This window comes from Podarcis erhardii, assembly GCF_964252035.2.
Source record: "Podarcis erhardii genome assembly, chromosome: 3".
Classification (NCBI taxonomy): domain Eukaryota; kingdom Metazoa; phylum Chordata; class Lepidosauria; order Squamata; family Lacertidae; genus Podarcis; species Podarcis erhardii.
This window is the reverse complement of record NC_138507.1, coordinates 98,137,622-98,362,314: the sequence shown is the minus strand read 5'-3', so window position 1 is coordinate 98,362,314 and position 224,693 is coordinate 98,137,622. Positions and strand designations below refer to the sequence as shown.

Here is a 224,693-nt window from a genome sequence, read left to right as displayed (position 1 = left end):
GGGTGTGAGCACATGTCCTGCCCCTGGCACCCCCACATGCTCATGCATGCCCCGCCCCCAACATGCTGGCCTGGGCGAGCTCTGCATGAGATCTTCCCACGTTCTCCAAGCATGCTTAGAAGATCCTTTCAGATCTTCCATCTCAGCACAGAAGTTCTGAAGTGGACTCTGTGTGCTTGGGGTAGGCTGGAGCATGGCTTAGGTGCTCATCCTCCTGCCTGAGTTCTTGTTTTTTAGCCCACACTCCTTCACCCTAAATGCCTGAAGAGAACTGCTGTCGAAAATCTAAAGGGCAGAATTCCCCCCCCCTCCCAATAAGTGTTAAGTACCACTGAGGGCTGATTAATGTGACACTTTTCTTATTGCGGTGATTTTGTAGCAGTGAAATGCAGTGTTTGGATTTAAAAATTAAATAAAAAAGAGGTTGTGTGCCATACGAAGAGCTGGTTCACATGATTAAATGAGCCAAGCTATGGCTTAGTGAGACCACCTGAGTGTGGGGGCTACTGGAGGAGTTTGCTGTTCCCTGGTCCTTTTTACGATCATGCTGCGCCGAGGACCAAGTGAGCTTAACCACGGGTCCCTGTTTGATGTGCTGCAACAAACCCTGGTTTAGCTCAGCACAGCAGTGGAAGACCAGGAAGCAGATTGGGTGCAAGCTTCTCTTGGGACCCCCATGCTTGTCTGGGCTTGCTAAGCCAGTCTGGCTTACTGTGCTGTGGGAACCAAGTCACATTCTGAGTCTGGATTTCCTCTCTGTTTTTTCTAAAGTACTATAATGTATGTCTCTAATATATGTGAAGTGTTTGGGGCATGCTCCATCATGAACTTTACTTGCATTAGTTCTTGAGATGAACACACCATCCAGGGTTTGCACCATCCATTTAAAGTACGTTCAGCACACACGGACCCCCCCCCCCAAAGAATCCTAGGAACTGTAGTTTTATTCTCATTGAGCTTTGGTTCCCCAAACCCTTAATAAACCAGTTTCCCAGGATTTATGGGGTAGAAGCTATCTGTTTTAAATGTGTGTTGGTTCTGCTTTATTTGTATGGTGTGAATCTGGATTTAGCCCCCCCCCGCCGCCCTGGTTCAAACCTCCCAATGAAACTTTTCTAATGTGGATGAATTATTTTGTATCCAGGCGTCATTTTCCTTACGTACAGATGAATCCTATTCTATCACAACACAAACCTGCGATTTTGAAAACTTAGTAACTGTGATTTCAATGACTAGGTTTCTCTATTGCCATAATTTTTTGTCAAATGCTGTTCTGGGTGAGAAATGTGCATGATTTCTTTTTCTTTTTTTGTTTTTCTCATCATTTGTGTGTTTAGTGTAGCATGGAACTTTAATAAAATATCTTGGAAGTCTTGGGGTTTTTTTATAGCCTCTTGTGATTTTTATTTTTTAAAGAAACTCAACTCATCCCACAGTGACAGAATCTGATGAGACACCAAATGGTCCTGATGCAGCTGAGCTGCATTTTTTTAATGCAGTAATTGTGCCAAGTATTTTATTTATTGAATTTCTACCCCGCCCTTCCTCCCAAAGGAGCCCAGAGCTGCAAACACAAAAACATTAAAACAATACAACAGGAAGAAGAACTAAATCCAGCTCGCCAACCAGGTGATCAGTGGGGTTACTGCTTTTTAAAGAAAGGCTCTTTCTTTAAAAGAAAGGGGAAGTCCTCTACCTGTGGTTTGGACTACAACTTCCATCAACCCCAGCCAGCAAGGCCAATGTTCAGGGATGATAGGAGTTGTAGTCTAGCAAGATCAGTGGGCCAGTGTCCTATCCAAGCTTTGCAGAGACCCAGCAGCAGAATTGAAAACATATGCGTAGCTCTTGTTGCATGTAAGGTGTGGGGAACTTCTGGCCCTCCAGATGTTCTGGGACTCCAGCCCCCCTTAGGTCCAGCCTGAGAGGCCAGGTGCATCAGGGATTATGAGAGTTGTAGTCCAGCAATTAGAGATGGAAAATATATTGATATATCATCCAAAACTAGTTTGAAACCCATATTGTGATAACTGTTTCATAATATTTGACCTGGCAAAGTGGGAAAAACCATGAATGAATGCAGCTCTCCCCTGCCTCATGCAGGGGGCAGTGAATCACAAGAGCAGGTGCCCTGGCCAAAATCACGATGCAGGAAAAAACCTGAAAGCCAGCCAGTGCCTCTACATAGCTCCATCCTTATTTCAGATCAAACCTATCCATTCTTAAGGAAATCAGTCCTGAGTGCTCACTGGAAGGACAGATCCTGAAGCTGAGGCTCTAATACTTTGGCCAAACTGCAGGTTTGACCAAACTGCGGGAGGCAGTGGAAGACAGGAGTGCCTGGCGTGCTCTGGTCCATGGGGTCACGAAAAGTCAGACATGACTAAACGATGACAACAACAACAACAACAACAACAACAACAACACAGTCATGGGGAACAGAAAGTATACCCTCTTTGAATTCTGTGGTTTTACATATGAGGAAATAATAACTATCACCTGTTCCTTAGCAGGTCTTAAAATTGCCGTATTTTTCGCCCTATAGGATGTACTTTTCCCGGGCTCCCTAGGCTTGCAGATAGCAGCCTGCACCCCGAAGCCTGGGGCGTGCTGAGCAGCGCACCCTGGGCTTCGGGCAGGTATCCGCAAGCCTGGAGAGCCCGGCGGGAGTTCCCGCTGGGCTCCCAAGGCTTGCAGATAGCAGCCTGTTCTGGGGGCTGGGGAAGCTTGGGCTTCCCCCACCCCTGCCCCGGGGGGGGGGAATAATTTTTTTTTCTTTATTCCCCCTCCCAAACTAGGTGCGTCCTATGGGCCGGTGCGCCCTATAGGGCGAAATATACGGTAGGTAAAAACAAGCTCAGATGAACACCACTACAGTACATGACATATTACACTGTGTCATGCTCTTATGCTTGGGTCCTGCTTGAGGGCTTACCACAAGCATCTGGTTGGCTATGGTAAGAACACGATGCTAGACTAGATGGGCCATTGGTCAGATCCAGTAGACTCTTCTTACGTTCTTATCCCACCTGAAACCCTGGAGAGCCACGTAGACAATATTGAGCTAGACAAGCCAATGGTCTGACTCGCTATATGGCTGCTGTCTATGTCTTGCGTGTGTTCTATTAAGCCATTAGAATGAGGATCGTTTTTTAAGCTGCACTGCAGAGTACAGTTATAACTATACAGTCGTACCTTGGTTCTCAAACGCCTTGGTACTCGTCCGTTTCGGCTCCCGAATGCCACAAACCCTGAAGTGTTCCAGTTTGCGAAAGTTTTTTGGAAGCTGAACGTTCAGAGCAGCTTCAAATTTGAGTTCAGGAAGCTCCTGCAGCCAACTGGAAGCTGTGCTTTGGTTTTCGAATGTTTTCAGAAATCTAACGGACTTCTGGAACGGATTTCGTTCGAGAAACACATTACGACTGTATTTGGATGATTAAACTAATGAACTGTGCTTCCATCTGTTTGTTTCAAACCTATGGAGAAATGCAGTCTTGGTGTTTGGTTTTCTGCCAAATGCAAAGGTTATTTCAGGTGTGTTCCTCATTGCTTCGTGTGCAGTTAATTAGCTACTCTGAGCTCTCTCTCCCCCTTTAAAAAAGAAACTTAAAGTCAGCAAAACCTGCAGGTATATTGTGCTGAAGAACAGCTTCCAAGGGCCAAAGTAATCGGAGAATACAGCAGAACTGCCAAGCAAAGGGCTTGACTGTGCTCCCCTTGAATTAGCAAAGCTGCCTGTGCAACCTTGCCATCTTCCTCCTTGCTCTCCTTGCAGCTCACAGTTGTGTAACTGGCCAGACTTGTCAACAGCCGCTCACCTGTGATGATCAATAAATTACTTACAGGGAACCAGGCCAAACTGGGAAGGTACTTCATTCAGGGTCCGCCCCCGCCCCTGCTTCCAGGCTATCAAAGAGTCAAAAGTAGAAATCAAGGTCTAAGTTGATGGGTGATACGGCTGCCCTAGATTTATTTGCAAGGCAAATATTAAATAGGTGTGGCTTTGCAAATCGCTGTGGCTCTGTGCCAGGGACAGAAACACCCTTTCCATTTTTACACACACAACTGCCCTCAAGGCCTAACTGTATCTCGCACAATTCGTGAAGCAGGATTTCCTGATATTTGACCCTTTGCCTCAGGCTGTTTACATGATAGAAAAATACATTTTGCTCCACTGCCACTATGAGCTCCATGGACACAGGTTCGAGAAACAGGCACCCAACCCACTGCCAAAGTCAGAAGAGGTAGTCAGACCTTTAGGGAATATCATAAAAGCAAACTGGGGTGAAGACCCTCTAGGAACATGGCCGCAACCACAAATGCTGGACTTAGATGTCAGAAACTCAAGTTCAAATCCCAGGCACAGCCCTGAAAGCCCAGATAGTAGAAAGGGGTTCTCTTTCATCATCACACACACCTCTAGGCTACTCAGAGGATGAAAGGAGGTAAAGATATAGTGAAGCCCATCTCCTTGGAAGAAAACAAATCAATGTCTAGAAGAAATGCTTGCCTGTAGGATTAAGGGAGCTCCATGAAAGCTATAGCTGCAAGGACGTGTGATGGCTTTTACTTGTTTTATTTTATTTTATTTTTTGCTGCCTTGTTGACTGTTGCCCTGGACTCCTTTGGGAGGAAGGGTGAGAATCAAAATATTAAGAAATAAAAATCTGATCATCGTTTCTGTTTTAAAAAGCACTTTATACCATCTCTTTGATGAAAAGTAAATATATATTTTTAAAAAATTACTGCACAAATACTTTCCATTATTAAAAAAGGAATCCCAATGTAAAACTCCAATTTGCTTTTTTTATATCTGAGTAGCTGTGATAATTTACAATATATATATATACCTGTATTTAAAACCCATCAAGGAGGCATGCACTCTCCAGTCCCTTTTGACGATGTAGAATTAAGGAAAAGGAAAGTGGAATGATAAAAGACAGGTGGGTCATCGTTATTTTGGTGTTACTCTTCCAGCCTGAACTTGGCTAGGAGAGGGAGATGGTCAGAGGAGATGGTTTCATTGGGAAGCCCATTGACAGCCCAGAGATCTTTTTCCGTCACCAGTGATAATCGGCCAAGAAGGTTCAGGCGTCCGTCAAAGGCACGTTCAGCTCCTGCAACAGAAAGAAGAGGCTTTCATCAGGTGCCTGTGGACAATCCAGAGGTTTGAAGAGAGGTTCATAAGCACGTAAATTACATCACAACTGAGCTGGCACCAGGGCCTGGATGCATCATCATGCTGTTCTGAAATAAGCAAGCAGGGAATCACAGTTCCTTTATTGGTCTTTACAGACACTGCATTCTGGGGAACTTTCAAGTCAATGTAAACAATACTGAACATTTATATGATGCTTTCAAGTAAGCGCTTCACACACACTTCCCCACAACTTGCTCCCCTTTAAATATTATGGACTTTAATGCCCTATTCCTGACAATTGGGTCATGCTGGCTGGGGCTTATGGAGGCTGTACTCCAACATCAGGCTGGGGAAAGCTACATGATCTACTTATTTCATAGTTCAGTGTGTTAGGCACTCTGCCACACCAACTCTCCAATTAACTCCCAGGTGTGTGTGTGTGTGTGTGTGTGTGTGTGGAGTGTGATCCTTCCCCAAATATAACATGGTTTACCTAAGGTCAGTTTCATCACTGGGTTGAAATCTGAAGTGAGAACTTCTTTGTTCGCATCACAGTCTCTTGGCCAATTATGTCCTGCTAGTTCTCTTGATCACCCCAGTTTAAACAAACACAGACTTAACATTCCATCCAGTGGATTTTGCAAAGATGCATAGCACAGCAACCAAGACAAGCTTCAGTCCTGACTTATCCACCAAGGAGATCAGCTTGAAGGCACTTTTAACATTATGGCACCATCTGGTGAGCTTTTGCTGTAACTGCTATTGCTTGATTTATTTATTTTTTAAAGAAGTAGTAACCTTCCACATGGTACAATGTTGTCAGGTAAAATGCATGTAATAATTCCAGGCTTTGCCACACTGGAATTGTAAACTTTAAAACAAACAAACTGGTCCTGTGCCTTTTCAAGCAGCTTGATCTTTAGAGATTAAATGGAAATGTGGTATCTCTTAGTAGTGAGAAGCTCTACTTGCTCATCTCTATAGATCCAGTTTATGTTAAATGCATAGGAACAGACTGGGCTGGTTTATTTGTGATCCACTGGAAAGCCTGAAACTGAACTGTGTAGGGAGGGAAGTCAGCATTACAAAGACAATGATGCAAAGAAGATCTGTTGGTGCAGGCTACAAATGCAGGTAGTTAAGTGGTGATAAATCTTCTGGTAGAGAATCCAGCCTTGTCTGAGCTAGCCAGGCAGCTTCTATATTAAGCTGTGGACTGAGCTGTTTGTTCAGTCAGCACTGAAAATCAAGAGAGGTCTTCTGTCCGAATCAAGTCCCTTCTCTTAGTATTAGCATTTTATGAATGTGGGATAAAGAACATCTGGAAGCGACAAAGCCACGTGTGTTTTTGTGTGGGTGCTTTAAAGAGGCTCTACTGTACTAGAAATTTTTGCTCATTGTGCAGACTGGGTGAGCACCTAGCCAATCATTAGTCACCTATCTCGCTCTAGAGTCACTTGCCTGGTTCTGAAGCTGTGTTCTCCTTTGCTGCAGAATAGAAGATATAATCCACAGTGACTGCGCTCCTGGAGTGGCAAGTGGTGACTTCTGGGGTTCCGCTGTCTGGCAGATAATGAGTGTAGGCCGAAGACAAGGGAAAACTGTGGTGCAAATATGTGGGTGACCTAAAACGGGAGAAGTGTTTCAGAAGTCACCAGCGTCTGCTGAGACAAAGGATCACAGATGAGGCCATGCTTACACCAGGTTACTGATGTTTCAGATGTTCCACCCACAATTGTCCATCTGGCCCAGAGCTGCTCTGTTTTCTGTACCTAAGCCCCACACTTTGACATGACAATCCAGACTGATAATGCTATTGCAGCAAGGCAGGGCAAGAACAACGCAATTGTGAGCCACGATTGTTTAACAATGGAAACATTTGTCCTGCTATTGCTCCTCATCCACTTCATAGTGGACATAGCCTAAACCATGTCCTTCATACAATGCTGTATTTTATTCCTTTGTTAATTTTATATCCTGCCCTTCCTCCCAAAGAAACCCAGGGTAACAAACAACAAGAGATCAAACAATGAAAAATATCTTAGAAATAGTATCCAGTATCTTAGAAGCAATTCCAAAGACCCAGTTCCCATATTGCACAGAACAAAGCCTCTAAGACAGCATCTGCAAAGTTTTGGTGCAATTATATTGCCAAGAATTATATCCAGGTTAACCTACAGCTTTGCTCAGACCAAAGGCAAAACCAGTTTAGTAATAGGGGCACAAGACCTGGATGGTGTGCTCCCCTTTATCCCATCAGCATGGCCATAAGGAGATCGGAAGCATTTACTGTTGCATCCAAACCAGGCCAAAATATGGTTGTAACTATGGTTTCTTTGAACAAGCCAACTTTGTACTGGGGGTTGGTCTTGCAAACCATGGTTAACCCTAACCACCATATGTTGGATATTCAAACCCTTGCCAGTTTGCAAATTTCCAATTTCTTCTTCCTTGGTGTGTTGGAGGATGAAGTAGGGAGTGCACATATAGCATTTTAGTGAGTAAAACTTTCAGCTCTCTGTTTATACAGGTCCAGAGTTGTAGTAGCTGATGCCTGCAAACAAGCTGACAACCGCAGTGATGTCAAAATTTACCGTTTTGCCACTGTTACGACCTCTTCTGAATTTTCCAAGCTTCCTTCTTTAGTCTCTTTTCTCTCTGGAAAAAACCAACAACAGCAATCATAGAAGCACAGGAAGCTGCCTTATACCTGATCAGGCCATTTGTTCATTGAGTCCAGTATTCTCTAGTCTGCTTGATAGCAAAGCCACCAGCAAGACATCTTCCACCCCTGTTTTGTTATCTGATCCTTCTATAACTGGAGATGGCAGGAATTGAACCTGCAAAACAGGTGATCTGTGTATGAGCTATGGCTCCTACCCTATAATGGGAGAGTGCACACAGAACTACAGCTGCTGCTTATCCATTCAGCCAAAAGTTGCTCATGAGTTGACCTGCAGATGAGCGCTTGGGAAGAACCAATGTGACCAGTCAACTCTACTAAAATCACTTCTAAGGCTTTTGTAAACATCCACAAAAACTTTTCACCCACTGATGAACTCCCAATGACTTTATATTTTTAGCTTCTCTGGGGTCAGACAGCGCCTGTAGGACTTGAACTGCCAGCATTATGTGACTGAATTGCTGAAATGACACACGAAGGAACTGTTAGGTTAAATTCAGCTGTAAACATCTGAGGGGAAGTAACCTTTTGGGAAAACACTCGGGTTATCTGCTCTGAAATTTACCTCTTTCTTTTTCTAGCTGCTTCTGTTGCTCCTCATACATACAGTCCTGAGAAATGCCGAGGCTTTGAGGCCAAATGGGGATAGTGAGTATCCTATTGCCCCGTGGGGACTGTTCCTGGCCAGACACCTTAAAAAGCAAGAAACAAAACAAAACAACCAAAGAGAAATATGTGCATTTCTAGAAGATGCCCAACAGTGATTTCTGCTGTAACCCAGAACCCACCTACATAGAAATCATTTACATTACAAACCTAAAAATGTCAACTCAGAGGAAAGCCCCATTAACTTCAATTGGACTTACTTCTAGATAAAAGATTTTAGGACTGTAGTCTTAGGTTCAGCCATCTAGCTTGCAGAGCTATTTCATGGCAATTCATAGTTACCGTATTTTTCGCCCTATAGGACACACTTTTTCCCCTCCAAAAATGAAGGGGAAATCTGGGTGCGTCCTATGGGGCAAATGCAGGCTTTCGCTAAAGCTTGGAGAGCGAGAGGGGTCGGTGCGCACCGACCCCCTCGCTCTCCAGGCTTCAGGAAGACATCAGCAGCCTAGGCAGCCCTGCAGGAGTTCCTGCAGGGCTGTCTAGGCTGCAAATAGCAGCCTGCTTCCCGGAGCGCCGGGCGCGCTGAAAGCAGAGCGCCTGGCGCTTTGGCAACACATCCGCAGCCTAGGCAGCCCTGCGGGAGTTCCCGAAGGGCTGTCTAGGCTGCGGATAGCAGCCTGCCGCCCGGTGCGAGGGGCGCCCTGAAGCAGAGCGCCCCTCGCGCTGGGCAGACATCCGCAGCGTGGGGAGCCCTGCAGGAGTTCCCCGCAGGGCTCCCCACACTGCGGATAGCAGCCTGCCACCCGGCGCGAAGGGCGCCCTGAAGCAGAGCGCCCCTCGTGCTGGGCAGACATCCGCGTGGGGAGCCCTGTAGGAGTTCCCCGCAGGGCTCCTCTCGCTGCGGATAGCAGCCTGCCGCCCGGCGTGTGGGGCGCCCTAAAGCAGAGCGCCCCTCGCACCGGGCAGACATCGGCCAGCCCCACAAGCTCGGGGGACAGCAGGGAGGCGCAGCGCCACCATCCCGCTGTTCCTTGACCTGGTTCGGTTTCCCCGACCTGGTTTTGGGGGGGGGGGGAATAAAGGAAAAAATTTTTTCCTTTATTCCCCCCCCAAAAAACTAGGTGCGTCCTATGGGACGAAAAATACGGTAGCTTGGGATTTTAGCCTTCAATATAAACTGGCATGATATATTACCTTACTATTCACTCTCAACTCTGGATCAGTTTTGAATGTTAAAGAGCACCTGTCTTAACACAAATCCTTTCAATGACCCAACAGTTTATTTCTACTATTGTGAGAGCTGCCACATTTATTTTTAATTTTTGGCTTCCCATTTAGCCACTTTTTGAGCCATAAAAGAACTCCTGCGCCACAAGTACTCAGTTTTGGAGTCTAGTTGGTGAGAGAGCTGGCAAAAATGTAATTACTTTACATTTATTATGTGTTTGTATGTTCCTATGTGTGTGTGTGTGCGCATGCGTGTACACACACACACACACACAAATTGGTACCACCCTTATTTCATGCAAAAGCAACTATGCTCCAGATGATTTTTAATTTACTGTGCTACCAATCAGCTGATCAGCAGCACCTGCAAATCGCTATGAAAAGCACTCCACAATACTCTTGGGTCTTCCTTTGGAAAGAGGCTCAACAAGACCAAACTATCAGCTGACTGATGAGTCATGTGGAGTACTTTGCAAATTGCTCTGCAAGATCCATGTGGGCAAAAAAGGGTCACCTGATGCCAGGAGACATCAGGTGATAAACAAGTGGGTGGCCCCATTAGCAACCTGTCAGACCTGGCCCAGAAGGGGCAGGAGAGAGAATGATTCGGTCTGCTGGTTAAATGCAGTTCACCACCAGTGTTAAAAACTGAGATATGAAAGCTAGGAGCTAAATGGCAACTTAAACATAGGGCCTTGGAATGTCTTCCACCCTCCTGTGGGCTGAAAGCTCCAGAAGATTATTAATGGCTGCAACCAACTACTTCCTAAGAACACTGTTTGAAAACCTCATACCTGCACTGGCTTTGGACCACACAGCATATTTTAGAAAGAACAGCAATGCAAATTATCATCATGGAAACCCCACAATGTTACAGGGGTGGGTGGCAGGGACATCATCTTTTGCGTGTTGTCTACCCATATATTTTTTTTCTTTACACACCAACTTGAGAAATGGCTACCTACTTTCCCTATTGCCAGTCCTTCGTAATTCAGCTTGCCTTCCCTTAAGAAATTGTACAGGGGAGAGTGAGGGACGGAATTGAAGTCCCCGCAGATGACGAGGGGGCAGAAACGCCCGTCTTCCTGCATAGCCACGCTGGTAATTTCCGCCAGCAGCATGGCAAGCTGGGTGAGCTTGATGTCCCCCCGCCTTGGGTTATACAGCAGGTGTGTGTTGGCAATGCAGATGGCGGCCGAGGGAGCCTTGCAGGAAAAAAGAGGCTGCAAGAGAACCACCAGGCCCACGTTATCTCTGTCCAAGAGGGGGATGTTGCGACGAAAGAATTCCACTGGATTCGAAGAGAGGAGATGGAACTTGGAGGCCTTGAAGCAAATGGTGCAGCCATCTGGCTTCCTTCCTGTCCTCATCTTGTACTCACAATGATAGCCTGGGGAAGGGAGAAAAAAGGTGCTTCAAAATGTGTCTCCTTTATACTCTTAAGTACACATGTTTAATATGTTCTGGTCCATTGGGCTGTATGCCGGGGATGGGGAACAAGTGGTCCTCCACAAATTGTTCAATGAAAACTCCCATCAGCCCCAGCCAGCGTAGCCAATGGTCAGAGAAGGTGTGAGTTGGAGTCCAACATCTGGAGAGCCACAGCTTCCCCGTCCCTCAGCTACACAGCAGGGGTGGGGTGGGTCTACCTCTTATAGCAGGGATGGGGAATCTCCTGCCCAAAGGCCAAATATGGCATACGAGGCTATTTCCACCAAACCATGCACACCTGCCCCGTACCTGCACATCAAGTGTGCGACAGGTGAAGATGCAACTGGATTGGCTGTGTGACTGAATTCATTGTGAGGAACTCGATTGCACAGCCCACCCCTTTGGAAAGCAGGCTTGAAGTCATCACCAATCAGCTGACAGGTGGTGACTTCAAGCCTGCTGATTCACTGCACCTCAAAGCACTGTGATTATCCACAGAGGTCCCAACCCTGCCTGCCTGTCAGATTTGGCTTATGGAGGGTTGGGGAGATAAGTACATGGTCTACTGGCAAGACTGTACCTTGGTTCTCCCCATACCTTCCTGCTTTCTGTCTATTTGCTCATGGAGATGGGCTGGGGTTAATATGGCCAAAATCAGTGGACTGTAAGGAGGTTAGCTGGGGAAAGCGGGGTGGGTAGGTGGTGGTTTGACATATATTACTGGACAGTTTATACCTAAGGCTTCCAAACTTGGCTTGATCTCTATTCTGTAGTGGTCTTCTTGTACCTCTTGCAAACAAAGTACCTATTGGGAGGAAAACAGCTGATCAACAAGTAGCATACTCCCCAACATGACTAGGCTGACTTTAAAATTTTAGAAACTGGCTTACAACTTTCAATAACATTTCTAAGAAGAGATAATAATGGTAATACTGCAACTGAAAATAATTTCAGGTTATTTAATAGTAAAATTATGTATTGTTAAGAACTGGGTATGATTCAGGCAAATTCAAGCATTTTCAAGCCACGCTGATTCCTGAAGAGCATGGTTAGCTCTGGCAGTGAAATCAACGTGCCTTTAAAAGGAAGATTAACGTTATAAACCGATGCATGTCTTATTGGAAGTAAATCCCATTGTATTTCATTCAGCCCAAGGCTGCAATTTTATATTCACTTGAACTAAAAATGATTTACTTCCAAAGAAACATGCAATGGACTGGGCTGTAAGAAAATAAGACCAGGTTAAAAAGGGTTGGTTTTTTTAGAAGGAATCTGAATGGAGAAACATGGCACCAGGTGCATGTTCACTATACCTAAACATGAAGTGCATGAAATAACCACATGCTCACTTATGGCAGGTGTGGGAACTTCTTGGCCTCTGGATGTTGATGAACTACAATTCCCATCAGCCTCAGCAAGCATGGTGAATGGCCAGGGATGATAGGAGTTGTAATTCAGCAACATCTGAAGGGCCAAAGGATCCTCATGCCCGGCTTACAGTCTGTAAAAGATTTGTCCTCCTATGGATTGCTTTTTTATTGGCAGCTATGAGGTTAGCTTCCCACTTACATCTGCATCCAGCCGTTTGATGTCTGCCAGAATGTTGGGAAAACGATAGTTCCAGGCTAGCACATGCCGTTGGCAGTGTCTATACAGGTGAGAGTTGCCTTCTAACAAGTCTTGGGAAAGGATGTTGTACGACATCACGGTGAAATCAAACTTCTCTAGTGTGTCTTGATGATCCTGGTTGATCGGCTTATCCTCTTCAAGGACCTTCATTTTTTTACTTTGCTGGCAAAAGTATTCCCAGTGTCTCTTGACCACACCTGCTGAAACACAACAACCAGGCCAGGAGCGGCGGATTGTTTGCATTCATACTTTTGACTTGAGCTTTTAAAGTTCTGTACAAAACAATTTAAGTCCTGTTTTGGGGAGCCTACTAATTAAATATGAACTGTCCAGCTCTGCATTAGGGCCTGTTCCCCTTCTGAGATCAGGTGTGTACTGATCAGCGAGGCAGCCTCCTTAGTTGTGGAGCTCTGCCTAGGTACTCCTCTGCTCAGACAAATCTAGGAGGTAGCAAGCTAAAGCCTTTTCTTTTTGATAATTTTGTTGAACTGCTGTATTTTTATCTCTCTTTTGGGAAAGCTTTCTGAGGGTAGGGGTATAAATGTTTAAAATATGAAAAATAATTTTAAGTGTTTCGTTAAGCAGGACTTCTAGTAATTTGGCAATAACATTGGCACTTAGTACTGTAGAGTTGGAAGGGACCCTGAGGATCATCTAGTCCAACCCCCTGCAATGCAGGAATATGCAGCTGTTCCTTGCGGGGATTGAACCTGCAACCTTGGTGTTATCAGCACCATGCTCTAACCAACTGAGCTATCCAGGCACTTCTTTAAATAGGAAGTAGAAGACTCCCTGGAAAAGACCCTGATGCTGGGAAAGATGGAGGGCACAAGGAGAAGGGGACGACAGAGGACTAGATGGCTGGACAGTGTTCTCGAAGCTACCAGCATGTTTGACCAAACTGTGGGAGGCAGTGGAAGACAGGAGTGCCTGGCGTGCTCTGGTCCATGGGGTCATGAAGAGTCAGACATGACTAAACAACTAAACAACAACACTTCTGTTATTGAATTGTTTAACAGCAATAGTACCAAAAGAGACCCATCTCTCTTAGAAGTAGCTTTAGTATATAACAGAAAGTAGGAAGAAAATAATAACAACAAGAAAACCCTGGGATAGCAATAAACAGGACTCTGTTGAGGAGTGGAATTTAACATAAAAGTTGTAATAAACAATTTGCTGGATGCAGGCAAATGAGTGGGCTGGTGGAAGATGGATTCTTCTATTTTGTGATTAATTTTTGTTGGTGAAATTTAATTGATATGCTACCTGTATGTTCTATTTTTGGTACTGAATTGCTGTTGAGTTGCTTCAGCACTTCTTTATGTTTGAAAATGACACATAAACTGAATAACAACAGATACATTGCAAAAATGCCTCCCTCACCAGCCTGCTTGGTCTCCATACTAGCTGTGAAGAAATGGAAATATCTTCTTCCATTTATTTCCTGCACTTCCTCCCAGAGGAGCACAGGGTGGCAAGCACATGATAAATGTGCCAATTAAAACATCTAAAAACAATTCAAGATTCCGACACAGACTGGGAATGATCTTTCCTTAAAAGGTTTGTTGAAAGAGGAAAGTTTTCAGTAAGCGCTGAAATGACAACAGAGATGGTGCATCTCTAATATTTAATGGAAGTTATTTCCAAAGAGCAGCTGCCACAATACTAAAGGCCTGATTCCTGCACTGTGCGGAATGGACATCTTGATAAGATGGTACCTGAAGGAGGCCCTCACCTCTAGAGCACAATGATTAATTGGGGATATAAGGGGTGGGGTGAACTTTTGTGCTTCAGAAACAGCATAAAGGTGTCAACTGGCAGCAAGAAAATGCAGCAGGCTGGTGGTGGAGGACACAAAATAGTAGGATAGAATGATCCATTCAGCATTCACCAGTCCACTTAGTAGAAATATTATTATTATTAGCCTAAAAGACGTAGCTCAGTGGCAGAGCATCATCTGCCTTGTATGCAGATGATTCCAGGCTCAATCCCTGGCATCTCCAGGTAAGACTGAGAAGGATTCCTGCTTCAGCATGGAAAGCAGTGAAGTAGATGGACCAATGAATCACAGAATTGTAGAGCTGGAACGGACCCTAAGGGTCTTCTGGTCCAACCCCCTGCAATGCAGGAATCTCAGCAAAAGCATCCATGACGGATGGCCATTCAACCTCTGCTGACTCAATATAAGGCAGCACCCCATGTTGCTAGTAGCTTGTGTACCCAAGCAGGATATGAAGGAGGGGCCTTCACCTCCTCTCTGGCAGGCCTGGAAGTGCAGGCAACAACAACAAAAATGATCACTCTAGTAAATTTTGTTGGCTTATATTATCAGCTGTTGTCAACAGTGCAAAAGAAAGGTGTGAACAGCTTATGGACCATAAACCATAAATATGTGTGGTTTCTGAGCAAGTTGAATTCAGCATATATAATAATATCACACTTTTATCTCATCCTTTTTCCAAGGAATTCAAGGCACCACAAGAATCCGATGAGGTAGGTTAGGCAAGAGACATTGACCGGCTCACTGAGTAAGCTCCATGGCCGCGTGGGGACTTGAACCAAGGCACCCCAGACCCCATGGCCTCTCTTCTCTCCTAAATAAGTAACACAACCCTGTAAATATTAAGAGCAAAGGATCAAGGGAGTGAGATGCCACCATACCTCTTGGTTCTGGAGTGCTTCTTTCTTTACACTGAGGTTGAGGCAGAGACCAGGATGTTTCATCTGAAGGTGAGGTACACAGTTTTTCATTAGGGCTGTGACAAATGTCCTGATCCCCACTATGTCTTCTTCGCTTTACACATGGCTCATCTCCCTCAGCTTTCATTGTAGAACAGAGATGAATGGAAGAGTTTTGTACAAGGCTAGGAAACTGTGTGCTCCAGAGCTGAGGAAGCCTACAGCTCCCTGGGCAATCCCAAGGGTTCAAGGGTGAGTAACAAGCCCCAAAACAGGATGCGGTTCTCTTCATATGCTGGAAAGCTTGACCATCCCGGAAGAGTCTTTGAGCAACATTCCAGTGGCAAACCCAATCTCTGCCGAGCCTCTGTACACGATGGGACAGCATGGGATATCTGGAAAGAAAGCAGTGTTAGGAAAGATCCTTTGCTGTGAGATATACAGACATGACAACTAGACAACGGCCTTGTTCTTACTGCAACACACTAACATGGCTTCCTGTCTGGAAACTGCATCCTCCTGGCTGATCTCGGATGCTGCAACATTACACTCCTCCATTACTTGAAGTCTGTAATTGGCTTTATCCTCAAATTACAAATATTTAATCTCATTACAAGGGACGCGGGTGGCGCTGTGGGTAAAACCTCAGCGCCTAGGACTTGCCGATCGCATGGTCGGCAGTTTGAATCCCCGCGGCGGGGTGCGCTCCCGTCGTTTGGTCCCAGCGCCTGCCAACCTAGCAGTTCAAAAGCAAGTAGATAAAGAGGGACCACTTACCAGCGGGAAGGTAAACGGCGTTCCGTGTGCTGCGCTGGCTCGCCAGATGCAGCTTGTCACGCTAGCAACGTGACCCGGAAGTGTCTGCGGACAGCGCTGGCTCCCGGCCTATAGAGTGAGATGAGCGCACAACCCTAGAGTCTGGCAAGACTGGCTCGTACGGGCAGAGGTACCTTTACCTTTAATCTCATTAAATAAGGAAGGGCATTACTTTTTCTTCAGGAGAAAAGAAACTCTGTCCACTAGCTATGATCCAGGTCTTGCTTTGGTCTCTTAGATGTCTCTACCAAAAACACATTAGGCTGCAGCTTTATGCTGCTTTGTGTTTCCAGGTGTGGTTGGTTATGACACAAGGCTGAACAGTTTTGTCATACAGAACAGGCTTCCTCAACCTCAGCCCTCTAGATATTTTTGGCCTACAACTCCCATGATCCCTAGCTAGCAGGAGCGGTGGTCAGGGATGATGGGAATTGTAGTCTCAAGACATCTGGAGGGCCGAAGTTGAGGAAGCCTGATATAGAAGCAGCAGAAGTGAAACAGAAAGCACATAGTTTGAGAATGACTGGCAGATACCGAACATATTCACTAATGCTCAAGTTCAATCAGCTACTAACTTGTTTACACATCCATGGCCACCATATCATTTAGTAATAACCTTGCCCTGAAGCTTCCTATGCTCCTGTGCCTTTTTAGTTGATCCCAGAAAGCTTCACTCCTACCCTGATTTTTACTTTCTGATTATTTTATTCCTAACACATTACACAGCTACCTGCAGTGTTTATATATTTTAGATCTTATACATATATATATATATATATATATATATATATATATACATACAGAAATATCAATGGGCTTATCTCTGGACTCCTCATTAATGGACGTTTTCCAGTCTAAATGTTTTGTCAGCAAAGCAAAATGTGTAACACTGAAATCCTAAGATCGTTTATTTGTTAGTGTGTATGTATACATACATACATACAAGGACATGAAGGCAGCAATCCTCTCCTGTTGTTTGCTCCTAGCATCTTAATACTCAAGAGGTACACATTCTGCATATGGAGGTTTCACTTAGCTATCATGATCAATAGCTGTTTAGACTTGTATTCCAAAGAGTACTAAGTTCCAGGGTATGACTGAAGGCACTTTGCTGAAGCTATGCAGATCTGGGTCTGATCAGTGCCAAGTACAGTAATTGAAAAACACATGCATGCTGCCTTTCATGACAGAAGAAAGGCTGGGTGCAAATGTAATTATTTGAGCAACATTTACACGAAACGATGATGTCAAGCGATATATAAAGTGTCGAAATCAAAAAATGTCCCTCTTTCTTTCACGGGAGAGGTAAGCACAGGAGGCCCTAATCCTCCTCACTGCCACCCTTTGAAACCAGGGTGGCAAACCTGTGGCCCTCCAGATGTTGCTGAACTCTCTTCACCCCCTGCCACACTAGCTGGGTCCGACAGGAGAGGCAGTTCAGCTACACCCGGAGTGCCAAAGGCAACACCTGCCTTTCAGCCACGGGTGGGGAACCTGTGGTCCTCCAAATCTTCAGAACCTAAGAGGAGCCTGCTGGATCAGGCCCACCGAGTCCAGCATCCTGTTGTCACAGTGGCCAACAGCGTGGGAAGCTCAGGAGCAGGAAAATCAGCGCTCTCCCCACAGGCAGCCTTCAGAAGGATGGTGTTTTTATATTGCAAGCCGCCTTATGATCCGCAGATGAAAGGCGATATACAAATTCCGTAATAATTCTGACACTGAAGGCGGAATACAGGCACCACGAGCTTGTCGAATCCCTCCCATGTTGCCAGTGTCGGCCAGTGGTCGGGGGTGATTCGGAGGGCCACAGGTGGCCCCCTCCAGCCTTAGGCCGCCCACCCCGGCTGAGCCGCCGCAGTTACCTCCAGGGGGGACACCTGCCCTCTGCTTTGCCAGGCCGCCCCGGCAGGTTCTCTGCTCCCCGCGCCGGCCCCGCAGAGGGCTCATCTCAGAGGGCCGTGGCCGGCGGCTCCTTCACCACACGCGCTCCGGGTCCGGCTTCGCCCGCGCAGCCGCATCCAAACAAGCCGGACTTAGCGGTCGCCCCTCCCCTCCTCACGTAACGAAGGGCGCTCTCGCTTTGGCTTCCGTGGGGGCCCATGGGACTTGTAGTTCGTCTTCCGCAACAGACGCTGCCCTCGCCGACGGACTCATAGATTTATAACTAGACCTACTGAACACGAAAGACTTCCGGGTTCCTTTAGACTCTTCCCTTTAGAACCTGCGGCGATATTGCGCGAAAACGGAAAGCTTCCACTTCTCCTCTGGCGGAGACCAAAAACTTTGCTTCGTTGTTTTCTATCAGTTGCCATTTCCGTGGGACCAGTTCTACTCTAAAGGCGAGTTTGGAAGCATCTTTAGACAGGACTCCACACTCTATTTTTTCCTATCTCTATGGTCCGTGGATAAAAGTCGTCGTAGAACAATTCAAAGAGCGGAAGGCGGGGCGAATAATCTCTCTCTCTCTCTCTCTCTCGGGAACCATCTTTCTTAAGGGCAACATTAACGCCTCCGCCGCCATTTTTGTGCAGGGAAGAAAGGCCCTGAGGGGGAATATGATGACAACCGGCCCGGCTTGGTACTGAGGCGGAGAGAGACGCCATGCCGCTGGTCGTCCTCTGCGGGCTGCCGGGAAGCGGCAAGACCCGGCGCGCCGAAGAGCTGAAGGCGGCGCTGAGCGCCGAGGAGGCCTCAGAGCGGCGCGTTTTCGTGGTGACCGAGGCCGACTTGGGCGCCGGCGGCGGGGACGGCGTCGCCCGGGCTGCTCTGAGGGCGGAGGCCGAGCGCCTGCTGAGCCGCCGCGACGTGGTGCTGGTGGACTCGGGCGCCGAGCTGAAGAGCTTCCGCTACGAGCTGTACTGCCTCAGCAAGCACGCGGGGACGCCGCACTGCGTGCTCCTGTGCCCGGGAGGCGCCGCCCGCCCGGACCGGCCTCCCCTGGAGCCGCCCGACTCGCGCCACCGCTGGGACTGGCCGCTCTTCGTGGCGCCCGCCGACCCCGCCGAGCCGCTGCCTTGGCCCGAGATCCGCGCCGCCCTCTTCCAGCGCCGCCCGCCGCCGCCCAACCAGTCCACGCGCTCGCAGCCCCTGCAGGCCGCCGGCTTCCTGCACCGCCTCGACCGCCTCACGCAGGCCGTGCTGGCCGCCCTCATGGCCGCCCAGAGGAACGGAGCCCAGCCGGGCCAGTTCGTGCCGCTCGCGGTGGACGGGCTGTCGCAGGCAGGCGGCGGGGAGCCTCCGGGGCTGCTGCTGACCCGGCCCGTCAGCCTGGCGGAGCTGAGCCGGCTCCGGAGACAGTTCCTCAGCTACGCCAAGATGCACCCGGGTGAAGGCGAGGGCGACCTGCCGCAGCTTGGAAGCATGTTCCTGCAGTACCTGGGCCGCAACCTCCAGTGAGGAGGGGCTGGAAGCCGCCGAGCCGAAAGGAAAGCAAGCCCGAGGGGGACGGAGCAGGCGCGCCGTGGGATTTGGACCGCCCGCTATGCACGTGCAGCACGCAAGACCCGAAAGAGCCTCCCCGACCATGAAGGGAGTTTGTCTGCTGCTGGAGTTTTTGGCCCTGGGTCGACTTTGCCGTCTAAACCCGAGAGAGGAATGCACCTCCTGCCTCTCATTTTAAGTGTGTCGAACTGGTCCGAAACCGATCTTGGCAAAAGGGGGTCAGGATTATTGTAAATAAATGAGTTTTTCCTCTCCGCAGGTCACACACCTGTTTATATTTTAAGTTGCTCTTTTCGTTTTTGTTACGCTCCCTTGCTGCAGGCGGGGTTGGAGATGCCCCTTGGGAGATGTCTAGGTCCCTTTCAGTTCTACGATTCTAGGGTTGTGTACATGGTTCATGTACAGCACACTAAGGGAGCTGGTATCTGGTGGCACAATGAGTCAGTGTGTCAGGTTGTTTTAACAGAAGGTTGGTGGTTTAGGCCCCCTGGAGGGACACTAGATGACTCTCAGAATCCTATCCAACTACAGTTCTCTGACTTGAGAAACAGTAGCCAGTCTAAAGCCATTCAGTGTGATGCTATTGTGGTCAGACGACGATTCTGATGTAAATTGAGTGTGATCCCGAGAGTTTCTTAATCATGGATTGGACACAAACCCACTACAATCAACTGCTGGACTGTGTGTTGCAGGACCACAACTCCTGCTATTCTTAACAGACAGCTACTATTGCCTTTTCCAAGAGTAAAACAGAAAGGATGAGCATCAGGGCTGGCTCAAGATATTTGGTACCCTAGGGGGATTATATGTATACTGCTTTTGTAGATTTAGTGTTTGAAACTTACCTTAAAAGTTATTGTTATGCTGTTTTTAATAGCAAGCTGTCCTAATAAGGTATTGGGAGGGTGGTGTATAAATAAATAAACCCACATCCTACTTAGTAACATGGAGCATGGTGCGCTCCCATATGAACTGCACTGAAATGAATGGGAATTAAGTGCTCCAGTCCATTTCAGTGAGACCCTCTTGGGAATTGCTCATAGTTCATTTGCTATCACTCTAGAATGAATTACTATTTGCCATGGGTGGCAACTTTTTAAGGTGTCACTTTTATTATACCAAAGAGATGCATCAGTGCCTCTAGTGCGAAAGGGAATATGCTGTGATTCTTTCCAGGGGCCAATATCACTTTATAGATTATGCTAATTAAATACAATCTAAACTATAAATATCTACCTAGTACTGGTAAGGAAATAACATTAAATGTCAGTTTTATATTGACATTGTGAATGCAAACTGTACACCTTGACAATATACCTGAGGGAGAGATGGAGGCTGCTGTCCTATGCACACTTAGGAGTTTGCCCAATTGAACAGGTGGCAATCTCTATGCACAATCACATTGGGAGTGAGTCCTGTTCAACATATTTATTTATGTAATGCTCAATGTCAGAATATGCTTCTAAGTAGTTTGCAAGTATAAAAACCAATGGCGCATAGTGGAATAGCTCAGTTGGTAGAGCACAAGACTTAATCACAGGATTGTGGATTTAAGCCCCACATTGGGCAAAAGATTCCTGTATTACAGGAGGCTGGACTAGATGATCCTCGTAGTCCCTTCCAACTCTACAATTCTATGACTTAAATTTTTAAATAAACATACACAGAACCCAGTAACAGAACAACCAAATGAGTTCTAACTAGCTAAAAAACTCACCTTATGGCCATGATGCGGTTCCACATCTAGTTCTACCTTTAAATGAAACAATAGTTGGCGAACTGTGAGGGCAGAATTGGTCCTCTTGGAACCAAATCACAATTGCCATGGAAACCTGTAGTGCTAGACCTAGAACTTTGGAACCATTGTTCTATTGTGATCACACAAAATACTAATCTTAATCAGTGATGTGGGTTTTCCGGAAAATTTAGAACTGGAGATTTTCAAATCAAATCAAATCCGTTTATTGTGAGGACCATGCCTGTGCACAAAAATCAACACTACAATAGTTAAAAATATTAAAATTCATTACATACTATGCCAACAAAACCATCTTCCCACAAAATAGAAAAGGAGGGAAAACGGGCAGTGAGTTAAACAGACAATGAAGGGGTCTTTACATTGTCGACCATAAATCTTTCCCTGGCTTTCATGGCCTTCATCACAAAGACCGCTACCACATGGGTAATGCGTGGGTTTGCATCAACTAACAAAAAATTTACTCTATCTTCAGGACTGGTTATAGAGTTGGGTATAATTTGCAGCAATGTGTCTCTAAAGCCCGAGTAAATGGGGCAATAGAGGAAATAATGTGTAAGATCCTCTTTAATTTTCATAAGGCAAGGACATAAACGATGCTCAACTGGGGTTTTTGTGTATCTACCGGTCAGATAAGCAGTTGGCAATGTTTGAAACCGTGCCATGGTGAAAGCTCTCTGAAGGGTGGGATCAGTGATCTCCACCAAGTAGTTGGCACAGGTTTTGACTGCTTTTACTCGTGGGAACCAGTAGGAAAACCCAGAGTTTTTTATCTTGGTGGAGTCCAAAAAGGCGTCTTTTTCAAAGATCCATTCCCGAACTTTATCAGGGCTCCACAATTTGAGAGTGTTAAACTCAGGTAGGTTGTATCTGGACAGAATGTCTAGTAGACTTTTATGCCAAGTGGTATTATATTGTAATGATACAAAGGCTTGTTTAGCCAATAGGGTGTTCGGGGCATCTATGAGGTTGGTGAAAAAACGCAAGAATCTTAAGTGGGCCCTGGCAGACACAGAAGGTAATCCTACTTCCACTCTTAGGAGAGCTGCCGGAGTACTCTGAGGGAGGCCTAGAATTCTTCTGAGATAAAAATTTTGGAAGATTTCAAGCCGTTCTAACAGCTTCTGATTCCATCCCCAGAGTTCTACTCCGTATAACATCTGTGGAATCACTTTTCCAACAAAAGTTTTTAGTGCCGGGGTCACCAGTTGCCCTCCCCTCGAATAAAAAAAGGTGAGCAGAGCACCAGTTGTCCTACGTGTTAGAAGGGCTACAGTCTTGAAGTGGGCAAGCCAGCTAGATGTAGCTTGGAAAGTGATACCAAGATATTTAAAGAGGAGACATTGTTCAATTTTGTGTTCATCTAGAGACCATCTAAATGTGTGGTGAGCTCTAGTAAATACCACAATTTTTGTTTTATCATAGTTTATCTTTAGAGAGTTTTGGGAACAATAAGCTGCGAGTCCCTAACTGGAGATTTTTCCTAAACAAATTAGGATAATTTGGATCTGGATTGTTTTCAGTCTGCATCAGAAAGTTTTCTGATGAGAGAGTGATCTAATTCATCATTTTTGCTTTGTTTGTATTTACTAAACAAAACAACTTTGAAATTGGTTACCTAATAACTGTTGAGCTCCTTAGAGGAAAGGTGGGATATAAAGGTAATTAGAAAATAAATATAAATAATATATAAATAACAAATTATTGTTAAATGAACTCTAAACGACCCTTACAAGTTCTGTGCAAGTGGTCTTTGGAGGAATAATAAATAAAAAAGACATTACTATATATGTTAAATTATGCAGCTAATGAAACTATGGCAAAATACATTAAAAAATCAGAGTAACGTGATTTACCTCACTGTTCAGTGCATGATTATGAAGTGGTGGCTTTGATTGACATTAATTACTCTTAAGTGCATACCCAAGGGGGTAGTATGTTCACAGTTAACATGTGACATCAAGATTTTAACTCATTACCTATACCTGGAGATGGCTTGACCAAGGTACTCCACGCTCTGGTAACTTCCAGATTGGATTATTGCAGTGTGCTTTACATGGGACAACCCTTGAAGACAACTCAGAAACTTCAAGTAGTCCAAAAGTGCAGCGGTCAAGTGGCTGGGGTTGCCTTTAGGATTTACATAGCCCCTGTCCTAAAACAGCTGCATTAGTTTCCAGGTTCTTTCTGGGCCTAATTTAAGGTGCTCACACTAATGTTTAAATCCAAAAGGCTTATGTCCCAAATTTTTGGGAGACTGCCCCCTTTAAGATTAGAGGGAGCGGTCTCTTTGTAGCTCCACTTCCCTTAGAAGTTTGAGGGGGTGATAGCCCAGGAGAGGGCATTTTCTGTGACAGCTCCTAAATTGTGCAGTTCCCTCCCCACAGAGGAGTGTCTGGCATCTTCACTGTACAGTTCTCAATGACTGCTGAAGATGCATCTCTTTATCCTGACATTTGGTACCTGGTGTGTATGTGTGTGTGTGTGTTCCAGGGCCCACCCTATTCCCATGACTGTAAATTGTTCTAACCCTTTTTAATGCTGAGTTTTAAATAGTTGTAACCGCCTCTGGGACCTCCTGTTGAAGGGTGTGTAATATAGCGAGATCAGTAATTGCTTATTTTTATTTCTTTTGAAAATTTCTAACCAGTGCCTTTACACAAAACATGGATTTCTGGATGGTGTACATTAAAATCAAGTATCAAAACAGTATTGAAACAATTTTTAAAATAATAAAAATAATAAATTGAGCTGAAAAGGAGTTAAAATGAAATAAGTCTGTTGCTTTAAAAGGGAGTACCTAGCTGAATGGCAAATAAATCAAGTGGCAAGCTATGGATGTGGATAAACAGTGACCTAGTAATCTAAAAACACACACCTAGTTACAATAACTAACTGAATTTGCAGCATTGTTTTATGTATAGGACACTGGCTAAAATGTGGGCCTTGGACTGGGGAGTCCAAGGTTCACATTCTCACTCAGTGGATGACCTTGGGTCAGTAACTATCTCTCAGTCCAACCTGCCATACAGTTGTGAGGATAGGAGGGAGAGAACTATAGAGTGTACAGTATATTTCAATCATTGCACAAAAGGTAAATACTGTATAAGTGCAATGTATATTTATTGGTAAATAGACCAATAATTCCTAAACTAGACCTGTCTGTATGGCTGTGGGCTTCACACCTGACCATAGCTGTCAACGTTTCCCTTTTTTAAAGGGCAATTCCCTTATTCCGAATAGAATTCCTCGCAAGAAAAGGAAAAAAGTTGACAGCTATGCACCTGACATGTAGTGATCAAGCTTCAGTATAAGTATTGTTTGTTAATCGATTCTTGAATACAGACTTCTGTTTCCACCCTAAATCATGATTGAAGTACTGGACCCAAACTAACAAAATGATTTTCAATAGGGACAGATGTCAAGTTATACACTCTCCAGTGCTGAGAGTGTGACCTCCAAGCAGTTATGCTCCAGCCGTTCCCCACCTTTAAAACTCAACATACTGCTCACAGTGTTCACATACTGAGATGCGAAAAGAGGATTAATAATAGGTGCATAGAAAATAGCACATCTGAGACCACAAAAGCCTTTCTTCCAGAGGACAAATTGTAGTCTGTAGCTTTTAGGGAATCCTTTGGAAAGGATATGCACTTCCTAAGAATGTCAGAAGAGCTCTGCTGGATCAGGCCAAGGGCCAGCCTAGTCCAACATCCTGTGGTTGACCACAGTGGCCAACCACAAGCCCATGAGATGCCTGCAAGCAGCACCTGAGTTCAACAGTGCTCCCCACCCCTACAGTGCTTTCCCAGCAACTGGTTATTCAGGGACATAAAGCATCCATGACAGATGGCCATCCAACCTCAAAAATACTAAACATTCTATAACCTTGGTAGCTATGCGTAGATGTAAGAAGTCATAAATGCATGGACGTAGTCAGGATTTTTGCTGGAGGGGGTTAGACCTTTTGTTAGGGGGCTGCAGAACTTCAGTTTGCCACGTATTTTTATTGAATTTTATTGATGGGAGACAGCTGCCTCTCCCAACCCCTGCCCCGGCTACACCCATGCATAAATACAGGGCTTAATTCAGTCTTGGCATCGTTTTTTTCAATTGCAAGATTAAACCCTGGCATGTAGGAAATAAAAATAGATTTAAACTGCCAGAGCAGGTGCAGAGTCTATTTCACTCGCCACCACTGAATAAATACAGAGAACTGATGTGGCCTACTGGCTAGACATCTGTCCTGGATTTACTAAGTGGTCTTAAGTCTCTCTCTTAATCCCCCCCTCTGGGAATAATAATACAGATCTTCCTTGTAGGGTTGTTGTGCATAGGCCTACATCGAGACAGTGTGTATGCAACATGCCAGGAACATGAGAAAACGCTGCATAAAACGCATCATTATTAGAAATCATGACTCAGGGTTAAGACTGCACATTTACGCACCGTTTTATTGGGAGCAAGAAGGACTTACTTCCGAATAAACATGTTTAGGCTTGCGGAACGAGCGCCCCCAGAAGCGGAAGAGGTGGTGGGAAAGGACAGCAACCCGGAGTCTTCGTGCTACTTTCTCTCAAATTAAACTCTGAGCGGAGGAACCTTTTTTCTCTCGATCCTGAAAAGGGTCGCGCGCGCGCAGTCATTTCATGCGCCCCTGGACGCTCCGGGAGACAACCCAGGCGGCCTGACTCTGCCGGCGCTTCTCCTTCCAAGGCGTGTGTGGGTGGGGAGGCTCCATCCCGACCCCCGCAGGAAGGATCGGGCAGGGCGGGTGGGCGAGGAAAGAGAGGCAGGCCGGCGAGCTGAGTCGCGGGGGCCGCCCTCGCCTGCATCGCGCGCCGGATCCACGCGGAGGAGAGGAGAGGCGCTGCTTTAGCGGCTGCCGCCGCCGCTCCCTCTCTCCCATCGCTTCCGCCGCCGGCTCAGGCCTGACCCGGGAGTGGATCTTTGCAGCAGCCTGGCGGCGCTGGGCGGGCGCCGAGGAAGCCGCGGCCTCCGCACCTCCTGCCGGCCCGCTGCAAGCAAGGATGATCTCCCCGCAGGGACGAGGCGGGGACGTGGCCCGGTTCTACACGGTCACCGAGCCCAAGCGCCATCCTCGGGGATACACCCTGTATAAGGTCACCGCGCGGGTGAGTGAGCCTCGGGAAGAAAAGGGAAAGAGAAAGAGAAACGGGAAGGCCGTCTTCCGTGCAATCTTTGATTAGGTTCGGGGGTGACGAGCGGGATCCTTCCCCTTCTGATCTCCGCCACGGGCAGGGAGATCCCGGGAGCCTGCTTGCCTGCAAGTAGGCAGGTTGTCCGTGCGGCTCGCGGGCAGCGGCATTCCGGCATCTACCGAAGCCGGAGAAGGCAGAATTGGAACCCAGGGCCTCTTTTGGCAACGCCCGGCGGGCATCTGCTTTTGCCACAGCGCCGTGGCCTCTTACAGGGATGCCTTTGCTTGTCCTCTCTCCAAGCAGATGTCCGTATCTCTCCCCCCCCCCCCCCCAATCTGCTGAGAGGAGTGAGTGGGCGGCAGAGAGAGAGCATTGATTCTCTTTCTTCCGCGACGTCTCTATACATTTTCCCTCGCTCTATAGCAGGGGTAGGCAACCTAAGGGCCGTGGGCTGGATGCGGCCCAATCGCCTTCTCAATCTGGCCCGCGGACGGTCTGGGAATCAGTGTGTTTTTACATGAGTAGAATGTGTCCTTTTATTTAAAATGCATCTCTGGTTATTTATGGGGCATAGGAATTCGTTCACACCCCCCCCCCGCCCAATATAGTCCGGACTGGCCCACGGCTGGATGAGTTGCTGGCCCCTGCTCTATAGGATGGAGGGAGTCGCATTTCCACTCAGACCCCACTCCAGAAGTACCCAGTTTGGGGGGTAGGAGGGATCATGGCATCTCCCTTCCATCTCAGATCCTCCTCTTCCCTCGTTTCCATGCATGTGGGTTTTATCTGGAGGGGAGGTCAGCATCCTCTATCTTCAGAGGAGTGGATGGGATGTAGGAATAACACTGCAATCCTCTGCATGCTTAACCTGGGATAAACACTGCCGAACACGGAGGGACTGGCTTCTTGCACATTGGGTCAGGGATGTGAGCTTCCCCCAGTAGAGATGTGTTGTGGGGAGAGAGCCAAAATCTGCATTGTGTAAGGCTAGGTCAGAAGGGACAGCCATCGCTATAGGTGTAGAGATGGGAAGCAGTTTGTAGTTGTGCCTGATTTATCGATGGGCCTGGTTGTCCAAAGGGCAACAGGAGGTTATGGTTTGATCTGGGCTTCCAGCTCAAAGGGCAGAGCCAGGTTTTGATGGTGTAGTAGCACTCATTTGTTTCCTAGACCTGGTCCTTGAGTACAATGCAAAGAGACCATGTCCTCTCCTCTGTGCTATTGAAAATGAAGGAAGAGCTGTTTTTTTGCACAGATGACAGCCTAACTCAAATGAAAGCCAAAAAAATTAGTCATATTTCCCATGTCTTGACCTTCCCACACATATTTTAACATTGCCCTAAAAACATTTATTTGAGACCCAGTGTGGCATAATGGTTAAAATATCCATCTAGGACCTGGAAGATGAGGTTTCAAATCCTTACTTGGCTCTCTGCCACACCTCCCTTTCAGGGTTGTTGGGATTAAATGACAAGGGGGAGAACCATGTCAGGAATTTGAGTTTCTTGGAGGAAAAACATGGGATATAAAAGCAACAAATAAGTAATCAATAAATAATAGATTGGCACCTATCAGAGAATAGCCTCTTTTGAAATTCCGTGCTCCCTTACGTCTCTGGTAAGAGACAAGGGCTCATTCAGACATTACTTGGGAGAAACCTTCATCTGCTAAGAGTCTTGGACTTTCAACTATCTTCTCCTGCATTCCAGCCCACATTCTCACTGCTGGGAGGAAGTAGCATTGTATGCAGGCTATACTGGTGTTAATTTAATATATTTATTTTGCAAGGTTTATATATCTTTTAACCTCCAAATGGTTTCCATAAAATACTCATTTTTATTTTATTTTATATTTTTAAAAATAGTATCCACCTGATTCCCTATCTGTCCTTGGAAAAAAATGTGAGTTTTCAATCGTGATGACGGAGATACTGCAGTCAAATAAACCTGGTACAGCCTGGATTAGATGTTGCATTCTTTTCCTTTCAGTAGTTATTACAACACTTGTGTGTGTCCCAAACTGTGGTCTGTGGACAACCTGTGATCTGCAGGCTTCCATGGCATGCCTGCATTAAGTACGTTTCCGAGCACAATTCAAAGTGTTGGTGCTGACCTTTAAAGCCCTAAACTGCCTCAGTCCTGTATACATGAAGGAGCATCTCCACCCCCATCATCCAGCCCGGACACTGAGGTCCAGCGCTGAGGGCCTTCTGGCGGTTCTCTCATTGCAAGATGTGAGGTTACAGGGAACCAGGCAGAGGGCCTTCTTGGTAGTGGCGCCTGCCCTGTGGAACGCCCTCCCAGCAGATGTCAGGGAAATAAACAACTATTTAACTTTTAAAAGACAACTGAAGGCGGCCCTGTTTAGGGAAGTTTTTAATGTCTGATGCTGTATTGTTTTCAGTATTCAGTTGGAAGCTGCCCAGAGTGGCTGGGGAAACCCAGCCAGATGGGCAGGGTATAAATAATAAATTATTATTATTATTCATAATGATTTTACATTGCATTACTATTGCTGCTTTTATTTCTTATATATTTATTTTTTTGTATTTGATTAACATAAGAAGAGCCTGCTGAATCAGGCCAATGGCTCATCTAGTTTAGCATCCTGTTCTCACAGAGGCCAGCCAAATGCTCATGGGAAGCCTGCAAGCAGAACATGAGGGCAACAGCAGTCTGCTCACTTGCAGCTCCCAGCAATTGGATTGACATCATGGCTAGGTATTAATTGATAGCCTTCTCCTCCATTGACTTTCTCTACTCTTCTTTTAAAGCCATCCAAGTTGGTAGCCATCACTGCCTTTTGTAGGAACAAGTGCCATAGTTTAGCTGTGTGCTGTATGAAGAAGTACTTTCTTTTATCTGCTCTGCTCCTCCTAACATTCACCAACCTGCTACTATCAAAGGTGCACTGGTTTAACAAACATTTAAATTCTAATTATAACTGCCTCTACTTTTTGCATCTTGGTGCCCATTTGACTCCTACCTTATAATTTTTCTCCTTTGTATACTTGCCAACTAGGATTTCGCTTTGTGCATCTGAGGATGCTTCAGCCCATGATTGTGTTTGTTCCAAGAAGTTTGTTAGCCTTTAATGTACCACAAGTCTCTTGGGCCACACCTAAACCCTACATTTAAAGCCAATACCACTTTAAACAGTCATAACTCCCCTCCACCCCAATCCTAGGAACTGTAGTTAAGGGTGCTGAGAATTGTTAGGAAACCTTTATTCACAGGGCTTTTATTTTCAGCTGGAACTTTCCGGAACTCAGTTCCGGCACCTCTCAGGGAGGCATCCATAGTGAGTTCTGGCACCTCTTTTTCTAGAAAAATAGCACTTCTTATTCCCCTCACAAAACTCTGGAAACTGTAGCTCTGTAAGGGGAATCGGGGTCTCCTAACAATTCCCATCATTCTTAACCAACTACAGTGTTTTCATTGTTGGAACCCGTCCTGGGATCTGGCAGGTGTGATGTTCTTTCCTGTCATGTTTGCAAACATCTTCGTAACACAGAGTTGGTCTGCCAATGAACCTGGTGCCAGAAGCCAGCTCCCCATAGAGCACGCCTTTGGGGGACCTGTTGTCTTCCATTCTGTGGACGGGACCAAGCCAGTGTCAACATTGCTGAGATAGGAGTGCAAACATGCTGGGAATGTGGGCCCAGGAGAGTACATATTTGCTTGAAACTCCGTCCTGCCATGTGATACCGAAAATCTTCCTGAGGCAACACATGTAAATAGTAATAATAATAATACATTTCCCAGGATCCCTTGGGGGAAAGCAATAATTGTTAAAAGTGGTATGGTAGTACTTTAAATGTATGATGATGGATGATGGGCCCTTTGTTGTCCATTCCTGGTGGTAAATTCCACAGCGCCTTTCTCTTAAGAGATAAGAAAGCAGGCTTGTCCAGGAGGATGGTAGATAAGAAAACCCGGCTGTTAAATTTCCAAGACAGTTCAGTTACTTCATTGTAAGCCTGAGGTGAAGTGGGTATATGTGTGTGAGAGAGACAAAGAGGAAGAGGGGCGTAAAGATTGTGCAAGGCATGTGAAAGGTAAACAGTGAAAGCCAGAACTGTTCCACAATTATAGATAAATGCTCTTAAATCAATATATTAAAACCTGCAGGCCCTTGCTCTTTAAGAGAATTGGATTTGAAATGCACTCGCCCAAGCAAGGTTAAAGAAAAGACCCAGTGCACCTGCTCACGCCCACGATAACAGTCTCCAAAAGAGGCTGGGATTCCTTTCCTCCCCCTTTCCTCCCCCTTCTCATTGCATCATGCTCCCTTGGTTTTATTTGGTTCCCGAGTAACCAAAGCGAATGCATCCGAAGCTTCAAATACCAGGGGGATAGTGCTTGTTAAAGTAATGTTAACAACAAGCATCTATGTAAGGTCTCCCTGTTTTTGTCATGGAATAGAGCCAGCCAGCAGTACAGAGTTTAACGCTGGTGGCGCTTGAAGCTGCTGGCATGAACTGACCTTACATGTCAACATGCTGGAATTGGAATTAAAACTTTGACGGTAAGCTTCCTTAGAATGCTCTCAGTCTTCTCAGTTTGTATTGTGAAATGAGTGATAATCTGAATCAGCCTTCCTGTGATGGTAGGATTGCTTAGTCTTGGGAATTGCGGACTGCCATTGGTTGAGTTGCCGTGATGTCACCGAAGGGCTGTGCAGCCATAGGACAGGCAGCCCAGCATGAAAGCAGATTGAGAGATCTTTAGCAGTTTGAGTTCTAAAGTCGATCAGAGCCTTTGTTGAATTAAACTTTTTATGTGTGCTGCCTTCATGTAGTGGGGTACTCAGTTGGTTGAGTGGATGCAGAGAAGGGTTGTGGTTCAGTGCTATATACTTTGCATGCAAAAAAATCCCTGACATCCCCAGGTTTGGCTTGGAGAGATCCCTATCTGAAGTCCTGAAGAGGTGCTACCAATCAGTGTAGGCATTACTGATCCAGATGGATAATAATAATAATAATAATAATAATAATAATAATAATACAAAATTATTTATACCCCGCACATCTGGCTGGGTTTCCCCAGCCACTCTGGGCGGCTTCCGACAAAACACTAAAATACAATAACCTGTTAAACATTAAAAGCTTCCCTAAACAGGGCTGCCTTCAGATGTCTTCTAAAAGTTTGGTAGTTATTTTTCTCTTTGACATCTGATGGGAGGGCGTTCCACAGGGTGGGTGCCACTACCAAGAAGGCCCTCTGCCTGGTTCCCTGTAACTTGACTTCTCGTAGCAAGGGAACCGCCAGAAGGCCCTCGGCGCTGGACCTCAGTGTCCGGGCAGAACGATGTAGGTGGAGGCGCTCCTTCAGATATACTGGACCTAGGCTGTTTAGGGCTTTAAATGGATGGATGGTCTGACTCCGTATAAGGCAACTTTCTATGCTCCTCTGAGTGGTATTGGAACATTTTAATGACCACTGACCACTTGCTGCAAGTACCACCGAACGCTTTCATTAAGAGTTGATTTGAGCTGCCTTAAGGGTACAAAGGTTATTGCCCTGATTCATCACATACGAGCTGCCTGCAGAATTGGGTTTGTCTATAGCACCTTTCAATTGTTGCTAAAGTGGCAAAAGTTATCAGCCGGGAGTGTGGGGCAGTGGGGTTGATGAATGTACAGTACTAGCTCCGCACCTTTCTTTTCTTTTAAATTGTTTCTATTAAAGATTTTCTTGGGTTTCAAAAGTACATGCAGCGTCGCTGCTATCAGTTCATAGAGTTCTTTCTAACAGATCATCCAGTCCTCCAAGAAATATGCAAAATAAGAAAAAAGGTACTAGAAGCCACTCCAGAACTGGCCCTACTGAATATTTTCCAAGACAATAACACACTCATGCTACAAAGAACTCATAAGCCACCTTCTCTCAGCAGCCAGGGATCATAGAATTGTAGTGTTGGAAGAAGTGGCCACACTGATCATCCTGCAATGCAGAAATATGTTGCCCAGTGTGGGGCTTGAACCCATGATCCTGAGTTTAAGAGTCTCATGCTTTACTGACTGAGCTATCCCAGAGGTTGCATTATAGCTAAACACTGAAGGGACCTGTCAGGAGTAAACATGGACCACTGGTACCAAGCTACAACAGTAGGGGACAAACAAAAGATGATGCCTTCACCCCGGTGTGGCTCCCCTTTATTACGTACACAGCACAACAAGACAACAACAGGAGCCCACTGACAGCATATATTGCTCAGCACCTTTCTTGCCCTGCCAACTTGTGGAAGCTGACCTGAAGAGGATTTGTATAGACCCCTACTGAGCATGCTGAGGGTTTGTTTTTTTTTTGACTGCTTTTAAATAGGCTCTTAAGACTACTTCCTTTCACCAGGTATTTTTTAATTAGAGCCTGTGGGATGATGCATTTTTATCTGCTGTTGGTGTGTGTTGTGGTATTTTACTGGCGTATGTTGTGCCTTTTAGCATCCATCTCTATATGCCATTATATCTTTAAAGATTCTGCATGCCACCTTGATTTGGCACAAAAAGGTGGAATATAAATGCCCAAACGAAGAAATGAATAGCTTGGGACTTTTTAGCTTTAAGAAAAGGTGAATAATAGAATCTTAGAGTTGGAAGGGACCCAAGGGTCATCTAGTCCAACCCCCTGCAATGCAGGAATCTCAGCTAAAGCATCTATAACAGATGGCTATCCAACCTCTGCTTAAGAGACAACAGCTAGAAGTTCATAAAATTATCTCTGATGTGGAGAAAGTGAATTTAAAAAAGGCCCCCTCCCCTCATAATATTGGGCTAGCCTTTCTATCACTTGAGCCCTGCATCCTGTTTGCGGCCTTCTAAGGATTGGGGCATCTAATTAAAGAGCTTGTGGCTCTAAGGTCAAACTGCCTGCATGGGGGTCTCAGACCTGGTATTGGCAGTGAGCACTGGAACCCCAGTAGCTGCCTAAGATTCCAGCTGCTGCTTGTCCTGCATGCAGAACAAAAAACATCAGTAGGTTTGTAAGCCCAGAAATGGCAGTTGAGTGAGGTCCGAAATACAGTAGTAGCTTGGATGCCAAACTCTTTGTGAGTCGAACATTTTGGCGAACGCCGCAAACCCGGAAGTGAGTGTTCTGGTTTGTGAAGGTTCTTTGGAATTCAAATGTCCGACGGGGCTTCCGCAGCTTCTGATTGGCTGCAGGAGCTTCCTGCAGCCAATCAGAAGCCGCACTTTGGTTTCCGAACGTTTTTTGAAAGTCAAACAGCCTTCCGGAACAGATTCCGTTTGACTTCCATGACTGTAAGGAGGATTGGCAATTTAAAATGGCAGAATATGCAGAGTTGGCAGGTCTAACAAGTAAAATAAGACAACAAGAAGATCAGGTATTAAAAGAGGAATGGACAAATTTTGTGTAGTATCTGGATAACAACTGTAAACATGTGAAAATGTTAGTAGGATTAAGGTAAATTCAACAGTATAACACATAACAAAGGAATAATAAAGGAATAAGAGAGTTAAATGGCTATGCAAGAATATGCGGGAAAATTAAAGGAACCAGGGAAGGGGAAGAAGGGAAGTCGTGAATGATCAGTTTATTTTAAAAAAAGATATGAATGGGGAAATGTTCCTTTTAATGTGAATGTGGTTTTTTAAAAAAATGCAACACTGAAAAATATAAATAAAATTTTTAAAAAGAAAAGAAAAGGGAAAAAAAGTACGTAGGTCCCAGTGTATGCATTCAGACTTGCTGGTTTGTTTCACCTACAGTGCATCCCTCCTTTTACCTGCAAGCTTTATTATGGTTGTTCTCCCATCAAGCGGGAAAGACCAGTCAGAAACATTCCCGACTTTAGTAATTCAGCAGGAGACTTTTGGATTCTTTCTAGAGTGTACTTTCAGTTCGTACTGGGCAATGCTGAGATCTTGGCCTGCTTGTCTTGTGAACTGACGATGCACCTTAGAATATTCCCTAGAATATGGTACAGTACAGGGAGCTTCTGTGTTGGACACACAGGGACTTATTGGTAGATTGGTGTGGGGGAAAGTTGGAAATTACTGATGAAGAGGGAAAGAAGGAGGATGAAGAGGAAAAAGAGGTTTCTTTTCTTATTGTGCGGTTGAATTCCATTGTTTAATGACTTGCCTTTCTGTTCCCTTGCACTTCTTCATTTTTGCCTATGGTACAAAAATACGCTGAATGTGGTGTTGTAAATGGCATGCTATTTTGAAGACAGTTTGCAAAGACAACACACACTGAGAGTAATAGGATTGGGTGCTCTTGCTCTGCCTTGCATTGGATCATGATGTTCTCATATGGTCTGAAGTGCATTGAATTCAATCTGCATAGGTGTCAGCTGCACTCTATGGGACTCACATGAATTGGTTTCTACATGTGTAAACCCCTCCGCAGATATGATGCTGGAATGTGTGGATATCAAGACTGGGATGGATGAGTATAATCCTAATCAAGCGTAGCCCCAAATAAAGAAAGGGTTTTTAAAAATCAATATTAGATCATTGGGCACTTTTGTGTGCTCTCTCTGTGTCTCTCATTAACAAATTCAAGCACTGACAGGGCCTTTGCTTTTTTTCCCCAGATTGTTTCTCGAAAAAATCCAGAAGATGTCCAAGAGGTAAACCTTTTTCTTTTAAAGCATCTTTGGTTCTAGCATAGATATGGCACAAACTGTTATGTCTTTTTATATTGCAAAATAGAACAAGTAAGTTCTTTTCTTGTTTTAGTGACTAGATTGGCAATTGATGGCTAATCTTGTTTCTGCTGCCTCAGTTGGTCATTTGCTCGCAGGCTAAGTCTAGGGATCCTCCTGTGCAGGGATCCTCCTGTGCACACACACACACACACACACACACACACACACACACACACACATGCACGTTCTTCATCTTCTATCTGATATTTGAAAGAGAGTCCTAATGGATTGTTAAGGAAATGGGTAGCAATGCACTTTTCTCTTTCAAGCTACCATTGTGTAATTAGCACAGTTCTAATTAAATTAGTGAGGTCCTCAGTCCTACCTTGGGTGTGTTACCTACCCAACATAACTGAACTCCTGGTGGCCATGAAGTTTTGCCCAAAATGATAAATACAGCGCGCGCGCGCGCACACACACACTAAAACAATGCAACCCCCACAAAGCATAAGCACAGCACCACTTTCTGAAGACGTGTTAAGAGTCAGGGAAACTACTCAATAGCCTATCTACAACAAATACCAGAATGATGGATGGAGAATTGGAGAGAGATGTGATCCATAACCATCTGAACACCAGACGGTGAAAGTGATTATGTAAGATTAACAGGATGCAAAAGAGAGTTGACAAAAGGAAAAATAAGGATAGGAAGGTAGGAAACCGTCTTCTCTGATGGGCAGTGGCTCCCTAGAGCCTCAGGTAGAGAGGTCTGTCATATAATTTCCTACTTTTTGTCTGAACATTTCCGGGATGAAATCTGAGATTTTATTCATTCACATCATGTGCTCTACCACTGAGCTATGGCTTCTTTCCCAAGGGAAGCGGAACAATCTAAAATACTTGCAGCTGAGAAAGTCTTCACATAAACCTTCGGGCAAAAGCTTTGATGAGTGGAGGAGGGCTGTTTATGAGAACACAAGCAGGCCAAAGGCCCATTCAGATTACATCCATTCCATGCAGTTAGGGCACATGACTTCCCCAGAAAGAATCCTGGGCACTGTATTTTCTTAAGGGTGCTGGGTTTGTCCCTCTGTGAGGGATAAACTACACTTCCCATGATTCTTTGGGAGAAACCATGTATGGTGTGGCTGTGAAAGCAGTTCAGCATCTTGTCATGGTGACCACATGTGCATCTGCACATGTGAAGCCTGCAACAGGACCTGAGTCCTGCCTGCAGCAACTGGTGTACAGAAGCATGCTGCCTTTGACAGTGAAGGCAGAACATAGCAATAATGGCTAGTAGCCATTGATAGCTTTATCCTCCAGGCATAGGCCAGGAGTCCTGAGGCTGTGACCAGAGCAATATAATTCCACTTGTGCAGTTTTGGGGTGGGAAATGCTCAGCCCCTGTACTGCTGAAGTGCTCACCCGGCTGCATGAAACAGAAGAACCAATGTTTCTCAATCTTTCTTGCCACATTCCTCATGCAAGGCTTCCCGATGTGTTTTGCATGAGAAAGACACGTTCTCTTTAGATCGAAAGCTGTTTCTGCACACGAAGTAGGCTTCTGGGCATGATGCAAGAAATCAGCATGTAGGAAGGTGCAGGCAGAATCAGACAAGAGGGACTGAAAATGGCAGATGGGTCTGTAGGCAGAGGGGTGAGTGAGAAAGGGTGAGTAAGGTCAAGGAGAGTTGGGAGTCCTTAACACAAGGTTCTGGCAGTATGCTGGCAGTAGAGACTTAGTGAGAATAAAGTGGGTATGATTTCAGTGAGATGGGATTCTAGCAGAGGCATTTTGAAATGATGAAAGAGGGTGGAAGGGAAAGTTGGGAAGATGGTCAGGGGAGGTGTATCACGAAGCCTTCTCCCTTGTGGCTTCTACAGTCTATTTAATATTTCAAAATAAGATCTTTGCTGTAATGAAAGATGCGTTATGCACTCCCACTTCACCCACAATCTAGAAATAAAACATTTTTTCATAGACTCAGTTGGTTCACCTATTTATAGCAAATTTAGTAAAATATCTATCATCTATCTATCATCTATATCTATCTATCTATCTATCTATCTATCTATCTATCTATCTATCTATCATCTATATTTATCTATCTATCTATCTATCTATCTATCAAATATCATCTATCTATCATCATCATCAACAACTATCATCTATCTATCAACAAGGGAAATTTGAACTTGAAACAACCTGATTGATTTTGACAGTCCTTGGATATGGATCATTGAGTAAGAACAAATATAAAAATGGATTAATTACAGATACATTATCCCAGTACTGTCAAATTGTTTGCTTCCTACTTTCTGGGTGCAAGGGTAAAACCAAGTTGCCAAATCTTTTCCTTGTTTGCCCAGTGGGGGGTGGAGAACCTGCAGCCTTCACAGATGTTGCTGGACTCCAAATTCTATAATGCCTGACCCAGTTGTCATGCTGGCTTGACCTGATGGGAGTTGGAGCCCAACAAAATCTGAAGGGCCACAAGTTCCCCATCCCTGCATTGATCACAATCTTTCTCAGACCTTTTCTATTTCACCTTTACGTCTGTGACAAAGGTAGACCAGCAAATGAACTCTCTTCCAGATTTGTCTTCTTCTAGTTTGTAACTTGTTGTTCACCTTTTCCAAGGAGGATCCTGAACTGGAAATAACCTGTGAAAACAGGTTGCCATTATCATCTTCCTAAAAAGAAGAGCCTGCTGGATCAAGCCAATGGCCCATCTAGTCCATCATCCTGTTCTCACAGTGGCTAACCAGATGCCTGTGGAAAACCCAGAATCAGGACCTTGAGCGCAAGAGCACTCTCTGCCTCCTGCGTTTTCCAGCAACTAGTTTCAGATGCGTTATTGCCCCCGACTATGGAGGCAGAGCATAGCCGCCATTTTGTCATACTAGCCACAAGTGTTACATTCATGAGGCACACCGTGGCCTGGTTCACACATCCCATTAAACCATAGTTAAAATACACAAGCCATGGTCTAGCTTGCCACATCATCTGAACCTGGGCTCTTGGTTTGCTTCTCTCTAGACAAACCATAAGCGGAAGATAAAGTTTGTTTTTGGCTTGCCACTTGTGGTTTATTTGGAGGAAAGAAACCACAAGCTTGGGTTTGGATGACACAACTAGTCTGACTTTGGGTTGCTTTTCAGAAGCAGGTCAGGTCCTGCTTGTGGGCTTCCCATAGGCATCTGCACTGTGAGTGCAGGATGTTGCATAATATGGGGCTTTGGCCTGATGCACCAGGGCTTTTGGCTTTTCTTATGTTCTTATGATATGCCATTGTAAGTTTATCAGCCATTGTAAGTTTACTTTCTGTTGCTGTGCTACCATCCCCAAACCTTGACATTTCTCCAGGGCTTTATTAACAAAGCATAGTAATGCATTTCCTTTCTGGGCTTTAATGGTTTCTGAAAGTGCAAACACTAAGGTGCCATACATGGTAAATCACCAGGAAGTTTTAATTTATATAGATGGGGAAGGCAGATAATAATGCTGGTATACCAAAAGCATTTGTTTGCAGCAGCAAATGCTGCTGATGTGAAAGTTTGCAGCAGTTGACTGTAAGACATTCACTATTTCAGACTGATGCCTAAACCTTTCTCTGCATGAAATAAAATTACTTTTCAAACAGGTTTGGCTTAATGTCTTGTATGAGCCAGTTCATTGCACAGGCTCTGTTTTAAACAGAGGTGGGATTCCCCCTCCCCATTAATGGAAATGGAAACAAGACTTTCTCTTCCAGGGGTGGTGAACCTTTTTCAGCTCAAGGGCTGCTTTCTCTTCTAGGTAACACTCTGAGGGCCACGGGTCTGTGCTAAGTGGGGATAGGAGCAAATACTAATTTACTCACACATCCCCCTCTAATCCCCCATGTAGGAGGAAGCACTTATTAGAGTTCAAATACACATTGTAGCCTGGCAAAAGCACTCAAGGAGGACGCAAAGTATGACCAGGGCGGGATGTGGCCTTGGGAGAGTCCTGAGGGCTAGATAGAGGCCTAGAGAAGCCTAGAGGCCTTCATTTGGCTTAGGGCCTCTTCTATGTTCTTAAAGCAGCTACAACAGCACACATAATTTATAATTTTGGAGCCGTTAGTGTCTTTTGCTTCCAAACAGTTGTTCACGTGTAAACTTTGGCCCAGGTACAGGGTGAAATGTGCTGTTTGTTGTCAGAAAAAAACCTACCATTTGTCCATATGGAATGCCTGACTTCCAAACTTGGAGATGAGGGAAATTATCTGGCAAATAGATAGTGCAATTGTGTTTAAATTGTTTTGTTGGATTGCTTTGCTTAAAGCTAGTATTATGTGCAGTATATTTTAAAATATGTATTACATAATAAATAACAATAACAACAACAATAATAAATGAACCATGATCATCCAGATTTTACTCTTAGGGTTAGAAGTGTCAAGACCTGGAAAGAACAGTATCTCCCTTTCTGTTTTTTCCAATTCTTTGGAGAGAAAAAAGCAAGTTAAAAACCACATTGCCAATTGCTACTGGAAAGAGGCAACACAATGTGCAAGGCATTGAAGCCCTCAGCTATGTTTAGTTGGTGTGTCCTGGTGTTTGCTGGGTCCTGCTCAGTCTGCTCCTGATTATTGTTCTAGAAAAAGGAACAGTCCACTTCAGATCTTCTGAAGTAGCACTGAGTTTTTTCACCAGTAAGCCTATTCTTAATTTGAATAGTGTTGCAATTTGAGTAGCCCAGCAGCTTCTATGTCTAGTTGCTTTCAGAAAATTGTTACCACGGGCAATTTAAGTGGATGGCTATTTAGAACTTTGTGGCAGGGCCATCTTGAGAGGAAGGACAAGATAGCGGCCATCTCCATTTCTCCTACAGAAAGTGACTGTACTGGAAGTAACAGTAAACAGTAAACACTGACACTTCCACCACACCTAAGGGTGGCAAGTTAGCTTAAGGGGTGCAGGGCTGGCTGCGTGGCACACATACCTCTGCCCCCACCAGAAGGGGGCTTTTCTGATGCTCCTCATACACTTCAGTACCTGCCACCTGAGGCAGCTTCCTCACTCTGCCTTATAGTAGGGCTGGCCCTCTCTGGTGAAGTGGCAGGAGCTTTAAAGGGATGAGTCTTGATGTAAATCTTTGAGGTGAATGGCTTCCCTCAGAGTAAGAACCTTCCATGATTCACTTTGCAATGAATTTGGGTCATTGTATTTGCTCACTTCAACACCTTATCAATTTTATCTATCCCCTCCCCCTTTACCATAAGAATTGGCAAATGTTTCTTGTTTTCATCTTAACCAAAGAGCTGCTCTGGTTTCTTAATTTTTTCATTCCAGCAAAAATGTTATAACTAGGTGGAATAGGCACAGACCACATATTCTTAGCATATCATTATTTTTAGTGGTGGATTTTCTGTTTCTGTTCTTGTGGGTGGACATTATTCTTCTCCCTTTCCTTTAACTTTTGGTTGCTGTTAAAGAAATACAATAAGACAGAACCCTTTTGCCATTCTTAGCATTCCTTGTAGCACCCTCCTCTTCTGCTGGATCATCCACTCAAAGATGTTAGTTTGCTACATAACTGCTGCAAATGAGGCTGAGGATTTGAACCAAGGGGTAGCAAAGGGCCATAGTAGCTGGTTGTTGTTCTGTAATGCTTCAGTGGTCAAGCTGTACCAGCCACCATTTTTGTTAGGGGTTAATGGCCTGCAGTATGGACAGGGCCCAAACCTGAAGTGGATGGGACCAAGTCATACAGGTGTGCAGACATAGGCACACACATGTACACACACATAGATTTTGAAACAAAGTTGGCTGACGACTGAAGCGTTTTGGGATGCTGCGTGCCCCTCTCTGAGATTATAATTTAGAGGTAGTGACTTCACTGCCCTTGGGGCCAGCTCAATGCATTCTGCCACCTGAGGCAAAGGACAAGATACACCCCTTCAAACAAAATTCTGTGCGCAGAATCCAGCTGGACTGGCAGCTGAATCTAACTTCAGCAGTAGTGGAGGACAGCGGCCTCCACCACATGTGGGTGTGGCAGGCTATTTCAGGGGGCAAATGCATATCTCTGTCCCTTGATACCTTTCCACCACTGCCCAACCACCTGGTGCCAGAAGCAGCTGCCTCACTTTGTCTAACGCAGGGACGTCCAACTCCCAGTAGACTGCGATCCACTCACAGTATAAAAAAACTGGCAGTCATTTACCCATTGTCGTTGGATGGACCTCAGTTGTTGAGGTTTTTTTTGGAAAGGCAAAGTTCTTGCGCTTTTTGGGGGAGGCCAAAGTTGTTGAGCTTTTAGGGGGGGAGTACAGTAGATCACTGAGCGGCCAGAGATCTACCAGGAACACCCCGCGATCTACCTGTTGGGCATGCCTGGCGCTGGCTGTGCTGCCAAGAGTGCCAAACTGTTTGCCTCCAACTATGGGTGACTGCAGGGGTGGGGGTTGGCAATGCGGGCTGTTGCCCCTTCAGCAGTTAACTGTAACCTCCAGATTACAGAGCGGGGAAACGGTCAGGAGGAAGGTTACCGGCTGGGCGCGCGCGCCAAGTTCAAATGTACAGGCGAGCGGCACAGCAGGTAGCCCGGATAGGGAGCCAGGTCCTAAAGCCCGCCGGAAGGAAGGGCAAGACTCAGGGGGGTCAGCGTCAGAAGAGTCCAGGAAGGCGGAAACCCCAGGGGGCAGAAGGACCCAGAGGAGGAAAGAACAGCGCAGGAGGTGGAGCCGGGCTAGGATCTTAAACTGGTGCGGAAGGGGTAGTGATTCAGAGGGGACTTCGCCGATCTAGAGTCAAGACGTAGGGCTGCACGCTCTGGGGTTTGAAATGGAAACTAAACTTCAATAAAGACTTTTGTACATTACATCAACCGGGCGTTGGTCCTCTGTGAGCTGGGACCTAGAGGCAGCTCTGACACCAAGCTTTTGGTTTTATTTTGTTTTTCAAAAAGAGTGTTTTCCAGCATTTGTAGAGATAAAAGACAAATGTTCTTCCCACTTTTGTGTGTGAGAAATTATAGACTGTGCCTTTTAGTGTTTTACTTTGTCCTGGCCTGGAAAAATACCCCGCAGTTGCCCAGGGCTCCAATCTTTGTTCTGCCTTTATATTTGTAAGTAAAACAGATATTACAGAATGCTGTAAGTCCCCATTGATCTTTCCTTCGATAGGAAGTCACATCCCCAGGTTAGCGCTATGCCTGGAACTTCTTCCTGCCCAGCAAAGTGAGGAGCATGTGGTAGTACAAAGTAAAATTTATATAGCAGAGACCAGGCAACCAGAAATCATTTTATGTGTCCTGGGGGTGTCTTTTCCTGGCGTTCTGCAGCCCATGTTTATACATGTTGCATAATGTTTGAGCTGCAAAGGAGGAATTGAGGGAAGGGCTGTAGTTCAGTGGTAGAGCCTTCCTTGCATGCCAAATGTTCCAGGTTCAAATCTCTGACATTTTCATGTAGGACTGGGAAAGAAATGTTGGGCCCCTCCAGACTTCTGGTTTTTGTGTGTCTTTGTCTTACGGGTTTATTCTGCAGCATGTCATTGATTTAATAATAGAGTGTTGGGGTGGATTTGTACCGGATAGTCTATGCATCATTCTGCTTTATTTGTTGCTTTGCAATGCTCCCGCAATGTTACTTCTACTATTGCTGTTTGGAGGGGCACCTTTGAGTTATTATAGTGCAGCAAAAGCGAGACACACGCCTGTGGGGATGTTCATGATATAAAAAGTCACAGGATTTTAGCAGGAAGCTGCAGGAGATGCACGTACTGGGAATGAGGCAACATGTCTGCCTTGAAACCTTTGCAGGTGCAAATGGTATTGAAAGTAAGGTCGGGTATAACTGCCCTGATACCACAAATCACAGAATTGATCATCTGGTCCAACCCCCTGCAATGCAGGAATCTTTTACCCTACGTGGTGCTCGAACCCAAGACTCTGTGATTAAAAATTTCATCCTCTGCTGACTGTGCTATAATCATGAATGCACAATACAAAGCAAATTGAAATGGGAGGGGGGAACTGTCCCGAAAACCTGCAGAGCTGCTGCCACTCAGTGTAGTAGACAATACTAAGGTAGATAGACCAGTGGTCTGACTCAGTATAAAGTAAAGGTAAAGGTAAAGGTACCCCTGCCCGTACGGGCCAGTCGTGTCCGACTCTAGGGTTGTGCACCCATCACACTTAAGAGGCCGGGGGCCAGCGCTGTCCGGAGACACTTCCGAGTCACGTGGCCCGCGCGATGAAGCTGCTCTGGCGAGCCAGCACCAGCGCAGCACACGGAAACGCCGTTTACCTTCCCGCTATAAAGCGGTACCTATTTATCTACTTGCACTTAGGGGTGCTTTCGAACTGCTAGGTGGGGAGGAGCAGGGACCAAAAGACGGGAGCTCACCCTGTCGCGGGGATTCGAACCGCCGGCCATACGATCAGCAAGTCCTAGGCGCTGAGGTTTTACCCACAGCGCCACCCGCGTCCCTTTCAGTATAAAGTAGCTTTCTTCTATTAACCCAAATCCACAAATGCCCTTTCGGTTGATTGGGGTGGAAATTGCTTAAGTTCAAGCACAGCAGCTGCTTGCGTAGTTTAAGTAGTTTATGGACTCCCTTGGAGATTAATTGTTGCTTAATATATTGGCTGAACAATACTTCGCAGGGATGCGGGTGGGTGTACAGCAAGGGCAAGATTTGATTAATAGCTGCAGTTAAAGAGTTTAGTGACTTTTAAAAAAGATCTCATAGGGCACGTATAATACACTACTGTGTTGGTTTCTGCCATTCTTGGTAAATGCTCAATTAGGAATGATTGCCTCATGGGTGTTTGTTTTCTGTTTTCACTTCAGATAGTCGTTTGGAAGAGATACAGTGACTTTAAGAAATTGCACAAAGAACTCTGGCAGATTCATAAACACTTATTCAGGCATACAGAATTGTTTCCTCCTTTTGCTAAAGCAATAGTATTTGGTAAGCATATATCCTTTTTTTTTAAATTTGCTAAAATCATTTGGGAATGATTGGTGAATAAATCTGTGGATTTTCAGAGTTCTGTATTGTGCTAGCATTGTTTTGATTCTGCCAAAAGCAACATAGTAACTGAAGTATATTGTGTGTGATCAGTTTAGTAGTAGTAGTAGTAGTAATAATAATAATAATAATAATACCCCACCCATCTGGCTGGGTTTCTCCAGCCACTCTTTTAAACGCTAGTAACTGGTATTGCATAAGGAAACAAAAACCCACAAACCTCTCTTCACCCACTATAATGGGTCTATAACATGTTTTAGTAGTGACTGTGGAAACTTAGACATAAATGATAGTGCAGATCTGCAAACTTTGCAGAGAGACACTTCTGTGGATTTGGTGTAGACCCAACACTACTTAATATTTTCTTTCATATGTAATATTTTCTTTCATATTTTCATATCCCGGAGTTCCTTAAGCCTTTCTTATTGCTTCCTTCATTTGTGCAGATTCCCCCTCCCTTTTATTTTTGAAATGCACCAAGGGTTAGCCGTTAACCATAATTTCTTCATGTGTTTTTTAATAACCACAAGGTTAGCTCCAAACCACAGTTGGCTGTTGTGCTGATCTGTGAGTTGAGATAACTGTGGTTAGTCATGTGTTAGCTCTGAAAAATTATTAGGAAAGGGAAATCTCATGGGCTTGAGGCTGCAAGGCATTCCTGGTATTATAACCCCAATTGCACGGAAAGGGCTTCTATACTTCCAAGCGTGATTATCTTCTTAAAAATAAGAAAGTTTAATATTTTGTCCATGTTAGGGCAGAGGGGGCTCCCCTGGTGGGTCAGAGCCGCAGTGTTAGCTTCCTGGCGGCAGGGTTGCTGTGGCTTACCAGGGAGGCGGAGAAGATTGGGAGGGTGGCACGGTGCAAATGCACTTGTGCGGTGCCGGATTAACTTCACCACTGCCCTCACACACTGCACTGACCTCTCTGCTACCTCCTCTTCCCAGTAAGTGACAGCAATGCCGCAGCCAGAAAACTATCATTGTTGCTCTGCCCGACTGGGTGAGCTGCTGTTGAATTAGCGGTGGCAAACATGGTGCCTTTCAGTTGTTGTTGGACTGCAACACACATCTTCCTTGCCTATTGGCCACCCTGGCTGGGACTAATGGGAGTTGGAGCTCAACATAATCTGAAGGTCACTTTGTTGGCCACCCTTGCACTAAATTAAACAAGAGAGGAATTGCTATGACAAAACAACCATAATAAGAGAGACAGCTAGCTTGGTCTCACAACTTTTGCTAGCACCAAGAATGAGCCTTGTATCATGCTGCAGAAAGGCTTTCTTTCCTTTGAGCTTTGCAGTTTCTCTGGGTTTCTCCGTTGCAGAATAACATATTGGCCCAGACTGAATGGGGTTTTTTTTTTTTGCAAGGCTCATGCCGTGCCTAGAATTGCCACAGAGCGTTAAATTTTTAAAAAGCTCAAGGACATGATGCTGATGTGCCCAAAAGGCTTGGCAAGGAGAGAGGGGGGGCCCAACCTATTTCTATAATTTAAATGTCATCCTGGTTAGTATACAGAGCTGCTGAGCAAGTGGTCCAAAAGCAAGTGACAAAATTATTGCATCTCCGAAGTGGCAGGCAGCTGTGACGTTTGAAAGACATGCACCAGGGCTTCCCCGATTTCTTGTTGCAATTGCACCTCTTCCTGCTGAGTGCAAAGGCCATGTTCCTGGTGGGGACCATAGTCCAGTAGCAGAGAACCTAGTGCAATCTTTACAATTTTCTGTCAGGTAGCAGTGAGATGAATCACCTCTGTGCCACACTCAGTGGAGGCTTAAAGGTAGCAAGTCGAAGACCCACTTAGAAATGTGCCGTATGTGCAAATAACGATGCCGCCCATCAAACTATATTCGTTATTAGGGACTACTCTTTGCTCTCTTTGCCCACCAACCCCACCTGCCCCCTACCAACCCCCCCCTTGCCAAAGCCACACACACACACACACACTGTTTCTGCTAGAGTACCCAAAACTTCCTCAGTTCACCTGGGCCACCCGCTCACTTGCTTGCCTCACCAACCTGCCTCTCCTAAGTACCCACTATCTCTGAGGGTGCCGGAGAAAGAAGCCTGCTAGTCTGGAGGTGGGGTGGGTGGGTGATGAAGGAGAGAACAAAGCTTCTTTCTCCCCTTCTTTTCTTCACTGCCAATGCTGTGGGAAGTGTGAGAAAGAAGCCTGCCCTCTGGCCTGGGCTGCCAGTCTGCCTATTGGCCTACTCGCCTGCGTCCATCTCCAGTTCCTTCCCTTCTTGCCCACCCCCCATAGCATGCCTGAGAGCCCAGTTTGTCCTCATGCTGCAGTTCACTGCCCCACCTGTCTGTGGCCAAGTGAACTGCAGTGTGATAACATTTGTAGATTTTCATTATATGTATAGAAAAACATGTTTGATGATATTAGAGTATGCACTTTCCCATGTATATTTGGCTAAGTTCTCTGCCACGTGTCAGAAGTTATGTAGTACATAGTTCAGATGGTGCAGATATATATACACCTGTATACTTTTTGTCCTGGCTTTCGATGAAAATACTGATTTTTCAGATGGCCAGCTACAATATGCACTAAAAGTTCTAGAGCATCTCCTGCCTTTTATTCACCTAGGTAAAGGTAAAGGGACCCCTGACCATTAGGTCCAGTCGTGGCCGACTGTGGGGTTGCGGCGCTCATCTCGCTTTATTGGCTGAGGGAGCCGGCGTTTGTTCACAGACAGCTTCCGGGTCATGTGGCCAGCATGACTAAGCCACTTCTGGCAAACCAGAGCAGCGCACAGAAACGCCGTTTACCTTCCCGCCGGAGCGATCCCTATTTATCTACTTGCACTTTGATGTGCTTTCGAACTGATGGGTTGGCAGGAGCTGGGACGGAGCAACGGGAGCTCACCCCGTCGCGGGGATTCGAACCGCTGACCTTCTGATCGGCAAGTCCTAGGCTCTAAAGTTCATTAAAATCAGGAGGCCCTGACCAACCCCCCACCTATTGTTGTGTGGATGGGAGATCCCGAACCTTTCCCCCAATGACTCTCTCCCTTGGGAAGCTCCTCCCCAGAGAGGGCCATCTGGCTGGCTTCCTTTTATCATTGATCTTTCAGAGGGTAGACAAAATCTTCCTGCTTAGGAAAGCATTCTTAATGCCACATTAGCTGGTGAGATTGTGACTTTTTTTTTTTTACTGCTTTTTGCAAACTAATTTGTTGTGTTAAACTGTTTCATTGTTGTTTATCCATTTATATGATTATGCCAGCCATTGTGAGAGGCATGTGCTGATCATGGAGGGTAGCAGTATTAAAACATCTTAGTTGTCAAGTATTATTCCATCCTGGTTGGTACAGTTGGTTGGTGAGGGCAGGTGTTTGTAAGTTGCTTTGGGTTGCCTTGGGCAAGGCAAAGCAGCTAACAAATTTAATAAAGAATAAGAATAAGTTATGGAGATGCCATTGAAAGTGATTGTTGTTCTCTAAATCCCAGTGAGTTTTTTTGCCTTAAATTTTGAATTAATTGGATAATAATTTAGCCAGTCTGGCACATATTCTTTCATCTCTTCTAATTTTTTCATTTTTGGTTCTCCTTCTGAAAAATCTAATTGCTCATGGTAGGTACCCCATTTATCCCCCATGTTAATTTTACATTTGCCTTCCAAATCTGAAGTATCAGGTCTCCCTCTCCCCAGAGAAACTTGTGAACTTGGGAATTGGATGAATGCCCTCTTCTTTTTTAATAAAAAGGTGGGCTTGTTTTTCCAACTGCTGATCCTCAGATAGCCAAAATGGCACCATCTATACCCCAGAGGAAGATGCTGGCAGGCTTGGAGGAGTTTCAAGGTTGGCAGAAGCACAGATCTGCTCAATGAGGACTGATCATACTCAGGGAGCATGGGATATTGGGTGTCTGTTGGTGGTGGAGGAAGCAGGGAGGGTGGAATGGGGTGTCTTGGAAGAGGTCATGGCTGGCTGGCTGGTGCTTTGAACAGGAGCACTTGATGTTGCAACATTTTGTTGCAGGTCCCAATTCTCTAATGGAATTTCCAGCATGCTTGTAATAATACAGCAGTTCTGAGGAGTTCCCTAAAGAAAGCAATGATGAATAAGACAGCCCCCCCCCCCCGCTTCAAACCATCATCTTCTTACCTCCCTGGATGCTTTTATTGAGTTGCATGAGCAAGATTAGAATCCTGGGTAAAATGTGCTCTGAAAGTGGCATTGTTTAATTTCTCTGCTCAAGCAGAGGTTGTAAAATATTCCATGTCATGATTGGGTTTTGTGGGTTTTGGATGTGTGTGTGTGTGTGTGTGTGTGTGTGTTTTTTTAACAACAGCTTGCATTGGGAATAAGAGTTGGCAAGAGCAAGAGCCCAATAGAAGGGCGGACAAATATTTGGAAGGATGAGAGTAAGACTGGGTTGTTTTGCGCATTTGGAATAGTAAAATTAAGGCGATGCGCTTGACAGTTATTGCTCGTTAGTTTTCTCATTTATTTTTTGAAAAAGCAAAAACTAATTCCCCTGCTTTCAAGACATTTTCTAACACAAAATAGGGACGAAAACCTATTGTTACCTGCTCCTTGGTTCTGTAGACCTTCCCAGTCAGGGATGATGGGGGTTGGAATCCATTTAGAAGAAGAAGAAGAGTTTGGATTTGATATCCCACCTTTCACTCCCCTTCAGGCGTCTCAAAGCGGCTAACATTCTCCTTTCCCTTCCTCCCCCACAACAAACACTCTGTGAGGTGAGTGGGGCTGAGAGACTTCAGAGAAGTGTGACTGGCCCAAGGTCACCCAGCAGCTGCATGCGGAGGAGCGGAGACGCGAACCCAGTTCACCAGATTACGAGACTACCGCTCTTAACCACTACACCACACTGTCTCTCTATTTAGAGGATACCATGTTGGCTAGCCCTGCCTTGGTGTATATATGGAACAGAATATCCACAGAACAGTTAACCTAAGTACCCCACGTTGAAAGAAAAGGCTGTGGAAGGCAGTGCTAGTTACCACTGGACCAGAGCCCACCAAACATCTGCAGGCCACGTACATGAACCTAAACATGAGTTCCAGTCCTTACGTCGCGCGGCAAGTTGTTAAGCCTTCAAAAACTACTAGGGGTCAAGCTGATCTTCCCTTTATGGGAATAATCTCAAAAAGGCAGCCCACTTCCAGCAAGGCTTAGTTCTCTGGGTGATGAGGGAAGCCAGAGTGTGCCCATTCTCCTCTCCTCACCTCCGTAGCCACAAAGCGACTTGAATAAATGTTTTCTAAATACTTCTGCAGTCCGGAAGAGCTGCTACATTCCTTTCTCTCTGCACCCTGTCCCCCTTTGCAAAATGGGCGGAGAGCTAAGAATTCCCCCGTTCCCACAAAGTTTCAAAGATGGAAAGCCAATGTATTGTTCTTTCGGTGCTGCTACAATAGAGACCTGTGCACCACGGGGTTATAAGAAGCCTTTGATGATGAGGAAAGAGTTCATGCTGCTTTCCTGAATTTTGCTTGGAGTTTTCCACCTTCTCCACCGGTTAGACAATGCTGGCACAGAGCTTGGAAACCAAAAGTTAATGACAGTAGACCTAGCTGCTCAGCTTTCTTTGATCTTCGGTCCTGCTCCCAGATCTGGCTTCAGCAAAGTAACTTACAACCCCGTACGCACCTACTCAAAAGTGAGTGCCCCTGAGTTACTCCTAAGTGTGCGTGTCAGAGGGTAGCCTTAATCAGTATTTTAAATTCCTGTTCCCCTTCCTTGTGAGGCTCTCTCCAGGTGGCTTTTGAATGATTACAAATGTTACACGAAAGATCCTTTCCATCTACAACTTAGTCTCTGCAGCTCACGCCAGCCCCAGCCAGAATGGCCAATGCTGAAGGATAATGGGAGTTGTGGTGTCACAACATCTGCAGGATACCACATTGGCTGCTCCTGCTTTATTCATTCATTGAAGAGACAGCTAATACACAATGACAAGCAGTGATCCTAGTCAATGTGGCACAGAGCAATAATGCATCTCTCTCACTCAGAGGCAAAAGTCCTCTTGAAAACCCCAGACTCTGCAACTTTTCTAAATGGCCGAAGTGAACTGGCCGTAGTAACTGGTGTAGTCTTTTCTATCTGACCCGTGTTAGAAAGTCAGATATAAAAACCAGGCACCAAATGGCTCCTAAAACCAGGGTTTCAGTCGCCAAAACTAGATGTCTAGTTGCCATTTTTGGGCAAGCTGGCTGTAAAGTCTTATTTTTCAAATGATGGACTGGCTGTGATTGATTCTCAGTTAAACATCTGGCTAGTTCAGATGACAAACTTGAGCTAGGCGCAGTGTTTCTCAACCTGTGGGTTCCCAGATGTTCTTGGACTACAACTCCCATCATTCCTAGCCAGCATGACCAGTGGTGAGGGATGGTGGGAGTTGTAGTCCAACAACATCTGGGGACCCACAGGTTGAGAACTTGGAGAACTTAATGAAGAAAAGCCACTTAACCCAGGGACAATCCACAAATATCTTGGCCTATTCCTACCCCTCTCTTTTAATGGTGACACGGACCATTCATAACGTAAGAACATTCTTCACAACTGTGAGCGGAGCAGTGGGGTGGGCTAAGTGAAGACAAGTGGCAACCATGACATTGTTCAGTGCTCCTGCTGAGGCTGCACAGAAGAAGCACTTTGGTTCCTGCAATTCATTCTGATTGTGCAGATAAAATATAATGGATAGAATTCTACAGGGTGTGGTTATTAGTGTGTGAAAACAGTCTAGATCCAAGGATTCTTGAGGCAGGCACCTCCCGATGGTGGAGATGTCGGATGCCACCCTGGCGCCCAGGCATCTTCACTTGGTCACAAGTGGCTGATAACCAGGTGCAAAATGCGCCAACGCCTGGCTCATTTCGAACACCGATTATGACACTACAGTGAAAAGTCCTTGGAGGGCTGTTTCAGTGTACAGTGGATGTTCTGGTTGCGAGTGTGATCCGCATGGGAGGCACATTCGCAACCCGCAGCGCCGCATCTGTGCAAGCGCGGGTTGCGATTCGGCGCTTCTGCGCATGCGTGACCGCTGAAACGCGCCGAAACCCGGAAGTACCAGAACGGGTTACTTCTGGGTTTCGGCGCGTCTGTAAGCCGGAAAAAACACAACCTGAAGCTTACCTTCCATGCATCTGTCTCATTCTTTTTTAAAGGTTATATTTTTAATATTTTTTCCCCAAAGAGATACATTGCACGGAAAATAGCATAACCAAGGAACATTACAGCTACAATATAAATAAAAGTGTCTTTCCATCAGGGTTGGGGAAGTCTGTTTCTGTTAGTTATGTGGAAGTGTGAGAAGCAATACAAAGCCCTCAAACTGCTTCCATGATGGCTGGAACTTGGCCACTCCTGTAAGATTTTGTCAGGCGTTACCCAGAGCCTTTCAAGTCTATTTCTGCAAAGATAAGGGACATTGGTTCCCTACGTTGGCTCCCAGTATGTTTCCGAGCACAATTCAAAGTGTTGGTGCTGACCTTTAAAGCCCTAAATGGCCTTGGTCCAGTATAGCTGAAGGAGCATTTCCACCCCCATTGTTCAGCTCGGACACTGAGGTCCAGCTCTAAGGGCCTTCTGGTGGTTCCCTCACTGTGAGAAGCAAAGTTACAGGGAACCAGGCAGAGGGCCTTCTCGGTAGTGGCGCCTGCCTTGTGGAACGTCCTCCCATCAGATGTCAAGGAAATAAACAACTATCTGACCTTTAGAAGACATCTAAAGGCAGCCTAGTTTAGGGAAGTTTTTAATGTCTGATGTTTTATTGTATATTCAATATTTTGTTGGAAGCTTCCGAGAGTGGCTGGGGAAACCCAGCCAGATGGGCGGGAAATAAATAAATAAATAAATAAATAAATAAATAAATAAATACTATCATCATCATCATAATCATCTTAGCTACACAGGTGAATTTATAACGTTATAAATGCATCATAAAAATGTGACACCAGTTCCTGCTGTAGAGAAGAAATCCAAAGTCTGTGAAAATATCAATTGGGAGCTGTATTTTTTTTATAGCTTTTCTTCCCATAGTGTTTTTTATATCTGTGTAGATCCAGCCAAGGTCTAAAAGCTCACCCTCTCACCCCCACAATGAAGGCTGGCAGGGTTCAGAAAGCTGAATTCATCACCCAATGCGAAAGATAAAGTATTTATGGAGCATTTCAGAATATAAATATTACTACCGTTTTGTGTTGTGGCCGTTTTGTGGCCATCATGGTCATATTAACCACAGAAAAAATGAAATGAAATGTGCACTGTTAATATTATCTTTAGATTAAAACAGACCAAAATACTACTACTAAATATTCAACATACAAAAGATGACAAAAGAATAAAACAAAAATACGCATTGGAGTACAAATGGTCAAGAGAGCTGATACATTTAAAGGCATCCAGATAAATGTTTAAATCAAATCATCCAATTAAATTATTGTGCTTTGCCATATTAGCCTCCATTAGTTTTTCCCTCCGCTTTTGGGCTGCCGCTGCAAATCTCATAACTCTGTCTTATCTCAAAATTGTCAAAATCAGACAACAGATACGGAATACATATATATTGCAATGAACCACACTTTTTGGGAACAAAATAATAAATAAAAAAAATGACTAGAACATTTCTGTGGAGGGGAGGACTCCTATTCACATAATAACTTTTAATCCAGTGGGGTCTCTCTTGATGGGGGAGAAGGTGCCAGTTTCTGACTATTCCCATTTCCCCCAGCAGCTCCTGTACCTCCAACTGTTCTGGGCAGTCCTCCAGCCCTCCGGAGCAGATTTCCGGGTTGGGGGGTTGGGATGCACAGGGGCTGCAGGTGGGAGAGGGAATTCGGGCGAAAATTGCCTTTCCTTCCGATGGGAGCGTCCCATAAGCAGAATTCCACTCAACATCCATCCAAGCCTCTGCCTTTATGTTAGCTGAGGGCCCAACTACGTGTGATGTTAATGATGCGATTAGTAATCGCGCTGTGTGTCTTTAAAAATTAAATAACTGTCTGGGGGGAGGCCCACACCTGGTACCAAGATTGCAGCGTTCAGGAAGGTGAAATAGAATCTTTCCCTCTCCAGCTGCAAACTCCGTAAAATCGGCCCCCCTCCACTCCAATCCTGGTGCAGCAATTACCATTAGGGGAAGGGAAATAAAAAAAAAAGAAGAATCCCATTGGCGCTCGGTATTTAAATTTAGCAATCGTGTCATTGACTTAACACATGCAGTTAGAGCCTTGCTAGGTGGCGATCCAGTCTGCGCAGGGTTACGCCCGTAGCTAAGGCAGAACGTGGCCATCCATAATGTGACAAGGAGGATTAGAACATTTAGCTTCTGGAAACTGATGGACATATGCTTGTGTCTCTTGGCTAATCTGGAGTGTTGCTTCGCACGTCTTTTAAGGAGGGTGGAATCTTGGGTTCTGCGAGCCGCTGCCAGATTATATCATTTGATTGCAGAAGGCAGGATTGTAGGGGGCATTTTGAGAAGTGTGAAGCTTGTCACTGTCTCCCAAAGCGATCATGCGTCTTGATAGATAGGCTTTCTTCTCGTAGGGTGGTGGGGTTTTTTTGTTTTTTGTTTTTGATAAAGCAAGGAAAAGGCTTAATTGTTTCTCAGAATGTTGATGCTTTTTATGTTTCAGGGCGATTTGAAGAAAGTGTGATTGAAGAGAGGAGACAGTGCGCAGAAGACTTGCTTCAGTTCTCTGCCAACATCCCGGCGCTCTTTAACAGCAAGCAGCTTGAAGATTTCTTTAAGGTTAAATAACTTCTGAGCCGCTCCACGCCTCGTCAGTGATGCCACTAGGCAGAATAAGCAACAGCCTCGCTCTTTAAGGCAGCTACTCTTTTGAGAGTCAGGTCAAGGCAACTCCCCTAGGGTCTCCCCTAGGGAAGGAGGGAGGAGGACGAACCCATTTTAAACAGGTTTATATGTGGGGTGGCATTTGGCCCACATGGGCTCAGGGTAGACCCATTGAAATGAAAGAAACCTTGTAAGTTAGGTCCATTAATTTCAGTGGGTCTACTCTTGAGTAGAACTTAAGCCACACCCACACCATACCTTTAAAGTAGTATCATACCACTTCAAGCAGTCATGGCTTCCCCCAAAGGATTCTGGGAACTGTAGCTTGTTAAGGGTTCTGAGCAGTGCTATTTTTTTCTAGAAAAAGAGGTGCTGGAACTGTGAATGCCCCACTTGTTCTCTTATCATGGCAGTGGTGCCCACCTGAGAGCTGCCTGATCTGAGTTCCGGTGAGTTCTGGCTGAAAAAATGCCCTGGTTCTGAGAGTTGTTAAAATTGTAAAGGTAAAGGACCCCTGACAGTTAAGTCCAGTCGTGAACGACTCTGGAGTTGCGGCGCTCATCTCGCTTTACTGGCCGAGGGAGCCAATGTTTGTCCGCAGACAGTTTTTCCAGGTCATGTGGCCAGCATGACTAAGCCGCTTCTGGCACAACGGAGCACCGAAACAAGAGCAGCGCACGGAAACGCCGTTTATCTACCCGCTGGAGCGGTACTTATTTATCTGCTTGCACTTTGATATGCTTTCGAACTGCTAGGTTGGCAGGAGCTGGGACTGAGCAATGGGAGCTCACCCTGTTGTGGGGATTCTGAGAGTTGTTAGGAGACCCTTATTTCCCTCACAGAGATGCAATTTTCAGAGTGGTCTAACAGTCAATCCCTCTTCACAAGAACTCTGGGAATTATAAAAACTGGGAGGCAGACAGGGGGTCTCCTAACAACTAAGTATCCTAGACAATCTTCAGTTCCCATAATTATTTTGGGAAACCATGATTATTTAAAGTGGTGTTAGTGGCCAAGGGCTTTATAATTCAACATATTCAGACTGGCACATGCAGAGAAGAGGAAAATAATTAGAGCACCTCATTTGAAATCCTTGGAAAGTTAGATAAGGTATTAACACGATTAGTTAATAGTTAAAAATGCAGCCGTTTTCTTACTGATTAATATACCAACTGAAATGTAATTAGATAATAATAATAAAAAAACGAACTGCAACAATATAAGGACTGCATTTAAAAAAATGATCAAGGAGCGCGGGAAACCACTTTGATTAAATTGTATAAATTTGGAATCAATTGGAATTATTTTGACATTAATTGGAATCTGCATAATTGGCAAAACTGTGGTAATATTGGGTCAATATTGGAAAATCAATTAAAAAAATATTTTTAAAAATAAATGAAGTGGTATCAGGAAATACAGCTCTGAACCTTGGTTTGCCTGCATTTGTGAAAGCTCAAAGCAGAGTTTCCCAAACCTGGGTCTCCAGCTGTTTCTGGACTACAGTTCCCATCATCCCTGACAACCGTCCTGCTAGCTAGGGATAACATTCATTTCCTATACATGTAGGCATGAATGGCAAGTGCCTGTCTTTAAACACCCATATACCAGATTCTGGGAACCCTTGCGCAGTTAGCATGGTCAGTAGGACGTTAGGAAGAGCTCTACCTGGATCAGTTCTCAAAATGGCCGACCAGATGCCCGTGGGAAGCTTGCAAGGAGGAAGTCTGCGTGCAACAGCACTCTCCCCTTTTGCAATGCCCAGCATCCTGGTGTCTGGAGTCATACCACCTCCGACAGTGGAGGCTGTCATAGCTAGCCATCATGTCTAAGTAGCTACCTATGTATCTCCCATGAATTGCAAGAGGTTCTGGTGTGTTCTATATCACTCAATATATGAATAAATGGGAATATGCCTGCAAAGGAGACACTTGTGTGCAGCCAGAATGCCACTCACGCTTCAGAACTGCTCTCTTTTGTGGAATAGGGCTGCAGGCAAGCAGGGTGATTTAAAGTTTAGGGAAGCTTTTAATGTTTGATGCATTACTGTATTTTAATATTGTGTTGGAAGCCGCCCAGAGTGGCTGGGGAAGCCCAGCCAGATGGGTGGGGTATAAATAATAAATTATTATTATTATTATTATTATTATTATTATTATTATTATTATTTATTATTAAAGTAAATGATATTTTTCTTCACCGAGAAGGCTGCTTAGAATGTGTTGCTTATAGTTGCTAGATACTTAGGGCTAAACTGCACACTCAATAAATATGTAGTTGGCAACTATGAGCTTAAAAAAATACCATTCAGGTGTGGGGGGCTTCCAGTGTGGGGAGGGGAGGTATAACTTTTCCTTTCCCCAGATGGGTGAAAATATGAGTGAGCCTTTTATTTAAGAAGTTAGGTTTTGAATGGGGAGAGTGTGAAGCCTCTGTGACTGGGCCACGTTTTTCTATAGCTCTTTTCTTTTTCTTGGTGAAAAGTGGAAGTTGCGTTAATTCATAGTAAGTAACAGTTAAATAAGTCCTAATTTCTTTTTCTCTTTCAAGGATGGAGAAGTACATGCTGGGTCTGAATTGATTGGCCCTGCAGATCCTCTGTCAGATTCCCTGACAGACAGCCTGTCGGTCTGCAGTTCTGAAGGTTGGCTCCCACTGTGTTACCTCTTGTAATTTTGTCTCCAGCCCAAGTTTACCAAGTAGGGTGATTTATAGCATAGTCAAGGAATGTAAAAGTGCACCTTTTCCCTCTTCATCGCCTCTAGATGGCAGCATTAGCATTTCAGCTGTAATTTTTAGCATGCATGGAGTCCCAAACCCTGCCACTCTTCGCTGATATGGGATAAAACCTGCTAATGCCAGAGCTTGAGATACCTTAATGCAGCTGTCTTTCTGTAAAAGGCACTTCTAACACTTGCGCCCCTAAGCATGCTTGCTTAGGGTATAAGCCCTGTTAAAAAACTGTGGGAACTCTGAGCAAAAGTGGCTAGGACCAGGCTGCAAGTCTGTAGTTTGGCATATCTGCAATGTCTTTAACAAGCATGTGATTCATTTATATTGTTTTAGTTAGCGAGGGGTTGGTTTCTCAGACCCTTTTTCTCACACCATTTAAAGTGCTGTGCTACCATTTTAAAAACTCATGGCTTCCCCCACAACTGTTTAAAGCGGTGTATTATTGTGCTTTGAGCTTGAATGCGGCCAAGGTCATTTGATTTCTACACAGATTAGAGAAAGGGTTCAGTATCCCAGTTATAACACATGCAGGCGTCATTTCAAGAGTTGTGACTTGTCTTGGGCTACAGAAACTCACCCACTTTCCCTTCTATATATTTCCCCTCTCCTCCCCACCTTTGGTTTCAAGCTCGGAAGGATGCTGGTCTCCTCGATGACGTGACACTCAGCCAGTCAGAATATGGAGGTAAGCGTGAGTAAGGAATGGTCGATGTGACTTTGGGTCGCGAACGCAGCAGCATCGTGCTGATCGTTGATTCTGCGATTAGCTGAAGTCTTGGATTGTGCCATGTGGGGAGGGAGGGATCTTCTTTGCCAGTGCGTTCCCCTCAGAAAATGTACTGGTGAAGCAGCACCCAGCAGGACTGAACTGTCTGCTCACCAGTGGATGAGTGGAGACTTCAATCCCCTTGCCTATCAGCTGACATCACCCAGTGACATCACCTGATTGACACTAGGACATGGGTCTCACTGGCCAAATTGGACCCTCTGGTAGCCATGATTTGCCCGTGGGTGGAAGATGCCATTTTGGCTACCTCTGGACTAGACCCACCAGATTCTTTCCCAACTCCATTCTCCTTCTGCCCTTCAGGTTTCTCAAGCGACAGCGACCTGATCTCTTTGACCGTTGATGTGGACTCTCTTGCTGAGTTAGATGATGGAATGGCATCTAACCAGAATTCCCCCAGCAGATCCTTCAGCCTCAGCTTTCCCGCCGAACCGCTGGCGCAGGCCTCTGCCGTTTCGGACCACGAATGGAGCAAACCCGATGGCGAGAGGGAGAGCCGGGGCTTGTTCACTGGGAGCTTAAAGGCCAAGCTTGGCAGGCGAGACTCCCTGGACAAGGCAGGGGAGCTGATAAAGCTGGCCTTGAAGAAGGAGGAAGAGGAAGACTATGAGGCTGCCTTTGGCTTTTATAGGAAAGGAGTGGATCTGCTCCTGGAAGGGGTGCAAGGTATGGTTTTACTTATTGTGTTTTTTTGGCTGCGTTTCTTGTTGACTTGGTTTAGCTTTCGCCAGCCTGCTGCCCTCCAGATGTCTCAACCTCAGTTGAGAGTTGCCTCTTCTCTTCTGCCGGTTGGAAGATCCCATGTGTGGAACTCTGTCCAGGGGATTCTCCTGCCAATGGGAGCAAACTCAGCATCCCAGTCAAGAGCTGCATTGTGTTTGCATAGCTAGTTTGCTAAGTGCTCAAAAGAGTCCACTTAAATTATTAAGCCTGTTTGTCTTGAACTAGGTTTGGCATAAAGTAGGAATGGGGGGACTTGCAACTTCTTAAATGTTGCTGGGCTTGCAACTCTCATGATCCTTGACCACTGGCCATGCTGGTTAGGGCTGATGGGATTTGGGAAGTTTGGAGAACTATGGGTTCCTTATCTGTGGTGTAAATTGAAAACCGCCCTGTGAGGATATCAGAGTAGCCCAGCTAGATTAAACCATCTACCGTGGTACCTCGGGTTACATATGCTTCAGGGTTACATACGCTTCAGGTTACAGACTCCGCTAAACCAGAAACATTACCTCGGGTTAAGAACTTTGCTTCAGGATGAGAACAGAAATCGTGCACCGGCGGGACAGCAGCAGCAGGAGGCCCCAGCTAAAGTGGTGCTTCAGGTTAAGAACAGTTTCAGTTTAAGAACAGACCTCCAGAACAAATTAAGTACTTAACCCGAGGTACCACTGTAATCCTGTCTCTTCTGTCCATCGGTAGCCCTGAACATGGCCTCTGACTACTCACAAGTGTGGCCATTCCTTGGTGTCGTTATCTTCTGACTCCTGCTGTTCCAAAATCAATTTGATTTGATTTATTGTGTTTCTAGGCTGCATTCCTTTCAAATGAATCCCAAAAGCGGCTTACAAACAATAAAGAGAAGGAGCATATGATGGAACGTAACAGAACATCACAAATGCATCACAAATCAAATGGAATAATTAGCAAATCATCACTGTAAAAACTATTAACAGTCCATAAAACACTGATAACAAAGCAACAACCCAAAAAACACAAGCTAAACATCGTGATTAAAGCAAAAAGTCATATTATATGCTTTAACTGCCTTGGAGAGGAGGAAAGGGACTGTGTCACTGTTGGCGCTTGGATGCCGGATGACGGCCAGAAATGAACCAGGAGCAGTGGGATGGAGAAGGCTTGGGGTCAAAGGACGAAGCAGGAGGTAGGACTGAGGAGAACAACCCAGGGGTCAGGACTGAAGGGCAATAAAAGGATATGGGAATATACTGTACGTCAGAGCTCAGGAAGTGTTTGTTCTTCAACTGGAACAAGAAGCTTCTTCCATAGCTTTCTGCCCAGGAGGATCCGTAGACCAGCCTGGGTGGGTGGAGCCACTCCAGGGCCTGAGGGTATTTCATTGAGAAGCTGTCACCTGCATTTCAGAGGCTCAGCGTGGGGCAGCTGTCCACAGATCACAGCTGCTCCCGGCAGTTAATCAGCCCCATAGGAATCTGTATCCTGCCTCACGTTGATTTTCGGAGCGGGCTTCCTCCGAGCTTGATCTAGGGGAGAAGGCTGTGCAGCTCAGTTGAACGTGCTTCTGCAGTAGGCAAGCTGGCCAAAGTTATGCCCCTGTTGCGGATATGCATCCTTTTTGCCTATATTCCAAAAAGAGAGAACTTCCTTCCCAGGTTATTGGCGAAGAGGGCCTTCTTGATGCTGTCAAGTCCACACAGGGGCTACTTAAAACTCAAGTTGCCCTGAGTTAGAGGAATCCTTTCCCTTGGAACATTAGCTGAAACCGGAAACTTTACAGTTCGTGGCTTCCTCAACCTCATTCATTCGTTCCCTTTCTTCAAAATATTTATAGGGTTGAATGATCTCAGTAAGCGCAGGCTAGGCTCCACTCAAGCAGGGCTTCCCTCCCACATTTTGGTTTCTTATATTATTAAATGGGTGAGGTTTGAGCACTACAGACCCTGGCTTTTCAACCTTTATGTGTAAGCATTCCAGAACCGCACAGCCAGGTAGTGATGGAACCACCAGCTTGGATGGCTTTGGAAAAGTCTTATCCTCCTTTCATTAGTCTAATCCTATCAACGGCTACAAACCGTGATAACTATTTTCTGCTTCTGTGCCGAACACCAGTTGCTGGAGAACATGAGAAGGGAGATGCTGTTGTTCTCATGTCCTGCATAGTTGGCTTTCCACAGGCATCTGGTTGGCCACTGTAAGAACAGGATGCTGGACTAGACGGGCTGTTGGTCAGATCCTGCAGAGCTCTTCTTATGTGTTAATGTCTGTCGAAAATGATGTGGGTGCATGAGAAACAGTGCATTCTTGCAGATTTTACATATCTGCATTAATAGGAAGCTACCTATGGATTTATCCTTCCTAGTGGGCTTGTGTCAGGAGACTTACACAAGTGTTGGTATGTTTTTGCTTGTGAACAAGAGTTTCCATTCTCCATTGATGGAAAAAGTGACAATACAGATTATTGCCACATGGTGGCGCCAAGTAAGTAGGATTTGTAGCTTTCAAACTTCAGTTGCAACACGGAGAACAAAAAAACCCAAAAGCACCGCTTCTTGATTTTTATCTTTGCTCTTAATGATTTCTGCTATCAGTTGATCTAGAGCACTTTACTTCGCGGTGTGCCTTGCAGAAATCTCTCCTTTCCATTGACTCCGATCAGTGCCATATCCCTGTAATAGTGTAATAGCCTCTTAACTGCTGTCTCCTTTAGTTCACAGCATTAAGTTTTATAATTTATATAGTCCAAAAGGCCACTTCTCATGTCCTCTTGCAAGAATCTCATGGTGACATTACACATGCTGTACGTGTAGTGAGTTTAAGGGGTACAGCGTTGCCCGTTCAGGTGATCATTACTTGACTTAATATACTGAGATATGAACAAGCCTTTTGCCGTAAGTGTGGGAGCGAATTTGGGCAACCCACTATCAAACTGGGAAGCCTCTAATTAGCCACAAGCTTCCAGTCCCCCCGCCCCTTGAACTGGGAAACTATCAATTTCAGTTTGGTAACAAACCAGGAAATTCAAAGCTGCTTTTGATTATGTATGGACTTTATAATTGATTTTATACAGTGGTACCTCGGGTTACATATGCTTCAGGTTACATGCGCTTCAGGTTACAGACTCCGCTAACCCAGAAATAGTACCTTGGGTTAAGAACTTTGCTTCAGGATGAGAACAGAAATTGTGCAGCGGCAGTGGGAGGCCCCATTAGCTAAAGTGGTGCTTCAGGTTAAGAACAGTTTCAGGTTAAGAACAGACCTCCAGAATGAATTAAGTTCTTAACCCGAGGTACCACTGTACTTGACAGCCATTTGGGCAGGCAAGTGGTATGTAAATTAATAAGCAGTGGTAAACAATGAACTTCACACCATGGTTTAATATCCTGACTTCTCTGAAACTGGTAACCGTAGTCCAGTGGCGTAGCGTGGGGGGTGCCAGGGGTGCCGGCCGCACCGGGCGCAACTTGGGCAGGGGCGCACTCGCACTAGCAGCTCTCTGCCCCTACTAAAATCCACTGGTTAGGGAGCCCGCGCTCACTCGGCTTGGCGAGGAGGTCGCAGAAGGGGGAGAGCAAAGCCTTCTGCCGCTGGCAAAAAAAGGAGAGGAAGCCGGGCGGGCGGGCGGGCTGGCTGGCTCGCGGGGGTCTGGCTGCGCCTGCTGCTGCCGTTGCCGCTGCTGCCGGGCTTTGACAGCTTGGCGAAGCGGAGGGAGAGGTAATTGCGTCTCTCTTTCCACTGGCCGCCTGGGTAGTGAGCCGAGCGGAGCAGGGAGTCTGGCGAGGGGGCGGGAAGAGACTTTCCCCCCTTTTTCCCACCTCGCCTGGTCAAAAAGGAGAGCGGAGTCTCCTCAGGGTGCCCTCAGGCAGGGCAGGGCAGGGCAAGGCAAGCAGAGCGAGGAGGAGAGAGAGGGGAAGGGGGGGGGGAGCAGCCAGGAAACGACGCGGTGTGGAGGGGGAATCAGTTAAGGAGAGAAGCCTCGCTGCTGCTGCTGCTTGGGAGAGTAAATTACTGTACTTGCCTTGCCCCGGGTTAGGGGGCGCAAATTATTTGCCTTGCCCCGGGTTGGGGGGCGCAAATTACTTGCCTTGCCCCGGGTGCTGATAACCCACGCTACGCCGCTGCCGTAGTCCCCTATTTGGACGTAACCGGAAACTATGGTTGGTTGAATACTTCCTAGTTTGTTTGCCTGTGCCACAAAGGGGCTGCATGCCCTGACCAAAAAGCACGTCATAGCTCTTCTAATAATAATAATAATAATAATCTGAGAGATGTTTGATCTCCTAAGCACAGCCAGTGCAATAGAAGGGGGTATATTTCCATGAGCATTTACTTTTGGAACTCCTGAGAAGACCCCTCTCTACCTCAGTGGAGTTTGCATCAAATACCAAACGACTGCAATAAAACTTCAGATTGGTTTGCATATGAGCCCTTAGTAGTTCTTGCTACTAAATGGTTGCCATCCTGCCAACATGCAACATTAGTGTGAAAATCAGATGAACCCAGCCTTTTCTCAGTAGCTCAACCAGCATTTATTCTTACCGTATCTGTAAGTTGCTAAAAGGACTCTTCCCCACCTGCTTTGTTTAGTATAGTGGGGATCTGCTTCCCTTTCCATAATTAACATGTGCACATACAATCACCTAGTTTATTATCCAAAGGATAGAATAGAATACAAAAAGAAAAAGGGAAGCAGATTTTTATAGTGCTCTAGACTTTTTTTTAAAAAAATTATGCTGGTGCTGATGATTCCGTTGGCTGCTGGATTTGAAAACTATTTGGAATAATAGAATCCTGGGACCCTGAGGGTCATCTAGTCCAACCCCCTGCAATGCAGGGATCTCAACTAAAGCATCCAAGACATTCAGAGGCATTCAGATATATGGAAACATAGGAGGCTGCCTTATACCAAATCCTCAGAGGTTTTATTTACAATTAAGCAGTATACAGATTCAATTAAATACACAAATAAATAAATAAAATCTGTTTGACTGCCTTGGCCAGTACAGTGGTACCTTGGTTCTCAAACTTAATCAGTTGGAGGATGGATGGCGGCTGATGGATTGAGGTTGAATCCTGACAAGACAGAAGTACTATTCTTGGGGGACGGGGGCGGGCTGGTGTAGAGGACTCCCTGGTCCTGAATGGGGTAACTGTGTCCCTGAAGGACCAGGTGCGCAGCCTGGGAGTCATTTGGACTCACAGCTGTCCATGGAGGCGCAGGTTAATTCTGTGTCCAGGGCAGCTGTTTATCAGCTCCATGCAGGCTGCACTGATGATAGTCATTGTTTGGATGGGGGGCTTTTATCCATTTCTGCACTCACTCACTCACTCACTCAATCCATCAATAGCTGAACTGGGACCCACACAGTCACAAAAACAAATTAACTGAAGAAGCCGCAAAACAAAAAACGCAAAATAAATAGCAAAAACAAAAGCACCAAATATAAGCTCCAAATATCACCTCAGAACACTGCAGTTGGAAATGGAAGGCTTTATTGGGGCGACTCAAATTAGCAGCACAACAGGAAACATAGGGGGACTCAAAATGGAGCACGTTTGATTTCCCCCCCAAAAAAGTTTGAAAACTGGAACACCTACTTCTGGTTTTGCAGCATTCGGGTTCCAAGTTGTTTGTGAACTGAGCTGTTTGATAACCGAGGTACCACTGTATTGTCTGCTTGGACTGGAAGCAGCTTCCCAGGGTAGTGGGAAGAGGTTTCTCTCACTGCCTGCTAACTGATCCTTTTAACTGGAGCTCACTGGGTTTGAACCTGGGGAGATCTGCATTCAAAGCATGATAGAATTCATAATGCTATGTTGTCAAGGATTCGGTAATGGCCATATATGGTCAAGGGGCCAGGGGCCGGGACCTTTTTCAGAGTTGAGGGCCGCATTCCATTATGAGCAACCTCCTGGGGGCCACAAGTGTGTGGGGCCAGAGGAAAAGGTAGGCAAAGCAGCAAACCCATAAATCTTACCTGTGAGTGGCAGGCTAGTTTCTACAGTATCACACACCACTCCATCCAAGCAAGCAAGGGGCATTCAAGGGCACATTCCTGCAAGGCAAAAATGCTCAAGGAGAGTGGAGTGTGTGGCCGAGGAGGTGTGGCCTGGAGAATCATAGAATCATAGAATCATAGAATCATAGAATCATAGAGTTGGAAGAGACCACAAGGGCCATCGAGTCCAACCCCCTGCCAAGCAGGAAACACCATCAGAGCACTCCTGACATATGGTTGTCAAGCCTCTGCTTAAAGACCTCCAAAGAAGGAGACTCCACCACACTCCTTGGCAGCAAATTCCACTGTCAAACAGCTCTTACTGTCAGGAAGTTCTTCCTAATGTTTAGGTGGAATCTTCTTTCTTGTAGTTTGGAACCATTGCTCCGTGTCCGCTTCTCTGGAGCAGCAGAAAACAACCTTTTTCCCTCCTCTATGTGACATCCTTTTATATATTTGAACATGGCTATCATATCACCCCTTAACCTCCTCTTCTCCAGGCTAAACATGCCCAGCTCCCTTAGCCGTTCTTCATAAGGCATCGTTTCCAGGCCTTTGACCATTTTGGTTGCCCTCCTCTGGACACGTTCCAGTTTGTCAGTGTCCTTCTTGAACTGTGGTGCCCAGAACTGGACACAGTACTCCAGGTGAGGTCTGACCAGAGCAGAATACAGTGGCACTATTACTTCCCTTGATCTAGATGCAATACTCCTATTGATGCAGCCCAGAATTGCATTGACTTTTTTAGCTGCCGCTAAAAAAGTCCTGAGGACCAGATAGAGAGGTCTGAAGGGCTGCATTACACCCTCAGGTGTGAGGCCCTGCAGCCTTGATACAGTCCAGTTCTATGGCAAATGCCACTCACAGGAACAACATTTATTCTGACTAAAATTCAGCCTACAGTGTGGCTCACTGAGAGCGCCAGACAGTGGGAGAGAGGTCCCCATGCACCTAGGAGAGGAGGGGCTTCTTTAAAGAGTCTCTCTAAACCAGAGGCTCTCAGACTTATTTGGCCTACTGCCCTCTTTTCAGAAAAAAGAAATTCTGTAAGCGAACAAACAGGAAGATGCAGTGACAAATTTGCATTCTTTTATGTATCTCTATTTCTACCTACCGTATTTTTCGCTCTATAAGACGCACCCAACCATAAGATGCACCTAGATTTTAGAGGAGGAAAACAAGAAAAAAAATATTCTGAATCAAATGTTGTTGAAGAGGCTTTGTGTGGCTATCCCTGAAGCCAGAACACCAAGAGGGATTGCTTCGCAGCTCTCCCTCTTGCTGTTCTGGCTTCAGCAATAGCTGCACAGCCAGCATTCGCTCCATAAGATGCACACACATTTCCCCTACTTTTTTTGGGGGGGGGTGCGTCTTATAGAGCGGGAAAATACGGTACATCCTACAACACGGTAAACAAAGATGTTGTTGCAAAGAAGACACCTTAAAGCTTGAAGTGATAAAATTATTTATTAAAATCAACCATAGTAACATTCACATTGCACACAGAAAAGTAAGACAATGAAGGATAATAACGTAAAAATTATGAATAACATTGAAAATAGTTCTAATGAGAAGGACGAACCTTCTGTCTTTTTGCTTCTGTTGCCCCCTTATTTTTATTCAACGCTCCACAATTGCATCCGAGGCTACTACTGCCCCCCTGGATCATTCCAGCGCCCCCCCCGTGGGTGGCACCCCTCATTTCAGGAAACACTGCTTTAAACCCATCAGTGTAAACCTCCCCATTTCTTGATAACCAGAGCAAAGCTTCTTCATCACTCAGCACTAACAGTGGAAGCAAGCATTGCTATTTCCTCCTTGGATCCATCATCTGAACTGGTCTTTCTGGTTACATATGAATCTTCGGTCCATCTCGATGTCTACATCAACTGACAGCAGGTTGAACCTGAGACCCCTTTGTGTGCAACAGAGATGCTCCTAGCCAAGACCCTCCCCTTGGTGTTAACGTTTACGTGCTCTCCAACCAAGAGAAATTGAAACTCAAGGAGATGTGCCTATATCTCTGTGGCTTCACCCTTTCATCCTGGGCTTAGCTCTACCAAGAAATGTTGGCCATGGTGCCAAGTTGCTGAAGAGAGCCGGATCTTCTGAGGCACAGAACTGTCAAGGAAATTACCCTTGCTTATCAGTGGATTTGGAACCCTTTGGTGGTGCGGCATTGTTGCTGTTGTTTTTCGCCGTCCCTCGTCGCTCTTCTGTCACATGGTTTCCACTTACAAGTCTCTCCAAGAAAACTGATCTGCCTGTCGCTTCAGGGCAAAAGCGGTCGCCTGCCAGTCTCCGTTTGGAAGCTGGAAAACTAGTAGCGCCTGATGGCTGCCCAAGGCTCAGGTACAAGGAGTGAAACCTCTTGGCCCAAATTCTGTTCCTTGGGGATGGTCCAAGGAGAGAGAGAGAGAGAGAGAGAGAGAAAACGACAGTGGTGTCCAGTGAAATAACAAGAGAGCAGGACCAGACGGAAGGATTTTATTTTTTGCTTTTTTTTGGAAATGATCCAGCTGTGTGTTTATATATTTGAAATCCAACTTAACTCTAAAGCACAGGCTGGGTAATGACCTTCAAAACAAAGCAAAAGCACGATAGATAAGAAGAAACCCCGTCGTGTCATGGTGGCGGTCCTAGTGTTTTGACTAGGGAGATACTTGGCAGGGGTAACGTGGGGCCCCAGATGTTGCTAAACTACAGTGGTACCTTGGGTTAAAAATTTAATCCGTTCTGGAGGTCTGTTTTTAACCTGAAACTGTTCTTAACCTGAGACACCACTTTAGCTAATGGGGCCTCCTGCTGCTGCTGCCGTGCACGATTTCTGTTCTCATCCTGAAGCAAAGTTCTTAACCCGACGTACTATATCTGGGTTAGCGGAGTCTGTAACCTGAAGCATCTGTAACCTGAAGCATCTGTAACCCGAGATACCACTGTACATCGGTCACACATGTATCTATTAGGAACCCTCGTGTGTGAAGCTGCCACTCGTGCCCCTTTCTCCTATCGCCCCTAGCTAGTATGGCCAATAGTCAAGGCCGATGGGAGCTGTAACCCAACAACATCTGGAGGGCCAAAGGCTCCTCACCTCTAATGTAACTGCATGGCTGAGGCCCAGAGTTCACAACCCAGCGAGATGGGTTACTTCAGGGATGTCCAGCATGGTTGTCTCCAGATGTTGCTACAACCCCACTTACCAGGCTGGCTGGGGCTGATGGAGACCATCGTCCTCTTGACTACCACAGGCATACACGGCAACAGCCAGAACAGGGATAAGGAACCTGTGGCCCTCCAGATGTTGCCAGGCTCAACTCTGATCAGCCCCAGCTACCATGGCCAGTGGGCAGGGATGGTGGGAGTTGTAGTCCACCAACACCTGGTGAGGCATAGGTTCCCCATCCCTGCCCTGGAACTGCGCTGGCTCTGCTTGGACTTTGCAGCTCCAGTTGTAGAGAAAGTCATGCTCGGGCCTCCTGCTGCTGCCCCTCCTGTCTTTGATCATCAGCTTCCAGAGCAGTCTGAGGTCGGTACACCCCTCCAGGCCCATTGATTGCCCTCTGATTTAGTGAGCAGCCTCCTTCTTAATTGACCCTTTGCGGTAGTCCTCGAATGACCCATGTGCCACATAACTACGTTGCCCGCCCTGTCTTCAATGTTGATTTAAAAATCAACAAGCGAGAAATCTGATTCCTTTATAAGCAAAAGCAGTGGCTTTCCTATTTGTTTATTTCCCCCCTTTAGGGAATTCTTCCCAAGTTGACACGGTACTGTTTTATTATTTGGTGAGGTGCCTTGAGCATTTTAGAGGATTGCAGGGAATGGAAACCATTTTAAATAAAGAAATATTGGCCGCAGAATCTCTGCTGGCCACAGAGCATCCTGGGAATGTTCTGGGCCCCTGTTGCCATTACTCACAGAGCACTGCATGGGAATACTGGGTAGTGTTCCCTAGTAGCACCTCCACTGCCCTTCTCCTTGCATCTGGTTGCTCTTTATTTATTCCTATTTTGCTTTATGTACTGCGTTGATCTTCCACCTTTTCCCTGCAAGGAGATGAAGGTGGCACACATAATTCCCCAGTCCTCATTTAATCCCCACAACAACAGTCTGAGGTAGGTTAGGCTGAGAGGCAGTGGTCTTTGAGAGGCTGCCCATTGAGCTTAATAGCTAAGTGGGGATTTGAACCCTGGTCTCCCAGTCCCTAGACTGACACTAAACGCCAACCCGCTCACAATTTCCTACATGGAAGTTCAGAGGTCTATGGAAGTTTGGCAGTGTGTGAGGAGGTCCTAGTACGAAGGCAGCAAAGTACACCCGTGCTATGGGTAGCTAATCTGAGGCTCATCAGCCCCAGTCAGCATGGTCAATGGCCAGGAATTATGGGAGTTGTAGTCCAAAAGTCTAGAGAGCCACAGGTTCCCTGTTTTACCCTTTTTTGCAATTCAATTTGCAAAAAATGGAAAAAAGATACTTCAGTATCTTCCAGGAAGCGTGTAATACAAATATTTTTCCTGCAGCCCCTGTATCCAAAGTTATGTTTGCTGTTCAAGCTGCTGTAGCTGGTTTCCCAGGATCAGGCGTCTGCTAGGTTCCTCTTTGTTGCCTAACAAGTTCCTTTTGTGCTACTCTGATTCTTGGCCATCTCTGCCTTTGCTAGATTGAAAGCTCTTCCAGAGCAGAATGCAAAGGGAACTGGAAAATATCGCGCCTTCCTTCCCCACTGTTCAGAGGTTGTGTGTGAACAACCTCAGCACGTGGCTATGAAAACAGCCTCCTCCTGTTACTGTAGTCTTTATGCTGGAACATGGAGCGCTTCTGGCACCATTTTGTTTTCTTGTCGGCAGTAAGAAGCTGTTGCTTCTCCCTTTGTGTTTTGTCTTGATCCAAAGCCCAGATTTGAAATTTCAACCAGCACAATAAAGCACCCATTGTCACAGAACCAGCTAAGAAGAGGAAACAAAATTATCTTACATCACCTTTAACGAGATCCTTTAAATGCCAGCCTAAAGAAAGAGGCAGTAGTCATTCTGGGAAGTGCTCCACCTTTGATTTTGAGAGATAGTCAAAGGAAAGTTTCCTTCTCCATGGAAGGCCAAAGCCTTATTTACATCCCGAACCAGCAGCAAGGGGACTCCTGCCCTGTGGCATGCTGCTGTGATTTGAAGACCAAGCTGCGGGAGGCAGTGGAAGACAGGAGTGCCTGGCGTGCTCTGGTTCATGGGGTCACGAAGAGTCGGACACGACTAAACAACTAAACAACAATTGGGAAAACCCCACCTCAATGGGTCTTCCTTAAAGGGCCTTTGGACAGTAGTTCAGAGCCATTTGAAGCATCTGATGAGGCTATGCCCAGCCTCAGCTTGCTTCCCCCCTTTCTCCACCCCTCTCCCCTCTCCCTTGTGTCTTTTTAGATTGGAAACCTGAGGGCAGCTGTTCTTGTAAACAGCTCAGGAAGCTCTCTCTCTCTCTCTCTCTCTCTCTCTCTCTCTCTCTCTCTGTGTGTCTCTCTCTCTCTCTGTGTGTGTGTACTAAAGAGCGGGGTAAAATACATTGAATAACTAGATAAATGAACGTTAGGAGTGGGATTTCAAAATTACAGTGGAGCATTTTCTAGTTTTCTAAATGGAGCTGCCTTCTGCTCTGCTGCAATGCTTGGGGGTGGAAAGGAGGATACCTTCTAAGCAGGTTTTGGGGGCACAAGTGGTACGGGGTGGCGGAGGAGGGAGAGGAAAGGGAAGTCCCACTGGGCAAAATGAACCCTGCTTGCACAACCTTAGACATTGCCTGATACCCTGTCATAGGATCCAACCACGTTGTTTTGCTACCATTTTAAGGTGAGGAGAGGTAAAACTACAGTTGTGTTTACTATGCTGCAGTTGAAATACTCTTTCTGTTAGAAACAAGGAGACGTGCAGAATGGCACCTGGCGCCAGTGGGAAGATCTCTCTGAGCTATAGTTTATATCACATCTCCAAAACTTTTTCTGTAAATCTTTTAGTCTAGTAACCTACATGCACTGGAGTCCTCAAGATGGTTCCTCATCCAGGAATCCTCAAAATGTTTTGGACTGCAATTCCCATCAGCCATTGCCAGGGGTTAGGGGTGATAGGAATTCTACTTCAACAACATCTAGAGGACATCAGGTTGGAGGAAGGCAATTCTAGAGCTTCTAATCTTTTATTATTATTATTATTAATGTGACTGGCGTTTATTGATGATCAAATGCTACTTCCCTCAAATGGCCTCTCCTGAACAAATGACTTCCACACCGAGAGCGCCTCATCCCTCTGCTTGCAGTTGTCGAGCCCTGAAGCCTCTACTGTGAAATTAACAGAGTTCTTTATTGATAAAAACAACAACACAAATTGATTATCTCATTTGCTTTTGAAGCCTACCAAGGAATGTAGTTGACATGTACCATAAATGAATGAATGCAACTCTCGTCTTGTTTTCAGTTAGTGTGCTTTTATAGAGTAGTTTTTCAAATTATTATCTTATTTCTGTAAGGCTCGAGATGCAATATTAACTTTCTATAGTTGGTTAGTGCTGCAGTTTTGACCCACCATAGGTCATGCTGTAATTCAGTCACAGCCAATGTTTTAATGAATTGTTAAGCTTAACACTGGACAGATTAAATACTCTGCCCATCATACTTGAGGTATTGGCTGTACAAAAAAACCAGTTTCGAAACTACTGTCGTTGCAGGAAACACTGTTCCTGCATAAGGTTGTGAGGCAGCCCTTGGATATTTGGGGCAGAAGGATTTCCAAGGTAGGGCAGTGTTAGGGTATCTGCACCACATAGACCCAACTTTCCCCATTTGGCCTGCAAGCAACACCCATGTACCCTGTACCTGAACTCATACATGGGTGAGGCTTGGCCCTGCCAATCGACCCCCTTCCGCAGCTTCTGGGGTGCCCGACAACCAGTTGCGGCAACCAGGGGCTGGCATTGAAACAGCTGCTGAAACATAGCAAAAAGCCTTTTAGCATCGCCTTGCTGCCTGCCAAGCGCTTTGAATAATAATAATATAATAATAATAATTTATTATTTATATCCCGCCCATTGGGCTGAGTTTCCCTAGCCACTCTGGGTGGCTCCCAATCGAGTGTTAAAAACAATACAGCATTAAATATTAAAAACTTCCCTAAACAGGGCTGCCTTCAGATGTCTTTTAAAAATAAGATAGCTGCTTATTTCCTTGACATCTGATGGGGGGGGGGCGTTCCACAGGGCGGGTGCCACTACCGAGAAGGCCCTCTCTCTGGTTCCCTGTAGCCTCACTTCTCGCAAGGAGGGAACTGTCAGAAGGCCCTCAGTGCTGCATCTTTTTTTTTTTTTTTTTAGAATAATATTTATTACCTTTTCCAACAATTTAAACACTACAAAAAATAAAAACAATACAATACAATACAATACAAAAAAACAAAAAAACACTACATTACACTAACAAAACACTAACATTAAACAACAAAACAAAACAAACACAGTTTAAAACACATCAAAAAATTTCAATATCTTATCTTTCATTCACTTATTTCCGCGACCTCCTCACACCTTCCTTTTTGTATTCCACTTCTATTAATTTTTCCAGCAATTCCTTTCCATCTTCCTCTTTTTTTAATCCTATAATTATCTTAAGACATTCTAACCTTATTTTCCCTTTAATACCCTATTAATCTATTTATCCTTAATTCCTTATAACATTTTTACTAAAGCCATATAACTTCATTCCAACATTTTCCTAACATTCATTAATTTTACAGTATTTCCGTGAATAGTCTTTAAACTTTTTCCAGTCTTCTTCCACCGACTCTTCTCCCTGGTCTCGGATTCTGCCAGTCATTTCCGCCAATTCCATGTAGTCCATCAACTTCATCTGCCATTCTTCCCGGGTGGGAAAATCTTGTGTCTTCCAATATTTTGCGATGAGTATTCTTGCTGCTGTTGTTGCATACATAAAAAATGTTCTATCCTTCTTTGGCACCAATTGGCCGACCATGCCCAGGAGAAAGGCCTCTGGTTTCTTCAGGAAGGTATATTTGAATACCCTTTTCATTTCATTATAAATCATGTCTCAGAATGTCTTAATCCTTGGGCATGTCCACCAAAGGTGAAAGAATGTACCTTCAATCTCATTACATTTCCAACATTTATTATTGGGCAAATGGTAAATTTTTGCAAGCTTGACTGGTGTCATGTACCACCTGTAAATCATTTTCATTAAGTTTTCTCTTAGGGCATTACATGCCATAAATTTCATACCTGTGGTCTATAACTGTTCCCAGTCAGCCATCATTATGTTATGTCCAACATCTTGTGCCCATTTAATCATAACTGATTTCACCATTTCATCCTGAGTGTTCCATCTCAGCAACAAGTTATACATTCTTGACAAATGCTTAGTTTTTGGATCAAACAATTCTGTTTCCAATTTTGATTTTTCCACCTGGAAGCCAACTTTTTTGTCCGAATTATATGTCTCCATTATTTGGTAATAATGAAGCCAATCTCGCACTTTATTTTTCAATTTTTCAAAGCTCTGCAATTTTATTCTGTCTCCATCTTGTTCCAAAATTTCCCAATATTTCGGCCATTTGGCCTCCATATTGAGTTTTTTCTGTGCCTTCGCTTCCATTGGTGACAACCATATATCCTCTTTTAAGCACAGTTCAAAAAATCCAAAGTTAGTATCAATTTTCAGTTACTTTTACTCCTTTTTAAGAACAACCGGAGACAGTAGAAACAATGTATTTCTCTTGTAGCTAACTGTCAATAAACGTTATAAGCGCTATCAGTGTATATTCCAAAAGACATCAGTCCTGCTAGCAACCCGTTTCCAGGGTCTGAGCAGCGGTATTTTAACACTCTTCACTCTCTCCTGCAGGCGTATTTAGACCACAACTCCCCCCCCTCTTCTCCTGCCTCCAAGGGGGGGATTTAATATTCTTTACAGATGGAGATTCAGTCTTTTACAATAGGCTTTCCAAGACTTCAGCTTGCAGCCTCATTGCTTCAGTCTATTTACAAAAGGGGAAGGCGGACTTCCTGTATTAAACCTCCCAGTTACAATGCCAAATTAAACTTTAAAAAAACCAGTTCTCCCGCCTCAGCTCTACTCACGGGTAGTTACTTTAAAGTCAAATTGTCCACAGGAAAAAGTCAGCGCTCTCCGGCAACAGCTATGTGGCTTCGCTCTGTGGAAGAAGCAGTCGATTCAAAGCACCGCGCCGCTCACCTCACGTCGCTCCGGACCCCCGAAACCGGGTTTCCCCGCGAGTAAGGGAGGCGCAAAAGGTGCCTGCCGAATCCCACGCTCACAGGCTTCTCCCACCTGTGATTTTTTGCGGGTCTCCGCCTTCGCCGTGGCGGCCAGACCCAATTCCCACGGGGCAAATTCCTTCCGATCAGAGGAATTCTGCCATTATCAGAGGCACCAACCCGGAAGTCCATCCTCAGTGCTGCATCTTAGTGTCCGGGCAGAATGATGGGGGTTGAAATCCCAACATGCTTTGAAACCCCACCCACCTGTCAGATTTAACCCTTGCAGCAGATCCTGATAAAGATCTGGCCCTTGGGGACAAAATGGTCCCCAAGTAGATAGGACTTTGGGTTGCCCCTTACTGAAACCCTGGAGAGGTGCTGCCAGTCATTGTTAAGAATACTAAGCTTGATGGACCAAGGGTCTGACTGCCAATACAAGACCTCTGTTTCTGTGGCCAAGAAGAATTCAATTTGACCTGACCAGCTCAGATGCTGATCCAAATAAAAGACAGATCAACCCTTTAAGTGTAACAAGAGGTTTGCGACGAGGGGAAGCAAATGGCTAGAAGCCTGTATATGTTGCGTAGTAAGCTGTGTCGATTCCCCCCCTTCTTCTTTTTTAATATTCTGTTTGCAGTAACGGTGAACAGAGCATCTAAAATAACCACTTTCACATTGCAACAAACACATCATCATTTGCTTAAAAAGAGTTATAATTACAGTTGACGAAGCATGGCCACCATAAAAATGCATTAGTTTAGCTTGACACATTAATTACCTGTTTTTGCAGATGTTTTTATATATTGTTGTGCGAACAGTTTACAAAATAATTACAGGAAAGTCATATGGAAAACAAGCTAAGGGGGTGGTTTCTCGCCCAAATATTTTCATTCATGTGAATTTGCGTGAGGCACAGCTGCTGTATAGCAAATGGGGAGGGAGGGAGAGAGAAAGAGAGAGAGAGAGAGAGAGAGAGAGAGAGAGAGAGAGAAGAGGAATCTCGAAGGGTTTTTTTTTATTTGAAGGTCTCTGTCATCAGCATTAACACACTTTTTATATCTTTCTTCAGAAGAGGCTAGTTTTTTCAAACATTTAAAATGACATTGCTCATTTTCTTTTCTTTTTTCGAATCTGACTGATTTAGGTGAAAAGCTTTGATCTTTATCAAATGAAACACAAATATCTGCTGGTATCTTGGAAAACAACTAAATAGAAAATGAATCTTTTGTTTGAAGTGGGGTGACCTTGCATGATCTTGCCATCAAGAAAAATTAAAAGCTTTAACGCAGTTAACACTTGTATTCCTATATACATATGAACCCACAAAGCACTGAAAAAAAGAAAGCATCTTAAGGTGAACTTAGGAGAAATGCCTATTGAATACCTCAAGATATGTGCTAGAAATATGAATTTTTACAATTTGATAATAATTAGCAATTTCTTTGTCTTGTGTTTGATGTTTATGCGATGAATAGAATCGGAGGCACGTGCAGCATGTTAATTTTTAGTTGTTAAAAACTCAAAATATATTGTTTATAAGCAGCAGTCTCTTTCATTTAAAGAGGAACAAGGAAAATAGAATCCTCAACTTTATCCTTAACACCTCAAAAATTCTAAGCTAGAAAACGTTATCATTGAATGAGATATTAAATTCTATATGTGTGAGTGTATGTGAGTGTGTGTAATAGATGTTAATGTCCAGAATTTGGTGACAACAATTTTGTTAATTCTATACCGCCCATCTGGCTGGGTTGCCCCAGCCGCTCTGTGTGGCTTACAGCACATCTAAAAACATAGTAAAATGCCAAACATAAAAAAAAAACTTCCTGATAGAGGGGAATCATGCAAATGCAAACAATCCCAGATGAATTTTATGAATATCTGTGATACTGAAGCCAAATTGAGCAGTAGTAGTTGGAGGTTATGTAAATACTACTAGGTAGAATTACTTAGTAGTTAGAAGCTTCCAGCAACTCACAACTATGATTTGGAACACAAATGGAAAACCACTGGGTTGTTGCCAGCACTGAACATGTGGTATTCCACTCGCACAACTGGACTTCCTCTTCTCTTCCTGTGCGCCTGTAAAATCTTCTCCAGAAGGTCCTCCAATCCTCTGAAGCAGATTCTGAGGCGGTGTGTATGCTCTGTAGGGGAGAAGAGAGAACCACTGTACGAGTGGAAGTTTACTTTGCTAGCGAAAAAACAGCCTTGGATACAACCCACTGATTTGAGCTGAATCTACAGGAAGACAAAATCTCAGAGGTGGCAGATTTTTAACACTCTTGTCTTATATCACACAGGGGAGTCAAGTCCAACACGCCGTGAAGCAGTGAAGAGGAAGACTTCGGAATATCTGATGAGAGCAGAAAAAATTTCAAGCCTCTATTGTAAACCCTCATCAGAAGATGCTTCAGTTTCTGGAGTAGGTTCTTTTCTTTTTACAAAATGCAAAATAATATAAAGTTGTACCTCGGAAGTCAAACAGAATCCGTTCCGGAAGTCCGTTCGACTTCCAAAACGTTTGGAAACCAAGGCGGGGCTTCCGATTGGTTGCAGGAAGCTCCTGCAGCCAATTGGAAGCCACAGAAGCCCTGTTGGACGTTCGGGTACCAAAGAACGTTAAAAAATGGGAACACTCACTTCCGGGTTTGCAGCGTTCGGGAGCCAAAACGTTTGGCTCGCAAAGGCGTTCAGCTTCCAAGGTACGACTGTAATCTCTCTTGGAGTGTTTGTATGTGTTCCATGCATAGTTGTTTGCTTCTCCTTATGAATTACAGAAGCAGGATTCTGCCAGATAAGCAAATATGTACAGCTTTGGACCAAAGCATTGCAGGAAGTGGAGAGGGAAGGCTGGCCATAATTAAGGCACTATCCTTGCCATTAGAGAGAGGGAAGCAGCTATCTCAGGTGGCAGATTTGGGGGCAGGGAATGCCAGGGAAACATAGCTGTGTCTGCCATGTGGCTTGCACTGTGCCACGTGCTGTCCTCAGGTGCAGGGAAGGATGGTGTTTGGCCATCAACATCGGAGTCAGATTCTACTGCCAGTTTTTGTGCATGGTATTTTGGGGTGGTGGTGGGCATCATCTTGACTTTTGCTTCAGGCAGACCATAGCTTCTCTGTCCTGTTTGGCTCATCAGCAGTTATTCAGCTTATTCATGGGTTTTCAGCTTAAGAAAGAAGAATGCCGGATTAAAGATTGCAATTCACAAATGAAAAATAAATAAATAATAATAAATAGAAAAAGGCCAGTACTAAGTATCGAGCGCCACCTTCAAATATCTAAATGGCTGTCACGTGGAAGATTGAGCAAGCTTCTTTTTCCTGCTCTGAAGGGTAGGATCCATACCAAAGGATTAAAGTTGCAAGAAAGGATATTTCACTAAACATCAGGAAGAACTTTCTGACAGTAAGAGCTGTTTAACAGTGGAACAGACTCAGGAGGTTGTGGACTCTCCTTCCTTGGAAGTTTTAAAGCAGAGGTTGGATGGCTGTCTGCCATGGATGCTTTAGTTGAGACTCCTGCATTGCAGGGGGTTGGACTAGATGACCCTTGGGGTCCCTTCCAACTTTACAATTCTATGACTGCATGATTCTGAAACGGGGGCACAAAAACAGCAGTAGCACCACCCTCTGAGGAAAGGGTTTTTAAAAAGTCTTGTTTGGGCAGGGTGAGAACAAGGAAGTTTGCAGGTGGATTTCTTCAGGTGTTAACTTCCAGACTGTAGATGCAACAATAGAAAAAGCACAATCTCACATCCCAGCTTTTTTTTTTTAAGTTGGAGGTTACGGAGAAGCCTCTCCTTCTAATTTGGAGGGGAGGCGAGCAGACAGGATTGCACAGGAGAAGATGTTCTTTTAAAGTAATGATAAGGGACACCTTGGTGATATGATAGTCTTTGAACATTAAGGCGCTTCTGAAGCCATCTTCAGTGCGATCTTTACATGGGGATTTTTCCAGCGAGGAGTGATCGTTAAAACATTTGCAGGAACTGGGGTGGTAGCTCTTGGACTTGGAACTGAGAGAACGAGATACATCCTTTAACAAATCTTGACTTTGCCCTTCTTCAGCAACAGCCAAAAAATAAAATAAAAGATTCCCTGAGGACCTTTCTGTTCTTAGCTTAGATGTCTTTTGCTGCAGTCACACAAAACTGTGTGTGATTGTCGATGACTGCTCTCATGTAGCAAACGTTAAAAGTTCCAAACTTCCTGTCTGTCTACATTTGTATCACAGAAGGACAAAAAAGGGCAAATGAGTCTTTCATCTTACTTTGAACAACCCTAAGAATAGTTGAAGGCAGCTAGTTGCTGTGAATAGGCAAAGGGGTAAATTAATCTCTGCCTCTCTGAATGGTGATTGCCTTTTGTTGTTGTTTTCTGTTTTGAGGGAGGGTTTGGGGGGCGAGAAAAAACAAAACAGGGAAAAGAAGCCTCTTTTACTCCAATAGAACTCCCCAGATGAGCTTTGGAGGACGTTCCCCCCCCCCACCTGAGGGCTGCTTAATTTTTAGTGGTATATTTGTGCATTGGGATGTTATGGTACAGGGTTGGCCTTAAATTCCCTTCAGGTTCTTTCCAAGCTTAGAATGTAGATCCACTTAACCAAAGATTAAATTGATTGCATAGCAGGAACTCCTGTGTGGAAATTTGTATAATTACCACAAGTATTTCAAGTATTTTGCCAAAGGTGGATGTGGTTTGAGAGAGGCATCAGCATACAGCCTAACATTGCGGCCTGGCCTATATAGGAGGGGCCAGGCAACACCTTAAGCCTCCTATTTATAAAACCCTATGGACTATTGACTTCACTGGATTCTGTGGGACAAACTTAGATGGATTGCAGCCAGGGTCATGGCTGAGAGGAGGCAGGTTTAACATTTTACAAAATGTCACACTGTATCTCTGGCCCCCAACTGGTATGCTCATGTTTGGGGTTTCTGTCAGCCTGGAATGGTCCCCATGTAGGGAAAAATTCCATGTCACACTATGTCAATGATTCTGTCAAGATAGGCATTTCGGCTGGAAAGCTGGGATGAGATCCCCTCCCCTCCCCTTGCTCACTGTTCTGGGGCTCCAGCCCAATTTTGTGGAGCATGGAGGGAGTAGAGTGGGGAAGCCCCCATTTTGCCAGCGGAAGTCCTTGCTCTGCCCTCTGCTGGATTCGTTAATTGAACCCCACCCATAGTGTTTTTGAGGGCTTATGAGAAGGGAGGTGAGAAAGAAGAAAAAGACATTTGTTTATTTTTGCATCTTGCCCTCCTGAAACCTCCCCACAAACTAGAACCATTTTTTCCCTTTTAAGCAGGGCAAATAGAAGCTTTCATGCGTACAGCTGCACTTCCCTGTAGAGATTTGTGCTGCCACCAGGAGGAGTAACTTCTTAGAGCATAAAATGGGGGAAAGGGCTGTTTGGCTTAACCTCACTGCTCTCTTGTGCATTGACACAGAAGTAGACGGTCTGCACAGAGGTATTGGGGTAGGTTTTTACTAAGGCCACATTCACACCACACATTCAAAGCACTTTCAACAATTATGGTTTCCTCCAAAGAATTCTGGGAGCTGTCATTTCTAAGGGTGCTGAGAATTGTTAGGAGACCCCCCATTCACCTCACTGTAGCTCTCAGAGTGGGTTAACACTCAATCCCTCCTCAAAAGTTAACTGGGAATTGCAGCTGTTTGAGGGAAATTGGTGTTTCCTAACATGCGGGTGGCGCTGTGGTCTAAACCACTGAGCCTCTTGGGCTTGCTGATCAGAAGGTCGGCGGTTCGAATCCCCACAACGGGGTGAGCTCCGGTTGCTCAGTCCCAGCTCCTGCCAGCCTAGCAGTTCGAAAGCACGCCAGACACGTGCAAGTAGATAAATAGGTACCGCTCCGGTGGGAAGGTAAACGGCGTTTCCCTGCGCTGCTCTGGTTTCGGTGTTCCTTTGCGCCAGAAGCGGCTTAGTCATGCTGGCCACATGACCCAGAAAAAGTGTCTGCGGACAAACGCCGGCTCCCTCGGCCTGTAAAGTGAGATGAGCGCTGCAACCCCAGGGTCGTCTGCGACTGGACTTAACTGTCAGGGGTCCTTTACTTTTTTTTTAAACAACTAATCTAATTAGGGAATTTCTGCCTTCTGTCAAAATGTGACTGATTTGGGGGTGTGGCAGATTAACGCTCTCTTCTGCCTCACTTGGAGTTGTGACCACTAAGTGCTTCTTCTTGGAGGGAAAGGATGTCCCTTAAAGGTAAAGGTAAAGGTAAAGGTACCCCTGCCCGTACGGGCCAGTCGTGTCCGACTCTAGGGTTGCGCGCTCATCTCCCTTAAGAGGCCGGGAGCCAGCGCTGTCTGAAGACACTTCCGGGTCGCGTGGCCAGCGTGACGAAGCTGCAGCTGGCGAGCCAGCACCAGCACAGCACACGGAAACGCCGTTTACCTTCCCGCTATAAAGTGGTACCTATTTATCTACTTGCACTTAGGGGTGCTTTCAAACTGCTAGGTGGGCAGGAGTTGGGACCGAACGACGGGAGCTCACCCCGCCGCGGGGATTCGAACCGCCGACCTTACGATCGGCAAGTCCTAGGCACTGAGGTTTTACCCACAGCGCCACCCGCGTCCCTTACTTATATGTTTATGGTTGGGGAGCCAGAATTAGGTTCACGATCCATAATTAGTTTAAAGTCAGGCTATTTAGCAAATCACTTTCCTGGTTTTAGGGTTGTTGTTTTTCTAATGAAAGTAAAGACTGAATAATGGCACAAAACATTGCCTGTAGTTTCCCTGCTATACTTTTGTCACTCTTATTTTTGTTCCTCTTCCTTCAAACCCAGAGTAATGGATACGGGTGGGGTTTCTATAGCAATGCACCCGAGATTCCTTGCATGCACAAAGAACTGGGGAAGTGTCTAAATTCTTAATATTTTTTTCTTAAAATATTAATATTCCTTTTTGCCACATTTCCATTTTCAGTGTCCCAGCGGTTTATTTACTATCAACTCCCCCTTCTTCCTTTTTTGCATTAAGGACAAACAGCAAACTTCTTTCATCTTCCCTCTCTCTGATTTATGATAAATTTAGTTTCCTTCAGCCTGGCATTTGCTCCAGCAGGCAGTCTTCCTTCAAGTACCACCCTGATTGATGTTGTAATCTTTGATATCTTCCATTAGCCTCCAGGATCACTAAGTTCAAGGCCCTCTTGGAACCTAAGGAGCCCTGCCGAGGAACTGAAGGCCTTTAGAGTCCTTGGGGTGATTGACAAGGTAATTCTTCAGTGTCTCTTCAAGAGTTCAGTCATAAATCGACTGCATGCTGACATTCTGTCTTTGAAGCTGCGGATCTTAAGGATATGAAACAAAGAGGGAAAATGACTCAAATGCATCTGCACTTTAAAATAACAAAAGTAGAAGGGGGGAGGGAAAGGCTTTTATCTAAGCAATTCATGTAAGGTCATGCAAAATATATTTGAGCTAAAGAATATGGTGCCAGTCTGCAAAAAGGGCCCAGTGAAATTTTTATATTTTAAAGAAACGCTATGCCCCGGCTACTATGCTGTAGCTAAAAACATGCCAAATAAGGTGCCAGGTTGCTTCCAGGAATGGCAACTTTGAAAGAAAGTAAGACGGAAAATTGTGCATCCTGTCCTCCCCAAAAGATGACGTCCCCCATTTTACTCAAAAGGTAAGTGTAAATGCTGCAAATGCTGACAAACAGGTTCTCAAGGCATGAATATTTCGTTTTCTTTCAACTTTGGGTGCAACTTGAAGAAAGGCCCAGAAGTAACTTCAAAACAGGAGTTCCTCTAGGATGGGTCATCTCTCCCCACTTGCTATGCTCCAGTTTTGCCTCCCTCCCCCCGCCCCCCGTATTGGAGCTGGACAAACATTTTGTGGCTGCGTACACAGCATACGTACAAAGTACATGTGTGAATGGGATGCTGGACTAGATGGGCTACATATCCTGATCCGGCACGGCTTTTCTTATGTTCTAGGAAAGACAGCAGTTTTGGTCTTTCAGTATTAGGTGAGACAGAAACATGGAAAAATATATATACGTTCAGTTCAGTTGGTGTGAGAGTCTGGGGAGTTAGTTGGAGGTTTGCGAGAGTGTGTGTGTGTGTGTGTGTGTGTGTGTGGCGTAGGGCAACAGAGGAGAATAAAAGTGAATTTTAAAAAGGTGTTTCTCCTTGTTCTTTTCAATCCCCCCAAGTTAAAAACTATGGGGAAGAAAATGATGGTTCCCTACCTCCTTGTTTTTAGTATATGTGGGATAAAATACCTCCAGATTCCATCCAGGGTAATTTCGTTTTGTCTTGAGTAAACATTTATGAACAAGATGTGGCTCTTGTAAGCCTAATTGAGAGACCAAAGAGATGCTGCGATTAAAGTGACTGCCCTGGTTAAGTATAGCCAATTAGGGATCCAAGTCAAACTTGGGTGACATGCTAATGAAATGGGCTGTTTAACTTTTAAAGGCGCACTTCTTCATTCAGCATTTAATCTGCCAGCCTTTTGATGGTTCCTTGTAGTCACTCAGATGAGGTTCATTTCTTTCATTTATTTGAAAATTTTAAATCTGCCCTTTCATAGTGTGCATTTGATCTGTACTCTAAATTCTGAGTTTAGCACCTCAGTTGCAAGGTGGAAATGCCTGGTTCATATGCCAGTTCAGTCACATACTCTCACAGGATAGTGTTGCCAGGGACAGAGCATGTGTGACCTGCAGGGTGTGTTTGTGTGCATGAGTTTATGTGTGTTTGTGTGACGGAGAGAGAGAGAGAAATGAGTGTGGCTGTATGCTTTCCCACAGCAAGTATTGGCTCCTCCTACTCTTGCTGTGTTGCTGGCAACTATTTTCCAAGGGAATGTGGCTCTTCATGGTGAGCTGGGAAGTTCTCGTATCTTTGATTTAGGTAAACAATCCTCTTTTTCTTAGGATAAGCATACTTACATGGTTATTTGAATTATTGAGATAGTGAATAAGAAGCATGAGACCTGCTATAGAAATAACACACACACACACACACACACACACACACACACTGCAAATCAAGAGTCTTCATATATTATATATAAGTCAAGACTCTTGACTTGCATAACATTTTACTTTGAGTGGCGGTTACAGATGCCCAACCCTTTCATATCCAAAATATTGAAAATGCCAGATTCCCAAAGCATATGAACTAGGCCAGGCATAGGCAAATTTGGCCCTCCAGATGTTTTGGGACTACAACTCCCACCACCCCTAGCTAACAGGACCTAGTGGTCAGGGATGATGGGAGTTGCAGTCCCAAAACATCTGGAGGGCCGAGTTTGCCTATGCCTGAACTAGGCTCATGCACTAGAATTCTTCTGGCAGGTGAGACTGTCTTCTGTTTGCTATAAATGGAGATGGCTGTTGAGGGGAGGGAGTTAGATATGTTAGGCTGAGAAGGAGGGAGGGAGCAGGTTTCTTTCTGTACAACCCTCCCAGCCAAGGTCCCAACACTCTGTTTGGATGCTGGAGCCATTTGCACCCATTGCCAGATCAGGACTTTGCAAGTGGCTCAAATTTCTTATTATTAGTATTAATTAATTAAATTTCTATACCACCCTTCATCCGAGGATCACAGGGCAGTTTGCAATATAAAAACACAAAGTACACAACACAGTAACAAGCAAAAACAATATTCCTCACAAAACTGAACTGAATAACCGTTGTCTCTGAACACAATAACCGTTGTCTCTCATATTCCCCTCTACCTCTGATGTTCCTCTACGTCATATTTCATGCTGCTAGCCTATTCAGGCAGGGACTACCAATGTTTCTTCTTGCTACCCTGTAAGGGACCTTGTGCACTGATAATCATGTTCTTATTGCACTGTGTCCATGTTCAGAAATATGATCGCTGTTGGGAAGGAGTGGGCAGCCCACTGCTTGTTGGTTAGAAATAAAGACCAGAAATAAAGACACAAGAAATAAATACAAATACCTGATGGATGTCAGTGCGATAAAACGTGTGGCCTTGGGAATAACTAGTAACATCTCCCTTTCCGCTGCGATGTATGATGCATTAAGCTTGCAATGCTAGGAGACCTCTCAGTAATATATTGCCGCCTTGACTGCAGACCTCTTTGGTCAGACCGCTTAGATTTGAGTCAATTTAGTTCCATTTCCTCCAGTATCACTAGGTCAGGCTTGTAAGTCAACGTCTTTTTCATTCTCATCTGCTTACATCTGCTTATAAGGGTCTGATCTGGTCTGGTGTTCCTTTCTTTGCGTATTTATTAAAGAGCCTAGACAGCAAGAGCAATTTGACCAAGCCGATGATAGCTTTCAGCTGTGTATACTGTATAAATCTGTAAGACGGTGGGATGGTCCAGGAACGACTTAACCTCCTAATCCTTCACCAGGAGGGATGGAGCAGATAGCTGCAAGTCTTGGGGTGCATCCATGTGTGGGATTCACCCACTGCTGGTGCACAAGCCAGAACTGTTTGCATAGGAGCAGGATGGAGCTTGAGCACTTCAGCGGCGGAGACCTGTGAGATGCTGGCAGTCTGTTAGCGGAAGGCAACAGTCACTGCCTTCTAGGCCAGCCTTGCAAATAAGGGGAAAACCGAAGATCAGCAAATACAGAGCTTGCCAGATGTGCTCAGCCTCTCTTTTGCTCTCACTTGCTGGCAAGCAGAAATCAAGAGGAAGAAAGGGCAGCCAGCAAATGAGGATTTTTTTGCCGCCTGAAGGAGGTTTTTGCAGGTGGTCTAGGGCCAGGAATAGCCAACTGGCAGACCAGAGGCTGAACCAGTTTCTATTTAGCTCCTTGTGGTCTTACTTTTCTTTAATCAATGCATGGCGAAAAAAAGGAGACGATGACAAAAGGGAATTGCAAGGAAAGGAAGGGGTTTCCCCCACATTTGTAAGATAGGAGCTTCAATCTCCATTTTAATATTAAATCTCTCTTTGGATTTGCAATTCAATACCCTGGCAGTCATGTCTGCGAGGAGGCCAGTTTGTGTGGTGAAAATACACCCTTCTCCATCCCGCATCAGGGGAAAAGTTTCCAGAGATAGAAAAGTTGGTTGCTGTAGGTGTAGGCTGTGCAGCAAACATTACATGTCTCGTGGTGTTGCCCAAAGAATCCTGGGAGTTATAACTTGGCAAAGATGCTGTTCATTCTCTGAGTTCTTAGAAAGAGCAAATTCCTGTATGGTGCCCGTATGCCCCTTTCCCCTGGACCTAGCAGCAGCTTCATTGTATGTGGAGCAAATAGATCGGGGTGGTGGTGGCATGGGGGAAAGGGGGTAAATGCTTCCCCTGCAGCACTGCTTCCCCCTATCAGATCAAATTAGTAGCTCATGTATCTGCTTTGAAGTAAAGAAGGCGACGCAGGGGAAATCCAGTCATAGGTTTCTCTGTGGCGTTTGCCCTCCTAGGTGACATCATACTGGCTCATAAGGAAAGGGTTAAATGAGTGTGAAGTGATTGGCTAGTGGGAACCCAAGGGGAGGAGTTAAGAGTTAGAGTTAGTGTTGTTAAGGAGTTAGTCAGGTGTTAGAGAAGAGAGAGGGAGGATAAGTCTGTGGGTTGGGATAGTTTGATGTGAGAGAGTGAGAGAATCTGTTAACGAGGAGTCAGATAGACAGTTGGGATAATTAGTTAGAAGTTATTAGGAAGGTATAGGCCAGTAAGAACCTAAGATTAAGAGACTGACAAGAAAAATCATCTAAAACCATAAACTTGTTAAGGCTTATAAAATAAACTTGTTTATTTTGTTTAATGTTAACAACTGCCTGGACTCCGTGTGTACCTGAGAGAAATGGGTTGGTGGCAGCGGGGAAGCAATCACAGTGGTGGCACAGGGATCAATAGACCGTCAAACGTCCGGGGACCCTGTATGATCGCCACATTCTCACATAAAACATAGAATCATAGAATCATAGAATCATAGAGTTGGAAGAGACCACAAGGGCCATCGAGTCCAACCCCCTGCCAAGCAGGAAACACCATCAGAGCACATGTACTCTGACCCTCAGTTTCATAGAGCATAGAACTGTAGAGTTGGAAGGGACCACAAGGGTCATCGTAAGTCCAACCCCTGCAATGCAGGAACCTTTTGCCCAACATTGGACTTGAACTCATGAGCCTGAAATTTAAGAGTCTCATGTTTTACCAACGGAGATACCTTTGTGAAATTTCTTTCTTTTATACTCCCTGGGTCCCCATTTGGGATTCTGTTTTATACCAGCCAATGGAAAGTATTGAGGTGCAGACCTAGGACGTTGCCTTACACCGAGTTGGACCATTGGTCCATCTAACTCAGTACGGCCTACACTGACTGGCAGCAGCTCTCTGGGTTTTCAGCCCAAACTGGAGACGCCAGGGATTGAACCTGGGACCTTCTGCATGCAAGGCAGATGCTCTACCACCAAGCTACGCCTCTTCCCATAAAGCACTGAATGTCTTACGGGCTTTTGCAAACAAAAACTGATCCAGGGAAGCAGAATTAAGTCCCTGTGAGGTGTTTTACTACCCCCAGATACGCAGATTGTCCCTCCAAACCCATCTATGCAAGTTTCTGTTGAAGGAAAAACTGACTGGAGACAGGCACATTTTATTCCTGGCTCGTAGTTCATCTAGTTGTGTCCCTTGTGACCTTGGCAGGGAGTTGAATAAGGTGACTTCGCGATTTGCCATATTCCCTTTTTCTGGTGGCTTGCCTGTTGCCCGCCTCTGGGCTTTCGGCTCCCCTCCCTTTCTGCTGACTTCTGCAGCATTACTTCTGTCTCTTATCTTGGCGCTTTGATGCATATGTTCTGAAGGTGGCCACCGTGACTTGGGGTGGCAGCAGATGGTAAACCTTCAGGCTGCCACCAGCTAGGCTGGTGCTAAGTTGGAAACTTTGCTTTTGATGAAGAGTCAGCAGTGCATATGAAAGAGCTCTTGCTGCAGAAGTATCTTTTAATTAAAAAAAATTAGCATACCGAAACAGTTGCTAATTTCTGTGTGTTTAAAGGTTTTTTATTTTTAAAAAATCAACTCTTTTCTTTAGGCTAAATTGTGGTTATTTTCCAGCTTAAAAACAAATAAACAACCCTCCAGTTTTTGTTTTTTAAAAGTGCATTTATTTATTTTCACAAAACTTGTCTTCCCTTCTCCTTTTTTTTGGTAAACAAAACTGTTCGATCCCAATTATCTTATTTTATGGTGACAGGGTGAAACGGGGAGTAATTTAGATTTTCCAGCCTAAGTCTTCATGTGGAGCCAAGGCTGCAATGCTGTGCAATTCTGGGACTGAACCCCATTTATTTCAGTGGAAATGTTTTCAAAGCATTCATATGGGCTGCAGGTTCCTTGATTGCCAGTTAAGTATTGTAATTTTCCATCTATAAGATGCCCCCATGTATAAGACCCCTCTATTTTTGGGGACTCAGTTTTAAGAAAATGAGGGGAGACGGCCCAAAGCTGTTGAGCTTCTCTCCCCATGCAGCTGCGGGCAGGAAACACTCCCTAAATTGTTTCCCGCACGCAGCAGCCTCGAGGGAAGTTGTGCTCCCGTCAGCCAGCTGGCTGGTGGCGCACAGCTCCTCCCCCCCCACTACCCGTGTTTTGGACGACCCCAGTTTTTGACACATTTTTTTAGTCAAAAAAACCTCGTCTAATACATGGGAAAAAAATATGGTACACCTTTGCACAGTTACAAAGTTACAGTCACAGTATTTGTGTCAATCCTCAACTTTGGGGGCGTAAAAAAAAAGGGATTATTTTTTTCTTTCTTGTTTTGCAGCCCTGCCCTCTTCCGAAATTACCGTGTTACTGTCTTAGATATCGTTAATGTTCCCTTGCTGCTCCACTTACAATAATTTGTCCTAATTTTACATGCAATTTTTAGAGCTTTATACTGCTGACTTGGAGACTGAAACTACTGTCAAAGCACAAAGAGGCCTTTGAAGGCATTGACTTGGTTTTTCCTCTTACTGTTTCAATGTGATCTGCATATTTGTCTTTAAAGCATTAGTAAAGGTTTTGTAGTCAGCTGGGTTTTTTTAATAAAAAAAACCTCACTAAGTTGTCGGAGAGGCAGTTGTGCAGTTTGGTCATTTTAGGCTTCGTTCTTAATGGTCTTTATGGGGGACAGCCACCCCCACCCCCACCCCCCCACCCCTGCCTGTTTAGATGGTAAAGTGGATCAAATTGTTCGCTTCTAAATGCAGAACGCCAGCTCTGCTGTGTTTTCTGGCCCTTCTGCCCTGCAAAGCTGTGTGGGATCCTGGAGTCCTGTCCCAAAGTCCCACTGTGATGGGTGCCATTATGGAGAGGTGCCATTTTGGCTGCAGAGCAGTTGAAAGCAAACCAGAGAGAACCAGAGGCCCCTGTCCAAATACAGTCGCTTTGGGGATCATAGCCTAGTCTTTTCTTTCTGCTTTGCTCATCTAGACTAGAGCAAAGGGACTATAAGAAGGTGCCTTATACATTCGTACCTCGGAAGTGGAGCAGAATCCGTTCCGGAAGTCCGTTCGCCTTCCGAAACATTCAGAAACCAAGGCGCGGCTTCTGATTGGCTGAAGGAAGCTCCTGCAGCCAATTGGAAGCTGCAGAACCCACATCGAACGTTCGGGTTCCAAAGAAAGTTTGCAAACTGGAAGACTCACTTCCAGGGTTGCAGCGTTTGGGAGCCAAAACGTTCAGCTTGCAAGGCGTTCGACTCCCAAGATACGACTGTACTGAGTCAGACCATGGGTCCATCTAGCTCAGTATTGTCTACACTGACTGGCAGAATCTCTCCAGAGTTTCACGGAAGGATTTATTCCAGCTCTACCTGGAGATGCTGCAGATTAAACCTAGAACCTTCTTTATGCAAAACAGATTCTTTACCACTAAGCTGTGGCAAGGAAGGTTGGCATCCTTGGTGGCAGAACTTGCTAGCAGACTCCTTTGAGGGCTGACAGTGGGGTTGAGATGCTACTTCACTCCGTCCTAGTACAAGTAGTTGCTAATCAGGGGTTTAAAGCATGAGGTGATTGTGTTGGTTTAGAGTTCAGAAAGCTTTTTTTTTTTAAAATCAGGGCTCATTTTCAGATGTCACGTTCACTGAAGCAAGATGAGCTGCGCACTCCACAGTTAAGTTTGACTGGACTTAACCATCCAGGGGTCCTTTACCTTTTTTACCTTTACAGGTACAGCTAGGCAACTTAACACACTGATGGAGTCTCTTAACTCAATAAAAACTGCATGGGCATTTATTTTTTTTAAAAAAACTTTTTTAGCTGAGAGCCGTATCACCAAATCTGGGGAAGTACAAAATCAGAAGGATAATTATATTCTGATCTTCACAATTCATCCAGCAGGGCATGCCAGTTCACATCGGAATTCACAGAAATCATATTCCTCAAGCTTCCCTGGTCAAAACATCTTAATTTTGCCAGGTGAAAATTTAGATGGCAAACCTAAAGACATAAAAACAAGGGAAAGCCCTGTTAAACACAAGTGACTGACTTCTGGGTAAACCTGCCTAGAATTTCACTGATGGGCAACAGTTGAGATAATGGTGGCTCCTTGGGCATGTGGCCATTTGGCAAGTCATGAATGCTGACAAAATGGTGGTTCACCACCCATGGAAACCTATGAAATCTGACGGGAGCCAGGAGGTGGTATGCTGTGATCTTACCACATGTATTAGTGATACATATATCAGAGCCTTCATAAAAATAGATGATAGTTCTGTGGCTATACCAATGCATCTGCTTCTACGCTATTTACTAAAAAAGGAAAGAGATGCGGGTGGCACTGTGGTCTAAACCACTGAGCCTCTTGGGCTTGCTGATCAGAAGGTTGGCAGTTCGAATTCATGTGACAGAGCGAGCTCCCGTTGCTCTGTCCCAGCTCCTACCAACCTAGCAGTTCGAAAGCATATCAGTGAAAGTAGAAAAATAGGTACCACTGTGGCAGAATGGTAAAGGACGTTTCCGTGCACTCTGGTTTTCGTCTCAATGTTCTCATGTGCCAGAAGCGGTTTAATCATGTTGGCCACATGACCCGGAAAGCTGTCTGCAGACAAATGCCGGCTCCCTTGGCCTGAAGCGAGATGAGCGCCGCACCCCATGGACACCTTTGACTGGACTTAACCATCCAAGGGTCATTTACCTTTACTTTAAAAAAAAGGCTGCTAAAAGGAACAGTTCTCCGTTAAAACAAAATGGAAGTGTGTATTGTTAGGGTTGGCTTTCCTCTTTTTAGCCCCGTTGGTGAGTTTTGAGCATAGAATTTTCACAGTTGCAAGTAAATTGGTGCCTGGTTCCATCAAGGCCTGACGTGAACAATAGGAGGAGACGGAAGATTGGTGAGCAGTGCTTGACGAAGTGGTTGGCCATTGTTTCCAGCTTTGAGTTGGCAAAGCTCAACAAAAATGGCGCTTCTGCAGTTGACATGAATAGGATGTGGGTGAGCTGTGCTCAAGGTCATTTGTGGAGGAAGAGTTGGACTATGCACCTGATGGCTGCATGTGGCTTGTGATCAACATGTGACCTACTCCTGCTTAGACAATTAAGAGCCACCCCACATACTAGTTGGGAGCTACAGGAGGAATTAAATGGAGCATTCTTTTAATGGTATTTGTCCCAATAATGATATTCTATCAAAGGTAATTATTTCATGACGGCTTGGTTACAGCAGTTGTTTTATCCTGAAATGAAAGTCTGTGTTGGGCGCTTTTGATTGGGAAGACGATCATATCAAATTAGTCCAAATTAGATTTTTGTCTTTATAAAGGTGAGCAAAGCCATGAGCAGTATTATTAAATTGGTATGTTCTAGCCTACAAATGATCCAGCCCTCTTGTGGGTTAAAGAAGCTATTATTCTGTCCTTTATGCTGCCGGCTTCACTACCGATTAGCCTTGTGTTGGTATTCTGCCCCCCCCCCCCAAATAAACGCTTGGCTCCTTATGATCTTTGTGTATGCAATGATAATATTAATACAGAGTCGTAGGCCCATTCATTAAGAAATGACTCTAAAATGAGGTTGCTTCATTTAAAATTGGAGAGCTGCAGATGTTGTGTGCAGACGTTTCTTTTTTGGAATTAGCCGTATGGCTTATAATTTCCAAGTGGCTAAAGCTCTTGTTAGCAAGAGTGCTGGGGTGTTAAGAATGGCCCTATAAATAACTTTAAGAAGGGAAGTTGAAGGTGCTTCTTTTTAAAGACTATTGTTAACTAAACATTATTGCCAAGCAGATGGAAAGCATTCACCAGCCTGATGTTTTTACTCTAATTATATTATCTCCAGTCCTGTACGGCTCAGTTGAAGAGGTGTATCCAGGGGCCAATTTATAATCATTTAACCAACACCTGTTTGGGAAAAATTGACAGTCAAAGGGCACATTTTAAAAAAAATCACATATGTTCTTGTATTTACTGCCTCAATGTGAATGTTAGCTAGCTGAAAACAAACTTGGTTGAAAAGACAAAGTCCCTGGGAAAATTGATGTATCACTTTCTAAGCATTTTTATCTATTTTAATTTGGCATGTCTTTTCCACCCTTGCCTTTTGGCTAAACAGGGAGACCACAGCTCAATTTTCCTGCTATGATTTATCCTATCAGTTCCTAGTCTGCTTTTAAATAGCCCTGATTTGCAATCTTATAAAATCTTGATGGGAAACTCACCAACCAAGGGACGTAGAATCAGCACTTGTGTGTATGCATATGCTAGAAGTGAATTCATTTATCTGAGTGCTGTTCTTCATGTAGCCAAAATGGCACTATGCACCTGCAAGGAAAAGTATCATCCCGCTTGGGAACGAACCCTAGGGTTTTCCGAAGTACAAATAATATTTCCAGGGAGTGGGGAGACTGCGGGGAGGGAGAACACCTCAAAAACATCATGGCAAGGACTGAGCCTATTCAATGGGCAAAGAGTGATGACTGTCTGTTGGCAGAGGCGGGGGCCGTGGAAAATGGGTGGAAGAGGGAATAGAGTGACTATTCTGGGCACGAACATGAATATGCCACACCATTTTGTTACTGATCTCCATGAAGCTAGAATTATTACCTAGCGTTTTGGAACTTTTATTGAATGTTGTTTTTATTGCATGTTGTTAGAAGTCTTCATTGTATTAGCTGGGATAAATAATAGAATACAATTTACAATACACAAATAAACAAACTATATACTAGGGTTGCCATATTTCAGAAAGTGAAAATCCAGATGCAGAAGTTGTTGAGCTTTTCCCCCCTCAAAAAAAAATAAAAAAAAATAAAAATGGAAGTTTTTACCTATATTTTTTAGGAAAATCGCCAAAAAAATCAACATTGCCAATATGGGCTGCCATATGCCTGGGTTTTCCTGGATATTTTAGCCACTTCCCGATAATTCCAGCCAGACACAATTTTCAGCAGATGAATCCCAGCCCTACTATATATGAGATCTTTAAATGTCCACAATACGCATATGGGTCATGCTCTGAATGAGTTCTGCAGCAGAAGCTCTTTAGCTTTGGGGGAAATCTTAGTATGAGGATCAAACAAGATTCTGGAAGTTCTGACCACTTGCAGGTTTCTGCGTTCAGAGTATCTGGATAATTGCCACTGGATAAGGACCGAAGCTAACCATGGGCTTCCCTGCAGCAAGTTTACACTTTGGATATTCAGTAAATACAAGCCCAGATTAGGTGTCATCACCCAACCATTTATGACTATGAGATAAACCAGGACATTAGTGTTAACAAAGGTAATGCTAACACATTGGGCGAGGGTGGTGTAGCTGTGGCTGTGTTCATCATATTTGAGAAGAAAGTGAACTTCTCTCGATTTTGTTTTAAGCTGTTGCAATCATATTCTGCAAAGGGTCTGATTTGCACAACAGATAAGACTCCTATTAAAAGTTGCTTCTTCCTCTGTAGCTCATACATTGTTCTCCTGCTGTGGTAAACTGGTTCTCTGTAATGCCCCTCTCAAAACAAAGCAGCAAAGTCAGTGGTCCCTGGGTGGGAACATACACATTATTAAAATAGTAGATAGCAAACACTCTAAAATCAAGTGGTAGTTTGGGAGTTGTGTACTGGTGTGTAAAAGCTGATACACCCCACTATCACGTTGCATTCTTGAATGACCCACTGTCTTGTTAAGCCTTTGCAGCATTATGTTTTTCTAAAAATGCAATAAGTTGTTGCCTATATTCGAGGGGTTTTGTAGAGTTCCTTTGCGGGGGTCTTGTACTCTCTGATATGCAGAGAGGAAGCCATAAGAGCTGTTCCGTGAAAGCTCATACAAATTGCCTGCATTTTTGTAATTGCTGGTTTCATTTAGGTTTTGCTGGTAATGGATACTAGGACACAGCAGACATTTATACTGAAGGTAAGTCATTATTTTTTCCTATATCACTTGGTGCGCTGATGTTTGTCTCCTCGCCTGCCCACAGATTCAGTCAACAAAATAAAGACCCCAAAGTGCCATAGGCACTAATTGATAAAGCCTTGAACAACTTAGGTCCAGGGTACCTTAGGGGCCCACCTGAACCCTTATATCCCAGCTTGATCACTGAGATCCATCTGTCAGAGTATTGCTGGTTATCCCCTGAGTTGGTGAGGCTCATGTGGCATCAACACAAAATAGAGCCTCTTGCTTGTCTGCATGGAGGATAGAGAGGTATGTGTGTAGAAACAAGCCTTAAGGACCACCTCTCTCCATATGAACCTGCCCAGACCCTGAGATCACCTTCTGAGGGCCTTCTTCGCCTGCCTCCTCCAGGAGAGCTCCGGAAGGTGGCACCCTGAGAATGGGCTTTTTCTGCAGTGGCTCCCTGTTTGTGGAATGCTCTCCCCAGGGAAGTTCGGCTGGCGTTTTCATTGTACCCCTCTAAGTGCCTGGCAAAAATGTTTCCCTTCAACCATGCCTTTGGCTGATTCAACATCCGATTCCCCTTAAATGTGTTGTGGAAGTGGAGGAGTATGTCTTTGTTCTTATTTTTATTATGTATTTTTTATTTTGTAGCTTTATGTTCTGTGAGGTCTGTGTCAGCTAAGGGTGGCAATGCAGCACCCCCTCCTGTCTCCTCTCAGCAAGTTTGTAAAACAAAATGCGCAATGTGAAGCCATCAAATGGATGCCTATGACCTTTGTGTAGCCTTTGCCAATCTGGTGCCCTCCAGATTTTTAGGACCACAACTCCAAAACATCTGGAGGGCACCAGGCTGGCAAAACCTGCTTTAGTTTCCTGAAACACATTTTATCTGTATGTATACCAGCAGCAAGGCTCCCCTCATCACGCTTTCCTTTGCCCGTGCCACCTTTTGAAGTAATAACCTCTTCGGGAAACAAACCGTGTCACGCCATCAAGCTGAGGGAAAGACAGAGTGGTGTGTGCTTGCTCCTAACCCATTAAAAGTGGGTCGGAGTGTGTGTGTGTGTAGGGGGGAAGGCTTGCCTATGAAACGTGGGTGGATGTAAAAATTTGCACCTTACTCTCCAACTTAAAGTACGGCACCCACCCACCCTCCAAAATAGATTTTTAAAAAAAGGTCACGGGGAAATAACAGAGTGTCATCCTGATGACTTGGTTTGCGAGAGATTCTAATGAAAACATTGACCCATGTAATTGATTTTAATGGGAGCTTTGTGCCATCTTCTGTTCTCTGGACCTGCGCCAGATGCCATCAGCAGGGCCTCGGGGGACCGAGGGCCATAGAGCAGCAGATGAGTGGCTTCTCTGAAGCCTGGAGTAACTCGGATAGATTAGTTTGGTTGATAAACACTGAGCACAGCATGCTGCAAAGGCAACTGAGGGTACAACTGACCTTTTTGTTCTCTGTCAGGGTCTAAGGAAAAGTAGCGAGTACAGCAGGAAGAGAAAGACCATCATCCCCCGCTGTGTGCCCAACATGGTGGCCCTGCACAAGTACATCATCTCGGAGGAGTCGGTCTTCCTTGTACTGCGCCATGCAGAAGGTGGGTCTGCCGCTTCAGATCTCTTGCAGGAGGGATCGGGGAGGGTAGGAGGAGGAGAACGATGCTGGCTTTTCAGTCAACAGCATCCCGGAGATAGAGGGCTGTCTTTCAAGCCAGAGGTTTTGGAGGCACGGCTGCAAAGCACATAAATGCCACACGCCTCTTTCCGAATCGCTTGCTATGTGCAGTTCCCACTTGTTGCATTTTTGCTCTTGTCTTGGAAGTTTTCCCCAACCCTCATGAAGCACCAAAACACAGGAGGGCAACAGCTCTCAGTTTAAGAGGACCCCAATACCAGTTAAAAGTTTGGGGGAGGGATGTGGGGAAGCCTTTTTCGGCACTGCTGGCACTAAACCTCAGTCAACCTGAGCATTTTACTGCCATGCTAACTTATGGCTTGTTTTAGTGCGTATGAATCTCCTATGCAAGTCATGCACCTGGGATTTGTAATGTGGTTTTTTTTTAATGTTTCTGGAGCAATGTGGTGCACTTACCATGTTTCGACCCATATTGAGCGGCAGCAAGTCCCTATCCTGACCCGGAAATTTTTATTGAGTTTGAGATATATACATTACTTTGAGGCAGTTTCTTAATGACAGCAGAAGCCTTTTGGCTTTCCAATATGTTGCTCGTTGCTGCATTTCAAAAGTGGCAGTGCTCAAAACCCCCCAGCCCAGCTGTGAGTGTGCAAGGCGATGGGGTGTGCAAGGTGGCTGCTTAATCAGCCTTCAAAATGAAATGTGTTGTGCAAAGCAGTGATGATATTCTCAGATAGGTTGTAGCCCAGCTACATCTGGGCCGCCACATGTTCCTTGCTCCTGCCATTAGACTATAAGGAGAGTACTCCTGGCTCAGATCCAAAGTTCCATCTGGTCCAACACCCCATTTCCAACTGTAGCCATCCAGGTACCTCTAGAAATCCCAAAAGCAGGCTCTGAAGGCAACACCTGACCTCTGCCCCCCATGTCTGATTCTTAGCAGGCAGGCGACCTCTGAACATGGCTCTGTTTTAAAGCAGCCTGGTAAATAAAACTGCAGAACTCCCTAGCTGGCAAAAATAGCTAACTTCCTCAATACACAGTTGCTGCTGATGAAATGAAGGGCAAGCTGGTCCCCCCCCCCCAACCCCCTCATTCCATGGACAGAAACTGACCATAGTCAGAGTTGAAACTTACTTCAGCAATGCTGATGGGGCAGCGTCCACCTCACCAGAGAACAGCAGAGAGCGGTAGACTCATAATCTGGTGAACCGGGTTCGCGTCTCCGCTCCTCCACATGCAGCTGCTGGGTGACCTTGGGCCTGTCACACTTCTCTGAAGTCTCTCAGCCCCACTCACCTCACAGAGTGTTTGTTGTGGGGGAGGAAGGGAAAGGAGAACGTTAGCCACTTTGAGACTCCTTCGGGTAGTGATAAAGCGGGATATCAAATCCAAACTCTTCTCTTCTTCTCAGGGGGCACAGGGCAGGCTGTGTGGCACACATAGCTCTTGTCTCACTCTCGCACTCCCGGCACCTGACATTTGAGGCAGTCGCCTCACTCTGCCTAATGGTTAGGGACGGCCCTGCTTACCTGTTGAAAGCTTGCAGAGGCAGGACAAAGAACTCTGTTTGCCTGCTGCATTTCTGTGCTGGATGTTGGGGTTGAGGGCTTCCTTCTTTGGGCAACCCACTTGGTTTCCTTGCTGGATGCAGACAAGAGACGGAGCACTCTGGCTTCCCTTCACTAGCCCAGGTGAGTTCCCTGAACTCGCCTGCATACAAGTCCATATTGCCCTTGCCTACCAGGCTAGTGCTTAAATGCATGGCTGTTCCTAACATGGGAGAAGTTAAACCCCTTGTAATCTTCGGCAAATGAGCCGGTTTCTGTTCTGTGGTTAATATACCTATCATCCATATGAGAATAATCACTGCTGCTTTTAATTATTATTTATTTTTATTTTATTTTTTAAAGCAAGCTTTTTGTTGAGTTTCCACAGTCAACGCAGCAGCTGATCTGGTTTTCTAAAAGGAAAAATAGCCAATGGCATCACATAGGAGTTGAAAGCAGCACAGCAGAGTGGTGGCTTCCATGTCTTTAGGAAATTTGCTGGTATGTTCAGGGAACAGGTGGCAAAGAATAATTACTTATTAACTCCCCCCGCCCACCTGAATAACACAGGGATTTAAATATTTCTTACATTTAATTAGCCCTTTTGTTTAGAATGAAATGGAGCCTTAAAAAAGTACATTGCTGCTAATATCGCTATACAGTGGTACCTCGGGTACCTCTGGTTAAGTACAGTGGTACCTCGGGTTAAGTACTTAATTCTTGGTATAAGCTTTCGTGTGCATGCAGGTATCTAAAGAAGTGTGCATGCACACGAAAGCTTATACCAAGGACAAACATACAGTGGTACCTCGGGTTAAGTACTTAATTCGTTCCGGAGGTCCATACTTAACCTGAAACTGTTCTTAAGCACCACTTTAGCTAATGGGGCCTCCTGCTGCCACCGCTCCTCTGGAGCCTGATTTCTGTTCTTATCCTGAAGCAAAGTTCTTAACCTGAAGCACTATTTCTGGGTTAGTGGAGTCTGTAATCTGAAGTGTATGTAACCTGAAGCGTATGTAACCTGAGGTACCACTGTACGGCAATCCCTCAGTTTGCGTGGGGTTACGTTCTGGGGATTGCCCCTAAAGCCAAAATCTCGTGTAGTCAAAACACATTGGGTGCAATGGTAGGTGGGATTGCCAAAGTCTGTTTCCTCTTGCCCCCCCTTTTTTCACTTTTACTTAATTCCAGAATATATCCATCCAGTCATGTTTTAGAAATCCTGAGCTGCATTCTGGAAACCAGACTCAAAGCAACAGAAAGCAGCAGTGCCAATGTTTTTCTTATAGTCGTATCCAGACATCATAGATCAATCTAGTAGAACCTTATCTCTTCTCTCTTCCTCCCCCCCCCCCACTGTCTCTCCCGCAACTTGGTCACGATGTATTAAATGTCTTGTTAAAGACGAGGACATCCATAAAGTGTCTGTTAGCTATGTCACAAAGCACTTGGCTAGATGTAATGTGATGGAAAGCCAATCTGAGGCTTCACTACTACTTAGCGGTGTCAGTGCCAGAAATTGTTGAAACAGATGCTTGTTTATGCTTAAAAAGAGTTGACACTTCCCAACAGCCACTTAGACGCTGATATCCGTCAAAGCCCTCCCCACCCCTGGCCCCCCAGACTCCTTTAAAACAGTCTGGGGGGCAAGGGGTGCGAAGGGCTTTGACGGATATCGGAGTTTAAGTGGCTGTTAGAAAGTGTCAACTCTTTTTAAGCATAAACAAGCTGGAGTTCATATCCATCTGGAAAGCACTCAAGAAACTTCAAGATGAAGATGTTTCCTGTTAGCAGACGCTGATATTGTAGCAGGACAATACTATAGTAGCCTTATATCTTTCCCGTCTACAGTCTTAAGGGTCATGCGTGTGGATGTAGAAAGGTACTGTTTTCCATTCTGCCATGTCTTCGTCTCAGTGCAGCACTGTTTCTTTAACACTGCAGTTCATCTTCTGCCCCAAACGACATTATTCATTTCACATTATCTTGCCATTAAATTATTCTGACCTGTTCATTTTAGTGCAAAGGAAGCACACTGTAAATTGAGCGGTGGTGGGATAATCAGTTGTGTATTGTTTTGTGCACTGAGCGAAACAACAGTGAATATCAGTCATATTCCCTGGATTGATTTCTGTTCCAGACAGGGGACAAATAAGTGAACCTCCTTCAGTCTCTGCCCCCATCCCCATTTTCAGTAGACTGCTCTGACGTCTCTAGTCAGAAGTACTGCCAGCCGTATGTTTTGTTCCATGGACACAAAGCAGGAAGCGCGTGCCCCCCCCCCCGAAGACTCTTTTTAGCTTGACACAAAAATTGTTCAGTAAATATAAACCACTTTTGAGAGATGGCTCTTACCTGGATCTAGCTTGGTGGTGGTGTGTCTCAAGGCCGCTTACAACATGAGAAGATTTACATAATTACAAACAGAACAAAAGTAGTCATGAATAATAAATAAAACACATCTAAAAGTTGATGCGTGTTGGTGTCCATCTGCCTCAAGAGACAATGGAGTGTCTCTTCAGGGGTGAAGTCAGACCACTGTGTTAGCAGTACTGGAGTGACCTTTCCAGGGTGCAAACCTGGGCGGTGTGTATGGGGATCCTGGGCTGCCCAGATGACAAGACCCCAATCTTAGACTCACCAATTGTGGTCCAAAGAAAAACAGAGCAAAAAGTACACAAGCAAATTGAACAATATCCATATAAATCATAAATCATAAGATCTAACAGTAAAGATGCAAAAATGAATACCAATAGTAGCAACAGCGTGCGCCCCCCGCAACCCCCCAGCCCAAAAGTCTGAATGACTGAAGGGAAGCTACATGGATATTTAGATGCTGACATGGAAAGTGTCTATTAGGCAGCTGATGCAAGGGACTGGACCTGGGACCTTTTGCATGCAAAGCATGCCCTCTACCTGTGAACCTTTCCTAATTGCTAATAAGGTGCAATATTTAAGGAAACTCCTTTGCATCGATTGATTTCCCAACCCCCTGATATTTTTACATGCATTAGATGGCCAGTAGTGCACCAGCTCTGCCTAATGCATTTAATTGATCTTATCCATCGCAGTACAAGATAGAAAAGATTATTAGTGTGTCATTCATAAAGACATAATTACATACCCAGAAGGAAATATTGCTCCTCTGTAACCTAGATGGGGCATTTTGAGGTGTCTTTGTATGAAATAAAATCATTGATTCTGTTTCTCTCTAACCCAACTATTATTATTTTTTAATTGTTTACATATTTTTACTTTGGTGCCTTTCCCATAACATTCATACAGAAATGACGATATATTCAAATGATTTTCATTGGTTGAACATCGAGGTGTGCATCAACATTGAAAATGGGGTTTTCTTTTATTTTCACTCTCAGCTTCTAAAAACAGTTGTGCGGTGGTTTTTTCCTAACTTTTGGGAGTGCATTGATCAGAGTAATGACAGGTTTCAGAAAGCATCTGAAATTAAGAGCTTAGAATTGTATTTATGATGATGCCAATTATTTATAAAGCGGCATCAGTAAACATGGCACTTTGTAGAGCAAAATGCAGGTCCCTTTCCCCCAAGAGTTTAAAATCTAAATTTAGATGGGCGGGACACAGTGAAAGGAGGCAGGGGAGGGGGGGAGTAAGTAGCTGAAAGCAAGCAAATCCAGTTGCATATATTTAAGCTTTGTTTCCGCTAGGTATGAATTTTTAAGGGATAGAATTCTTGTGGATAGAGCACATGCAGAAGGTCTCAGGTCCCAGCAACTCTGTTTAGAAGAATAAGGTAGGAAGAGATAAGAATGGCTACTGCCTGACACCAGCCAGAATACTCAATACAAGGCTAGGCATATTAAAAGCCTGATGTTATAAGGTAGCATCATATGTTCATAAGGATTTAAGAACTAGAAAACCTCCATGGAAAGGAAGGGACACAATGGGTAGGTGGGCGAGTTTGTAAAAGTAAATGTTAACAGTTGGACTTTAGGTAAATACATGCCCCTGACTCTGAGAGCTCAAAAGAATTTCTAGTGATATTTCACATTGTATTCCCTACCTACCTATTAATATTAATTAATATTAATCAAACATCCTCTTCCTCCTCTTGCTGTTGCTCCTCCTCCTCCCCGCAGTAAGTTTATGATTTGTTAAGCTTGTTAGGTGCTTGTTGCCTGAAGGTCTCCTGCCACACATTTAAAAACATAAATATAAATATATTAGATCATAAAAACCAAACCAAACAGATGATTTCAGATGATTGTGTCAGACAAAAGCTTTCTCTGAAGTGTGACGTGGTTTGATAGCGTTCGCTTATTACTGCCTGGTGGCATGGTATATATTTTTATATATCATGATATTTTATGCTTTAAGTTTCATGCAAATTTGTATAAATAAATGCACAAGAGAGAAACAGTTACAGTCAACTAGCAATAATATGCTTCTTGAAGTCTTCCATTTGGGATCCAATTTAAAGCTAATTGATGCTCATTTAAAGGTAAGAGTAAGGCAGGTAACTATTGACAGTTGCTTGTTTGCAAGGTTGGAGATGGGAAGAGCTTGACGAGATGGTCAGTGCAGATATATTGCTAATTTGTCTAAGCAGGGTTAGAGAATTAGAAGCAGACTGGAATGTAGTATGGACTATCTGTCATATGGACATTCAACCTCTTCTCTTGCTTTCAACCATTCTTAACCATGGGTGCAACAACCTAGGGTTGTTTATTTCTTAACCTAGCATTTAGAAACAAGGGCAATTTGATGTTTTCCTGACTTGCATGTCTGTAAAGGAAACACAATTAATCCCAATTACTTTATTTGTTGCAGGAGGCAAGCTGTGGTCTTATATCAGTAAGTTCCTCGACAGAAGCCCTGAAGAAAGCTTTGAAGACCCCAAATCCAGAAGATCGAGTTCTACCAAAATACATTTGCACCAGGCAACTCCTAGCCCTCAAGATATTGGCAGCAGCCTTGACTCTAGAGGAAGCAATGGTGGTAACATGCTGAAGGTGTTACCGCTGAAGACCAGTCTCACTCCAAGTTCTCAAGATGGCAGTAGTAACCAGGAAGATGGCCAGGAAAGTTCTCTCAAGTGGATTGATTCAGGGTCCAGTTCAGAGGAAGAATGCACTACAAGTTATCTAACCTTATGCAATGAATATGGTCAAGAAAAGGTCGACCCCGGATCGTTAAATGAGGAGCCTGTTCTGAAAACAGACAATGGCACTCTCATTACCAAAGAACAGGGAGGCATCAAGGCACATGATGAGCCTGCCAGTGGGAATTTGGGGTCCCCATTCACATCTCAGGAAGTAAACTTTTTTGCCGACGACATTGATCAAGAAATTGTTAGTCCCACCCGAATATCAGAATCGTTAAGTAAATCCAAGAACAGTCCCATGGAATTCTTCAGAATTGACAGCAAAGACAGTGCCAGTGAACACCTGGGGCTGGATTTTGGAGATAAACTTTACAGCTTAAAATCTGAGTCTTTGAAACAGTTTTTGTCCATGCCAGATCAGGATAAGAGCCTTGATGCCATAGAAACCAAACTGGGCCCTGCCTACCAGGACACAATCAGCAGGGGCTCCAATGACTCAGTGCCAGTCATCTCCTTCAAGGATGTCGCCTTCGATGACGTGAGTAGCGTGGACGAAGGAAGACCTGACCTTCTGGTCAACCTGCCAGGCCTCACGGAGCAAACGAAAGAAGCCACAGCAGACGGGCCGGCTAAGCTGGCGGAGCAGAAGGGTGACAATTTGGAAAGCAAACTTTTGGAAACCCCTGACGTCTTGCAACTGAATAACAGTGCAGAGCCATGCAGAGGAGGCCTTGAACCAAAGATGGACCAGGTGGTGGGAGAAGACACTCAGGAAGCGATCAGGACATTCCACAGAGCTGCTAGTGACCCAGTTGGCTCTGGGGATAGGACTCTCTTGCAAGGGCTTGGAGCAACCTCTGCGTCATCACTGGACGCATTCAGTGTGCAGGGAAGGTTGCTGCCTTCTAAGGCACAAGCGGGTGCTGAAGAACGTAGCTTAGATTTGGACAACGAAGCTGTTCTGCTGTTTTCTGATCAGGCGGAAGACTTGAGTAAAGAGGAAACAGCCTCTGCTATGTTGCACAAAGCAGAACGCAAAGAGTCGGGTGCGAGGGGCAGAGGAGAGAATGAGATACACCAGATATTTCAGGACCTCGACGAGAGATTAGCGCTAACCTCCAGATTTTACCTCCCTGAGGGCTGCGTTCAGAGATGGGCAGCTGAAATGGTAGTAGCCCTTGATGCCTTGCATCGAGAAGGAATTGTGTGCCGTGATTTGAACCCAAACAACATCTTATTGAATGATCGAGGTCAGGAACTTCTGCAAATGCATTTCTTTTTATTCGCTGTTGCTTCCAATTAACTGAGTAGGCGTTTTATCTTGTAATTAGTATCTTCATTTCCTGTCTAGAGCTTCATTATCAATGCAGCAAATTCACCCCCAGTAATAGCTTCTAGTACTTAATGATGCCATTATTCTTAATGATACTGTTTTTAGCTACAAAAGGAGTAATTACAGTTCACTTCTGCAGAAAATGGAAGGGAAAAATGTTTTGATTTCTCCTGTCGTTTTGTTTTTAGGACACATTCAGCTAACGTATTTTAGCAGGTGGAGTGAGGTTGAAGATTCCTGTGACAACGATGCCATAGAGAGAATGTACTGTGCCCCAGGTTAGAGCAATCACCTCAAATGTTTCACTTGGAAAACAGATTAGCAGCTTTCATTTTCTCATGGAGCTTTCATCCCATCCCACCCTCTGTTCCTTGGGAATACAAGCTGTTCAACATCTTCTAGCTCTTTTTTATTTTTAATACGTTATTTTGGAATCTGAAATGCTGATAACTGAGCGTTGTTTAGCTGGAGAATGTCACAGAGAATTGTAGATTTAACACATATGCATTAAGGTTCTGAAAAGCCATGTTCTTTTAAGAGTATGCAAACATCATCTATGTGTACTCCAGGGATGGGGAATCTGTGCCTCCGGAGGTGTTGGGACTCCTATTCCCATCAGCCCCAGTAAGCATGGCCAGTGGCTTGGCCTGATGGGAGTTGTAGTCTAGCAACATCTAGAGGGCTTGAGGCTCCCCATCCCTGACATAATTCATGGAAATGAGGGGGTTGTTGTTAAAATATATCATGCTTTGGGGGACATGTCGAAAATGCATTATGTGCCGCCTTGTGCTATCTTGCACAAGAGATGTTCCCAGAAGACTGTGTCTCTGTGGTGCTGAATGTGCCATGGATTCCCAGTACATCCAAGCACAAGTAGCCAGGGGTGTACAAGAAGTGGCAGTGACACGTCTTTGTGACCCTTAAAAGTTTTAAAGATAATATAGCGAGAATATGCTTTGTGTAGACAAATTTGCATGTCAAGTAAGCTGGGCTCCAGAGGAGGAAGGCTTAAAGAATTGTGTTTCAGATTGGAAAGTGCTTCTTTGTAAAAGAAAGTACAGTGGTGCCTCGCAAGACGAAATTAATCCGTTCCGCGAGTCTCTTCGTCTAGCGGTTTTTTCGTCTTGCGAAGCAAGCCCATTGACGGCTTAGCGTCTTAGCGCTATTAGCGGCTTTTAGCGGCTTTTAGCGGCTTTTAGCGGCTTATCGGATAAGCAGATAAGCGGCTTAGCAGCTTAGAAAAAGGGGGGGGGGAAGGAAAAAAAACCCGCAGGAACTCGCAAGACATTTTCGTCTTGCGAAGCAAGCCCATAGGAAATTCGTTTTGCGAAGCACCTCCAAAACGGAAAACCCTTTCGTCTAGCGGGTTTTCCGTCTTGTGAGGCATTCGTCTTGCGGGGCACCACTGTACGTCTTTGCACAGCATGTAGTTAAACTGTGGAACTCGCTCCTGCAGGAAGCAGTGGCGGTGACCAATTTGAATGCTTTAAAAGAGTATTAAACAAAATTTGTGATGGTAAGGGCTCTGCTTTTGAATACCAGTGTCTGGAAACAACGGTTGGGGTGGGGGGTGAGGAATGCTCTTGTGCTCAGGTCCTGCTTGTGGGGTCCCCACAGGCATCTGGTTGGCCACAGGATGCTAACCAAATGGTCCTCTGGCCTGGTCCAGTTCTTATGAAGGCAGCCTGAGACATTAATCAAGGAAGTGTCTGCTGAACATCCATGGGGAGGCTGTTCTCTAAACAGGGCTCCCCAGTGGAAGAAGACCCCACCTAACGACTGAATAGGGAGATGCTCAGAGAAGAGCTTCAGAAGATAACCTTAATAGGCTGGCAGATTCACATAGACAAGGGGCCTCTTAGGTCTTTATAGATCACAGCCACACTTTTGCCCAGAAGTAAATTGGAGGCCAGTGCAGTTTGTTTCAGCACCAGTGAATTATGGTCTTTCTGATGAACATTTGTCAGTATCCCAGTTGTTGTATTCTGAACTAGTCATATTTTCCCAAAGCACATTTAAAGCACATTGTGCTAATCTAACACAGATTAGATCAGATAGGTCTCTCTCAGGTACAAAGAGCCAGTGGGGATCTTTTTGCCTCAGTAGGCAAGTGGGGTTCTAGAACTAAACTTCATACAGTGGTATCTCGCTTCAGGTTACATACGCTTCAGGTTACAGACTCCGCTAACCCAGAAATAGTGCTTCAGGTTAAGAACTTTGCTTCAGGATGAGAACAGAAATTGTGCTTTGGCGGTGTGGCAGCAGCGGGAGGACTCATTAGCTAAAGTGGTGCTTCAGGTTAGGAGCAGTTTCAGGTTAAGTACGGACCTCCAGAACAAATTAAGTACTTAACCCGAGGTACCACTGTAATCTCTTTTGATAAATTGCAAAGGGTTGGCCTGTGCCTGACAGGGACTTCTGCAAACTTGATAGGCAGAACTGCATATTCTTCGCTTTTAATCCTCTAAAATGTAATGCAGTTAAGGAGGCATTGCTGCTAGGAATCCCTTCTTTCTGGAACTTTGATCTTAGTTCTAAAAGCACAGATTGCGTTTGCAAACTTTCATTTCTTAAAGTCATATATGGAAACATTGCTTTGAGTAATGTTTACACGAATGAATGAATTTGAGTGGCACGTGCCAAACTCCCAGTATGTATAGTCACATTGTACAGCTCTGGCTGTTTGACTTAAATTCTCACCTCTGCCCTGCTCTGGCATGTACACACACACAAAGACACACACGTACATCCTGTTTTCCATGCCCGTATTTTCTGCTGGCTCCTAATGCTTCAGGTAGCATCATTTGGAATTTTAATACTGTCAAGCCTTTTCCAAAGGTTACTGGCTGCATAAAGATGGAGCTAACCTTTTGTGAGCATTTGTTTGTTGCAAAGTAGAAAACAAGAAAGCTCGCTGCAGTCAATATTATAATATATTATTATTTCTGAAGCATATTTTTAAAAGCAAGGCACTGTACAATATGCTAACATAAGATTAACTGTGACAAAACGCTATCTGCAGACTTACAATATAAATAAACAGGTCTGTGAAGAAAAGCAAGGCAGGGGATGTAAGGCAAGAAACTGCTTAAGTACTTCTGGATTTCTAAATCTTGATTTCTGTTTTCAGAGTTGGGATCTTGCAGCACTTCATCTCCTGCTGCAGGAGATAATCTAAAGCTGCCTTCTCCAACTTGGTGGTGCCCTCTGGGCGCTTTGGACTCCCATCATCCCCAAGTGGTATGACCATAGGTCAGGGATGATGGGAATTGTAGTCCTGAAGCTCACCAAGTTGGAGAAAGCTGATCCACAAGAAAGCTCACATTCATGGATGGAACTAAGCTATGGTGTAGAATCAGGATTTACTTAGCGTGTTCTTCTATGGTGGTTGCTACATCAGGCACAACTTTGGCTGTCCTTAGTTATACATCTGATGGATTTTGAGGCAAGAGGACAAAATACGTTGATCACATAAGGCAGGGGCTGCCAATGTGATTCCCCATAAATATTGGACTACAGTTCCCACCGTCCCTGCTCATTGGTCATGCCGGTTGGGACTGATGGGAGTTGTAGTCCCAACAACAGCTGGAGGGCACCACTTTGGCTACCCCTGCCCTAAGCAGGGATCACCACTTATTCCTGCCCTACCTTCTACTTCAAAACAATAAGAACAGCAGTCTAAGCAGCACTGGGCAATTAGGTCTGGGAGCCGCCATTTTGATTTCTCACAGCAATCTTAAATGAAGCATTGCTCTCGGGGCATTGTGGGAAATTATGAAATGACGCTGAGTCACTTGGCACTGCTTCCTACCTGCCAAGACCTGCCCACATAATAGGGCACCAGAGTTCACTTTGCTAAGGACTGTCCCGAATCTGGAGCCTGACCTGATGAGACGAGGGGGAAAAATAGGGGGCAGGTACTGAAAATGGCAGTCCTATGCCAAGTTCACTCTTCTCGCTATATAATGTGAAGTAATAACAATGCGTGAGATGATGGTCATCACCTCACATTTTTCTCCTCCCCTCCCCAACCACAGCCAATGAAATGACTGGGGGAAGTGATGATGATGCATCATTTACTCTTTGTTTCAGGGGAGAGGAAGGAGTCAATGCTGGGTTGCCATTTTTGCCAGGAGCATCCCCATTCTCTTTGCCATGCTTAACTTCTGCCCTCAAACTCCCCTCATATTTTTTGTCTGGGTTTATGCTGTGTGGATATATGTTGGCTCCATGGTTGAAAGGAATGAATGCAGGTGGCAACACAGCATGAATGGTCACACAGGGGGGAAAAAGTGAAGTGATTGTCTGCTGCTCCAAGGGCTCTTTGGTTCCATCCTAGGGCATCTTTCCAAGTCGAGAAAAGATGCTTTGAGACTCCCCAGCTGACAGAGGAATTAGCAAGAAGAGCTGCTTCTCATGTCTCTTGGTGTGGGGTAAAGCAGAAGAGGGGTGAGGCCGGGGGTCCTGTGTCAAGCTTATCCCATCCACCCCTTCCTAATTTGAGGGACTGGATCATGCCCTTTATCAGATGTAAAGCATTTTCTCCATTGGAGCCAATGCACTTCCAGTTGATGTGTTTTTTGCAGAGGCATGAGAAGGGGCCAGCCCTTTCCTCTTCTCTTTATGTAATTTGTTAAATAGATTTCTATGCTGCTTTTTTGTTTGCAGAAGGAAAAAGAAATACCAAAGCAGTTCAGACCTTAGCAACAAAGCAAATAATAAATACTCCCCAGTTATGTTCCAAGGCATAGAATTGTAGAGTTGGAAGGGATCCCAGTGGCCATCTAGTCCAACCCCCTGCAATGCAGGAGTCAGGGTTGTTGCAATCAAGGATGTGCAAAGTATGTGAGATTGAAGGCAGTGTTTGGCTTGCCAGGAAGGACCTTGTTCCATAGCAACACAAATGCACAGCATGCCATCTCAGTTGTAGACAATACTGAGCTACATGGAGCAATGGTCTGATTGGATTTATGTTGTGGTTATATGCCAAAGCACGTCCTGGGACGTTGTACTGGTTTTGGTGTCTTTAAACAGGGTTATACATTCATGGCTGTGTGGCACGAATGGAACCTCCATGTCCAGAGGCAGTATACCCTTCAAACATCTGATTCTGGGAACAAATGGAAAGGCAGTCACTGCTGACCTCTACTGGAAGCAGTATGCTGGGTGAGATGTGCTTTGGTTTGATACAGCAAAACAGTTCCCTGGCAGATGAAAAGGCCCCTGTTTGGCCTTCAAGAACATATTCATGCCTGTGCAACGACACACTGGTTCCGCAGTTGTTTTGCTGCAACCCGCTTGGGGGCAAAGCCCCAGCACACATGGACTGCAGGGTTGATGCTTCTGTTTCAGCCCAGCCACATTTGCCTTTTTAAAAATAAATTGTCTCCTGATCCTGGAGAAAAGAGACAATGTGGAGAGAAACAGGCCGCGATTTATTTCTCCAACTTGTCTTGTAAAACTCCCGTTAAATAAAATCCACTTTTAGAGGACCAATGTTCCACGTACCAAAAAACAAAAAAACCCCAAGCTGGCTGCAGCTCAAAATCACAATGAGGTGAACTGAATTTCAAATGTGCACCATTTTAATCTTTTCCATGCCTGCCATTTCTGTGCTCCAAAAGTGCCGCTTCCAGCTGCTTTTCAAGACTGTGTGTTTGGAAGGTAGCAAGTGGGAGTGGGAAAACAGTCGGCAGGGAAAGGGTCACCCCCCCCCCCGGTTGCTTTTCCATAAACAAAGCAGCCCTCTGGCTTGGAGGGTGTGTGTGTGGAATGACCAAACCCAAAATATTCATTTGCTGGTAGCATCTGCTTTGGCCCTCAAAACAGCTTTTGCCAGGGGAATTCATTCTTTCTTGAAGTTGGCCAGTAGGTGGCAACCTACCATTAACTGATTTCTGTGGTCAAGGGGGGGGGGGCGGCGGCTAGCATTTCCCCCCAGTGCTCCAGATCTAGATATAGAGGAGCTTTGTTGTAATTGCTTGTGCTCATCTGCTCTGTCGGCTGTGCGAGTTTCTGAGTATTCTAGTACTATCACATATCAGGCCATCCCTTTAGTTCCCAGAGTCCCAAGGACAGGTTACGTAAAGAAGTTTAAGCTGAAATAAATAACTATAATGCTATTTGCAGAAGCTCTCCAAGTAAAGCACTCGCCAAAGCGAAAAAGGCGTGCTGCCCAAACAAAAGTCAGATTTTTTTTTAAAAAAAATTACTATATTCCGTAGCATAATAGGAATGATTGACTCCAAAATCCATCCTGGTAATTAATAAAATAAAGAAGAAGAACATTTAATAATATGTTTTATCTCCATAAAAAGCAAGTCGGCTGCATATGAAAATTATAAAACACGACTGTGCCCAAAGGCTTACAATCACAAGAGCAGAACTATATATTGTAAGAAATGCCGGTGCCAAAAATAGGGTTGTAGTCCGCTAATCCTGCTCAGAATAGACCCACTGAAATTGATAGATGCAAGCTAGTCATATCTTTCAGTTTATGATTCCATAATTCCCACAAGTCTGCTGAGCGTATGATTGACGCAGGATGCAGCCTCATGGACTCATGTGTTGCCCTCCTTTCCTGCAGAATGTATAGCACAACTTACTCAGTGCCCTGATGACATTATCTAGAGGGTTTCCCCATCCTTTGCACCGTCAGCTAGCGATAGAGAGTGGAAGCCACAGAAAACAAAACAGCTCCATATTTCTTAAAATGCAGATCGGTCGTGACCAATCAATAACACAACGGAGAGGAAGAGGTAAGGGAAAGCAACAGTAGTCTCAGGCTGCATTTACATTTATTATCTTTTCCTAACATTTCTCATAACTGCTAATTTCCACATCGTATCTGAGCTTTCATGAGACATCAAAGCAACCTCCAGAGATATAGCAGAATATAGCACAAGTCTGGCACTCATTTCCCTCTTTTTCGTTTCCAGGGAAAATTCCGTTTGCAAATAATACGCGGCTTCTATGTCATGTGGAAGCTCAGATATAAAGTGGAAATTAACAAACGTCAGGGAAACAGAATAAACTGCTTTCTGAGCGCAGCCTCAGTTACTTTTGCTGATTAGCCAAAGCACGGGCTATTGTGGGCTGTGGGAGGTACAGTGGTGCCCCGCAAGACGAATGCCTCGCAAGACGAAAAACCCGCTAGCCGAAAGGGTTTTCCGTTTTGGAGGTGCTTCGCAAGACGAATTTCCCTATGGGCTTGCTTCGCAAGACGAAAATGTCTTGCGACTTTTTCCGACTTTTTCCCCCTTTCCCCCCTTTTTCTAAGCCGCTAAGCCGCTAAAAGCCGCTAATAGCGCTAATCCGCTAAGCCGCTAATGGGCTTGCTTCGCAAGACGAAAAAACCGCTAGACGAAGAGACTCGCGGAACGGATTCTTTTCGTCTTGCGAGGCACCACTGTATTCAACAAAATATTTGCACTAGAGCAAGGATTAGCGCTGGAGCCCCCTCCTTCCTCCCCCGTTCCCATAGCACTATCCCCATATCTGTTCTGGAGAGTTGGGGGAACCCCAGAACTGATTTAGGGGTACCTGGGAGAAGGGGAGGGGGTTAACTTCCCATTGTCCAATAAATCCTTCCATTGACAGGACTTTCTCCTTAGCACTGGGTTGAATACAACCCTATATTATTGACACATAATATTGTAGTATTTTAGAGCATGTATGTTCTGGTCGAACAATCTTGAGTTTTATCAGGAAAGACAACACCAGAGTGGATGGCCTGTGGTCTGAGCAGGTTTAAGGCAATTTCCTAATAGCAAGTTAGTAACCAGTGCTTGAGAGTTTGCAGCACACCGGTAGCTCCCAAAATGCTTGACGTTCATTCATTTTTTAAAGAAATAAAAAGAAACCCACTATATATATAAACCCACTATATATATAAAAAGAAAGTAATGTAAGCATATCTATGTATGTGGGTGGGGTTTGGATAAAAGGGCAAAGTTGTCCTGAACTCATGATGCAAATGTTTCACTTCTGTTTAAACACCCCTTTGCTCCCAGTGTCCCCTGGGAATCCTTATCACATATTTGTGCTAAAAAAACATTAACCACCTGCCCTGTGCTTTGTAATATCAGCAACCGATCTTTTTATCTCTTGGTTAATGTGCCTTGGTATTTTGAAAGGGGGAGGAGGGGTGAGTGGGGAGGGGAGGAGGAGGAGGGGAGCTGAGGGAAAAATTCCAGTAACATTCGATTTGCAGGGACCAAAAATTTTGAGCAAATGCCAAGCTAGCAGGGGGGCCATTATTCTGCTCTATAAATAAGTTTGAAAAAAGAAACACAAACACTCTCACACACAAACCTTTTAAATCAACATGTTTTGGTCTAATTGAGCAAGAAAGATAAATTTTGAAATGCAAATGATCGCCTTCTGTTATTGACATATTCCTACAACCGTTCCCCACCCCCGTCAGCATTATGATATTGGATTTTAGAGAGTCATTGCAGTGTTAGAAACTCAGATATGAAAGCTAGGAGCTAAATGACACCTTAAACCTACAGTAGGTTATGGGCACAACAACGGAATGTCTAGGCATACTTTTTATAACAAGAATACAAAGCTGAAAATGAATGAACTGCAGCTAAAATCTTATGTTCATTTTTCACATGGTCTAGTCTTCATCTGAAGTCTTCAGAAAACAAATACATGCTTCCCCTGCCCACCCCCCTAATATTCTTTAAAGGGTCTCTTCTGCAGTCATCAGAGAGTGGCTGGAAGTGGGGAGGCAGAAAAAGGCCCTCCTTTCCTTTCACTCTGCAGACAAGCCCTGGATTCTTCCTACACCCCCTTTCCTTCATACAAATATATATTTTTGTCGCCACAGTTAACACATATTAAAGCCTATACAGCTGATGGCAGAGACGCCCACCTTGAGTGTCCAGTTTGCAAACCTAAGACTTAAGGGTCCTTCAATGATCCCAGTCCAAAATTTGTTAGGATTTTAAGCATCACTGTGAGAGTCTGAGGTAGATAATGCTTTAACATGCACTAATTAAACCATCATAACTAACTGGCTAGTATATTTCAAATCAAAAGCACATCATACATTAAAAGTACATTAAACAAGGCAACCAAAACCTAAACAAAACATGTTGGGGTTAAAAGAAAAGAAAGTTTTCAGGTCCCCAATCTATTCATGTTTTACTTGGGAGGAAGCCCCATTGAACTTGACTGGGATTTACTTCCAAGTAACAGCGGCAACTTTAATCTGAAATCTTAGGCGCAGTACTGCACCCAGAGCTATAAAACTGCTCCCGTTATGAAATTCCCTGTCGCAAAACGTGCCTAGAACAATGGGAGTTTTGAACGCTGAGTCATTGGCAGCAAAACAAGGCAAAAGGTATAAGCTGCTGCTAGCTCACAAACAATACAAAGTTTATAAAACTGCAGTTTGGGGATTTGGTTCAGGGGAGGCTAGCTGATCCTTTTGTTCTTATCTGCAAGGAGCTATAGCCTGGTCAAGATCAATCTGAACATCAGTGCTTAATTTGTTCCAAGAGAGGATCTTGCTGTCAATATCAGGACACTTGTCATGTGAAAGAAATTCTTATTATTATCATTTATTACCCGCTTTTCACCCTAAGTTCCCAGGGCGGCTTACAACAATTAAAACACAATATTAATATCAAAGCACCGCATTTCAAAATATTAAAAACAGTTTAGAACAAAATGACAAAAACAAGGCAGGTCCTAAAAAGATACCTGTCAGGTGTCAGAAGCCAGGGTATCACATACAATGCGGAGTCATAGCAGTGCTCCATCTGCCATAGTACTGAATGGAATAATCTGAGATCCCTAGGAAAGTCCTTTTCCAGTGTTGCCACTTGTTCTTTTAATTGGAGATAAGAAGAGTTGAACCTAGGGCCTTCTGCATGCGCGATGTGTGCTTTACTACTCAGCTGTGATTCTTCCCCTTGTTTCCTAGATTATTAGCACCATCAGTTTTAGCCGAGACCTTTTTCTGTCACCTGTCAGCTAGGTGGGAAAAAGCTCCTCTCTAGATGTATGTACCACCCCCCTCCTCCCTGCTGAACACCCTCAGCTATTCTCTATACATCTAGGATTATGGGATAGGGCTTCCAGTTCAGCGGGCTTGTATTTCAGGGCAAGGTTGAGTATCGGCACATCACATGTTTAGAAACTGACACATCAGGTCAGGAGAGATATCCTTGGCCCTTACCAAGTAATGCCTTTCAAAACTCTGTTGCGATACATTTTAGGGCTTGTTGCTGCTGAACAACAAACCTTTGTGCCCTTAAGTTAAGTCATATTGACTCGCACGTTTCAGCACTTCAGAGAAAGAAAAGTTGTAGGGGAAAATGGAGTTCTATTTGCATAGAAATATTTTTTACAGGGGAGGTGGATAATCCAGAGACCTAGGTACACGTGGAGCATCAGTAAAGAGAGCCAGTTCTGTGTGTAGAGAATTGACCCTCCATTGAAATGAGTGGGTGAGCCCATTGGCAGGGAAGCTTTATGTGAGCCCTGGAGAGTCCAAATATTGGTTTGGCATGGTTGATCTTCGATCTACGAATTCCACACTGTTATTGTCGGAAGAGCAAATGGATTCTAAGTGCTGTATTCTTAAACATTGCATACAGCAAATTACTCTTTTTGTATTTTTCAAGGCACCAGGAACAAAGTGCAACCCACATTTAAAATGAAGCCGTAGTTCTCAAAGGGAGCCACTTATTAGGTCACAAGACCTGAATGTAGTAGTTCTATGGTTTGGGGTGGGGTAGTTGCTCTTCTATATAATTGAAAGGAGCTAAAGGGCAGGCTAGGAGTGAGTGTTTATCATCTTTGATAACACGGCACTAAACAACTTTGTCCTTTTTATATTGCCAGATGGCTTTAGAGGAAGTTTTAAATCCATCCTGAGGGCAGCTAACAGGAAGAAAAAGAAGGATTCTTTTATTGCCGTTAGTCTTTGTCTTAAAGGACACAGGGATTTTAAATTTTTATTTCACAAAGCAGAATGTAGATGCTTGTATGTTTTGAAATGAAATGCTTCATATTTTTCAGACTTTCCTTTTTGTCAGAAGTTCCTGGACGCATATGAGAAACATAATTGAGTACAAAATTTGCAGGAAACATTTTGATTGTTAATGTGGATTAAAAAAGAAATTGCAAAAGTGTTTGTCCGATGAAAATTAAGGGAGGAGCTGGAAGAAGCACAGCTAGTTGGAGACAAAGTCCAAAGAGGACTTGCAATTGGGAGAATTCCTGGCATGATGACCTGATGACAAATTCAGCACATTGTGATGTCTGGATGGGGAAAATCAAAATCAAGGCTGAGGAACAGCTCCAAGTTGGCTGTCCAAAGAACAAGGACAGTGTGGGTTCTGTAGGTGGAGCAATGACCTGATTTGGAGTATGGCATCTTCCTCTGCTTCTCAATCCAGATAGCCCCACGTTCTTCCTGAATGACTCCTGAATGGCTTGCATCCACTAAGTGGAGAGACCTGTTGGAACAAATTGCAGTGATAGCAAAGCAAAGCAACTGGTCACTTAAGCTTGTATGTTGCTGCCATTTGTTGTGTAAATGACTTGGGTGATGTGAACGAAATGGCTTCATTATTAAGAATAGGTATTGGGATTAGATTTACTGCAACATTAAAGATGGGGGGGGGCTGGGGAGAGCAATTTTGTCATGCAGAATGGCATTAGCTGCTTGGACAACTTATGTGAAATCACACCACAGTCTATAGTTTTTTAGATTTTTCTTCTTCTCCCCTGGGATGCCTTATTGAGAGAAAAGGTAACCTTATTGATGTGATATACTGAGCCTATTACTATCAATAGGTTGTGGTGGCCATTATGTGACCCATTCAAAGGAAGGGAGAGAATATGGCAAATGTTTATCTGCCTCTGTCTCCTTGATTATTGAAAGTCTCTCACTTTAATTCTGAATGTGGAAACAGCCAGCTCTGAGAGGCAAAGCAGGGAGAATGAAGATATTGAGGGATGGAAGTGTAAAATAAAATTATATCGAAGAGCGACTACCCAGTTGGCCAAAACATCTAAGATCTTCAAGGCTGCAAATCTTTGCATGCTTATCTTGAATGTTGACTGAACTCAGTGGGGTTTTCCATTGAGTAAACATGCAAAGGTTCGGATTCTTATAGTGCAATCTTACACGTGTCTGCTCAGAAGTAACACACACAGCATTCTGATGTTGCAGCCTGGTGAAACCTTACTGAGTGTGTACTGGTAGTTAAGACTCAGGATTTTAAGGTCTTATGGGGGACCTCCCTCTGCACAATGAATTCTGTATTACTTTACTGACAAAATCTGGTAATCAGCCTTATTCTGCTGAGTGGGGCCCTGGGCCTGGGGCCCAAAGTCTTATCCTGACAGCACCACAGAGGTTAATGGGACTCACTCCTACATAGCTGTGCTTAGGACTGCAGCCTTATTTGATTTCACTACTTTGTGGGTGGCTAACATTGGCCCTGGCTCTTAAGAAAGGGCATTAAGTAGTTGTTTGAATACAGCTTTTACCTGTTTGTAAATTACAAAAGATATACACAGCACAGATGCATATTTTTTTTTATACCAATCAGGTTTTAAAGAAAATTTATAGAAGGAAGTTAGTCTAAAAGGACTGAACGATAATGCTTATGTAGTTATGGTCTGTAGCTATGGTTTGTTGGAACAAAACATCAGGGAGTTGCAACAGACACTAGTCCCCGTCCTGCTCATGTGTGGAAGAGCTGAACCCATTCGGTTCAGTGTTGGCACAGTGTTTGAGCAGACATTCCCACTGTATTCTCAAGAGTTGTTCCCATATTGGCCCTGTGCAACTACTGTATCATGTAAACCTGGTTGGGCGGTTCACCTGAATGTCTAAACCAGCTGTAGCCAATGTGGGCCGTCCAAAACTTGTTGGACTACAGCTCCAAGCAGGCTCATCTAATGTGGTCAAAGGTCAGGGATGTTGAGAGACCAGCAACATCCAGAGGGCACAGCTTAAACTTCGCAAAGTAGGGTTTTGTTTTTGTTTTTGCTAACCACCTCCAGATGTTGTTGGACTTCAACTCGCATCACCCCAAGCTGTTGGGAGTTTGATTCCAGCAACATCTGGAGGGCCATAGGTTCCCCACCCTTGATGTAAAGACTGATAATATACCATGGTTCTGCTGTATTTTGTGTGGGGCGAGGGCAGTGCTAACCAAGATTAAGGCAACAAACTACCAGTTCCGCGTTCATGTAAAGAGACACTCATGCACCCAGGACACTGTGATATGCTCTTTCCTTCAATGTGCCAGGGGAATTCATCCCTCTTCATAAAGATTTGTGGTGGAGAGAACTGACATAAACCCATAAGAAGAGTCTGTTGGATCAGGCCAGTGACTCATGGAGTCCAGCATCCTATTCTCACAGTGGCCAGCCAGATTCCTGGGGGAAGCCCTACAAGCTGGACCTGAGCTCAATATTACTCTGCCCATCTGTGATTCCCAGCAACTGGTATTCTGAAGCATAACTCCTCCGACAGTGAGGAGAGAACATAGCCATTGTGGCTAGGTGCCATTGATAGCCTCATCCTCTGTGAATTTGTCTAATGCTCTTTTAAAGCCATTCCAGGTGTGTGGGTGGGGGGAGGAGGTGTTTAGGAGGGAGCAGCAGCCTCTGTTGACATTCCAAACTGAAGAGTAAATCATTTTGTCTGTAATGATCCGTGTCTATGCACTAGGTTGTCTGAAGGGCTTAGCTTCAGATATGCTCCACTAGCATCTGTGTCTCCTTGTAAATGCAAGTTTCAAGGTGCACACATCGCTTGGATTTTCATTGCAAATGTCTTTCATTCAGAAGTTGGCGTTGTCTTTGAAGAAACGGAGGCCTGCGATTGGTGGAGTCTAGGTGCTTTGCTCTTTGAACTTCTGACGGGGAAGGTGAGTCATTCTGACCATTATTTAGCAAAAGGGGCATAGCAAATAACAGAAACTGTGAGAAGATCAGCAATCTCTTTATTGAGAGTACCTGAAGTGCAGGGTGCATACTTCTGTACTGCACAGAACTCTTCAACAGGCAAAGGCATTCTGACAAACAGATGATGCTAGATCATCTCACTAGGGATGCTCTATTCTTGGGGCAGAATGAAGCATTGCTTGTGTTAATGTAGACGCTGTTAATTAAATTCACAACGGACCATTCTGGTAAGATTCATGGCACCAAAAGTCTTTCCAGGGACAATGAAAAAGTTACGTTCTTCTTGAAAAGGTATCATACGGGAGCAAAATTTACAATGAATGTTTGTTGCAGGATGTAAACTAGGGTTGCAGGCTTCTAGGCTGACCATTGTACACAGTCTGCTGATATATCATGTTAACTCCTGTATTTTGTTATGTTGACTCTTGTATTTGGGGGACTTTGTAGAAGTCCAGGAAGGAAGAGAACAGATAAAGGCAAGACAGTAATCTGGTTTGCACGCCACACTAAGCCAAACCATGGTTAAACATGTGCAGGTGCTAGGAGAGGAAATCAGGGCTGTTCTGCTTCTCCTCAGTCCTTCTGCTGGTTAGAGCTAAACCGTGAACCTGATTCACGATGGCATACTAAGTTGAACCATGTCCTTCTCCATCTCTGAATGTAAAATGAGATTCTGAGCGTGCACATTGAGCTCTCAGCAGACCAAACTCCCAAAGCCAACTGTTTGGGAGACACATGTGCAGAGGTTCTGTAGCAGAGCACTGTGGTGCACATTGCTCTTCTTTTACATCATTATATCACTATATACATTAACAATATTATCATGTTTCTTGTTGGTTTGCTATAGACTCTGCTGGAGTGCCACCCAGCAGGAATAAATACCCACACCTGTCTGAATGTGCCAGATCACATCTCAGAAGAGGCAAGATCACTCCTTCAACAGGTACATTCCTGGAGAATTTGTATATGCGATTTCTACACACATACATGCCAGCTGGTGATTCTTTGGGGGTGGGGGGGTGGGGAGCGTAGCCAAGAGCTGAGAAATGAATGATTAACTAGGATGGCCTGCAAAGTCACATAGCCATAAACATGTGTAGAGCTGCAAATGGACATGCATTTCCTGAACATTTTTGTAAGTGAAGGTGGTTCAGCTTGGAAAGAGGTTAAAGAGTTGTTGAGGGTTTGGCATAAGGGACCTTCACAGCCGTGGTCATGGCAAGTATAACTGTGGCCTGAATTTACTGCGAAAATCAGGTGTGTGTGTGTTGTTGTTTTTTTAAAAAAATAGGTCTTTAATAGTTGATCCACGGTGGGTGATCCACCCCTTTGATACCTGACATATATATTTTCAGGCTCTCCCTAGTCCTGCACCTTTCGTATGAGTTAAACTGTTTTAATATTGAACTGAACTGTTTAATATTGAATTTAATACTGAATATTGACTGAGCCACCCAGTCAGATGGGCAGGATACAAACAACAACAACAGCAACAACATGATGATGGTGATGACATTTTTGTAACCTGCCCTAAGACCTTATGATGAAGGGTGTGTAAAAAACTGAAATAATAATTATAACATTAATAGCAGCAGTAAAGTAAACAATACTACTGCAGCTACCAATAGCAAGCAGCCTGTCCACTGTACCAGAGTGAATGTAATACTTCATAACTATGCTCATCCAGTACATAAAATCTCATAGAAGGCTGAGTGCTTCCCCTCTGCACACACAGAGATTGAAAATGAATGGAATTTTACCACTGGCATCTTCGAGAACTTTATTAAAGCAACACATAGCAGTGCTCAGCTCCTGTGGGACCTCTTAAGCCAGGCCATTTGCTATTTCCCTCCTCTCCAAGTTCAAAGTCACCCGTGTCCTAGAGGAAGCGTTCCAGCCCTAGGCTGCACGTGGCTGACTTTTGGGTCGAAGGGTATGCCCCATTGGCTAGTAAATCAACCTTCTGTTGTGTGTCTATCCAAGGAAACTACCATTCATATTTGAGGAAGCTTAGTCAGGAAAAGGAAAAAGGGGCTCATGGCATGGCTGGTCATTTGTCATTGTAATTTTCCTCTTCCATCCCCTCACAGGGTTGCTTGGGTCAGCCCGTTGCAGAATGCCTAGGAGAGGAACAGTGTGCAGATGCTATGCCAAATGTGTCTCATGACACAGCTTCCAAAACCAGTGACCTCATTAAAAAAATAAATAAATCACCCCCCCCCTTAGCCAACTAAGTATTCTGTAATTCAGAGGTATTATTATTTATATGTGGATGTCTAAATCTTTTTAGATGAAGTTTGGAAAGGCTGACTTGACTGGCATTTTGTCTACAAGATCTTTCTCAAAGGTTGTCTCGGCAAAGCATAATAAACCCGTGTGTTTCCCAGCCGTGTAGATCCAGCACAATTTATTCTGCATTTGCTTTCCAAGATTATAGTTCTCTCCTTGCAGAAAGGGGAGAAAGCTTCAGAGCATAATTTTCTTTGCACTTAACTTTCCCACCTGCTGTCACTTGTTCCGTTTTCCAGGAAGGACAGCAGAATGGCAATGCCTGCGACTGTTTTTCTGTCGGCTCATGTATATTCACAAAGGAGAGGCTTGTTTTTGCTCTCCGAGTTATCTCTACCAAGTGAGAGGTTTGAGAGATTTTAAGTGGCAGAGCCAACTTAAGATGTGCAAATGAATACATTTTATGGCGAAATTTCTCACTTTGATTATGGGGTTGTATGCATTTGAAGACGCACCGCCCAGAAGAATACAGAGCACTACTAAATGACAATGGGATGTAGGGAGTTGCATTATACAGGAGTCAGTCCTTTAGAGGAAACCCAGAAACGAATTTATTCTTTTGAACTGTTTATTTAGAATGCGACAGTCTCATAAGATGGCAAAATGTAAACTTCAGCTCCTTTATCCTTGGTAAATATTTTCCTGCCTCTTTGCTGGTTACTTCCTTTCAAGCAATCATTCTCCATCAGAATTTGCAGATATGAAGAGCTGGCTTCACTTTCTACATATATTCAGCTCCCCCCCCCCCCCCTTGAATATATTGTAAGTTCTTCAATGCAAAATAAACAAGCTGCTTAGTTTTCATAATTCTGGCAATCAGCTACTCCATTTTTTTTAGACTTGGTTTTAGAGCATCACTAGTTTCTAAAGATTACCAAGACTTCCTTTGCACATTACTCTCCCCCTTCCCTCATTTTGAAACATACACCTAAAAGTGTGGCTGCAACAAGAATGAAGTTTGTTAAGATGGGGGTTGTAATTGGTATGTTCATCATAATCAGGGGTGGGGGACCAAGACTGGCAGTGGCTGCCTGTTGAGCCAGCACTTGGTGTCTGCTGCCACACAGTGTGTGGAATTGCCCTACGAACTGGAGAGGAGGCAGGTACCAACAAAGTGAAGCTTAAGAAGGGCTCGGATATAATGGAAGAAAGCTTAAGAAGCTTAAGAAGGGCTCAGATATAATGGAAGAAAGAGAACAAAGTGCACAACTAATAGGGCAAAGACAGCAGCAATTCAGAGAAGGAATTAGAAGTTGCCACTGAATGGCTTGAGACCAAAGTATATTCTCCAATACCAACCATCTCAGGCCCTATGATGGGCAGGAGCAGAGGACCTGTTGGTGCTGCTGCCACTGGGAGTTGCCCAGTTGGAGGTGATCCCTGATGGGACCTTTTCGATGCTAGTTCCCCATTTGTTGAATGCCTTCCCTAGTGAGCCATGCATGCTGCTCAATAGCTAAGTTCTCTGGGAAGCTTACAGGAATGATACAATCATAAATGCAATCTCACGGACTGTACCAAGTCCATTCTGGTATGCTTGCTGAGCACTTCTATCCCTATGCTTCATACTAACTCTGTATATTTTGCCTTAAGCTTTTGCAGTTCAACGCTGTGGAGCGTCTTGGTGCTGGAATTGCCGGAGTTGAAGACATAAAATCCCACCCCTTTTTTGCCCCCATCGACTGGGCGGAATTAACAAAGTGATAAGGTGCGACGAGTCCACTGCCCATGTTTACAGATACCTTTCTTGGCTGGGTGCCATCATAAAGGTTCTCGGATCTTCTGGGCAAGGATGAATAAAGTTGGAGACTGGAAAGGCATCAAAGAGAGAACAGTTTCAGCCAGAATTGAGGACTAGGCCAAACTAAGGTGTGGTCTACACTAATGGGCACTGTATTTAGTAGTCCTTTTTGGCCAGGATGAGATGTGATGCTGATCATGCCCCACTCTCTGTCTTTGTTCTGTTTTGGAGAAACAATGCTGTACATTTCCTCACCCCACTTTTCATGTTTTTGGCAGCTGTTTGGGATTGGGGTGGAGAATGCATGGGAATGGGGAGCTCAACACAGAACTGGAAGTTTTTGGTGGCGACCTGTGTTCGTGATCCCATCTGGTTTGGGCACTTGGGGATTACGTATAATGGAATGCACTTTTTGTGTTTCTCTTGTAAGTCATGACGGAAGTGCAGCACTCCTGTTGTACATGCCAAGCTCCTCTTGCATATGCCAGCTGGAAATAGCCCTCCCCCTCTTTTTATAGTGTCAATGTACTCCTTCCCTAAGCTAGACGCAGCTGAGGTTGGGGAATGGAGAGAAGAATAACTTATTAATAACATATGCTAAATAAAATGCTATGGTGTTTCTGCAAAACTTGACATGTAACATGTATATCTCTGTATGTTTGCTGAGTGAGGGGGTGTCCATAGCATCATGTAATGTAACTCCAGAATGATTGCCTAACATCTGTCAGAAGATGGAAGAGGGCAGTCCGGCTACTCTTATCCTGTGCACGTTGGTTGGCAATGCTTGTTTTAAAGCACTAACTCTAACCTCCAGTGAATTATACATTTTAAGTCACTACAAGACAGGATATCTCTCAGCCCGATCATGATTGCTTTAGTAGTTGAACTTGGGGCAAGGCAAGAAGATGCTGACTAAGTGTGCAGATATAAATGTTTGGATATATATATATTTAACAAAGCTGCCACATTCCTGTTTAGGCTATTTTAGGTCTCATCTGTAGAGGCAGATAAAAATCAAGTGCTATGGAATTCATTACCTGTCTCATCTCAGATTGCAGGTGGGGAACCTTTGGGATGCTTTCCCATTTCAGAACCTCCTTGGACTCTCCTTCCTTGGAGGTTTTGAAGCAGAGGTTGGACAACTATCTGTCATGGATGCTTTAGCTGAGAATCCTGCATTGCGGGGCGGGGGCGGTTGGATTAGATGGCCCTTGAGGTCCCTTCCAACTCTACAGTTCTGTGATTCTGTCACCATGGAAAGCTAACATATCAAGCATTAGTGCTGGCCCTCCCTGCCGAGCTAAAGAAGAAGGGATTTTTTTAATGGGAAAAGACAGTTGTGGTGTTTTGTTTTGGCTTTTTCTTTTTTTCATGTGGGAATGCTGAACCGTGCAGGATCCCACCTGCAAAATGGAATCATGTACAACACAATCTATTTGCATGTGCATATTAATTCTGAAAAATGTCGTTTTGCCGCCTCCTAGATTCCACTGCCGCCCTGTTTCTTCATTCAGAAACACCCAATAAATGTGTGTTTGTGTCTTACCTATGTGCATCCCTCCTAAGGAGGAGAGAGCCTCCAAATTGGCGTGCTTAGATTTGGAATGGGGTCATCTTAAATTGCTTCACCAAGAAGCACATTGGAAGCCTTCCATATGCAACAGCATTCTACCATTTTGAATTCCATGGCACTTGCTGTGGGCAAGTTTCTAACTACATGTATGGGCTGTCCACAAGAAGATGGCTGTCCTTTCCTGGAAAACAATCACTCTTTTCAAACAGATTGTTCACTAAGAAGCTGTTTCAGGTGGGTTGTAGGCCTACCAACTGCTTAAGTCCATAAAAATCGTGGTAGTTCTGCCATTGGTACTTAAAACATGTTGGTAATTTTGCCAGAGGGAGAAAAAAAGGAGACGATACTGCAGGCTGCAGATGTTTTGGGGGAAGGGAGTGGGGGAAATAAAGCACTCTAAAAGCTGATATTTCTATCTAAATAAAGAGATTTTCTTTTTAAAAAATGCTTTTGTTTTATTAAATTTATAACTCACAGAGGCTGCAAATTCAAAGTCTTCAGAGATAAAAACTGCTATGAGGATATTCTTGCGCTGTTCCCAGATTGCTAAGTGCGTGCTGCAGAAGATGCTTTTCAACATTGCACCTGAGAGTTGCTTTGGCTTTGAAGGAAAGGCGTTCCAAAGCTGGGAGCTGTCACCACCCGCATGTTGGCATGCACCCTGTTGATATTTGGTGCAGGCACCCTTCAGTTCACTATAAGCAACTGGGAACTGCTCTCTCTTGTGCAAGCCCAATGTTTTGAAAGCTTTGGGGGAGGTATTTGATGTACTCAGAAGACTGCTACACCCCAGGGCAGCACATGGAAAGACCAGCATGGTGGGTTTCAGGTGTCTTGCTCTCTCTGGGTAAGGATGGGCAAATATGTCCATTTCAGTATCTCTCAGTTTCTCATTCTTCAAGTTCAGTTCTCTGCATTTCTTCATCAGTTTGCCTTTTTTTTAAAAAAAGGAACTAGTTCTTAATGTGAATTTTCACCTCATGTACACGTTTTTTGGCATGAAGCCTTGCCTAACAGACACATTTTGGCAAAGCAGTTTCTCCTTATATAATGCATGCCCGTGTGTTATTTTCACTATTGCACACATTTTAGTAACACACTTTGCACTAGTGCCCATCACTTGGCTGGAGAAACTGCATTGCAAAAGGGCTGATTTCAAAGGCTGGCTGTGTTTCGCTTTGCCCCTCAGAAAGTGTGTGTTAGATAAGTTTGCCTTTAAAATGTGAACTGAATCAGACTTCTTCCCGACCATACCTGCAGAAACTGTTTCTGCACTTTTGGTGCTGTCTGCAGCTTCCAAATGGAAAGTAGAAGCAAACAAGAAATAACAACAAGAAAAACAACAACCCACAACCAGGGTGGGAGTGGGGGGTAGACAAAAATGAAGTTCTGTGCTTCATACCCTACTGGTCCTTCTTCAGGGAAATTCAGAGAACAGTGGTTTAGAATTCAGAAGTGCTACTTCTTGTTTCTGCTTCCTGTTCCTTTTTGGAGTTCCCATTTTTGTCGCAGCCTCTGCACATCAACTGATCCCGTGTACATTTTCTCTGAAGTAATTCCCAGTGTTGCTTTCTCCCCAGGATGTTTGGCAAGGATTGAAGCCTTAGGATTACCACCTGCTATATATTTGCATGTGTAAGTGAGACTTGCTGTCATCGTAGCCTCAAGCAGTTCTCTCCAGAAATTGGTTACGGGTTAGAGAAACCCACTTTTCAAAGTGAAAGGTGAAGCCTACAACTTTGAGAAGGGTCACAGCAAAGAAAGGAGCATTTTTCAGATGGGTGGATCTATCAATATTAATCTCAGTTTCTCATTTTACTGGTCTTAAATTCTGTACTCTACATTTTCAAATTTAAGTCCTCATGAAAACTTAGCAGCTTTTTAGTGCGGTCCCCCCCCCCCCCATACACAATTTGGCATGCAATTTTGCCTGACATAGCCATTTTTGCAAAGCAGTTTCTCCACATATAACACATTTTTTTCATGTTAATATGCAATTTTATACACACATTACCATAGCATTTTTGTACATGTTACTTGGCTGGAAAACTGCACTGCAAAATTGAGAGTCAAGTGCCGATGTCTAAAGATGGCCGTGTTTTGGTTTGTACATTGTTTCGGGAAGTGTGGATTTGATTGAGTCGCCTTTAAATGTGAACTCAATGTCCTCCCCATCCCTCCTTTTCAATTCTCTCTGCCAGGGAAATGTCTCCAGCAAGATGGGCAAAGTTGTCAGTTCACTCACAAGTGAGAATCGGAACAGAAATAACTAGCCGATATGCAGGTTGGTCATCCCACCATGTTCATTTTGTAAAAGCAAAACATCACCAGCCCCTCCAAACATTTGTAGAGTACACTGGGGCGCTTTTACACCATGATGCGTTAATATCTCTTGCCTATGCATTCTTTCCCCCCAGCTTTATCCGGAGAACAAAGGGCAAATTCCTTTTGGTAAAGGAGTTTTCAGGCTTTTCAACAACTCTCACTGCTCATCCTAGTTCATGGGTCAACTTTGGATTTTTATGGGCTGTCCCCCAAGTTCATCTGAACAGACTGCATCTGTTAGGTGCCAGGACTGCGTGGTCACATAATATGGAAAAGGAAAAGAGTTCATTTAAGCAAAGGAAATCTGGAAGCTCTTTTTTTCTTTTCTTTTGAAATTATTCTGCTCCTGTTTCCCCACTCCCTCTCTCCCTTGTGATATAAACACAAGCCACAGGACTGTAATAACACTGTAGGCTGCAACCAGGTCACCAGTAGAATTACTACGATGGAGGGCTCTCCAAGATTACATCATTCTCCAAAACTTCCTTTGAGCAAAACCATTCCATGGCTACATAACAGGAAGTCTCTCAGGTGAGCTGCAGCAACAACTTCCTGTGCTGAGAGGTGAGGAAATCTCTGAAGTTGAGAGAAATATAGTGTTTCCTTCCAGCAGTGTTCTCCCCCCCATTGGTTTGGAAGAGGATCTCATTCTGAAGGCCACAATCCATGGATTGATTTGATGGACAGTAATGATAACAGATTGGAATGGTTGGTCTTTTACCGCATTGTGGTACAAGAAGTATTCTCTTCAAAAAATCAAAACAAAATGGTTCTGCACTTGCATCCTTCTCATTTTGTAATTATTATTCTGTATGAGATTTTAATGTCAGCCTTACAAGATCAATTTCCATAGTTGTGTAGAATATGAAACCACAATCCAATAATAAAATATAAAGGGTGGTGTTTAACAAAGTCATACTTGGGGCAGACCCATTGAAAACCCAGTGGTTGTTGTTAGGAGGCCTCTATTCCCCTCACAAAACTACAATTCCTGGAATTTTCTGTGAAGAGGGATTTCTTAAACCATTCTGGAAACTATAGATCTGTGAGGGGAACAGAGGTCTCCTAAGACCTCTCAACACCCTTAACTATAGCTCCCGGAATTATTTGGGGCAAGCCATGACTGTGTAAAGTGGTACCATGGTGCTTTAAACGTATGGTGTGTACACAGCCATGTCAATAACAGAACAATAGTTGTGCTGGATTTATACTGGCGCATTTACGCATCATTCCACTTTATTATTCCCCCACAGGCACCCGACCCTGAATATTTGTGGTATGCAGAGTTACAGGACTTCAACAAGACCATGAGGTTAATCCAAGGCACAATTATTGCTAATTGAAAACTTTCCCCACTGCCACAAATTATGCCGTCAATGAGGCATGCACCCATTGGGAACAAAGCAACATGTCCAACCCCCAGACTTTTGCAGGTGCAGACAGTGTTGGAAGTGGGATTGCGCATAAGTGCCCTGATGCCGTCATGCACCCCAGTCATCATGAATGCGCAAGAAAAAGGGTGTCTGGTGGGTCCCTCTGTTACATAGCCTTAAATGACTCTTCAGTTGGTTTGCAAATTATGAAGTCCTTTAAAAAGTTCCTACAAAGAGATTCCAGTTGGTAGATTTTGCATCAAGGGAGGCCAGCAGGTTCTTCCCATAACACGTTTAGACTAAACAAGATGCGAGGGAGTAGGAACTCAAGTGACTGTAGATTTCTTGTGAATGTCATTCTGATTGTTTTCTCAAGGACGCCAAATGGAAAGCTGAAGAAACAGGAACTTCCTCTTTGGCAAGATATATGAGAGTGATTTAAGTAATAAAATGAGAGCTTATTTGCTTTCGTAGCCATCAATACTTAATTTTTTTTTTAAAAAAGTTACAATATACTGCTGTTCAGAAGGAGATTTAATCAAGAGATGACTGTAATCTAAATGAGAAGCGCTGAATGCTCGTTCTCTCACATTTCCCAGGCACATGCGATGAATGAAGCAGGCAAGCACCAGTGTAAAATTGAACTTATCATGCACTTCTGTCAGTTTTATCTGCCTTATGGCTTAAGACTGCAGTGTTTTACACACACTGTGTTGGAAAAGACGGGGAAGGGCCCTCTGTTCCCCACAGTTGCAATTCTTTTCTCTAACCACCTCAAATGTCTTCAGGTGGGGTGGGCAGACTTTAGGCTTGTGGGATCTACTTTGTTTTCATCCAGAACTTCACGGTGCATTCCCTGGAGACAGATTCAAAAGAATAGCTTGGCATCAGATGACTTGGAGAGCATCCATCAGAATTACTGCAGATCAAAGAATCAAACTAGTTTTCTTTGGTGGTGGTGGTGGTGGGTGCGTAAGTATGAAAATGCCTTTTTGTTTTTAAATAATTGTCAGAAACTCTTCTTGATCTACTGTAAATGATCTAGCACTCTACATGTAGATCCCAGCCTACCTTTTTTCCCACTTTCACCTTGAAGGGTCTTCTCCTTGCTTGGTGCTTGACACAAAACAGAAAAGGTGGAAGAAGTTCTTTAAAAAATGCATTCTGGCCAGACTCTGTGTCAACATGATGCAGTCATTTGGATGGTGGGACATGCCCTGGAATAATGGCTATTCCTATCTGCAATGGAGATGGGGTAGGCTTCAGCTAACCCTCTGTTCAGGCCACGTAGAAAAATAGTAGTTAAACCATATTGCTCAACCATTCCAATTTAAGTGGAACATCCTGGAATTACAGAAACCACTCCCAGCTTCTGATTGGATCCTGGAATGTCCTGTATTTTGGTCTGGTGCTCTGGTGCAAGTCAGCTGGCCAGACCAAAAGGCATTGTTTTTTTGGAAGGTCTGGTTAAACACGTGTAAGCAATATGTGAAAAGAGCCCTGTGGAAATTTACCCTGGAAAGTCCCACTAAACCAGTGTTGTATAGCAACACTGAAAGAAAGCGATGCACCCACAACTCCTGGATTAGCAGTAGGGGTGTGGGGTTGATTTATGTATTGAAAGCTGAACTTATCAAAGTTGCACTTTCTGAAACAATATGATAACAAAAACATAGCCATCCTTTGACATTCGATATCGATTTATTGCATTAGCCGTGGCCATAGCATAATATACATAGAAATAACAAGATAAAATGGGGGTGGGGAAATAAAAGTGGATGTCGTCCTGGGCGAAATACTTTGAAAGAAAAAAAAAAGGGGGGGGGGTAACAAAAGTAACAGGGGATTTAAAACATCCAGTGACAGAGTACAAAAACAGGTTCGAGTGTGCGACGAATCGACTACATCTGTGGTATTAAAGAAGAAGTTGGTGCCGTTTTCCTCTTCATCACACTAAGCAGGAAGTTAGCTGTCATCTCGGTAATCCAACAGTCAGAATCCTGCAGAAGAAGGGACACTATCCAAGGCTGGATTGGGAGATGAAGCTTGTTCACGAGAGGAGTTAGAAACCGAGATCTTTCATCTGTCCAGTTGGGACAGAAGAGCATTACATGTTCCATAGTCTCCAGAGCCGTGTCATTGCAGGTGCATGTTCTATTTGCGATGGGAACTCTGGAGTAACGACCCGACAGAACTGCTGTAGGAAAACAGTTGAGACGGGCACAGGTAAAGGCCCTTCGCTTAGCCTCCGAAGGAATTGTGAAGCAGTATAGAGGGATCCTTTCAGGGGGTGGAATAGCTAGGGCTAAGCCTGAACACGGCCCTCTAGCATGGGAAGCTGTGTTAGAGAAGTCAAGTTGTTGGAGCTTCTTTTTGATTAGAGGTAGGGCCACCGGGCTAATACACTCTAAGTTAAAAACAGTTTTGCAGTTCAAATTGAGAAGAGAGCGGAATTTGAGATTAATTGTAGTTTTCCAAGGAGAATTATGAATGTCTCTTAGGATCAGATTGGAGAAACCACCTCTAATTCGAGCATCCGAGGCTAGTAGGTGGGAGCTATAGGAAATGGCTCGACTCCATGCTCGTTTTACAATTGAGGGCTGGGCAAACTCAAGTCGTAGGGCTGCACCTGAGACACATCTCGGGACGCCAGAGAGAGATCTCAGAAACATGTGAAGTGGGCGATCCAAGTTGCCTGATATTGCTGTAGTCCATACTTCGCAGCCATATAATAATTTAGGGACAACTTTGGCATTAAATATTTGAATTGCTGCTGGAAGGTGTTTGCCGCCCTTCTGGTGATAAAATCGGACAATGGCATTAGAGGTCGTGGTAGCAGCAAGAGAAGCAGATTGTAGATGGGTGGTCCAGGAGAGATTATAAGTAAATATGAAGCCTAGGTATTTAAAGGCTTTTACCTTTTCTAAGTAACCACCTGTGATCTTAATCGGCTCCAGCTTGAGTTTGCGGGAACGAGTGAAGTGAAGGACTTTCGATTTTTTATAATTAATATTAAGAGCTTCCGCCTTACAATAGGCGATAAATTTGTACTTATCTGAATTCTGATTTGTGGAGGGTTTACTACTTAGCCTTTTCTTAGCCTTTCTTGTGGAGGGTTTACTACTTAGCCTTTCCTGAAGGCAGCAGAGGTTTAGGATCAGAGTATTCCTTCTCTTAGATTGGCTACCTTCCCAGGTTGATGAGCCCCATCTGCCCCTCACTTCCTTCTACAGCACATACAGAAACCATCTTCTTGATTGTTGGACACACTGTTGGTCTTTTCCGCTCAATCCACTGGAATCTGTCTTCACATACAGGAGAATTCCATAACTCACTGAGGGTTTGAGACCCATCAGCTCCTCTCACTTGCTTTAGCTGACCAGTCGAAGCCATTCCTGGGGTGTGGCTGCTGTCGCATGCTGACAGCTTCTAGGAGGCACAGGTGAGAGCTGAGTGTAGGATGGGGACTGAAGGTGGGCAAACTACTCCAGAAGGAGCATAGCGTGTCCCCCACCAGAGGTGCTACCCCTCCCCTAACATCCCATACACCCCCAAAAAGAGAATAAGAATACAATAGAACAATAGTCCTGCTGAATCAGACAAAAGGCCCATTGGGTTTAGCATCCTGGTCTTACAGTGACCAAGCTGATGCCCATGGGGACCTTATAAGCACGACACATGGGCAACAACACTCTCCCCACTTGTGTCCCCCAGTAACTGGCATCCAGAGGCCCACTCCCTCTGACTCTGGAGGCAGCACACAGCTGTTCCAGGATGGTATTGGTGTTGGTGTTAGCAGCAGTCGTGGGTCCGTTGCCGTGCAGGATGAATTACATTTGTCCTTACTGTTGTTCCAACAAGGACTAAAGTGGGAATCAAATAGATAATGCTTCTGTGGATGGGTGATGGCTTAAGGCAGTGGTCCAGCTGTTGGGGGGCCACAGGCAATGATTCACCAAAGGCAGCTCTACCTCCATCTTTTTGGCCAGCCGAGTGCTCAATGAGGATTAAAGCTCTCCTGCTGGAGGGTTGATCTGGCCTTGTGTTGGGCACAGGAAGGAGGGGCAATCACCCCGATTCTTCTGCAGCTGTAAACCCAAGATCCTAGGTTTGGCTGGTTTGGGAAAAGCCCTTCTGGGGGAAGTAAACCACACTGGCCAGCTGGCAAATGATCTGGCTAGGGAAGCCTAAAACTGAATTAGGGGAGGACCAGCCAAGAAAACAACAGATGTCGTGATGGTCAGAGGCTCTTTCGAAAAACCGGCAATGCAAAACCTCTTTCTAATTTGACTGGGGGTTAATAAGCGGCGCATCTCTGGATAGTCTTGCCTTGGCACCGCGTGAACTTCTGAGCAATTCTCTTTCCCAAATATGATGGAAAGACAAATTAATTGAATTATAGGCACTAATATGCAGGAAACTGTTTAGTTCATCATTTTGTCCGGCAAGGTTTCATACGGCAAGGACAGGGAGCGGCCGCCTTTGCTCCCTTTTGTTTATCATTTCTGTAGCACTTCTGGAGTCATTGTGATTTTGCAGAGAACTTTTCAGTCTGTCCTGGCTTTGATCTCTGGGCAACCCTGTGAGCCGTATTAATGCCTTCCTTGTACTGTGCTGCCCATTTGGATAAAGAATGACCCTCAAAATCACACTACGAGAGGAGATGAGGCATGGAAGCATGCAGTTAGTCATTCTCCTCAGTTGGCAAAACAAGAGGCAGAAGAGACTATGGTCAGGTTAGGGCCTCAGACCTGGGAATCCAAATGCAGTCCTCCAGATCTCTCAATCCAGTCTTTGGGACTCTGCCACGGCCACACACACCCCTGGAAGCCACACATCTCACCGACCCTTCTTCTCTGTCTCCTCAGGTGCTTTTGCCTGGCTGGAATGTGTCCTTGAATGGCAATACAGTGGTACCTCTAGTTATGAACTTAATTTGTTCCGGAGGTCCGTTCTTAACCTGAAACTCTCTTAACTAGAGGCGTGCTTTCGCTAATGGGGCCTCTTGCTGCTGCTGCTGCTCTGCCTGCACACGATTTCCATTCTCATCCTGGGGCAGAATCCGAGACCAGGAGATGACGGGCAGAGTCCGAGACCAGGAGAAAGAGACAGTGGAAGAAGACTGGAAGAAATTTAAGGACTATCTTAACAAATATTATAAGATTAAGGAATGTTAGATTGACATGGACTTAAAAATATTGTGGTTTTCAGAGACATTAGAGTAAGAAAAGGAATGGAATTAGTAAAAAACTTTTGGGAAATAAGGGAATGGAGTTGCTGATGGGATAATGAAACTAGAATACAAAACAGTGAGGTATGAGGAAGTCGGGGAAATTAGGTTGAGAAAATAAGTTTTGAAATTATACTTGTTGTTTTTTGTTTGCGTTTGTCTTTATTGTAGTTGTTTTGTATTTGTATGTTTTTATTGGAAAGTTTAATAAATATTATTTAAAAAAAAACCAAAGTTCTCAACTCGAGGTAACTCTTCCAGGTTAGTGGAGTTTGTAACCTGAAGCGTTTGTAACCTGAGGTGTTTGTAACTCGAGGTACCACTGTAATGCTTCTTGCCTGCCTGCCTGGAGAGTGGTGAGTATAGTAATCTCAAATTTTTATGTGGTTGGAATGTCACCAAGAGTAAGAGTGACATCCATTGCTCCACCCACTTTGGATGCTGGCCCCACCCACTTTCACTTCTGGCTCTGCCATCCACTGGCTCTAGAAGGACCCCCAAGAGTGAATGAGGCTGGAAAAGTCAGTGTCAACAATACTGAGCTAGATGGACCAACAACCTGACTCGCTATAAGGCTGCTTCCAATGTGTCCTGCAAGTAACAATATAGTAACGCTAAGAACCAGTTAAACTGTAAAACCAAATTCAGTTAAAATGCCTGCTGAATTTTCAAAGTCTTCAGTAGGCACCAGAAGTTCAATGGGGAGGGGTGATGTTTGACCGACCTCAACTAGAGGGGAGTTCCCTACAAACTAGAAGGGAGTTCTGCCTGTCTGTGTGCCGTGTGGAGACCAGCAGGAGATGATTGCGGCCTCGTCTCAGGGTAGATGAAGATCGTGAAGCTTTTGATGCGGAGAACGAGCGCTTCTGATCTCTGACAAAAACCCTGCTCAGAACTCTGCGCTGGGGCTTTCCCACGCATGTTTATAGATGAACTTGGGGCGAATGGCAGGTCTTACGAACTCAAAGCGGTCCCCAGCGAAACGATCCTTTGTAGATGTCCCTGGCCCCCCATTTCCCCCCCTCTGCCTCCTCTCCTTTTTGTCTCCTTCAGCAGTCGGGAGCAGCATCCCTAGCCAAACGGGAGAGAGCATGGTAGCCGTTCCAGACCCCAGATGCCAATATGTGGCAGCATCTGGTTCATTGGCAGGCATCGCAGACAGTTGTGCTGGCTGCTCTTGAGCCTTTCGTGTGGCTTATTTTGCTGTCAGGCACACTGACTCTTTGAGAAAGTGGTCCCAACTGTGCGAACAAAGAGCGAACGGAAGAAAAGTGGCGCTGGCATTGTGTGTGTGTGGGGGGAATGGCCTGCATTAGAGATGCAGCTTACAAGGTCAGGTGACTGGTGTTGTGGGATGCTTCCCCTGTTCTCGCGCCACTGAACATCCCATCCCGATGCATCTCAAATAACTGCACCTTCTTGCGACGTTACTGTTTTCGCAGGTGCCTTAAGGCATGGAGCTCCTTGAAAGAGAAACACAAATAGCTCAAAACGGAGAGATAAAAAAACACACCAAAAACCCCTCTCTCCTTAGAGGCCATGTGTTTGGCTTGGGAAACACACGATAACAGCTTGCTTGAAAAAGGTGACATTTCTACCGAAAAGCTGAATAATAAAAATAAAAATAAAAGAATGCCGCTATAAATGCAGCTCGCCCGTGTCTTCAGATAGGGACGAGACTTTTCTGATGGAGACAACCTCTTTGTTGGATGAAATAAACTTTTCCCTTGAACGACAGACATTTAAATTTCTGCCACCCAGCTGGATCCGAGCAAGGTATGTATGGGGAAGGGTAGAGAAATGTCACCTGTTTTCATGGTGCAAACCAGAAATGCCATTGCTTCCGGGCTTTTACTGGGTGCTGGTGGGGGCGGTTGTGTTCTGTTTTGTTCAAGTCTTGTCTGCCTAAAGAGTTTCTCTGAACAATAACACAGCAAGGATTTCTGGGGGGCGTTTTTAATAGCATGCTTTGCAAGGGAAAACTAAGTTTAACAAGACTTGTGGGAGATGCAAGCTCTGTTCACTCTTATCACTACCCAGGATTAGACAAATCCATGTACTGGAAGCCTACTAGCTGCAATAGCTGTGCTCTAACTCCACTGCCAGAGGCAATACTCAGTTGCTGGGGAATTGCAGGTGGGCAGAGTGCTGTTTGACTCAGTCATGGCAGGTTTCCCACAGGCATCTGGTTGGCCACTGCAAGAACAGGATGATGGACTAGACAGGCCATTGGCCTGATCCAGCACAGCTTTCTTTTTGTTCTTACGGCATTTTACATTAGCACGGCACCAACTCATCACCTGTGCCCTGTCTGCCAAAGAGGCTAGACTCCATTAGAGATGACAGCCTTGTTCCAATGCCAGTCGGGGTGCCCTGTTTAACAACACTGGGTTGGATCTGGACTTAGTCATGCTTAGAGGAAATCCATCAAAATCAATGGGACTCAACCTTTAAGGCTCATTCATCTTAATGGGTCTAATCGAAGCGCTGTCGTCTGGATCCAACTCATCGAGTTGTAGCCAATGTTTGACCCTACTCAGAGGAGACCCATTATTATTATTATTTCTCTATTCCGTTTATATACTGCCCTTTATCAAAAGATTCCAGGGTGGTGTGCAACATTAAAAATGCATTAAAAGGTAAAGGGACCCCTGACCGTTAGGTCCAGTCGTGACCGACTCTGGGGTTGCGGCGCTCATCTCGCTTTAATGGCTGAGGGAGCCGGTGTACAGCTTCCGGGTCATGTGGCCAGCATGACTAAGCCGCTTCTGGCAAACCAGAGCAGCGCACGGAAACGCCATTTACCTTCCCACCGGAGCGGTACCTATTTACCTACTTTTACTTTGATGTGCTTTCGAACTGCTAGGTTGGCAGGAGCAGGGATAAAGCAACGGGAGCTCAATGGGGGCAAGTCCTAGGCTCTGTGGTTTAACCCACAGCGCCACCTGCATCCCTAAGGAGCTTACAGCATATATAAAACATAGTTAAGCATCAAACACTAATAACTTCCCAATACAGGGCTGCCTTTAGATGTCTTCTAAAAGTTATGTAGTTCTCCTTGACATCTGAAGGGAGGGTGTTCCTGTTGTTGATATGCAGTGTCCCGTGCACAGCGGAAGGATGAGGAGTACGTGCCACATACTCCATATTGCTTTATTTACACTTCAAAGCTGGTATGTTACAGAAAAACATCTTGCCTCTGCCGGAGCAGAGAAAAGCATCCTCTCTCCTCTAAAGCACGGAGAGAAAAACACACACTGAACTGCAAAGAACAGTGAAAAACAGGAAACCAGTGTACATCACATCCAGTCTCCCTTTCCCGTGGGAAAACCTCCAACAGTACGCTGACTGTGGAATGTAAACACCTGTCTTGTGACAAGCACTTCGCTGCACAGTGAAGAGAGCAGAAACCAACATCCTCCCCCTTTCTGTGAACATCACTGGGCAGCGTGTTCATACAATATCAGTACAAACCCAACTTCTGCACATAGGTACAGTGTTGATCCCTTGATACAATCTTGGACAATACATGAGCAGGAATTTCATTACCTGGCATATAGGACACCGTTACGAGTCCCTTCTGAATACGTTCCCTAACATGTTGCAACTTCAATTGCAAGTGCTTCGTGCTTTGCTTACAACCTTCAGAATTCAGCAAAGCCAAACATGCTTTGTTGTCCTGGTAAACCTGGATTGGACATTTGACAGGAATTTTCATGTCTTTGCACAATTGTAACAACCATTCACAATCTTTAAGTGAATAAGACAGTGCGTTCAGTTCAGCTTCACAAGTACTTAAGCTAACTGTTGTTTGCTTCTTGCATGACCAATCAAATACACCCTGATTGTACATATAGCAAACTCCAGACGTACTTTTCCTGTCTGTAGTGTCACTTCCAAAACTTGCATCTGCAAATATCTCAAGACCACCAGACTTCTGATTGTTAAATCTCAGTCTGTAATGCATAGTGCCTTTCAAATACCGCGCTATGCGTTTCAGAGCTTTCCAATCCTTAACAGTAGGATTGTTGACTTGTCTGCTTAGCAAATTACAGCTAACAGCAATGTCTGGTCTTGAACATCTGGCAATGAAGTTTAGCTTGCCTAGCACACTTCTGTACAGTGTAGTGTCAGAAAATGCTTCTTCAGTGTCATCTACCTGGTAACCTGTTATCATCGGTGTGTCTACAGGGTTAGCATCCATCAGGTTCAGTTTGCTTAACACATCAGCAATTTTCCGTGACTGGTGTACTAGAATGTTACCATCTTGATCTCTCTCTATTTCTAGAGATAGGTAGTTGTTTACCTCACCAAGATCTTTCATGTCAAAGTGCTCTTTCAGTTGAGCTAGGGCGTTATTGTACATTGTGACATCTTTCCAAAAGAATAAAAGATCATCAACATAAAACAAACAATACAGTTTCTTTTGCCCCTCCTCTTTGACAAATACACATGGATCAGCTTTCCCTTGCTTAAAACCTAGAGAAAACAATACTTCAGTGAGTTTTGTGTGCCAACACCTTGCACTTTGTTTGAGACCATAAAGGGACTTCTTCAGAGCACAAACAAATCCCTGTTTTACCTGTACGCCATCAGGTGGAAGCATATAAAGTGATTCATCTAGAGATCCGTACAGAAAAGCTGTATTTACATCATGGTGACTAATGTGTAGATTCTCCTCTGCAGCTAGCTTGAGCATAAGCCTAATGCTCTCATACCTCACTGTGGGTGAGTAGGTCTCGTGATAGTCTTCACCTGGTACCTGTGCAAAACCTCTGGCTACCAATCTGGCTTTGTGTCTGACTATCTTGCCATTTTGATCAGTCTTCGCTTTGAAGACCCATTTGCTTCCAAGCAATTTCATTCCTGGAACTACTGGAACAAGGTCCCATGTTTTGTTCCTTTCCAAGGAATCAAGCTCAGCCTTCATTGCATTTAACCATGGCTCAGCTTCCTTTGAATCCAAATCCTGGATTTCTTGGAAACTTGAAGGTTCAAATACCTTCTTGGAGCTTTTAACAGCTGTTACTGCTATCTTAGCAAACTCATCAGCAAATCTCTTTGGAGGTCTGCCTTTTGTGGCTCTTTGTGATCTGCGAATTAGCCTTAGGTCTTCAACACTCTCCTCTTCCTTCTTGGGAGAAAAGTGGCCTATTGTGAACAATGGTTCCTCCAATTCTTGATCAGAGCTTTCAGAGGGTCGCATAGAGGCTTTCGCACTCTCGAAATCCTCTGAATCACCCGATTCAGTTTCAGACTCAGAATCAGAACCTTCATCAGTGGGTGTGGGTTGTTGCGGTTGCTTTTGACTATCCTCAGTCTCATCACTGTCATCAGGATAACATTGGAAAATTCCCACATTCTCCCCCCACTTGGCATTGTACTCAACACTTCTTGTGAGCTTAATTGTCTTTGAGTCAGTCATCATTATTCTGTAAGACCCTTTCTGATAACCTAGAAAGATACCATGCAATCCACGCTTGTCTAACTTGGAGTTTTGTGGTGAGTGAACCCACATGTCAGAACCAAAAATTTTCATGTGTTTGATGTATGGCTTCTTGCCAAACATCTTCTCATACGGGGTACAACCAATCGCTGAAGATAACCTGCGATTATAACTGTAAGTGAAACATGAGAGAGCTTCGGCCCAATAACTCTCTGGAAGATTTGCATCATGCAGCAAGGTTTTTAACCCTTGAAGCAATGTCTGATTTGCTCGTTCCGCAAGTCCATTCTGCCATGGCGAGCGAGGACTAGACAAATCGTGTTGAATTCCTTTCTCAGTCAGAAAAGCTTCAAACTGCTGAGAAGTGAATTCTCCCCCGCGATCACTGAAAAGAGTCTTTACCTTCTTACCATGCACATTTTCCAACCAAGCACAGAATTCCTTGAACCTAGGAAAAGCCTCTGATTTCTGCTTGAGATTGTACACATAAATATACCTGGAAAATGCATCAATGAGAACCATGAAGTACCTGTTTCCTCCCAAAGAGGGCGCTAGTGGTCCAACCAAATCAGCATGAACAATTTGGTATGGTTCTGTAGCTTGCCTACTAGACACCTTACCTTTCGCAGCCATTTTCACCTTGTTTGCTGCGCATGCCTTGCACTTCATGTGGTACCTGCAGGGTTTAATAGTCATACCTTCAACCAAGGCAGGCATCTTAGATACTGCCTCAAAATGCAAATGACCAAATTTTCGATGAAAATCGTGAATACATTCTGCATGCAAACTTTTGTTAGAACCTGCAATGCAACAAGTGTCATCCTGCACAACATCATCATAATACAAAACATACAAACGATCAACATATTCAGCATACAATACATAATCATTTTTCTTTGTGATGATGCACCTTTTGTTCTTAAAGGAAACGTCAATATTCCGCTCATTCAGCTGTCCAACGCTGAGCAGATTATGTTTGGCATCCGGCACATAAAGCACATTCTGTATCGATAAGTCCAAACTGTGAAGAACAACAGTTCCGTAGCCTTTACTAGGGATTGTGTGGTCATCCGCTTGGTGAATCGCACCTTCCTGCGGTGTAAAAGACACGAACAGTCGCTTATCGTTGCACATGTGGTGGGTCGCCGCTGAATCAACAACGAAGAAAGATCTAGACGTCTTCTGGACCTCTGCAACTTTTGGAGTGAAGCGTGAGACCATTGCCTTGTGCTGCGTTGTCCTGGACACTGGACCTTTGCCTTTGCTCTGGCCTCTTCCACGCGATGAGCTTCCGCTGCGCTGCTCTGTCTTGGCCCTGGGATATTTGCATTCCCTCTTCATATGGCCTAGACGTCCACACGAGTAGCATTTCACTGCCTTCAAAGCTTTGGCGCCATCTGGTGGTTCCACTGCACTATGGGATGACGTCTGTGAAGTCTCCCCCTTGCCCATGCAGCCAGCACCCCGGCGATCTGCTTGATTCTGAATCATGGCAGTATCACTGGCTACTGTGAGTTGAGCATTTGGCTGATCAGTGGTATCAAATTCCCCACTTGCCTCAGCCAGCCTTCTGCAACTAGCCATCATGACTCTGGCATTAGCCTTTTGCATCATCTTTGCAGCTTTAAATCATGCTGCTTTATACATGTTGCATCTATGAACAGCTGCTTCAATCCAAAGGCAAGTTCAAAAGCGAAAGTCCTCTCTGCTGTCTTAAATTCATGCTGCGACACTGCTGCAGCTTCAACAGCACTTTACTTCAAGAGCACTTTTAAAAGTTACTTTCGATTTCCCCGCATAGTAACTTTGCCCGGCAAACGGCTTTAAAAGTTCAAAGTCCAGCCATAAAGCCATTAATTAGAAGCTGGCAGGCTGCCCGGAGCAGTAGCACATACCTCATCAATCATCTTGACGCGCAGAGATATCGTCCGATCTGTCCCTCTGCATTCCGATCCTTTGCCGGCACTCCGATTCGACTTCTGGAGCCCATAACCAAATGTTGTTGATATGCAGTGTCCCGTGCACAGCGGAAGGATGAGGAGTACGTGCCACATACTCCATATTGCTTTATTTACACTTCAAAGCTGGTATGTTACAGAAAAACATCTTGCCTCTGCCGGAGCAGAGAAAAGCATCCTCTCTCCTCTAAAGCACGGAGAGAAAAACACACACTGAACTGCAAAGAACAGTGAAAAACAGGAAACCAGTGTACATCACATCCAGTCTCCCTTTCCCGTGGGAAAACCTCCAACAGTACGCTGACTGTGGAATGTAAACACCTGTCTTGTGACAAGCACTTCGCTGCACAGTGAAGAGAGCAGAAACCAACAGTTCCACAGGGAGGGTGCCACTACCGAGAAGGCCTCAAGTGTCTATGTGTGGGATTTTAATGCTGTTTTGTTCTGCTTCAATGTCATTCTGCTTTATATTATTTTAATAATATATTTATTACTTCCCCCCTTACTCACCTGACCCTTTTTGGATTGGATGGCATATAACTACAATCAATCAATATAGCATTCTTGCAGATCCAGAAGGATAGAAGAAGCATCTTGGAGCCAAAGCAATGTGGACATCATCTGGCAATGGTGGACCTATAAAGGAACTAGTAGTTTCTATGTTTTCTGTGCAGTGTCAAGGCATTCCTTCACTGGAGATACTGAAGTACACTCTGGGTGGCCATCTGCCAGGGATGCTGTGGCTGCAAGATTTCTGCACTGGGCAGTGGGCTGGACTGCATCAAATGTGGGTAACCTTTGGCCTCCAGTTAATGCTGAACTACAACTCCCATCAGCCCTAGCCATTAGCCACATTTGCTGGGACTGATGGGAGTTGTGGTTCAGCAACATCTGGAGGGTCAAAGGTTCCCCACACCTAGACTAGATGATCTCCAAGGTCCCTTCTAACTCTGATTCCATGTACCCCACCAATGCTTTGATGGGGACCAGGGAGAGGGTCTTTCTGTGCCTAGTACAGTGGTACCTCAGGTTACATACGCTTCAGGTTACAGACTCCGCTAACCCAGAAATAGTGCTTCAGGTTAAGAACTTTGCTTCAGGATGAGAACAGAAATTGTGTTCTGGCGCCACATTAGCTAAAGTGGTGCTTCAGGTTAAGAACAGTTTCAGGTTAAGAACGGACCTCCGGAACGAATTAAGTACTTAACCTGAGGTACCACTGTACAGACTCTGACTCCCTCCCTAAGGAGACCCACTTTGATTCCTTGCTCATGACCTTCTGCATCAGTAACTGTAGAAGACATTTCTTTATAGAAAGCCACTGAGTTTGTAGGAAGGGTTTTAAATTCCTTCTAGTACTTTCTGATCCTCACTCTACCCCACCCCCTAGTATTATTAATGTATAGGCCTTTGTTGATTTTTAAAAAAATGCTTCATTGACTCTTATATTTTTAGCCTTTAAGGTGTCGGTCATTTGGATTTTATTTGCTGTTCTACTGCTTGAGATTGCTGTTGATAACCCTTATTAAAAATCAGTTTTTGTCATGAGTAGCCATCTTGGATATTTTATGAAAAGGCAGCGTAAATTATTTCAAATATATAAAGCAGCATGACCACCCATTGCTTTCCTGTGGTGATCTCTCTCTCTCTCTCTCTCTCTCTCTGTCTCTGTCTCCCGGGTGACTTTATGTACAAGAAGAACCTAGGAAGACCATTAGCAAGTTCTCATGTCCTGACAGCTAAATGAAAGCAATGGAAATGTAATTTTGGAGTTATTCCTCCTTTCTGTAGAACCTTCAGGCAGTATATAAATGCACAGAACTTGATTTATGAACTTCCTAGCAATGCAAATTCCCTGCATTTTGTACCAACATACAGCCTTCCCATTCAGGATCAACCTCAAGGAGAAACTTCTCTGTATTCCTGAGAAAACCAAGCCAGCCCTGGAGACCACTGATTGATTGGCCTGCATGTGATGCCACTAAGTCACTATGTGGATAGTGTCATGATACAGTTTGGTCTCTAGGTGGCACTGGACTTGGGCACAGCTGGGGGAGTCCTGTTACTATTCTGGTTCAGCTTCAAAAGAGAGAATAAAGTTGTTGTCAATAAAATGTGTCCCCTATTCCTTTCATGGCCTCCACTTTCTCCTCTCTTTGCAGAGTACTGTATTCATAATCAAATTGTGATTTGTACATCTATCAAATGGGTTGCTAAGTTGGGGAGTAGTGGGGACAAAGCTGGGCTTGAGCTGTGCAGGGGAGAAACATAATCAAGGTACACAAATATGTTGCCTTGCTGAGACCTATATGTTATTGTTGAAACAAACTGTAGGGCACACAGAAATTTTCAGTCTCCAGGCTTCTGATTAGTAGCTGGTCAATGGGTTTCCTGGAAGGATAGGTACAGACACCTATCCTGGAAGGATAGGTTACATACACTTCAGATTACAGACTCCACTAACCCAGAAATAGTACCTCGGGTTAAGAACTTTGCTTCAGGATGAGAACAGATTTTGTGCTCCGGCGGCGCGGCAGTAGCAGGAGGCCCCATTAGCTAAAGTGGTGCTTCAGGTTAAGAACAGTTTCAGGTTAAGAACGGACCTCCGGAACAAATTAAGTACTTAACCCGAGGTACCACTGTACTGGAACAGATGGATCAATGGTTTGACCCAATATAATGCAGCTGCTCATACCCACAGTACGAGAAGGCATTTTGCCCATTCAGTTAGTATTTAAACTACCCTCTGTCTGAGGTTCTTATGATGCACTGATCTCTTTTACTTGGGTGTGCATCTATAAATCAAGTCATTAGCAAACTTTATCTTTCTGGGTTTGAAACACAGATCGGCTTTGATACTTGGCAGTCTCCATGCTGTCCGCTTGAGATAAGCTAACAGGAGTCGTGAATGGCCCCTTTAGGAGTTCCACCCATTACAGTGCAGGGGCTCACGTGAGCCTCCTGTATGTTTTGGTTGAGCTTTTCTGGCACAGCTTACGGAATCTCTGGAGCGTCTCGTGGCCATCATTCCGGGGATGGCTTTGTGACCTCCCCTGCCGTTTCAGAGCAGCATCAGCCACCATGCCAGCACACGCTCTCTCTCTCTCTCTCTCAGTCACATTGTTGGCAAGGCCCCTGGAAATGTAGTATCTAAAATTAAAGATTTGTATCCGTTTTGGAAAATCTGAGCTGACCTTTGCCCCTCCAAAGAGGAGAGGGTGGTTATGAGGAAAGACTTGGCTCTACCCAGGGTAATTAGGAAAAATACAGTTTGGAGCAGAGAGACGCTTCGTACCTGAATGGAAGTGAAGGATTTAAAATCTTGAAACAGGCTGCATTATTATCATAATCACCATCCTCATCCTCATCTTCATTGTTTTGGATTCTGCTTTTTCTCCAAGCAGTCTGAGGTAGCACATTGTGGCTTAATCTCATTTAGATTTGTTTTTGAGAGGCTAAGAAGAACAACAGAGGAGCACTACGGGATGGGACTCCTCTTTGCCACATTCTCACCTTACATTTAAAGCACTGCTTTTAATGCTTCCTCCACCATAATCTTGGGAGCTGTGACTTGTTAGGGGTGCTGAGAGTTGTTAGGGGACTCCCTATTCCCCTCACAGAGCTAAGGTTTCTTAGAGTGGTTTAATGGTCAATTCTTCTTCACAGGGAACTCTGGGAATTGTAGCTCTGTGAGGGGAATGGGGGTGTGTGTGTGTCTCCTAACAACTCTCAGCACCCTTAACAAACTACAGTGCCCAGAATTCTTTGGGGGAAGCTATGACTCTTTCTAGTGGCATAATAGCGCTTTAAATGTATGGTGTGAATGTGACCCTTGTCCAACAATCAGATGCCTATGGGAAGCCCACAAGAACGTGAGAGCAGCAGCGATCTCCTCACTTCCTCAACAACTGGTACTGAGAAGCATGACACCTCTTATTCTGGAAGTAATATAATATATATATATATATATATATATATATATATATATATATAGTCCAGTAGCACTTTAGAGACCAACTACAGTGGAACCTCGGGTTACATACGCTTCAGGTTACATATGCTTCAGGTTACAGACTCCACTAACACAGAAATAGTGCTTCAGGTTAAGAACTTTGCTTCAGGATGAGAACAGATTTTGTGCTCCGGCGGCGCAGCAGCAGCAGCAGCAGGAGGCCCCATTAGCTAAAGTGGTGCTTCAGGTTAAGAACAGTTTCAGGTTAAGTATGGACCTCCGGAACGAATTAAGTACTTAACCCGAGGTACCACTGTATGTTTGTCCTTGGTATAAGCTTTCGTGTGCATGCACACTTCTTCAGATACCTGCATGCACACAAAAGCTTATACCAAGAACAAACTTAGTTGGTCTCTAAGGTGCTACTGGACAATTTTATTAAAAATATTATTTTATATATTTTGACTGCGTCAGACCAACACGGCTACCTACCTGACAATATATACTGTATGGCTACTAGTTATCAATAGCCTTATCCTCCATGAAATTGTTCAATTCTTTTTAAAAGCCATCATTTGAATGTGCAATAGCAGAAGTGGAAAATTACAAAAAAACAAAACACCCCAGCTACCTTTTATGTGAGGTCGTGTGGCATTTCCTTTCAGGGAAAGTGTGTGGCTTTGAGCTAACCCCACAAGGGCTGGTCCTACTAGCAGGCAGAGGGAGGCAGCTGATTTTGGGTGTCATGAAAGGGCAGGAAGTTGTTAAGATACATGATTTGTTAATGTTGTATTTTCTCTGCCAGAAACTAGCACTTGTGGGATTCATATTGTCAAAATAATTTAGCCACTCTCAGATAGTGTGCACCTCGGGGCCTTCTTGGGGTTTCCAGCAACTGCTATTCAAACCACTGAGACTCTTGTGCTTGCCGATAGGAAGGTTGGTGGTTCAAATCTGGCGACAGGACGAGCTCTTGTTGCTCTGTCCCGGCTCTTGCCAACCTAGCAGTTTGAAAGCAAACCAGTGCAAGTAGATAAAGAGGTACCACTGCAGCGGGAAGGTAAATGGCGTTTCCGTGAGTTCTGACACTCGTCATGGTGTCCCATTGCACCAGAAGCAGTTTAGTCATGTTGGCCACATGATCTGGAAATCTGTCTGTGGACAAACGCTGACTCCCTTGGCCTGAAAGCAGAGATGAGAACACACCCCATAGTCGCCTTTGACTGGAATAAACCATCCAGCCCTTTACCTTTAATTCAGAAGCATCTCTGCCTCTGACCATGGAGGCAGAATATTGCCTCCATAGTGGTCGGTAGCCACTATCCCCAGTATGCATGGATTTACATAGGCATATTGATGTGTAAGGACTGTGGATAACGGATGTGCTTGGCTACACATCCATCCTTCTTTGAAACCCTGAAGTAGAAATCCCTGGAAATTCCTTGGGACATTCAGTCCTAATGGTGCCCTCAGCCACCCACCCACCTGGCTTAGAAAAACATCACATCGCAAAAGGGTTTATAATGTCATCTGCACTGGCAGGGCACATGAAAGGCTCCTTCCATGTGTGGAACTCTCTTTCTGGATCGAGATGTCTGCTGCTAATAGTATTACATGTGCAGATTCAGTGCTTGTCACAGCAACCTATCCAAATAGTGGGAAAAGGTGGAAGGAGGAAAAAAGGAGGAAAGGTGGAAAACAAGTATTTATTACTTAATTCTACCCCAGCCTTCTCCCAAGGATAGAGATGTTTTCCAGAAAACAAATAAATGGGCAGATGAACAAATAAAGGCTAACCTGTTCACGAGTAGAGAATAACTTGCATTATTAGACACTTGTATTTCGCAGGGGTTATGGAGTTTATTGCTGGCTTGAAATTGTGAATAATTTGATGCTGCTGCTTATTATGCATTGGTTATTATGTATTATGTACTGAGTACTCTTATGTACTGCTTATTATTATGAACTGTATTTAAATAACTTTTCATTTTTGGATTTTGCGGATATTACGTTCTATTTTTATTATGTTGTTTATCATGTTACTGTGTTGTAAACGACACTGTGGCCTTTTTGACTACGGGTGCTATATAAATATCTTAAACAAATATAACAAATAAGCATGATCTTTTCAGTCATCGGCATCTGCTCTTAAAAGGATCAAGGGGAGCATGGCTGGAAACACTGTCTCCTCGAGATCTTCCAAGACTCTCTGTGGGTGAAAGCAGGTGTGCGGAAACTTTGCTGAACTACAACTCCCATCAGCCCCATCAAGCACAGCCATTGCTCAGGAATGTTGGCAGTTGTAGTTCAGCAACATCCAGGGGCCAAAGTCTCCCCAGGTGGGAGTTTGAGTGCGGCCAGAACTGAGTAGGTGGACCAAGGCACTGACTCAAGGATGGCCTAAGCCATTTTGCTACCTGAAGCAGACAAGATGGCATCTCCCTTTCCTCCCACCTGTTCCAGAAGCCGACCAGGGATGCAGTTGACTTTTTCTTCAACACTGCCAATGGGACAATGTCCTCTGCTGCACTTGAGGGCAGCAGACTAGCTTAGGGGGTGCATGCAATTGCTGCCTGAAGCGGCTGCCTCCCCAAGTCTAATGATAGGGCCGGCCCTGCACTGACCCCAGTGTGTAAAGCAGCTTCTGTTCCCCTCAACACCCATTTCTGTGGTTAAGAGAGGAACTCTCCTAAAGGGGTTTTTTTTTTTTAAGTTTGCTTCAGGTTGAGGTATTTTTGAACCCGCCACAATTTTTTTGTTGTTGTTTGACAGACATGACAGCCTGTCCTCATTATTATGGAAAATATAGGGTTGGTGGTAATTACTATCTGAATATGAATGGGTACAGAAGTGGGCACTGCTGCCACTGGCCTTTCTTTGACAAGGCATAACTTTCTTCTGAATTTCTGCATTAATTAATGCTTATTTAAAAACCACTTTAATTGGCAGTAAACACCTCAACTTTTTGTACTCATTAAAATGCAGCCATTGATGTGTGATGGATTTTTTTTAAAGCTTAATTAACTTTTCTTTCTGTATATATAACCTATAATAATGACAAACATTGAAAACGGCTCCCACCCCCCCCTGCATATTGCTATCACTTCAAGAAAAGGCTATAGAAGCAGAAAAAGCATCTCTGACTTGGTTAGGATCAGATGGCATTTGGAAGATTAACATGGCGCATCACATCAATGCTAAGTGAGACATTAATAGATCAGACACTGCCTGTATCTGTGTGACACCTGCCACATCAAGTATTGAATGAGGGACCTCCCAGTTTAAAAGCACAAAATCTGTGCGCTTGAGCTGCAAAGCTGGAAAACTGTAGTCAGATAGCAAAAAAAGAAAAGAAAAAAAGTAATGGATACAAATGGTTCTCTGAGTAGGGAGCCTGTGAAACATATGAACTAGGGAGACACAGTTCTTTTCTGGAGCAACAGCTCCCATCATCCCTGACTGTGGGCCATGCCAGCTGGGGCATTTGGTTGGCCACAGTGAGAACAGGATACTGGACTAGATGGGCCACTGGCCTGATCCAGCAGGATTCTTCTTGTATCTCTATGTAGGCATGGGGAGAGGATGAGCTGCAGGTTTCTAATGCCTTAGCAGCCGCTCACAAGTCTGATAGAGGTAAAGGTAAAGGGACCCCTGACCGTTAGGTCCAGTCGTGACCAACTCTGGGTTTGCGACGCTCATCTCGCTTTATTGGCTGAGGGAGCCGGCGTACAGCTTCCGAGTCATGTGGCCAGCATGACTAAGCCGCTTCTGGCGAAGCAGAGCAGTGCACGGAAACGCCGTTTACCTTCCCGCCAGAGCGGTACCTATTTATCTACTTGCACTGCGTGCTTTCAAACTGCTAGGTTGGCAGGAGCAGGGACCCGAACAACGGGACTCGAACTGCTGACCTTCTGATCGGCAAGCCCTAGGCTCTGTGGTTTAACCCACAGTGCCACCTATGTCCCTAAGTCTGATAGAAGAGGGGCATTAATGCCAGGCTTGGTGCTGATCTCAAATTTGAGGAGACCCTATGACATGACTGCCAGTGGTTCCTCCTTGCTTTGTGTCATTCACTCAGCAGGCAGAGAGGAGAGAGAGAGAAGGTGATGGTGGTATTGGAGAGGACAGGGCATAGAATCACAGACTCAAAGGGCATGCAGAGGTTATTGCTCCTAATAATAATAATAATAATAATAATAATAATAATAATAATAATAATAATTTATTTTTACCCCACCCATCTGCCTGGGTTTCCTCAGCCACTCTGGGCGGCTTCCAACAAAACACTAAAATACAATAACCTATTCAACATTAAAAGCTTTCCTAAACATGGCTGCCTTTAGATGTCTTCTAAAAGTTTGGTAGTTATTTTTCTCTTTGACATCTGGTGGGAGGGTGTTCCACAGGGCGGGTGCCACTGCCGAGAAGGCCCTCTGCCTGGTTCCCTGTAACTTGGCTTCTCGCAGCGAGGGAACCGCCAGAAGGCCCTCAGCGCTGGACCTCAGAGTCCGGGCAGAACGATGGAGGTGGAGACGCTCCTAACCCAAGACTGCACTGAACCTTTGACTGTGTCGGGCATAGTGAATGTTGGCCCCCCAGATGTTGCTGAACTACAACTCCCTGGAGCATTTGGTCTGACGGCCAATGTAAGTTCTTACGCACAATACCTTCTTTTTCTAGTAAATCCTCCCTGAAGTGCCATGCTGGAAGTGGGGATAGTTTCCAATGCATTAAATATTGTCTATGGCTCCCCAGCTTCCCAATCGACCCTTTGGCTGCGATGGTCACTGGGTCCTTTACTTTTTGCATCCCGTCATTGCGTTGTCGCCAATGTTAGAATCATGACTATATTTCTCCCCAGGCCTGGATGGAGGAGTTTGCTTTTGCCATTGTGACGGACATAAATCTGGGTAGTCATTGCAATTCTGTAAAGTGCTTGGCTAAGAAAAGGAACTAGGTATAAATCAATAGCCATACCTTGATTCACAACTGGTCTTGTTCACCAAAACATGTCAGCATCTATTACATACAACTGAAGTCTGCATTAATAACAGAATACGTTAAGTCTACTGTCACCTTGACCCGCCTGATGCTATCCTGTTTGTCTTTCACCAGTCTGCATGTTGTCATCATCCAAGACGGAGGCTGTTTAGAACAAGGACTGAATCTGCTTGTAAAAACTTTCTATGTGCAATGCAATTTTAATTCCAAAAGACCCCAGTCAACCACGGACCTTGAATTACAGTCACTCGCTATTGGTTGTTCTGCACACAATAGAATCAAGATGCAGCATTTAGATTGGAAAGATTCAGTCTGTGAGGCAAATGGGTCACAATTTTACCTCCAAGACATTCTATTCTCCATGGAAGGGCAGAGAACCTGTGACCCTTCCTTCAGATATGACTGGAGTACAACTCCCATCATCTCTCATTATTGGCTTGCTGACTGAGGCTGCAGGGAATTAAAGTCCAAGAACACATGGAGGGTCATAGGTTCACCACCCCTGCTCCGTGGATATGTTGTTCTAATAGATACAGAGGCAGATTTCAGGGAGCATGACAGGTTCGGTTGCACCAGGCCAGCGGCGTAGCGTGGGTTGTCAGCACCCGGGGCAAGGCAAGTAATTTGCGCCCCTAACCCCTAACCTGCTGCCGCTGCCAGCTTCTTCTTGCTGCTGCCTGGGCTGGGGTATTTACGGTAAGGTAGCCACGGCGGTGGCGGCGGGTCCGTGTCAGGTGATCTGAGGCGAGTTGCCGCTGGCGCTGCCACCCAAAAGACGCCGCTTGCCCGGAGGAGGAGGAGGGCAGAGAGGCGAGGAAAATGCAACATGGCCCAGCAGCTGCAGCAGCAGCGGCGGCGACGGGGCTGTGAGGAGGGGCTGCCCTCCACAGCCCTGACGTGCGGGGACCGCGGCGAGCGCTGAGAACCGCTGCCTGCCGGATGCCTTCAGCCCGGACGCACGCACAGCGTTCCGCGAGACATGGGGCTCTGCTACAGCCTGCGCCTGAGGCTCTTTGGCGACTACGGAGGCGGCGAGCGCCCCCCCCGATGTTGCGCCCGGTGCGGCCGGCCCCCCTGCACCCCCCACGCTACGCCACTGCACCAGGCCCAGAGCTGGGGATGACACAGCTATGACTTAGAATGGAGTGTGAGAGGTGGAGGAGTGCTGAATTTTGGCACCACACAAGGCACTGCTGAAATTGGAGACCCCAAGATCTGCCACTGATATGTACCACTAAGATAATGTGCAAATTGTATCTTTCTGTCAGGGACTGGACTGAGGAGGGATGGTGGAGACCCCCCCCCTTCACACGTCCCAGAGAAGAGGGAGACAGTACAGATTTACAACAGTGGTTTGCAGAAGGTCACAGTTCAGAGGCTGCAGAGGGGAGAAGTTGGGAAATATTGGGAGAGGAGCAGAAAGAAGAAGCACCAGTGTCTTTAGAAAGCATTCCAGACCTCCCAGGACCCGGAGGTATTGAAAGTAGGAGAACAGAAAGCTCAGAGGCAGAAAGCACAGGTCAGCCAACGTAGCGATGACGTATAATAGGAGAGAAGGAGGGGGTGGGGCTTTACTCTGAGCAACGCCATTATCCAAGAGAGATGGCGTTTCTACATCTCCCTCTGTGAACATTGAATAAAAGAGCTTCCTGTCTTTCCATTATTGGCAGACTGCCGTGAAGGAGGGGGATCGGATTCCCTGAAGCCTGTCACTTTCTCAACAGGAAGCTGTAGCCAATTGTGACTGCCCAGTGACTATTGGTACATGCCCATTTTACATTTTAAGGCAGGGTTAAGTTTAGGGTTGGACTCCAAATCCCATTAGTGCTAGCCAGCATGGACCATGATCAGGGAGTATATCATTCTATAGATATATCACTTAATGCAGGCATAGGCAAACTCAGCCCTCCAGATGTTTTGGGACTACAACTCCCATCATCCCTAGCTAACAGGACCAGTGGTCAGGGATGATGGGAGTTGTAGTCCCAAAACATCTGGAGGGCCGAGTTTGCCTGTGCCTGACTTAACGCCAGAATAAGAGGGTGGCAGCTGTAATCTAGCAACGTTAAAATATAACATCAAAATATAGAACGTGAATGTGACATTTTAAGAGGTACACTTAACAGCACAATCCTATTCGTGTCCACCAAGAAGTAAATCTCACTGAGTTGACTAGGTCTTTATTCTCTCAAACATCGTAGGCATATAGCTAAAAATGTGGTGGTGAAGGAATAACATGGCCTGTATGTGACTAATTAACATTTCATGCCTCTGTTGTCCTGTTCTATAGCTGCTGGCTTTCCCAGTTTTATCGGTGTATACAGTACAGATGTGCTACACATTACACCAGTTGTGCTAAATATGCCTGATCCTGGCAGAGGGGCACCGCTTCCAACTGTGAGCTTAACAGATCTATATCACATAAGCTGTAGTTTTTGGAACAAGGTCTCCAGCTAACAGAACATTCTCAAGGGACAAGAAATCACACCTGGGACTTCCGGGGGAAATTTCATGTGCACTGCACAAAGCCTGGCTTTGCTTTCAGCTTAAAATATTTTACTGGAGTTTTCCACTGCAGTTACAATATTAAATACATAAACATTACAAAGTTACACAACTTGGTTATGATTAACTGGTGCTGTGTTGAATGTTTGGGAGGTTTTCTGTTTGAAAATTACCATCTGGAGGAGGCAAAAGTGGCCACCCCCCTCCTTTCCACTCTTTCACACAATTTTTCCACACCTGCTCTGTCATTGTTTCCCTGATCTGGTGCTGTTTTGGAAATTGTGTGTGTGTGAGAGAGAGAGAATGAGAGAGAGAGTGATATTTTTCACTGCACAAGCCCAACCAATCAAGGATCATGTCCTGAACATGATAACCTCAGTGGCATGTAGTCAGGAAGATCTGGCAATGTGATAAGGGAAACTGAAGCCCTTTGAATGTGGGGAGGCAAAGGGAACGTATCCCTACAGCTCAGGTCATCATATCAACAATCCCTGTCTTGCCACAGTGCACCTATCTTTTAACCTGAACATCTAGGAATATGTGGTTTAATAGCTCATCCAGTATTTAGAAACCTAAATAGCCCAATCAACAGTATCAGCTCATCTGCTCTGTACAGAATCGAGCAATTCTCAGACTCATCATTGCTGCCTTATTTGGGAACACACATCCGCATTTTGCTTCTCCTTGGCATAATCCACTGGGAAGTTCTCCTGCACAAGCCACAATGGAATAAATGGGCTCTGCATGGATGGAATGGTAATTCTGCTGTGCACCTTTCATTCATTTTAGTGGGACTTGCCAATGCATTGTGTCCCTAGTCGCCTGTGGATGTGTATACTAATGAACAAAATATTGTGTGCAGTCCTTCATGCTAAGTAAGATACTTCAGTGGAGAAATGTATTTCTGGAGCAACATCTGCAGGTCTTTCTCAAAGCAGGGGAAGGGGGGGGGGGGTTTGAGCAGTAAAATGCTGATCCCAGACAAAACCTTTCCGCCACAAACAGGCTGCTGTAATCTTTCGCTTTTGTTGTTGAATTTTCCTTCTAATGCAAAATGAAGGAGAGCTTGCCACTTTCCTCAAATTTCTCCCATGATTGAGAGATGAGTGAGCCCGGCAACTGCGATATCCGATGGCTTTGGCGATTCAAGGATATGATGACTGAGTAATAATGCCCAATTTTACACACTTCAGATCCATTAGTAGCAATTACCTTCCCCGAGGTGTTTTGAGTTAGTTTTAGTGCAGCATTCTTGCAGTTGGTGGATAATGAGAGTAATAATGTATACAGCATTTTCAAGTCGCTGTGTTTTTAGCTGCAATAATGCCATTAGGATGGCTATTTAACAAATGTGTTTCAGAGTCAAAGTTAAGATTTTTGTTAACAGCTCCCTCTCTCCCCTCCCTTCTCTGCCTTGCCATGTTGTTTCACAACAGCTAGATTTCCCTTTTAAAAAATAAAGTTTGCAGGTAGGGATCAGTGATTTTTACATTTTATTTTATTTGTCCCCATAGGACAAAAATTGAGCCCATACTCCATCCCAGGGGTAGATTCTGCACAGACAGGTGGTTGTGGTAAGTTTTTTTTAACCCCCTGGAAACACCAGTTGAATATATGTTTATACCACTGAAACTAAAGTAACAAGCTAGGTAATCACCAGAGCAATTCTAGACTCAGCTGTGTTCAACTGCATGGTTCAACTAGTACTTATAGGACCCCAAATCGCAGTCTAAGAAATGTGGCACAGAGTAGCAGTTGTTGGAAGTGTGGGCCTGGGGAATGCAAATTACGATCACTGCTGTTAAGTTCATAAAAAGAAGAAAGTAAGCTGAGGACCAAAGGATTGGCTCAAGAGTCCATCTAGTCCAGCGTTCTGTTTCCAGCTATGTCTCCCGCAATCAAGGCCTGAAGGAAACAGGGTCCTTTGTTGTTTGTCCCTAGCACCTAGTATTCAGCCTCTGATGTAGGGTGGTCACCTAGGCATCACCCAAGAGGAAATGCACCACTTTGAATTGTTCCCAGCAGTGAATCGGCAACTTGTTCTGAAATGGGTGTGATATGGAAAACTCAAGATCTACCCACACTGGAAGAGTGGCAGATGCAGCTGATGGACTATATGCAACTGGCCGAGATGACCGGCAGAATCCGTGATCTGGGAGAAGAGAAGATGGAGGAAGACTGGGAGAAATTCAAGATGTATCTACAAAAACATTGTAATTTGGTTGAATGTTAAGAAGGATGCTAGATTATAAAAAACTGGCCACCACTAAACTAGATTTAAATTTGATGATAAGTGAGACTAAAGAAAATATAAAATTTTTTGGAAGAAGTGCTAGATTATATTTGAATGAGTGGACATGAGATTGTAAACAAGTTGATAATTTGTTTGGAAAAATTTTTTAACGATGTAAATGGGAGCGGGAGACGTGAGGGAGTCCAAAGAAGTGATGAAATTGTTGTGATAGAAGTAAGATCGTTTATTATGTGTGCATTTATATTTAAAAACCTTAATAAATATTTATGAAATGGGTGTGATAGGCTCACACACCCATGTTGCTGTGAGCATCCTAGCTGCCATATTCTGTAACCTACTTCACAGGGTTGTTGTGAGACTTAAAAAGGCATGGGGAGGCATGTCCTTAAAGCCTGACGTTCATACCTAACATTTCAAGACAGCCAGTGGAGCATAGTAGTTGTTAATGTGTTGCCTAAAGAGAGCCAGTTTCAAATGAGCCCTGAAGCTCACTGGCCCAGCTTACCTCAGTGGGTTAATTCGATGATGAAATGGGGAGAGGAGATGCTATCCTGAGTGCCTTGGATGGATGGTCTGAAATAAACAATAACATAAAGAGGACTGTGCACACCTAGGCCTCAACCCCCCCACCCTGAGAGCTCCCACAGGAAGAAGGGAACACAGAAGTCCCACATCAGTCCCTGTGGTTCACTGCCACCATAAATTTCTGCCACAAGCGTACAATTCTGTGGTAAGAGCTAGCATTCATTTTTATGAAGGAAACTTGGAATCAAGAGTCCCCCATCATGTGCTAAATACCATCTTTCACCACAGGAGGGGGCATTCAAATGTAGTATATACTATGGGACTCTCATGTGGTGAACTTCTCTTGTAATTTTAGCACAAAAACGAGGGTTCCTCCTCACCAGAAAGGCTCTCCTACAAACACCAGCCTCAGAGGTACAAGGCCAATGCTCAATTCATTAAACACACTATGTTTGTGTGTGATTTAAACATGTAATCCAAAAGTCTATGAAACAGGGCAATGAAAGAATTTGCTGGCATGGTCTTTGAATCTGCTATGGGCAGAAATGGGAGAGTTTGTTCACTCGGTGAAGAGGCTGATGCCTTGATTTTCCAATAGGGCTGAAGCCTTTCCTTGGTCACCTCAGGGAATCCACTTATAACTCTATTACCTGGCAAATTAGCGGAGTGATTCAGTCAGGTATATTTATCACGAAGAGAACTGTAGATAATTAATACACTGCATTGAATGCAAATTGCACCCACAGCACTTATCTCATTTTCAATTAGCACAAACGTTACAGCACTGCAGGCTTGTTATAGTTTTTTTTTTTAACCAGGAGCTGGGTAATTAATTTCTGTGAGCTACATATCAGACACCTGATAATGTCGTTTATTAATAAATGTCACCCCAGGTATCTGTTAGGAGAGGTAAATAAATTAAATGTTCAGTTGCCTGCCCTGCACAAATCTATTCTTACACCTCATTGCATCTTCCCCCCTGTTTGTTTATCAGGTGGAATGGCTGCAGAGATTATGGTTAAAAACAAAAGCGATATATGTGACTGATGATAATCCGTAGGGTTGGTATTTTCCCTGGCAAATCCCAGTGCCTGTAGATCACCATGTGTTGGACAGAATCCCAACAGGTAGAACTCCCCCTCCTGCCCCCAAAGGAGCGTAAGGTGATGAGGAAATCCTTCACCTGTTGAATTTCTGCTTCCTCGGCAGCTGTTAAATATACTCTACCAGCCTTTCCAAGACCAAATGACAATTGTAGTAATTGTGCTGAAAATAGCAACTTTTCCAGAAAAATATAATATTTCCAGCCTTGGAACAGGGAGATAACTGGCAAAGGAATGTAAATACACACACCCTCCAGTTGTTCACCAATGGAGAAAGGGACAAATTCAGGGTGGTTGTAGGTCCTACTTTGTGAGGACAGTCCTCTGTTTGAAGTTGCTCTCTGGCCCATGTCTGGTTTAAAGGCAAAGAACTATGTGCCGGGAGAGCAGGAGCCCCGGAGTTGCCCATTGGCTGTGAGTGGCTGAACAGCACCCTCAGCTCAGGAGGTCATATAGTCTTCCCCACTCTGGTGAGCTGTGTTATATTTCTGTTTAAGCTAGTAACGCATGGTGAAGTGAGGCAGCAGCTCTCGCCTGACATCTGGTCAGTTGCAGCACTGCTGCTTACTGGGAAATAGAGAGGGATGGACAAGGCAACAGTGAGGCCAGCACAGTGCAAATGTGCCAGCAGAGTCAACCCAATACTCTGATGCATTTGCACCACACTGACCTTGCCCAGGAACATGGAGCGGACACAAGCTTAACATGAGTCAACAGTGTGATGCAGCAGCAAAAAACCCCCAGAAGCATCAACAGAATATAGTGTCCAGATCAAGGGAACTAATAGTACCGCTCTATTCCACACCTGGAATACTGTGTCCAATTCTGGGTGCCACAGTTTAAGAAGGATGTTGACAAGCTGGAATGTGTGCAGAGGAGGGCAACCAAGCTGATCAAGGGTCTGGAAACTAAGCCTTTTGAGGAGCACTTGAAAGAGCTGGGTATGTTTAGGCTGGAAAAAGAGGAGACTGAGAGGAGATATGATAGCCACCTTCAAATATCTTAAGGGCTGTCACATGGAGGAGGGAGCATGCTTGTTTTCTCTTGCTCTGGAAGGTAGGACTCAAACCAATGGCTTCAATTTGCAAGAAAGGAGATTCCGACTAAACATTTGGAAAAACTTTCTGACGAGAAGAGCTGTTCAGCAGTGGAACAAACTCCCATGAGAGGTGGTGAACTCTCCTTCCTTGGAGGTTGGATGGGCATCTGTCATGGATGCTTTAGCTGAGAATCCTGCATTGCAGGGGGTTGGACTAGATGACCCTTGGGTACCTTCCAATTCTAAAATTTTATGATTCTATGCAGTGCTTTTTGGGGGGGGGGGGCGCAGGGATGCACATACCCCTAAACATTTTGTGAATCTGAGTTTGGCCTCATTGAGGGGCAGTATTTCAATATGAGTAGGAAAATGAGAGTACCTCTAAACATTTTTAATAGAAAAATTATTCTATGATTCTGTGATAAAAACCTCATGACCCATGGCATCTTTTCCAGGAGAGGCTGTGTGGCAGAGAGCTTCCTCACTGCTTTCTATGATCCCTCTGCTTTCCTGGTGGCAAAGCTTCCTTGTAAAGGAAAGGTGTGGAGGAGACTGGCAGGGAAGTGAGCAAAAGCATGGCTCAACCAAACTGAGTGTTCCTATAAATTCTCCAAAACTCACTCAAGGTTTTTGAGCATTCAACAGCGATGCTCAAAAAGATCGATTGTTTTTTAGAGTACACTGGAGGAGACTTACACACCACAAGTTCCTGTATGTATCTGAATCGCAGAGTCTGTTCCCTAAAAAGTGCAATGATCTCCATTGTGACATTCTGTTAAGCATTCTTAATTATTTTTTTCAAGGAATTTGTGATACTCTGCTGCTTCGGAAGCCAGTCTATTATAGAGTAAATAAATACATCATGTAGGCAAGGAAGAGAACTGGATAGCTCTGGCAAAATGTAATTTTTTCCCACCCTGTTTTCTGTGACCTCTGATACCCCCAGTGTGTTCTGGTAAATCATCCAGGAATTATGTTCAGCATACAGTGCTTGGTGGCAAACCCACTATTATATTAGCACCACATTTTAAAAGAACATTTGACTATTTATCATGAAAGAAAAATATGGATGTCACTAAACAACTTAAGTTATCTTTGCAGGCATTGGTTAAAGCATTCTGCAGGTGCCTTCAGAAGGTCCAGTGAAAAAGAAAATAATGTATGTATTTACTGTGCACAAAACTGGTGCCTGCTTTTACTGTGTATAAATTAGCTTGCCAACCAACACAATGTCTGTGTGAGACAGATCATAAAACAGACAGAGCAATTAGTCTATTCACGATTTGTGGGAAAGTTCTTGAGGTCTTGTATTTCATTCACTACTAGGGGGCCTATCCATTTTGATAGTCCAAAAATAGGTAGTCCACTTGCACATCACTAAAAATAAAAGAAGAAACATGCCATTTGGACCCCTTCCAATTGGGATTCAGGCCCCATCATGGGGCTGAAACTGCCTCGGTCACACTGGCTGATGATCTCTGATGGCCTAGGAACAAAGGTGAAAGCTGTTTCCTGGTTCTGCTGGATCCCTCACTGAGACAAGTGAAGTTACAGGGAACCAGGCAGAGGGCCTTCTTGGTATTCATGCCCGCTGTGTGGAACTGCCTTGCATCAGATGTCAAAGAGATAAACAATTAAAAGACCTTCTGTAGATATCTGACAGCAGCCCTGGATCGGGAAGCTTTTGATGTTTGGTGTTGTATTTTGTTGGGAGCTGCCCAGAGTGTCGGGGCAACCCAGTCAGATGGGTGAGGTTAAACAAACAAACAAACTCAAATGAGAACACCAGTTTGCATAAACTGCACACACCAATTTCTATGTATATATGAATATTGAGAAATCATAGAAATGCAATACATCTCATTGTGATTGTGATCAGGTGACCTGGGTGCCTTTCTGGTTACCCTCTAGGTGCTAACTGTTGATGGACTCCTAAAGGTAGAGACCTTCTTGCTAGTGATGGCTCATTGGGACTGCTAGGGTGGAAAACAAGGAGGCCAACAGTAGGTGGAGCCAGAGCCAAGACAGATAGAGTCACCCTCTTCGTGGTCTAATTATGTGCGCCTTTTCCACGAGGCCTGGTGCATGCCAACAAGAGCCGGTTGTTATTCACCTTAACTGCTCAGTTTGCATTCCTCCTAACATACAAATATGTATTTGCAAACCAGGAGCTGCAACTTTATGCATCTGATTAGATGGACCCTCCTAATTGGTCCAAGAAAGCTTACACCATAAAATAGTTAGTCTTGAAGGTGCTACCAGAGTCTTCATTGCTTTTGCTGGGAGAGATTAATACGGTAAACCTTTCTGGCAAGAAAAACTGCTTATGTGCACATCAAGGAAGTTATGGTCCGCTGAGGAGTAAGGCATGGCCTGGTGAACATTTTTGAGGCCTTGGGAATCTGATAATGTTGCTTTTAAGTATAGGGCTTTCCTCACATAGATACAGGCAACACTCATGATGCGACTCACTATTAGGTGGTGCAGGATTTTTGCACGCCTCCCTGTAGGGTGGCCCACACGGCCTTCCACATCCTGCTTTCGCAACCTACAAGCTTAGCAAGGCCTGCTTGGCTCCGTATTTGGATATAGGATTTGCAGTTAAGTGCTTCTTTAGAAAGATAAAGTCAGTGCTTGAAGGATCAGTTAAAAAAAAAATGCCTTAGTTGGATTAGTGATCCCTCTCCAGACAAGTCTGCATTTTCAAAGGCCAAATGGCTCGTGAGTATCGGTTAAGAGAGTCGTTTACTTTGTGAAGGATGGTGTGTGAAGCCAGCGTTTAAACGGCAACATGATATCCATGTTAAAAAGATTAGGAAACACGGATTTTATACGGCTTTCCGCCCCCTCTTCCCTCTCAGGTATACTGGATTCTATGACTTTGGAGCTCCCCGATGCATAATAGAAGTTATGTGAGTAGCCACAGGCAATTTTCTCTCTCTTCTAATTAGAGACTCGCTAGCTACTGCACATGATGTAGGTCTATACCTAGGCTTCCTCCCTGGCACTAGGCCCAGCCATATTTGTATTGGCTCTACTCAAACCCACATTACCAGATCCCCTGCCAACAAGAAAATATTCGCAAGTGACCAAAGAGGCTGTTGCTGAGAAGATCCCTGAGGCTAGTCATGCTGTTGAGGGGTCAATACTATACAATACTGTACAGCCCTGGAACTTGGACATTTTGGCTCCCGAACGCCGCAAACCCGGAAGTGATTGCTCCAGTTTGTAAACATTATTTTGGAACCCGAATGTCTGATGGGGCTTCTGCTTCTTCTGATTGGCTTCCTGCAGCCAATCAGAAGCCGCAATTTGGTTTTCGAACGTTTTGGAAGTTGAACGGACTTCTGGAACGGATTCCGTTCAACTTCCAAAGTACAACTGTACTCTACTTATATATTGCATTTATATCCGCATCTTGCTTCCATCATGGAACTCAAGGTGGTGTGTATTATTGTAACCTATCTATCTATCTATCTATCTATCTATCTACCTACCTACCTACCTACCTATTAAATTTGGATACCATCTTTCATTCAAAGATCGCAAAACGGTGGTTTCCCATCCAAGCACTGATCACCTTGCTTAGCTTCAACAAGATGGCCACCTCATATGCCTTTAGACCACCTCTGTTTTTAATATGTATTTTAAATTTATTTATTTTTAAAAGCATTTCCAAAACCAATCATGAAAAAAACCCAATCCTGGACAGTATAGAAAAATAACATAGAAACAACAAAACAGTATAATCAAAACAGTAAAAATAGTGTTATAAAGACAGATTGAAAACAGGGGAAAAATGGATTTCAGGAATAATATCGTCTGGTCTTACGGGTCAGGGAAAACCTAAGCAAAAGGATATATCATCACAAATTGTGTGAAGCAGCTAATAAGAGGTGCAAGGAAAATGGCAGAAAATGCCTGTTTGGGGGCTACTGCCCTGTGTTATTCTGTAGGGGTGTGTTGCTGTGAGTAAAATTCCTTGACATGAGTGACCTTACAGGTCTATACTGGAGCAGGCAGGATTTCAGGTAATCTGCCCCCATGTTGTTCAAGGCTTTATATGTTATAACTAGACTGGGGATATAAATTGATGAGCCTAGTCCAGGGATATTCAATGTGCTGTTGTCTGGTTATTTTGGGTTCCAACTTCCTTCACAGAATTGTAGAGTTGGAAGAGACCCCAAGAGTCGTCCATATATACCCCAAGGAATATAGAGTAACAGAGTTGGAAGGAAGTCCCAGTTAGCATGGCAATCGTCAGGGAAGAAGGGTGTTCTAACAAAAACACATCTGGAAGTCATCATCTTGGCTGGCCTTGGTCTAATCATTGATTGATTAATTGATCGGATTTACAGAATGCCCTGTCTCAAGGGCTTGGGGTTGGTACCAGTATATCCATTTGCCCGCCTTAGCCCTTCCTTCTTTCTGGATGCTATAAACCAGTTTGAATAGAAATATCTCACATCGTTTACAGAACATGCACAGACTGTGCCTTTGGTAAATGACACAATGACACAGAATTTTAAAGTTGAGGGAATGCTTCTCTCCTCATGTTCTTGAGGATCTGATTTGGAGCATGGATGGCAAACTTGAGAGTGTTTTATGGGTCACTCTTAAAGGTCATGGAGAATCTTTAAGCTGCCTTTTCCAATTATTTGTCTGTTTTATTGCATTTCTGGTCAGGTGTGTAGTAAGATTCTCCTTATCATGTTGCAGGACAGCACAGAGAGTAGATTGAGTAGTTGTTAGATCTCTAGTCCCTTAACCAGAGCTACATTCTCTAGTCCCTTAACCAGAGCTACATTTTCTAGAGTTCCCTGGAAAGATGGCTAAACAACACTGGAAATTGTAGCTGCATGAGGCGAAGGGGGTTTCCTAGCCACTCTCAGCACCCTTAACAACTACAGTTCCCAGAATTGTTTGGAGGAATCCATGACTGTTTCAGTTTGCCGGATACTGCTTTAAATGCATAGTACAGATGGGGCCTTGGAGTCAGAAGGAATCATGGAGGTCATCTAACACAACTTCCTCCTCAGTGCAAGGTTTGCAATGCAGGAGGCATCTACAGTACCACTGAAAGATATTTGTCCAGACACTGTTCAGAAGGCTATTTAAAACTGATCAGTTTATATCGAACTATATAGCCCTTTGCAATATTTCTGTAGTTACTGGTGTCACTTCCAATTCCCAAGTCAATGCATTTATCTTTTTTAAAAAATAATAATAATGCAAAACCAAATGAAACATTTCCCCACTATCAACAGATCAGACGTCAGAAACAAGAGTGCTGTGCAATGCGACACAATTCAAAGAAAGTCCCCCAAAGCTCAACAAAACTCTGTCCTTAGTTATCTGTGCATGGGATTGCAGTCTTAATTAAAGGTAAAGGGACCCCTGACCATTAGGTCCAGTCGTGGCCGACTCTGGGGTTGCAGCGCTCCTCTCATTTTATTGGCTGAGGGAGCCGGCGTACAGCTTCCGGGTCATGTGACCAGCATGATTAAGCCGCTTCTGGAGAACCAGAGCAGCGCACAGAAACGCCGTTTACCTTCCCGCCGGAGTGGTACCTATTTATCTATTTGCAATTTGACTTGCTTTCAAACTGCTAGGGGAGCAGGAGCAGGGACCGAGCAACGGGAGCTCACCCCGGTGTGGTGATTCGAACCGCCAACCTTCTGATCAGCAAGCCCTAGGCTCTGTGGTTCAACCCACAGTGCCACCCGCGTCCTAGCGCAGTCTTAATTAGTGCACCTCTATATACTAAACTTCCTGCCAACCTAGCAGTTCGAAAGCACGTCAAAGTGCAAGTAGATAAATAGGTACCGCTCCGGCAGGAAGGTAAACGGCGTTTCCATGCGCTGCTCTGGTTCGCCAGAAGTGGCTTAGTCATGCTGGCCACATGACCCGGGAGCTGTATGCTGGCTCCCTCGGCCAGTAAAGCGAGATGAGCGTCGCAAGCCCCGAGTGGTCTGCGACTGGACCAAACGGTCAGGGGTCCCTTTACCTTTATATATTAAACTATCATATGCCTTTTTATGTAGAAGAAAGTCCCACTGTGTTACATGGGGCTTATTATAGTCAGGGAAATAGGCAAAGGGCTGTAGCTGGATAAACGTGGTAAGGCAAGAGGTAACGTTTACATGCTTACTACTAAGCTGAAACAGAATCCAAGATGCTAAATGTTCCAGTGATGTAGGAAACATCCATAGCAAATTATATCTTTTAGCACATGAAATTAATAGTCCATTGATCATGGATGTCCAAGGAGTTTACTTAAAATCCTGCTAAATCACTACAACAGAGGTGGTATTTTTTAAAAAAGTAAGTCCCTGGTAAATGCTACAAGGACAATTGGTTTCAGTAATAAGAAGTTACCATATTAATGTTTTAGCTATTTATTTCAGTAAATTTTAGGAAGCATTCATGTTGTGGAAGGTTCTTTTCTTATATACAATCTTAAGAAGTGTTTTGCATTAAGGCAGAAAAGCATGAGAGGGAATTTGCATTAGCAAGTGATCGAAGCATAAAAATGAAAGGTTACCTGTTTGTTTGTCAACAGGATGAAATAAAGAATAGTAAAGGAAAAAAACCTTCCGAGACACCAGTCAAAGGCAATCAAATATGTATTTAATTAAAGCAAACATAAAAATTAAAGTTACATGTTGAATCAATAAACAGCACTTTTTTCTACATGCATTTTGAACAAGACAGATCAGAATCTTGCATGATGAAGACATAACGTGTCATAATAATTAGGAGCACAGACAAAGGAACAGCTAATCAACATGCAAATGTATGCAGTTCTGGCGATTCAGATGAGGCAGATTTCTACCTCTTTTTTTTTTTTTTTGCTTGATTCATCTTCATTGCTAATCATCTGAAGGCTGCCAAATGTTCACTGACACTAATGTATTATAGGTCAAGAGAGGCAGGTCTTCACCTATTACCCCCACAAACAATATGCTTTCCTACCCTGTTTCCTCTTCAGGATTTTCAGCAATTACTGCCAGATGCAATCAGACTCCTTGAATAGGAGCAACTGGGGCTTGTTTGTGGCTTGGATTCATTAGAATCAGGAGGATGAAGAAAGGAATAAATTACTTAATTGCACAAAAAAGTTGCAGCCAAAGTGATGGCGAGAGAAGCTGATTGTGTGGATGTGTATGAGGCCACTCTTGGAATGGAGGATCTTAGAATAGCTGGTAGTTTGGCCCGGCAGATTCAGACAGACTTGGGTGTCCTCCAAAACAGATGGCTCCACATACCATCTATTCTTCCCTTTGTCAGGTTTTACCATTTATTTGATCTTGTTCATCTATGATGCTGGTTGTATTAGATGTAACTCAAATATGCATTCAGATCATACCCATTTACTCTTGCCTCCCAACTTTCTCCCTCTCTCCCTTTTTTCTTTTTGTCTTTTTTGATGAGATGATCAAGTTGAACAAAGCCCTTGTTGTCCTCTTCCTGAGCGGCGCCCAAAAGAAAGTGCTGCAGAATGGGGCTCTTGCAAGCCTTACGCGCAGGCAGATTTACCACTGGAGTTTAAGAATATGTTTCAAATTTTTCTTATATTATTATTATTTATTATTCTTATTCCTCAGCAGACATCATTTGGACGTCTTCGCAAATGGAGCAATGATCAAACAAAGCAAATAATTGTTCCTACGGTTCCGGTGAACATGAAAATTTGCATCTGCCTAGGCAAAAATTGCTTTTCTCTCCCTTCTTCTAAGCAGACCCCTCCTCAAATATTCTCTTCAGGTTCCAGTCCATGTGCGATGCTTGCGGGTGGTCTTAAGATCTTAATAAAACACACACAGACAGGCTGCTCTGTGAAGTTATCTATCCTCGGGTATAATAAGCCTTTTTTTATATATATAAAAAGAGTGTAGCTACTGTTACAAAACTCCCCTTAGAACTATGTGCTTAATTTCCCCTTTTTGAGAACAATCGGAACTTTATTTCAAAAACATCAACAGTCAGAGCAATGGCTGAAATCGCCATTTTGTTAATCAAAACAGCACTTTGTCCTGCAGTGTCAAATGGAACATTCAGGTTTCAACTTTTGATTCCTGTTTCTGAAATGTATGTATATTGTTGGCAGGGTTGTTGTGGCTGGTGCTAGGCAATAGGAGGTGAGGTCTCCTTTTATTGATTGATTGTCACCGTTAAATATAGTTGCATCGGATGGTGTCCCTTTCTCTTGAGGGACATTGTGCTACTCTTAAATACTAGCTCGGTAGCAGCAGCCCATGTCGCTACTGAACTCGCCTCCCATTTTGCGATATTTGCCTGACATGATAAGAAAGGGGAGAGGCCATGGCTGCAGTGGTAGCACATCTGCTTTGCAGGAAGAAGATCATGGGTTCAATTCCCAACACCTCTAGTAAAAGGACAATGGAGCAGATGAGGTGGAAGACTTCTGTCCTGAGACCTTGAAAGGCGAGGCTAGTCAGCATAGACAAAGGGTGGGCAGAAGGGAAATGGGTACATCTCTGGGTGATATGAAGCTGACCAGCTAGTATTTCAAACTCCCAATTCTGTTCACAATGGCAATAACAAAAATGCCTCTCCCCACTCTAAAATATACTGCTAAAATGAAGGAAGGTGAACGGGTGGCTCAGGAGCAGATAGGAAGGGCTAAAAGTCTCATTCAGTTCTAGTCTTCAAAACAAGCTCATGGGCTCAGAATTCTGTCTTTTATAACTGTTAAGAATTTCCCACCTGGCTCCACTTAGTGCATCTAAAGGCTCTTTTTAAAACAACAACAAAACAAAACAAAACCACAGGGAGAGGCACAATTGCTCATAGCAAAGAACTGGAAAGGACTTGATCATCTACACATCACACAATGGAAACAGAACATATGGACAATTGCTTTATCTGAGAAACTAACTAAGAGAGTGAGTGCCCTGAACGATGCAACTGATAATGTTGATTTTGTAGTACTCTGGCACCCTGCTATAAAGAATTCAAGTGAAAACCCAGAAGACTGGCACCCACCAACTACACATATAGATTACTGGGAAAATTTGTAGTACAGGCAACCCCCTATTTAAACGCGCATTCAATGTGTGCACGACCGCGCACAGGCACGTCACTCCGAATCGGGAAGTGACCCTAAAAACATCACAAAAACGTTATGAAAAGGGGTGGAATGGGGCAGGGGTGGAAGGGTTTATTTGCAGGCCTTTTTGATGGTGTTCTTCTATGTGTGATTTCACTGACACGCGTGGTGCCTCGGAACATAACCCCGGCATAATTGGGGTGTGTGTGTGCCTGCATTAGTCTTCTGTCCTGAGGGAAGGTTAAAATCAATTGTTTTGATAGTGTTATGTGTATGCTTACATCTGTTTCTTGAAAATTAATAGTGTTTATTAAAAAAACAAAGCAAAGCAAAGCACCTCCTACAAGCCTGAAGTTCCTGGCCAGTTCTGGCCTGGAATATGCTGTGTTAGATGAACCAATAGTTTAACCTGATGTAAGGCAGCTAACTATTTTTTTAGGCACAGCTAACAGTCCCTATAGGTTCAGCTGGTCAAGTGATAATTGATTATTGTACAAGTAATAAACTGTATGAGTCTACCCTTCTGTATTCAAAAGCTCAGTGAACCAAAATTATTTGAATGTAGTGAAGTTGAAGGCCACATTTTTAGTACACATAGGTGCAGCCCTTGATTTTACTGGCTCAGTAGAACAGACTAATCACTGTGCCGCTGGGTGGACATGAAGAAAGCAACGTGTTGTGAAAGGAGTTTCTACCTTATAGTGGGATCAAGCTGAGTTTTACTGCAAGCTGCACACTCAGATACTAGGTCAATCCTGGTTGTCTCTTGAGTGTAAATGCAAAAATTTGTTTGCTGTAAAGGTAAAGGGACCCCTGACAAGTCCAGTCGTGAACGACTCTGGGATTGCTTTACAGGCCGAGGGAGCCGGCGTTGGTCCGCTTTCGCAGACAGTTTCCGGGTCATGTGGCCAGCATGACTAAGCCGCTTCTGGTGAAACCAGAGCAGTGCACAGAAATGCTGTTTACCTTCCCGCAGGAGTGGTACCTATTTATCTACTCACACTATGTGCTTTCAAACTGCTAGGCTGACAGGAGCTGGGACTGAACAATGCGACTCACCCCATCGCAGGGATTCAAATTGCTGACCTTTTGATTGGCAAGCCCAAGCGGCACAGTGGTTTAACCCACAGCACCACCCGCCTCCCTTGTTTGTTGTAGTGACATGTAAAGAGCCAAAATACAAAACTGGGTTTGAGGGTATAGATCTGTAAATTAATATACAAAGTGCGGAAATGAAAACATACAACTTTAATCTCTCCACAAAACTCAAAAACACAAGATGTTTAAAAAGCCTGAAGTACTAATTTTTAAAACATATTGGTATTTCAGATAATGTAAAGATCTCATTTATTTGAGTTCTGTGGAGAGATTTGTATATTTTCATTTATGCACTTTGTTTATTAAATTACAGATCTATATGCTCAAACTCAATTTTGATTCTGTTGTTGAAATTGGTTTTTGTATTTCCTTGTTATCTACCTACTGCATATGCAAGTGTGAAGTGTACTTTTTATGTGTGAAGAGACCTGGTGCCTCTTACAGTCATGAGGAATATATAAAGAATCCTAACCCTGGTCAGGGTTAATTTTTTTAAAGTCTGTACTAGAGCACGATCGCTTGCATCACACACCCCAAAAGGAAATGCATCACTGAAAAGAAAGAGGATAACATAGGGTCATCCTGCTGCAGTTGGTCCAACCCTGGATTAAACCCTGTGGAGGCCCCTAGGCAGTCAAAATCTTGTTGCCCCTACCCTCACAAATTATTTCCTAATACATTTCCAAATCAATAATATTTTGATCCATTGTCGCAGGGCCCCTAAAAGATGTGGGGCCTATAAGCCAGTGCCTGTTCTGCCTACTTGGTAATCCGGCACTGACTTGGTCACTAAGAGAAAACCAAAGCCCTGTTAAACATATAGATTCATTGCTATATTTCAGTAACAAAGAGAGGTTATAAAGGTCACCCCTCTCCCTGTTGTGTGCTGCTGCTTGCGGCGGACAGCAGACATCACCTCACTCGTCTCTGAAGATTCCTCAGGAACTCATGCTGATGGGTGAACTTGCTCACCAAAGCCGAGTCTATTACCTCCTTTGTTTGGGCATGTTTTATGTTTCCTGTTATCATGAATCTTCCCAATTTGCTGCATTTTCCTGTAGGTGTTTTGTCTTCCAGATGTCCAGTGGTTGACTATTTTGGTAACTGTTGAGTGTAATATAATATAACCTTTTCTTTTTCAAAAACTGTGATGGAAAACCCCACAGTGGGCAAAGAACATTTGTTCCGCAGGTCACACATTTAAAAACCTGCATTTTATAACATTATCTTAAATATTATCTTAAATATCATAGAGAGACATGATTGCCTTGAATAAGCAGAGTCCAATGGATCGAATGCTGCTTCTAGTCATGCAACTGGATTTCCCCTTCCTCTCCCCCCCTCTTCTTCTGGGGGGTGTCCTCCAGAGCAGAGTTTGGTGGCCCAGTGAGGACAGACCCTCCAAGTGTCCCTATTTTCGGGGGACACTCCGGGATTTAAAGAAGCTGGTCCAGTTTCTGATTTGATCCCATAATGTCCCACTTTTCCTTAGGACGTCCCTATTTTCATTGAAGAAATGTTGGATGGTATGGAGTTATGTGACCCCCCTGAGCTAAGGAGTAAATATACAACCTTTAGAAGACATCTGAAGGCAGCCCTGTATAGGGAAGTTTTTAAAAATGTTTAATGTTTTATCATGTTTTTATATATGCTGGAAGCCACCCAGAGTGGCTGGGGCAACCTGGTCAGATGGGCAGGGAATGATGATGATGATGATGGAATAGGGTGTCCTTATTTTCATCGGAGGAATGTTGGAGGGTATGTGATGAGGGAGGAGCTGCAGAATGGGAAAGGAAGTCCTGCGGTTTAAGTCGAAGTCCACTTGCACCATGTTGGTTGTAGCCGATGGTACCTTTCTAAATAAAGGGGGACAGTGCACTTATCCACACAGGTATATCCATCCAGCATCAGAATCACTACATTCTTTCCTCATGCAATAGATGGAGGAAGGAAATGGTGATCTTGCTGCAGAAGGGGTAGCTGCACTGTCGGAGTCAATTGCCAAGTCAATTGGGATAAACTATGGTGTGCATTTGTGTGTGTCTGTCTTATTGTAAGCTTTGCTTTTATGGATTGTTAACATGTTGCCTTTAAGAGAAATCGAGTGGAATCCTGGGGAAAGCAGACCCCAGGACAGTTATGTTACGACCAAATGGCATGCCACCTTAATGCCATAGTGGTGGTGGACTATGGGATCTCAAATTTCTGCTGTGCCCTGTGTGATGCTAAAATTCAGCGCCTCCCGCTTCCCGCACTACAGCATTGCTTTGGTGCCCCCTGCAGCACGGAGCGACCACATTGGTTGTACCACCCTACAATCACCTCTGGCTCTGTCCTTGATTGGAAGTTTTCCCCAACATCTGCATCAAGACCCTTCTACCCTCCTCCACTTGCCGTGTGAATTCAGATCATTGTATTGCAATTCGCGCATTGCCAAACAAGCTCCCTGTCCAGTTCTGTGGGCAACTGTGAGGAGCAGTCGGTGTCCAGTGTCTCAAGTCCAAGTCAAGCAGGGAAGATGCAGGACCCTGGACAGCTCCAAGGGTCCCTACTAAGGCAGCTTTAAGAGATGTTGTCTCTGCAGGGAGCTAGAGCCAACTGAAGCTTTGTGGAGGTTCACCAGACCTTGTGTGTTATGCCTTGCCTCACTGGAGGAGCTGGCTGACTGGTTAAAGGGCCCCCACCTTATTTTGTAGCCTGTGGATTCTGTAAACCTGGGGAGACAGCAGTCCAGCCGGAGGCATCCTCTGAGTCAGAAGACGAAGGCAGGGCTGTGTACTCTCACTGGAAGGGCCCAGAATAAAGTAGTGGTGGTTCTCTCCCTGACAATCTAGCCTGAACCTTGCCCACATCCAAGACCTCAGGTGCCACACTGCAAAGTCATGACAGCTCCCTTAATTTCAAGGGGACATTTTCTTGCATGCAAACCACAGGAGGAGTTGTGTGAATGAAGTCTGTGCAGGCCTCTCCTGAGTTCTGGGATGTTTTCAAAAAGGCATGTTTAGTTTTCTACATTTCCCTAATCTGGAGTATAACATGTGCAGGTAGACCCCCTGCATTCAAACCTGCCCAGCTGGCAAAACAGATTCATAACAGCATGGGAATTGTGGCAGGAGTGACCTGCTTATCTCTGGTGATATTATGAGTACAAGTTGAGATGTACCCATCTATACTTAGTTTCCAACACTCAGAAGGGAAATGATTGCCTAAGCTGGGGAGTGGGGAAATTTCCATTAACAAAATAATGGGTTGTGGGAGAAAACGTTGTCTTGATCCTCCACCAGAACCAACAAACAGCTTCACATTTCCAATGCATGCAATATGGTAAGGCCCCAAGTCTACATTTTGCTGCATTGCTTACACATGATGATAAAAATACAAGCTGGGAGATGGAATATATTCCACGACACACCTATGAAATTCTAGGAAGCCTGTCTTTATTAATAGCAGTTGTTGTAGCTGATAGTATCATCATAATAAAACTGATGTTTCCACTGTTATCTGGATTTTAAATGAAATGTAGACAAAGTGGTGGGTTGTTGTTGTTGTTTTATAACCCCCCCCATCAGATATCTTGTACATCAGATTTTGGAGAACCTGTCACTCTCCAAGTGTCATTGTACTCTGATTCCCCTCAACACCATCCAGGTCAGGAATGGTGAGAATTGTGGTCCTACAAGTTCAGCAACCTTGCTGCACATTAATATTTAAGGATAAGCCTGCAGAATTTGCACCCCACCAAGCTGAATATAGCCCACCAGCCGTGCATTGTGGTCTGCAAGGCACTTGGCAACTTGGCAAGAAAGTCCACCCTCAGACAGGCTCCCCTTGGAACACCATGGCCCCGTCGTTCCACTTAACTTGCATACACACACATACCTGCCCAAGCTCTTCTCCTCTTCCAGCTGTGCATGCACACAAGAGTTCTAGCGTGATGACAGCATTACTTTTTATGTGCATAGGAAGATATATTTCCCTTCTTCATTTTGTTCCTTCCCAGTCTCAAATTAATTAAGCAGAAGAAATGGTATGTTTTCATAGAATCATAGAATCATAGAGTTGGAAGAGAGCACAAGGGCCATCTAGTCCAACCCCCTGCCAAGCAGGAAACACCATCAGAGCACTCCTGACATATGGTTGTCAAGCCTCTGCTTAAAGACCTCCAAAGAAGGAGACTCCACCACACTCCTTGGCAGCAAATTCCACTGTCAAACAGCTCTTACTGTCAGGAAGTTCTTCCTAATGTTTGGGTGGAATCTTCTTTCTTGTAGTTTGGAGCCATTGCTCCGTGTCCGCTTCTCTGGAGCAGCAGAAAACAACCTTTCTCCCTCCTCTATGTGACATCCTTTTATATATTTGAACATGGCTATCATATCACCCCTTAACCTCCTCTTCTCCAGGCTAAACATGCCCAGCTCCCTTAGCCGTTCTTCATAAGGCATCGTTTCCAGGCCTTTGACCATTTTGGTTGCCCTCCTCTGGACACGTTCCAGTTTGTCAGTGTCCTTCTTGAACTGTGGTGCCCAGAACTGGACACAGTACTCCAGGTGAGGTCTGACCAGAGCAGAATACAGTGGCACTATTACAAAATCAGTTTTCCTGTATTCCCTTTTCTTTTCAAATGAAACATTGCAAGAATTTATGATAGTGGATGGGTATAATTGAATGAGATTGATAGTGTATGTTGATGCTACACAAGCCTCCAACCTTAATCCCTGTTAAAAATATCCATCTATAAGAACGCTTGATGCTGAAGGCACATAGCATGACTGAAAGAAAAATGAATAAATGAGCAAGTATTTGCCTGTAGGGTAAGAAGGGAGAAAAGATGGGTCTAAGTGCAATATGTAAAATGTTCAGAATTCTCCTATTTCTCCACCACCACTATTAGCATGTCCCCACCCACAGCCACAGATTACTCCTGAGGGGAATGTAAACCATGACAGAAAAAAGGATGTGCTTCCTTGGCTTACAGCAGAGGTGCCCAAACTTTTTTCAAAGAGGGCCAGATTTGATGAAGTGAACATGTTTGAGGGCCATCCAAAGTTGTTGGACTTTGGACATGCCTGGCTTACAGCATCCAAAAAGCCATTTTCTAAACCAGATTTCAGTTCTTATTTAAGTAGAAGTTTTACAGGGGTTTCCCTGTCCATAGGCAGCTTCTCTCTCCTCAGACCAGAGTAAGTGGGTGCCACTTTTACCTAATTATTGGCTCCTCCCAGGAAGTGCAACACAAGTAGATTGCCTCTAGTGGTGTTTTGCTATTATTACACTATACAACCTTATTGGCTGATTGGTCAGCTGACTCAGTGGAGCCATGTTGTGATAAGATCCTCCAACAACTGCACTTGTTTGGCAGACAAGGTGCCTTCTGAGAAAGCTTGGTCTCAATTACTAGCTGTGTGTTCTTTCCTGCTTCATCATACCCATGTTTTCCATCCCCTCTCTGAAAGACAATGCTTGTACCTAGGATGCCTTTCATCTCCCCCGAAAGAGCATTTTGTGACTGAGAGTGATAATGAGGCCTACCAAGTTTGTTGCTTTGTTCAAAGAAAGATGTCATCCAGTGCTTGCGGCTGGAGATGGTTGCTCAGGAAGGTTTCTAATTCAGGGGGTCTTAATTTTTGTAAAGCATGAATTACAAGATGTCAAAAGAATGATGCAAAGAGCATTTAATAATGCACATTCACAAAAGAAGTGGTGTAACGACATTAATTAGGCAAGTCTTGCGTAAAGATGCAATGTAATTATATATTTGAGACAGTTAATTAGGGAGCTACTTGGAAATTTCAGTGAATATTAAGGTAATTATACATAAATACTATAACCATTAAGACTGCACCCATAATGAAAGCAATAACTAATTACATAAATAACAGCATACTTATGTTTTTACATTACCAACACCTAACAATGCTTCCTCTTTTCCTCTCTTCCCCTTACCACGTAAAGGACAAAACTTCTATTTCAATTTCAGATATTCTTGCAAATCGTTAGAGAAACAATGAACTTTCCTCTTTCTTCCCCCCCTCCTCGAGATACCCCAAACACCTGCAGCTGTGAACACCTCACTGCATAGAAGGAAACATACTCATTTGATAAATGGTGAGATTATCCTAAAAGCTTTCATCGCGCAAGACACAGAGACCTCTTGTCCGCCTCCACATGCCCCTTCCACAGTTTAGTGGTCTACAGACCCTTATGCTAGTCTTAATGTTGTGAAGTATGCAAGTGGCTATTGTCTGTGAGGAACAAAGACTTCTTGTTAAGCCTAGAGAAGAGATGCCATCTTGGAGAACATTCCAGATTGATCTCCTGCTGCTTCCTGCCCTGTCCACACCCCTTCTTCTAACACAGGGGATGGAGATCTTGTAGCCCTCTAGATGTTGTTGGGCAACGACTTCCACCATCCCTGACCATTGGACATGCTGACTGGGACTGATGGGATTTGGAGTCCAACAGCACCAGGAGAGCCCCAGTAAAAATTGCCGAGCTTAGAGTTAAAAGTTTTTGTGTGGGTTTTTTTTTTAAAAAAACTGTGCTTCACTATGTTGTTTCTTCGGCTTAACCAGTAGTGCAATTTAGCTTTGAAAAAAATCAGTATTGAAGAAACTTGAATGTTCCACCAAATGACAACTGAGATGCATATCTGGAGGGATTTAAGTTTTAAAATGAGTTAAGGCTACCCAAGTATGGTTTACTACAAACACCGAAACCTGGACATGGTATGTTTCATTTGCGAGCCCTCAAAACAAAACAAAACCATCCACATTTTGTTCTTCAGACTGGCAATGTGAGACCACAACTGAGGGCCCAGAGACATGGAGCTATGGAGAAGCAACAACGCTGATTAAAAAAATGAGACTGTATCCCACACTGTGGGACTGCACCAATGGCTGAAGCTCTTGGGCTAGCTAGACAATGCCATGTACCTGTTTTACATTGATATAATTCCATTAAGTTCTGTGGAGTTACTTTTGATTTACACAGGGATATGCGAAGCTGAAAATTATGGCCATGCCCTTCAGGGGTGATGTATGGGCAATACTTAACAGTGTTCAGGGCTGTTATAAAGAAGTCCAAAGAGGAAAGCCATTCAGACAGGCAACATCCATGCGGCGGAATTATTCAAGAGCTGCACCGTGGCTTTTACAATACAGTAAATCAGTTTTAGTCAGCAAGCTGAAGGAAAACAAACTTGGGCCTTTTATTATTTGATGGAGCAATTGATACAGAAGTCTGTGTAGGGAACGGGGACTAAGTTGCTACTTGAGCGCCCTTGAAGCCTAGGCACAGTGGCACCCATATTATTTACTGTCTGGATTCAATAATTACCACAAGCAGCCATTGCTTTAGGACACAGGTAGCAAATGTGAAACCCTCCATATGCTGTTGGACTACAACTCCCATCAGCCCCAAGCAGGATGGCCAGTGATCAGGGATGATGGGAGCTGTAGTCCAACAACATCCGCAGGACATCATGTTGGCTACTCCATTTTAGGAAGAATAGTACAAACTATGGGTTGTATTAGGGATGCGGGTGGCCCTGTGGGTTAAACCACAGAGCCTAGGACTTACTGATCAGAAGGTTGGCAGTTCAAATCCCCACAAAAGGGTGAGCTCCCGTTGCTCGGTCCCTGCTCCTGCCAACCTAGCAGTTCGAAAGCACGTCAAAGTGCAAGTAGATAAATAGGTACTGCTCCGGCGCAAAGCTAAACGGCGTTTCCGTGTGCTGCTCTGGTTTGCCAGAAGTGGCTGATTCATGCTGGTCACATGACCCGGAAGCTGTAGGCTGACTCCCTCAGCCAATAAAGCGAGATGAGCGCCGCAACCCCAGAGTCAGCCACGACTGCACCAAATGGTCAGGGGTCCCTTTACCTTTACTTTATGGGTTGTATTAGACTAAGCTATACAACTGCTGATTTCAGTGGGTCTATTCTGAGTATGACTTAGTTGAATACAACCCGTGAGTTTAGGTTTTAAAGCATTATCACTGCCACCACATTTCCCCTAATGGCTATAAACAGCCCTAGAGGCTGGAGACGCAAGGAAGAATAAGTGAAAATCTCATCTGCTGAAATAGGATTTTGTTGGATCCCATAAATCATGTTTCCCCCCCAGAGAATAGGACTTGAACCAATGGATCCAAGTTACAAGAAAGGAGATTCTGACTAAACATCAGGAAGAACTTTCTGACAGTAAGAGCTGTTTGACAGTGGAATGGACTTCCTCGGGATGTTGTGGACTGGAAGTTTTAAATCAGAGCTTGGATGGCCATCTGTCAGAGATGCTTTAAGTTGAGATTCCTGCATAGCAGGGGGTTTGGACCAGATGACCGTCAGGGTCCCTTCAAACTTTACAGTTCTAAGATTTTATGAACCTATTATCAAACAACCACCCTTAATGAGGCACCTCTGGTTATGATCTCATGTTGTATCCATTAACCATTTAAGGTTGATTCACACAACAGCTATTTGCACACAGCGTTTTTTATGCTTTTGCAAACTCAGGTGTGCATCTGCCTCCCGTGGTTTCTAGGAGTAGGTTATAGCAATGCTCCAGCGTTTCTGTTGTCTGGCTTCTACCTTCCATGTACTTATTTTGAGATATCAAAACCATGTCAAAGTGATTCCTCTTTCCTCCTTCATTTTTAGCTGATTTGAGAGCACCTTCTTGATAAATCCATACTTGTGCAAGTGGGCTATAATGATAAAAGAGTGATGATATCAGGGACTTATATAACTCCCAAAAAGGAGATGGGTGCCCTGCTTGTGGACTTCTCAGAGGTATCTAGACGGTGGCTACTGATCTAAATTGACCTTTGGTCTAATCTAGCAGGGCTTTTCTCATGTTTATATACCAAGAAGTGCCTTCTCTTTGGCTGTTGTAGTTCTGTTGTAATGTCATCATAGGAACTAAGGAACTCAGCCTATAGGTCCATCTAGGTCATTATTGCCTATAGATTCTGGCAGGGGCTCTCCAGGGTTTTCTTCCCAGCCCTGCCTGGAGATGCTCGGGATTGAATCTGGGACCGATGTTCCACCACTGAGCTACAATTTTTTATCACTTATTGGGCTCTGTAACATCTGTACTGAATCGGAGATTGAAGATGAGGATTGGTGAATTCCTAAGAATTTGTTTAATGTCTGAAAATTCACTGATTTCTGCCGTTTCTTAACAAGACCTAGCAATTCATTCTGCCAACAGAGGCCAGAGGCCTGTGAAGCAATCTATACACAGCGGCTGATAATTGAGAGAATTCATAGCGGTGGATAACAATTGGTTTATTAGAGCTGACTGATTGACAGTCCTGTTGACAGCAACCTGAGCCAAAGGTTAACCAGAGAGTAAGACCTTTCTGAAGTGGGAGGGGATGTTCTTTCTGACCCTATAATATATACTAGTGGTTAATATATCATTAACCTGCAACATGATGATGATGGAATGAAGGCAAAATGAGTTTTATCTTCATATTTTATACTTTTAATGGCAATTAAAAATTGCACAACTGTTTTAGAACTTCTTGATATAATTATAGTTAGCAACCTAACTTAAACCTCCCTAGCAAATAATTGTTTAGGCCTTTGCTCTTCTTAATCTGGGCTGTGCAGCTGTATATTATCAGAATTTTCTTGCTAATACAGCTTTCTGATTTATCAACAAAAGAGTGGGTAAGGCTGTCAGTGAATAAAAATGAAGGCGTTTCCATAATGGATTCCACCCCCGCCCATGCAAAGAATGAAATAAATAATAGGTATTACAAAAGAATCATATCAGATTATTTTGTGGTTGGGTTGCAGGTTTTTTTTTAAAGCCTAACTTTCTAAATAGTTTGGAGCCCATCCTTAGTTTCTGGAAATATTTCCCATATTTCAGTTAGTAGTCTTGCAGTGTAACAATTCCCCATACAACTGTGCCAGTGGAGTGGGGAAATGTAAGCTATAATATGGTAGCACCAAACCTGTTTGGGGATCAGTTTTGAGGGTTCAGATGGATGGCCGTCTGTCATGGATGCTTTAGTGGAGATCCCAGCCTTGTAGGGGGTTGGACAAGATGACCCTCAGAATCGCTTCCAGCTCTACGATTCTGTGTGAGACTAAAAACACGTCTGCAACCACGCTCTAGGTCAGGGGTCAGCAACCTTTTTCAGCCATGGGCTGGTCCACCGTCCCTCAGACCATGTGGTGGGCCGGACTATATTTTGAAAAAGAAATATGAACAAATTTCTATGCCCCACAAATAACCCAGAGATGCATTTTAAATAAAAGCACACATTCTACTCATGTAAAAACACCAGGCAGGCCCCACAAATAACCCAGAGATGCATTTTAAATAAAATCACACATTCTACTCATGTAAAAACGCCAGGCAGGCCCCACAAATAACCCAGAGATGCATTTTAAATAAAAGCACACATTCTACTCATGCTGATTCCCGGACCATCTAGAGGCCGGATTGAGAAGGCGATTGGGCCGCATCCGGCCCACGGGCCTTAGGTTGCCTACCCCTGCTCTAGGTATTTAGGATGGGATCAGTTACTCTATTTTATTCCTTTATTGCAGCCCTCCCAGGTGTGATGCTCTTCAGATGTTTTGGGCTCCCAACTCCCACCTACCCCAGCCAGCTTGGCCAATGGTTGATAGGAGGTGAAGTCCAGCAGCATCTGGAGAACATCAGGTTGGGAAAGGCAGTCCCCCCCTCTTTCTAAGTTCACTTTGCTCCAGGCTGTCCCAAGACATTTTGCAGCCTGAGGTGGAACAGAAATAAACACCCCACCCTCCCCAAGTCAAATTGCATAGCACCTATTTATTTTTATTTTTTTTATAATATTTTATTTGGATTTTTCAAACATAAATGCAAAAATAAAAAAAACAGTATAACATATATCATAACATCTTTTCATAACATCTTTGGACTCCCTCCCGCCTCCCGCTCCCATTTACACCATTGCCAATTCTTGCCAGCAATTTATCATCTTGTTTACACTCTTATGTCAAATTCATTTAAATATAATCTATAAGTTCTCCAAAAGGTTTATAATTTTTTCTCAAATTTACTTATCATCTTAATTCTCACTAATTTAGTGGTGCACAATTATTTATGATCTAGCATCCTTTCTTAGCATTCAACCAAATTACAGTATTTTTTTAAATAAATCTTGAATTTCTTCCAATCTTCTTCAACCCTCTCCTCTCCCAGGTCTCGGATTCTGCCAGTCATCTCGGCTAGTTCCATATAGTCCATCAGTTGCATCTGCCACTCTTCCAGTGTGGGTAGTTCTTGAGTCTTCCAGTTCTTAGCGATGAGTATCCTTGCTGCCGTTGTTGCATACATGAAAAATGTTCGGTCCTTCTTTAACACCTTCTGGCCGACAATGCCCAGAAGGAAGGCCTCTGGTTTCTTAGGGAAGGTATACTTAAATACCTTTTTCAGCTCATTATATATCATTTCCCAGAAAGCCTTCATTCTAGGGCAGGTCCACCAGAGGTGAAAGAATGTTCCTTCATTTTCTTTACATTTCCAACATTTATTATCAGACAAATGGTATATCTTAGCAAGTTTAACTGGGGTCATGTACCATCTATATATCATTTTCATTACATTTTCCTTCAAAGCATTACATGCAGTGAAGTTCAACCCAGTGGTCCACAACCTTTCCCAGTCCTCGAACATAATATTATACCCAATGTCTTGTGCCCCAAATTGCATAGCACCTAGGGCCAGCCAAGTTGTTTTGCCACCCAAGTCAGACAGTTTCACCAGCGCTTCTCCTGGTGACGCTCCTTCCATGAGTGGATTTCCATTGTACAAGTGGGCAATGGGGAAGGAGAGCAAGGAGAAGTCTTGTTGGATCTCACCCAGGAGCAGCCAGCATTGTGGGGTGCATTGGATATTGTTTCTGCTAACCAGGATGGGGCAGGTGGCAGATGGCTGGGGAAGGGGGCACTGGAAAAGCCAATCTGGTCATCCTGCTGGTGTGCCAGCACAGCTCTGACCTCGCTGTCATCTGGCCGCACCCCCTTAAGAACACAGGAAGATGTCTTAATCCGAGTCAGACCAGCTACTGGCAGATGCTCTCCAGGGTTTCCTGCTTGGCAGGGGGTTGGACTTGATGGCCCTTGTGGTCTCTTCCAACTCTATGATTCTAGGGTTTCAGTCACAGAATGTTTCCCCATTGTACCTGGACTGGATAGGCCATTGTCTTGATCTATCAGGCTCTTCTTATGTTCTTCTATCCTTAGGTATTTGATTTTATGGTTGTGGGTTGTTTTCTTTATTATGTTCGCCACCTTGAAAGAATTACCGGCAGAAAGACAGGATGTAAGTATCTTAACAATTAAATGAAATATAAGTGCAAAGCAGCTGGAGCAATCCGCCTGTGATCTGCCTGTGCTTTTCCGTGAATGAGGTTTTTGGAGTTTGGTGGCAGAAAGGGCTAATCGTTTTAAAGCAAAAGCTCCAGGCACAATTTCAGATCCGAATCCCCAGCGAAGACCAATTGCAGCGTGTGCTTCCTGAATGCTAGCAAGAGCACATTCCTTTTCATACCCTGATCTTGTAAACAATGTTCAGATGAAAATATGCATTATATGGTATATTACTGAAAGCGTGCCATGGCTGATTTGTATGAATGGCTGTGTTGTATTTGTCCCCCCACAGAACTGTGAAATCTTTAATTATCTAAGTTCTAATTAAGCTTTTATAGCTTCTGAAAACACAAGCTCATTTTTGTGTGTGCTTGCTTCATGCTAAGGTTTCCCAATGCAGTTATCTCATAGGCAACAACATATTAGGCACATAAAGCAAGAATTCGTCAGTGGCTTTCCTTAATTTTTGTGGATCGTGCAGGGTTCTCTCTCTCCCCCAATTTCCTGGGACCTCAACAAACTCTGGTTGTCCTCCTTATGGTTCCTATCCTAAATTCATCTCTGCTGTGTGACTTCATGTAAATGACTGGAGCCAAAGAAAGGATGAATAAAGACTGGCTTATACTAAATTACCTGCCAAGGAAGAAGGTGTGGAGTGAAAGGGAATTATCTGCAGTATTGTTTTTTTTCCTGGTGGGATTTTGGCTGGTGATGCTTGCAGAGGTCTACAGACAGATTTCTTGGACAGTGATACTATGGAACAGACTGGATGCTTTGCCAGTCAGAACCCAACCAAGAGTTAGCCACATTCTCTGAATGTTTTGAAAGAGCTGCACAATAAGGCCTTTGGCAGCTTGATGTTCAGATTGTTGCCTTTTGTAAAGGAAAATAAAACAGGCTCCTAAGAGCTCCCCTTCCTTTTATATTGTAGCGATACAATTTTTGTATTTTCTGTTTTCTGATTAATTTGCTGCCATATTAGAAAGGGCAGTACCGCTGATACATTTCATTATCTGACCCTGGGGGTCCCTTCCACTTCCACAGTTCTCTGATATTATGATTTAATTTTGCTGACTGCACTTCTTGCTTTCCTGCTTTGCTTCTTGAATATTTTGTCAATGGTAGTTTTATCAATTCCTAATTATATGCTTTACTTTAGGCGTGTGCATTTCTATTATGGCACAGTAGTTTTCTCCTGATCTACAGCATCTTCATCACTCCTCCTAACAGAGAGAGGCAGGTCCGGGAACGAGTAACCTGGCTTCGTGCTAGAATGATGACCCTAGGCAGATCCAAGGTGCTGGGTTGAATGCAAGAGCGAGAGATCCAGTAGATCAAAAGTATCACCTGTCATCTAAAGCGGGGGGGGGGGGTACCTGTGTCCTTCCAGATTCTGTTGAATAGCAGTTCCTAACATCTGCAACCACTGACCATGATGGATGGGGCTGATGGGAGATGGAGTCCCAAAGCATCTGGCAGGAAACAGCTCCATTACTACTGATCTAGAATTTAAACTACCCGCGACGAAAGAAGAATGGAGGATGAAATTGATAGACTATGCAGAATTAGATAAACTAACAGGAAGGATTCAAAACCTGTGGGATCAGAGATTCTCAGAAGACTGGAGTAAATTTATGGACTATTTGAAAAGTAATTGTGATGGACAGATTACGCTAGTAGTTTTGCAAGAAGTTTTGTAAGGTGAATTATTTGAAATATTGCAAAAAAAGACAATGAGGAGAATTATTAGTTAAAGATAATTAAAGGTAATATGAAATTAAGAAATTAAGAAATGTGTAATAAGTGATAAGAATGGAAAATCATCAGAGGTGTTGACGGAAGTCCAAAAAATATTGTATAAGATGTGAAGTTCTGTTGTATGAATGTTAATTAATATGTTAAAAACTAATAAAAATGTATGTGTGTGTATATATATAATTTTAACTACCTGTTTCTGTCACAGATGTGTTGCAAACAATGTTGTTGGCCTTTTGGATCAGGTAAGGAAGCTTTGCCAGAGCTCCACTGCTACATCGGAGCAGAGCTTTTTGCAAGAGCTCATTTTCTTTACAAGGCAATCAGTGTTAACGTGATTAACTCACATCAGACAAGCTTTGCAGTCTAAATAGAATGTCTACGATAAATTGTTTTTATTGATTAATTAAACTTATGTCCTGCCCTTCAAATGAGGATCACAGATTGGTTTACAGAAAAAAGGCAAAAGGGCATATCACCATAACCAGTGAAACAATAACACCACCACCCCCAACATGTTGGAGAGGGACATTTTTGCCTGGCACCCAAAAGTATGGAACAAAGGCACCAGGTGAGCCTCCCCGGAGAGAGCATTCCACAAATGGGGAGCCACCGCAGAAAAGGCCAGTTCTCATGTTCATAGAATCACAGAATCGTAGAAGTGTAGAGCTGGATGGTACCCCAAGGATGATCCAGTCAAAGGGTCATCTATCATGGAGGGGGGCACATGAAGAAGGGTCTCAGATGATGATCACAGAGCCTGGAACAGAACAGAATGCCGAGCCCTGTTTGCTTGAGGACATGAAAAGTGGGGCCATGCTAGGTGGCTGTGTCCCTTTGTCCCCAGTGCCAGTCCCCTCCTTCTTGCATGTGGAGAACGAGACATGGGAGAACGCAAACACAAAGAGGACACTCCCTGCTTCAGAAGTGCCTCTTCTAACAAATACACGGCCATGTCAAGGATGTAACAGAGTGATGGGCACCAGTGCTTATGGCCTTCTTCACCTCCCTCTCACAATGGGAGTCATAGGAGGGATGAACATAGGGAGCTGTCTTATTTCAAGTCAGACTATTGGTTCATTGGCCTCGGTCCAGTATATCTGAAGGAGCGTCTCCACCCCCATCGTTCTGCCTGGACACTGAGGTCCAGCGCTGAGGGCCTTCTGGTGGTTCCCTCACTGCGAGAAGCCAAGTTACAGGGAACCAGGCAGAGGGGCTTCTCGGTAGTGGCACCCATCCTGTGGAACGCCCTCCCACCAGATGTCAAAGAGAACAACTACCAGAGTTTTAGAAGACATCTGTAGGCAGCCCTGTTTAGGGAAGCTTTTAATGTTTAACAGACCACTGTATTTTAATACTTTGTTGGAAGCCGCCCAGAGTGGCTGGGGAGACCCAGGCAGATGGGTGGGGTATACATATATTATTATTATTATTATTATTATTATTATTATTATTATCCATTCAGATAGAGGGCACTCCCAGTGCTATCTGAAGATGCCAGGGATTTAACCTGAATGTGGGGCTTCACCATTCAACCCACTTTTAGGAAGCTATATATAATTATTCTTGATTTTAGCATATTTTAAAGTAATGTGCCGCAATATCAGAACACTTTTATTAGTTTTTACTTTTAGTAGGGGACTGTTAGATTGGATTGGGATGGAACCTAATTCAGCCTTCCAGTTGGTCCTAAACTGGCAGCCACAGAGGCTGTGATTTCCCTACAGAGTTTAAGATAAAGGAGGAGGAGGTGGTGGAGGACGGCAATCGGATGAGTGTTGGAGCAGAGTTGGACAAGGCTATAGTTTGTCGCACGGATGCATGGAGGAACCGTATTGCTGGCAGGGCTCAATTTGTTGCAGTCTACAGCTGTCTGCCTCCTCCTGCCAAAGCCTGTGCTTTTACAATGGCATGTTCCTGTTTGTTTCTTTCTTTTCCCTCTTGCTGTGGAAAGCCCACACAAACAGGGAAAACTGGCAATATGGGGCGTAGGGGTTGTGAAGAGTCTTGGTGATTATTCACAAAGCATTCAGCCGAGCGAAATGTGTAAACAACATGCCAAAATAGATTCCCCGCTTTCCCTGTCATTTCCTTCAGATGGGTAATCTTGAATGTTTTAAATTTCTGCAAAAGTGGCCCTAAACAGCATTTTGCAGGTTTCATGGAAAGGTAAAGGAATCAAATTCCAGGTCTGCTTTTATGAGGGTATTTGACCAATGGCTGTTGACTTTAAAAATCCAGCCGGTTATGGGCCATGTTACCTTATCCACACGGGAGGCTGTTTTCAGTGGGGACTTCTCACATGTAGCTGATACCAGCGTTCAAAACTCCCCTTCTTCTAGGCGTGTTTTGCAACAGGGAATTTCATTAATGCGAGCAGTTTCTGAGCTCTGGGCACAGCACTGAGCCTAAGATTTCATATTAAAACTGCCACTGCTGGAAGAAAAGGAGGACCCTTTTCTGCCTCCCCACTTCCAGCCAGTGTGGTGTAGTGGTTAAGAGCGGTAGACACATAATCTGGTGAACTGGGTTCGCGTCTCCACATGCAGCTGCTGGGTGACCTTGGGCTAGTCACTCTTCTCTGAAGTCTCTCAGCCCCACTCACCTCACAGAGTGTTTATTGTGGGGGAGGAAGGAAAATGAAAATGCTAGCCGCTTTGAGACTCCTTCGGGTAGTGATAAAGCGGGATATCAAATCCAAACTCCACCTCCTCCTCCTCCTCCTCCTCTTCTTCTCTGAAGACTGGAGAAGGGACCCTCATAAGAATATGAGGGGGGTGGGAAGGGAAGTCTTCAGATAAGGACTAGAGCATGTGAAAAATGAACATAAGATTTTAGCTGCAGTTCATTCATTTTCAGCTTTGTATTCTTGTTATAAGAAAGCATGCCTAGACATTCCGTTGTTGTGCCCATAACCTAGGTTTAAGGTGCTATTTGGCTCCTAGCTTTCATATCTCAGTTTCTAACACTGGCTAATACAGCTTGCCATTGGGGTCCCAACTGGAAAATGACCTGGGAGAATGAATATTATGAGGTGATAACTTACAAACTTCCTCCCCCCAAAAAACCAAAAATAAAAACAAACTGTAGCACGTAATATAAAGCAATGTGTTAGAGAAACCCACACTTACCCATAATTTTTTTTCTTAAGATACTTTAAATGCAAAAACTAGGCATGGATGAATCTGCCAATTTTGGTTTCTCACACTTCCAGTCTGAAGTTCAGTTCTCCACATTTCTGAATCAGTGTCTGTTTTTTTTTATTAAAAAAATGTCTTGAAAATTCTCCAGCATTTCAATGCAATGTTCACCTATTGGACACATTTTTTTGCATGCAATTTTGCCTGATATATGGATTTTATACCCTCCACCTACTGCATACTCTCAGCGATCTGTTTTAATTGCTTTAGTCTCTTTGACATTTCTGCACTCAAGTCTTGAAACACCTGTGTTTGCTTGTCCTTGTTTTTCACTTCTCTAAGGTTCCCAAAAGCTTTGAAGATTTTGTCTTTAGTTTTGTAGCATTCAAGCAGACCAATTATACCTCTCAGGAATTCCACTGACAGTTTAGGGGGACCCAGGACCCTGCGTGCCTGTTCAGAATCATGGGCTGTAATAGGAGTTCCTAACCGTAGAATATTCAGCCATTCTGCCAAGAATTCAGCTATAGCTGTCTTTGCCTCCCATTCCATAATCCCACACCACATAATCCCACACCACACTTTGACAACACCTTGTGAATCTTATCAATGTAATGTCAGTCTCCTGATGTGTCGCTACATCAGATGGGTGGGGTATACATAAAAAAATAAAATACATGAAAAACTTGCCAATTTCCCACTTTTCAGCGCCTTGCCGCCATTGCTTTTCATGTTGATGCCCCTGTTACAACCTGAGAGCTCTGATTAACTCAGCCAATTATTAGGCTCACTTTGAAGTTTGGGAATGTTGCAGTATTTCACAACATTCATGAGGACGTATTCTTTAGATTCATACTATGATTTCTTCAAAAAATTAATTCCCTGCCCCTGTCATCCAGCTAGTTTTGATTCCAAGTTAGGGAGAGCTGAAGAATTATGCCTCCATTTTGCCTGCTGGCAAACCACTCCCCTGCTTCTTGTCTTCTCGATCAATAATGGGTTGTGGGTTTAGGGCTTCGCATACCAAGTGGACCATAAGAAGCCACCAGCAGTTACTGCTTTTAATAAAATACTTGAGGTTCACTTTTCTAAGATACGTTGATTGTAGTTAAAGATTAGTGTCAGCTTTATCAGCACACTGAAGTGAAAAACTCAGTTATATAATTCCTTTTCAACTTTTTCAATTCATTATGAAATGAATAGCAGCAGAAGCATCATTCTAATGCCAGTTACCAAGGAAGCAAGACTATCACAATTAACACATTGTCTGTTGCGCGCTAGATTCTGTCTTTATCTGTTGGTCAAATATAATTGGCCAGTAGATATTAAGTTTATGTATCTTCTAAACATGAGCAACGATCAGTTTTGGATTATTTTTCTCCAATGGTGCAAGATGTCTCTCAATGTGGACAAAAATGTTAAAGAACAGAATGTCTCCAGAACAGAGACGTTAATGCACATTTACCTGCAAGTAAGCCTCACTAAATGCAGAAGGGGTTAGCCTTTGAGTAAACAGCTGTAGGATTGCACTATTACCGTAATATCAATGAAATCTAAAAGCTAATCCATATTACATATCAAGAGTCCACATACAACAATAATAAGCTGGATAGAAATTTACCCATGATAATAAATACATTAAAATATGTAAAGAACTAAACCTCTTTCCACGTTGGTAAAGTAAACACATATCTTAATTTTCATGTGCATATCCTATTTCTTTACATAATTTTGTCCGATCTATAGCTTGTCCGCAATTTCATAGCTAGTGTCTGCACTTCAAGCTTTCATATATTTACACATAGACATATACCCAGCTCCTCACATTTCAGCAGGACAAGAATTCCTTACAGCTGTAGTAGATCTCTACTAGAGAGAAGGAAACAGCTTTCATTTGTAATGAGCAATGACTAATTTTTGTTTATGGGAAATGGGAGGCAGGAAGTAAGTATCAGAAGAGCCTAACATACTTCCACTTTGGAAGGACAAACATTTTTCATACAAGACAAGGGGAAGTTATATTAGCTGTTTCAGCCAAATGAAGATAAACTCAGGTTTTTAAAAAGTGATTCAGAATGAACTTAATTTTAACAATGAGTTCCGAGGGCAGTCATAGACTTATTATTTGGCTCACACTTAAACAGCTTCCGGTACCAGGCCAGTAAAGAAGCAAAGTACAAAAAATGTCAAATAAATCTAAGTGGTTGGTTATTTATCTCAGTTCCTTGCCTCAGAATTAGGGATAGGTGAATACATCAATTTTACTTTCTCTGAACTCTCCGCCTCACAACCTTAAGGTCAGTTCTTGATATTTTCATATCACTTTGCATTTCAGAAACAGGCCTCATGAATTACTCCCAATATACACATGTTTCTATGCATAGACACATTTTTGCAAAGCAACTTTCTCTAATACATTATTTTCACTAATATTCACATTTTTGTACACCTTCCTTGGATGGAGAACTGCATTACAAACTTTGGGTTGGGCATAGAAAATGAAGGCCTGTGCAGCTCAGGAGGTCAGCTGGACCTACAAGCCCTGTCAGTTCTCAAACAACCCCCATCCCACCCCACCACCCCTGTTTTCCTGACTCCTTCATGAGGGTAAGTTTGCTGTTTTTGGTGGCAGTGAACTCCGCCACTGGTCCTAAATTAAGTGGACTTTGAGACGTATTTTTAAACGGGAGGACTGCCTGTTCTGAATCTTCCAGTCTTCCCCACCATCACTATTCTTGAACATTTCCCCATTCTGTCTACTTCAGCAGATTTACTTAGTGATGTCACCAAGATGGAGGGTGCATTTGTCATTCACCAGAGGGATGTGGACATTGTTTCCAGATGGTCAGATCCTATCAGCTTGGTGGCATCTCTAGGACAGAAGTCCATGTGGCATAGTGGTTAAGAGCGGTAGACTCATAATCTGGGGAACCGGGTTCGTGTCTCTGCTTCTCCACATGCAGCTGTTGGGTGACCTTGGGCTAGTCACACTTCTCTGAAGTCTCTCAGCCTCACTCAGCTCATAGATTGTTTGTTGTGGGGGAGGAAGGGAAAGGAAAATGTTAGCCGCTTTGAGACTCCTTCGGGTAGTGATAAAGCGGGATACCAAATCCAAACTCCTCCTCCTCCTCCTCCTCCTCCTCCTCCTCCTCTTCTTCTTCTTCTTCTTGGCGGGCGGTTGTGCGGGCAGGCCCCGGACCTCCTCTGCAAACCAGCCTATTGCAGGTTGGATCGTCCTCCTGCTGCCAAATTGGCCAAGGGCGGCAGGAATTAGAGGCCATACCCCTTGGGCGGGACCAACTGACCAATAGTGGCTCTTGGCCCCGCACCCAGGGCAAAGATAAATTCCTGGCCTGCTGGGCCTTCAGCCTCTCTCTTGCCACACCGGGGGAGCCTTAAATTTAAGAATCCATATCAGCAAAAAGGAAAGAACTCACTCTGAAGCTCACTTACAGATGGTACCTAACACCAAGGAAACTAGCGCTAATACGCCCAGGAACCTCACCAAAATGCTGGAGAGGATGCACCTCCACAGGCAAATACCTCCACATGTGGTAGGAATTTCCCAAAATCCTAATCTTATGGACAGCAATCATACAAGAAATATGCAAAATAACTAAACAAGTATTAGAAGTCATCCCAGAACTGGTCCTACTAAACATCTTCCAAGATAATAACTCCCACTCACACCAATAAAGAGCTCATAACTCACCTACTCTCAGCAGCCAGAAACATCATAGTCAGACGCTGGAGAAACCTGTCAGGAGTAAGCATGGACCAATGGTGTCAAATAGTATGGGAAACAGCCTTATTAGAAAAACTAACCAATAAACTGAAACTGACACGGGGACAAATAGAGGAAGACGCCTTCACCCTGGTTTGGTTCCACTTTATCACGTACATAGCCCAACAAGACATCAAGAATCCGCCAACAGCATACGAATCAATCTGGCTAACCTGATTCAAAAATACACACTCACACCCCACTCTCACACACAAAAAACCAACTCTTACTACAGCCAAACCAAAGATAACCAAACACACCCTAAGTCACCCCCAACCTCTCTCACCACCAATGAAATACAACAAGTGAATAGTAAGAGAACCCATACAAGTAACACTGGCACTACCCCTCACACACACTAAGTAGAATAATAGATGCATAACCCCCCCCACCCCCACTAGCCACTCCCCCTCCCCTCCCATCCCCTCTACCCCTTCCTCCTTCTTTGTCTTCTTCTTCTTCCTAATTGTTCAAACCAATTCATGAACCAAGAGCCTGTACATTGACCACTAATAATGAAACATATGTTGTAGATATTTCCCACATTTATTATGCTATTTTTGTGATATACAAATGACATGAGAAAACTAGGTATACTTGTTTGTATAACATTATTCTTGTTTATAAAACCAAATAATAATAATAATAATAATAATAATAATAATAATAATAGTAATAAGGCTAAGGAGAAGGTAAGGCACCAGCAAGTTGTTCAGCTCAATCGGTGCCCTTTGGCAGATGAATAAATGCACCACCCTCTCAGTCAAAAAAAGTCCATGTTTGTCTACTTTGGCAATTGCCATGCAAAGTCTTCACATACCATTAAGGGAATGGCTGAGCTCGCCAAAAACAACACGCGAAACATGGATGGAAACTTCAGGTGCTTGGATGCTTTATGGTCCATGGTGCTAGGAAGGAAGGCTGAATCTCTACTTGTGATGGTGGCAGTTTATTTGTGCCCATGAGGATGGTTTTAAAAGTTATGGTGAATGATGAGAAAGCTTTGTTTTCATTACTCTACCTGCCTTGAATGGAGCACAGCATGACAAATTAGTGCATTTTTTTTTAAAAAAAAACACCCATTGATTTCTTTTAAAATATGCATATGTTTCGTGTGTGTGTGTGTGTGTGAGAGAGAGAGAGAGAGAGAGACTTACTGAGACTGGCTAGATGCTCCAGTGCACTGTTTCCTGTTAATCTACTTTGATTCCTATCTTATGATTTAACGGAGTCATGTGCAAGTGAAACAAGTGTGTGTTTGATCTGCTAGGTTATACCTTAAGAACACACACACACACACACACAGAGAGAGAGAGAGTGAGAGAGAGAGAGAGAGAGAGAGAAAGACTGATGAAGGTATCAGCTGGGTACTGCCTACAGTTATGTCAAACAAAATAAGGCTGGAAGTGCCAACTTTCTTTTTGTGCTATGACACTGAGCACTGCCAAAAGATATTTAAAAAGCTTGCGTGAACTAGGTGATGGCAGCTATAACGGAGCTATTGCCAGGCTGCTGAAAAATGCTTCGTTGGTGCTAAGTTTGTGTGTGTGTGTGTGTGTGTGTGTAGATAAATATATATAATTCCCCCATTTGTTTGGCCTTTTTAAAGCAACCAAGCCCACCCAAATAGGCTGTGATCGGATTGTGCTCCTACACCATTTGCTACCCCGAAAGAGGCAGCAGCTTAGCAGAGGCAGCGGAGGGAGACCGTCTCAGGCAGCAGCTGATGATATAGAAGTCATATTTCTTTTGGATAGGACCCTAATCTGTTTCTCAACCCCTACCCCATCCCTCCCTCTTACGGGTCATTGTCAATCCAAGAAAACCTTAGACTAACGGACGGCAAAACTGCAAACGTGCTTGCACACACACACACACACACACACACACACACACACACGACCAAAAAAAAACCCACCCCAAAACAAAACCCACAGCTTTTCTGTGTTCTTTCCATGTTGGCTCCAAATGGACGTCTGCAGTATAGCCAGCTCCTACTAGCCCCTGCCAACCCTACATCTGCTCTCTAAAACCTCCAGCAAATAAGAATTACTGTGGGCTTGTTTAACCAACGCTTACAATATACACACTTTTCATTTTCATCCCCCCCTCCTGCCGCCTCTATATCTGCACGCCGGTGGCAAAGGTTTGGGAGATAATGGAGAATGATACCCATCAACCCCCCCACTTTTTTGGTGTTGTGATGCAGGAAGGGGGGAGGCAAAAGCAAGCTAGCCTTGTCTGCTGGCAAGTGAATCAGAGATATAAAATTTATTTCATTGTCCCGGGCTTTTGGGAAAGGGTCTGCACTGCGCTTGGTGGTTGGCTATAGCTTTTCCTCTTTTTTTTTGTAGTCTTCTGTTGAGTTCCCTCTTATTCAGCTGTCTGTTAAATAATTCATACACCTCATGAATGTCGTATTTCTAAGAGGCACTTTTTCCAGTTCGCTATCTTTTTGTTTTCTCGTCTAATCCAACCTTGTGCATTCTTCTTTTTCTTCTTCTTTTTTTTACAAAATAAACATAACAGGATAAGGGCATATTGCTTGACTTGCATTCAGTATTAAATTATTTTCTTCCCCCATATATATGCTAGAATCAAAGAACGTTAATGGAAGATCTGGACTGTTGATCTTCCATTCGGCCTCTTCCCCAGCCAGGCAATCTTGAGCAAAATAAAAATTAAATCCTAATACTCTTACATTATTTGAGAACAACTAGCTTCAAGACGGCCCCCATTCCCCAAGGAAAAAAGCGTGACTCAATGCATATCTAAGACCACCAACCCCCCACCCCACCGAGACGCTTAAAGAAGGGCTTTGGATCTCACCAGGGTTGTTTGTGAAATGTGTGACTGTTAATGGGAGATACAACACAGAGGAGAAATCAAATGTCCGTTCTTGGCATTGTGTCAGTTTTGCATTCGTACCACAGACCAATTATTTAAGGAAAAGCTGATTTAAGCTGCATGTGTAAAAGAAAAAAAAAAAAAAGGGAGGGGGGAATAACCCTCTTTAAAAAACAGCAGACTCCAGTTGGGTGGCATTACTCCAAGCTGAGCTGATGTACACTGACCATACATGTCGGGCACATTTACCGAACATCACTTCCGCCAAACTGTGATGGTCCGTTTGTGAGAGGCAGGGAATGAAAGATCTCCCAGCGTGAGAGGCTGAGGGAAGAAAGGGATGCTCCCAGGTGAGAGCTAGGAGGGCTCACCTTTTTCTGTTTGGGACAAAAGTTGAGAGAGAACACATGTGAGAGAAGATTTTGCATTCTTCTCTTTTTCTTCTTCTTTCTGTCTTCTTTTTTTGCATTTTAAAAAATTACTTTTGTGCTTAGATTAGTCTCTTTTTCGTATTATGAAAAGTCATAATGAAATTTATTTAAAAACGAACAAACTGTTGTTTATCCAGGGTGCTGGGAATAGTAGTTCTGTGAGGGGGTTAATTACAGTCCCTAGGATTAAATGTGCTTTAAACATATGATGTGTATGCAACCTGCTGCCAAGTTCCTGACCTCCCATTGATTGATTGATTTGTTAGTCTTGTATATTGCTTTATACTAAAAAAAAATTCTCAAAGCGATTTATATGTAACAAAAGATTATAAAACAATGAACAACCCCAGTGCAGTTACAGATAGGTAGCCGTGTTGGTCTGCCATGGTCAAAACAAAATAAAAAAATTCCTTCCAGTAGCACCTTAAAGACCAACTGAGTTAGTTCTAGGTATGAGCTTTCGTGTGCATGCACACTTCTTCAGATACACGAAAGCTCATACCTAGAACTAACTCAGTTGGTCTTTAAGGTGCTACTGGAAGGAATTTTTTTATTTTGTTTTAACCCCAGTGCAGTTACTCTTCTAAAACACACAGATTGGGTAACTGTAACATCAAAATAATTAAAGCAATTATCATTGACTGATGGGGTTGAGATTCTTTCCCCAAACACTTTGTTAGGATGCTGGTTCCTTTGGACTCTGTGTGACTTTTCTTTGAGTAGCCACATTTAGCGTATACCAATTTTGGTTTGGGCTGCATTTAGACTCCTGCTCGAGGGAAAGTTGGAAGTGTGTGTATTTATTACTATGGCTCCTACTAGGACAACCAGCTATGAAGTCAAATGCTCCTCACACACTACAGAATATAAGGTGCTCAATCTGCCACTGGGGGGGGGGGGGGAGCCAGGCATCTCTGTTTCACCTCAGGCCAAAGCCTTCACCAGGGCTGCTCTGTGTCCTCTTCACGTACTTCTGCCTGGCTGGAATGTGTTCTTGACCTGTGAAAATGCACCCTGCTTTTCTGGATGGAGAGGATGTAGAAAATCTCTGTGGCCACAATATACTCTAGTACACAAAGGTAAGACTCCCATCTATTGCTCTGCTCACTTTTGCCCGTGACTCTGCCCCCCCATTGGTATGTGGCCCCCTGAAGGTTACCCAACAGCAAATGTCGCCCCCAGGATGAAAACGCTTCCCTAGCTCTGGCCTGGTACTTACTTTTACTTAGTACTTACTACCAAACTTTTAGAAGACATCTGAAGGGAAGCTTTTAATGTTTGATGTATTACTGTATTTTAATATTTGGTTGGAAGCCACCCAGAGTGGCTGGGGAAGCCCAGCCAGATGGGGGCGGGGTTTATAAATAAATAAATAAATAAATAAATAAATAAATAAATATTATTCAGCCTCATCCTGAAGAAGGGGAGAAAAAAGCAACTCGTGGAACATGCAAATTTGTGAACTTGTGCTGGTGAACAGGCACACACATACAGAGATTTCACACACAACACACACACATTTCCCGCACTGCTCAGTCCCTCTCTTTAGATGATCCATAATTCACTCTGCCTTGGTCCCATCTCTCCCCATAGCACCCCCCTTCCTGTTCCCCCTGAATTCTACCTGGGGTCAATAACGATAACAGGAGCTGTTGCAGCCTTCATTTGGAAACAGCTGTGGTAAGACCTCTGGGAAGTCTAGTTTATTTGGGATGAACAAGCCCGGGGAAACTAGATTTCTCTGGTACGACAGGAGCCAGGACGACCAAGTTTCAAGGGAAATGGAAGGGGCAGTAAAGGAGGAGCTCACAAGAAGGGAGCCCTCCCCCTCCAGGCCTCAGTTTCTCCAACATCCATGTCAGAAGCCAAATGAAACTTCAGAATGGCAAGCCAATTTGAGCCTGATCTGAACCGAGCACCAATTAGCTCATTTTGGGCAAGCCAGCAGGCTCTGGGGAAGGTGTGGTTATCTAGGTCTTCCCAGATGTTCTAAGACAGACAGACAGCAGCTGAAGAATCCATATCTGAAACTGGTAGTCACTCTTTTGAAGCCTCTGCTGCAATTGCCAACAGCATTGTGCGAAATGAACATTTGCGTACATTGTGACCTGAATTTTCTTGGAAGGCAATCTTCTTTGGAAGGGGAAGGTGGTGAAGTGTGTACATTGGTCCATTATGTTCATCTTCTTAGCGTCACATTAGTTTGTCCTAAACAACAATCAGGCGAACAAGAAGAGTCAAAAGGCTGCTGGCATTTGCCAACATGATACAACCATACATCACTATCACCTCGGGAGAGAAATATATTTTAGTTTGCATTTCAGTGCTAATGTACCTGTTTCACACTTCCGAAAACAATGCGTGATCTGTAACACAGGTATCCTTCTAACTTTGCATCTTTTTGAATTTTGCAATGCAGTTTTCCTTTCCAACTCCCTCCCCCCCATGTGTACATTAGGAGAAAGCGGACAAAGATACATTGTGTCAAAAAGACGTTGCTTGCAAAATGTGCCACTGTGAGAACAGGATGCTAAAACTAGATGGGCTATTGGCCTCATCCAGCAGGCACATCTTTTGTTCTTTATAGCATATGCAACAAAATTGCATACAAAAATGTGTCTCTTGGAAGAGATGAACCCTGAAATGCTGGCCGGTTTTCCCCACGAGGACTTAAAATTGTAAACCGATGCAGAATTGTGGTGAACTGAATTTAAGATTGGTGGGGTTGGGGGGACAGGGAGAAACGGGGAGAAACTGAAAGTCTCAGGCTTCCCTAATCTCAACGCGAATTCTTGGTTTTCCTTCTCTGAGCAGCTTGCGGATGCCATGCCTCCCCTTTGGCAAGGCAAATGGGTGCGTTGTGTGTGTCATGGAAATGCTGACAGACCTCCACTGTTACGGCACGAACGGCACCAGTGAAATAACAGTGGAACAGATGCTGCCACCACTGCCCCTGGTGGGGGAAACACGATGAAACAGAAGGGCATTAGAGTTGGTAGATGGCAAATTAATCCTATTGTACTAGCAGCTGCAACTAGCAAGACGTTAGCATTCGTGCTTCGGCTCTTCCAGCGCACCAGCTCTGGTAGAGATGGTTGGAAGAGACAAGACAATGAAAGGTCACCAGTTTCAATGGAATAATAGTGATGGGAAGGAGGGGGGTGGGCTGGGGAGAGCCACATTCATGGACATGTTCTGTGAATGAGACCCTTTCTTTTTCAATAGAGCCAAGCTGGGCTTCTTAACATGGGCTCAGAATTCTCAGGTATATGCCATTGCCTTATTGGTATGTATATATATAAAACAAGGCTTAAAAAAAAGAAAAGAATTGCCGTCCTTCCTTGTTGTGGCAGCCCAATGTTTAAACAGATCACAGCACCGATTGGCAAAAGAGAGAGAGAAAGAGAGGCCGTCACTCTCCTTGTTCATTTAGGGGAGAAAGAAGGAGCTTGTTCTCATGTTTCCCTAGAATATGGTGATTTTGGCAGTAGATCAGCCCAACAGAAATCTGGTCTTCTGGTTCCAAGCAGTACCTGATTTTCTTTTTCTCATTTTGGCGTGCCAATGTGAAAACTTGTTGAAGGGGAATGTGCAAACAATGGCTGGTATATGCCAAAAGTTGGCATCCAACGGTTCTTAATGTCTGAATGAGAGCCGCCTCTTTCACCCCCCCCTTCCTGAACGAGATATTCTGCCAAGAGAAGAAGGAGCTGCTTTAAGCATTTACAAATGGTAATGCACCAACAGCTGGTCTCAATCCAACTCAGCTATTGTTGGGATTTCCACCCTCCCCCCCCCTTAAAAAAAAGACAGGCCAGAGTTTGAAATCTACTGCCAAAGTCCTGGGCAGAATTGGGTAACATTTTATTAGAGTAGGAAGGCTGGGAGAGAGAAAGCGGGAAAGCTCATCTTCTGTTTGTTTGTCACTTCAATGCCCAGCGCAAAGTGGTGCTCTTTTAATCTGTGGTGGAAGATGTTGGGTAAGATGTGATTGTTCATTCATTTCTAATTTTACTTGCATGCTGCTTTTGCACAATAAGAATCAGGTTCAAAGAAAGCAAGAACACATCTCAAGATCAACCATTGCTGTCAGAGCTGCCTCTAGGTCCCAGCTCACAGAGGACCAACGCCAGGCTGATGTTATGTACAAAAGTCTTTATTGAAGTTTAATTTCCATTTCAAAGCCAGAGCGTGCAGCCCTACGTCTAGACTCTAGATCGGCGAAGTCCCGTCTGAGTCTCCGCCCCTTCCACACCAGTTTAAGATCCTAGCCCTGCTCCACCTCCTGCGCTGCTCTCTTCTCCTCTGGGTCCTCCTGCCCTCTGGGGCATTGCCCTTTCTGGACTCTTCCGAAGCTGAGTCGCTTAGCTCCTCCCCCTGCCTCCGGCGTGCTTTAGGACCCGGTTCCCAATCCTCACTCTCTGCTGTCCCGCGCTCCTGTACCTTTGAACTTGCTTCTCGCGCCAACCCAGTGACCTTTCTCCTAACCGTTACACTACTTCTATCACTGCTTCCCTCTTCCGTGACACTGGCCGGATCTGACCTCCCTTCCGTTGTCCGACTCTCCGAGGGAGGCGTGGTAGACTCTGCCTCGTCTCCTCTCCCTGGTGGGGAAAGCACTGGCCTCGATGCCTGGGACTCTTCCCCCCCACTCTGCTCTGGTGGGGAAGCTGGTCCTGATTTCCAACTACTGCTCTGGGAGTCCCTGCTGCCCCCTTGCTCCTGGGGCGTTCCCCTTGGGACCCCCCTGCCCCTGGCCACTGGCGCTCCCTTCTGTGAATCTTCCGATTCGCTGGAGAGGCTCATGGAATCCCTCGGACCACTGTCCCCTCCTACGCTCCCTTCAGATTCCTTCCCCTCGCTCTCCATCTCCCATCTTCCCTGTGCCTCAGCTCCTGAGCCCCTGACAATTGCAAAAATAATTTCATAATAATAGAATAAAAAAACAGCAAGATAACAGCAGATTTAACAACATACTAAGAACGTTTCTGTACTATAAACAGAGCAAAGACTTCACTGACAATGTTACACCTCCTGGCCACAGCAAAACTAAGCAGGAAGCTAGGCAATTTCACCTTGGTCCTAAAAACTCCCCTCACATGATGTTGCTGAGGTAAGCTTCATTATTGCTACCCCATGTTTAAAGATCCTGGTCTGTGCTGTTACCTACATTTTCCAGTGACAATGCACAAGCACCTTATGAGGATTTGATTAGGTTTACATTTGTGGTAGCATGCGCAGTACTAGAAAAACAATGGTTCTGGACTGAACATTCAGAACTGGTGCAGCAATCTTTGGGACCTGGCAATAATGGAAAAATGAACATGTCATCTGAAATCACGGAGGAACGCAGATATAACAGGCTCATTTCCAACAACTTGGAAAACCCTTTTCTCTTTCATCAGTCAGGAGGCATTAATCAGTTTCATTTGGACAAATATGAGACCTATACAAATTTTCTTTCAAACTTATAACAGCAGACCCAGGGTCGGTAGATGGTACTTACAAAGACAGTCCCAGTTTTGACCTAAACATTAAAAACAACAACTGTAAGTAATGAAACACTCTTTCCTCCCCTATATTGGGAATCTGATTGATATTATACATTGCTATACATGACTAGCTTACAGTGCACATGTTTTAGAAAGTTACTTGTTTTCTTCTTAGAAATAGAAGGTTTTATTTTATTTTATTTTTTACAAAACAAAATGCCCAGTGCAAGTCTCTTAGAGACCCCAAACCTTGCCTGGCATGCCAGATAGCCACAGATGACTTGATCTAATCACACATGCATGTGTGAACAACAATACCCATCATCCCATGCTTTCTGGGGCGGATGGGAGTTGTAGTTCAGCAACATTTGGAGGGGGGAAAGGTTCCCTGACAACTAATCTCATGTTTTTGCTGACATCTCTCCTTTCCCAACATCTGCAGGGGCAAAAGGCTCCCCAGCATCTAATGCTTTTCTGACAGAACACCTTCTACCAGGGAACTCAGGTGATGGAACAGAAATGGAGCCAAGACAGAGATACAGAGAAGCAAAGGGGAACTATCAGCAGGCTTGGGGGGACTCCTAGATATGCAGAACAAACAAGCAAATAAAAGTACCCTGAAGGGGCAGCCCAATCAAAAATAGCCCAATGAGAACAGAGCATGCTCTCAATAGCTAAGGAATGTTGAGCTTCAGCTTGAAATGAAAACAAAAAAAAGAGGGGAAAGTGAGGGAGCAGGAAGGATGGAATGGTCTGTTGGAGTTGGATATAAGCATCTGTCTGTCTGGAACCCTGAATTCCTGTTAGGAGGTGAGAATATACTGCAACATTTTGTTGTAGTTCCCACTTGTAGAATCCAGAACCTTCAAGAATGGATTGCTTCTTTGATTTGATATTGAGTAGTTCTTTTTTTTCTTTTAAAAACTAAAAATTGTGCTGTAGCTGTCAACCAATCAACAGTAATATTGGCAGATGGATCAATGAATTAACTTATTAAAATAAATTTTAATAGGTGTCAGCGCAGGTGCCCTTTTAGGTATGGTGTTCACAAACATGTTTTCTCTTCTAAATATTACAAAAGAACACTGCATGTGCTAAATTCACTGACTAAGTAAATATAGCCTCTTGACAATAATATTGTGGGCCATGATAAATGTAGCCTAAAGCCTAAGTAGCATCTCTAACTAAAATCTGAATTGGGGGGGGGGATCTACATTTTAAAATATTTTAAATTCTTTCCTTCCACCCCCACAGAAACCTGAAAAGTTGCCTGGCCCTACTGCCTGGAAAATCCAAAACCTTCTTTTTTATATTAGTGGTATAGAAAATCACCCTCTACCTGTTGCTAATTTGGATGACCACCCTTGTTGCATGAGGTATGTGTTAAGCTGCAACATTTTCACATGTACACTTGGGAAATTACTAGTCATCCTATAGTTTTTATTTATTAAAAATTCATAAAATTTAAAACACACTAACTGTTCTTATAAATGATAGCAATAATTCTGTTGAGAGCCAGTGTGGTGTAGTGGTTAAGAGCGGTAGTCTCGTTATCTGGGGAACCGGGTTCGCGTCTCCGCTCCTCCACATGCAGCTGCTGGGTGACCTTGGGCCAGTCACACTTCTCTGAAGTCTCTCAGCCCCACTCACCTCACAGAGTGTTTGTTGTGGGGGAGGAAGGGAAAGGAGATTGTTAGCCGCTTTGAGACTCCTGAAGGGGAGTGAAAGGCGGGATATCAAATCCAAACTCTTCTTCTTCTTCTGTTAGAGTGGCTGGGAAAACCCAGCCAGATGGGCGGGATAATAATAATAATAATAATAATAATAATAATAATAATAATATCGGGGCAACATCTGTCAAAACAAAACAAATTCCTTCCAGTAGCACCTTAAAGACCAACTAAGTCAGTTCTTGGTATGAGCTTTCGTGTGCATGCACACTTCTTGGTATCTGAAGAAGTGTGCATGCACACGAAAGCTCATACCAAGAACTGACTTCGTTGGTCTTTAAGGTGCTACTGGAAGGAATTTATTTTGTTTTGACTATGGCAGACCAACACGGCTACCTATCTGTAACTGGGGCAACATCTGGTTAGATAAATCTTAGGCAATGTGGGGGTTTTGAAAAACCAATCTATCAATTAAATTTGCATGTATTTGTGGGAAAGCAATGTATCTATAACAAGAAGTATACCTTTCTGCTGCTTTTAAGATGATGTGGCTGTGTGTGTTATATTTGGAGGGGCAATTTTCCTGTGTCAGAAAGAAGGCTGTGGGCTGGTTGCAGTACAGCAAATGGGGCACTGCCCCACCAACCTCAGGCTGCCCTCAGCCAGCCTCACCTGCCTGCCTTCTTACTTGAGACTAGTCCAGAAGGTGGGCCTGGTTTCAGCTCCCTCCTCCTCCTCCTCAGTCTCAGTGTTGCCCTTGTAGAGCACACTAGAGAGGAGGATAAGGACAAAACTATAGTTGGTAGGCTCCACCTGCCATTGGCTCTGGTTCTACCAATCATTAGGCTCCCTGCCTTCCACTCCACCAATCACAACCGGTCCCAGCCACACCTGGCTTGTTGCATCCTCACGCAGGCAGGGCGTGGCTTTCTACGGGAGCTCTTGGTGGTAGATGTTGCTCCCTGTCCCGGACCACTGCAGCCACAGGGGAGGTGACAATGTGTTTGGATGCCTGGTAAGAAAGTAAGGTTCACAGGCTCTTCTGAGGTCTCCATGCATTTCATTAATATAATAGTTAAAACGTGAAAAAATGCAGAATTTTCCACACTCTTCCAAACAACTACAACTTCTTCTTCTTCTTCTTCTTCTTCTTCTTCTTCTTCTTCTTCTTCTTCTTCTTGGATCAAAACACTTCAACATATTGAAAGCACAGCAAATGTTTTACCCCTTTAAGGCAAGGGGGTGGCTGCTGGCATCTACTGGCTAGAGTGCTGCCAAGTATTATTTTTAATTGTGTTTTCTAGTTTTAGATTCCTTTTTTTTTAAAAAGGTTGCTATTAAATTTGTTTAATTATACATTATTGTGAGTCACCTTCTAAGAAAGCTGAAGCTGAGCATTGGAAGAGCCAGGGCAGGTCTCCCCACAGCACATGGTTTAACTATGGATCTTGTTGCCTCAGGAGAAGGTTGCCACCAACCCAGATGGCTTTAAAAGAGGGTTGAAGAAACTCATGGGGATGAAGGCTATGAAAGGCTATGGATGGCTATGGATGGCTACTAGCCATTATGGCTATCCTGTGCCTCCACAGTTGGAGGCGGCAATGCTTCTCAATACTCACAGGAAGGGAGAGTGCTTTTGTGTTCGAATCCTGCTTGCAGGTTTCCTGCTGGGGCATCTGGCTGTGAGGACTGAATGCTGAACTAGATGGGACATTGCTGACCTGATCCAAAAGGCTGTTCTGGTGCTCTTATAAAAAACACACACCTTGTTTTATAAAAGGCAAGGTGCACCCCTATGAAATAAACAAACGAGAGTACCTCTTTTAAGATAATGGTTGCAATCTGCAGTTTTTATAGGTGTTGAAATTCCCAGGGTATGAAAATTCCCAGGCTATAAAATTATAATGATGGGCGATATGAATGGAGTCGTCTCCACAAATATGGATAAAGCTCAAAGACAAGTAATTTCTAAGGATGGGAGACTACCAAAGACTTTTTTTGAACTGACTGATACAATGGACTTGATTGACATTTGGAGAACAAGGAACCCTCTGGAAAGAGAGGGGACCTTCTTCTCTGAAGCAAAAATGACATGGACCAGGATTGACCAAATATGGATTTCTAGCAATCTGGCACCAAGGGTTAAGAATACAGAAATCTGCCCAAAAACCTGCTCCGACCATAATGCAGTAAAGATGGAAATGAAATTGACAACAGCTGGAACCTTCAGATGGAGAATGAATGACACCCTTTTTAGAGATGAAGTAATTCTAAAAAAGGCCCAAAAAACTCTGAAAGATTACTTTGAAATAAATCTAGGAACAGATTTGGAAAGAAGAATAATATGGGACGCAAGCAAGGCTGTCATGCGTGGTTTTCTAATTCAACAAAATTCGATAAAGAGGAAACAACAGAATGAGAAGAAAGAAAAAATTTGGAAACAGATGAAAGAAGGAGAGAAGAAACTGAGGTCAAAACCAAAATCCCAGGAGATTTTAAGAGAAATAAAGTACTATCAGACCCAATATATGGAATTGATGAATCAAGAAATAGAATGGAAAATAAAACAAATGAGGCAAAAAACTTTTGAATCAGCTGACAAATGTGGGAAACTGCTGTCATGGCAATTGAAAAAGAGACAAAAGTTGAATACTGTGACGTCCCTTGAAGTAGAGGGAAAACTTATAAACAAACCAAATGAAATTAGTAATTGTTTCCAAAGTTTCTTTAAGAAACTGTATGCACAAGGGCCAAAAGATGAACAAGAGATAGAAGAATTTATTAAAAAATATGGACTATCAAAGATCTCGGAAAAAAATAAAAGGAGTTTAAATGAAAAAATTACGAACCAGGAAATTGAGGGTGCCATCCAGAATATGCAATTAGGAAAATCACCAGGGCCAGATGGACTGACGGCGAGATATTATAAAGCAATGAAGGAATGGCTAACACAACCATTGAAAGAAGTTTGTAACCAAATTTTGGAGGGAAAAAAGGCTCCCGAATCGTGGAAAGAAGCATTTATCTCACTTATACCGAAGACAGAAACTGAGAAACATCAAGTTAAGAACTACCGCCCTATATCACTCTTAAATGTGGATTATAAAATTTTTGCAGACATTTTAGCAAAAAGATTCAAAAAAGTGTTATTAGAGGAGATTCATAAAGACCAAACAGGCTTTCTCCCAGGGAGACGTATGTCAGATAATGCAAGGAATATTATAGATATATTGGAACTACTGGAGACTGATATAAATAGAAAAGCAGTTTTGATTTTTGTGGACGCGGAGAAAGCCTTTGACAATATCTCTTGGAGTTTTATGAAGAGGAATCTCCATGGGATGGGGATAGGCCAGAACTTCGAAAACGGTATAGGTGCAATATACTCAAAGCAAAAAGCTAAATTAATTGTGAATGGTGTAGTTATGGATGAAATCCCAATAGAAAAAGGGACGCGACAGGGTTGCCCAATATCCCCTCTATTGTTTATATCGGTCCTGGAGGTGTTGTTAAACATGATTAGAAGGGACCAGCTGGTTGAAGGAATACACCTCGGAGCTAAACAATATAAGTTAAGAGCATTTGCAGACGATCTAGTTTTGACTTTACAGCAGCCAGAAACCAGTACAAAAAGAGTTTTAGAATTAATCGAAATATTTGGTCAAGTGGCTGGCTTTAAATTAAATAAACAAAAGACAAAGGTACTGGAAAAAAATCTAACGATGGGGGAAAAAGATAGCTTTCAAAGGGAAACCGGTTTGGAGATAACAAAAAAGGTGAAATATCTGGGGGTGAATCTAACATCTAAAAATATGAACTTGTTTAAAGACAATTATGAGAAATGTTGGTTGGAAGTTAAGAAAGATTTTGACATATGGTCTAGATTGAGATTATCCTTGTTAGGCCGAATTGCTGTTATTAAGATGAATGTATTGCCGAGATTGTTGTTTTTGTTCCAGACACTGCAAGTTATAGATAAGATGGATTGTTTCAAGAAGTGGCAGAAAGATATATCAAAATTTGTCTGGCAGGGCAAAAACCCCAGAATAAAATTTAAGATTTTAACTGATGCAAAAGATAGGGGGGGTTTTGCGCTGCCGGACTTAAGACTTTATTATGAAGCAGCAGCTTTCTGCTGGCTGAAGCAATGGCTACTTCTTGAAGACACAGATATCTTAGATTTGGAAGGGTATGATAACAATTTTGGCTGGCATGCATATTTATGGTATGACAAGGTAAAGATCTATAAAGGCTTTAAAAATCATATAGTCAGGAAAGCTTTATATAATGTTTGGAATCGATATAAGGATTTGTTGGAAAATAAAACACCCAGATGGTTGTCACCAATGGAAGCTAGAGCGGTAAAAAAACTTAATATGGATTCAAATTGGCCAAAATATAGTGAAATTATAGAATATGATGGTGAAAAAGTTAAATTACAGAGCTTTGAGAAATTAAAATCCAAAGTTCGAGATTGGTTACATTATTATCAGATAAATGAGACTTTTAAGCAGGACAAGAAACTAGGATTTCAGAAAGAGAGGTCAAAATTGGAAACAGAACTGTTAGAGACCAATAGTAAGAATTTGTCTAAAATGTATAACTTGTTGCTGAAATGGAATACACAGGATGAAACAGTTAAATCAGCTATGATCAAATGGGCACAAGACTTAGGTCATGATATTATGTTTGCTGACTGGGAACAGTTATGGACCACAGGCCTTAAATTTACGGCATGTAGTGCCTTGAAAGAAAACATAATGAAAATGATCTATAGGTGGTACATGACTCCAGTCAAGCTTGCAAAGATATATCATTTGCCCAATAATAAATGCTGGAAATGTAACGAATGCGAAGGAACTTTCTATCATCTTTGGTGGACCTGCCCAAAGGTTAAAGCCTACTGGGAAATGATCTATAATGAAATTAAGAAAGTCCTTAAGTGGACATTTGTAAAGAAACCGGAGGCTTTTCTCTTGGGCATGGTCGGCCAATTGGTACCAAAGAAAGATAAGACCTTTTTTATGTACGCAACCACAGCAGCAAGAATTCTCCTGGCAAAGTATTGGAAGATGCAAGAATTACCTACTCTGGAAGAATGGCAGACGAAGGTGACTGAATTTATGGGACTGGCAGAGATGACCGGCAGAATCCGTGATCAGAGGAGAGAGACAGTGGAAGAGGATTGGAAAAAATTTAAACTATATCTTAAGAACTGCTGCAAAATTTCGGACTGATAAAATGTTAAGGGTTAAGAAATAAAGAACTATAGCTGTAAATATTTAAGTTAAGAAAATTTTGAGGGAAATTAAATATTGAAAAGGAATGAAGGATTGCTAAAAACTTCTGAAACAGGGGTGCAGTGAAGGGGAGGCATGGGGAAGTCATGTGTTGTTTATTTGTGTGTTTTTTGTTTTATGAAAATTAATAAAAATTATTTTTTTAAAAAATGAAATTCCCAGGGTATGGTCTGAAGGCACATGAGGATGCTAACTTACTGCAGTATAATCAGAGTTTGGATGGGTGACTGTCTGGGAATTGCATTGTATATATTGCCTTGGGTTTCAAGAAGGAAAAAAGGCAGGATATATAGGTAGGAAAATCAATAAAATATGATTTTTTTTGCGGGGTGGGGATGTGTTGCCTAATTAACTGGTGGCAACTTTTTAGTTGCTCAAGTGTCTTTGATTAATTAATCCAATAAAAGCGCCATCATGTGCATGTTCACTCAGAAGCCTGACTGAGTTCTGTAGGACTTCCTTCCCAGTAAGAGTTGTAGGATAGCCCCCTTATTAATATAGGCAGTGGAACCCAACCCAACTCCCTCTTTACATTGGGCTGTGGTGGTGGGGTTGCAATGAGCGAAGGTGTCTCTCCACTCCACAGTGTTGGCTGAACCAGCTGGCTGCTAGATGTGGGAGTGGAGATGTGGGAGTGGAAAGCCCTAAGATTGGACTTTCAGAGGGGAGAGGTGGGCTGAACTGGCCTGGGATCCCGAGCCAGTCTTGCTGCCATTGCGCAACAGCACTGGGCCTCAGCTGGCCCCAATCACTGCACCAGCCTGGAGCTGATGCAGATGTATGGCATGATCGTCTTTCCAACCCCCATTGCCTCTGTGAACAGTGGGGAGTCTCCATTTGCACAGGAACAAGCCCTGTTGGATTCAGTAGAGCTTCCTTCCAAGCAGGCATGTGTGGAGTTGCAACCCTAATGAAAATATGAATTGTTTCAATCACCTGTTTCAGAGGAGCTCTGCAGGATGAGCCATCTTTTTAAATTACTATTAAGGATACAATTCAAGATGAGGTCAGTCCCTCTGCATCAAGGACCATCTCTGGTTGTGCAGTTTGCCATTTATACATTAAAAAGAGAGAGAGATGCACTCAGGTTCTCTCTTGTACTCTAGCATACTTTGCACGTATTCTTTTGCTGATTCTAAATCTCCAGGAAATTGTGGAACTAAAAGGATGCTTTATAGCTAATATAATTACTGATGAAGTCTGTTTGTGACCAATGTACTGTAGAGTGAAACAGGAATAACTTCGAAGGCCTTGGTTATTAGTATTACAGCTTTTGCATCCCCTTGCTTTCTTTTTCCTGAATGGAAACTAAGCAAACAGGCTCCCCAATACCCCCATTCCAGCCACAAAGATAAACAATAAAATCCGTTGATATGCATTATTTCAACTTGACATCTATGTCAAACATTTTTCCAAGGAGCATCGATTAATTTTAAAAAGGCAAACGAGATGGTGAAAAGGAAAAAGAGAGAGAGAACAAAGTTAGCCAAATTGTGATCTGTATATTGTTGTTGTTTAGTCATTTAGTTGTGTCCGACTCTTCGTGACCCCATGGACCAGAGCACGCCAGGCACTCCTGTCTTCCACTGCCTCCCGCAGTTTGGTCAAACTCATGCTGGTAGCTTCGAGAACACTGTCCAACCATCTTGTCCTCTGTTGTCCCCTTCTCCTTGTGCCCTCCATCTTTCCCAACATCAGGGTCTTTTCCAGGGAGTCTTCTCTTCTCATGAGGTGGCCAAAGTATTGGAACCTCAGCTTCAGGATCTGTCCTTCCAGTGAGCACTCAGGGCTGATTTCCTGATCTGTATATAATCTCTGCCAAACCCCACCTCCAATCCCTGCCCGGCTCAGATACGTATTTGTATTTACAAGATGTTTGCGAAGAGTAGCACTCTGCCCGTCAGCTTGCAATCGTCCCTCACTCCCCCCCCCTCGCCACTTCTTTAACAATCGTATGGCTTGCTTCCGTTTCCCAGATCTCCCACTTCCAAGAGCTGCTATTTGAATTTTTTTTAAAAAAATGAAATAAATAAATGTGTGTCTCCATTTCCCTATTAATGGCCTCATTGTAATACAACCTGCTGCAGTTAGAAATGGCAAAACAGATGCCACAATGAAAATTCAAAGTGACGGACACTCAGCTTTGCCTGTAAAAGCTGCTCACAATTTAGAGAGCTGGAGTGGGCTTCTGGAGCTGGGAAGAGGCGCTCCAAAAGCGCCCATGAAAAGGCAACGCAAAGCGGCTGGTTGTTAACTGGAGGGGCTGTGCTAGGAATACTACCCTTGCCGGGATGATTCTCTGCCTTCCGAAGTTTGGCCCCTTCTACTGATGAACATCAAATACAGGACTGTTTTCAACAGAAAGCTGTGCTTTCTGTTTTCTTTTGGGCTTGTGCCTTTAGCTGGGGCTTCGTGTTGCATTTAAAAATGGGTGTGCTTACCTCCCTGATAGGGATGCTTACCTCCCTGATAGGGATGGGCAAATCTGCAAGTTGGGTTTCTCATTTTTCTAGTCCGAAGTTCATTTCTCTATTAAAAAACCTATTATTCATAAGATTTGTATCCTATTTTGACTTTCTATCTAGGGATACCTAGGTAAAGGTAAAGGTAAAGGGACCCCTGACCATTAGGTTCAGTCGCGGACAACTCTGGGGTTGTGGCGCGCATCTCACTTTATTGGCCGAGGGAGCCGGCATACAGCTTCCGGGTCATGTGGCCAGCATGACTAAGCCGCTTCTGGTGAACCAGAGCAGCGCACAGAAATGACGTTTACCTTCCCACTGGAGTGGTACCTATTTATCTACTTGCACTTCATGCTTTTGAACTGCTAGGTTGGCAGGAGCAGGGACTGAGCAACAGGAGCTTACCCCGTTGCGGGGATTCGAACCACCGACCTTCTGATTGGCAAGCCCTGTGGTTTAACCCACAGTGCCACCCGCATCCCATACTTTGACTTCCTATCTAGGGATCCCTAGGTAAACATGTTTAAATATGGGCTCAGTTCACTGCAGTAACAGCGTTCACAGTGACTCTGCAATTCAGGAAAAATCATGGGGGAAATGGGTGATCATCAGCCTCCCATTGCTTGTTGTATCTGCTGAACATATCCATAGCTGGTAATAAGGAAGCCCTGCTTAGACCTGCTGCGCTGATCATCTGGATTGCAGCCAGGACATTAAACACAAAGTGGGAGGAGGAAAATTGATTATTTTTTACCCAGAGATGGTGAAAGAGCTGGAACGCTGCTCTCCCTCCAAACCATAACAATCCCATTGCAACAGAAAATGAGCTGCACAAAAGACGATACTAACAGCATAAGACCACAGCTAAAACAGAAGTCAATTTCATAAGGAAACAGAGGGTTTAAAAATAAAAAACCCTGACTTTACCTCTCTCCAAAACAAAAGTAAAAGAAAGATTTATTAAAAGAAAGGAAGCTTATTGTCAGAAAGGCCTGTTATTTTAAGCAGCTGGAGATGGCAGTTCAGAACCAACAAGAAAATCAAAATTTGCACCAATGGATTTCGAGGTGGAACGTGCTGTTGAGCATTATATGTGTTTGTGTTTCTTGAATCTTCCCCTTAGGATTTCTGACCAATAATTATTGTTTTGTGGATCTCAGTTTGTCTTGACAAAAGAAGGAATTGTTAGAAGCAAAGTTTACCAACCTGTAATGGTCAATATTTTGTTGGAGTTGTACTTAAACTTTGTCCTGAATATCTGTCATCTATCTATCTATCTATCTATCTATCTATCTATCTATCTATCTATCTATCATCTCTCTCTCTCTCTCTCTCTCTATCTATCTATCTATCTATCTATCTATATCTATCTATCATCTATCTATCTATCTATCTATCTATCTATCTATCTATCTATCATCTATCTATCTATCTATCTATCTATCTATCTATCTATCTATCATCTATCTATCTATCTATCTATCATCTATATCTATCATCTATCTATCTATCTATCTATCTATCTATCTATCTATCTATCATCTATCTATCTATCATCTATCTATCTATCTATCTATCTATCTATCTATCTATCTATCTATCATCTATCTATCTATCTATCTATCTATCTATCTATCTATCTATCTATCATCTATATCTATCTATCTATCTATCTATCTATCTATCTATCTATCTATCTATCTATCTATCATCTATCTATCTATCTATCTATCTATCTATCTATCATCTATCTATTATCTATCTATCTATCTATCTATCTATCTATCTATCTATCTATCTATCATCTATCTATCTATCTATCTATCCATCTATTATCTATCTATCTATCTATCTATCTATCTATCTATCCATCCATCTATCATCTATCTATCTATCATCTATCTATCTATCTATCTATCTATCTATCTATCTATCTATCTATCTATCTATCATCTATCTATCTATCTATCTATCTATCTATCTATCTATCTATCTATCATCTATCATCTATCTATCTATATCATCTATCATCTATCTACAATCTACAATCTACAAATTGCAGTCTGGTGGCCTTAGCACCTCTGAGGACACTTGACTAGGGATGTAGAGAATTCTGTCAAAAACAGAAATGGAAGTGGAAATTGCTGATGTTTGACTGTTTGTCCTATTTGTTTTAACAATTTGGTAAAAGAATAACGGGGGGGGGGGGAGGAGTACTATTTGGTGACAGAGTCCCAGCAGAGATTTAAAATCACAAAACATGCAGCAAAGCAAACTGTGGAAATATAGGTTGTTACTTTTAAAATAGTCCCTTTTAAGTCATCCACGTCCCTTAGAGTAGAACGAGGCCACACGTTTGGTAAGTTAAAACTGTTTTAGCTACAAACTCTTCAAAGGTCCAATTCATGTGCTTTTCCACACAGCAGTAGTAGTAGTAGTAGTAGTAGTAGTAGTAATAATAATAATAATAATAATAATAATAATAATATATGAAAAGACAAGCAGCAAAACTTAGGTTCATTTCAAAGTGGTAAACATTTCTAAATTATTTGTATAGGAACACAAATGTGGATTGCTAAAGCCCCACAGTCTAATCTTGGAGCATCCATCTTAGACACCTGTACTGGTCAGGTTAACATGGCGGAAGAAATGAGAGAACAAAGAATTTGGTAACACTTCCTTTCAAGGTGAGGGGGTGTGACCTAGCTAAGCCTTCAGGACACCTTACTCTATTGTCTTAACTCCTTCATGCATTAATTAGAGTTAAGCATGTTAGTCATATGAGGCTGGATTTATCCCACACAGAACAAAAACCAAGCAAGGAAATACAGTCAACATTCACTGTTGTTGCTGTTTTCAGTTTGCTAACGATATGTAATTGATTACGCCCCCACACAGTGCATTGCATTTCCTTTGCACAGAAATGAATGGGATGGAATAATGTAATTAAATATATAAAGAATGGTGTAAAAGCTTAACATAACGGACAGTTAGATGAATGACACAGTTTTGTCAGAACCTGAACTGTAGCAGAACAGAAGCAGCACTGTATGTGACAAATTTGAGATAGAATGAATATTGATGCTTTCTTCCATTTCTACTCATGACACCACTATATTTCTTGACATCATTGGACAGGCTTCCTCAACCTCAGCCCTCCAGATGTTTTGAGACTACAATTCCCATAATCCTTGACCACTGGTCCTGCTAGCTAGGGATCATGGGAGTTGTAGGCCAAAAACATCTGGAGGGCCGAGGTTGAGGAAGCCTGTCGTTGGACCTTAGCAGTGGCTGTGGTCATTTTAATCATTTGTTTCAAAAAACACAACATTCATTCTGTCACTTCATCTCACCATCCATTCCATGCAGTCACTATACCCACTCACTACCTCAAGCATTATCTGATCATAGAATCATTGAATTGTAGAGATGGAGGGGACTCCAAGGGTCATCTAGTCCAACCCCCTACAATGCAGGAATCTCAGCTAAAGCATCCATGACAGGTGGCCACCCAACCTCTGCTTTAAAAAACTCTAATGAAGGAGAGTCCACAACCTTCCGAGGGAGTCCTTTCTACTGTTGAACAGCTCTTACCATCAGAAAGTTCTTCTTTTTTTTTTTAAAAAAATAATTTTTATTAATTTTACAACACAAACAAAAAACAAACAAACATAACACGACTTCCCCATACCTCCCCTTCACTGCATCCTTGTTTTAAAATTTTTTAGCAATCCTTCATCCATTTTTATATTTAATTCTCTTTAAAAATTTTCTTAATCTTAAATTTTTACAGCTGTAATTCTTTATATCAAATCCCTTGACATCTTAACATTCCGAAATTTTACAACAGTTTTTAAGATAAATTTTAAATTTCTCCCAGTCCTCTTCCACTGTCTCTCTCCTCTGGTCACGAATTCTGCCGGTCATCTCTGCCAGTCCCATAAATTCAGTCACCTTGGTCTGCCATTCTTCCAGAGTAGGTAGTTCTTTAGTCTTCCAATACTTTGCCAAGTAGGTAGTTCTTTAGTCTTCCAATACTTTGCCAAGAGAATTCTTGCTGCTGTTGTTGCATACATAAAAAATGTTCTATCTTTCTTTGGAATCATTTGGCCTACCATGCCCAAGAGAAAAGCTTCTTCTTGATGTTTAGAAAGAAAAGTTCTTCTTGATGTTTAGTCGGAATCTTCTGTATTGTAACTTGGAGCCATCAGTTTGGTTCCTACCCTTCAGAACAGGAGAAAACAAGCTTGCTCCATCTTCCATGTGACAGCCCTTTAGATATTTGAAGATGGTTATCATGTCTCCTCTTATCAAGGCTAAACATACCCAACTCCCTCAATTGTTCCTCACAAGGCTTGGTTTCCACACCCTTGATCATCTTGGCTGCTCTCCTCTGCACACGTTCCAGCTTGTCAATATCATTCTTAAATTGTGGTGCCCAGAACAGGGCACAGTACTTGACGTGGAGTGGTGCTATTATAGAATCATAGAATCATAGAGTTGGAAGAGACCACAAGGGCCATCGAGTCCAACCCCCTGCCAAGCAGGAAACACCATCAGAGCACTCCTGACATATGGTTGTCAAGCCTCTGCTTAAAGACCTCCAAAGAAGGAGACTCCACCACACTCCTTGGCAGCAAATTCCACTGTCGAACAGCTCTCACTGTCAGGAAGTTCCTCCTAATGTTTAGGTGCAATCTTTTTTCTTGTAGTTTGGAACCATTGCTCCGTGTCCGCTTCTCTGGAGCAGCAGAAAACAACCTTTCTCCCTCCTCTATGTGACATCCTTTAATATATTTGAACATGGCTATAATATCACCCCTTAACCTCCTCTTCTCCAGGCTAAACATGCCCAGCTCCCTTAGCCATTCCTCATAAGGCATCGTTTCCAGGCCCTTGACCATTTTGGTTGCCCTCCTCTGGACACGTTCCAGTTTGTCAGTGTCCTTCTTGAACTGTGGTGCCCAGAACTGGACACAGTACTCCAGGTGAGGTCTGACCAGAGCAGAATACAGTGGCACTATTACTTCCCTTGATCTAGGTGCTATACTCCTATTGATGCAGCCCAGAATTGCATTGGCTTTTTTAGCTGCCGCGTCATATTATTACCATGGTTCTCCAGTGCCACCACTCCTGCTCTTAAAAAAGTCCCAGAGTGGCTCTCTTCTGCTCCCCTCTTCCCCTACACCACCACCACCAAAGCTACAACCTACATTTCATTGTTTTAATTGTTACTCATGGATGTAGGAGAGACCTCAAACGCAACATTCTGAGCTTACAATTCAATTGCTGGAAGGTCCAGCTCTGAGGGCCTTCTGGTGGTTCCTTCACTGCGAGAAGTGAGGTTACAGGGAACCAGGCAGATGGCTTTCTCAGTAGTGGCACCCACCCTATGGAACGCCCTCCCAGCAGATGTCAAGGAAATTTTAGAAGACATCTGAAAGCAAGTTTTAGAAGGCAACCCTGTTTAGGGAAGTCTTTAATGGTTTTTAATGGTTGATGTTTGATGTTTTATCATGTTTTCAATATATTCTGTTGGAAGCCGCCCAGAGTGGGTGGAGAAACCCAGTCAGATGGGCAGGTTATATAAATATATTATATTATTATTATTATTATTATTATTATTATTATTATTAATCATCCTACGAATAAGTTATGCTATTTCAAAATGCTCCTTTCTATGGTAACATTAGAACGTTCCTTTCAAAGTCTCTCCTGCATCCACAAGTAACATTCAAAACATCCCGTCCCCCTTCTGAGAGCTGCATCACTTTCATCTCAGCATCTCCAGTACATGCTTTGCAGACAACTATACTGAAGATCTTAACCAGATAACAATAGTTTGCGTGTGTTTTGTTTAATTGCCTGAAAGTAGCATTGACGTCTCTGTGTCTGTAGAGCTTCAGGTCACTTTGGAAGAATATCTGATTGGTGCCTCCGAACTGAGAAATGCGCAAGCTGATAATGCAGAGTCTGAAGGGGAGGGCAATCCCACTTGTCTTCCTAGAGCCAGGGCACATGTTGGAAGAAGTGACTCTGCGAATGACTTGCTCGCAATACAGAGACATCATCTCTCATATAAAACACTGCTGGGGGGAAGCGGACGAACGGGCAGGCCAAGGTAGCAGATGGCTTTTAGGGGCCTGCTGCTTTCTGTTCTCCTACCTTTTTAGCATTTGTGCAATTGAAGGCTCTTAGTTACTGGGTTTTCATTATTATTTTCTGGGAACTGTTGCTGTCCATTGGCCCTACTGGGAGCTTTTGTTGTCATGAACAAATGCACCATATTTTCAGCAAGAGGCCATGACCGGCCATGCTGAGCTTTGCCTTCTTGGAGGAAGGCAGTACAATGGTTCAGAAAGGATCAGAGGAATCTACAGATAATAGCCATCATTGTGTCTCAGAAACATTTAAGCTCTAGTATTTAAATAAGCTGTATTAAAAGGACCCTGTAGATCAGGAATGGAGAAGCTTTCTGAGCCAAGGGGCCACATCATTCCCATCTGAGCAAGCTTTCAGGAGGTCCCATACTCATGATGGGCGGGGCCAGAAGAAAAAGTGGGTGGAGCATTAAATACATTTGCCATTGCTAATCTATGTAAAAGGGGATCCATGCAATGGTTGCTACAGTCAAAAATGCTTGAAGCTGTAAATCAGGAGGAATGCTAGCTTTATTGATGAACTTCTGAGTCTGAAATAGGGATGGGCGAGTCTGCCATTTTTGGGTTTTCCCCCTCAGTTTCTCATTTTTCCAATATTAAGTTAAGTTCTCCACATATCCACATTAGTTTAAGATTTTATTTTATTTTTAAAGAAATGAATCTCTATGAAACTTCAGGGGGATTTTAATGTGTTTTGGATTCCAATTGTTTCAAGGAATTTAATGCATATCTATATGTTATTTTCACTAATATTTATTTATTCATTCATTTATTAAACTTTTTCTACACCTCTTTTTGCAAAAGTGTTTTTAAGAAGTGTACAATAACACTTCACAAAACTACGTAAGAAGAAAACCACACAACATGCTACAAGTTGATGCACATTTTCCCCAATATACACATTTGTGTGTACTTTTTTGGTTGAAGTACTGCCTCACAAAATAGGAGGCATGTGAATGTTAAAGGGTAGCTGTGTTGTGGATGATGTATTGTTTTTGAAAGTGTTAATACATTTATTTGTATTAAACTGCAAATTGAGCAGAGTTTCTTCCTTCTCCCTACCTCAGGCAACAATATTTATTTGGATAGAGAACTCCGGGAACAGCAGATCTGGGAAAGTAGGGATACTTAATGGAGAATTCTCAATATCCTCCTCAAATTATAAGTCTCAGGATTCTAGCATGTGTGCATGGGAGCCCCTGATGTTAATCCAGTATAAAACATATAGGTCTCATCCAACACTGCTGTTCCACTCACACGACAGATTTCTGCTTGTACAATGGAACTTCTGCCTCCCCTCCCCTCTGCATCCTCAAAATCTGTTCCAGAGGGTTGGAGGATCCCCCAAGAGCAGATTTTTTTTTTGGGGGGGGGGTTGCAAAGAGAAGGAGCAGTCTTACAGGGTGAGTGGAACTGTGCTTGTGCAGCGTAGGAGACAAGCCTATATGTTTATATAGCAGCACTCACCTCCTTCCATCAGGGCTTTGAATCAATCTGGCGATGAGAGCCGAACATCAAGCCCACCAATTGTCCTGTTGATGATACAACCTGTGCTTTTCTCAGAATAGCGGCTTACATTTATGGGATGTGTATTTAGCATTACCTCTAATATCATTGTCACCTTTACTATGGAGTCCACATATATTTACATTCGCATGCTTCCATTGCCAAGCCTGGGCCTCTTTGTAATGAAAATCTATGCAGCGTTTGCACAAGCAGAGAAGCTTGCCATCTGATTTCCATTGTGTTTTGGCGCAAACTTTGATCTTCCGACTCTCAGATGCGAGAGTATGTTGATATTCTTTGGCTCATTTGATCTCATCCATGCATCTGGAATGAAGTCTCCTTCTCATATACATTCTTGAGACCAGGTTAGGCATTTATATGGAAAAAAAAATTCAGTTTGGGATTGTTAAGCCTCTTACATTTTTTTTATCAGATTCCATGCACCCAGGATACAAATTTATAGCATGGGTTGCTATTATTATTAATTTCCACCCCCCCTCCCTTGTAGGGATTATAGCTGAGCAAGAAGCATGAATTTGATAATGGATTTTTCAGCTCTATTTTTCTGAGGTTGTTTTTATTTGAGTTTATGGATCACACGGTAGCTATAAAAAGTCATATTATATTTTCAAGGTCTGTTTCATTATTTATGATGTGCATGCAGAGTTGTCTAGCTAGCGCCTGGTGGATTGAACAAGAACTGAAAGAGACCTGGGGAGAAGCACTTGAGACCATCATCACTGTAGATGAGAAGACACACACTTCCACAAGGATGTGACAGCAAAGTGTTTTTGTTTAAACCAATAGATATAGGCAGACTATTTTATTTGCTGGTTTCTTGGTTCACATTGTTTATTGATGGGTAGGGTTGCCATATTTCAAACAGTGAAAATCCGGACAGAAAAGTTGTTGAGCTTTTGGGGCTAAATTGCTAATAAAATTGCCGATTTTGATAATTGATAATTGAATTGAATTGAATTGAATTGCTAATAAAATTGCCGATTTTGAGCTATTTTTTTGGACTGTCATACACCCAGATTTTCCCAATTTCCGCCCGGACACAGTATTCTGGACATATGGCAACCCTGCTGTTCCCACCATGATGTGAATTTCAATCAACTGAAACAACAACAGACAGTCAACAAAGTAACTAACCCTAACAGCAAAATTGGCTTGTAAGGGCAGGGTGGGGTGCAGTACTGGCTTCCGGGCAGGGGGGTCACTGTTGCTTATCAAGAGGGAGAGGAAAGTTGGGAGGGAGGTTTGTACTGCACTAACTCCCACCACCTTGTCTCTCCTCCTCTCCCAGCCAGGAAGTGATCATAGAGACTCTCCCTCACTAGGCGAGCCTGAAAGTCAGCAAAAGGACCAAAAAAGAAAAAAGAAAAAAAGGAAAAGCCCATATTGTCCAGCATTCTGTTCTCGCAAGGGTGGGAAACCTTCTGCTTCATATAAAGAGAGATCTGGAGGGCCATATTTGGGCCCTGGACCTGAGGTTCCCCATCCCTCAAGATTGGAAGTCTGGAAGTAGAGACACTATTCCACTTCTGGCAGTATTGCAATGGCTGGGTGCTGCTAAATCATGCCTCTCTGGAAACACCCTGTTAATGACTCTGCCCTAGTTTGCCCTGAACTAATAGAAAACTAATTGGGGGTGTTTGCTCTTTCCTGTTCAATGATGGCTTAGATAACCATCATTGAACCAACCAAGATAACCAAGAAGATGATTGTTTAAAGCATTTTGAAATTGCTCAAGGAATTAAAGTTTTGCAGTTCTTTGAAAGAAGCCGCAAGCCTGTGTCAGTGTGTTGATTCCTTTATTGTAAATGGAGCCTTACACGGTCGATTCAGAAGTCCCACTTTATTCAGTGGAGCTTACTCCCAGGTAACTGGGTAAAGACTGTGCAGCCTTACACTGCAGTCCTAAATATTTGTGCTCAGAACTGAGTTCAACAGGATTGACTCTTTGGTATCTCTCTGATCATTCTCACAGTTCCTCCTCCTCCTCCTCCTCCTCCTCCTATTATTATTATTATTATTATTATTATTATTATTATTATTATTATTATTATTATTATTATTATCCCACCTTTTCCCATGACAGGGACTCAAGGCAGCTTACAGCTACAAATTAATTTCATTCCATTTATCTGTGGAAGGTGTTGTACACGATCCTTTTCCTCACACATAGTATCTTTACAACAATCTGATGAGGTAGGTTAGACAGAGAGGTTGTAATTGGCTCAAGGTGACAGATGTGTATGTGTATATTATGTCTTATGTGTGCCACGAGATCAAACACAGGAGAAGCTTCATTATTTTCATTGGAGAAATGTTGGAGGGTATGAAAAGGCCATAGAATGTTAATCAGATAAAGGCCTGTTTTCACCCAGCACCTAAAGATATGTAATGAAGGAACCAGGCGAGACTCCCTGGGGAGAGCATTCCACTCTTCAGCCCGTCTCTGCTGCACATTGATAGCACTTGTGTTCAAAATGTTGTCCACCCAGAGCCTAATGTATTAGCCGAACTAGTGAGAAGGCTGGACTGTATTCCACTGAAATTCACAGAGAAATAGGGGGTTCTTAACCACTTTCTGTGTAGAGCTTTTAAAAGTCAAAAATGTTATTTCTTTTCAAACTATGTGTATGAAGAGCATATAGCACCCGAGGGGATCCATTAATAAGCAAAACAGCGGGGGCGGGGGCAGAGAAGAGATGGGCAGAATTTCACAGCATCCTTTGCAAGATTGTTTGTTGACGGAAACTCAGCTCCTTATTAAGAGCGTTCTAGCATAATTTGACTTTAAAAACAATTCCTCTTTCTCCCCTCAAAAGCCATGGTGTTTTTGGTGCTAGTCTTTCCAACATGTTTGTCTGATGGAAGAGTCCTAAGACGTTTGAGAATCGAAAGCAGGAGAATTTTTTTTCTTTTCTTTTCTTGACTTTAACGTGAGTGCAAGAGCAAAGATTTAAGAGCTATTGAAGCTATTTTTGTTTTGTTAAAAACAGGTCCCCTGCATTTAAATTATAACTAAGGAGAAAGGGTGGGTTTTATACCACCGTTTTGATATGAAAACTGGACTCAAAATAATGTGCACTGGTATGGCTACACTCAACTTGTTGTTGACCGAAATAAATAAAAGTTGGTGTGACTGCCAACTTATGATTATTAAAATTCACTTTTAACAAACTACAGTTCCACAGATTCTTTGTGGGGTGGGGGGTGGGAGCTACGGTTGTTAAAGTGGTATCACAGTGTGTAATGGTTGTAAGGGGGTTACTTGTGCGTAAATTGCCTCCGGTTTAGTTTGATTGCTTGCCCAACCATGCTTAGGCTCACAGCTCGCCCTCCGTGACCTGTTAGTCACTTGCAGAATCCGTCAGTGGGCGTTTCTTGAACCTCTTCCAGCATAAAAGCTGTTTGACGCCAAGTCTCCGCCTATGTTCCCTGCGCGGAACTCGTCTGCGCAAGTAAGGGGAAGGCTGGGGCGTGCCAGCGCTCTCTCCACTAGATTCTGGTGAAAGGTCTCGGAGCCCTGTCTCCAATTCCTCCATCGCCCTCTCTTCTCTACTGGTGTTACGCTGAATTCCTTCCCCCCTGCTGGTCCCCTCTCCGGCATCACTCTGGAGCCCTGCCTCCGCCTCTCGCTCTGATGTCAGTTCCCTGACACAGTGGTTTACATATATGGGGCAGATGTGGCCTTTTATTCTAGACTTAATGGATTTATGAAGGTCCCCTTCATTATATGGCAATGTATATTACCTCAGTGACTGCAAACTGTGGTAAGCCAGCTCTGGTTATGAACACACAATGATAATTAACCAAGTCAGATGAAAAGTTTCAAGTTAGCAGGGATGCCAGCTTGAATAAAATATTGGGTGTGTGTGTGGCCCAGGTAAGCCCCACCCTGCCTGATCAACTGACATGGCACACCACATCATTGGAAAAGCAATGCCCATCAACTTTGGGGCCCCTGACCCTGTTAAGTTGTGGGTTGACATAGCATATCCCCCTGCTGGCCCAGGGTGAGAACTTCAGTACATAACTTCAGTACATCCCCTCAAATATTTTAGGGGAGGTAAGGGGGTAAAGGCTGCTCTGGTTTGCCAGAAGCGGCTTAGTCATGCTGGCCACATGACCTGGAAGCTGTCTGATGACAAACGCCGGCTCCCTCGGCCTATAAAGCGAGATGAGCGTACAACCCCCGAGTCGTCCGCAACTGGACCTAATGGTCAGGGGTACCTTTATGTTTCCAGGGACCTGAACCCCTAGGAGTGGGCTCCTATGGTTGTAAACAAATTAATTGTAAAGAGAATACTTGTGTTGTTCTATTTTATTTTGTTTTTATCCCTCCTTGTGTGGAATTTCATCTTTGTTTCCTGGAATTTGAAGGTCTGTAGATTACCAATAAAGATGGAAAAGTGGAATGTACCTGAGTCAGCAAGCTGGACCTAATGGGCTTCTCTAATGGGTTTGAGGTACTTGGCCCATCAAGAGGAATTGGGAAAATCACATGTTGAACTTCTATTATTGCTAAAATTCACCAAGTTCAGGCAACCACCACTGAAGCTTTACCCAAATAAAAGCAGATACATGAAAAGCAGATACATGAACCTCTTCTTATTTCCCCAAAGATTTTCCCAGAGGTTTGCCGAAGTCTTGACATAGTTTGCAAAGTGCTTCAGCTTGAAAATGTTTATTTCTGGTTGTGTCCCTTTTGCATGTATTTATTCATTAGTCTGTCCCATATTGTTCCTGCAAAAACCTGCACTAACATTTGCATTTAGAAATTGTAGAGCAAAATCTGATGGATAACTATGTTCTGGTCCACACTTCAGCCCTGGTAGTGCAGATCCCGTCAGTTTGCTCTGAATTTCATAATTCCTCAAGCTTCCTTAGCTAGGACTAAGTGGAAAGCTAACCAACTCAACATAACTGGTCTGGAAAAGTAGCCTCTTTTTCTGAAACTTAATTTGGTCTTTCCTTCTTTCGAATGCTTTCCCCTGTGAGCTGTCTGGATGTCACAGAAAGCAAAGCATATACAAACTTAGATATCTGTACCCAAGTGGAAATAATGTTTTATGAGAAGCAGACGTAAATCAGTGCAGTTATTGGAGTAAATTGACCTAGTATAATATAAACTCAGCTATTTATTTTATTTTATTTTGCATTTCTTTCATGCTGCCTTTTATTTGGGGAGGGGCAGTGGCGATCTTGTGAATGAAAAGATGCTTATATATGCAAGGGTGTGGGGGGAAAGTGCTTTAGCTTTGTTTCAGTCTATAGAGGGAAAATAGGTACACACACACAAAAGTGCGTATTACCATATTGACCCTATTTATTTTCACAGCAGGTGCAAGATAGCTTGTGCTATCAATGACCACTGGAAACAAAGACGGGCAGAAGTGTGAACTTGCTTTCACCTCTTATAATTCCACAGTGGTCTCAGAGGTTAATGCATAAAATAATTCAGGTCACCATGACTTGAAACCACCAGACCATGGAAGCCTCCTTCAGAGCCAAACAGGCCTAACGTGCAGTATATTAGACCGCCTGCGTACTTGTGCCTGGATCAGATATTGCTGATTTTTCAGGAGATCACACGGCAGGGGAATAAATGGCACCTTGCCCAAGAGCACTTGGTGAACTTCATGGTGAGTAAACTGCAACCCTAACCTCTCTTCTGGGTTCCCATTGGCAGCTTGCTAGTCACTGTGACTCAAAGAATCATAGAGTTGACCAAAGGTCATCTAGTTGAACCCCCTGCAATGCAGGAATCTCAGCTAAAGCATCCATGACAGATGGCCACCTGCTTAAAAACCTCCAAGGAAGGAGAGTCCACCACCTCTCGTGGGAGTCTGTTCCACTGCCAAACAGCTCAGACTGTCAGAAACTTTTTCCTGATTAGTCGGAATCTCCTTTCTTGTTATTTGAAGCCATTGGTTCGAATCCTACCCTCTAGAGCAGGAGAAAGCAAGCATGCTCCCTCTTCCATGTGACAGCCCTTAAGATATTTGAAGATGGCTGTCATATCTCCTCTCAGTCTCCTCTTTTCCAGGCTAAACTAAACATCCTGTGAGGACAGGATACTAGAATAGATGGGCCTTTGCAGGGCTATTCTTGTGTTGTTGTTGTTGATGATGATTATTATTTCTACTCCACCCATCTGACTGGGTTCCCCAGCCACTCTGGGTGGCTTACACATAAACACGTTTGCCATTTTAAGCTCCCTCCCTCCCTTTCCTACATTTATATCCAACATCTCAGGGTGGTGCACATAATTCTTCTCCCCACTTTATCTGCACAACAACCTCCTGAGAATGCTCAGAGGATTGAATCTATCTCAGCACCTACTTCTGTCCTATTATCATAGTACCATTGAGAGTGTCTTAACCTATAGTATATTATCGTGGTATGGGAGCAGCTCTGGAATGGATAAAAAAGCTTTACAGAGAATAATTAAAATTGCCCAGAATGTTATTGGGCTCCAACTACCAACCCTGGATGAGATCTTCACGTCTCGCAGCTTGAAGAAGTCACACAATATCCTGAGAGATCCCACCCATCCTGCTCACAACCTCTTTGAACTGTTGCCTTCGGGCAGAAGATACAGGACAATGAAAACACGAACCACACGCCTTCTGAATAGTTTCTATCCAAGAGCTCTGATTGCACTAAATAATGATCTCAGGGCCAGTTGTAAGAAATAGCAAGCAGTGAGTAGTAAGGAATGAGATAGGTTTTAGGTTATGCTATGCTTCTAATAGGTTGTGTTATATTCTGGATTATGTATGTTTTAATAGATTATGTCTGAATAGGATGAGAGTGTTGGAGATACGTGCAAATGTGTATGTGAATCCGGTCTTGGGTGTTTGATTTTCGTTGTTGTGTATACTGTGTATATACGGACAATGACAATAAATTTATCTAATCTAATCTAATCAACCCTGTGAGGTAGGTTAGGCTGCGAGTGAGTGACTGACCCAAGGCCACCCAGTAAGCTTCATGGCTGGTCTCCCTGGTCCTAGTCCAATACACCAACCATTACACCACATTGATGGAACCTCCAGCTGTTTCAGCTAACCGTGCTGGCTGGGGCACGCCCTCCAATACGAAGTGGTCCCAAAGCAGGACGCCATTTTCCAGGGCCACACTCTCACACGAGTCACGTGTCCTGTCTGAGACTGCAGCCCCCCAAAGCGCTTTTGTGCATTTTGGGGTGCTACGCAAGATTGCTGCCTCCCAAGCACTTTTTCATGGCAAGAGTGTGGTCTGAAATCGTGTGAGATATTGGTGGCCATTTTGGCCACCGTCTTCATGTGAGAGAGAAAAATGGGACGTCCCATTTCCCCCCTCGGCACAGTTGACAGGTATGCCAGGGTTTGGGATCGCCGACCTACTTCACGAGCACCTTCCCCTGCCCCGATGATTTTAGATTTCATTGTGAGTTTGGCTACTAGTGGCACGATCCAGGTCATGTTAACTCCCAGATGTTTCAAGCAGTTACTTATATCTCGCCCGCTGAAACCAGTAGGACTCCCAAGGGCTTCGCTTTGGTTGGGATGTACTCTGCTTTGTATTATCTGCAAAGCTGTGCTGCAATATTGTCCTTTCAAATCAGCCATGCCACTTGCTCTGGGACATCCTTACAATGTCCTATGGAAGGACAAACATGCACAGATGTTCTCCACTCTATTCTTTCTCTATCTATCCTGCAGCACTCTTGCCCGATGTGCTCTGAAGCCAGTCACCCCTCCTTTAAAAGGTTTGGCTCAGGGCAAAGCGACAGCAGCTGTGAGGCAGGTGAAGGGTTAACCTAAAGCATGCAGCTGCTAATGTTAGTTTCGGAGGCAGACCCAAGTCTTCGGGGATAATCTATCCAGGCAAGATCTGACATGAGATGTGACATTTACTATCCAGCACAGCTAAGGCCGTTGGGGATGTTATCAGGAGTGACTGAAGACACCTCTTCTTGCCTCTCTTCCTTTATGCCTTCTGTAAATGAAGTTACTTCCTGGTTGTTTTCAAAGCATCCCCAACCATTGGCCCTGCTGGCTAGGGCACAGCATGGTGGGAATCCAAAAACATGCTAATGATTAAGTGGTATGTAAATGCTTACAGCGCGGGTGGCGCTGTGGTCTAAACCACTGAGCCTAGGGCTTGCCAATTAGAAGGTCGGCGGTTCAAATCTCCGTGACGGGGTGAGCTCCCATTGCTCGGTCCCAGCTCCTGCCAACCTAGCAGTTTGAAAGCACACCAAAGTGCAAGTAGATAAATAGATACCGCTCTGGCGGGAAGGTAAACGGCGTTTCTGTGCCCTGCTCTTGTTTCTCCAGAAGTGGCTTAGTCATGCTGGCCGCATGACCTCGAAAAACTGCAGACAAACGTTGGCTCCCTCAGCTAGTAAACCGAGATGAGCACTGCAACCCCGACTGGACTTAACTGTCTGGGGTCCTTTACCTTTACCTTTTAAAAATGCCTTAAATAAACAAATGAACACCTGGAGGACCACAGGTTTCCTATCTGTGGGTTTGTGTGTATGATGGAGATGGGGAACTTGTGGCCCTTCAGATGTTGCTGGACCACAACTCCCAGCATACCCTGCCCATTGGGTCATTCTGGCCCGTGGCTAATGGGAACTGGAATTCAACATCTCCTTGAGGGCCATAGGTTCTCCATCCCTGGTGTAGGACACAAACTGAGGCGATCCAGATTCAGATCCCCACTCTGCTATGAAGCTTACTTGCTAACCTTGAGGCAGTGTTCCTCACTTTTGCCTGCATTGCAGGGTGGCTATGGGGATAGGAGGTGGGAAACTTTGAGCTCTTTAGAGGAAAGGTGGGATATAACTGAGGGCTCCACATTTCTGATTGTCCCTTGCTTTTTTTAAGGCACAGTACCAAGAGATATTTCATTTGCCCCACCACTTTCCCCAGGAAAACTCACTGATTACCACTGAACTGGAACAAATGTCAATCTGCAGAAAACCTGATTGATGAGTGTTTTGATTCAGCAGGACGAAATAAAAATCTCTTGGACATGGAAAGGACAGGACAATTGTGGATGAGCCGGGAGAGCGCACCTCATCTGCTATGTATGCAGGAGGTCACTGCAGTTTGTGAGAGAGTGTCTCATTGAAGAACCAAAGATCTCAGAAGTCTGCTCTATGATAACTCAGAACAGGGTTTGGAATATTATGAAAATTATGAAAAAGAAAAGAAAAACATAGCTTTGACTGTGGCGGCCTCTGTTCTATGAAACAGCCCACTCCCTTCACTTTTTAGAAACGATGGAAAATACCTTTGTTCTGACAGTTTTTCCCAGCTGGATGAATGGGTCTCCCCAATAGGCATCCATTTGGTGGAAACTAAATTTTACTCATAGTGGACCCACTGAAATTAATGGACCTAACTTTGGGCTATATGGAACTTGCCGAACTGACCAGAGAGAAGAGACGGTGGAAGAAGATTGGAAGAAGTTTAAAGAATATTTCAAAAAATATGTTAATATTTAGATCTTAGAATAGCTTTGGAAGTGGATATAGGCTGTAGGGTTAGAAGTAGAAAATAGTGTATTTTAAAATAGTATTATTTGTAAGTGATAAAATGTGAAGATTTTTATGGTAAAGGTTAAAAATTATGATATATGTAAACTGCTAAAGATGAGGTAAAATGAAAATCAGATAGTGGGGACTTGGGGAAGTTCACCTAACAATGTTTAGAAAAAATAAGAATAAGACAAGAATTTGTTTGTATTGTTTGTTTTTCTGTTTGTGTTGTTTAGTTGTGTTATAAAATGAATATTATTTTGGGGAAAAAATATTAATGGACCTAACTTGGACATGTTCATTAATTTCAGTGCGTTTGCTCTGAGTATAACATAGTTTGATCCCACACATAATTTTGCAAAACAAGATGAGTTCTGGGTGGAAGGTGAACTGCAGGGGAACAGAAGCACTGCTGTGTGTGATATACTGTATACAGGGCAGAATGGAAAACATTGCTTTCTTACATCCCTTGCAGGCAATGTTAAATAAATGTGTCACATGCCTGAATGAAATCCGTTTTTGGAGCCAAATTCCTTTAGTTTTGCATGGCATTCATTTGAGAGGACGGGGGAAGCTGCAAAGTTCTGGAGCAACCAAAGTTGGCTCGCTCTTCCTCCTGATGTGCCTCCTGCGAACTCCTGCGAATGGAATTTGTGATGTTACAATAATTTATTTGCCAAGAGAGTGTGTTGAAATAAACAGAGGATTATTGTGACTCCCCCCCCCCTTTTTAAAGCCTAGCTCACACACGCACACAGAGAGAAAGGAAACAAGGCTGTGAGAAAAGTGGGAAGAAAGTTTACATGCAAAAATTAACACCACCAGTAATTAGCAGAAATAATGAGGGAAGAGAAGGAAAAAGAGCAGGTCAAAGCACTTGCTGTGCAGCTTAAGAATATTTCCCTTCATGTGGCAGTGAGAGAGATCTTCCACAGGCACAGTTAATAGGAAGAATCCTCAATGCACATCCTTGAAAATATAGAGCGTGCCACTGCTACCTTCAAGGGAAATTAAGTTGGTCCTCCAATCCATGAGGTTGTTGTATTTTGTCAGTGATTGGTGCTTTGCAACCCCAGAGAGTATCAGCACCCCAGTTAAACACCAGAGGGACACCAAAGGAAACATTTCCCTGGAACAGCCTTCCCCACACCTGGTGCCACCCAGATGTTTCGGATGAGAACTATCAGCCCCAGCCAACATGGCTAATGGTCAGAGGGATGGTGGGATTTGCACTCCAGCAGCATTTGAGCTATTCTAGAAGTCTGCAATAGAAATGAAACAGGGCAGTGGACAATGGGGTGGGTGGCAGAGGGGAGGGCACTTGCCTTATGCCTTAAGGTGGGCTTCCAGAAGATCCTGGCTACCCATTATAAGAAACAGGGGAAAGCCTTTGGTCTGACCCAGCAGGATTCTTCTTATATCCAGAATATTGCGTGATACATTTTTTTTGCTTCTAGTTTGAAGAACCAAAGAGCAGTCAACACAATAGCCCAACTATATGATGGCGAAGAGAGTAGTAGGACTGGCTGGCTTGGCCATCACTTGATCCATGGATGTGCCACCCAGACACACCGACTCTTGTCCCCAGTGTCTTTGTCGCTTCTGACACCTGTGTCGCAGGCTGAGCATTGATTAATTGGGATCGCTGCCACAAAGAGGCGGAGAGGGTGGATTCAAATGGCGCCTAAATGGGGCCATGAAGTGAAAAAGAAAGGGCAGCCTTAGCATCCTCCAGGAAATCAGGTTTGTAAAAGTACATATGAACATAAAAAAAGATCTATGGGGCACCCTCCCACACCAAACATCTTCATAAGTACTGCACATGTTAAGTAACGTTCCATTGGAAAAGAAAAGTGGGGGAAAGTGGTAGGCTGGATGGAACGGAATGGAGTCTCTGGGAGAGGTGCATGTCTGGCTGGCCGACCAGTTCCTTGAAGCCCTTTTGTTGTTGGCCTCATTTGTAATGCTTCTATTTATCCTTACTGCCCCAAGGCTGTGCAGTGGTGCACCTTCTTATCGGTGGCCCATTGGTTCTGAATGCCTGGCTAGGCCTTGCAGGTGTGTCAAGTTTTATCCACTGTATGCTGCCGTCTGCCAGTGATCTGGGGATGGTCCCAAAGAATCAATCGGTTATCAGGCCAAACGGCATGTTTTTCACCACCTTGCAAAAATAAAAGGCTTTTTTTTGGGGGGGGTGGTGTCACAGTTGTTTGAGGCTCCAGCTGAAAGCTTTTCTCACTGCTTTCAAAGCATTGAAGCTGTGCTTGTCACCTCTTGCTGCAAATTTGGACGAAGCTAGCCATATGGCAAGTGGAAAGCAGTGCTGGGAAACCTTCTGCACGTGATGCCTTTCTGCTAAATGAGGATTTCTTTCGAAGGTACTGATTTCACACGCAAGTCTCTGGAGTAATGCGCAATGTTGTCAAGAAAGGCTGGCAGTAGTTGCCAACAGCCTGTTCTGAATTCCCAGGAGAGGCCTACCTCCACCTCCACCTTGGGGCTACCTGGCTGTTTTTCATCCCTCTTTTTCACCCTCTCTTCAAGAAAGATGCCGTGTTGGCTGTGTCGAATCCTGAGCCGTCTCGTCAGCAACTGTTCCACCAGGCCGTTCCCCGCAGTGTGGTCTCTGGAATTTCCCCTGAATAATGCTCCAATTTGCTCCTGGAAGCTTCCGATGAAATCTCCCCATTCTCGGAACTATGTTGTGTTCTTGTAAATAGCCTACTGGAGGCAAGATATCTGCCAGAGTGCGATTTTATGGTTGCATAAACTCCAGTTGTCATTTATTTCCGTTGTTTTATGTTACAATGAGAGCTTACCTTCTTGATAGCGAAGTCAAAAAGGATTCTTGAAATCTGCAAGCATTCCTCCGAGTGTGAACAACAAGGCTTGGCTTTATAAGTGCTTTTGTATTTTCACACAACAAGGCACCCAAGGATGTTTGTAGAGGTTTAGAAAATTGCATGGAGGAAAAAGGGAATTATTTCTCCGTCTCTTATTGTACTAAGAAGTCTTCCATTGAATTTGATTGGATGTCGGAAGGATTGAATAAACTCTTCTTGCAGCAAAGAGTCCACTTGTGGAACTTGCTTCAACAAGATGTGCTGATAGCCCTAGATTAGGTGCTTTTCAAAAAGGATTCAACAAATCCTTGGAGAACAGGTCTATTGGTTAAGCAGCTAGAGGTCCAAAAGCAATATTATTTGGAGATAGATGCTTCATCTTTCATTTTCTGTTTCAGCAAAGACCAAGGCTAGACTGGGTGGAAGCTGGCTCTTGGAGCTCACAAGCTCATGAAGATCCCACTGCTGATTACATTCAGCACTGGGCAATGGGCTGTAGTTGGTGGTGAAACAAGGGTCAAACCATAGGGTTAGGCACTGGGCTGAGGGAATTGGGTGTCACAATTCATGAGACGAGATGTACAG

The 224,693-nt window shown here is 44.0% G+C and overlaps 3 protein-coding genes across 8 annotated transcripts; 2 read left to right on the top strand and 1 right to left on the bottom strand.

Moving 5' to 3' along the window:
- Window positions 1–4,677: 4,677 nt before the first annotated feature.
- Window positions 4,678–21,591, bottom strand: ANGEL2 (angel homolog 2). 4 transcript variants are annotated; one of them, XM_081854796.1, is made up of 9 exons: window positions 21,373–21,591; window positions 15,381–15,793; window positions 12,660–12,916; window positions 11,826–11,895; window positions 10,625–11,049; window positions 8,389–8,515; window positions 7,735–7,798; window positions 6,602–6,765; window positions 4,678–5,117 (listed from the first exon to the last, which is right to left on the bottom strand). In XM_081854796.1, exons 1-9 carry the CDS (start codon window positions 21,396–21,398, stop codon window positions 4,966–4,968), a joined length of 1,698 nt encoding a protein of 565 aa, XP_081710922.1. In that variant the 5' UTR covers window positions 21,399–21,591; the 3' UTR covers window positions 4,678–4,965. The 4 variants fall into 4 exon arrangements, with proteins under 4 accessions (XP_081710922.1, XP_081710919.1, XP_081710920.1 ...); XM_081854793.1 differs by having other exon boundaries at window positions 4,678–6,765; window positions 12,660–12,919; XM_081854794.1 differs by lacking the exon at window positions 21,373–21,591 and adding an exon at window positions 18,077–18,369 and having other exon boundaries at window positions 4,678–6,765; window positions 12,660–12,919.
- On the top strand, window positions 18,389–19,938 carry KTI12 (KTI12 chromatin associated homolog). Its single transcript, XM_081855013.1, has one exon. The coding sequence runs from the start codon at window positions 18,816–18,818 to the stop codon at window positions 19,608–19,610; it is 795 nt and encodes a 264-aa protein (XP_081711139.1). The 5' UTR covers window positions 18,389–18,815; the 3' UTR covers window positions 19,611–19,938.
- A 4,296-nt stretch (window positions 21,592–25,887) lies between the features above and the next one.
- On the top strand, window positions 25,888–122,362 carry RPS6KC1 (ribosomal protein S6 kinase C1). Of its 3 annotated transcripts, XR_014154534.1 has the most exons (17): window positions 25,888–26,546; window positions 35,136–35,171; window positions 44,018–44,138; window positions 53,820–53,935; window positions 56,531–56,624; window positions 57,342–57,398; window positions 57,804–58,166; window positions 75,769–75,890; window positions 80,619–80,711; window positions 92,730–92,777; window positions 94,234–94,366; window positions 100,764–102,287; window positions 102,559–102,648; window positions 116,195–116,277; window positions 117,162–117,257; window positions 120,197–120,496; window positions 120,644–122,362. XR_014154534.1 is itself a non-coding variant. In XM_081854563.1 (16 exons), the coding sequence occupies exons 1-16, from the start codon at window positions 26,442–26,444 to the stop codon at window positions 120,305–120,307; spliced, it is 3,192 nt and encodes a 1,063-aa protein (XP_081710689.1). In that variant the 5' UTR covers window positions 25,888–26,441; the 3' UTR covers window positions 120,308–122,362. The 3 variants fall into 3 exon arrangements, 2 of the variants coding, with proteins under 2 accessions (XP_081710689.1, XP_081710690.1); XM_081854563.1 differs by having other exon boundaries at window positions 120,197–122,362; XM_081854564.1 differs by lacking the exons at window positions 25,888–26,546; window positions 44,018–44,138 and having other exon boundaries at window positions 35,141–35,171; window positions 120,197–122,362.
- Window positions 122,363–224,693: the final 102,331 nt, after the last annotated feature.

What these genes read in the sequence shown, in the direction of transcription:
- KTI12 (XM_081855013.1), top strand. Translation starts at nt 18,816, where the DNA reads ATGCCGCTGGTCGTCCTCTGCGGGCTGCCGGGAAGCGGCAAGACCCGG.
- ANGEL2 (XM_081854796.1), bottom strand. Translation starts at nt 21,398, where the DNA reads ATGTGGAACCGCATCATGGCCATAAG. An exon ending in AACCGCATCATGGCCATAAG is followed by an intron (nt 15,794 to 21,372) that starts GTGAGTTTTTTA and finishes CTTTCTTTCCAG; the next exon opens with ATATCCCATGCTGTCCCATC. An exon ending in GCAGCTAGAAAAAGAAAGAG is followed by an intron (nt 7,799 to 8,388) that starts GTAAATTTCAGA and finishes GGTTTTTTCCAG; the next exon opens with AGAGAAAAGAGACTAAAGAA.
- RPS6KC1 (XM_081854563.1), top strand. Translation starts at nt 26,442, where the DNA reads ATGATCTCCCCGCAGGGACGAGGCGGGGACGTGGCCCGGTTCTACACG. An exon ending in CAGCCAGTCAGAATATGGAG is followed by an intron (nt 57,399 to 57,803) that starts GTAAGCGTGAGT and finishes TCTGCCCTTCAG; the next exon opens with GTTTCTCAAGCGACAGCGAC. An exon ending in GCTCCTGGAAGGGGTGCAAG is followed by an intron (nt 58,167 to 75,768) that starts GTATGGTTTTAC and finishes TATATCACACAG; the next exon opens with GGGAGTCAAGTCCAACACGC.